Source organism: Oncorhynchus nerka, linkage group LG5, assembly GCF_034236695.1.
Source record: "Oncorhynchus nerka isolate Pitt River linkage group LG5, Oner_Uvic_2.0, whole genome shotgun sequence".
Taxonomy (NCBI): Eukaryota; Metazoa; Chordata; class Actinopteri; order Salmoniformes; family Salmonidae; genus Oncorhynchus; species Oncorhynchus nerka.
In genome coordinates this window covers 43,212,063-43,461,239 of record NC_088400.1, presented here as the reverse complement: position 1 = coordinate 43,461,239, position 249,177 = coordinate 43,212,063, and the positions used below count along the sequence as shown (strand labels likewise).

At 41.5% G+C, this 249,177-nt stretch overlaps 1 protein-coding gene across 1 annotated transcript; it reads left to right on the top strand.

The window, feature by feature from the left end:
* The first annotated feature begins 82,511 nt into the window (after positions 1–82,511).
* LOC135559461 (leucine-rich repeat and immunoglobulin-like domain-containing nogo receptor-interacting protein 2) lies at positions 82,512–239,682 on the top strand. Its single transcript, XM_065018233.1, has 2 exons — positions 82,512–82,594; positions 236,721–239,682. The coding sequence occupies exon 2, from the start codon at positions 236,733–236,735 to the stop codon at positions 238,575–238,577; it is 1,845 nt and encodes a 614-aa protein (XP_064874305.1). The 5' UTR covers positions 82,512–82,594; positions 236,721–236,732; the 3' UTR covers positions 238,578–239,682.
* The last annotated feature ends 9,495 nt before the right edge of the window (positions 239,683–249,177 follow it).

The following is a 249,177-nucleotide window of genomic DNA, read 5'->3' as shown; positions in this document are numbered from 1 at the left end:
TGCAGGACAGGTACAGGATGGCAACAACATCTACCCGAGTTACACCAAGAACGCACAATCCCTCCATCAGTGCTCAGACTGTCCGCAATAGGCTGAGAGAGGCTGGACTGGGGGCTTGTAGGCGTGTTGTGTGGCAGGTACTCACCAGACATCACCAGCAACAACGTCGCCTATGGGCACAAACCTACCATCGCTGGACCATGCAGGACGGGCAAAAAGTGCTCTTCACTGACGAGTCAAGGTTTTGTCTGACCAGGGGTGATAGTTTGATTCGCGTTTATCGTTGAAGGAATGAGCGTTAAACTGAGGCCTGTACTCTGGAGTGGGATCGATTTGGAGGTGGAGGGTCCGTCATGGTCTGGGGCGGTGTGTCACAGCATCATCGAACTGAGCTGGTTGTCATTGCAGGTAATCTCAACGCTGTGCGTTACAGGGAAACATTCTCCTCGCTCAGGTACCCTTCCTGCAGGCTCATCCTGACATGACCCTCCAGCTTGACAATGCCACCAGCCATACTGTTTGTTCTGTGTGTGATTTCCTGGAAGACAGGAATGTCAGTGTTCTGCCATGGCAAGCGCAGAGCCCAGATCTCAATCCCATTGAGCACGTCTGGGATCTGTTGGATCGGAGGGTGAGGGCTAGGACCATTCCCCCCAGAAATGTCCGGGAACTTGCAGGTGCCTTGGTGGAAGAGTGGGGTAACATCTCACAGCAGGAACTGGCAAATCTGGTGCAGTCCATGAGGAGGAGATGCACAGCAGTACTTAATGCAGCTGGTGGCCACACCAGATACTGACTGTTACTTTTGTTAACCACCCCTTGTTCAGGGACACATTATTCAATTTCTGTTTGTCACATGTCTGTGGAACTTGTTCAGTTTATGTCTCAGTTGTTGAATCTTGTTATGTTCATACAAATATTTACACATGTTAAGTTTGCTCAAAATAAACACAGTTGACTGTGAGAGGACTTTTATTTTTTTGCTGAGTTTATATTAACAGGTAAGTAGCTAGCTAAAATCGGCACATTCTTAAAATAGCCATGGATGGAAATAAGAATTTGGACATGTGATTTTACTTAATTCTCCGGACTGGCCAATGATTATTTCAGCGATTCTGATCCAACCATAAATGTATACATTGTGCCCCTGGCCTGAGAGGATGGAAGTTCAACATGTACAGTTGAAGTCGGATGTTTACATACACCTTAGCCAAATACATTTAAACTTAAGAGTTTTTCACAACTCCTGACATTTAATCCAAGTAAAAATTACCCTGTCTTAGGTCAGTTAGGATCATTACTTTATTTTAAGTCAGAATAATAGAGAGAATTGTTTATTTCAGCTTTTATATCTTTCATCATATTCCTAGCGGCCTTTCAGGTTATGTCGATATAGGACTTGTTTTACTGTGGATGTAGATACTTTTGTACCTGTTTCCTCCAGCATCTTCACAAGGTCCTTTGATGTTGTTCTGGGATTGATTTGCACTTTTCGCACCAAAGTATGTTCATCTTTAGGAGACAGAATGAGTCTCCTTCCTGAGTGGTATGATGGCTGTGTGGTCCCATGGTGTATATACTTGCCTACTATTGTTTGTATAGATGAATGTGGTACCTTCAGGCGTTTGAAAATTGCTCCCAAGGAGGTCTTGACTGATTTCTTTTGATTTTCCCATGATGTCAAGCAAAGAGGCACTGAGTTTGAAGGTAGGCCTTGAAATAAATCCACAGGTACACCTCCAATTGACTCAAATTATGTCAATTAGCCTATCAGAAGCTTCTATAGCCATGACATAATTTTCTGGAATTTTCCAAGCTGTTTAAAGGCACAGTCAACGTCATGTATGTAAACTTCTGACCCACTGGAATTGTGATATAATGAATTATAAGTGAAATTATAAGTCTGTAAACAATTGTTGGAAAAATGATTTGTGTCATGCACAAAGTAGATGTCCTAACCGACTTGCCAAAACTCTAGTTTGTTAACCTCTTACCTCTACCTGGGACGCTTACGTCCCAACTAGAGCTCTGGAAATGCAAATGCGCTACGCTAAATGCTAATAGTATTAGTTAAAACTCAAAAGTTCATTAAAATACACATGCAGGGTATCAAATTAAAGCTACACTCGTTGTGAATCCAGGCAACAAGTCAGATTTTTAAAATGCTTTTCGGCGACAGCATGAGAAGCTATTATCTGATAGCATGCACCAATACACTACAACAGAAAAGCACAGCAGGGGACGTAAACAAAATAATTAGCATTTCGGCGTTACACAAACCGCACAATAAAATAGAAAACAGTCATTACCTTTCACCATCTTCTTTGTTGGCACTCCTAGATGTCCCATAAACACTATTGGGTCTTTATTTCGATTAAATCGGGCCATATAAAGCCAAGATATCGTTATATGTAGACTGTGTGATAAACGAAAAAAACAGCGATTTCACAACGTAACGTCATTTTTTAAAATTCAAAAAGTAGACGATAAACTTTCACAAAACACTTCGAAATACGTTTGTAATGCTACTTTAGGTATTAGTAAACGTTAATAAGCGATAAAAATCATCCGTAGGCGATGTACATATCATTAGCTGTCGTCTTGGAAAAAATTTCAGGAGAGAGCTCTTCCGGAATGATCTGGGCGGAGACCGGAGGTACGTCGTGCCCCTCTTTCGGTTCAACCAAGAATCAAAGAGGATTAAATTCACAAGATACTCGACAACATGGGGATGCTGTGGGAGTTGAATGCTCGGTCTTCTCTAATTCGGCTCACTGTTAACAATTGCGGTAGTGGCGCAAGGATATTTATTTCCATTTTCTGTGATCAGGTTTTCCTGCGCTTTCCGATGTAACGCACGTTATGTAATAGCCACAGTCGTGATTTAACCAGTTTTAAAAACGTCCGAGGGTTTCCTATACACACATTCTAACCATATGAACGTACTATATTCCTGGCATGAGTAGCAGGGCGCTGAAATGTTGCGCGATTTTTAACAAAATGTTCAAAAAAGTAGAGGGTCGACTGAAGAGGTTAACAAGAAATTTGTGGAGTGGTTGAAAAATGTGTGTTAATGACTCCAACCTAAGTGTATATAAACCTCCGACTTAAACTATAGCTGGATGTAGTAGGCCTGGCACATCGTTGCCCATGAAAGGAAGTTAGGTTAACGAGCAAGCAATTTTGCCAGGTAGCCTAGGACAACAAATACTAAAAGCGTGTACTGTATGAAAGTCAGACTGTTTAGGCCCCATGAAAGAGAGCAGGATGGCACTGCCATTTCTCTACAAGTAGGGTGAGTCAACATGTTTTTTCAACTTGCAAGCACGCACGCGCACGCACACACACATAACTCAGTGCCATGGACAGCCACACCTTATTTAGCTTACTGTGCGCTGATTGGACTAAATCGTTTTTGGCATATTTGAATTGTTACTGTATTAGACTAAGCATAGGTGATTAGATGATTCTGAAGTTGAAATGATGCTGGATTAGTGGAGGCAGCGCCTGTTTTCTTTGCGATTTACGGTAAATATCCCTGGTTATAAATCAATAGTTTAGTCGTCCGGAAATGTCAGAAACATTAACTTGATCGACCATGCTGTAGGTCATGTAACCCTTTGTTACATGCAATATGTTTTGTGGCCTTCCCTGACAGATGTTGCTCTCCGGTTTTGTGATGAAGCAAAGGTGATGAATTTATTCTGCCACTGTGTGTTCTTATTGTCTCGGCCTTAGGCCTATTTATCACGGTGTCAAGGCATATGAACTAACAGGTTGTAGAGCAAACAACGCAATTAGCACAACACATAGGTTAAAATATGGATTTTATTTTCCTGCCTGACTTCCTCAGTGATTTTACCCACGCAACGCTACTAGTTGCATGATCGGTTAGGCTATTAGCTGGTCAGAATGAGGCTACATGAAATGTGGAATAACGTTAATATAAATGTGTGTTACAGCTGGTTTTCCGTGAATGTATGTACATTACGAAGCTCTCAGCAACACATAGTGACATCATTAGAAGGACTCAACATCTCCCGTTAACACAGGGGACATTCATGTGATTACTCTTCCCAACACTACCTCTATGTTAACAGAGGCTTAAAATGGCGGATCCCATTTCCCACCATGCTGTGCTGTTTCTCACCTACCGGCTCTCCCTGCTGTCCCCCATCTCATCCTTATTTTCACCACAGAATTAAATTCTCACACGAACCGGGGCTTTTTTTTGGACAAGTGTGAATCAAGCACATCATTATTTTTTCTTTCCCTTCTGCCTTTGGTGCTTCTGTCTGTCTTTTTCTGTACTCTTAAACTCCTCTTGTTTCCATTAGCGGCAACACATTATGGTCGCTATTATCTCACGCTCGGTGTGATTGGGGATGGAGCTGTACAAAGCAAAGCCCTTCTATCTTGTCCATGTCCATTGCAATGAGGGAGACCAGGCCCATTCCCTCTCAAAACAAATAAAACCTGCTCTCTGCTCCTTGCACTGAGAATACCCCTTTCATTTTTGTCATTATGCTGTGCATAGTGGAGGTGCAGCTGTTGTAGGTGGATAATACACAGCGTGAGTGCTCATGATCTTCCTTGCCTGTTCTGTCAGGAAAATGATGGTAGCATTCTGCTTTACCTCATGTCTTCCACATATGTTCCCAGCCAAAGCCAAGAATAAGAGATGGATTGCTATTGTGTATCGAACCTAAAATATCTTCTGAAATTCAATGTGCATATTGTGAATACTCTTGTTTGATGACTACACGACTACTCATGTAGTCATCAATCGTGGTATTTCATTATCAAAGTCAAATAATAGAGTTCAAAAACAAACTGAAGACTATTTACCTTCATCATTATTTATGTTATGTTACGCTATGAATCATATGATGAAGCACTTTGCAACAGACATGTTGCACCATATAAAAACCTGTTGAACTCTCCACCATAGAGACCCTCTGACCTGCGAGGTTAATGGAAGCACTGCTGTAGACACACAAAGAGAGAATACGGGACCCACAAGTAATGAAACACCATTCAATCTCTTCTCATTGTGCGTCTTTTTAGTGTCCCTTTAGCGAAAGCGTATATCTTAAACCACCAGCTCAATAACTAAATTCTGCTCTTATCTCAGGTGCGGGGAAAGATTTAGAGTGGGGAGGGGAGTAGAGTCTCTCTCTCTCTCTCTCTCTCTCTCTCTCTCTCTCTCCTCTCTCTCTCTCTGGGTGAGATTCCTCCGTGGAGGGATTGTAAAGAATTATGGCGGACAGCTATCAATGATGTCATTGAGAGATTACAATAGAGGCAGACGTTAATAACACGGCCCAGCATGTGACATTGGATGGTTTATTGATAAGGCCACAAAAGGCATTGAAAACACAAGGAGGAGGTGACAGATTGTTGCACGGATAGTGTATAAGCTCACAGGGAGCTTATAAATGGCAACGATGTGTCTATTGGTGCTATCGATCTTTGACACACAAATGTTCTTTCACCTTTTATTTCAATTCTGTGAAAATGTGAAAATATGCCAGGCCTACACATCTTTGTTCTGTCCATGTTTGACCAGTCAATATTATCATAGAAATATGTATAATATGTTATGGTCAGTTATTATCATTGTTATTTATTTTCAAGATGTGTTGTCGCTCCCTTTTATGCATGACATTTTGTGGACCGTATCGTCTAACTGTCGTCTAATTAACTAAGAAGATGAATGGGCGATGTCAATGTTGTTCACTCCATCATTGCAACAAATGACCGAAATCAAATTCATCTTCCAAGAAGATTGCGTCTAATGTGCATTACACTTCCAACACTTTCTTATCGCTTTGAATAAAGGGAGAACCTGCAAGTAGCAAGTGGCTGGGTGTGTGTTTTGAACTACACAATATGCAGAATGGCCCTATTTGTGGTAGTAATATTTTAGCTACACAATATGCAAAATAGCCCTATTGTGGTAGTAATATTTTAGCTACACAATATGCAAAATGGCCTTATTGTAGTAGTAATATTTTAGCTACACAAAATGGAAAAAGGCCTAATTGTTATTGTAGTATTCGTAGTAGATATGGTACCGCTTAACCACAGTAACAGAAATAGCAATGGACACCTAATATCATAGGCCTCAATTCCACAGAGAGGAAATATCTCAACTGCTTTCATAATTTCCATGTCATGGGAATCGTCCTAGCACAGGGGAAGATGAATACCCTTGTGATATAACTCTGGGTGATTAAATTCCCCCCCCTCACCCATTTTTTTTTATACTTATCCATGCAGACACTTGATATTTGCTCTGTTGTTTTTTCCATTTGAAGTTCTCTGCCTCGCTTCTTCTCCCCCCATTCATATCTTTATTTTCTCCCCTCATATGCTGTGTATACAAGATTGAAAGACATTTGTATGAGAGACTCTGTTCATTTGTACTACAGAGAGCTGAGAAATGCAAATGAAACTACATTTCTAAAGCTGTGCTAACTTCCGTCTGTTTGAAGTGCCGTGCCCTTTATTACTATGGTGCTTGGCCTTTTTTTGGGAGGGGGGGGGATTGGCCCGCTTTGTTTGTTGTCATAAAATATTTAAGCCTCTGTTTTGGCTATTTGCACAGTCACATTCATGTTTGCAGAAAAGCTAATGTGTTTGCTTTCTTATTTGCTTTTGTACTCTATAGCGTGAGAAAGCAGTATTACTGCATATACTGTAGTACTTGAAGAGACAGAGACTAAACTAGGAACATGAACTGAAAACTCCTCAAATATATCTCCCAATATACAGTAGGCCTACAGTATACCTAAAGGAAATGGTATGGCATGATATGTTTTCTGCGCTACCTCATAGGCCGGAATTCAATACGTGGAGTGCGATAATTAAAAGTAATTTCCGATTGAGCCGACATCTGCAGTTGCTTAAGGCCAACACACATGAGGAGAAGATTAAGTGTGACACCATATCGGACAGTGATATAAACAGAACAATGAAAACACAGTTTTACAATGGCTATAGGGTTATGTTTATTTATTCGTCCTCTTCGTGGGGTGGACAAACGTCGCAGTCTCGCAAAAGTAAGGGGAACTGGCTTGAGAGAAAAGTGCAACCCTCAGGTGGGGAGCACTGCACTGGACCACAAGCAAATTTGACTATTTGATTGGGCAGACATACAAATGTCAAGTATTTCTGCGTAAACATAGTTGTAGACACCCTGGGGGAAAGTCTTTCCCTCCCTCCCTGCCTCCCTATCTCTATTTGTGCTGTAGCAGGCAGGACCTGTCCTCCATGTTCCGAGGCTGCCGTGGTAACACGCCGTGGCAGTTGCCGAGGACGATGGCTGGGGGGGCGTTATATGATGTAATAATTCCAGCCATTGCCCCTTGTCCCCCAGAGGGGTGTGGATGTGGACGATGAGGGTGGGTGGGTGGAGGGAGGTACAGTCTCTATCAGAAGGAGCAATGGTCAGGGTCACATGAAGCTGTTAACCATTAACTTCCAGTGGTCTGCCTACACTCTGGAGAGGAGATTAAATCTAAGACATGTCACTCTAAGATGGACAGGTTGACCCTTTGACCCTTAGATGGTGGGGAGTTGGCTACCGCCGTGATACGCACTTACAATCCACAAGACGTGATTTTGTGGGATCTTGGAGAGTGTTCGGCCTAGATTCAATCAGATCAAGTGTTAACCGGTGATAGCCGATACCCGCATGCATTCCTAGTGTTTTGGCGGGGTCGGAGGTGGAAATGTGTTGGAGCTGTCAAATCAGTGAGTAGCTACCCTTGTGATGATTGTCATGAAGCCACACCTGTCCCACTCGTGTTAGAAGTTCAAAACGAGAAAGTGAAGGCAATATAGAAATAAACGACGCTAAAATTTAAAATCATTAAACTAAATAATGACGATTTATACCAGCCTAATCACTATGTAGACTATATTAAATCTCACATTCCAGGTGTCAAACTTGTAAAAACAGCTCCTTTGCATTCATACTAACGTACTGTAGCTCCATGCAGCCAATGGCAATGTCCACAATAGCTACAATACTGGGAGTTGCTTGTGGGTTTGACAGTTCTAACGTGGTTCCACCTCCGACACCGTCAAAACTCCAGCTATGCCGGTGTTGGCTAGCGCAAAATTTGAGGCATCAGTTTATCAATTTACAATTTAAAAAAAAGGTTGGGTGAGAAAAATCATGGACATGTCGAAAATAGTTAACTATACTTAAATACATATGGCAATCAATATTCATTTAAAAAAAAAAAATACTTTTGAGAGAAAGTTGGAGTCTTGTATGTTTAATCACTTTTGGACCACATTCAGTTAGCTCTATACGTCCTTAATGTGTACAAATACCTGACACCAGGAATTTAAGTACTAGAATCTTAGCCTAAAATTTCAATGGTAGCCCGTTAATCCACATCCTACTGTGGTGTGTTGGGACTTCTCGTTCTAGCTGGCAGACATCTATTCAAATTATAGCTGGTAGACAATGAGCAAGCAAGAACATAAATATTTGTCATTCAGGCTACACATTGTAGCATTGCCCTAAGCTTACCATACAGGACGTGTCAACATGAAAGACCTGACAGAATACACAAGTATGTGTACAGTAGATATGACACATGGATGAATAGCACACAATACGCAATACACGCAGGAACACACACACACTCGCACGCATGCACACACACACATGCACACGCACAGACAAGCTGGCAAGCCAATAAAACATGATGATAATCAAATATCATCACCAATCATTTAGAAAACTAGGGCGCAAGTTGCTCTTTCGAGTGTGTTTATTTTCCATTTCCAAACCATTAAAAACATGTCATTGCACATTTGGATTGAAAATGTGACTATAAAATTAATGGGCTGAACACCAATAATGACTGGAGAGCAAAATATGAGCACAGTCTCTGTAAAGCAACATGAACACAATTGAAGCCATAAGTAACTAGCCTGCAGCAAACTATTCAAAGGAATGCCATTCCACCTATTCAAGAAGGATACACATACGAGTGAGTGAATTCAACCCAATCCAATATTAGAGTGAGTTAGATTGGAAGATTTATTTTAATATGGAATCCTTGAAATAGAGGGTGGGGAGTCGTAATCAAGGCAATTATGAACATTACTTTGAAGGAGAATACTTATCGATATACACTGAGTATACCAAACATTAGGAACACTACTCATTTTGCCCTCAGAACAGCCTACATTTGTCGAGGCATGGAAAAAAAAAGTTCCACAGGGATGTTGGCCCATGTTGACTCCAATGCTTCCCACAGTTGTGTCAAGTTGTCTGGGTGTCCTTTGGGTGGTGGACCATTCTTGACACACACGTGAAATTGTTGAGCGTGAAAAACCCAGCAGTGTTTGCAGTTCTTGACACAAACCGGTGCAAGGCACCTACCATCATACCCAGTTCAAAGGCACTTAAATATTTTGTCTTGCCCGTTCACCCTCTGAATAGCATACATACACAATCCATATCTCAATTGTCTCAAGGCTTAAAAATCCTTCTTTAACCTGTCTCCTCCCCGTCATCTGCACTGATTGAAGTGGATTTAGCAAGTGACATTAATAAGGGATCATAGCTTTCAACTGGATTTACCTAGTGTGTCTATGTCATGGAAAGAGCTTCTTAGTGTTTTGTATACTCCGTGTATACAAAACTGTGAATAGCTCATGAGAACACCACAGCAGACCTAGGCCTACATATTTCCATCAAAAGTCTGTCGAAACTCAATCCTCTTGAATGGTCAGAAATTGCATGTAATTAAAAGGTAAATCAGAATATCCCCTCGTAAAGACACCACAGGCTGCTTCCCCATCTGTTATAATCACACTAGGAGAAGCTTGTTAAACAAGTGCTTTGGCAATATGTTACCTTCAAAAACATTACCCGTTGATGAGGATGACTTAGTTGATGCGATTTTGATTTGTGTTCATTAAGGCAGATTTGATCCAATTTTAGTGAGTATCCTACTTTCCGTGTCTTGTCATTGTAGGAAATCGAGAGAGGAAAACGAAACAAGGCGTAATGAAAACCGACACACAAACATTGGAATGGATGTATATGATAAACCGTTGTAATTGATTAATTGTCATTGGGTACGTCTGTTTGCAAAAGGTAGAGACATTATTTACTTAGAAGTGCATTGGAATGCATGGGAAGTAACATTTTCAAATGTTGCACCACCAATTTATTATTAGAGCCATTTGTTATTCTCCCCAGTGAATTATAACATCATCTCTGATGAACGCTGAGTTTTTTCTTTTCTTTATTATTCTACGTGATAACAGGAACATTAGTTCCCTCAGAGGACATTAACAGACGACCAGTATTTTGTTCCATAATTTCGAGAGGCACAAAGCAGGCTGGAAGAGCCCCTTAATTTCATTTTAATGCTGTTACTGTTATAATGCAGTTATTTTTCATAGCTGTAACAAGTGCAGCGTGGTACGTATGCATAATAATTTTAATAAAGATGAATATTGAACAAAAACAACAAACTGACAAACGAACATTTCTGTAAGGTGCAACAAAAACACTAAACAGAAAATAACTACCCCACAACCCATAGTGGGAGAACAGGCTGCCTAAGTATGGTTCTCAATCAGAGACAACGATTGCCAGCTGGGTCTGATTGGGAACCATACCAGACACATAGAAATAGAAAACATAGAACACAAACATAGAATGCCCACCCCAACTCACGCCCTGACCAAACTAAAATAGAGAGGTCAGGACGTGACAGTACCCCCCCCAAAGGTGCGGACTCCGGCCGCAAAACCTAAAACCATAGGGGAGGGTCTGGGTGGGCATCTGTCCACGGGGGCGTCTCTGGCGTGGGACGTGGACCCCACTCCACCATTGTCTTGGCCCTCTTAAGTGGCGCCTTTGGAGCGACGACCCTCGCTGCCGACCTCGGACTGGGGACCCTTGCAGCGGGCCCCGAATAGACGGGAGACTCCGGCAGCTCCTGACTGATGGGCGGCTCCGGCAGCTCCTGACTGACGGGCGGCTCCGGCAGCTCTGGACAAGAGGGGGGCTCCGGCAGCTCCGGACAGGAAGGGGCTCTGGCAGCTCCGGACAGGAGGGTGGCACTGGCAGATCCGGACAGGAGGGAGACTCTGGAAGCGCCGGACAGGCGGGAGAACCTGGAGGGAGGAGACGGAGAGACAGCCTGGTGCGTGGGGCTGCCACAGGACCCACCAGGCTGGGGAGACCTACAGGAGGCCTGGTGCGTGGAGGGGGCACCGGATGGACCGGGCTGTGGGGGAGCACTGGAGCTCTGGTGTGCAGCCTTGGCACCACTCCTCCAGGATGGATGACCACTTTAGCCCGGACCCTCCAGAGTGCAGGCACAGGTTGAACCGGGCTGTGGGTGAGCACGGGAGATCTGGTGCATACCACTCGCACCTCTCCCTTAGGCTCAATGCCGGCACGGGCGGAGAGCAGGCATAGGGCGCACTGCACCCTCCCAGTGCCCCGGAGACACAGCACGCAGAGCCGGCGCAGGATACCCTGGGCCGAAACGGCGTACAGGAGACCAAACACGCTGAGCCGGCACAATACGCCCTGGCTGGATGCCCACTCTCGCATGGCACTTGCGGGGGGCTGGTCTATAGCGCACCAGGCTATGAGCGCGTACTGGCGACACCGTGCGCTTGACCGCATAACACGGCAGCGATATTCCCCAGCCTGTGCCCAGGGTCCCTTGCCTTCCAGTATCTCCTCCCATGTCCAGGAGTCCAGAACCCTCTGCTCCTGGTTACCACGCTGTTTAGTCCTTTTTTGGTGGTGTGTAGTTCTGTAACGATTTTCCTTCTCTTCTGAGGAGGAGTAGGAAGGATCGGACCAATATGCAGCGTGGTAAGTGTTCGTCATTTATTTCAATAGCACTGAACACTAAATTACAAAGTAAACAAAAAGAACAACCAAAACAGTTCCGTCTGGTAACTAATACGAAGACAGAAAACAACTACCCACAACCCATAGTGTGAGAACAGGCTGCCTAAGTATGGTTCTCAATCAGAGACAACGATTTCCAGCTGCCTCTGATTGGGAACCATACCAGGTCAAACACATAGAAATAGTAAACATAGAACACAAAACATAATGCCCATCACAACTCACGCCCTGTCCAAACTAAAATAGAGACATAAAAAAGGAACTAAGGTCAGGACGTGACAATAGCATTAGTTTGCTCAAATATATGTTCAGTTTTACAAAGTCATGAGATATTCCTAATTATTGCAAAACATTGTATTCAAAATGCCATACTCCAGAGCACAACAGTGTTGTCTGTTATTGGTACAATTCTAATTTAGGCTGAATATATTAGGCTGAACATACACTACCGTTCAAAAGTTAGGGGTCACTTAAAAAGGTCCTTGTCTTTGAAAGAAAAGCACATTTCTAGTCCATTAAAATAACATCAAATTGATCAGAAATACAGTGTAGACATTGTTAATGTTGTAAATGATTATTGTAGCTGGAAACGGCAGATTTTTTATGGAATATCTACATAGGCGTACAGAGTCCCATTATCAGCAACCATCACTCCTGTGTTCCAATGGTACGTTGTGTAAGCTAATTCAAGTTTATCATTGTAAAAGGCTAATTGACCATTAGAAAACCCTTTGCAATTATATTAGCACAGCTGAAAACTGTCCTGATTAAAAAAGCAATACAACTGGACTTCTTTAGACTAGTTGAGTATCTGGAGAATCAGCATTTGTGGGTACGATTACAGGCTCAAAATGGCCAGAAACAAAGCTCTTTATTCTGAAACTCATCAGTCTATTCTTGTTCTGAGAAATTAAGGCTATTCCATGCGAGAAATTGCCAAGAAACTGAAGGTCTTGTACAACGATATGTACTACTCCCTTCACAGAACAGCAAACACTGGCTCTAACCAGAATAGAAAGAGGAGTGGGAGGCCCCGGTGAACAACTGAGCAAGAAGACAAGCACATTAGAGTGTCTAGTTTGAGAAACAGATGCCTCACAAGTCTTCAACTGGCAGCTTCATTAAATATTGGAACACAGGAGTGATGGTTGCTGATAATGGGCCTCTGTACGCCTATGTAAATATTCCATACAAATCTGCCATTTCCAGCTACTACAGTCATTTGCAACATTAAGAATGTCTACACTGTATTTCTGATCAATTTGATGTTATTTTAATGGACAAAATATTGGCTTTTCTTTCAAAAACAAGGACATTTCTAAGTGACCCCAAACCTTTGAACGGTAGTGTATATCAGCCTAACATGTTCAGACAACATTTTCTTTGAAGACCTCTCATTTTTGATTCAATCAAAGCTTTTCTCAGACAGCAGTTGCTTGATTGAGCTACAGTAGGCTGCTATGACTGCTACCAATGGTAAATTTCCCCTAAATCTTAAAATATATAAACTTATTCGATGTCTTCTATTAACATCGAACAGTGCATGAGAATAATGCATTTCAGAACATGAACCAGAACAATGCAACCCCATGAGTCTTCATGAAAACGCGTCATGCCGCACAAAAACAAAAGTTTAAGCAACAGAAACAACACCAACAGAAACAACACCACACTCTGGATGAATGATATGATGTTCATATTAATTACCCACTCCTGATAAATTACATTGCTGGACATCCAGGTGAATGTTTATGTGCTCATTCATCAACGTGTTAGTCTACTGCTGAGTCAACGCTTTGTGGATATTTCATGCCGAGTCCGGCAAAATATACTCAGGGAAAGTGATGTTTTTCACATTTTGCCTCAAGATATATTCAGGCACTCCCTCTGAGATAGCATGGTTTATGCATGCGTTGTTGTTGCTAAAAAAGTAATAAGGTACTAAATAAGCTATTGATTGGAATAAGCAGTCATGTCATAAAGCTCTCAAAGTAGTTCAATTTCCATGTAATGTCAGTAAGAAAGAAATGGTGCCAGAGCTGACAAAGTCAGCCACCCTGTCAGAGGAGATGTCGATTAAGATGATTTGGAAAGTAGTCTTCCTAGTAATGGGGAGGGGTCAATTTCCTTAGACTATAACACGAATAACACATCAGCCACTCTTTTACAAAGTCTTCTCCATCCATGTAACCCAGCATAGCCCCGTTCTAGCCGCAAACCTTAAGGGAATTATTTTGAATTGGAAAGTGTTGGGTCTGTGGTTAATTAGGGTCAGAACACATTGCAGTTAAACAAGCATTCATTATCATGTTCGAGTTGATGCCAATTCTCACTATGGTCTGAATGTCACAAAAAAGGCCAATGCCTTTTCTCCATGAAGAACACGATGGCAATGCAATACGATTGAAGTGATTCACTCTTGAAAATGTGATGCATTTTATTCTTCGTGTGAGACTTGCTTCCAGCAACAAAAGCATGTTCCAAACTTTTTTGTCTGGCCAGCCCTTCATTTGAAGTGGTTTTGCCCACACAGACATCTTAAAGCAACGGGATTGGACAGTTGTTGCCAAGCAAACCCAATGCGAAAAAGCCTATGGAGGGGGAGCTTCATGCATGTATGCATGCCGAGGGACTGTCACATTTGAGATACTGACAGCCGGTTTCATGATGCAGCGCAGGGAAACTGGAGGACTTCAGCGGATTTCTTGACACGTCTCATTATCTCAATGGCATAAATGCCATGCTTTGGAGAGACTTGTTGGGGGACAAACACCTCGCTCTGCAATTATCTCCTTATATGTTGTCTAGCGGTCTTGTGGTAGGTAAGAGGCAACCACTGTACAACAAACCGGTTTAGACAAATGCAATTGACACCGCCTGTCTCCACTATTTATTATTCCATGTTGTTAACATCTTTTGCTTTGTTGACAAAAAACTGGTTGCAATATTGGCACCGTATAATATACAGAGTTAATTGTTTCTTACCACTGTTTACCTTCTTGTATGCCACTTCTTCCCCCGGTAATCCTTATTTCATCCACTTCGTACTCCCACAGAATATGATGCGCAGTCGTCCACTCTCAACTTGCTGTATCATACCCTACTGATACCCTCTGTGCCTTTGCCGGAGCTGTGTTGGGCCTTTGAGGTTTACCCAGGAGGTAGACTTTTGGAGGAGCTGGCTCATTCACTTCCAGTCCCTATGGTCCCAACTCGAGACGAGCCACTGACACCATAGTGAGAAAGCTGCCAGGGGGGTTTTCTGACGTTTAGACCATAGTGAGAAAGCTGCTGGGGTTTTTGTGACATTCAGACCATAGTGAGAAAGCTGCCAGGGGGTTTTGTGACATTCAGACCATAGTGAGAAAGCTGCCAGGGGGTTTTGAGACGTTTAGACCATAGTGAGAAAAGCTGCCAGGGGTTTTGTGACATTCAGACCATAGTGAGAAAGCTGCCAGAGGTTTTTTGACATTCAGACCATAGTGAGAAAGCTGCCAGGGGGTTTTGTGACATTCAGACCATAGTGAGAAAGCTGCCAGGGGGTTTTGTGACATTCAGACCATAGTGAGAAAGCTGGCGGTGGTGTTTGTGACATTCAGACCATAGTGAGAAAGCTGCCGGTGGTGTTTATGACATTCAGACCATAGTGAGAAAGCTGCCGGTGGTTTTTGTGACATTCAGACCATAGTGAGAAAGCTGCCAGGGGATTTTGTGACATTCAGACCATAGTGAGAAAGCTGCCAGGGGGTTTTGTGACATTCAGACCATAGTGAGAAAGCTGCCGGTGGTGTTTGTGACATTCTGACCATAGTGAGAAAGCTGCCAGGGGGTTTTGTGACATTCAGACCATAGTGAGAAAGCTGCCAGGGGTTTTTGTGACATTCAGACCATAGTGAGAAAGCTGCCAGGGGTTTTGTGACATTCAGACCATAGTGAGAAAGCTGCCGATGGTGTTTGTGACATTCAGACCATAGTGAGAAAGCTGCCGGTGGTGTTTGTGACATTCAAACCATAGTGAGAAAGCTGCCAGGGGTTTTTGTGACATTCAGACCATAGTGAGAAAGCTGCCGGTGGTGTTTGTGACATTCAAACCATAGTGAGAAAGCTGCCAGGGGTTTTTGTGACATTCAGACCAGAGTGAGAAAGCTGCCGGTGGTGTTTGTGACATTCAAACCATAGTGAGAAAGCTGCCAGGGGGTTTTGTGACATTCAGACCATAGTGAGAAAGCTGCCAGGGGTGTTTGTGACATTCAGACCATAGTGAGAAAGCTGCCAGGGGGTTTGTGACATTCAGACCATAGTGAGAAAGCTGCCAGGGGTTTTTGTGACATTCAGACCATAGTGAGAAAGCTGCCGGTGGTGTTTGTGACATTCACACCATAGTGAGAAAGCTGCCAGGGGGTTTTGTGACATTCAGACCATAGTGAGAAAGCTGCCAGGGGTGTTTGTGACATTCAGACCATAGTGAGAAAGCTGCCAGGGGGTTTGTGAAATTCAGACCATAGTGAGAAAGCTGCCAGGGGTTTTTGTGACATTCAGACCATAGTGAGAAAGCTGCCAGGGGGTTTTGTGACATTCAGACCATAGTGAGAAAGCTGCCAGGGGTTTTTGTGACATTCAGACCATAGTGAGAATGCTGCCAGGGGTTTTTGTGACATTCAGACCACAGTGAGAAAGCTGCCAGGGGGTTTTGTGACATTCAAACCATAGTGAGAACACAATTTTTTTTTCACATCTTCAAATTGTGTTTGAAATGTTTCCATTAACTTCTATATAAATTGATGTGTTGTAAAACTGCAGTAGACTCTTAGCTTTGCCAACACTATGCGGCTTATGTGCCTGTGATATACCGTTCCGCGACAAAATGACGGACAGTCCGATCAGAAAATGAGCATCAAGGCAGGACTCCTGAGCCTCCAATGGCTGTGGATATGTAACCTGATGCTCCAGAGTCATCCGAGGCCAATTTAATTGAAGCAGGGAAGCGTGGCTGTCAGCCAGAACAGAGGTTAATTTATATGCGATACCTTGGTATATCTTGAGAAAACAAGTACATTATGATGAACGTCCCCTAAACAGGGGAATTAGCGTATAAGAGGTTTTAAAAGGCACATTGTGGGGACTGAAAGACACCGTAGAATGCCAGGATGGCCTGAGAATATTTTTACTATCTCAGATTGTTCTGGAAGTTCTCACATGAAAACATAATTGTGAGCAAGGATGTTTAACATGCTTTCTACATTTGTAACACTTGTTTTTCTAATCATGATGAAAGTGGCCCTTTTAGGCCTTTTTAGATGTATACTTACAGTGGGGCAAAAAAGTATTTAGTCAGCCACCAATTGTGCAAGTTCTCCCACTTAAAAAGATAAGAGAGGCCTGTAATTTTCATCACTTCAACTATGACAGACAAAATGAGGACGAAAAATCCAGGAAATCACATTGTAGGATTTTGAATGAATTTATTTGCAAATTATGGTGGAAAATAAACTCAGACCGCAAAACCTGACTCAATAGGGGAGGGTCCGTGTGGGCATCTACCATCGGGGGCGGCGGGCGAAGTACCCAATCCGCTTGCAGAAACGTCATCCTCCATGGTGGCTCTGGTGCGTGGATCGTCGCCGGATGCTCCGGACCGTGGATCGTCGCCGGAGGCACCGGACCGTGGATCGTCGCCAGAGGCTCCGGACCGTGGATCGTCGCCGGGGACTCCGGACCGTGGTTCGTCGCCGGAGACTCCGGACCATAGATCGTCGCCAGAGGCTCCTGACTGGGAACCCTCGCACGAGGCTCTGGACCGGGAACCCCCGCAGGAGGCTCTGGACCGCAGACCGTCGCTGGAGGCTCTGGACCGCAGACTGTCGCTGGAGGCTCTGGACCGCAGACCATCGCTGGAGGCTCTGGACATGTGGACCGTCGTTGGAGGTTCCGGACTGTGAAACGTCGCCGCAAGCTCTGGACTGGGCACTGTCGCCGGAAGCTCTGGACTGGGAACTGTCACCGGAAGCTCTGGACTGAGGAGGCGCACTGGAAGCATGATGCGTGGGGCCGGTACATATGGCACCGGGCTGGTGACACGCACCTCAGGGCGAGTGCAGGGAGGAGGCACAGGGCGCACTGGACTGTGGAGACGCAGGTACAGGACGTACCTGACTGGGAAGGATCACTTGAGGAGAGAGTACGTAGAACCGGCGCAGGATGTACTGGAACCTGGAGGCGCACTGGAGACCAGGAGCGCTGAGCCGGCTAAACCCGTCCTGGACAGATACCCACTTTAGCACGACAAGTGCGAGGAGCTGACACAGGACGTACTGGGCTGTGAAGGCGCACTGGAGACCTGGTGCGTATAGCCGGCATCAATTGTACCGGAACTTTAACACACTCCTCAGGATGAGTGCGAGGAACTGGCACAGGTGGCATTGGACGGCTAACACGCTCCTCAGGGCAAATGCCGTGCATACTATGCCAAACCAACAGCCCTCTCTCTTCACTCTCCTCCAATTTGTCCAACAACTCCTCGAAGGTCTCTAACTCTTCCCTCTGTTCGTCCAATAACTCCTCGACAGTCTCTGACTCACCCCTCAACTTCCCGACCACTCCGTGTGCCTCCCCCCCAAAAAATATGGGCTGTCTTTTGGGCTTGCGTTGTGGCCGCGAACCCTGGCCACATACACATGGTTAGCAGATGTTAATGTGAGTGTAGCGAAATGCTTGTGCTTCTAGTTCCGACCATGCAGTAATATCTAACAAGTAATATAACAATTTCACAGCAACTACCTTAAACACACAAGTGTAAAGGAATGCATAAGAATATGTACATGTGATAATAATAGTTTTAATGTTGAATGAATTAATGTGTAAAATTGTATTTCAGAATGTAGCGATACTCCATATTTTAGTGCACACTATTAGAAGTATAAAAAATGACACCAAGATGTTGTCTGTATTAAGTACAGTTAATGGATCATAGGGTTTTAACAGTGGGCATGTTTAGGTCTAAAAAGGGCCTAAAATGGCCACTTTTATCATGATTTTCTAAAAAGTGGTTTGTGTTACAAATTGTCAAATTGCCAGAACAATTTGAGAAACAAAATGTATTTCCGGCCGATGCTGGCATGGAAGCACTCTTTGGGAAGGCAGGCAAAGGATCATATGTTTCAGGTAGACTCAAATGGCAGGCGACAGTAGAATGGCAGGTGACAGTAGAATGCCCTGCTATGTCTATTTCAGGACATTCATTGTTGGATGAAGTTCGCAACATATTTTTGTCAGTTTTTAACAGCTTTAGAAAGTTATGTTCTCTAACGTTAAATGGATGTCCTAAAATGGACACCATACACGCTAGCATATCCAAATGACCAGTGTGTGGGTGATTGCCTCTCTGTCATTCAGGTGGCTAAATCTGCTGCTAGACAGACAAGCTAAGGTATTCATCCTGGTGCTGTAGAATCTGGCATGGGCTGTCCACTTGCTAAGGCTCAGGATCATTTTCTCCCTGGCACCTGCTGGGTTCCAGTCAGCCAGTGTAATCAGAGGCCTATGGGAAGTCTGCTGGAGGTGAAATGTCTCAGAGGGCTGTCATTGCTCAGTCCACAGATGGTGCAATGCCTAGACAAAATGGATGCCAATCGTACTGAGCATACAATCATGAACAAGAGAAACAGGGATGTACAGTAGAATATTCATATTTTCTCTGTTAAAATGAATTATGATTGTTGAGAATATCCAGAGTAGGTAATGACAGATGCTAATGATTATGCCAAATTATTCAGGTTGAATATTTGAAAACAGAGATATTTATGTAATCAAGCTGACAAATTGTCTCAAATTGTCTCATGAATCTGAATAATTTCGTAACAGGTTTCTCCATAACATTGTAAAATATTGTATTAGAGGTTGCTGTATGGTGCATTTAGACGGTGCATTTAAAATCTGCGTCCAAAATGGTACCCTATTCCCTAGATAGTGCACTCATGTCCATATCGTCCATAAGCTGCCACCGCCTAGATGTAATACTCATTCCAATACAATGATCTCCAATCATTACTATGTGAGTATCCTTAGAAACATAGCTTCTGTTGTAACTGTACTGTAAATATCAATTCAATCGATAGGAGCAGCCCAGGGGATGCATTATCATTAAGAATTTTAAGACATACTTGTAGCAATCACAAATGTTTGTCGACAACAACAAGTCGGCATCATCCTAGCGACAGATACCCGTGACAATGATGATAGATAACAGCAACATCAGCCGAGGAGCAAACACCGTCTCGCCACTGACATGTCAACTATATTTAGATGACTGGGATCTGAGGGAGAGCAATTCCCTTATCTAGCTGGGGCTCAGAGGTGAAGGTTAGAGCAGAGAGATGATTTTATTTAACAAAGCCCTTTGAATCAGCGGGGACCACAGCCCAAGACAGCCATGGAGGTTCACATATCACAACTTTAAAGTCATCAAGAGAAATTGGTCAAACTCCCTGACCTGGAATTGTACGTATTGTCTAATCATCCAGATGACATGATAAAAGGTGCAATGTTGTTGAATGACTGCTTGTATGTTCACATATGAGAGCTAGTTTACATTATAGCATGATTAAGATATTTCTGAACTCACAGTAAGAATCTCTAAATAAATCAGCACGTCTTGCTGTATTAATAATTTCCTTGAGCAAAGCTTGCACAGTAGCCTATACAGTGCCTTCAAAAAGTATTCACACCCCTTGACTTCTTCAATATCTTGTTGTGTTACAGCTTGAATTTAAAATCGATAACATTTAGTCCATGAGTTTTCAACCCCTTTATTCAAACCCTTTGTTATGGCAAGCCTAAATAAGTACAGGAGTAAAGATGTGCTTATCAAGACACCACTCTGTGTGCAATAATAGTGTTTAATATGATTTTTGATCGACCACCTTATCTCTGTACCGTACATATACAATTATCTATAAGATCCCTCAGTCGATCAGTGAATTTCAAACGTAAATTCAACCACAAAGACCAGGGAGGTTTTCCAATTCCTTGCAAAGAAGGGCACCTACTGGTAGATGGGTAAATACAAAAGCAGACATTGAATATTCCTTTGATAATGGTGAAATTATTAATTACACTTTGGGTGGTATATCAATACACCCAGTTATTACAAAGATACAGGTGTCCTTCATAACTCAGTTGCCAGAGAGGAAAGAAACCGCTCAGGTTTTTCACCATGAGGCCGATAGTGACTTAAAAACAGATTCAGAGTTTAATGGCTGTGATTAGAGGTCGACCGATTATGATTTTTTCAACGCCGATACCGGTACTGATTATTGGAGGACCAAAAAAGTCAATACCGATTAATCAGCCATTTTTTGAAATGTATTTGTAATGATGACAATTACAAAAATACTGAATGAACACTTATTTTAACTTAATTAATATAATAGATCAATAAAATCAATTTAACCTCAAATAAATAATGAAACATGTTCAATTTGGTTTAAATAATGCAAAAACAAGGTGTTGGAGAAAAAAGTAAAAGTGCAATATGTGCCATGTAAAAAAGCGGAACGTTTAAGTTCCTTGCTCAGAACATGAGAACATATGAAAGTTGGTGGTTCCTTTTAACATGAGACTTCAATTTTCCATGGTAAGAGGTTTTAGGTTGTAGTTAATATAGTATTGATAGGACTATTTCTCTCTATACCAAATCGGAAAGATAGGTAGGAGCAAGCCCATGTAATGCTTTGTAGGTTAGTAGTATTTCATTAACCTTTGACTATTGGATGTTCTCATTAGCACTATAGTATTGCCAGTGTAACAGTATAGCATCCGTCCCTCTCCTCGCCCCTACCTGGGCTCGAACCAGGAACACATCGACAACAGCCACACTCGAAGCAGCATTACCCATAGCTCCAAAAAACCTGCGGCCCTTGCAGCGCAAGGGGAATAACTACTCCAACTGTCAGAGCGAGTGACGTTTGAAACGTTACTAGCACACACCCAGATAACTAGCTAGCCATTTCACATCGATTACAACAGCCATTAGGCTGATAGGCTTGAAGTCATAAACAGTGCTGTGCTTGCGAAGAGCTGCTGGCAAAACGCACAAAAGTGCTGTTTGAATGATTACGAGCCTGCTGCTGCTCAGTAAGACTGCTCTATCAAATCATACTTAATTATAACATAATAACACACAGAAATACGAGCCTTTGGTCATTAATATAGTCGAATACGGAAACTATCATTTCGAAAACAAAACGTTTATTATTTCAGTGAAAAACGGAACCGTTCGGTATTTTATCTAACGGGTGGCAACCCTAAGTCTAAATATTCTTGTTACATTGCACTAGCTAGCAACTTACCTTGGCTTCTACTGCATTTGCGTAACAGGCAGGCTCCTCGTGGAGTGCAATGGTTAGAGCGTTGGACTAGTTAACTTAACTTAAATAAAGGTATAAAAAAATTGTTTAAAAAAACAATTACAAAATTTGACGCCCAAAAATACTGATTTCCGATTGTTATGAAAACTTGAAATCGGCCCTAATTAATTGGCTATTCCGATTAATCGGCCGACCTCAGAAAACAGGATGGATCAACAACATTGTAGTTACTCCACAATACTAACCTAGTTGACAGAGTGAAAATAAGGAAGACTGTACAGAATAAAAACATTTCCAAAACATGCATTCTGTTTGCAAAGAGGCACTAATATAATACTGCAAAATATGTGGCAAATAAATAAACGTTTTGTCCGTAATACAAAGTGTGGCAAATCCATTGTGATGCATTAGTGAGTACCACTCTCCATATTTGCAAGCATAGTGGTGGCTGTATAACGTTATGGGTATGTTGTAATCGTTAACCAGGTAGGCCAGTTGAGAACAAGTTCTTATGTACAATTGTGACCTGGCCAAGATAAAGCAAAGCAGTGCAACATAAAAACAACACAGAGTTACTCATGGGATAAACAAAAGTACAGTCAATAACACAATAAAATAAAATCTCTATACAGTGTTTGCAAATGGAGTAAGGAGCTAAGGCAATAAATAGGCCATAATAGTGAAGGAATTACAATTTAGCAAATTAACAATGGAGTGATAGATGTGCAGATGATTATGTGCAAGTAGAAATACTGGTGTGCAAAGGAGCAAAAGAGTGAATAAAAACAATATGTGGATGAGGTGGGTAGTTGGATGTGCTATTTACAGATGGGCTATGTACAGCTGCAGCGATCGGTTAGCTGCTCAGATAGCTGATGTTTAAAGTCAGTGAGGGAGTTCATTCCAAACATTGGCAGCAGAGAACTGGAAGGAAAGGCGGCCAAAGGGGATGACCAGTGAGATATACCTGCTGGAGTGCGTGCTACGGGTGTTGTTATGGTGACCAGTGAGCTGAGATAAGGCGGAGCTTTACCTAGCAAAGACTTATAGATGACCTGGAGCCAGTGGGTCTGGCAACGAATATGTAGCGAGGGCCAGCCAACGAGAGCAAACAGGTCGCAGTGGTGGGTGGTATATGGGACTTTGGTGACAAAACGGATGGCACTGTGATAGACTGCATCCAATTTGCTGAATAGAGTGTTGGAGGCTATTTTGTAAATGACATCGCCGAAGTCGAGGATCGGCAGGAAAGTCAGTTTTACGAGGATGTGTTTGGCTGCATGAGTGAAGGATGATTTGATGCGAAATATGAAGCTGATTCTAGATTTAATTTTGGATTGGAGATGCTTAATGTGAGTCTGGAAGGAGAGTTTACAGTCTAGCCAGACACCTAGGTATTTATAGTTGTCCACATATTCTAAGTCAGAACCGTCCAGAGTAGTGATGCTAGTTGTTGGGCGGGCAGATCGGTTGACGAGCATGCATTTAGTTTTACTAGCTTTTAAGAGCTATTGGAGGCCACGGAAGGAGTGTTGCATGGCATTGAAACTCATTTGGAGGTTTGTCCAAAGAAGGCCCAGATGTATACATAATGATGTCGTCTGCGTAGAGATGGATCAAGGAATCACCCGCAGCAAGAGCGACATCACTGATATATACAGAGAAAAGAGTCAGCCCGAGACTTGAACCCTGTGGTACCCTCATAGAGACTGCCAGAGTTCCAGGAAACAGGCCCTCCGATTTGACCCACTGAACTCTATCTGAGAAGTATTTTGTGAACCAGGCAAGGCAGTCATTTCAGAAACCAAGGCAGTTGAGTCTGCCGATAAGAATACGGTGATTGACAGAGTCGAAAGCCTTGGCCAGGTCGATGAAGACGGCTGCACAGTACTGTCTTTTATCGATGGCAGTTATGATATCGTTTAGTACCTGGAGCGTGGCTGAGGTGCACCTGTGACCAACTCGGAAACCGGATTGCACAACCGAGAACGTACGGTGGGGTTTAAAATGGTCAGTGATCTGTTTGTTAACTTGGCTTTCGAAGACTTTGGAAAGGCAGGGCAGGAAGGATATAGGTCTGTAACAGTTTGGGTCTAGAGTGTCACTCCCTTTGAAGAGGGGGATGACCGCGGCAGCTTTCCAGTCTCGGACGATACGAAAGAGGTTTCCCATAATGAAGCTATTCATCAGGGTTATTGACCTAACATTAAGCTATATTTGGGTAATTTATATAAATGACGTTACTATGAAGCAGCAGCCACGGAGTTGGACAGCACATGGACACTGAAAGTAGGCTAATATGAGAAGGCCTCTTCAGTGAAGAGCTTGGTGTTTTAAGCTAAATCCAGGGTTTGAATAAAAGGCGTATGTGGGGGTGTTGTGGCTTTTGTTAACCTCTTCAACCTATGGGGGCACTATGTCATTATTGGATAAAAAGACGTGCCCGTTTTAAGCGCAATATTTTGTCACGAAAAGATGCTCGACTATGCATGTAATTGACAGCCTTGGAAAGACAAAACTCTGACGTTTCCAAAACTGCAAAGATATTATCTGTGAGTGCCCCAGAACTAATGCTACAGGCGAAACCAAGATGAAGTTTCATACTGGAAATGCCCCAGATTCTGAAGGCGCTGTGTTCCAATGTCTCCTTATATGGCTGTCAATGCGCCAGGAATGAGCCTGCCCTTTGTGTCGTTTCTCCAAGGTGTCTGCAGCATTGTGACGTGTTTGTAGGCATATCATTGGAAGATTGACCATAAGAGACTATATTTACCTGGTGTCCCGCCCGGTGTCCTGTGTCGAAATTATTGCATAATCTGTAGGTCCATGCGCGTTCCATTTCTTCAGAAGAGAAAGTCAACTGCCACGAAGGATTTTATCGTCGATAAATATGTGAAAAACACCTTGAGGATTGATGTTAAACATCGGTTTGCCATGTTTCTGTCGATATTATGGAGTTAATTTGGAAAAAAGTTTGCATTTTAACTTCTTGCGTCGAGCCATCCCGGATCCGGTATCGTGACTACAGCCTCAAGCTCATTACCATAACGCAACGTTAACTATTCATGATAATCGCAAATGAAATGAAATTAATCTATTTGCTCTCAAGCTTAGCCTTTTGTTAACAACACTGTCATCTCAGATTTTCAAAATATGCTTCTCAACCATTGCAAAACAAGCATTTGTGTAACAGTATTGATGGCTAACGTAGCATTTAGCGTAGCATTTAGCGTTAGCATTCAGCAGGCAACATTTACACAAAAAAACAGAAAAGCATTCAAATAAAATCATTTACCTTTGAAGAACTTCAGATGTTTTCAATGAGGAGACTCTCAGATAGCAAATGTTCAGTTTTTCCTGAAAGATTATTTGTTTAGGACAAATTGCTCCGTTTTCTGCGTCACGTTTAGCTACGAAAAAAAACCTGTATCCAGGATTGTGTAAATCTATCAGCAAGCTCATTCGCATAACACAACGTTAACTATTCATGAAAATCGCAAATTAAATTAAATTAATCTATTTGCTCTCAAGCGTAGCCTTTTGTTAACAACACTGTCATCTCAGATTTTCAAAATATGCTTTTGAACCATAGCTAAACAAGCATTTGTGTAAGAGTATTGATAGCCTAGCATTGCATTAAGCCTCGCATTCAGCATGCAACATTTTCCACAAAAAAACATAAAAGCATTCAAATAAAATAATTTACCTTTGAAGAACTTCAGATGTTTTCAATGAGGAGACTCTCAGATAGCAAATGTTCAGTTTTTCCTGAAAGATTATTTGTTTAGGACAAATTGCTCCGTTTTCTGAGTCACGTTTAGCTACGAAAAAACCCTGTATCCAGGATTGTGTAAATCTATCAGCAAGCTCATTAGCATAACACAACGTTAACTATTCATGAAAATCGCAAATGAAATGAAATTAATCTATTTGCTCTCAAGCTTAGCCTTTTGTTAACAACACTGTCATCTCAGATTTTCAAAATGTGCTTTTGAACCATAGCTAAACCAGCATTTGTGTAAGAGTATTGATAGCCTAGCATTGCATTAAGCCTAGCATTCAGCATGCAACATTTTCCACAAAAAAACATAAAAGCATTCAAATAAAATCATTTACCTTTGAAGAACTTCAGATGTTTTCAATGAGGAGACTCTGTTAGATAGCAAATGTTCCGTTTTTACAAAAAATATTATTTGTGTCGACTAATCGCTCCGTTTTGTTCATCGCGTTAAAAAGCAACCTATAAAAGCAACCTATAACAAATCTTTAGTCTGCAATTCTTTATGCTACAAAACAAATCAAGAATCCGATGCATATCGGATATCTTTGGTTTGTCTCTATGACATCCAGAGGCTGCGCTACAGCCTTCTATCATATGCTAAATGTTTTGCATATGATATGCGGCTGCTGTGTTAAACAAATAATGGCTTTTTCTCTAATTCATTGATAGTCATATACTTCAGTTGTAACTGGTTATTTTGCGCTTAATTTTTACGGTTGATAGACAACTTCAGCACTGTTCCAAACTTAAACTATCCTCTTTTTTAACAATTGCCTGTATAGAAATCAAACACCTACGGTACTGCAGAATGTGCATATTCGTTGTCATGCTCTGATTTGGTATTAAAAAAGATTCTGGTTGTCTCCAGTCATGTAAAATGAATAAAAGGCATTTATAAAAAGCGATAAGATAGTTTCACGCAGTGCTTTTATTTTAATGGATATTATTTTGCCCCTACTCTCATCAGTGGTGTTCTGTGAGTCCACAACCTTCTGGCTAGTTTGCCATGTAATTCTAACAAAATGAATAACCGTTTCTAAAACTGTCATCCATTTTCATTTCAGAGAGATCCGATTTTCTCCAGGTATCGTAAAGCAAGCACTGTAGAGTAAATGTTCGATCTCACGGTCTCTATCTGTATGCAGAAGAACAATCTCAACAGATGAATTGGAGGAGTTGGATGCATAGGGAAACCATCATAAAGGGGTTGTGGAATGAATCATGGAAAAACAATGTAATCTCGGGGGAAACTATAGGGCGCGGATACCTGAGCGCACCTTTTTCAACAGCATAGTACATGACAAGGTAGTAAAAATACTATCGGAGGATACAATACAGTGTTTCGTGCCAGGCATATTGTCTTGTGATGGAAATGGAATGAGGCATTTGACAATTACATTTACATTTACATTTAAGTCATTTAGCAGACGCTCTTATCCAGAGCGACTTACAAATTGGTGCATTCACCTTATGACATCCAGTGGAACAGCCACTTTACAATAGTGCATCTAAATCTTTTAAGGGGGGTGAGAAGGATTACTTTATCCTATCCTAGGTATTCCTTAAAGAGGTGGGGTTTCAGGTGTCTCCGGAAGGTGGTGATTGACTCCGCTGTCCTGGCGTCGTGAGGGAGTTTGTTCCACCATTGCGGGGCCAGAGCAGCGAACAGTTTTGACTGGGCTGAGCGGGAACTGTACTTCCTCAGTGGTAGGGAGGCGAGCAGGCCAGAGGTGGATGAACGCAGTGCCCTTGTTTGGGTGTAGGGCCTGATCAGAGCCTGGAGGTACTGAGGTGCCGTTCCCCTCACAGCTCCGTAGGCAAGCACCATGGTCTTGTAGCGGATGCGAGCTTCAACTGGAAGCCAGTGGAGAGAGCGGAGGAGCGGGGTGACGTGAGAGAACTTGGGAAGGTTGAACACCAGACGGGCTGCGGCGTTCTGGATGAGTTGTAGGGGTTTAATGGCACAGGCAGGGAGCCCAGCCAACAGCGAGTTGCAGTAATCCAGACGGGAGATGACGAGTGCCTGGATTAGGACCTGCGCCGCTTCCTGTGTGAGGCAGGGTCGTACTCTGCGGATGTTGTAGAGCATGAACCTACAGGAACGGGCCACCGCCTTGATGTTAGTTGAGAACGACAGGGTGTTGTCCAGGATCACGCCAAGGTTCTTAGCGCTCTGGGAGGAGGACACAATGGAGTTGTCAACCGTGATGGCGAGATCATGGAACGGGCAGTCCTTCCCCGGGAGGAAGAGCAGCTCCGTCTTGCCGAGGTTCAGCTTGAGGTGGTGATCCGTCATCCACACTGATATGTCTGCCAGACATGCAGAGATGCGATTCGCCACCTGGTCATCAGAAGGGGGAAAGGAGAAGATGAATTGTGTGTCGTCTGCATAGCAATGATAGGAGAGACCATGTGAGGTTATGACAGAGCCAAGTGACTTGGTGTATAGCGAGAATAGGAGAGGGCCTAGAACAGAGCCCTGGGGGACACCAGTGGTGAGAGCACGTGGTGAGGAGACAGATTCTCGCCACGCCACCTGGTAGGAGCGACCTGTCAGGTAGGACGCAATCCAAGCGTGGGCCGCGCCGGAGATGCCCAACTCGGAGAGGGTGGAGAGGAGGATCTGATGGTTCACAGTATCGAAGGCAGCCGATAGGCCTAGAAGGATGAGAGCAGAGGAGAGAGAGTTAGCTTTCGCAGTGCGGAGCGCCTCCGTGATACAGAGAAGAGCAGTCTCAGTTGAATGACTAGTCTTGAAACCTGACTGATTTGGATCAAGAAGGTCATTCTGAGAGAGATAGCGGGAGAGCTGGCCAAGGACGGCACGTTAAAGAGTTTTGGAGAGAAAAGAAAGAAGGGATACTGGTCTGTAGTTGTTGACATCGGAGGGATCGAGTGTAGGTTTTTTCAGAAGGGGTGCAACTCTCGCTCTCTTGAAGACGGAAGGGACGTAGCCAGCGGTCAGGGATGAGTTGATGAGCGAGGTGAGGTAAGGGAGAAGGTCTCCGGAAATGGTCTGGAGAAGAGAGGAGGGGATAGTGTCAAGCGGGCAGGTTGTTGGGCGGCCGGCCGTCACAAGACGCGAGATTTCATCTGGAGAGAGAGGGGAGAAAGAGGTCAGAGCACAGGGTAGGGCAGTGTGAGCAGAACCAGCGGTGTCGTTTGACTTAGCAAACGAGGATCGGATGTCGTCGACCTTCTTTTCAAAATGGTTGACGAAGTCATCTGCAGAGAGGGAGGAGGGGGGGGGGGATTCAGGAGGGAGGAGAAGGTGGCAAAGAGCTTCCTAGGGTTAGAGGCAGATGCTTGGAATTTAGAGTGGAAGAAAGTGGCTTTAGCAGCAGAGACAGAAGAGGAAAATGTAGAGAGGAGGGAGTGAAAGGATGCCAGGTCCGCAGGGAGGCGAGTTTTCCTCCATTTCCGCTCGGCTGCCCGGAGCCCAATTCAATATTACTTTTACTTTCTTACTAACTAATGTAACAGTATATATTCAACCTGCAAATGAGTAACAGATCCATGGCCACTATAACTCTAAATGTCTTCTTATGGTACTGTAACCCTAAATATCTTCTTATGTAATCATAGAAAGCACTCATGTTCATGGCATGCAAAGGTCACAGTTCTTTGGAAATCTTCACAATTTACCCTACCCCCTTTGGTTACTGTTGCAACTTTGGACAATATTTTCCCAGAAATCCCAATTCCCCATTGGTGTAATCCCTGCACAATGATCTAAAACTGTGTTTCTAGTACACAATTAAATTAAACACAGACTACTTCTTGCTGACCAGAAATCTCTTGGGTATGTTGTGGTGGACTGTCATTACAATTACTTAATGAAAACTTGGTAAAATAATGTTTGTAGTGTAGCTAGTTATCCACTCAATGGATATGAATTCACTGTCAGCATACATCCAAAGCTATAACAACTTTTGGAGCCAACTAGATAGTGCTCTCAAATCGATGTCAACAGCAGATGGAAATTGTATTCATAACGTTGCTAATTTAGCTAGCTAACATACATTTTAAGAAAACAAGTTATATTAAGTGGCTAGCTAGTTAGCGTAAACAACTTTTGGTGGTCTATGAGACTGAGCGTTAGAACCAGCTAAGCTAACAAACAATGTAACAAAAATATAATTTCAGGAATCACAGTAGTAAGTGCTCCTTTAGCCATTTAAACAATTATTTGTTAGGGAAAGAGAACTCAGTTTTTTCCATAGCCCTCAGGGCTTTCATGCGATTTAAAAGTGAGCTTGTCTGAGGTGTCAGGCTTGACGACAATTGCTATCCATTGCAACGCTGCAATTTATTGGCCATAATTCTGGGGCGGGGCTTAGCAAAGGGTCAATTGCTATAATAATCAGTGCAGAAGCTCGAACGTCATCACTTGCACTATGTACTTTTAATGGAATCTCAACTCCAACCCAGGTAATTTGGGTATTAGATGAAGCAGAGTGATAACACATTAAATTGTTGTATAAATACAAAATATCTGACTGTTTTCCCACTTTAACTTTGTTGTGCTTTTAAATGGATAAAAGTGCAGTGATAACACATTTAGGTGACAACTAAACAAAACAATCTGACATTGTTTTTCCATTGGAATTGGTTTGTGATTGTGAATAAATGTTGAAATCTCATTTATCAACGTCTGAACCAAATATTACTCACATTTCCACGTTGAAATGATGTGGTGTGCCCAGTGGAACATGTCATTCATTTTGCAACGATGTGCTCTTGTTTCATCGGGGATCTAATTTTCACTGATTAGCCTGAGAATGCATTAATAAATCAGCATTGAAGTGACAGTATTTTTGGCATAGTGCCCTCGACAGTACAGAGCATAAGTCATCACATCACACACATATGACCCTGCATTACATTCTATTTTCTCTGTTGCCATTACACATTGCTAAGAACTTTCCAACCTCCCTGAGGCAGTAGATTTCTGGCATCAAGAATCAAAGGCAACCAGAACGCAAGTAAAGTAGGCCAACATAACAACTGCCTGTTCAAAAACCCAAATGTGATGACTGGATTGTGTGTGTAAAACAAAGAGCAAGGCATTACTTCTGCAACAACGCTCTGTCGGTGTAGTCACAATCACAATGGTTGTGGATGATGGTAAACAGACATGTGTAAAACATTACGGACATACCCCAAGTGCTGTTAAAACATCTGTGACTAAGTGGCTGTGCTCCTGCATCTGGGGCACAACATCTGGGCGTGATTCTGTTCAAATTGGATAACTGTTATTAAATGTTTTCATCTAAATTAGCACAAGCGATTCTTAAGAGTCAGGATAGCGTAAACTGGCAGCGGTTTTCAACTGGTAGGTTGGAAGAGTGCCTGGGTGCCTGGAGTTCACTGACCTTGTTTGCAAACTGTGTGTTGTAGTTGTACGGACAATGGAACATTTCACACAATCTTGATCTTTTGTCAGGCCAACCAATGAAGGCCACTCATATACTTAAATTAGGCACATAGTTGTGGATATTTAGACAGAAGATGCATTTTACAGTTAGATCTCTGCTTTATATGTTAGTTGAAAGGGCTATTTGGTACACTCATTCTGGAGATGTTACTGTGCACCTAAAGATACAGAATTGTTTCTAATGGAGATATACTGTAGAACCCAAGGTCATGGCTGGTTTTAGTAGTGGCGTCTGTGCTTCTCCGGAACAGGGGCCATTTTGATATGGCTGGATTCATGCTCACTTCCATGATGAATGCAATTGACTGTGGATTGCATCTTCTAATGGTTTGCAATCAGAGATGTCGGGCCGCACCGTTATAATCCACAACACTGACGGAGCACCTCACCTGTTGTATTTTCCTCTCATGACTCATGCAAATGTGTGTAATGACTACAAATGAATAGTGCCACAAAGCCCTTGTTTGCTAATTGGACATAGAAGTGGAGACCATTAAAGGGCTCATTTTGATAAAAGGAGTTTCTCTACTGTGAGGGATGGGGGGCCAGTTGGATGATTACTCCAAATAGATGGGTGAATAGCGGCTTAAAGGCCCAGTGCAGTCAAACAATTTATTTCCTGTTTGAAACATCACCAGGTGGTAAATTAGTTCATCGACTAATAACAAAGAAGGTTCAAAATCTCTGCCATTAACAGCGTGTTTTCAGTTTACCCCTTCCCCCTCAGACCACTCACAGACAGTCCTAACAAATTTCTAGCTTGAGAAATTGCTCCTTGCTAATGACTATTTTGTTTGTTTTTGACCAATTGACCATCACAGTAAGGTAAGGTGATTACCCAGAAAGGATTTGATATTGAGATAAAATGGCTGCATTGGACCTTTAAACAATCTGTTGGCAATGGTAATGGCAAAACACTGAAAGACTTATCACAGAGCAATATTTCAAACGTTCTTCTTAATGTTTACATTGTGTTGTTTTGGTTGGCATAATGCATACAAATGTTTAACAAGGCAGCAGCCTCATAGGTTTCTTGCGCTGCATCAGCATGACATCCTGATTACAAGTCCACCTGCACCAGGGATGTTCACAGGCTGGGTATAATGGCATATGTTTGTTCTTCTTCCACATTTGAATTTCAAATTAATCTCCTGTTATATGGACACATAGCTGTTTTAAAGGAAACGGGAAAAAATTCAAAGCCATCTATTGCTGACCCCAATTTTCAAGGGCTACTCCATTATTCAGTTTGATATGAAGGATTTTTCCTTTCCTTCCTTGCCAAATCTGGCTGATTTGCTATAAATTTACATGTGCTTCTGTTGAGATGTCTCCCACTCAAAGTCTTCCATAGTTTTTTTGGGTCAGTGCGAATTATGCATAATGTTGTCATTGAATAAATTATGTAGTGAAGAAGACATTATGCTTTTATTCAAATATATATTTTCAAATGACCATGGAGGATCAGTTAGTTCAGAGTTGATGTGAGTTGATATGATGTAGCCCTTTACACTTGTATCCATATGGGAGTTGAAAATGGCACATTTGGACACTGAGAAGCGCCTAAATTGGAATGCAGTGGCTATACAGTAACATGCTATACATGACGTGAGAGCTCAGGGTCTCAGCTCTACAGCGAGATTCAGCTGACAGCCATTCTAAATGTGAGCACCAAGCACAACTAGAAGATTCTCCATTCCTACAGCTATTTGGCCAACTTTTGTCATTTTGTTGTTGTCTGAGTGCTGTATATCAGGAGGAGATGATATGTTCTGAAAGGAGGATTATAATAAATAAATATTTGATGTCATACAGACAAATCACACACCTTTGTCCCAATACAGTATGTACTTCACATTTCGATATTATATAACTCATTTAATTTACAGTTTTAAAGTTTATGACTTCCGTGTTTCTTGTACAGTTACAATGATGACATGGCATCTTACCCTGGATTGTTCTGAACAGAATTAGCTGATGCTGCTGTATTGTGAAGGAGATTTGCCACGGAACACTCACCGGAATGCACTCATAACACCATTCTATGCCACCCAAAATTACAATCTGCTTCTCTGAAGTGCCTTGTGAAAGTCCAACAATGTAAGATCATATTGTATAATTTACCACTAGCTAGTCATGTTTGCAATAGAATATTCTTTCAAATGATCCCTACCTGAACCAGATTGGGATTTATAATGGAACCGTTTTGGATTGAGTAAACAACAAAGCAGTTATGTGATGGTGGGGATGCAGGGCTTTGTTCCAAACGCCCCAAAAAAATACAAGTGTGCTTGCTTCAGTTCCTCAACTTCAGAGCTAGGAGAGCTCAAACAAGCACCTAATAATTGAAGGCTCTTTCCTTGAGTCATAAAAGTGCATTGAAATGACTTAGGAACTGACCTCTCATGCAAACCCATGTCATTGTTTGTCTTATGTTGCACCTAGCCCACATTTCCCATGAATATTCTTATTATGATACTGAATGTATCTATATTCTTGTTTTGTCTGAATAAACCATATGTCCTTCAATTTCGGACACCAACTGAAGCCCAAATTGGAGTGCGCTGTTTGCCTCTGTTTCTCAAAGCATTTTGTCAGATAGTTGGCAGATAGCCTAGCAGTTAAGAGAGTTGGTCCAGTAACGAAAATGTCACTGGTTAAAATCCCAGAGCCGACTAGGTGAAAATCTGTCTGTGCCCTTGAGCAAGGCACTTAACCCTAATTGCTCTGGATAAAAGTGTCTGCTAAATGACTACAATGTAAATGTATGAGAGATGCTGAAGGTATACAACGGTCATCGGTATGCTATCCATCAGAGAGAGCACTGGTGAAATCGCCATTACAAGAGCAGGAAAATGTGACCATGAAACGTGTCAAAGCCCAAAGACACAGTCTTCAAGTACATTGAGTGAACACACACATTTGCCCAATGACGTGTGGCTGAGTTGAGCTTTATCACTAATTTGGAAGTAATTTGGATGGAAGTAGGAAACGCTCAGCATAGCGAAATGAAATAACAATTTCACACAATTAAAGGGGCATTTACTATTTACCTTTCAATATACTGTAGCTTATGCTTCCATTTGCTAAATGGTAATGCATGGCCCTGTACATGTGTTCTTCCTCTCAATTTAAATATCAATATCTCTAAACAGTATACTTAGAAAATAGGAATCTTGTAAATATTCATTGAGTGCCTTCGAGAATGTATTCATACCACTTGACTAATTCCACATTTTGTTGTTACACCCTAAATATATTAATTTGTTTCACCCATCTACACCCAATACCCAACAATGACAAAATAAAACATGTTTCTCGAAATGTTTGCAAATGTATCGAAAATGAAATATATAAATACAAATCATTTACATACGTTTTCACACCCCTAAATCAAAACCTTATAGAAGCACCTTTGGCAGTGATTACAGCTGTGAGTCTTTCTGGGTAAGTCTCTAAGAGCTTTCCACCCCTACATTGTGCAACAATTGACTTTTATATTTTTTTTTAATTCTTCAAACTCTGTCAATTGAGTTGTTAATCATTGCTAGACAACCAGTTTCAGGTCTTGCTATAGATTGTCAAGTAGATGTAAATCAAAACTGTTACTCGCCCACTCAGGGACATTCACTGTCTTCTTGGTAAGCAACTCCTGTGTAGATATGGCCTAGTGTTTTAAGTTAATGTCCTGCTGAAAGGTGAATTAATCTCCCAGTGTCTGGTGAAAAGCAGACTGAAACAGGTTTTCCTCTATGATTTTCCCTGTGCTTAGCTTCATTCCATTTCTTCTTTATCCTGAAAAACTCCCCAGTGCTTAAAGAAAGGTAAAATAATAATAAAAAAAAATAAAAAACATATCAAATCAATTATAGCAGTAGAAAGCTTACCTCCAGTCCTCCTTCTCATCTTCACACTCTCTCTCTGAAACTGAACAGGACATCAGTAGGCCTAGTCGGTGCACATGTTTACATTTTTATTTTTCATAAAAGCCTTTTACTGCCTTCTGAAGTGCCACTGTACACAGAAAAGTGACTGGTTAGGCAGCACAAAAGGGTTTACATTAGCAAGAGCAGGGCAGGCCGGGGCTCATGATTGGGAACGCCTATCCACAGCAGTGTGTAATGCAGTGAAGCCTAGTTTAATATCCATCCCAGCAGCGGAAAAACTCAGGAAGGAAGTACATTTTCTTCTAAATATAACTTTGCGCTCTGCTTCTCCGAGCATGCTCTTTGTATAGCCTAGGCCTATAACCTATAGTAGGTATTCCCAAACTGGGGTACAATGCCATCATCGGGGGTATAAAAATATGATTGTCATTAAAAACGTTTTTTTTTAAATTAAATTCTTAACATTTTCAAACAGTCCATTTATATCTTCCAACGGGGCTATACATTTGGTGTTAGGTTTTTTTCTCGCCTGAGTAAGCTCCTTTCACTGCCAAAAATGTAATTAAACCATCTAGTGTTCAGCGAAATAACACAATGTCAAATACAGATAGCCTAGTCAAATAATTAACATCCAGCCACATTAACCGTTACTCTCTCGAGGGAATTTCACTAATGGTCTGTATGTAGCCAAACGTACCTGCTGCTCTTTTTGATATCTGTACTAATGGTGCAAAAGCTATGACAGGGAGACATAGTGGAGTGGTAACGCACGTGCAAGCAGTTGCTCCTGACGCCACTTTGGTACACTGCAACATCCACAGAGAGGCTCTTGCTGCCAAGGGAATGCCTGGCAGCTTGAAAGACGGTTTGGACACTATAGTGAAAATGGTTAACTTTGTTAAAGCAAAGCCCCTGAACTCTCTTGTATTTTCTGCACAATGCAATGATATGGGCAGCGATCATGTAACATTTTTACAACATACAGAAGTGTGCTGGTTATCAAGGGGCAAAGTATTTACACCATTTTTTAAATTGAGAGATGAGCTTAAAGTTTTCTTTACTGAGCATAATATTCACTTGTCTGACCGCTTGCATGATGGCGAGTTTCTCTCACAACTGGCCTATCTGGGTGATGTTTTTTCTAGCCTGAATGATCGAATCTTTGATTACAGGGAGTCTCCGCAACTATATTCAATGTGAGAGACAAAATTGAGGTTATGATATAGAAGAGCTCTTCTCTGTCTGCATTAACAAGGACAACACACAGGTATTTCCATCATTGTATGATTTTTTTATGATTTTTTGTGTGAAAATGAACTCAAGCATACGGACAATGTAAAATGTGATATAGCGGGGTGCGCAATTACCCAGGTACTTTCCCGAAACGGATGACACAAACAACTGGATTCGTTATCCCTTACATGCCCTGCCTCCAGTCCACTTACCGATATCTGAACATGAGAGCCTCATCAAAAATGCAACAAGCGGTTCTGTGAAAATTGAATTTAATCAGAAGCCACTGCCAGACTTCTGGATTGGGCTGCACTCAGAGTATCCTGCCTTAAACGTATGCTCACTAAGCTGTGCCTCACAAGTAATACAACAACTTATCTATTACCGGTGTGATCATATAGCCTACCTCAAATTTTGCGGTAATAAAGTATTGGGCCAATAGCCTAATGCACAAACCTCATTGCTGCCGTACTGTTTTTAATATGTTAACCCCTGTGTGGTGTTCATGTTTTTGTTATTCAACAAATATTTGCAGGTCTGATGGACCCACAACATTATTAGGTTTTTAAAACAATGCAGCCATAACAATTTACGTAAAAATTCTTAATATTTAGAGGTTGACTTATAGCAATTGCAAGCAATATAGACAGAGTACATGGGTAATTATATGCCATTTACCTCTGCTAGATCACATTTATCAATAAAAGCTCTATTCGTTTTTTTAAATCAAATGTGATTTTAGTAAACAAAAATCTATTATAATGAAGACATGGGTGGAATAAAACAATGTTTTCTTCAATATTGATGCTTATTGCTTTGAACTGAACAAAGGACACATTTTACAGTGTTTTATGGAAATGATAAATGAGCCCCATTGACCACAAATTAAGGCCAGTCGACACACCACATGAGGGATAGAGTTTTACTGTGTGTGTGTTGCAAATGTATATCTTGCACTTGATGCATGTTTCCTGTGTCTTCCTGTCTTTCTTGGTTCTTGGATCCACACACACCGCAGCACTTCTTCTTGTTGCTACCGGCTGCAATCTAGAATGATGAAAACACTTACTTCAGGAATTTTAGTTACAGCAGGCCAAGGTAGGAGAGTCTCTCTCTCACACACACACACACACACACACATGCAACAACATCACTCACACTTACTTCCGGTATTGGAGTTGTTGGTTCTGTGGGTCGGGCAGATGAGGCACCAGCATCCTCTTCCTGAATCCTCCTCACGATCGCTGCAGAAGCTGGGTCCATGTGATATGTTGCCTCCACTGGATTTGAGGTCTTACCAATGCCTTGCCCAGCTTCTCGAGAACGAGCCGTCTCCTCTGGAGCTTTCCTCTGTTCCAATCTGGGTTCAATGCCATCCAGATGACAAACGCGTTGTGTGCCGAGATATACAAGGTGTTGAAGAATATAAAGTAGCCAGCGTAGGGTTCTTCTTTTGCAGCTGTAGCTAGTCACCAGCTTGTCTAAATTGTCCACCCCTCCTTTCGTGGCATTGTAATCCATTATGATTTCTGTTTTTTTATGTTCCTGGCCACAGATTCTCCCATCCTTATGCAGCATACTCAGGAGCAGCCCATTGTAGCCTTTCTTTGGCACTGAGGACACTAGGGATGTGTCGGCTGGGAACACAATCTTCGAGGAATTGATAGGCCTGTTCCTTGTACAGCTGAGGTGGGGGTCTATGGCTTGTTTTTTCAAGCCATAGAAGACTTTGTGTCCTGCACATGAGTAACCGCCATCTGCGTCGGCCCTGGTTGCATCCTTATCACATTAGCAGCCATGCGGGGTGGCTCATTCCTTGGGCAAGAAGACCATAAAATGTTAAAACATTTTGAAATCCTTATTTCTCTTCCTGCAGGCTGCTGATGAGCTGGTTGCTGACGGGCTAGTCCTGGGGCTGGCTGAGGGTCAATCTCATCCTCTTCTTCCAACTCACTGTCAGACTCTGATTTGACAGAGACATGATACTCATATTCGAAAAATTCTTCATCTTCCAAAGTGGTAGACGTTCCTTCCACACTAGCTTCTCTCACTGCAAAAATTATTTCTAAGGCCCTCTGAGCAGAGATCATTTTTTGCCATGCTGATTGTGGTAAGGAGCCACACATGTAAAGCTATTTATTTGTTATGTCCCTCTCCCAATTTGCACCTGGCTGGGGTAGAGTGTGGGAAAACACATATTTTTTACCAATGTATCAAAAAAATATATTATAATAACATTGTGCAGGTTCCTGCAAAACTACAAAGGGTAAAGAGTGCAAGAACAGCGGAAGACAGGCAGGGAGACAGGCAAGTTCTTGGTGCTATGTTGAAACAGCAGGCCCATGGAGGAGGAAAACAGAGTGAAGGCACACAGCAAACCTTTTTGTTTAATTTTGACCTATTTTCACTTACACACACACTTTTATTACCCTTGGTCCATTGGACCCGAACACCACATAGGTTATGTAAATGTGTAGGGCAGTGCACAAAGTGTACTCAATTAAAATGTGTTCTTTTACATGTTCGTCATAGAAAATTAGCCAAGGCCAATGAGTCTCAGGTTGAAAAAATAATTAATTGTATCATTTTTATTTTAGTACACATTGAACATGGGTCCCACAGACCCGCACACCACACAAGGGTTAATATTGCATAGGCTTAAGTTTTTTAAACATCTGAGTGGTAGATCTCAGCTTGCATTTTGACTCAGAATGGTGACCACTGGTTTAGGCTATGGATAATTATTTTGAGACCACAGAGAATCAGGGATGAGGGGCAACATTGAGCACACATCGAGATACTATAATAAGGAACTCATTCTCAAACCCTGATGTTACGGTTTTCTTCTGTGGACAAAGGATCAGACCAAAGCGCAGTGTGGTTAGTGTTCAACATGTTTAATAAAGACAATAAACGTGAACACTACAAAATACCAAAACAACAAATGTGAAAAACCGAAACAGTCCAATCTGGTGCATAGCCACAAAGACAGAAGACAGGAAACAACCACCCACAAAACCCAACACAAAACAGGCTACCTAAATATGGTTCCCAATCAGAGATAATGACTAACACCTGCCACTGATTGAGAACCATATCAGGCCAAACATAGAAATAGGAAAACTAGACACACAACACAGAATGCCCACTCAGCTCACGTCCTGACCAACACTAAAACAAAGAAAACACAAAATAACTATGGTCAGAACGTGACACCTGAGCAATATGACATTTCATCTATAACAAATTACATGACCCTCCCTTTTATGAATAAAAAAAAACGAAACCCTCCCCCTGACTGGGTAACAATTGTGTAGATTTCAACAGCTCCCTAACATAATTTTGTTCTGACAGAGTCAATGTGGTATATCATGGCCGCAGTGCCTGTAACCGAACAGGAAGTGAGACACAGTGCAACCCTCCCAAGGAGGTTAAGCGGTGCACTTGTAGCAAGACTCATTACAACGCCTTGTTTCAAGGACGCTCTCATTAGAGGGAAATTAAGCGACGCGTAGCCTATTAACATTGAAGCAATCCACAAGGATGGATGAGCGAGACTGCATGTATGTAAAAGTGCCGGTCACCAACCTGCCAACCGAGGCAGAGAGGTATAAACAAACGTCAACAAGAAACAAGGACATTTTTGAGACACTGGGTGTTTCAAAAAACATTTGGTTGAGAAGCAAGGTCCCAATGCAGCCCTGGAAGAAAACACACAAGAAAGAAAGAAAGAGAGGGGCAGTGTGGTGGCAGTGTCTCTCAAAAGTCTTCTCAGCACCTGTTTGAGGGGTTGGAGGCTAGCCAGGGCCCCCTAGAGCTGCATCAAAGGGATAGGATGAGAAGGAGCCTCTGTGGCTGCTGATCTTTAAAATGCAGACTTAAATTGACACTTTGCCAAGCCCCGGCACACTTGCTTACTGTTGCAACCTCGGACAACATTTTCCCGGGAAGCCCAATTCCCCATTCAATCACTGGCAAAATCCCCTCACAATCATCTCATTCTGTGTTTCTCATACACAATGAAATTAAACACAGACTACCCCTTGCTAATCAGGAAATGTTTGGGTATGTTGTGGTGGACTGTCATTACAATTGCTTCATAGAAACCTGGTAAAATTATGTTTGTATCTAACATACATAAACTGCTGAGCTAGCAAACAATGTAACAAAAGTATAATTTCAGATGAGAAAAATACTCAACAGGCTCTGCATTTCAAGAATCACAGTAGCAAGTTCTCCTGGTGCGCTTTTAAAGTATTTATCCATTTAAACAATAAATTTTTGGAAGAAAACTAAAATGTTTTGCCATAGCCCTCACTGGCTTTCATGTGATTCAAACCTGAGGTTGTCTGAGTTGTCGGGCTCGACGACAATTGCTATCCATTGGAGCACTGTAATTGGTTGGCCGAAATGATGGGGCAGGGATTAGTAAAGGGTCAATTAGACACAGAGAAGAGGCTAACGGTGAAGACAGAGCTGGAGGAAACAGGACAGGCCCCTGAGATAGGGGAACCAGAACCATAGAGAGTCCAGGCTAAATCACATCCGGCCATGATTGGGAGTCCCATAGGGCGGCGCACAATTGACGTGGCGTCGGTTTGGCCGGGGTATGCCGTCATTGTAAATAATCATTTGTTTTGTTTTTGTCCACCTATGAGTTGTGTTACAGACTTGCATTCAATGTTCATGATACTATGAGTATACAGTATGCATAATGAAGTGGTGGCCAGTGCCGTTTAAGATGAGGGAGGATGATTATTATTTTTTTGGAGCATGGCCTTATTTCTATTACATCATATTGGATGACTGTCATTCATATTCTATTATCCCAGTTCAATGTACAAGCGATAGGTTTTAGGATACTACGTGATACTCAAACATTCCCTATACTCATGAGGTTTTTATAACATAGCCTATGAATGAAAGTTTATAACGTAGGTGCACACAAGTCCAGAGACATCTAACTGATATAGGGTGTAATCATTAGTCCAGCAGTTGCAAACGAGAGTTTCTATTGGACAGATTCAGGTATATTTATCCCCGTTTTGTTCCTGTTTGCTTCCGTTTAAGAATTTATTTTCAACAGAATCTGCGGAATGAATACACATCATGCGTAAACACAGTTCACAGTTTCATAGCAGCCATGTTGTATTCCTTCTCGCATCTACGTTATGCGCTCTCCTCCTTTCACGTCTTCCCTTCGCTTGTGGACTTCAATGCACATCAGCTGTATGTGACCAGGCGAAAAAAAACTTTCCCAGCCAAACCGCTACACTCTGCCAACATCGTTGTCACCATATTAGCTAAAGTAACGTCATAGTCAGCATAGCTAATAAAACCAACACATTAGTAAATCCGCTACAATCATACAGTAACGTTACAGTGTACAGTCAGTTAGCAGTTACACCGGCGGCCCTGGTGGCAATAAATTAGTAAAACCAAAAGCTTACCTTGACTTGGAAAACTTCCAGCCTTGTGTTGAATAGTCATAGCCAACAAGCTAACATAGCATTCCTCTGTTTTAGCAGGGTGTTTCAGTAGGCTAAACTAGCTAGCTGCATTTGCTAGCTAAGTAAGTTAAACTGAAAAAAAGATGACATCTCTCTCTTTTTCTCCTGCTTCTCCTTGATTTTGGAAGAAATGAATTTGTTAAACTGTTCAAATATTGTCTTTCTCTCTCTTTGAATCAACTACTCACAACATGTTATGCACTGCAGTGCTAGCTAGCTGTAGCTTATGCTTTCAGTGCTAGATTCATTCTCTGATGCTTTGATTAGGTGGATAAGATGTCATTTCATACTGCAAGAGCTTTGATAGGTTGGAGGACGTCCTCTGGAAGTTGTTATAATTACTGTGTAAATCTATTGAAGGTGAGAACCTAGGTTTTGTATTGAAGTCAATGTACCCAGAGAAGGACAGAAGCTAGCTGTCTACACCATGGTGCTACCCTACAGAGTGCTGTTGAGGTTACTGTTGGCCTTCTTTAAAAAATAGTGTGTTTAAATCAATTATTTGGTGAAATGAATATATTTATTATAATTTGATCTAACTTTTAAAATGTTTAACAATTTTTATTTTTATGAAATTCACTGAGGAGGATGGTCCTCCCCTTCCTCCTCTGAGGAGCCTCCACTGACAAGGAACAACATGTTTTATTCAACATGTAATGTGTTGGTAGCGTGTTTTATGAGCTGAAATAAAAGATCCCTGAAATTGTCAATATGTGACCGCGTGGCTGGATTCAGTCTTATGTAGCAACATTTGAAATTGTTTCTTATCATTGGATAAAAGTAGAGACTTGGTATATCACGACATTTGAGGAACAATGGGAAAGTAATTCTGCTTTGAATGTTAATAAACTTGTAACCTCACTTTTGAGAAAATGGCCCTTGAATATTTTGGTACACCTACTGGAGAGCTCTTCTTAGCCCCACACCTCTTTAACCTCTTAAGCCCACCCGACACGCATGTGTCCCATCTAGCCATCTGGAAATGCAAATGCGCTACGCTAAATGCTAATAGCATTCGTTAAAACTCAAACGTTCATTAAAACACACATGCAGGGTACTGAATTAAAGCTACACTCGTTGTGAATCCAGCCAACAAGTCAGATTTTTTAAATGCTTTTCGGCGAAAGCATGAGAAGCTATTATCTGATAGCATGCAACACCCCGAAATACCTGAAGGGGACGTAAACAAAATAATTAGCATAGCCGGCGCTACACAAAATGCAGAAATAAAATATAAAACATTCATTACCTTTGACGATCTTCTTTGTTGGCACTCCTAGATGTCCCATAAACATCACTATTGGGTCTTTTTTTCGATTAAATCGGTCCATATATACCCTAAATATCGATCTATGAAAAGTGTGATGATCCAGGAAAAAACATTGTTTTAAAACGCAACGTAATTTTTAAAAATGAAAAAAGTCGACGATAAACTTTCACAAAACACTTCGAAATACTTTTGTAATCCAACTTTAGGTATTAGTAAACGTTAATAATCTATCAAATTGATCACGGGGCGATGTGTATTCAATAGCTCCACGTCTTCAAATCATGGTCGGAAATTTCTCTGCCAAAACATCCTGTCAGAGACCGGAAGGAATGGGCTCTCTCTTACTCGTTTGACCAAGAAACAAAGCCCAGGCAATTGACAAGACTGGCGACATCGTGTGGAAGCTGTAGGACTTGCAATCTCAGCCCCATGTAATTTGCTTTCCCATAGACAATACATGCAAGTGGCGGATTTATATTTTTTCCAGATTTTGGTGATCAGTTTTTCTTCCGCTTTTCGATGAAACACACGTTCTGTTATAGTCACAGCCGTGATTTAACCAGTTTTAGAAACGCCAGAGTGTTTTCTATCCACACATACTAATCATATGCATATACTATATTCCTGTCATGAGTAGCAGGACGCTGAAATGTTGCGCGATTTTTAACAGAATGTTCGAAAAAGTAGGGGGTAGGCTTAAGTGGTTTTAAGGATTCACATGTAAGGCCATGTTCTAAACAAGCAGACTTCAAGATTAACGGCTGGTTTAAACTACGAGTATGTTGTAAATCCAACCCAGAGTGCCAGACATTGGACATTCGTAAACTCAGAGCGTTGTCAGATTGTCCGTTCATAAATTTGGAGAATTCAGAGCACACACTGGATGCTCTGGCCAGAAATGAGACAGCTCACTCTGACCATTTTACTCACCCTAACAGAGCTTGTTAGGCTGTTTTTATGCTATCTAGAGCATTGGTGACTGTAACTGTGCTGCTGGCAATAATTTAATTGGGTGATTCTGAAACTACAGGCACATCTACTTCTAGATACATTTTTTAAATGTTATTTCATTTTTTTTTATATATATGTTAAGTTCACACTACAATCACCCCAGACTTTTTTAACACCTATCTATCAAGTATTTTAGCTTCTTTTTAGATACATTTTATACCTGAATTTCACTGTTTTGCCCTTATCCCTGAACCAGACTTTAAAAAAGATATATATATTTCACCTTTATTTAACCAGGTAGGCTAGTTGAGAACAAGTTCTCATTTGCAACTGCGACCTGGCCAAGATAAAGCATAGCAGTGTGAACAGACAACACAGAGTTACACATGGAGTAAACAATTAACAAGTCAATAACACAGTAGAAAAAAAGGGGCAGTCTATATACAATGTGTGCAAAAGGCATGAGGAGGTAGGCGAATAATTACAATTTTGCAGATTAACACTGGAGTGATAAATGATCAGATGGTCATGTACAGGTAGAGATATTGGTGTACAAAAGAGCAGAAAAGTAAATAAATAACAAACAGTATAAAAACAGTATGGGAATGAGGTAGGTGAAAATGGGTGGGCTATTTACCAATAGACTATGTACAGCTGCAGCGATCGGTTAGCTGCTCAGATAGCTGATGTTTGAAGTTGGTGAGGGAGATAAAAGTCTCCAACTTCAGCGATTTTTGCAGTTCGTTCCAGTCACAGGCAGCAGAGTACTGGAACGAAAGGCGGCCAAATGAGGTGTTGGCTTTAGGGATGATCAGTGAGATACACCTGCTGGAGCGCGTGCTACGGATGGGTGTTGCCATCGTGACCAGTGAACTGAGATAAGGCGGAGCTTTACCTAGCATGGACTTGTAGATGACCTGGAGCCAGTGGGTCTGGCGACGAATATGTAGCGAGGGCCAGCCGACTAGAGCATACAAGTCGCAGTGGTGGGTGGTATAAGGTGCTTTAGTGACAAAACGGATGGCACTGTGATAGACTGCATCCAGTTTGCTGAGTAGAGTGTTGGAAGCCATTTTGTAGATGACATCGCCGAAGTCGAGGATCGGTAGGATAGTCAGTTTTACTAGGGTAAGCTTGGCGGCGTGAGTGAAGGAGGCTTTGTTGCGGAATAGAAAGCCGACTCTTGATTTGATTTTCGATTGGATATGTTTGATATGAGTCTGGAAGGAGAGTTTACAGTCTAGCCAAACACCTAGGTACTTATAGATGTCCACATATTCAAGGTCGGAACCATCCAGGGTGGTGATGCTAGTCGGGCATGCGGGTGCAGGCAGCGATCGGTTGAAAAGCATGCATTTGGTTTTACTAGCGTTTAAGAGCAGTTGGAGGCCACGGAAGGAGTGCTGTATGGCATTGAAGCTCGTTTGGTGGTTAGATAGCACAGTGTCCAATGACGGGCCGAAAGTATATAGAATGGTGTCGTCTGCGTAGAGGTGGATCAGGGAATCGCCCGCAGCAAGAGCAACATCATTGATATATACAGAGAAAAGAGTCGGCCCGAGAATTGAACCCTGTGGCACCCCCACAGAGACTGCCAGAGGACCGGACAGCATGCCCTCCGATTTGACACACTGAACTCTGTCTGCAAAGTAATTGGTGAACCAGGCAAGGCAGTCATCCGAAAAACCGAGGCTACTGAGTCTGCCGATAAGAATATGGTGATTGACAGAGTCGAAAGCCTTGGCAAGGTCGATGAAGACGGCTGCACAGTACTGTCTTTTATCGATGGCGGTTATGATATCGTTTAGTACCTTGAGTGTGGCTGAGGTGCACCCGTGACCGGCTCGGAAACCAGATTGCACAGCGGAGAAGGTACGGTGGGATTCGAGATGGTCAGTGACCTGTTTGTTGACTTGGCTTTCGAAGACCTTAGATAGGCAGGGCAGGATGGATATAGGTCTATAACAGTTTGGGTCCAGGGAGTCTCCCCCTTTGAAGAGGGGGATGACTGCGGCAGCTTTCCAATCCTTGGGGATCTCAGACGATATGAAAGAGAGGTTGAACAGGCTGGTAATAGGGGTTGCGACAATGGCGGCGGATAGTTTAGGAAATAGAGGGTCCAGATTGTCAAGCACAGCTGATTTGTATGGGTCCAGGTTTTGCAGCTCTTTCAGAACATCTGCTATCTGGATTTGGGTAAAGGAGAACCTGGAGAGGCTTGGGCCAATTTCCACCACTGAGGACAAATTCCTCATTAATAAAGTTTTTTCAAAAGAATGTCAATTTATTTACCGTGGAAACATATTGTGACACTGAAGCACATGGCTGCAGCGGACATTTGTTCCAGAAGTTGAAGAAAAATCTAGGTAAATATTGCTTGTGTCAAGAATATTTTTATTGTCAGTCTTTTCCAAACAGGCTATCATTTCTTTAATTTGTGGTAGAATTTTTTATTTTATGTATTTAGTATAAACTATATGTTAGTTGTAATGTTAGCCAATTATACTGCATTTTAGTGTATGCCACTCTGACATTGCTCATCAATATTTATATATTCCTTAATTCCATTATTTTACTTCCAGGTTTGTGTGTGTTGTTGTGAATTGTTTGATATTACTGCTCTGTTGGAACTAGAAACACAAGCTTTGCGCTACACCCACAATATCATCTGCTAAACATGTGTATGTGACCAATAACATTTGATTTGATTTGAAACTCTGTAACTGTTTTAAAGTCAACATAGGCCTCATAATGAAATCCCTAAGCAGTTTCCTTCCACTCTGGCAACTGAGTTAGGATTGACTTATTTAGGCTTTCCATAACAAAGGATTGGAATACTTACTGACTCAAGACATTGCAGCTTTTAATTTGTTAAAAATTCTAAAATCATAATTTCACTTTGACTCTATGTGGTACTGTTTGTAGGCCAGTGACAACAAAATCAAGGGCAATGAATCATTTCTGAAGGCACTGTACTTATATTAGAAATGAAGTGCTATTCACATGTCGAAATGACATGGGTCATATTGCTCATATGTTTATTTTTCTGTCAGTGGCCCACTCTTTGATGGCATGCACATCTTACTGAGTGTGACTTTAAAGGGAGCTGTATTTGAAATGTAACAGTCTGGTTTTGGGAAAAATAATCAGAATGGCAATATGCAGCTCAGGATGTTAATGTCTTTACTCAACCCCACCATCAAATATTTGTAAGGGCATTGTCCATCATACACTGCTTTCTTGGCAGGGCCAGTTTGTATACAAGTGTAATCAGCCTAAATGGGAAATGTACATGGTATGCAAGAATGTGGAATGTAAAAATGACTTTCCCAAGATGGATGTTTTTGCATTGCATACTATCATGAAGTTATGATTATAGAACAAAGTTTTGGAAAATAAAAAAACATAGAGATTTGAAATGCCAACAACTGCATGTCCACAATAACGCTAAAACTGTTAAACACCAATTACTCCAGTGTTATCGCATGATAATTCCTGATCCCTCCCGATCAGCATTTGTTTATCGTGGTGTAAATGTGAGTGGCTGGTCTGCGTGAGGGATGGCTAATGGCTGCATGGTAATGAGGTAGAAAGGCGATAGATGGAGGCATGGCGGACCGCTCTTGTGAACAGTGACTCAGTCATTAGGAGATGCATCTCTGCCCATGCAGAAGTGCATTGCCTAATTGGTTCAGTTCATCATGGCCTAAAGGCTTAATTGGGTGACAGGTCCAAAGATGGATGGCCTAGAAAAAAAAGGGGTTGGGAATGACGGAGGTGGTTGTATTGCTGTTGTATGTGGGTGGTGAACATCCGGAGAGGGAGTTGATGTGAGACTTCACTGTGCTGCCACTGTGCTGCATCCTACATATGCAGAAGCAATGGGAGGATGAAACGCAAGCACAAGATGGGTCTCCAGTGTAGCCTAATGCATAAACAAGTTGTGAAGTCACAAGGCTATATCTGCCAATCAAAAATGTATTCCTGTTTTAATTTACCTCAGAGAAATAATGCTTGGATAGCTTTGCACATAATACTAGGTCAGGGAAAAACCACTGTATTTTGTGTTAGGTTGTTTGCATGTTGTTGCATAACATTCTAAGGGAACATGACCAACTCTGTATTGAGCAAAGAAAATGTCAAATCAAAGTATTAATGTGGTACACATCATTCAGTACAATAATTTAAATTGACTGTAAACAAGACATTATGTTCGACACTTCTTGTGGGGAACGGAGGGAAAGTAAGCTGTTTTGTATTCTCTGCTCACCTTGATTCCAAATTAAAACAGCAAAAGACTGTGATGATATGTATTCAAAATGGTCTCTTGTTTTCTTTATTCTGGGAAGGAGAGGGAATTACGCTGTTTTGCTTCTTCTTCACAAACCATGCCATTAACAGGGCAGATGTTAGGAACAAGTGTTCACACTTCTGCCCACACACCATCTGACAAATGAAACACTAAACAGCGTCATTAAAACACTCTTTAGCCTTTGTTTTTTGGTCTGAAGAACTTATGTGTACAAATATATGTTTTTAGGTTATTTGCAATGACCGCAAGTTTCACTAACTGGTATAAATAGCATACCTCTACAATTTCACGTCAGATATCCTGTCAGATATCTGCTGGATTGTAAAAAAGCAAACCATATTATTTGGCTCTTGGCGCATGTCTAGTTCATTCTTTGATGCAACTTTATACTGTCTGCACAGCCAAAATTGTGTTTAACTTTAGGATAAAGCCACTGCAAAAACGACAAACAACTTATATGCTCGCTTCGAGGTAAGTAACACTGGAACATGCATGAGAGCATCAGCTGTTCCGGAAGACTGTGTGATCACGCTCTCCACAGCCGATGTGAGTAAAACCTTTAAACAGGTCAATATTCACGAGACCGCATGGGCCAGACGGATTACCAGGACATGTACTCCGAGCATGCGCTGACCAACTGGCAAGTGTCTTCACTGACATGTTTGACCTCTCCCTGTCTGAGTCTGTAATACCAACATGTTTCAAGCAGACCACCACTGTCCCTGTGCCCAAGAACACTAAGGTATCCTGCCTAAATGACTACCGACTCGTAGCACTCACGTCTGTAGCCATGAAGTGCTTTGAAAGCCTGGTCATGGCTCACATCAACACCATTATCCCAGAAACCCTAGACCCACTCCAATTTGCATACCGCCATAAACAGATCCACAGATGATTAAATCTTTATTGAACTCCACACTGCCCTTTCACACCTGGACAAAAGGAACACCTATGTCAGAATGCTATTCATTGACTACAGCTCAGCATTCAAAACCATAGCGCCCTGAAAGCTCATCACTAAGCTATCGACAGGGCTGTAGTGGAGCAGGTTGAGAGCTTCAAGTTCCTTGGCACCCACATCACCAAAAACTAACATGATCCAAGCACACAAGACAGTCTCGAAGAGGGCATGACAAAACCTATTCCCCCTCAGGAGACTGAAAAGATTTGGCATGGGTCCTTAGATCCTCAAAAGGTTCTACAGTTGCACCATCGAGAGCATCCTGACGGGTTGCATCACTGCCTGGTATGGTAACTGCTCGGCCTCTGACCGCAAGGCACTACAGAGGGTAGTGCGTACGGCCCAGTACATCACTGGGGCAAAGCTTTCTGCCATCCAGGACCAGGTGGTGTCAGAGGAAGGCCCTTAAAATTGTCAAAGACTCCAGCCACCCTAGTCATAGACTGTTATCTCTGCTACCGCTCGGCAAGCGGTACTGGAGTGCCAAGTCTAGGTCCAAGAGGCTTCTAAACAGCTTCTAACCCCAAGCTATAACATCTAATCAAATGGCTACCCAGACTATTTGCATTGCACCCCCCCCCCCCCCGCCCCACTCTACGCTGCTGCTACTCTCTGTTATTATCTATGCATAGTCACTTTAATAACTCTACCTGCATGTACATATTACCTCAATTACCTCGACCAACCGGTTCCCCCACACATTGACTCTGTGCCGGTACCCCCTGTATATAGCCTTGCTATTGTTATTTTACTGTACTGCTGCTCTTTAATTATTTGTTACTTTTATTATAATTTTTTTGTATTTTCTTAAAACTGCATTGTTGGTTAAGGGCTTGTAAGTAAGCATTTCACTTTAAGGTCTACACTTGTTGTATTTGGTGCATGTGACAAAAACAATTTGATTTGATACCTGTAATCTCCCTTCACTGTGGTCGAGTTCCAGTCCCACTACATTATGTATGTTGCATCGCATCAACCAATGGTCAGGTCTCGACTGAGCAGTCGGGCATCAGATTGCTACATTATCTGATGTGGTTAACAGTATATGTCAAACACCTATCCAGGCGTGCGTCTGCAATGAGGTCCACCTGGAACGTGGCCTGAGTAACTTGACTTGACTGCAGTGCAGAACAAACGGCCAGGAGAGCCACAAAGCCAATGACTTAGGGTCACAGTTTGACAGTAAGAGGGGTTTGTTTGGCAACACCTGGGACCCTGTGCTTGAGAACTGTCCTTTGCACTGACCGCTACCACTAGGCCCTGGGCTTGTGAGCTGCAGCAGTGGCATGAGAGATGAAAGGACTGGGAAGGGGGTTATTCAGAGCCAGTCAATCCTTCAAGCCACAGCTGATCCCCTAACCCGAACTCCAGCAGCTCTTCTATCAAATACAGCTTTTATGGACACCAACACTTATTTGAGATTCACCCACATAAAGCCAGAAGGTCAAAGTTAGCTAAAACATTTCAAAGTGCATATTTTATCTCAATGTCCTTGAGGGATGTTCTTTTACACATGAGGACGAGCGTGTGGGTGCATATAACATTTGCAGTCCGAGTGGTGGTGGTATAGGATAATGTGATTCTATTAGGAATGTGAAACAATAGCTGTGATGTAAGAGTTATCATGTGGGATCTAATTACAGGATACTAGCACACTGACAATTGGTCTTACACAAAAAGAACAGGCACCTGCTCAGAAAACAAGCTCAGGTATTTTTCTATCGGTACTCCTTGTCCCAACGGTGCTAGCTATCTATCTGCACACAGGTTTTGCCCCACAGGCAGGTGACCTATTTTATCTGTGGTTGAATGGAAAATAGAAGCAGCTAGTGTTTAAAAAAGGGGGAGATGAGCGAGAGGGGGGGATATGATCCTCTCCTTGATTCGGTTCAGGCTGTGGATTAATTATCCTGTACCAGAACCCGACCCCGTGCTGTGAGCGAGACACTTCAGCCTCCGTGGATCAATAATGCATTTTTCTGTCTTTCCATTTAATTTGCACACGAACTGGCGTCATTGTCTCCCGCGAAAGTGCAGGAGACACCTGATACCAAGGGTGCAACACTCCACCCCCGTCCTCCCCTCTCTTCCCTTCTGCTGCTGACAAATTGATTATTTTCTTAATGGGCTGGGTGGAAAGAGAAAAACTACAGTATCTTCTCAATTGAGAGAGACGTGATAGGGTGCCACATGTTGAATTAAGCTCTGGCGGTTTTCATGTTTGGGAGAGGTAAAGGAACTACTTGGGCCTTTGAATGGTTATTCCACAGTTTAGGGAAAGGTTGAAACGTAAGGAGATAATTGTGCTAGCGTGCAACTTAGGACAGTGTTAGCACAGTTCGCATGGAGTCAAGTGCTGGGCCATAAACAACACTGGATGGTGCGAGAAAGGTCAGGCTAACGTGTAACAAAGGTAGGTTATTCACGCCTGTGTGATTTATCTAGTCTGTGTAGAGTTTTGCATGGAAAGGAGAGACGTTTGTTGGAACAGTATTGCTGGTGGCTTGTGGAGCATTTGGATTTTTGTAGATCCCCTTGTAAACATAACCACTCTCAGCAAAATACCTAAACTCACTGGACAAATGACCTGGAATGGCTAATTGGCTTGTCCTTGCAAAATAATGTTTTTTTAATAACATGACTATTTACAATATACATATTCTTGATTGGTAATATATTGTAGTAAAGTGTTCTACTGAAATGTACATAGTAGTAAAGTTCAGTTTACATTTATATAAAACTCAGTTTACATGTGCATGTTTTTCGTTGCAATGTATTGTCCTTTACTATATCTATAGAGCAGTTGTGTGTTTGTTCTGCAGTATGCATGCAGATTTACTCACCCAAACATCGGAATATCAATATTTAGGTCATTCAAGAATTCTTTACACTCTTAGAATAAAATATGCTATCTAAAACCTAAAAGGCTATTTCGGCTGTCCCAATAGGAGAACCCTTTGAAGAACCCTTTTTTGGATCCAGGTAGAACCCTTTTGAGTTCCATGTAGAACCCAAAATAGTTCTACCTGGAACCAAAAATGGTTATCCTATGGGGACAACAGAAGAACCCCTTTTGAACCCTCTTTTCCAAGAGTGTAGTAATTAAATGATCAATGTAATGCATGTTGCTCACAAGTATGGTCATACTATAGTTGCTGAAAAGGATTAAGGAAAGGGGGATACCTAGTCAGTTGCACAACTGAATGCATTAAACTGAAATGTGTCTTCCGCATTTAACCATTTGAATCAGAGAGGACTGGGGGGCTGCTTTAATCGACATCCGTGCCATCGGCACCTGGGGAGCAGTTGTTGTTTGGGGTTAACTGCCTTGCCCCAGGGCGCCACATTTTTCCACCTTGTCGGCTCTGGGAATCGAACCAGCGACCTTTCGGTTACTGGCCCAACGCTGTTAACCATTACACACAGTCAGTTAGGAAAGCAAAGGCTAGCTTTTTCAAGCAGAAATTTGCATCCTGCAGCAACAGGGGGTGCAGTCTCTATGGGGGTGCCACAGGGATCAATTCTCGGGCAGACTCTTTTCTCTGTATATATCAATGATGTCGCTCTTGTTACGGGTGATTCTTTGACCCCCCTCTACGTAGATGACACCATTCTGTATACATCTGGCCCCTCTTTGGACACTGTTAACAAACCTCCAAATAAGCTTCAACGCCATATAACACTCCTTCCGTGGCCTCCAACTGCTCTAATACGCTAGTAAAATGAAATGCATGGCCTGCACCCGCCCGCCTGACTAGCTTCACTACTCTGGATTGTTCTGACTTAGAATATGTGGACAACTATAAATCCCTAGGTGTCTGGCTAGACTGTAAACTCTCCTTCCAGACTCACATTAAGCATCACCAATGCAAAGATACATCTAGAATCGGCTTTCTATTTCGCAACAAAGCCTCCTTCACTCATGCTGCCAAACATACGCTCATAAAACTGACTATCCTACCGATCTTTGACTTCGGCGATGTCATTTACAAAATAGCCTCCGACACTCTACTCAGAAATTGGATGCAGTCTATCACAGTGCCATCCATTTTGTCACTAAAGCCCCATATAGTACCCGCCATCGTGACCTGTATGCTCGCGTTGGCTGGTCCTCGCTACATATTCGTCGTCAAACTCACTGGCTCCAGGTCATCTATAAGTCTTTGCTAGGTAAAGCTCTGCCTTATCTCAGCTCACTGGTCACCATAGCAACACCCACCCATAGCACGCGCTCCAGCAGGTATATTTCACAGGTCATCCCCAAAGCCAACACCCCCTTTGGCGGCCTTTCCTTCCAGTTCTCTGCTGCCAATGACTGGAACGAATTGTAAAAATCACTGAAGTTGGAGACTTATATCTGCCTCACTAACTTTAAGCATCAGCTGTCAGAGCAGCTTACCGATCGCTGCAGCTATACACAGCCCATCTGTAAATAGCCCATCCAACCAACTACCCACCTCATCCCCATATTTGTTTTTCTGCTCTTTTGCACACCAGTATTTCTACTTGCACATCCTCATCTGCACATATATCACTACAGTGTAAATTTCTAAATTGTAATTACTTCAACACTATTGGCCTATTTATTGCCTTACCTCATTACTTAATTTGCACACACTGTATACATATTTTTCTATTGTGTTATTGACTGTACGTTTGTTTACCCATGTGTAACTCTGTGTTGTTGTTCTCGTCTCACTGCTTTGCTTTATCTTGGCCAGGTTGCAGTTGTAAATGAGAACTTGTTCTCAACTGGCCTACATGGTTAAATAAAGGTGAAATATATATATATATTTTTTTTAAACAACTAGGCTTCCTGCCGCCCCAGATTAAATTATGAGTCTCCTGAAGACAGCTAATGGAAGTGTCCCACAAAGTCACATATCAAAACAGATGGCCATCATTAATGGGGCAATGTGACAAGGTGGCAAAGCAACACTTTTCCCAAGAGACATTCTGTATGCAGTCTGATAATGGATTCAATGTGAGCTCCTATCTTCAGCCAGGCAGCAGTGTGGTTTTGTGAAGGAGGAAGGTCAAATATGTGATACCATGTAGTTGTTCTCTTGGGAAGCATAGCAGAGTTCTCATGTATGACAGTTGCATGCTAGCCCTTCAGAGGCTACTTTGAGATATAATTTTGGATTATTATTTTTTTTAACCCTTATTTTACCAGGTTTGTTTACTGCGAACACGTTCTTATTTACAGCAACAACCTGGGGAATGGTTACAAGGGAGAGGAGGTGGATGAATGAGCCAATTGTTAGCTGGGGATGATTGGGTATCCATGATGGTACAGTATGAAAACCAGATTGGGAATTTAGCCAGGACACCAGGGTTAACACCCCTCCTCTTACAATAAGTGCCATGGGATATTTAGTGTCCACAGAGGGTCAGGACAGCCCTATAACATGCCAAAGATGTCACCCTACACAGGGCAATGTCACCAATCACTGCCCTGGGGCATTGGTATATATATTTTTTAGTTCAGAGAAAATTGGTGGCCCTCCAAAACCACTTTCAGGACCAACCCTGCTTAACTTCCGCGGCAAGCCCGCAGTGTGATGCAGGGTGATATGCTGCTGGCTAATGAGGGAAGCTATTAACAGTAGCAGTTTACAGTGGTGTCATTTTACAAAACGGTTATAAAGGTGCATACAACATGTAATACCTTGTGACTAATTCATTAATGAATTGGAAGAACATGTATTAACTCATGAACCTCTCATGCATTCATGGGATCAACTTTTCAGATCATGTACTTATCACTAACAGTTGGTGATGCTTCGTAAAGTACTTCACAGAATACTAAGAATACCAAGCCATTATCGGAGGCCTGAGCTTTACAAAAGCTCCTCAAAGTCTCTTCAAGCTATTTGGGAATGCCATCATCATGCACCCAGCAGAATGCTGAGCCAATTAGCCAGCCACATGACTGTGTAGTGAACAAGCAGAACAATTTCAGGAGAGAAAAGACAATTCATGTAGCCCTGATGTACAAAGCAACCCAACCTGAATATTTGTTATATTTTTATCATATTCACTCTGTTATTCTATGTTCGCAGCTTAAAATAAATTGCATATTAAATCAACATTAACCTCCTGACACCATTTGCAGCCAAATAATACTGCTCTGCCGGGGTTGAGAAATTAATATTTTTCCCCCCTAACATCCTGATGAAGATGGTTCACGGACTGCAAACTTTGTGCAATTGCCTTCATAGATTTAGTATATTGTGCTCCCAAATAAACTTGATCTCAGAAATAATACTTAACGGATTATGAGCAGAAGGAATGAGATACATTCTAACCATGCAAGTATCAAGGAACCATTTAAATTCACAACCTGCAATTCACCACCCAAATCAATAGCCATATTATCCTTTGCTATTGGCATTATTCAGTGGCAATCAAAAATGTCTTCCAGATGATCAGAATTGGTTTCATTATTAAAAGGCCCATGTATGGATATTGAATGGCAAGAGCACCAAGAATTATTCAGCCGAATTGTGTTCTCGTACTGGATCTGTGTCCACTGAAGCAGTTGGATGAGACGGATAAGTTAAAATGTGATAATAACCTAGATTTGTATTACTTTGTTGTAATTGACCATCACTTCATGGCAATAATGTGGATCCAATCAGGGGAAATGCCTATCAGTGATCCATTAATCTGTGGCTAGTCCAGCTGGAAATCTGTTTATCAGCCTCGATATATGTGGTCACTGGTGATTTGGACCTGGAAATGCCAGAAACCTGTCACAATATGTGTCATAGGTCTAAAGAAGAACATTTCCCCCTGTGATTGGTTCCTAAAAACATTTTTGGCAATGACAAACATTTTCCTGAATCTGATGTTTAGCCAGTTTTGCATGTTTTCCTCTCATTCTAAGGTCAGAGTTGACTGATAACTAGATGCATGTTGGCATCAATAATTAGGGTTAATAAGGTGGCTAATATCCATTAGTTATATCAATATTTAGTTACATGCAGACTAATTTGTCCTGCCTAAGTGGTAGAAATTGCCTTCGTGAGCAGTGCTTGCTTGCACTCCTAAGCTTTTCCCCTTAAAAGGCTCCCCGTGGCTAATTTAAACATAATCCACTCACGTTTAATTTGATAAAACATGGTTTGGAGAGCAATTCAATTACTTTTTTTGGTGTACGTCTCGAGATGCGAGTGCGCTCAGAAAAACTTATAAAGTATCACTTGCATACATCGGTTCAAATGGTCTATTACTACTGCTTTTACCAACTATTAACTAGTACTCTGAAAACCTAATTGACACGTTGACACTAAATGTTACACAATAATTTAAGGCGAAGGCTTTTTGAGCATGTTGACTAATCTGCGGACATAAGCCTGAGGGGACTCAGGAAGTCAATATGCCCTTGTAACTCAAGACCTCCATTGAACATGTTGATTGTAGTGTGGCTTCTTTAGCCAGGTTCTCTCATATCCTCATGTCGTGACCTTTTCAATTCCCTTTTCCATTGGGCCTAGCTACTCCCACAGCAGTCATTGCAGGGGGCAGGGTTACAGTAAAGAGACATCTGTATAATGGTATGTCTCCATTTACAGGCGACACATGCAAGTGAAGAGAGCGCTAATACAGTATATAAAACGAGTAGCTTGATAGCATAGAGCTTGTTGGGGACTAACTCTATTACATTGGTCATTTTCTGTTTCTCTATAGTTTGATCCCGACAGTGAGAAATGCCTCAGAATAAGGAATGTTGATCGCATTTTTTCCTATTCATTAACAAACTACCAATCCCCGAGTGGCTTATTTTACAGAAAGACAGAACAAATCAGGATTAGTTTCTAACGTCATTGCTTGAAGCCCCAGACTGCTGAATCCTGTTTTCTGCGACTCAACTAATCTTTAGGCAATTTTTTTTTGTCTGACTAGAAAACCTATTGGCGTGGTTTAGCCTGCCCACAGTGCCCAACATAATCCAGACATGCCCTGACAACCAAAATGGAGACTAACTCCAAGGACTTGTTTTTGTAGGCCTAGAGGTGTTACAACATAGCAGAATTAAATTATGTGTTACAATGGGTTTCTGGGGGTCACGGTGCTGAGGTAAACCTAACAGTGAGACAAAGAGATGACCCGACTTTGCAAACAATGCCCTTGCTGTCATTAATTTAGGTAGCACTCATACCTATCAAAATACCCCTCAACATCGGGTTATTGCTTGAAACCTATTCTCTGATCTATTTTGTGCATAACAGTCAAGAGATTGATCTCTGCCATGTCTTGATTACCTCTCACACGTTGATGCTGAATAACATTTCCATATTCAAGACGTCCACCGTATGCACGCGCTGATTGCACAAGTGGACTCTAGCGGAACCAATCACCATCAACTTCTCCACTTATCAATAACCGGGAGGCGAGCACTGTGGCTGAAAGCCACCCGTCATCCCCAAAGTCCCTCAGTAATATCAGAAACTTGACAAAGCAGTGTTCGGGTTCCCCTTTTCCTCGCTCTCTCTCACAGTTCCCATCTGGGATTGGAGACTGAAAATAAAAAGACCTTACCCTTTAAAGTGATGATACAGATGTTTTTCCAATATTTTGAAAGTAGCGCCCATGAGCCAAAATGGGTTCCCAAAAATTGTGCACAATTGTGTACAACATCATCAATTTCATATAATATGTTACATCCTGCAATTTTTACAAATTCTAAATATATATACAGTATATATATATATATATATATATATATATATATATATATATATATATATATATATATATATATACACACACTACATTACCAAAAGTATGTGGACACCTGCTTGTCGAACATCTCATTCCAGAATCATGGGCATTAATATGCTGTTGGTCTCATTTTGCTTCTATAACAACCTTCACTCTTATGAGAAGGCTTTCCACTAGATGTTGAAACATTGTAGCGAGGACTTGCATCCATTTAGCCATAAGCATTAGTGAGGTTGGACAATGATGTTAGGCAATTAGGCCTGGCTCGCAGACGCGTTCCAATTCATCCCAAAGGTGTTCAATGGAGTTGAGGTCAGGGCTCTGTGCAGGCCAGTCAAGTTCTTCCACAACAAGCTTTTTGTACGGGGCATTGCCATGCTGAAACAGGGCCTTCCCCAAACAGTTGCCTCAAAGTTGGAGAATAGTCTAGAAAGTAATTGTATGATTTAGTGTTAAGATTCCCATTCACTGGAACTAAGGGGCCCAGCCCAAACCATGAAAAACAGCCCCAGACCATTACACCTCCTCCACCAAACTTTACAGTTGGCATTATGCATTGGGGCAAGTAGCATTCTCCTGGCATCCGCCAAACCCATATTCGTCCGTCTACTGCCAGATGGTGAAGTGTGATTCATAATTTCAGAGAACGAGTTTCCATTGCTCCAGAGTCCAATGTTGGCGAGCCTACACTATATTATACTTGTGTGCAGCTGCTCGGACCACCACAGGAAGGGAAGACCCAGAGTTACCTCTGAAGCAGAGGATAAGTGCATTAGAGTTAACTGCTACTCAGATTGCAGCCCAAATAAATGCTTCACAAGGTTCAAGTAACAGACACATCTGAACATCAACTGTTCAGAGGACACTATGTGAATCAGGCCTTCAAATTGCTGCAAAGAAACCACTACTAAAAGACACCAATAAGAATAAGAGACTTGCTTGGGCCAAGAAACACAGGCAATGGATATTCTGCAGTGATACGCCATCCCATCTGGTTTGCGCTTAGTGGAACCATCATTTGTTTTTTAACAGGACAATGACCCAACACACCTCCAGCTTTTGTAAGGGCTATTTGACCAAGAAGGAGAGTGATTGAGTGCTGCATCAGATGACCTGGCCTCCACAATCACCCGACCTCAAACCAATTGAGATGGTTTGGGATGAATTGGACAGCAGAGTGAAGCAGAGTGAAGGAAAAGCAGCCAACAAGTACCCAGCATATGTGGGAACTCCTTCAAGACTGTTGGAAAAGTATTCCTCATGAAACTGGTTGAGAGAATGCAAAGTGTGTGCAAAGCTGTCATCAAGGCAAAGGGTGGCTACTTTGAAGAATCTCAAAGATATATATATTTACATTTGTTTAACACTTTTTTGGTTACTATGGGATTCCATATGTGTTATTTCATAGTGTTGATGTCTTCACTATTATTCTACAATGTAAAAAATAGTAAAAATAAAGAAAAAGCATTGAATATTTTAATTTTTTGTATTTTTTATTTCACCTTTATTTAACGAATAGGTGTGTCCAAACTTTTGACTGGTAGTGTATACACTGAGTATACAACATACAGCTCTTTCCATAGCATGGACTGACCGGGTGAACCCAGGTGAAAGATATGATCCCTTATTGGTGTCACTTGTTAAATCCACTTCAATCAGTGTAGATGAAGGGTAGGAGACAGGTAAAAGAACGATTTTTCAGTCTTGAGACAATTGAGACATGGATTGTGTACTGTATGTGTGCCAGTCAGGGGTTGAATGTGCAAGATTTACGTGCCTTTGAACGGGGTATGGTAGTAGTCGGTGCCAGGCGGACCTCTTGAGTTGTCAAGAGCTGCAATGGTGTTGGGTTTTACACACTCAACAGTTTCCCATGTCTATCAAAAATGGTCCACCACCCAAAAGACATCCAGCCAACTTGACACAACTGTGGGAAGCATTGGAGTCAACATTGGCCAGCATCCCTGTGGAATGCTTTCAACACCTTGTAGAGTCCGTGCCCAACGCATTAAGGACAAAATCTCAATATTTGGAAGGTTTTCCTAATGTTCTGTACAGTCAGTGTATATATTTCTGCAATTAGTATGACATGTTAATAATTCTAATTCATACAATATGTTACGAATTTGTGAGTGCTTAAGATCCTGTTCAATCTCTTTAAAGGCACTTGTGTGATGGATGGAAGAATCATTGGGGAGCTGACCTGGGTTCAAATACTATTTAAAATCTTTCAAATAATTTGAGTGTTTGTTTTAGCCAGCCTGAAGTGTCAGATTTCAAGAGTTTGAGGTTCTATTCTATTGGTCCATTATGCCAGGCAAGCTTAATCAAGTACAGAAGTATTTTCAAATATTTTGAGTATTACTGAAACCCAGGTCTGTCATTGAGCTTTGTTTCTTCCAGTTCCACCTCAGTCAAGTGGTGATAGGGAGATGAGTGACAGAGCCATTGCAAGGTGTTGTGTGAGCCTGACTATAGAATGAGATTGCCTCTAACTTCGTGGTAATTCCGACTCAAAAAGTAAGATCTCTCAGAGTAAACAAATGTCACTGTACTAGTTATCATTTTTAAATCTCCCTTTTTTGGAAGTGACCCCAATATGTTACATGTACAATTCATGGGCTGTGCCCCTGACTTCATAGCTGCTGGAAGATGTTTTGAGTAGGGAGTTTGGGCTGAAAAACAAAATGCACCTCTATAATAAAGCATTGCATGCATCTACGCAATACAATTCCAAATGTGATGAGCAGCCTAAGCATAGGACAAGATTCAGTAACAGTATCCCCACAGTCTAACTTAATTTAACTTGTGGCTGTTTGCAAAAAAGCCTGTTGTAAACAAGTCTTTGTACTGCATAATTACAACGGGTTATAACGAATTATAACAAGAGACAAAGCGAGAGGGGTGTTGTAACTAAATTAGGAAACACAAGATTGTGCGTAATAAAGTTGAGCACTAAAAGAAACAGTTTCAGAACCATTGCGGAGAAAAGCGATCAAAGTCCCATGTTCCTTACTTGAAATTGTTCTCATGCTTAGAAGTTTAGAATTGTAAGCTAATAGGAAATACAATTGGGATACTATTGTGAGCACTGCTCCCAATCACTTGATATCCACTACAATGGGGAGAGAAGAGGGAGAGAAAGAGGGGGCGAGTGACAGGGAGGAGGGAGAGAGAGAGACCCGACTCAAATTGTCTATTGTACAGCAGAGCGTTTGTGTGTGACTCCACACCCCCACAACTGATTAGATAAGAGCATAAATCATGAGAGCGCCGCTTACAAAACAGAGACACTCCATGCAGAATCGGGCCTGTGCCACCCAACTAAATCTAGCAAAGTGGACTCACTTATCACCAGAACCTCCCACCAAAGCACACAATAATTATAAATAATTGCTCAAACCACAACACAACAACTGTGTTTAAGAGAAAAAGCACAGTTGACTAAGTGCAGAAGCCAACACCATACTGTCCTCAAGCTATTACGCAAAGCACACAAGTGTAGCCAATACAATAACATTGCAATAACATTACATTTTGTAACACATCAAAAAACTATTAATAAATCCCCCCAAAAACGCATTGAATAAATAATATTAACTGCAAGGCGACAGTTTAAAACATTGGTCTTACCTTTCGCTGCAGTTATAAAACACCAAAAGTGGCCTGTGCTCTGGGGTGACACAGATAAAGGCCCTCATCAGGGCATGTAAGGCCAAGGTGTTCAGAATTTTACAGTGAACGTGCATAAGTGTAACGTGTGTCAGCCATTTCTGGCTCATTGTGCTACGGATCCAAGTCCTTAGCGGTGTAGGATGGAGAGGGTGTAGGATGGAGTACGTCCTCTCCAACGACGTGACAAATCAGAAGACTGAGGCACAGTTTGATGAGGATACTCTACTACTACCTCTCGTTTGTGGGTCAAGGGGCCAGAGTTGAAGTAACCCCATGGGACAGTGCTGCTTGGTGTATTTTCTGTGATGTTTCCCAACATGTGGCGTTGGAGCAGCAGGCGGCCTGTGTCTAGTTGCATGGGGAAGTGGAGGGAGTCACGGGACTGTGCGACCATGTGTGTTGTGCTTCCTTGTGCTGCGTCAAAAGTGGTTTTCCCTCGTCTTGCTGATATCCCTAGCCCTTGGTCGAATCTTATCTCAATTGCAACAGATCCACCGCTTCAAAGAGTTATCCTGCTTCTGGTGCCACCACTTCAGTCTCCATTGTGTGGCGAGAGCAGGCTGGGGTTCTGCTCCCTCTCGGGACCCGTTGTCTGTGGGCATTTGAGGCCGATTTGGTGGAACAAGCCGTCACCTTGGTCATAAATAAAATAATTCTTAATATTTGAATCAAGCAGTTGTATTTTTTCTTTTGATTTTTTCATTGTTACTTGTTTTATCGATGTTACACTTCATATTAGTAGATTATTACGTATGTGTTGTATATGTATCATTCATTTAATTACCGTTTATTCGAATAAAAACATTTGCAGTCGTATCTCCTCCACGATGCGGTCATCTCTCAAGTGTCCTGACCCATTCCCTCAGCACATTGACACATTCCCCCTTGACACTCGTGTCATCCTTCAGATACTAGATACACCAGGCCCAGGGTTTTTATCCATTATGGTTGGCTAGAACCAGGTTTAAATAAATCATAAATTATTTTCTGAGACATTTAAATGCTAACTTCTATCCTCGCAGGAATGTTGTAGCCTCGCAGGAATAGTTGTAGCCTAAAGTTTGAAGGTTGTAAGATATGTTTTTAAATATCCCATGTTTTTTCTCTCCCCTACCCCAATCCCATTTGTATTTATACCAATAATGTAGCGGAAAAATTGTTTCATGTTTTTTTATTGCAACATTCAAAAATGATGTAGCTATACAATGAAATAAAAAGAGTCGCAAACTCTCTATATATAAACTCCCAGTTATTTATTGGGTAAAACACCAACTTTTCAGCATCACTGTGCTTTTTTCAGCGTAATGTCATGAATGCTTGACCCAAGATGTAGACAAACAGTGCAATTAGTGCAACCAATGACATAGTGTGTCATAATTATCAGGTTGTTTAGATTGAATTGAGTGAAACTGTTAAAACACAATAGTTTACAGGAACATACTAGGCAACATAATTATACACTGTACATACTATTAACGTCAACATACATTGTTTAATTTAATTTCACATATATATTCAACTTTTTCCAATTTCATTTCATTTGTGTTACATGTAATCTTTAGGTTCAACCATAACGCATAATAAGCATCATCAAATCAAATCAAATTTTCAGTTGTCACATACACATTGTTAGCAGATGTTAATAAGAGTGTAGCCGAAATGCTTGTGCTTCTAGTTCCGACCATGCAGTAATATCTAACAAGTAATCAAACAATTTCACAACTACCTTACACACAAGTGTAAAGGAATGAAACATAATATGTACATAAAAATATATGTATGAGCGATGGCCGAACGGCATAGGCAAGATTTAGTAGATGGTTTAGAGTGCTGTATATACATATGAGATGAGTAATGTAGGGTATGTAAACATTATATAAAGTGGCATTGTTTAAAGTGGCTAGTGATACATTTATTACATCCAATTTTAAATTATTAAAGTGGCTAGAGATTTGAGTCAGTATGATGGCAGCAGCCACTCAATGTTAGTGATGGCTGTTTAACAGTCTGTTGGCCTTGAGATAGAAGCTGTTTTTCAGTCCCTCGGTCCCAGCTTTGATGCACCTCTACTGAGCTCACCTTCTGGATGATAACGGGGTGAACAGGCAGTGGCTCGGGTGGTTGTTGTCCTTGATGATCTTTTTGGCCTTCCTGTGACATCGGGTGGTGTAGGTGTCCGGGAGGGCAGGTATTTTGCCCCCGGTGATGCATTGTGCAGACCTCAATACCCTCTGGAGAGCCATACGGTTGTGGGCGGAGCAGTTGCCATACCAGGCGGTGATACAGCCCGACAGGATGCTCTCGATTGTGCATCTATAAAAGTATGTGAGTGTTTTTGGTGACAAGCTGAATTTCTTCAGCCTCCTGAGGTTGAAGAGGTGCTGCTGCGCCTTCTTCACCATGCTGTCTGTGTGGGTGGACCATTTCAGTATGTCCGTGATGTGCACGCTGAGGAGCTTAAAACTTTCCACCTTCTCCAACATATTGGTTGTACGCTGATAAGCTGTAGAAAGAATATATTCATTCATAAGACTTGTTCATAAACAACAAAAGTTCTAACACCTCTTCTGCAAAGGGTGATGCCGTTTTGCCCTCACAGGCAGTGCTGACACACCCCAAGCACCGCTCGTTCCCATGGCTATGCCTAACTTGAACTTTTATATGAAATAGTAGTAAGATAACATCTGTGTGTTTATTCTTCAATATACTGTAGCTGTACAATGGTGCACATAAAGCTGAAAGCCATTGTCGTATATGGTTGGGTTACTGTTTGGCAAACTGACTCGGGAGTCAATGGCATCATTGTGAGTAGAGATCTGGCAAAAAAAATGAGAATATCTATTTTCAGACGGGAGTGTTTGGAGATGGACATAAAACAAATGAAGCATGCTTATTGATTCTCATTTTGCTAGCTTCAGCTTCCCGGGGAACTATGAAGGCTCTTCATCCTCTATCAACTGACACGGCTCATTGTTCACTACGAGCTAATAAAGAGCTTTACTGGCATGATCATGTATTATCTTAGGCTAGTGACATACTCATTAAAAATGGAGCCTATTTTGCATGCAAACAGGAATGATTAAAGGTACTACCACCTATTGTACGCGTTCAGGGAATATTTTCTATTTGGGTATGCATTATTATGATATGGCGGGGTGTTTTAAGGGAATACACTAGGGACTCCATATTTAATCAAACTTGATGACAAAGTTGAGTATAAGATAACAATGCATTTCCAAGAACGGACGTTAAAGATTGCTTAATTGATACTGTCACCATTTGAAACAAAGGGAAACTCAGGTGTATATTGTATCAAGCATACAATATCTTGTTATGCAGGAGAGCTGTTCTTTTTTATTCTGGATAACTGCTGCACAAGATTGACTTTCTTAGTTATTTTGGTGCATTCTTTATCGGCTTCTGATGTTCTCAATAAATGTACCTTTACAGGAAAACGCAGCTTCCTCTTTCACTGGTGGTAGGAAAAGTTCAATGCAACATTTTGAAGAACTAATAAAAATGTCCTTCCTCTCATTTGCTGTTATTATTTGTTGACCTCCCTTGGATTGTGCTGCTGTCTACTGAAACCACATACAGAATCTGCGTCTGAACCCAAGGTCACAGCAGAACTACAGCGGAATCTCAGAGGACGCAAAGGCCAAGATTAATGTTCTGAACTGAGCAGAGAAGGTCGGCCACACGATCTGCATTTTGGCTCCCGTGTCATTAAAACAAGCCTTTACCTCCTATAAGGCTGTGTTGTTTACAATGCCCTCTCTCTGCCCTCATGTTGTTCTGAGGGTGTAACCGCCCTGACCTTTCAAGTCAAATTTTTGGCAAATAATTATAATCACCTCATCACTTCCTCATTAGCATGGTCAAATGATGAGGCTGACTTGAGCGCTTGCTTCCACATAGTCCAGGTTTTTGGGATATTTATTATTGCGTCTTTGCAGGTGTGTTGTACATTGTATTTGATCAAATATTGTGTGTATCTTGGTGTCAAAGACAGGGAGTTGGGCCCTGCCTTATATTCTAGCTCTGATAGATTTTCAAGCCCTACTGGATTTAATCTTTGAAAGTGTAGTTTCCTTCTTGATCATCTTATCCAACTTGGTTTTAGTCAGTTTAGGAAAGAGTTGGGTTTAGAAGACTTGAACACGGTTACCTACATGAGGCATTTAGAAACCAATCCAGTAGAGAATAGACAATGCCAGTGGCTACGCTATGCAGCTGCCTGTGCTTTCCTCACTAGTATTCTGCTTGGGTCAGCAGTGTAAACAGCACTGCGGTACTAGGCATGTTGGAAGCTGTCTGAAAGGCTCTCTTTACCTCTTTAAATCTGATGAGGTCCCATGAGACCAGACTGCTGTGGCTCAGTCAACTAAAATAGGGCCCAGGAAAACCTTTATTGCTAATGGAGAGATCTTAGCCCAACATGCAAACAATACTTTGACAGAGAGATACTCAATTATTCTGAAGAAAATTATTACCATTTGACACTGCTTGATTTTATATCACTGTCGTTCATTCATGCCAATGGCGAAAAAGAAGAGCCTTGGAAGTGATATCACCGACAGTGAAATAGACTCAAAATAGCAGCTCCTTTCTTGTGAGTATCTGTATTTGTTTATTACGAGTGTGTTGTTGTTTCCCAAGAAGCAGATTTTAAAAGACTCAACATCTCTGATAGTGAGGAGAGATAGGCTTTCGCTGCACACATTTCAGAACACTTAAACGATTCTCAATCCCAGTGTGTCTCGTCCCGCCACTGCTGTAACAGATGCTCCAAAATTGAATATAGATTTCAGTGAGGACGACAGCATGCCTGATGAATCTCAATTTGCCACTGTCCATATTTCATAGCCACCTCTGTCGTAAAGGGGGATGGTGAAGCAACTTCAGCTACACCTGCCAAACTGTCACTCAATAGGAGTCTGAGGTTGATCTGCATTCCATGAAGCCAGTGAGCTCCATTCAAGACAGATCCATGTTATCATTTCCTATGCAGAGCTGCAAAGCAAAGTGCCAACATTATGTGTTAAAGGTAAAGGCTATTCTTAGTCGAATATGAAATCTTCCGAAGGTCTTTGAGAAACCAGACCTTTCATGTATCCCTTTTTGATTTTGATCTCATCTTATGAGTATAAGCAACGGTACACTCTTAGAAAAAAGGGTTCCAGAAAGGTTTTTTCGGTTGTCCCGAAACTATATACAGTATGCTTCTTCTACTGATGAGTCTATTTATAGATTGAAAGTGCAGTAAACTAGCAATTAGTCTCCATTGTTTTGCTCCAGGAGCATATATAGTTTACACAAAGCCCTAATTTTTCAAATTAATTGATGTACTATATTTGGATGTGTTTATTGACTTGCAGTTGTCGATGTTGTTGTTATTATAATTAGTGGCGTGTATTCATGGATGCCAAGGGAAGCCAGGCTTCCCCAAAAGATTTAGCAACAAAAAAAAAAAAAAATCTTTAGTCTCTCTGTGTTTCATAATTTTCCTTCAATTCGCAATAGAATGAATGTATCTCACCAGAGAAAGCATCTGAGTGAGCGAAACAGCGCCCCTCTAGCTGATGCTGTCTGGTCTAAAATAGTATGACATTGTTGCCACCTGTAACATTGAATGCAAGGGAAGCCAGCGAGCATTTGGCCTCCCTTGATAAAAAAAAATATATACATTAATAGCCAATCAGCATTGAGCAAACTATGGGAGCTCAACAGGGAATGGTCTTGGCGCACCAAAAAGAAGTGTCAAGGATTTGGCTTAAAAATATATTTTAAATGTTGCATCTCGTTGTGTTGTTGTCCTCCGGGGGATAGCTAGCTAAAATTGTCCCTTTCCTAAATTAGCTGTGGACAGAGATAAGGATTTGGAATTGTGGTTTTACCTAATACTCCGTACTGGCCAATGATTATAACGGCGATTCTGATCCAACCATAATTTCATACATTGTGCGTCTGGCCTGAGAGGATGGAAGCTCAATATGTAGCTAGGTCAGTGGCGTTCGGTGCTGTTAAAGATGAGGGAGGACACTTTGTTTTCATGAGCATGGCTTTATTTCTATCACAGCATATTGGATGACTGTCATTCATATTCCATTCACCCAGTTCAATGTGACATCAATGCTACTACATAATACTAAAATTGTCCCTATAACCATCATGAGGTTGCTACAACCTAGCCTATGAATTAAATATTATAATGTAGGTGCACACAAGTCGAGAGAAAATGTTGCAAAGTAGAGTTTCTATTGGACAAATGCAGGTATGTTTATCCCTGTTTTGTTTGCTTCCATTTGAGAAACTCGTAAACTCTTAAACAATTCAAACAGTTCACATTCGTAGCAGTCACGTTGTATTCCTTCTTCCATCTATGCGCTCTCCTCCTCTCACCTTCCCCTTCCTTTGTGGACTTCAAAGCACAACACATCAGCTTATTGTAACCAGGCAAAAAAATAACTTTCCAAGCCAAACCATATCATAATTGCTACACACAGCCAACATCTTTGTAGAATACTAGCTAAAGTAATGCCATAGTCAACATAGCTAATGTGTTAGTAAATCCGCTACAATCATGCAGTGAATTTACAGTGTATAGTCAGTTAGCACTTACACTGACGGGCCCCGGTGGTAATAACCAAAAGCTTACCATGACTTGGAAGAGTACCAGTGTTTTTTGGGATAGTCATAGCCAGATGGATAGTATAGCATCATTCTGTTTGAGCAGGGTGTTTGATTATCGAGAGGAGTACGGAAGCTAGCTGTCCTCCGGTTGCACCATGGTGCTACCATACAGAGTGCTGCTGAGGCTACCGTTGACCTTCATTGCAAAACAGTGTGTTTTAATCAATAATTTGGTGACGTGAATATACTTAGTTTTGTTATATCTGAAAATGATAACTTTTTAAATGTTTTACCATTTACATTTTTAACGACTAGCTGACTCATCGTTTCCCATGAAAGGAAGTTAGGCTAGCAAGCAAGCATTTTAGCTAGGTAGCCTAGGACAACAACAAATACAAGTGTGTACTGTATTGTATGACAGAGTCATAGACCATTTCGACAACATGAAACAGAGGAGGATGGCATCGGCGTTGCTCTACAAGTAGGGTGAGTCATGTTTTTTCTACTTACGCACACCACACACACACACACACACACAAATCAGTTCCATGGACAGCCACGTGATATTTAGCTCACGTTGATTGGACAGAATCATTTTTGGACTTTTTTTAGGTGTCACAGTATTAGACTAAGCATAGGTGATTTGATGATGTTGAAATAAATGGCAGCTCCTCTTTTCGTTGTGAGTTGCGGTAACTCTCCAGTGTTCTAAATCAATAGTTGTTATTAAGTAGTTGAAAATGTCGGAAACATGAACTTGCTTGACCATGCTGTATGTCATGTAACTGTTTGTTACATACAATATGCTTTGTAAACATCACCAGACAGAGGTTGCTAAGTTATTCAGTTATTGAGCAAATAATGCAATTATCATAACATGTAGTTTGTAATATGGCTTTTTTCCCCCCTTGACTTCCCCAGTGATTTTACCCAAGCACCACTACTGTTTATTATTGTAATTCCTATCTTACTCTTGTCTGTGTGACTAATGGTATCTAATGCATATTAGAACTGGCAGCATGCAAATATTGAAGATCAATTGCGCCACCAACATATTCAGGTGAATGCACTGTCCTTTTCTCTTTTCATTCTAACACTCTTCCATAATACCATTCATCCAGGTGAGAGAGGATGTCATTTTTGGCCCAAAAATAATTTCCCTTTGAGAATACTTCCTTGTTCTTCAAGGCTCCGCAGTATTGCAATATCATTTCAGTTTATATGTAGCTATCAATGTTTTCTTCAGATACTCGTCTGAAGTGCCTTGAAGTGGAATTTGAACCAATTGTTCTCTAGGCCATTTCCCGCCGTCAGACTCGACCACACCTGGAATTACCCCGTGGCAAAAGGTATAATAATGTTATTACAACACCATATAATAGCGCAAGTGGTAGATTATGGTCAAACTCAATTTTTCCAACAAAACCCCTTCAAGTGCAAATCGTGGAAATCATAGCTCCAGCACTCGTCCTATGGCCTCCCAGAGCAGGGGACTAATTGTCTGCCCAGGAGGTGACATCACCCTAACAAGCTCATTATGTTTGCGTAATGATCTCTGTAACACATTCTTACCTCTAAAGTGGGAGAAATACAGCATTCTACTTGTAGAATTGGTGCCATGTCCGTACAGTGGCAAGTACCACACTCAATCAGCGAGACAGCAAGAATAACATACAAAATGCAGAACAATGATCCTTGCTGGCATCTACTGTTTTGTTGTTAGCATTTTTTATGTGCTTCAACTGGATGCACTCAGAATGCACATTAAGATGTTTTGCCTTTTAGAAACCCTTTGGAGTACATTACACAATGCCACTGGGGGCCTCGGTGGAGGGGCAGTGCTTTGTAATATAATTAGAGTCGACACGGTACATGTGTCTGTGTGTGTTGCCGGTTCTCATTAACGAAACGTGGGCCACTGAGTCGGCAGAGGGGAACAGAGAGGGAGCATGCGGAGCTGCAGTTTCTTCTGCCGCCCTGCTTCCCTCAGAGGAGCCACTCGGAGGCCCTGTGAGCCATAGCCAGTCAAGTCTGCTTTATTTGATATCGAGCCCTTCAGGACCTGAGTGCCACAGAGCGCTGCAAATGCTGCCTGGTGGAGTTAATATGTTTGGAGGTGGTGGAGTGGTGGTTAAGAAAAGAAAGAACGCAGAAGGTATAAAATGTCTAATGAGCTTTGCTAATAGGGTCTGGATGACAAGGGTACACACTTAAGTTGCTATGGATGGAACCTGTATTTACACAGTAAATACTCCACGTTAGGGTGGCCATAGTACACGCAGTCCAGTTCTCATGTTTCATATTCCTAATGGAAATGTAGATATATTATAAATATGTGTCAATAGAAAGACCTCCCTAACCTCTGCAAAAATAATATATTGTTTATGGCACCGTTTTATTTATTTATTTGGGAGGGAGCGTTGGTGAATCAGATCAACTTCCTATCACTTCTCTCTGTTTTTTGCCTCCATCGGAGCAAACATGGTTTTTAATTGGTATAATGATGTGATTAATTGGTTTCTTGTCATCCATCACAACAAGCCGGCAGATTTGCGCACAGTAAGGAGTAAATCAAGCATGTGTTTACATATAATCAAATGCTTAAGATTGAAAGGAATGTATGAAGGATGTCCAGCTGTGCAAAGTAATTAGATTATCTGTATTAAACGGAGCTCCTTTAGATGAAAAGACACCCGTTCAGCTTTGGTGAGAAAGCATTTCTCATTGGACTTATATACTTCAGTTCCTTCAAATGTACTCACAACCCTTAACTTTTCCACAATTTGTTAAACGGCATTTACAGTTATACAGCAATTTGTTATACAGTCCCACTAAGTGGGACTAAAATGTATAAAATTCAAATTTTTGTCAACGACCTACACAAAATACTCTTGATTTTTTTATTAATCAAACACATATTTTTCTTGATTAGGTCATTATTATACCGCCTGAGTCATACATGTTAGAATCACCTTTGACTGTGGTTACAGCTGAGAGTATTTCTGGGTAAGTCTCTAAGAGCTTGTACACCTGGATTGTACAATATTTGCCCCTTTATTCTTTAAGAAAAATTGTCAAGTTGTTTGTTGATCATTGCAGACATCCATTTTCAAGTCTTGCCATAGATTTTTCAAGACGATTTAAATAAAAACTGTAAGTAGGCCACTCAGGAACATAAAATGTCATCTTGGCCTTGTGTTTTAGGTTATTGTCTTGGTGAAAGGTGAATTTGTTTCCCAGTGTCTGTTGGAAAGCAGACTGAGACAGATTTTCCTCTAGGATTTTGCTTGTGCTTGGATCTACTCCGTTTATTTTTATCCTAAAAAGAAACTCCCTAGTCCTTGCCGATGACAAGCATACCCATAAAACTATGCAGCCACCACCGTTCTTGAAAATATGAACAGTGGTACTGTTGGATTTCCTCCAAACATAACACCTTTTTTCAGGACAAAAAGTTAATTTCTTTGCCCCATTTGTTGCAGTATTACTTTAGTGATTAGTGCCTTATTGCAAACAGGATGCATGTTTTTGAATATGTTTATTCTGTACAGGCTTCCCTCTTTTCACTAATCTACGTTAGTATTGTGAGGTAACTATAATGTTGTTGATCCATCCATAGTTTTCTCCTATCATAGCCATTGTAGTCTTATCTGTTTTATAATCCCCATTGGCCTCATGGTGAAATCCCTGAGCGTTTTCCTTCCTCTTCGGCAAGTCATTTAGTAAGGGTGCCTGTATCTTTGTAGTGAGTGTGTTGTGTTGATACACAATCCACAGTTCAAAATTAAGTATCTGCTCAAACATTTGACAATTGTATTGTCAGCAATTTCATCTTGCAACCATTGTTCACTTGTTAGGTTTGTTTGATATGTGGAATGTCAAGGGTTGCAATGTCACTGTGTAGTGTTGGTTGCAATATGTTGGTCACTCAATTGGGGATTTTCAGATTTTTTTTTTATATGATGTCTCTTCAGGACAGGGAGGAATAAGTTGTCTTGCTTTCAACGTGTTTACGTCTTGCCATATTGAGCCCTTGGGTGCATTCCTGGATTGTCAAGTGTTCTTCAAAGATATCGCACGTCAGTGTATTTCATTACAGTATAATTAATTTGTCTGCACAATATATGGTAAACAACACATCTAGAGGACACTGCCTCATGCCCCCAAAGTACATAACCCCTTAGAGTCGATGTGTACATCTAATTAGAATTATAAACAAATCCCCATAAAAATCTCTGTTTCAGCTAGACATACAGTATTGTATGCGTCGGCTGCGTCTCAATCCATCATCCATCAATGTCGGCCTTCCGCATCGGCTGCGTCTCAATCCATCTGATCCATTGATGTCGGCCTTCCCCATCGGCGATGGAAGGTGGCAGAACTACACTGGTGTTTGTCAGACCAGAAGCCATCCCGAAAATCGGTCTTCTCATGAAAATGTCTGTAGCATCCGAACTGTTTGGCTACAAACTAATATGACCCGGATGGAAAGATGACTCTCAAGAACACGATGATGTTCTCCAATTTGCTCCGAAGCGTCACGTGTCTCGTCTGAAGTCGGTACCACCGATCTGCCTCACAATTCTTGTCTGATGGTAACCCGGTAGCAGTAAAAAAAAAGGCAGCAATGTGTTTTTTTTTTTCTTCAGTAGAGTGATAAGTGGTGTGTAACTAGTTTCTCGTCACACAAAATAAATGAATGCATTCAGCCAAAAATAGATTCATTTTCATCAGCTGACAACAGAAGTGCAACGCTATTTGGCAGCCACGCACATAAATTACCGGACAATGAAAGAGAAAGGTATATTTGTCAAATGATGTATGACCATCAAAGAAAGAATGTAGACAGCTACATTTCCTAATATTTTCCTTGGAGTAAATCTCTCTCTTTCATTAAGTTGCTTTTGCTTACTGGAGGATGACAGATGCAATTTCTATTGTGTTTTTGATAACTTTCCTTACAGTCAGATTATTGAGGTCATAGTATAGTCCCCTCAATGCAAAATGTTTCACCTGAATGCCTATGAGACAATCTGCCTGAATTTGTATTTCTTTCTCCATTTCCTAACATAAGGGTATTATGTTGAAATATACTGAACAGAAATATAAACAAAACATGCAAACATTTAGAAGATTTTACTGAGTTAGTTAACATGAGGAAATCAGTCAATTGAAATAAATAAATTGGGCCAGATACTGTACCTAAAATAAAGGTACGGGTGTGGATCAGAAAACCAGTCAGTATTTGGTGTGACCACCATTTGCCTCATGCAGCGTGACACATCTCCTTTGGATAGAGTTGATCAGGCTGTTGATTGTGGCCTGTGGAATGCTGCTGGAGTCGCTGGATATTGGCAGGAACTGGAACACTCTGTCATACATGTTGATCCAGAGCATCCCAAACATGCTCAATGGGTGGCATGTCTGGTGAGTATGCAGGCCATGGAAGAACTGGGACATTTCAGCTTCCAGAATTTGTGTACAGATCCTTGCGACATGGGGCCTTGCATTATCATGCTGAAACATGACATGACAGCGGCAGAGGAATGTCAGAACCTCGTCATAGTATCTCTGTGCATACAAATTGCCACCGATGAAATGCAATAATATTGTGTTCGTTGTCCGTAGCTTCTGCCTGAACACACCATAACCCATTGTTTTGTGTGATAATACTGCACATTTTAGAGTAGCCTTTTATTGTCCCCAGCATAAGGTGCACCTGTGTAATAATCATGCTGTCAGGTGGATGGATTATATTAGCAAAGGAGAAATGCTCACTAACAAATTTGAGCACTACATTTTAGTGAAATACGCTGTTTTTTTTGCATATGAAAAATGTCTGTGATATTTATTTTTCATTAAACATGGGACAAAGAGTTTACATGTTGCATTTATATTTAGTTCTTTATGGGTTCCTAGAGGAAGAAGAGCTACGATTAACTCTCACACACGTTCATTGCCAGAAGTCACAAGTGCTGACAGGGGAAATATTACAACCAATTCACTGACAGAAATTGGCAACGCAGGTGATTAGGCTGGCAGGTTAGGATGGTGTCAGGCTCAGTTGAGCTGATGCAAAAGTTGGGGTTTGAACAAATGCATTTTGGCCACAATGTTCTCAGCACCCAGACGCTCTTGACAATTAACATGCAGGATGGTCTTTTAATTAAGAAGGGTTAGTGGTGACTTCCAGGTTATTCATCTTCATTCCAGGTAGCAAATGCTACAGCAGTGCCTTTACCACAAGGCATGGAACCTTATATTCTGCATTAAATATTTAGTTTTGGAACTGCATAACGTTAATATACGGTGGCCCCGAAAGGAAAGGTATTAATTTATAATACATTAATATGCCCCTCTCTGTGTTTTCAAACATTGCCGCACATGGGTGATGTGCACAATTTGGATGCAGAACATGGCGGAGTTCTCATATACCGTCAGCAAAAAAAGCCTCATTTTACATGGTGCTTTTGAGTGCATTTCACACTACTTTTGGATTATAATTGGATTTTAAGGCTTTCATGAATGTCCTGCTTAATATAATGTTTGTGTTATTGTCACAACACAGTATTATACTTAAAAAAACACTTCAACTTCAACCAGTAAAATGGCTCTTTGACCTGCTTTGCTACAAGCCATGTCAATGAGTGTTAGCATTCTAGCTAACAACTGCTGCATCCAAAATAGGTATTGTCCAAAGATCACAACCAAATAAATGTATAATCTTAAGGCCAAATGTAACCATCGATGGCCACCAGATTAATCGCCAGCTTGTCTCTCGTTAAACCATCAATGCATGCTGATTTCTATTGCAACCATTATTGGCCCCCAATTTACCTTTCCCCGAAGCTGATGTTAACCCTTAGATTATTATTTTTTTAATTAAGGACTATGTGATTTCGCTCTCGTGGATATTATCCTCGGAACAATTTAATCCTGAAATAAAGTATTTAATTTCCTGGTTTACCAAGGCAAATCTACTATGGCAATGTAGCCTACCCTACACATTTTATGAATGGTGTGTGATTACTTTTTCATTTCCAATTTAGCTAATTGACGAATGCATATGGCCATTTCTTATCAAGAGGGGTAAAGGAAATACTTGTGAATTGTAAGTTACACATTTGACATTTGAATCTAAATTGTGATTGGTTGTATTTTTTTATTACATTTTATTGTATTATAATAGATGTATTATGATGTATTTAAAGTTGCACAAATTATATTATAATTACTTTTGTTTCCTCAAAATTGAACCTTTATATATTTTTTTACGGGGCTACAGTAATAAGGCCAATAGCCTAGGCCTACTGTGGCATATTCAGGGACGAATTACAGAACGGGACCTTCAAGCAGCCCCCAACATATTTAGCATTTTGGGGGTTGTGGGTCGAGACCCTCCAGATACCATACGATAGCATAATGTGTAGAGTTGCAAGAAATGTGCTTCACAACTTAAATATTCTCTCTGGCTAAATATATAGAATATATGAGGAAATTACCTTGAAATCTGCAAGTATTTTGCCATGGGGCTGATAGAAAATGTTGCAATAGTGTTATACATTTTATTCAATTCTACCCATTTTTCCATGGGATGGAGAGAAATCTTTGCCGTTTTAAATCTAATTTCCTGCAATCCTACACATTTTTTCCATGACTTATGCTATGTTAATATAATAGCTGAGTGAGAGTGACTAACAAAATCAGTGTGGGCCCCCTGAATATCGGCGCCCCGGTGCCCCAAATGCAGTAGTCCAGCCCTGGAAATATTGTACTTTATTGTACTTATTATGGTAGGAAGAGTAATTTATTGTTATTTGGAAGTCGTTATCTTAAATCAATGAAACAGATGCAAAGTGCTTTGTTAAAATGATATTTAAATTGTCTATCACACATGTTGCTGCAATCCACATTACTTTCATTTACAATGTGGCAATTAATTAGCAGTCAGTCTTCAATAACTTTATTTTCATTGTATTTTCATGTTAACTAAATCTTCATAATTGACATTTGCAGTCAAATCGTTTTATTTCAGTTGTAATATGTGATATGTTTCCATGTATCTTTTTCCTATTTAGATATTCTTGTTCCTGACGTTACTTCATTGGGGTGGGAGTAGTGAACGCAGACAATAACCATTTCCACTGTCTAGTAATCAAGCTGGCTTGACACTAACAATGACAGATCAGCTGGTCTGTATAGTTTATTCTGCTTATTGCAACCATGATTAAGCTCGGAGCTCTGTCTGATCTCCTGTTAGTAGCGTGTTAAGAAATCACAATTTCGCAGCCCATCAAAATTCCCAGGGCAGTGTGGAAAAAGTCAGATTTGGCTTAACGATGGGATCCAATGGATAAATGATCAAATAGCAGGACAGATTTTGTCCTTGTACTCTTAATGGTGTACGAGTAGTACTGGGTGTCAAGGCTGATTTTACAAGTCGTCCTCATTGTTTTTTTTGTCTCCCTGCCTTTAAACTCATTATATAGTCCACTACTTTTGACCAGAACCCTATCACTACACAGGGAATAGAATGCAATTTGGGACACAGCATAAATAATTAATATTAGCCTCACTCCTCTTTCTGATCATGTCTCATTAACAACTAAGGCACTCCTTCCTCATAATCACCTTCCTGTGTGCTGCTCCCCTCTAGCCTGTGTGGATGGACTCATTATTGGCTCCAAGAGCAACAGACAGGTGCCAACGTATATCACTAAGGTCACGCTGTTTTACAGGGGACAGGAAAGGATTGTGTTAGGGAGAAAAAAATATGAACGAAATTCATTACATTTGGGGTTTTGGATTATGCCAATATGCTTGGTTTTTGAGATGGTCAAAAAGTGCAGTATTTCATTAGTACGGGGTAAATTATTGTGGCCCTGGAGGCACAGAATAATCCAATGGTTTGACTACACAGAGGTGCCTGGAAAGAACAGGGGACCAGTGTGTGTGAATGGTGGGGGAGGGGGTGATTTCCTATCTCCAGCAGAAAGGACAATACATTGGTTGGTTCCCATTCCTGCTCAATTTGGCATGCCTTCTCAATACGCATTCACACATCAACTATACTCTTGAGTTGGGCTAGGGGATGGAACAACTGAGCTTGTGGTCATGTGTGAGTGTGTATGTATGTGTGTGTGTATGTGTGTGTATGTGTGGGGGTGGGAGCGGTCTATTGGTGGCAGGGGAGAGAGGGGTAGAGGTGTTTGTGTGAAGGGGTGGGGTGTGTTCGTGTATGCATCCCACATTGTGTATGCATCACACATTATTGTTTTGCCATTAGGTTTTATGGGTATTATGACTCATTAGATCAAACTTCCTCGAAGATGTTTGGAAGGGACAATCTGTTTTTAAATGTAGCGAATCTGTTATGCAATGCGTGTGTATGGTCTAATAGCAGTAAGGCCCCAAAATGTTTTTCCCAAAAATATATATATATATATTTTTAAATCAAGTGCTCTTAAATTTCTAAATAAAATAGCTAAATTATCCTTGGTATGACCTTCTTAAAACAATTTAATATAGCTATGTAGAAAATAAGGAATATAATATATATAGTTTACTGTTACTGAAACCGGACCCCGGTCGTAAATATAAAGATTCAGTTCACCCAGAAAAACTGGAGACCCTTTACACTTCAGTGTTGTGATGCCAAAATTCAAGCAAATGCATAGCCCATAGAATATATATATTTCTTACATAGATGGTACATAGGATATAATATAAGACAAGTCCTGGAAACAATATAAAACTATGAAAAATCTGGGAAACTAGGCTTGGTGTTCATAGCTGATTTTGAAAAGGCATTTTGATAAAGAACGATTAGAATGTTTATATACACGCCTGGATTATTTAAATTTTGAAGAATCTCATATACATATGGGATAAAGTTATGTATTGTAACCCCAGGTGTAAAATAGTAAATAATGGATGTCAAGAGGAGTGAAACAGGGTTGTCCACTATAGGCATATCTATGTATTACAGCCATCAAAAATAACTATTTACCCCCCAAAAGTCAAAAGTTTGTAGAGCCACCTTTTGCAGCAATTACAGCTGCAAGTCTGTTGGGGTATGTCTCCATAAGCTTGGCACATCGAGCCACTGGGATTTCTGCCCATTCCTCAAGGCAAAACTGCTCCAGCTCCTTCAAGTTGGATGGGTTCCGCTGGTGTACGGCAATCTTTAAGTCACACCACAGATTCTCAATTGTATTGAGGTCTGGGCTTTGACTAGGCCATTCCAAGACATTTAAATGTTTCCCCTTAAACCACTTGTGTTGCTTTAGCAGCATGCTTAGGGCCTCTCCTTCACTGCAGCCGAGGTGAGTAAAATATTTAAACGTGTTAACCCTCGCAAGGCTGCAGGCCCAGACGGCATCCCCAGACGAGCCCTCAGAGCATGTGCAGACCAGCTGGCTGGTGTGTTTACGGACATATTCAGTCAATCTCTATCCCAGTCTACTGTTCCCACATGCTTCAAGAGGGCCACCATTGTTCCTGTTCCCAAGAAAGCTAAGGTAACTGAGCTAAACGACTACCGCCCCGTAGCACTCACTTCCGTCATCATGAAGTGCTTTGAGAGACTAGTCAAGGACCATATCACCGCCACCCTACCTGACACCCTAGACCCACTCCAATTTGCTTACCGCCCAAATAGGTCCACAGACGATGCAATCTCAACCACACTGCACACTGCCCTAACCCATCTGGACAAGAGGAATACCTATGTGAGAATGCTGTTCATCGACTACAGCTTGGCATTTAACACCATAGTACCCTCTAAGCTCGTCATCAAGCTCGAGACCCTGGGTCTCGACCCCGCCCTGTGCAAGTGGGTCCTGGACTTCCTGACCAGCCGCCCCCAGGTGGTGAGGGTAGGCAACAATATCTCCACCCCGCTGATCCTCAACACTGGGGCCCCACAAGGGTGCGTTCTGGGCCCTCTCCTGTACTCCCTGTTCACCCACGACTGCGTGGCCACGCACGCCTCCAACTCAATGATCAAGTTTGCGGACGACACAACAGTGGTAGGCTTGATTACCAACAACGACGAGATGGCCTACAGGGAGGAGGTGAGGGCCCTCGGAGTGTGGTGTCAGGAAAATAACCTCACACTCAACGTCAACAAAACTAAGGAGATGATTGTGGACTTCAGGAAACAGCAGAGGGAACACCCCCCTATCCACATCGATGGAACAGTAGTGGAGAGGGTAGCAAGTTTTAAGTTCCTCGGCATACACATCACAGACAAACTGAATTGGTCCACCCACACAGACAGCATCGTGAAGAAGGCGCAGCAGCGCATCTTCAACCTCAGGAGGCTGAAGAAATTCGGCTTGTCACCAAAAGCACTCACAAACTTCTACAGATGCACAATCGAGAGCATCCTGGCGGGCTGTATCACCGCCTGGTACGGCAACTGCTCCGCCCACAACCGTAAGGCTCTCCAGAGGGTAGTGAGGTCTACACAACGCATCACCGGGGGAAAACTACCTGCCCTCCAGGACACCTACACCACCCGATGTTACAGGAAGGCCATAAAGATCATCAAGGACAACAACCACCCGAGCCACTGCCTGTTCACCCCGATATCATCCAGAAGGCGAGGTCAGTACAGGTGCATCAAAGCTGGGACCGAGAGACTGAAAAACAGCTTCTATCTCAAGGCCATCAGACTATTAAACAGCTACCATGAACATTGAGTGGCTGCTGCCAACACACTGACTCAACTCCAGCCACTTTAATAATGGGAAATTATGTAAAATATATCACTAGCCACTTTAAACAATGCTACCTAATATAATGTTTACATACCCTAAATTATTCATCTCATATGTATAATGTATATACTGTACTCTATATCATCTACTGCATCTTTATGTAATGCATGTATCACTAGCCACTTTGTTTACATACTCATCTCATATGTATATACTGTACTCGATACCATCTACTGCATCTTGCCTATGCCGCTTTGTACCATCACTCATTCATATATCTTTATGTACATATTCTTTATCCCCTTACACTTGTGTGTATAAGACAGTAGTTTTGGAATTGTTAGTTAGATTACTTGTTGGTTATTACTGCATTGTCGGAACTAGAAGCACAAGCATTTCGCTACACTCGCATTAACATCTGCTAATCATGTGTATGTGACAAATAACATTTGATTTGATTTGATTTGTCATGCTGGAAGGTGAACCTCCGTCCCAGTATCAAATTTCTGGAAGACTGAAACAGGTTTCCCTCAAGAATTTCCATGTATTTAGCGCCATCCATCATTCCTCCAATTCTGACAAGTTTCCCAGTCCCTGCCGATGAAAAACATACCCACAGCATGATGCTGCACCACCACGCTTCACTGTGGGGATGGTATTCTCGGGGTGATGAGAGTTGGGTTTGCGCCAGACATAGCGTTTTTCTTGTTGGCCAAAAAGCTAAATTTTAGTCTCATCTGATTAGAGTACCTTCTTCCATATCTTTGGGGAGTCTCCCACCTGCCCTTTAGCAAACACCAAACGTGTTTTCTTATTTTTTTTCTTTAAGCAATGTTTTTTTTCTGGCCACTCTTCCGTAAAGCCCAGCTCTGTGGAGTGTAAAGCTAAAGTGGTCCTATGGACAGATTCTCCAATCTCTGACCTGGAACTTTGCAGCTCCTTCAGGTTTATCTTTGGTCTCTTTCTTGCCTCTCTGATCAATGCTCTCCTTGCCTGGTCCATGAGTTTTGGTGGGTGGCCATCTCTTGGCAGGTTTGTTGTGGTGCCATATTCTTTCCATTTTTTAATAATAGATTTAATTTTGCTCTGTGAGATATTTCTGATATTTTTTATAACCCAACCCTGATCTGTACTTTTCCACAACTCTGTCCCTGACCTGTTTGGAGAGCTCCTTGGTCTTCATGGTGCCGCTTGCTTGGTGGTGCCCCTTGCTTAGTGGTGTTGCAGACACTGTGGCCTTTCAGAACAGGTGTATATATACTGAGATCATGTGACAGATCATGTGACACTTACATTGCACACAGTTGGACTTTATTTAACTAATTATGTGACTTCTGAAGGACATTGGTTGCACCAGATCTTATTTAGGGACTTCATAGCAAAGGGGTGAATACCTATGCACCACTTTTCCAGTTGAAATTTTTTATAATTCATTTAAACAAGTAATTTTTTTCATTTCACTTCACCAATTTGGACTATTTTCTGTATGTCCATTACATGAAATTCCGCCCCAAATCTATTTTAATTACAGGTTGTACTGCAAAAAAAATAGGGAAAACGGCAATGGGGATGAATATTTTTGCAAGGCACTGTAGATGGTTGGGGCTGTGGATAAAAAAATTAAATACAAAACTAATTTAAAATGTACAGTCCGTAAAATGTATGTAGAATGTATAAACTGGAAGAAGAAGCCTAAATTTGGTTGTCCATTAGTTTACTCCTGTTAGGGGAAGATTGATAGGGTTAGAAGGAAAATAATAAATAATTTAAAAAATATGATTAAAAAAATATATATATATGGGATTGGAAATTACAATTACATTGATAGTACCCACAATCTGCAATATTAAAGCTGATCTACCCCCCGAAAGAAAAAGAAAAAATTGGTGCAGGGTAGCTCAGGTTTGAAGTAACACAGTAAATAATGGTTACTAACAATGACTAGCTCCCTTTGATCCCCTTCTCTTTAATTGTGAACTTCTGACAGTGTCCGTAACCATTTTGTTTTGAACACTGATTGAAATGTTGTTCTTTGCGTTTGGATCCACACTCTACTTACCAGATCATAAGCTTACCTGTGATCGATCTCTGTTGCTCTCGCTCTCTAACGTGCTCTCTCTCTCTTTCCAACCAGATATAGAAGCCTGAAAAACAGTGATAACTGGGGGGGAAAGAACAGGCCATGGCTGAGAGGATGATTGCTTCTCAAAGTGGTAAGTACCAAGCATTCACAATGTCTGATCATCTGTTTTCGTCTCAACTGTTTGGCTTCGATTGTGGTTGATTTTGTTCCCATGTCAGTTCAGATTCCAGTTAATTTCTCTCTGTATTTGGTAACAGATAGTTCCGATTAACTTATCAAGGAGGTCTTTGATGCATAGCGTGAGCTATTTTGAGTTTGGAGAGGAGAAAGGTGTTAGGTGGTTGTATTGAAACATACTAAGCGATCAGCAGGTCATTCATTACCCTATGGGTGTTTTCCTAAACCGTGGTCCTGTTGTGGGGGGAATTTAAGGGCTGAATTAGATCTATAGTACAGCATAACATCTTATAAGATGAGGCAATGACATTACACAATGTAATATTCTTTATTGGCTATATACTGCGTGTTCCACATATTCCCATGATACAACCCAACGAGTGATGATTAGAGATTGCTGTTTCTCTTATATATCCTCTATGACTGCTGAAACACACAATTATGGTTTGGGAAATGCGATAAACACCAATTCTTCACATTTGCATAACACAAAGTTTTGTGATCGAATGTTTGTAACCTGTATATTTAACATATACGTACATCTAAACTCGGCAAAAAAAGAAACGTTCCTTTTTCATGACCCTGTCTTTCAAAGATAATTCATAAAAATCAAAATAACTTCACAGATCTTCATTGTAAAGGGTTTTAACACTGTTTCCCATGCTTGTTCAATGAACCATAAATAATTAATGAACACGCACCTGTCGAACAGTCATTAAGACACTAACAGCTTACAGACGGTAGGCAATTAAGGTCACATTTATGATAACTTAGGAAACTAAAGAGGCCTTTCTACTGACTCTGAAAAACACCAAAGGAAAATGCCCAGGGTCCCTGCTCATCTGCGTGAACGTGCCTTAGGCATGCTGCAAGGAAGCATGAGGACTGCAGATGTGGCCAATAAATTGCAATGTCCGTCCTGTGAGACAACTAAGACAGCTCCACAGGGAGACAGGATGGACAGCTGACCGTCCTCACAGTGGCAGACCATGTGTAACAACACCTGCACAGGATGGGTACATCCGAATATCACACCTGATGACAATGACAATGCCACCAGCCATACTGCTCGTTTTGTGAGTGATTTCCTGCAAGAAAGGAATGTCAGTGTTCTGCAGAGCCCGAATCCCATTGAGCAAGTCTGGGACCTGTTGAATCGGAGGGTGAGGGCTAGGGCCATTCCCCCCAGAAATGTCTGGGAACTTGCAGGTGCCTTGGTGTAAGAGTGGGGTAACATCTCACAGAAAGAACTGGGAAATCTGGTGTAGTCCATGAGGAGGAGATGCACTGCAGTACTTAATGGAGCTGGTGGTCACACCAGATACAGACTGCTACTTTTAATTTTGACCCCCCTATGTTCAGGGACACATTATTCTATTTCTGTTAGTCACATGTCTGTGGAACCTGTTCAGTTTATGTCTCAGATGTTGAATCTGTTCACACAAATATTTACACATGTTAAGTTTGCTGAAAATAAATGCAGTTGACAGTGAGAGGATGTTTCAGTTGCTGTTGAGTTTAGCCTTACGCAATAGTGTTTTGCATTCATTAGGCGCTAATCTATAGATTTCACATGACTGGGGATAGGTCCACCCACTTGAGAGCCAGCCCATCCAATCAGAATTATTTTCTCCCCCCAAAAGGGCTTTTTTACAGACAGAAATGCTCCTCAGTTTCGTAAACTGTCCAGGTGGTTGGTCTCAGACGATACCACAGGTGAAGGTCGTGGGCTGGCATGGTTACATGTTGTCTGCCGTTGTGAGGCCGATTGGACGTACTGCTAAATTCTCTAGAACAATGTTGGAGGCGGTTTATTGTAGAGAAATTACAATTAAATTATCTTTATAATTGCCTTTTATTGTACCCAGCACAAGACACACTGTGAAATGGAGAAATACATTTTTTGTGCGTATGGAAAATGTTGCGTTTATATTTTTGTTTAATATATATACTTTTTTTTATGTTGATGTCACAAATCTACCAGTTGTACGGTTGTCATTATTACATGTAATTATTTGTCACATTTGACTGTATAAAACCTTGCAGAGGCGGATGGATATATCTTGTTTTGCAACAACATGTGATTTGTTTGTCTCTCTGAAATAAAACCAACTAGGTTTCAAACAAATGCAGTACGTTCAGAAAAAAATCATACCCTGACTTATTCCACATTCTGTGGTGTTACAGCCTGTATTCAGTAGATACTTTTTCTCACCCATAATGTGAAAACATTTATTGACATTTATTGAAAATTAAATACAGAAATATTTCAATTACATAAGCATTCACACTCCTGAGTCAATACATGTTAAAATCACCTTTGGCAGCGATTACAGCTTTGAGTCTTTCTGAATAAGTCTGTAAGAGCTTTGCACACCTGGATTGTACAGTATTTGCCCATAATTATTTACAAAATTCATCAAGCTCTGTCAAATTGGTAGATTTTTTAAAGTCAAAACTATAACTCAACCACTCAGGAACATTCACAGTCTTCTTGGTAAGAAATTCCAGTTTAGATTTGGCCATGGTTATTAGGTTATTGTCTTGCTGAAAGGTGAATTTGTCTCACAGTGTCTGTTGGAAAGCAGACAGGGTTTCCTCTAGGATTTTGTCTGTGCTTGGCTCCATTACGTTTCATTTTTGTAGACTGTAAAACTCAGTCCTTAAAGATTGTAAGCATACCCATAACATGATGCAGCCAACACTATGCTTGCAAATATGGAGAGTGTTGTACTGGATGATGTGTTGTGCTGGATTTGCCACAAACATAAAAATATGATAAAAAGTTAATTGCTTAGCCACTTTTTTTGCAGTATTATTTAAGTGCCTTGTTGCAAGCAGGATGCATGTTTTGGAATATTTGTATTCTGTACAGGCTTCCTTCTTTTCTCTGTCAATAATGTTAGTATAGCATCCTCAGTTTTCTCCGATCATAGTTATTAAACTGTGTTAAAGTCAACATTGGCCTCACAGTGAAATCCCTGAGTTGTTTTCTTCCTATCTGGCAACTAAGTTAGGAAGGACACCTGTATCTTTGTGGTTAATGGGTGTATTGATACACCAGCTAAAGTATAATGAATAACTTCACCATGCTTTTAAGGCATTGGAAAACATCCCTGGTCTTGAATCTGTGTTTGACATTCAGCCCTCGACTGATGGATCTTAAAGATAATTGTGTGTGTGGGGTACAGAGCTGAGGTAGTCACTCCAAAGTCTACCTGAAAATGGCTAAAACTCTAACGAATGTCTTCTTCGTTTGAGGAGGAGTAGGAAGGATCGGACCAATATGCAGCGTGGTAAGTGTCCATGTTAATTTATTAGACTGAACACACAAAACAAATAACAAATTGAATGAAAGAAACAAAAAAGCTCTGTCAGGTACAAATCAGAAAGCAACTACCCACAAATCATAATGGGAACACAGGCTACCTAAGTATGGTTCTCAATCAGAGACAACGATTGACAGCTGCCTCTGATTGAGAACCATACCAGGCCAACAGCAGAAATACAAAACATAGAACAAAAACATAGAATGCCCATCTCAACTCACGCCCTAACCAAACTAAAACATACACATAAAAAAGAAACTACGGTCAGGACGTGACAAAAACGCAACACATTTTAATTTTTTTAATGTCCTAGTCAATGTCCTGACCTAATCCCAATTAAGATGTTGTGGTAATGTAGGACTTGAAAAGAGCAGTTCATGCTTGAAAACCCAGAGTGTAAGGGGCCAATTACTTTTTCACCCAGGGGAATTGGGTGTTGCAGAACTTTGTCAATTAAATAAATAAAATAGGTATACTTTTTTTGTTATTTGTTCACTCAGTTTTATTTTATCTAATATTAGGTTTTGGTTGAAGAACTGCTAACATTCAGCATAAAACATGTGCAAAAATAGAGAAAATCAGAAAGGGGGAAAATATTTCTTCAAGGCATTGTATGGCGTTTTGGAATTAAACTATATTTGCTCTTATTAAAGGACATGTACACCAACTGGATTTACAGAACAAACTGAGGTGGATCTGACACTTATCTGAGGCATAACAGTAGTCCACTAACTGCTTCTTGTGATATAACATGTAATTATAATGCCATTCAAAACAGATTGAAGGAATTGAGGTTATAGTTCAAACAGTATGGAGTCGTCAATAGAGGTCATCTGTCGATTACAGTTGAGGGTGAATGTTCTATAAATATCATGAGCTTCAAATGTCAACTTGAATATGGAAGATACATTATTTGTGTTTGTTTCCAAAGATTACTACATTTAGCATTCCCTAAGGTTTTTTTAATCCTTGGTTAGTTTTGTATTTTAATTTCCAATATTTATCAAGCTCTTTGCCCACAACTCCACAGCACTGTACCTTAAGGGACTGGCCCTCCAAATCTAGGTGGCAAAAGGATTGGTTTATGTACACTGTGATTCACATTCCCCAGCATGCATTGGGCCCTCATCAAACTATTTCTGAGCTATTAATAGTAAAGTGAGGAATCACATTTTTTTGTGTGAATTATGAATATTCAAATAAAAAATGCTGTTGAAGGTTATTGATGAACTATATACTTTCAGCACAAAGTTAATTTTGGGATGTCTCACTGGATATTTTATCACCTTTGGCTGAGATGGTGTCTGGTGGGAATTGTGTTATGTGTTCATGCTATCATCTAGTTTTTAACAATGCATGCAAGCCCCTATTGCTGATCTTGCATTAATCAATGCCACTCAAGTCATCACTCTCATCCAAGCCATGTTCCACCGCTGCATGCGTGTTCAGCCTAACATGTTTGGGGAGGAGGATACCCAACTCTGTTAATCCATAACACTCATATTGACACAAGTTTTTATATAACAAGTCAAAACTCAGACAGACTTTCTCCCAGCCGCTCAACATGAAGGAATATAGAGATGCTGGGTCTTGATTGAAAAGCAAGCAGAGGTGACAGATCGTGTCCTTCCACAGTATCACTATAAAATGTTAATCTCTCCGTTCTCACAGGAAGACTCAGCAGGGCGTGGCGTCCCTCTTTTGAAACTCAATTGAGACGCTGTGTCTCTCCACAGATTTTATTGACGCAAACTTTGATGTGCCTATTTAAGCTCCACGCAAAACATCCAGTTGAAGATTAATTGTAAACAATGTATTAAACTAAATTGCCTCAAACTCTCCAGATTTCTCTGATCAGTATAACAGGGACTGTGTCCCAAATGGCATCCTATTCCCTACACAGTGCACTACTTTTCCTCAAGGCCTATAGGGCTCTGGTCACAAGTAGGGCACTTTATAGGGAATAGGGTGCCATTTAGGATGCTCACCCTGCAGTCTGGTGGGCACTGTTCAGCCATCGGACGCTTTGCTATAATTTCAGATGACTGCATCAATAAGAATTGTCCTCAACAAACCTAGGAACCCATCAGTATGCACCATTCACTCACAAAAAAGAAACTTAATTCCATATGGCGGCAGGTAGCAGGTAGCCTAATGGTTAGAGCGTTGGGCCAGTAACCGAAAGGTTGCTAGATTAAATCGCCGATCTGACACGGTAAAAATCTGTGAACCTCTGAACAAAACAGTTAACCCAATGTTCCTAAATCATCATTGTAAATTTAACTGACTTGCCTGGTTAAAAAAAAATATGAGAATCAATACATGTGTTAATTTGCTTAATCATTGATGGAATTTTTGCCACCTGCGTGTTGGCAACAGGCAAGTGGGTACACAGTATTGATATTGGGCATATTGATGTTTTTTTGGCTCAGTTCTCCAACAGTGCTGTTGGGTTTTGCAGTATCACAATAAGAAAATATACACTGAGTGTACAATACATTAAGAACACCCGATCTTTCCATGACAGACTGACCAAGGGAATCTAGGTGAAAGCTATGATCCCTTATTGATGTCACTTGTTAAATCCACTTCATTCAGTGTAGATGAAGAGGAGGAGACAGGTTAAAGAAAGCCTTGGGGTAATTGAGGGCAATGGATTGTGTATGTGTGCCATTTAGAGGGTGAATAGGCAAGACAAAATATTTAAAGGACTTCCAGCCAACTTGACACAACTGTGGGAGGAATTGGAGTCAACATGGGCCAGCATCCCTGTGGAATGCTTAAAAATCCTTCTTTAACCTGTCTCCTCCCCTTCGTCTACCCCTTTAGAGTCCATGTCCCAACGAATTGAGGCTTTTCTGAGGGCAAAGGGAGGATGTAACTCAATATTAGGAAGGTATTTTGTTGTACACTCAGAGCATATCTTTGCAATTAGATTTGCATTACCTAGTTCTTTTAATACCACAAAGAAAAGTAAAGTATTATTTGATGCGGATCAATATAATTAGGTGTATTAGAAGTGGAAATGCAAAATAAGTATTAGTAGGAGGAAGAGGGGGAGCAGTAGAACATTTCAAATGACAAAAGTGCTTTCTCACTATCTGCTATCCCATTATCAATGAATTCTTAAAATACCACACATGTTCAAGGTGATTTTGAGTGTTCTGGTTGATAAGCTCTGTTTGAGCATAAATCAAGGAATTATTAGTTTACCTACTGTGTATATGTATTGTTCCCTCTAGCAATGGGCAGGCTTAAGTATTAAATCAATATTTTCCTCAGCACATATCAAGGTTACTACTTTTCTCGTCGGGCCATTGAAGATAAAAACGGTTTCCACATATCACATGATCAAATAAAAGCTTGAAGTACTAATGCCCTCATTACCTCCTCTCAGTGAATATTCAATCTGTCACATATCTCATGCACTTGCCCCATTGTTTATGTTATTGTTGGTGGCCCACTATTACAGAATGTGATTTTAAGACCCTAGCCAACTCACACATCCACTAGGGCAGATAACAGGTTTTGACTGACATTCTAGTGACTCAACTTGGCTAGGGCTCACACCATGTATTGATCTGGAGGAGTGGTGGGCATTGAGGGGGTGGCCCACAGGAACCAGCATGACTGCAGCACAAATTAGATTGGTATGACCTTACCCTTTCTCCCCCACTTGCCTGCTCCCCTTCCTTCCTCCCAACCGCCCAGCCCATCTTCTCAGCTAGATGGCTGTGTAATAGGCTGCATTTCAAAACATCCCTGAGTACCAGGGCGACTTCCTCAACTGTCACACTACATCCCGGCGATGCAGGTAGAATGTGACAGAGCTGATAATTAGAACGAAGGAGGATACATCAATATATCAGGAGGGATTTCACAGCCTGCCTCTAATAATACAATGCCATATAACAAGGCATGCAATACTTCCCCATCACAACATTGAGAAATATTTGGGTATGTTTGAGTTTCCCCTTAGTGTTGGAATTCAATGGTGATGCTTTTGCAACCCACTATCACAAATTGTAAAATAGACTCAAATTACTTATGTTTTCCAGTGCATTTCAATCATAGAAAAAGGCAGTAGGTTACTTAACCCCTAGCCATGTACTTCACGTTAGCCGCCTAGCTAACATAGAGTACTTAATTGTCTTAAAATACAGTTCAATTTATTTTTGGCACCATCAAATTGGAATTAGTTATGAAGAAAATTGTTTAATGGACACAAATACGTTATGAAGAAGAAAATCATGTGGTGGACACGAAAATATTGACTTTGATAATCGTGTGGTGAACATTTAAAAAAAAAACATTTGTGTCGATTTCACAATAATATGTGATATTGTGTTGACTATTGTGGCTGATTCCCAGCTGTGTTGTGGATTTGACTACATACAGTAGGTTTACTATGATCCATTATGTGCCTGATAATGTGCAACTTAAATGTGCAGATTATAGTATGCAGCCACCAGTGTGTAAGTAATTACACAATAATTTCCCACTAACCTATTTTTCATTACATAAGACAGAGAAACACATGAAAAAAGTAGTTTTTCAGCAACTGTTGAACATCATTTCTAGTTCAGCACCACACTTCCAGGTGTTGAAGACCGTCAGCCTCCTCTGAAGAGGCAGGGTCTCAAACAGCCGAGGGAGCCTTACCTACTGCCTTCTGTCTTTCAAGGAGTGTCCATAGAGTCGAGGTTGTGGAGGCAATGGAGGCAGGCCTGCTGGCGGCTGATAGTGGACAGAAATAAAGAAGCAAGGAATTCATTGCGGCTGGGGTTATGATGATGTATTATGGGCATGGAAATAGATGTTTCCGTTTTCTTTGCTTTTTCTAGCCCAAGCTATTTGGCAGTGCCTGCTTCCTCTGGGCACTAAAGGCACATTTAATTCAATGAAGGTTTCTAGGAAGATGGAGCATGGGGATACAGAATGAATAGAGCGAAATACAGGCTGTTTGTCCCTAAAACTGCGCCATATTTCTATTTTCAAGTCTACGAGTACGGTAATGATAGTTTCTGAACTATTCAGAAATTATAGTTGAATAGACTCTCAAACGATGGGTATGTTTCTCCTTTGTGTGTGCCCACTACAAGACGTATCCTCAATACAATGACATGGAGTACACTCTGAAATCTCAAGGAAACCCCAGTGGACAAACTGGTTGCAATGATGCTATAAGGACGTCTTTAATCAATGGGTATGACACACATTGAAAATCAAGTGATTGATAGGTAGATTTTCATACCCAGTGGTGGTAATGACGTCCTTGTGGCATCATTGCAACCAATTTTGCCTGCTGGGCTTTGAGATTATATATTCAAGGCAAAATAAGTCACATCCGATGATTGGCATTCCTATTGACTATTATTGTAGATGATAACATCTATATGCCTCATCATTCTTTGCAATATGCTCACGTCTCCTCAAGTATAATGATTCAATGTGATTGTTCTCAGCAGTCAGTCTTCTCCCAAACATCAGGATTATAGCCCAACCTTTACGAATTATGCTAAGATTTTTTTGATTTGATTTATATTATTGTCACTGTAAGTAAGCATCCATTGTTCATCTTTTAATGGCTATGAGATGTAAATGTGAGTTGAAGTAATTTGATGTTATTTAAGATCATTGGATGATGAAGAGAGGTAGGATCTGTGGAAAACAGCAATGAATAACTGAAATTGTGAAATTCAATTTGTGTTAATTGCTTTGACTTGACCGACTTGTGTTTTACTCATAGAAGTTCCCTTCAAAGAGGGGCATGGCCTCTGCTTTAAACAAATCACACTTCTGCATCTCGCCAATTAACACAACTGTGGAATGTGTATATTGTAAGTATTTAAGTGTAAGCAAGGCAATTTGCATACTGTACAGGGAGTATTGCTAAAAATAAGGATAGAGTTAAGGTTCTTGTCTCACCATCACCTTTAGAAAGCCTCTCAAAATTCAACAAAACATGCTTTAATGAGGGAACTTATCCACAAATTGAATAACCAAATATCCAGTACCAAGTCAGCTAAATGCCTCCAATTCTCTACCCTGGAATTGTTGATCTTCTCCTTCCACAATGGCTCTATAAGGAAAAAACTATTATCCACAATGATTAGGGAAATTGCAAGTCGTGATCAGAATTAGGGACTATAGCCTTCCTTCCTGCTGTTGACAGGTCCATTGCAAGAAGAGACAGTGAGAAACAGGAGGTAGTGACTGAATAGATGTACTGTATATGAAAGTGATGGGAAGCAGCAATGACAACCTTCCCCTAGATCACATTAACATGCAGTAGCCCCGTCATCTCTGTTTTGCCTTAATTAAACCAGATGCGTCTCATTCAGACTCTGTCCCAAAGATGCACTCTGGAGGGAAACTTAAATGTCAGGCTTGATACAGCGAGCCTGCAATTAATGGTCGACTGGAATTAATGTAGTTGAAGGGCGTTTACTTATGGATGTGGTGTTCAGGTTGTCAAATCTGGCCCCCCGGAGCTTTGGAACAAAAGGGTAGCATTGATACTCCTGAAGGGGATTGTTGGATGGTGACAAGAGTCGTCTCGTTTTCAGCTGTGAGGAGAGGAGAGGTAAAAGGTGTTTTATCACATTAAATGTTTCTTAGGTGTCTCTTCTCATTAACTATGAGTTATTTTAACCCGGCTGGTTACAACAGAGCTCAGAAAAACCATGTGACATTCCCTGTGGTTTAGATGTCCATTCTCTTTGCTTGTTTTTTTTTAGATGTTGGTACAGGAAATGCCAGGATTCTAATTAGGTATTAAAGGAGGGGGATGAAATGTCTTGACTGGCAAACTTTGAGCGGCTATCAGTACCTTTGTGTTAAAAAGTTAACTTGTTGAATTTCTTTCCTTCTTTGCAGCAATTCCACCATGAAGGCCTGATTCACACAGTCTTCTCTGAACAGTTGATGCTGAGGTGTGTCTGTTAGTTGAACTCTGTGAAACATTTATTTGGGCTGCAATCTGAGGTGCAGTTAACTCTAATGAACTCATCTTCTGCAGCAGAGGTAACTCTGGGTCTTCCTTTCGTGCCGCGCTCCTCGTGAGAGTCAATTTCCTCATAGCGCTTGGCGGTTTTTGCGACTCCACTTGAAGAAACTTTTAAAGTTCTTGACTGACCTTCATGTCATAAAGTAATGATGGACTGTAATTTCTCTTTGCTTATTTGAGCTGTTCTTGCCATAATATGGACTTGGTAGATCTTCCCCTCATCCATCCGGTACTCTACCCGGCCTCCTCAGTAGAGACTGCTGCCCTATGTACATAGATAGTGTTTTAAAGTAATGAGAGAATGCCAAGAGTGTGTAAAGCTGTCATCAAGGCAAAGGGTGGCTACTTTAAAGAATCTCCCATATAAAATATATTTTGATTTGTTTAACACTTTTTGGGTTACCACATGATTCCATATGTGATATTTCATAGTTTTGATGTCTTCACTATCACTATGTTAGTGTTTCTAGCTCCAACCGTAATACAGAAGAAAAAAACCCACACATAATCAAGAAGAAAAAAAATAATATTTAACTTATATAGGATTAGCAATGACTAGAATACAGTAGGTTCCTTATAAAGTGGGTGAAACAGTAAGTAAACATTATTAAAGTGACTAGTGTTCAATGATGCTATCTATGTACATAGGGCAGCAGTCTCTACACTGCAGGCAGGGTAGAGTATCAGGTGGATGAGGGAAGGAGCTACAGTAATAATATACGTGGCACCACTTTTGGACATGGCAGTAGAGCACGTTTATGTTCACTCCACTTCAGCCTTTAATGTGCAGTGATACGCCTCTAACCCGTTGGATATTATGCACGGAGGCGCAGCCAACTGAGGCCCAAAACCCTCGCATGAAAAAAAGGGCTTGGATCAGCAGGTGTGACTGTAAAGGATAGCTCGGATTTGTCTGAGGAAAATGCAGGGTAAATAAATATTTCATGGAATATCTTAGCGGAGATGCAGCTGGATAAGGACTGCAGGCGGATAGGGGAGTTAGGGGATAGAGATCAGTTGGCTAGGCTATGTGCAACAGCGACCTTAGGGAATTACTCAACTTACTACTTCAAGTTCGGGCCTCTCAAAGTAGCAGTGCTGATCTAGGATCAGTTCCCCCCGTCTTACTCATTAAGATTTAAAAAGGCACAACTGATCTTAAATCAGGTCCTATATCAGCAATCCTACTTTGGCACGCTTTGTGAATTTTTGCTCTGGGAATTCAAGTGAGCGGTATTTAACAGTCACTGATTGGAAGCATACCATATCATTGACATTACTAACCAGTCGGGGAAGAGCTCTTCCACACCTGCTCTCTTTCTTAAACTTTCATTAACTTTTTTTTTATTTTATTTATATTGCAATTCGTTTTTTTGCCATTTACAGGTAATATATATTGCCTACATGATAAGCCTACATGATATGTGTTCAAATGGGAGTGGAAATGTCTTGAGAGTGATGGCGGCACATTGAGGAGTGGACACACACACAGGTTATCAGGGTCATTACCTTTAAGAGATGGAGAGGAACAGACCGGAGCAAGGTCATTATTAGTTGTTGGGAGTGCTGATTAAGGTGTACTCTCCAATAAAAATAACAGTGGACAGATAATAAACAATCTTTAGTTGTGCTGATTAGAATGTAGGTGCTTGCATTGAATAATGTTCCGATATATTTCTGCCTTTTTCGAATATCTTTCGAAATAACTTGTGAAGTAGCCTATATTTGGAATGTGTCCAGGTCACAGTTGAACTTTCCCACCCACCACAGTCACTTGTTTAACCATGATTGTAATAGTATGACTGATGGGCCTGTATGTCCATTCATGGTGTGAAGCCACTGAACTGGCCTAACAATGCATAACATTGCCCTATGGGTTGGGTGGGATGTGTTGTGGAGATTGTGAACCGAGCAAAGAAAATGTATCTTCGGTCTTACTAGATGTGAGACATAATTTGGTTTTCCTCATGACCTACAGTCCTTTACTGTCCTGAACAGAAAATATACTGAAAATGTTTGCTAATACTTTTTTAAAAGTATTATTATTACTGTCACATACAGCGGATAAGTGCTTGTTCACTTTATGACTGCCCGTTTACTTATTTGGGAGCTATGTATCATTGTTGTGGCCCAGAACATTGCTCTGGCACATTGCTGTGGCCCAGAAATTCTCAAGTCGTGTATCGTGTCATCAACAGGTATTGGCAGCATTGACGTGGTTTCCCTTTGAGGAAAAGAGACATCTATCATTGTCAAATGCGGTGGAAAAGATTGTACCACAAGATTGCATTCCTTTCTGTTCTCTCTCGTTTCATTCAATGGATTTGATAATGACTGAAAGGGTACTGTCAGAATACAGAACATTGTCATCAAGCTGCTCATGCTCGCCTTACATTTATGTTAGACCGCTGGTTATATTGCTCATTGTCAAAGGAAGATGAGAGTTTTAAGTCATCTAATGAAATGCAACACTTAGGAGTGGGTATGTGAGCCAATATTGCGGTTTGTCTCTCATAATGGTATGTTCAACTCAGTGGGGAGGAGAAGTCCAGAGGGCTTGTTTATATCAGTAAAGTCACTCAAAGATATTCAGGAGAAAGGTGCAGAAAAATCTAGAAAAACAATGTCTAATGGCCTTGAGACAAATTATATGTTTTGAGATTCAGCACAGATCAGAGGAAATGGCTGGTGATACTGCCAAATTTTGGTTGATATAATGGAATTTGGAACTGACCGTCTGTGCATTTTTGTTTGAATGGATTATTAGATACTATTTAAAGGCACAATCTGGGATGTTTCTTGCTAAACGTATTGATTGTTTTTACAGTATAACATATAAATGTTTAATTAGTACATGTAGTATATTGGTTACATTCCCCATCCCTCAACTTGAGACAAAACCAAATGTTTGATCTGTGCTGAATTGGGCTCAAACATCCACAGCTTTAGTCTACCACTCAATAGGTACCAGCAGCACTATGCATTGCTAACAGCGGTGACGTCCAGTCAGTGTAGGCAGTGCCTACCCCGTGATAATTTCGTTTTCAAAAAATGCTGTTATGAAAAACCTAATAAAATATAATTACATAAAAAAATGGACATTCTTTTTTGTTATTGAGTGTTTTTTCTCAATGATTATGGCGGTTTTTATCCTCAAAATCTAAAAAGTGGCAGTGTTGAGAGTGAGCCTTGTGTTTGTGTTCACAAAGTGAAGAGAGTTCCTAATACTGACCCGCTGAAAAGGTAAGACATAGATAATATGTCTTGCTAGATATAAAGTGATATGTTGCGTTTGTTATGTGGTTGTAAATGCAGCATGTATTACTTATTTTGATTGTTTTCAAGCCACATTAACAGCTAGCTAGCGAGTGTTGCTAGCTTGTTAGCTAGTTGACTGTGCTATACTTTGCTTTGCTTCATATGAAATGTTGCTTTGCTATAGTACTAAAAATCTATAACCATAGCTATATATCCTATACGTTGTGTTACATTTCTGATGTCTGTGATCTGAAAGTCACACATCCAATTAGCTAGCCGGTTACTTCACTTCACACTAGTGGCACGGAATAGCCATGAGCATTGGATGAACTTTAAATCCATTGTTAAAGGCTATGGAATTTGGGTTGCAAATTATTTGGATGAAATGCTGTAAACTGGTCTTTTAGTGACACCAATCAATTGTAGCTGTGGATACTACATCGTCTACTATAGTTGAGCTGAGTTGCGCAGTGTGTCATTTTGTCGGCTGATTGCTATAAAATATGCTGCCATCGGAGGTTATTGCTTGTGTATCTTGGCTACATTGGTATTTACATGTGGTGAAAATTGTTTGTCAATTTCAGTTGATAGCCTATGCTACCCTGGTTGTTTGAGCTAGCTGTTGTATGGTGAACTTGGGCTTCATCAAGGTTTATTTGTGAGTAAATATGGCTTTGATAATAGCCAGTGCGTACCCAGCCACCAACCTCACCGCACAAAGCAAAAACATGTTTTTCTTGGTACAGTACATCGAGAGACATCAAGCTGTTGCTTTGTAACACGCACAATGTAACATTGTGGCTAGACATATTCTTGAACAATAGACAAATATCGACATGCCGTCCCTGTTAGGATCACAATTTCGCAGCCAGCCTACACTTGGCAATTGTTATATATTTTTTCATTTTTTATATCACCTTTATTTAGCCAGGTAGGCTAGTTGAGAACAAGTTCTCATTTACAACTACAACCTGGCCAAGATAAAGCAAAGCAAACAACAACCCAGAGTTACACATGGAATAAACAAACATACAGTCAACAATACAATAGAAAAAGTATATATACAGTGTGTGCAAATGAGGTAGGATAATGGAGGAAAGGCAATAAATAGGCCATAGTGGCGAAATAATTACAAATAGCAATTAAACACTGGAGTGATAGACGTGCAGAAGATGAGTGTACAAGTAGAGATACTGGGGTGCAAAGGAGCAAAATATATAAAAATAGATAACAGTATGGGGATGAGGTAGTTGGATGGGCTAATTACAGGTGGGCTATGTACGGCGAAAGCATACCTTACGATTATTTGAGAACATCGCCCAGCGGACAAATCATTACCAACAGTAACCAGCCAAGTTGAAGAGTTACACAACTCAGAAATAGAGATAAAATGAATCCCTTATTTTGATGATCTTCATGTGGTTGCACTCAGAAGACATGAATTTATTCAATAAATGTTCCTTTTGTTCGATAGTCTCTCTTTATATCCAAAAACCTCTGTTTTGTTTGTGCGTTTTCTTACGTAATCCACAGGCTCAAACCAGTCAAAGTTCATAGAAACATGTCAAATTATGTTTATATTCAATCCTCAGGGTGTTTTTAGCCTAAATAATCGATAATATTTCAACCGGACAATAACGTTGTCAATATAAAAGGTAAACAGGAATGACACTCTCTGGTCGCGTGCATGAAAAAGCTCTGTGACACGGCAGGGTCCACTCGTTCTGACTGGTCTTACTCCCTCATCTTTCAGAATACAAGCCTGAAACAATTTCTAAAGACTGTTGACATCGATTGGAAGGCATAGGAACTGCAATTTGAGTCCTAAGTCAATGGATAATGTAATGGCATTGAATAGAAAACTACAACCACGAAATAAATCCTACTTCCTGAATGGATTTTTCTCAGTTTTCTGCCTGCCAAATCAGTTCTGTTATACTCACAGACACTATTTTAACAGTTTTGCATATCCCATCTTCTGGGCCTGAGTAGAAGGCAGTTTAATTTGGGCACGCTTTTCACCCAAAATTCCAAATGCTGCCCCTACCCTAGAGATTTAAACCTAGTGAGGGAGATATGAGTCCCCAGCTTCAGAGATTTTGCAGTTCATTCCAGTCATTGGCAGCAGAAAACTGGAAGGAAACCAAAGGAGGAAATGGCTTTGGGGGTGACCAGTGAAATATACCTGCTGGAGCACGTGCTACGGGTGGGTACTGCTATGGTGACCAGTGAGCTGAGATAAGGCAAGGCTTTACCTAGCAAAGACTTATAGATGATCTGGAGCCAGTGGATTTGGCAATGAATATGTAGCGAGGGCCAGCCAACGAGAGCATACAGGTCGCAATGATGGGTAATATATGGGGCTTTGGTGACAAAACGGATGGCACTGTGATAGACTGCATCAGAATGTTGAGTGTTGGAGACTATTTTGTAAATTACATCGCCGAAGATTAGGATTGGTAGGAGAGTCAATTTTACGAGGGTGGTTGGCCGTATGAGCGAAGGATGCTTTGTTGCGAAATAGGAAGTTGATTCTAGATCTAATTTTGGATTGGAGATGCTTAATGTGAGTCTGGAAGGAGAGTTTACAGTCTAGCCAGGCACCTACGTATTTGTAGTTGTCCACATATTCTAAGTCAGAACTGTCCAGAGTAGTGACGCGGGCGGGTGTGGGCAGCGATCGGTTGACAAGCATGCATTTAGTTTTACTTGCATTTAAGAACAGTTGGAGGCCACTGTAAGGAGAGTTGTATGGCATTACATCTCGTCTGGAGGTTAATTAACACAGTGTCCAAAGAAGGGCCAGAAGTACAGAATGGTGTTGCCTGCGTAGAGGGGGATCAGAGAGTTACCAGCAGCAAGAGCGACATCATTGATGTATACAGAGAAAAGAGTCATCCCTAGGAACCACTGGGAGGAGGTGCTCTTATTCTCCATGGACTTTACCGTGTCCTAAAACTTTTTGGAGTTTGTGCTAGAGGATGCAAATTTCTGTTTGAAAAAGCTAGCCTTTGCTTTCCTAACTGCCTGTGTATATTGGTACCTAACTTCCTTTAAAAGTTGCATATCGCGGGGGCTATTCGATGCTAATGCAGTATGCCACAGGATGTTTTTGTGCTGGTCAAGGGCAGTCAGGTCTGGAGTGAACCAGGAGCTATATCTGTTTCTGTTTTTTTTTATTGAATGGGGCATGCTTATTTAAGATGGTGAGGAAAGCACTTTTAAAGAATAACCAGGCATCCTCTACTGACGGAATGAGGTCAATGTCCTTCTAGGATACCCGGACCAGGTCGATTAGAAAGGCCTGCTCGCTAAAGTGTTTTAGGGAGTGTTTGACAGTGATGAGGGGTGGTCGTAATGAGGCAGTGATCGCTGAGATCCTTGTTGAAGACAGCAGAGGTGTATTTGGAGGGCAGGTTGGTTAGGATAATATCTATGAGGGTGCACATGTTTACGGATTTGGGGTTGTACCTGGCAGGTTCATTGATAATTTGTGTTAGATTGAGGGAATCAAGCTTAGATTGTAGGATGGCCGGGGTGTTAAGCATGTCCCAGTTTAGGTCACCTAACAGCACGAGCTCTGAGGAAAGATGGGAGGCAATCAATTCACATATGGTGTCCAGGGCACAGCTGGGGGCAGAAGGTGGTCTATAGCAAGCGGCAACAGTAAGAGACTTGTTTCTGGATAGGTCGATTTTTAAAAGTAGGAGCTCAAATTGTTTGGGCACAGACCTGGATAGTAAGACAGAACTCTGCAGTAGATTGCAACTCTGCCCCCTTGGCAGTTCTATCTTGTCAGAAAATGTTATAATTTGGGATGGAATTTTCAGGGTTTTTGGTGGTCTTCCCAAGCCAGGATTCAGACACAGCTAGGACATCCGGGTTGGCAGAGTGTGCTAAGGCAGTGAATAAAACAAACTTAGGGAGGAGGCTTATAATGAAACCAAGGCTTTTACAGTTACAGAAGTCAACAAATGAGAGAGCCTGGGGAATGGGTGTGGAGCTAGGCACTGCAGGGCCTGGATTAACTTCTACATCACCAGAGGAACAGAGGAGGAGTAGAATAAGGGTACGGCTAAAGGCTATAAGAACTGGTCGTCTAGTACGGTCGGAACAGAGAGTAAAGGGAGAAGGTTTCTGGGCATGCTAGAATAGGTTCATAATAATGTACAGACAAAGGTATGATAGGATGTGAATACAGCGGAGGTAAACCTATGCACTGAGTGACGATGAGTGAGATATTGTCTCTCAAAACATAACTTAAATTTAAACCAGGTGAGGTCAGGCAGCTAGCGGGCCGGGGCTAGCAAGCTAGCAGAAGGGCCTTAGAGGGACATCGCGGCAGAAGAAAGTCTGTTGTAGCCCCCTCGTGCAGTTACGTCTGCAGACCAGTCGTTGTGGATCAGCATGGCTTCGTGTGGTAAACGGGGTCTAGGCCATTTGGCAGAATAGTGGCCAAAGAATTTTTCCAATGGTCCTCTTAAGCTAACAGTCCGATATGCTCTAGACAGCTAGCGGGCCGGGGATACCAGGCTAGCAGATGGTCATTCAGGGGACGTCGCGACGGAGGAGCCAGTTGATGAAACCCATCAGGCAAATTACGTCAATAGTCTAGTCGTGAAGGGTCGGGGGGTCCAGGCCAATTGGCAAAATAGGTATTGTAGCCCAAGGAGTGGCTGATGGACCTCTTCGGCTAGCCGGGAGATGGGCCTAGCAAGGCTAGCTCCATGCTAATTGGTTCTTGCTTCGGGACAGAGATGTTAGCCAGGAAAGGCCACTCGGATAGCAGCTAGCTAGCTGTGATGATCCAGGTGAAATGGTTCAGAGTTTGCGGTAGGAATACGGAGATATGGGAGGAAAAATACGTCCGATTTGCTCTGATTTGAGTTGCGCTGTGCAGACTTGTCCAGGCTAATGGCAGCTGATGACCGCTAGCAGTTGCTAGCTGGCTAGTAGCTAGTTTGCTGGCTAGCTTCTGTTGAGGGTTCCGGTTCAGAGGTAAAGAAACAGCAGATCCATACCACATTGGGTGAGGTGGATTGCAGGAGAGCATTTTGTAGTTGAGGTTAAGAAAAATACAAAAAATATATATGCGCCGAAAAAAATATATAAAGAAGATATGGGGGAGAAGGTTAATGTTAGGACATAGACAAACACACTACCATGGTACACTTCCACACTCAATCCCCAGGTGGCAGCACCAACTGGGTCTAGGTGTTAAGCCAAGCCTTTATTTGCACACAGGTGCTGCCAATTAAGGTGATAGTCAGTGAGTGTCCCAGCTGGCAGAGCCATGAGGCCTTTTGTTGATTTTTGAGTCTTGTTTGGGCATAACTTTTGGGATTTTCCTTTTAGTAAATATTTATGTTTGTCACAATATGAACAAAGAAAGTCCACTTGGACTGGCCGACCAAGAAGTCATGATTGAGCTGGCCCTGGAACTAAGGTAAGGTGGCTGTCTACTGCAGCATAATGTAAATACTGTACATTCAACACCTAGTCACACACTTCCCACATTTATAAACACATTAAAACAGGTTCCAGACCATCTAGCTAGGTCTAAGACACCTAACCTTAATGAGTGCAGCAACATTAGTAGGCTAGTTAATCAGATTCATAACACAATGTATAGGAGCATGAACATGACTGGGTCAATGTCAGCACCAATTGGACTCCATTGCGCGAAAGGGAGTAGAACAACGGAGGAGATGACTTCATGAGTACAAACACAGTCCCCTGGAGTATAAACTCTGAGTACAAGCTCTATATAGCCCCAGCCACCTAATGACAAGTCCCTCACCACTCGTCAACCTAAATGAATATAGATTTGCACAGCGGGACTTTCTTTGGTAGTGCGAAAGGCATAATGATGAAAGAGTCGTAGCTATCACAGTCCAACCAGGACCTCTGGGGGCTAGATGTATAGTCACGTTCACTTCAGTGTGGCGTAATCAGGGGTAAAGTCCAAATGAACAATGCTTTCTGGAGTAAACAGAAAACAAAAGTGGCATTTGGAAAATGGGCAGTAAATAAGGAAGCTCGAGCATGCTGTGTGCAGAAGGGTGTGAGGAAAATGCCCATTTGTCAGTTTGGATAAGGTCACTGTGTATTTTGCAAATCCCATTAATTGAATGCATTGGGGAGGCCGTTCACCAACAGTGCCTCCAAATAGAGGCATGGAATGTAAATACCCCCTGCTTGTTATCTTGTTTACCTCATAACGAATGGAACACACCAGCCGTAGTGTAATTGAAACGCTTTCGAGCCGCATAGGCTTCCCTACTACAGGTGTTGAGGGTGTTGGAGGTTAGAGTATGCCCTCCAGTCATGCTTCCCGGGAGTTTAAGGATTAGTCTGTCATTTTAATGTTGTAAAGAACATTACAATTCCCTAATCTATGGATTTCGCATGGCTGGAAATACAGATATATATCTGTTGGTCAAGGTAGGGGGCGTGGATCAGAAAACCCGTCAGTATCTGGTGTGACCACCATTTGCCTCATACAGCACGACACATCTCCTTCACATAGAGTTGATCAGGCTACTGATTGTGGCCTGTGAGATGTTGTCCCACTCATCTTCAATGGCTGTGCGAAGTTGCTGGATATTGGCAAGAACTGGAACACGCTGTCGTAAACGTCAAACCAGGGGATCCCAAACATGTTCACTGGGTGACATGTCTGGTGAGTATGCAGGCCATGGATGAATTGGGACATTTTCATCTTCCAGGAATTGTGGACAGATACTTGCGACATAGGGCCGTGCTTATCATGCATGACAATGGGCTAGCATGACAATAGCACAACAATGGGCCTCAGGATCTTGTCACGGTATCTCTGTGCATTCAAATTGCCATTGATAAAATGCAATTGTGTTAGTTGTCCGTAGCTTATGCCTGCCCATGCCATAACCCCACTGCCACCATGGGGCACTCTATTCACAACGTCAGCAAATTGTTCACCCACACAACACCATACATGCTGCCTTCCATCTGACTGGTCAGTTGAAATCGGGATTCATCAGTTGAAACCGCAAAGAAACACATTCTCCAGCATGCCGGTGGCTGTTGAAGGTGAGCATTTGCCCATTGAAGTCGGTTACGACACTGAACTGCAGTCAGGTAAAGACCCTGGTGAGGACAAAGAACATGCAGAGGGGCTTCCCTGGGACGATTTCTGACAGTTTGTGCAGAAATTCTTCGGTTGTGCAGACCCAAACTTTCATCAGTTGTCCGGGTGGCTGGTCTCAGACAATCCCGCAGGTGAACAAGACAGATTTGGAGGTCCTGGGCTGGCGTGGTTACATGTGGTTTGCGGTTGTGAGGCCGGTTGGACGCACTGCCAAAATTTCTAAAACATTGGAGGCGGTTTATGGTAGAGATATTAAAGTTAAATGATCTGGCAACAGCTCTGGTGGACATTCCTGCTGTCAGCATGCCAATTTCATGCACTCTCAAAACTTGAGACATATGTGTGACAAAATTGCACATTTAGAGTGACCTTTCATTGTCCCCAACACAAGGTGTACCTGTGTAATTATAATTCTGTTTAATCAGCTTCTTGATATGCCACACCTGTCAGGTGGATGGATTCTCTTGGTAAAGGACACATGCTCACCAACAGGGATGTAAAGACATTGTGCACAACATTTTAGAGAAATATGTTTTTTGTGTATATGGAATATTTCTGGGATCTTTTATTTCAGCTCATGAAACATGGGACCAACACTTTATGTTTATAATTTTGTTCAGTGTAGTTGAATTAATCATGGAATTTGGGCTTAACCCTCTCCCTGAGTGAGTTGTAGTAACAAAGTATGTATAGGCTAGTGGATTTGGTTATGTTTGTCTGCCTTATGACAGTCATGGCTTAAGTGGCAAAGCTGTGCTATTATGCATGGTGGAGTGTACACTAAGCAGAACATGACATGGTTGACAGCCTCTTTACCTAATTAAATCAGGACCAAGGTCTGGAAGTGATAGCCCTTAAAGTGATAGTGTGACATTTAGTCAATTAAGCCCTTTTTTATACTTACCAAAAGTCAAATGAACACATGGATATCATGTGTAGGTCTCAGCATGATGACCTATTGGCCTCATGGGTCAAATGTTATTAAAGCCCCAAATCTGGTGTTTCGATATTATTAAATGGTTTTTGTCATACATCAGTTTTCTGTGATGTGTATAAAATGTAATATTGGGATGCAAACTAAAAATGTTATACATTCCAACTATATATCTTCAGTTTTTTTTTTAACCCATAACCATGTATGTGAGGTTTCTACTTCTGTTTCAAAGTAGATTTGTTTAAGACTTTCAAGATACACTGTGTAATGGGTCCTATGTGTAGCTGGTGTAGAGAGTCAGGCGCAGGACAGCAGATTTAAGTAATCAACATACTTTTACTCAAAATGTCAAATATACAAAGTAACAAATACACGCACACCATGACAGACCGATACAATAAACAATCACTCACAAAAAAACATGGGGGAACAGAGGGTTAAATAATGAACAAGTAATTGTGGGATTGAAATCAGGTGTGTAAAACAAAGACAAAACAAATGGAAAATGAAAAGTGGATCAGCGGTGGCTAGAAGGTCGGTGACGTCAACTCTCGAACGCCGCCCGAACAAGGAGAGGGGCTGACTTCGGCGGAAGTCGTGACAAACTGTGTGACCCTGATATTTCCCACTACAGTAAAATGTTAACTTGCATTAGGACAATGACTGGACATCTACACAAACAACCAGCATGCTAGTTGGATTCAATTAATAGGCTTTTGCATTCAATTAATGGAGTTGCCTTATTGGTCCAAGAAAAGGCTTCTGACAAACACTAATGATGTTTCATTAAATACTGGTTTGTCAACCCTTTTATAAATCACAATGTGACATTTTAAAAACCAACAGTGGGATGCAGGTTGTTGGAATTAATGTGTCAAAAGTTGCAATTGGAAAAATGTTGATGAACGCAAGGGTAACATAACTAAAGATAGGAAAAATTGCAGAGGGAGGCAGTCCAAGGAATTAATGGAAAGAGGGAGGCATTTTATTTAATTCCGTTATCATAAAAAGGTTTTCACAGATTTTTTTTTTGCATCCATTTACATTTACATTTACATCCACCCTACCTGACACCCTAGACCCACTCCAATTTGCTTACCACCCAAATAGGTCCACAGTCGATGCAATCTCAACCACACTGCACACTGCCCTAACCCATCTGGACAAGAGGAAAACCTATAGTGCCCTCCAAGCTCGTCATCAAGCTCGAGACCCTGGGTCTCGACCCCGCCCTGTGCAACTGGGTACTGGACTTCCTGACGGGCCGCCCCCAGGTGGTGAGGGTAGGCAACAACATCTCCACCCAGCTGATCCTCAACACTGGAGCCCCAAAAGTGTGCGTTCTTAGCCCTCTCCTGTACTCCCTGTTCACCCACGACTGCGTGGCCACGCACGCCTCCAATCATCAAGTTTGCGGACGACACAACAGTGGTAGGCTTGATTACCAACAACGACGAGACGGCCTACAGGGAGGAGGTGAGGGCCCTCGGAGTGTGGTGTCAGGAAAATAATCTCACACTCAAAGTCAACAAAACTAAGGAGATGATTGTGGACTTCAGGAAACTGCAGAGGGAACACCCCCTATCCACATCGATGGAACAGTAGTGGAGAGGGTAGTACGTTTTAAGTTCCTCGGCGTACACATCACAGACAAACTGAATTGGTCCACCCACACAGACAGCATCGTGAAGAAGGTGCAGCAGCGCCTCTTCAACCTCAGGAGGCTGAAGAAATTAGGCTTGTCACCAAAAGCACTCACAAACTTCTACAGATGCACAATCGAGAGCATCCTGTCGGGCTGTATCACCGCCTGGTACGGCAACTGCTCCGCCCACAACCGTAACGCTCTCCAGAGGGTAGTGAGTTCTGCACAACGCATCACCGGGGGCAAACTACCTGCCCTCCAGGACACCTACACCACCCGATGTCACAGGAAGGCCATAAAGATCATCAAGGACAACAACCACCCGAGCCACTGCCTGTTCACCCCATTATCATCCAGAAGGCGAGGTCAGTACAGGTGCATCAAAGCTGGGACCGAGAGACTGAAAAACAGCTTCTATCTCAAGGCCATCAGACTGTTAAACAGCCATCACTAACATTGAGTGGCTGCTGCCAACACACTGACACTGACTCAACTCCAGCCACTTTAATCATGGGAATTGATGGGAAAATATGTTAAATATATCACTAACCACTTTAAACAATGATACCTAATATAATGTTTACATAGCCTACATTATTCATCTCATATGTATATACTGTACTCTATATCATCTACTGCATCTTTATGTAATACATGTATCACTAGCCACTTTAACTATGCCACTTTGTTTACATACTCATCTCATATGTATATACTGTACTCAATACCATCTACTGTATCTTGCCTATGCCGCTCTGTACCATTACTCATTCATATATCTTTATGTACATATTCTTTATCCCCTTACACTTGTGTCTATAAGGTAGTAGTTTTGGAATTGTTAGCTAGATTACTTGTTGGTTATTAATGCATTGTCGGAACTAGAAGCACAAGCATTTCGCTACACTCGCAGTAACATCTGCTAACCATGTGTATGTGACAAATAAAATTAGATTTGATTTGATTTGATTTTGTTTTGGCATTTCAAAATGATTTCCTTTGAATATTTTGTTTTTGCTATCAATAATTTTCGGTTTACGTCTTGCATCATTATTTTAGTTTACAATACTTGGAATTATCTCCTTGACTTCAGAAGTTTTGCTTGATATTAATGGCACAAAAGTAACTCAATCGCAAGAGGATTGCATCATATAATAACACTATTACTCTATTAAAGGTGTTTCAAGTGTCAAACTTAATTGAAACATTAACAAAGTGTCTTCCCCACACCAGTTTCAGTGAAAAGCTGAGGGAATGGGGCTGGATAATGTATTATTTTAACCATGTTTTTAGGCTTTACAGCGGTTGGTTACATTTACTTTGTTTACAAACATTGGAGTAAAACAAGCTTGGTACTGGTACATCGCGTACATGTACATTATATAGCCAGGTTATCGTTACTCATTATGTATTTATTCCTTGTGTTGTTTTTTCTATTATTTATATTGTTTTCTCTCTGCGTTGTTAGGAAGGGCTTGTAAGTAACATTTCTCTGTTAATTTACACTGGTTGTTTATGAAGCACTCAACAAATTTGATTTGATCTTATATTTTGGGTTCTGATGGGGTACGACAGTTGAACTAAGCTCATGAGGCATTTCTACTCTATATTCTTCAAGAATCATCGATACATATTATTAATTTAAAAGTAGCAGCTAAGTATTGCCCCTTTAACAGGGTACAAGTATGTCACCATCTGAACGTGATCCATTAATCTGCCCCCCCAAATAATTGTTTTGCTTCCTTGTCCCGCATTTGAGCTTTTTAGATGTGGTCACCCTTATTCCACCGGTGGAAACATTGTCACTGCAACATGATTACATCATCTTTTGACATGTGAGAATAACATTATTTCAATCCCACATGTGAATTTGCAATTTTTCACAGTTTGAGTTTTCTTACATGTGAACCTGCAATTCCACATGTGAAAATGAGATTTGCACGTATTTTCTTACATGTGAACAGGCAATTTTGATTTTGACATATGCTTGATTTTCACATTGGTTATGTAACTGCAAATGTGCTTATTTTTTTATACCAATTTTTATTTATTTTTTTACCCCCTTTGTAATTGCATTTCAATGGTATAGTAATGGAGTAGAGTATTTGTATTACTGCACAAGAGGAATATGGCCTGTTTCTATGGACTGCTCCTTGAACAGCTGACCTAACTTCAAGGTTATTTCCTTCTATTTCACACTGTTCTTTTTCCCACTCTGCACTGCTTGGCAATCTTTGGTGTCAGCAATGTCTGAGCTCAGGTGGCCCTCAAGTAAAAGGCGACCCCCAATGAAGTGGTTATGCCTGCTTTTTATGTGTGCCATCCATTTTGATAGGGACAGGACATGCCATTATAACACCTACCACAACATCCTTGTCTCTGTAATTCAACCTAGTGCCAGAGGTTTCCTGGGTAAAATGCATGGCACATTACCAAGGAACATGCATCACACACAGAATGATTGTGTTATTTTTCGTATTACTGATAAGCCCAAATCTGTCTATGGCAGCACTCTGTGTGTCAATGTCATTAATATTTCCCACTATCTGTCCAGTAATCTTTCATCGCACACACACACAAACACACACACACACACACACACACACACACACACACACACACACACACACTACAGGCTATACAAACATGGTGAACTCACTGTGTTACTTAAGCGCATTTGAACATGAAGATATCACACTCCTCAGTCATGTACTGCATGTTATGCAACCTAACTTGTGAGTAAGCATGTTATAGAACATAACAAGGGAACAAAGGAAACAACTCATTTGGCGGCAAATCTGATATTTTACAGCTGGCTATACAAATATAATGAATAATAAATATATATATATACTTGGCACAATGTGTTCACATTCAGCTGTCGAAAACATTTGATGTAATTACAGTGCCATGTTTTGTCAGGCATGATGGGGCCAGAACAGGGCTTAAGAATACTAAATCGTAAAGGGCAGACAATTTACGGGGTCCCCTTAGCGCTGTTTGAGACATAAATAAGCAAGTTACATTTCAGGGTAGTATCGTCCATCTGTAGATGCTCTACAGACTATCTGTAACATTTCAACGATCTACTACCCCTAGCTCTTACCCTAACCTTAATCCTTATCCTAACCCTAAACTTCACCCTTACCCTAACCCGTACCCTAAACCTTATTGTAAACCTAACCCTAGCCATAACCTTAGCAAGCAGTTCCTAATCAAATCAAATTGTATTTGTCACATTTGCCGAAATTCAACAGGTGTAGGTTATCGTTACACCTAATCCCAAAGTGGGATTTTCAGCTCCTGAGCCCATTGAGGAGTTGCACTGATGAGACAAGATCGAAATTGGGGAGAAAATTTGTGGTGAAATGCAACAACCAAAAAATCCTGACTATACAAATAAATTGTGACTAATTTCAGTGACTTTAGCAAAGAATTAATACAACAGCATATTGGCGAGATGGGTTCACTAGGTGAAAGGGAAGTATACCTCTATCCCTCCAAATGCATTGTGGGTTCAGCCAACCAGGGAACACTGTGAAATCTCTTATAAACAACCAAAATGCATCTGAAATATATTGTATTGTGCTAGTCAAGCAGTAGACAGAGCACATTATCTGTAATTTTACCGATGTCTAAGGTTAACTGATTATTCTAACAACGTTGAATGTTTTGTTCAGTTGATTCCATTTGTAATATATCTATACTTTGCCTCTAGAGCAGTTCTCTCTTCACAGTGCCAGTGCCTTCGGGGTAGTCTAGATTAACATCCTGTTGTGTTGATATCCTCTGTCCTGAAGGCAACAGTATTTTATCCTTAGTTAGCTATTGCTTCCATCAGAGAGTAGAAAAATAGTGTGCTCTATATAAAAGCATGCAGCGCATATCTCAACACAGGTTTTTTTTGTTCTGGTTCCATGTAATGAAACCGTACGCAAAGCAATTTTTGTTATTCAAAAATGATTGTTTCAGCTAAAAAAAATGCATTATTTTAAAGTACCTAGACACAGTTCAGTCCTAATAATCTGACTTCACGAAACACCTCGGGAGGAAGCAACTTTTGATTTGTGCTTCCACTTTTACCTCTTTGCTGTCTTTTTCCTCAGTCTATCCCTATAAGCGAAGGATCTCTTGCACCACAAATATTGAGATGGAGAGTACCGTACTACCCCACCTTTCTCATTATTATATTAAGTCTCAGCCTTTGTGATTAATTGCATTGTCAATCTCCAACAGACAACGCTGTCAGACCGGCCCTCCTGCTTTATTAATGTCACTTACTGTGGCACTCCGACCACTCCCCGCTACACTCCCAGGGTTCAATAACTTGTGAGTGTCAATGGTGAGGAGAATGCTCTGCACTGCAAGTGGACTGGCAGGCCACTTCCTTCCCGTGGCACTCTTATCTTTCAACTTGTCTTTCCCAGTCTGTTTTAATTAGATTAACAGTTTGATGCCTCTGGGAGACTGAGCTGGGGCCTTGGCCAGTCGTCTATTAGCCTTTACGTGCTCCAGCACCAGGTTAATATTGTGATCGTCAAAGATGACCAACATTTCCTTAGCCAATGTTGAGATTCCCGGCGTCTTCAAACTGTACACCGATCAGTAGTGTGTAACTCTGTTGGCACTGACTGTGAATAGTGCCAGATGCTGAAATGGTTTTTGAAAGGTTCACATTTGATTGACACTGGGATGTTATTATGATTCAGATTATGATCAATGTCAGTGTAATGTTTGTCGTCGGAAGGAGACCAAGGTGCAGCGTGGTAAGTGTTCATGATATTTTAATTACTCAGAACACCAAACAAAAACAACAAAAGAATAACAACCGTAACGTTCTGCAGGCTTCACAGAGTTAACAAAAAAACAAAATCCCACAAACACCAAAAGGAGAATGACAACTTATATGTGATCCCCAATCAGAGACAACGATAAACAGCTGCCTCTGATTTGGAACCACACTTGGCAAAAAACAAAGAAATAGAAAACATAGAAATAAAGAAACTAGAATGCCCACCCTAGTCACAGTCAGTGGGTGTGACAGTCAGTTTTTCTTTCTGGCTTTGTGAAAAGTTTTTGCAGACAATATGAAGACTAAATTGAGTTTAGTCTTTGAGTTGTTCAGTCTCAAATAAGAAAGGATTCAATTAACTACTTTTCAAACCAGTGGTTCTTTTTCCCCAGTCCATTGCTTGTTATACAAACAAGAACACCTTTTTAAAGTTGAATGCTAATGTTTAGTGGATGGCAGTTCAAATGATATCTTAATGAGAAGGCCATGAACAGTACCCACTAATGCCTTATACTGTTCGAAAGCTCAGATTTTTTTAATTTTCTGGGGGTATTCGTTATTTATCTATGATTTGTATGCACTTTTTGCACTAGTATGCCCTACTATAATAAATATTACAGTATGAATAATAGTACATCGTTTGCTATGAATGACCTATATAAAAAAAGATCAACAATCAACTTTACAATTGGAATGCTTTAAGATTTCAGCTGGTTTGTTTCTGTAATACTGTTTTAAATAACTAGTGTTAAGGAAAAATCTGACTCATTTCCTGGTGCACTGCTCTCATTAATTGTTGTCTCTCTAACCATGTGAACGTACCACAGAGTTGGCTAGCGACTATAAAGTGAATATAAAGTGTGTGCCTCTATAATAAACACAGTGGATTTGTGTCACATCTACAATAAATGTACATTTTATAACATTTGATAAACCGATGTGTGTTTGTCGAACTAGTTCCTATCGTTCCAGTAGACTTTCATTTTTGCAGCTCTGTGAGGCTTGTGTCACTGTGATGTACCGTTCTGCCACAAATTGACGGACAGTCCAATCAGCGAATGAGCGCTAAGGCAGGACTCTCAAGCCTCCAAGGCTGTGGATATGTAACTCGATACCCCAGAGTCATCCGGAGTTGATTTAGAAGTGAATTACCTTGATTCAACTTGATAAAACAATTAAATTATAATGAAAGTCCACTAAGTAGGGAAATTATCATTTGAGGTTTTAACCCAAAAATGTCAGTAATTAATAGTTGTAGTGAAAGTCAATGCATGGATATCAACTCATTAGATTGACATCTCTACCTAATATGAGGCACTATTAGAATTAGCACGCCTGAATAAGCCTAGGGTCAGAGGAGCCACCAAGTGGGTGAGCATGACACATCATCTTGGTGAAAACTGTCTTTCAGTAAGAATTGAGTCCAGATCACTGCATTTTGTGGGATGCTTGACAGATGGCGGTGCACTTGCGGCTCCTCGAGGGCAAATAGGTCGTGTAAGAAGAAAAGGCACAGCTGATGAACTTCAAGAGATCCCAAACTGGTGAATAAAGCCTTGATATGTTGCAAGCCGAAAGGCCTTATTCAATCAAAATCAAAATTTTAGTGTCAGACAAAAACAGACCATTTTATGCAAACAAGACGAAGGTTTGAATTTGGAATGCAAGTCATCTATGAAAACTAATTCAATGACATTATATTTCTTCAAGCTTGCAGTTCACAGAAAATGCAGATTTACCTAACCCAGAGCAGTATTGTGACATATTTTGATTGCTTGCAGTAAAGGCACGTTTTTGTTTTTGTGCTGCAAATACTTGGACAGATTGTGATATACATAAAGGTTACCATGGTTTATTAACATGCATGGCCATTCTACTTTTATGATTGGAACAACACACGCCAATGCACCAACTTGGCAGCTTCATTAGATAGTACCCGCAAAACACCAGTCTCAACGTTAACAGTAAAGAGGCAACTCCGGGATGCTGGACTTCTAGGTAGAGTTCCACTGTCCAGTGTCTGTGGTCTTTTTCTTAATTATTTACTTTTTATTGGCCATTCTGAGTTATGGCTTTTTCTTTGCAACTCTGCCTAGAAGGCCGACATCAACATTTCTTGGCAATTTCTCGCGTGGATTAGCCTTAATTTCTCAGAACAAGAATAGACTGACGAGTTTCAGAAGAAAGGTCTTTGTTTCTGGTCATTTTGAGCCTGTAATCGAACCCACAAATGCTGATGCTCCAGATACTCAACTAGTCAAAAGAAGGCCAGTTTTATTGCTTCTTTAATCAGTACGACAGTTTTCAGCTTTGCTAGCATAATTGCAAAATGGTTTTCTAATGATCAATTAGAATTTTAAAATGATAAACTTTGATTAGCTAACACAATGTGCCATTGGAACACAGGAGTGAGGATTGATGATAATGGGCCTCTGTACAACTATGTAGATAATCCATAAAAAAATATCAGCCATTTCCAGCTACAATAGTCATTTACAATATTAACAATGTCTACACTGTATGTCTGATCAATTTTATATTATTTTAATGGACAAAACATGTGCTTTTCTTTCAAAAACAATGACATTTCTAAGTTACCCCAAACCTTTGAACTTTTGAATATTTTAGGAATATAATTTCAAGATTGATCCTGAAAGGTAATTTTATGCATTTTGAACACTTTTTTTCAGTGGATATAGGCATGGACCCAGGTGTTATTCATCAACTTCCACAAAAAAACATAAAAGAAAGTGTAAATATAAAAAATAAAAAAAATCTTTGTTCATTGTAATTCTACTTTAAGAAACAAATGTCATAATTTCTTTGGTGGGAAAAATTTCGGTATTTAGCTAAATGAAAAATAAATACTCTGTTTTATCTATAGTATGTTGTTAGTCTGTATATACCACTCATAAATGTTCACACTGTTAGGATAAATTATAGAGAACATTTCACCATTATGCTATCTCAATCTTGCTTACTCACAGAGCTCTGGTTAATTTAGGCTCCAAACTTCCACCCTGTTAGTTTCCATCCTGTTAGGATTATGCACCTAACAGGTTGGAAAATGCACGCAGTGCCTAAAGTCACAGGGAAAAAAACACATTCTGATTTGCAAAGAATTTAGTTTAATATATGAATGCGCCGTTTTATCTTCAAATGCAATTACTTAAGGTGCGAGCAATAAAAAACAAGGACGGTTTTAAGATTAAGTAGGGAAGTGCTGGAGGAATTTCAATAGGATAGTGGTGTTTAATAGAGATTGAGGGGCACTGACATACTTCATGATTCATATCTTGATAATATACCTGCAGCCCTCACTCAGACAGTGTGCTGACAGGTTGAAGATGTCGGTTCCAGTTATAGCACTTTGAATGAAGCAGTGACAAAAGCAATATTTTATTTATCCAAATTCTCTCACTATTCATTGTGGCTATTTATTACTTTGCTGACAGGTAAGCCATGCAGTACAGAGATACGTAGGAGAATGAATTGTGAAGTGCAGAGAAATGTTCTCAGGCAAGCATTTCCATTTGTCGTAAAGAGGGGATCTTATCACAGAGGAGTTGAGAAACAAGAGAAGGGAACAGGAATACATTTTTTTTCATGTGTCTTGGTGCATTGATTTGTGGATGGACCACTGTATACTCTAATTAAGATTATGAATGATAGCACAATAATTATTATTTGTGCAGCAGCGATGGTCTTCTTTAGTCACGGAGAGCCACTGGATTGATTAATTAAAGATACAATCTGTGCCATTTTAACCCTCTCATTGGCATGTTCAACTAATGAGATATATATATATATATATATATATATATATATATATATATATATATATATATCATTATCATTTAAAAAGAATATGACATGAATACCTTAATGAGTTTAGCATAACTGTCTTAACTTGGGAGCCAAGTTCGGAAACAGCTGCTAGGAGAAACTTCTACCGGTAATGAAGTTGAGTTGCTCCAATGGGTAATGTGTTGAAAAACATTGCATAATTATAGACAGATGGACTAAAAAAAGTCATTCACAGTGGAGTAATAAGAGTCTTCCTACATAGCGTATATATACACTTTAGGTAATGTAATTACTTATACAGATGCGAACAGCTTAAAACCAAACAGCTTGCAACTAAACAAAACTCATTTCATTTGAATGAAAATGTGTTTTATTCTGTACTTGTACTGAGGCAATGTTATTGTGGGTTTCTCGCTATGAAGGGGATTGAATTGTGTGCTCTTTGACATTTAACTCATTTATTTTATAAACATAGTTTTTAGTGGACGCCGTTGTAACCTTTGCTCACACTTTATTTGGGTAGTCTAGAAAGTCCATCTGTAGATGCTCTACAGACGGTCATAATATCAACAGACTATCTGTTGATAAGCAACTGCTTGCTATGGTTACAGTTATGTTTAGAATAAGGATCAGGGTAAGGGTTAGGGTTAGGGTATGGGTTACGTTTAGGGTTAGGATAAGGGTTAAAGTTAGGGTTAGGGCTTGGGTTAGTAAATGAAATTATGCAGATAATCTGTACATACTCCATCTGTAGACACTCTACAGACTATCAAAATAAAGTGTTGCCTAACCTTTCAGTCTCTATTTGACTGTCTACAGTCTACACAGTCTGCAATAAATAATACCAGACACTGGATGACCTTTAATGACCTCAATCACATTAGCAAACATTTGGGAAAAACCCTCAACTCTCATGTGTTCGACTGGCCTGTTAGTAACATCTGCCCTCTAGTCAGCGAGAGAGAACAATTCATGCAGATTTGGCTTCAGCTCCCCATGACAATGAGGACAAGATAATGAGTTCTGGGGGAAAGCCTTTTTGGCAGCACTGACTGAAATCCCTTCCCCAAAATGAAGGCTATGCCAGGCGTCGTCTGGCTGTGCCATACTGTATCTACAATAAACCTTGCAGAAATGAGGGGTTGAAAACCAGCTTGACCTCTCGCTGTGTCATTGCGACCGCTTGTTGTTAATCTTTGTGTAGTCGGCTGGATTGAAAGCATTGCGGATGTGATTATCAGCTGTCCGCATGGACTGGTGCTGAATGGAAACTGTGGTACTGTTTCTGTCCTGTAAATCCCTCCCAGATTAGCATTGACTGCTTATTAAAACTGGGGTGCTGGTGATACCAAAAAGCCTGGGGTGATGAGAGAATACACTGCATGGCACGGAAGAGTAAAGGACTCTCATAAACAGCCCACTGCAACAGTGCAGACTCATCTACTGTAGCTACGAGCATGAGAAATTAAAGACAGAACTCGTATTCCATGACAGATCTATTAGGGTCTTATTTCTGTGCACCACATAATCATTACTGTTGACCCACCAACTGAGTCTTTTCTCCAAATATAAAAAGCATAGCAACCGTGAGAGACAGCTAATAAAGTGTTGGTGAGCCTGTAACAGAAAGAGAGAGAGCGAAGTGCAGTGCAACACTGCTTGCTTTCTGCAAAGGCAGCTAGCTGGACCCCCACAAAAGGCTTGTTAAAGCTGTGTGTGGAGTGAGGATGAGTCAGAGACAGGCCCCAAACGGGAGCTGTTGTTATGAGTCCAGTCCAGTTTGATCTTGTCAGCTCTGCTCAGGGCTCTGTAAACCCACCGGAGCACTCGTCAGGATGTCCTCTCACTGTCTTCCCCTTGACATTTTCTCTGTAAGTGAGTCATCTGGGCTCTCGAGGGAACATAGATTTTCATTGTATTTCACATCCTGAAATGGGATCACAAAATATAGAATGTCTATTTCCCAAAAAATGACCACCTCAGTAAATGATTAATGAAATGGGCTAGTCATTTGATGTAAATGAATTAAACAAATGGTATCTCCATATTAATCAGAATTCATACATGATCAATACAATTTTTACCGTTTTTAAAACATATTTGCACCTCTCTCTGGGACAATAATTATATCAAGGATCTTCTTTATTAGTTCAAATAACTGAGTACAACTACAATAATATAGCATTTGCTTTTATGCAATGTCAAAAAAGAAAAACTTTAACTTGGAATGTGGCACGTGACAATGTTCCTTAAGGAGAACATACAGAAGGAATTATAACTGAGGCATCAGAGAAATGGGAGTGTAGCCAAAACTGGCCAATGATTAAAGCAAAAGCAAATAAGGGTGCCACAAAGAAAATAACAATTAAAATCATAGTAACTAAATCTGAAACCCACACTTGCTCCAGTGCTGACTGGCTCCACTACACCAGTAATTCTACGACCAGCTACAAGTAGGCTATTACACAAATTATTGGCCTCTTCTTCAATAACGTTTGCCTACACACTTCAACAAACATTCAAGGTTTGGAAAAGCTCACCAGATGCTCTGTCGAACTCCCAGTGGTGTTGTGCCTTGTGGAGTATACATGGACCCTGTCCGCTTCTTTACGCCTGTCCATATTCATCTACTTCTCCCCCGTGCTTGTTTGGTCACTGGTTCTGTTAGATGGGTAACGTGTGGTTTTGGCGTAGAGCTGGAGCGAGTGTAGTGAGTGCAGGAGGAGGGAATGGGAAATGTGTCCATCCTTCATTATAAGGGGAGCCAAGCAGGTTTGCCCATTCAAGTAATCAGAGGCAACCTAACATGATTTGGGCTCTCACAGGTTAATAGCACGATATTGGAATATTGTATAGATATTATAGTAAGCCCTCTTAGCCATATATGACAACATACTGTAAATATTTTATGAAATGACAAATGTGAAAATATGTTTTTGAGCCATGGTGTATGTATGTAACATAGTGAAAGGTGTCAAATCTGCAGCCACAAGTGAAAGTCTACACCGCCCTTGCACAGTATTCACATTTTGCAACTTCTTATGGCTAGGAGTTCCGCTAGCGGCATCCCTCGACAACATTACACTGAAAAGGCAGCGTACGGAATTCAAAAATATTTTGGGGAAATATTTAACTTTCATACATTATCAAGTGCAATACACCAAATGAAAGATAATCTACCCATCGTGTCCGATTTCAAAAAGGCTTTAAAGCGAAAGCACAACATATGATTATGTTAGGTCAGATCCTAGTCACAAAAACACACATAGCCACACAAAAAGCAGAAATAGAGATCAAATTAAAATCTTCATCAGATGACACTCATAGGACTTCATGTTACACAATACATGTATGTTTTGTTCGATAAAGTGCATATTTATATCCAAAAATCTCAGTTTACATTGGCGCATTACATTCAGTAATGTTTTGCTTCCAAAACATCCAGTGATTTTGCAGAGCCACATCAATTTACAGAAATACTCATAATAAACATTGATAAAAGATACAAGAGTTTTTCACAGAATTAAAGATATAGTTCTCCTTAATGCAACCGCTGTGTCAGATTTCATTTTTTTTTCAAACAATGCAATAATCGGGGTGGCAGGGTAGTGTAGTGGTTAGAGTGTTGGACTAGTAACTGGAAGGTTGCAGGTTCAAATCCCTGATCTGACAAGGTAAAAATCTGTCGTTCTGCCCCTGAACAGGCAGTTAACCCACCGTTCCTAAGCCATCATTGAAATTAAGAATTTGTTCTTAACTGACTTGCCTATTTAAATTAAGGTTAAAAAATATATAATAAAATCTGAGTACGGCGCTCAGACAACAAATCAAGCCAAACAGATATCCGCCATGTTGGAGTCAACAGAAGTCAGAAATAGCATTGTAAATATTCACTTACCTTTGATGATCTTCATCAGAATGCAATCCCAGGAATCGCAGTTCCACAATAGATGTTTGATAAAGTTCATCTTTATGTCCAAATACCTCCTTTTGTTAGCATGTTTAGTAAACAAATCCAAACTCACAATGCGCGAGCAGACGGAAAGTTCAAAAATTCCATTACAGTCCGTAGAAACATGTCAAACGATGTATAGGATCAATCTTTAGGATGTTTTTAACATAAATCTTCAATAATGTTAAACCTGAGAATTCCTGTGTCTTCAGAAATGCAATGGAACTCAAGCTAGCTCTCACGTGAATGCGCGTCAACAGCTCGTGGCTCTCTGGCAGACCTCTGTCTCATTCCCCTCTCATTCCCCCCTCCTTTACAGTAGAAGCATCAAACAAGGTTCTAAAGACTGTTGACATCTAATGGAAGCCTTGGGAAGTGCAATATGACCCGATAGACACTGTGCATTCAATAGGCCAAGAGTTGAAAAACTACAAACCTCAGATTTCCCACTTCCTGGTTGGATTTTTCTCAGGTTTTCGCCTGCCATGTGAGTTCTATTATACTCACAGACATCATTCAAACAGTTTTAGAAACTTCAGAGTGTTTTCCATCCAAATCTAGTAATAATATGCATATATTAGTAACTGGGAATGAGTAGCAGGCAGTTTACTCTGGGCACGCTTCTCATACAAACGTGAAAATGCTGCTCCCTATCCCAAACAAAAATAAATCTAAAAGTTTTTTTTATTTTTATCCTACCGATCCACCCTACTCCACATTTTCAAAGTGAAAGAAAAATTATAGAAATGTTTAACCCTCCAATCCATACAATAATAAAGTATGGATTGCGTACAGTACGTCTTCACACCCCAGAGTTAACACTTGGTGGAAGCACCTTTGGCAGCCATTACAGCTGTGAATCATTTTGAATAAGATTCGACTAACCTTGCACAACTCTTAGGGCTCTTTCCATGACATAGACTGACTAGGTGAATCCAGGTGATGTCACTTGTTAAATCCTCTTCAATCAGTCTAGATGAAGGGGAGTCAATTGACACATGGATTGCCATTCAGAGGGTGATATATATACTGTAAATGCCTTTGAATGGGGACTGGCAAGGGCGCATCTTTGGTTTTAGAAGTTGGGGCGACATAACTATTTTTTATTTTTTTAATCCAGTTGGATAAACACTCCAGTTGGATAAACACTCCAAACAGCCTACCCAACCGCTCTGAGGTGTCCGCATGGTCCCAAAACAACTAGGGGGGGGGGGGGGGGGGGGTGTAATTTCAGAATGTCCCCGGTTTCACCCCGGAAGTAGGTGCCAGGAAGTAGGTGCCAGGCGCTCCGGTTTGCGTCAAGAACTGCACACTGCTCGATTTTTCACACTCAACAGTTTCCTGTGTGTATCAAGAATGGTCCACCACTCAAAGGACATCCAGCCAACTTGACACAACTGTGGGAAGCATTGGAGTCAACATGGGCCAGAATCCCTTTTGACACCTGGTAGAGTCCCATGCTCCGACAAATTAAGGCTGCTCCGAGGGCAAAATTGGGTGCAACTCAATATTAGGAAGGTGCTCCTAATGTTTTGTAAGCTATTTTTATTTACAATGACAGCCTACCCCGGCCAAAACCAGACGACCCTGGGACAATTGTGCGCCTCCCTATGGGACTCCCAAACACTGCTGGGTGTGACACAGCCTGGATCAAACCAGGGACTGTAGTGAAGCCTCTTAGACTGCTGCGCCACTCAAGAGCCCATTGTGGTGGCAGCATCATGTTATCGGTAGGCTTTGACAGGATCGAAGAAATGCGAAAGGAGCAAAGCCCAGTTAAAATGTTGGAGGAAAACCCAGCTCAGTTTTCTGAAAACCTAACCCTGGAATTGTAATGACAAAGACATATCAGAACAGAGTTCTCCTGAGTGGTACAGTCTCGGTTCAGTTTCAGTCCTAACTTAAATTTGCTTGAAAATCTGAGAAAATTGTTTATTGTTCCCAACCTTACTTGGGCAATTTGGACAAAAACTATGCATATACAGTACATTGCCCTAAGAATTGTGCAAAGATGGTTGAATCTTGTTTTTTTTAATTCACAGCTGTATTGGTTGCCAAAGTTGCTTCCAGTAAGTATGTAGTCGGTTGTGTAGATCTGTAGGAAACAAATAAAATGTCATAGCTTTTTAGATTCGATTTTAAGGTAGCAAAATGTTGAAGTCTGTGCAAAGTGTGTTAGGACTTTTTCTAGGCATTGTGTGTGTGTTAATCATCACCACAAATGTACACTTACACTTATCATAACGTTGGTACACAGAGACTCCAAGGACGACATCCATCACTGTCAGTTATCATGAAGCTCACACGTTTGGTAGAAGCATTGTTGTGGCCTGAGGCAAAGCTTTCACATGTGACAAACAGTTATTAAATAAGTCAAAAATGTAGATTACACAGGTTTAGAAAGTTGTATGCATGGGCTATTTTTATGGGCTATTTTTTACCTGGATGCCAATAGGCTGTATTCAAAGTTGATTATGTTTTCATCTGACATTTGCGTTTGATTGTGACACGGTCTCTAATGGTAACTCGAAAACAATGTATTAAACTATCACTGGAAAATATGCATTATGTAACTCTATTACGTGACCATATGTCTGCTTTTATAAAGAACAGTGCAATTCTCACAGGAAGTGGAGGTAAAAAAAATATATTGTCATCACAACAGTCCATTTGTTAGCTACATACTTTGAGGTGAGAGGTTATCAAAGAGCGGCACAATAGTGTAGTCCTTTACCAATTCCCTCTTCTGTGAAAGTGAGTGTGGGTGGGTGTGTATGTGCTTACATGCTATGAAGGTGGGTGTAGAGTGTTTATATAATTTTTTCTCAGTGTCACCAAGGCCATTAAGGCTTCAACCATGTCAGGTGTCCAATGATGTCGGTTTACCATTGAGTGACGCCCTATTACAGATTCCATTGCCTCTGTGACTTTGAAAACAGTTTGACACCTTGAGTGAAGTGTGCATTGTAAGGAAGCATGGAGTTAAAAGGAAGCGCTTTAAAAAATATTTCCACTGCACAGAGTATGACCAGGCTACACAAACAAGGGGTACAATTGCATGAACAAAACCAACAAACAGCTATCTTCAAAAAAAGATCTATCTGAAAGCCACGCCTCCAAGACAATCTGATAGGCTGCCACCTCTACAATATATTATTAAAAAGGTTAATAATTGAACCCCTCCTATCAGAAAAAGGTTTCAGTTTCACCATTTTCAACTGGCAACCCAAAGGTTTCCTCCTAAAGAATGTAAGATGACATGGTCAACATGTACAAGAGTTATGTGGAAAAGTTAAGTATATATACACAACTTTCAACCTCCAGTCCAAATGTACCAAGGGAACAACTTCACTTACTGTCGTTGTTTGCTCAACTGAAAAGACTCATGGTTTAGACTTCAGTACCACATCTGCCATTCATATTTCATACAACAGTTGTTCAACCATTTCCTCTTGAAATTATTCAGCTTCTCCTAAATATTGAAGGAGGTATTTGAAGGTGTCATTTTTTAAATCTCCATTTCCTTTGTGTTTTAGTACCCTTTTCCCTAAAGAGGTGGATAGGTGGTAAGGTTAAGTGACTTCTGTGCTGACCACGAGATCCTCAATGCATTGGAAGTGTGCATCATGTGACTTTAGCCAATTTTGATTAAGCATGGCTAACTAATTGCCAACTAATTGTCTACTAAGGCCTGATTGAAAATAAGTGTTTCCAATTAATTCAACCAATTAGTAGACAATTAGTAGGCAATGCCTACTCATAATTGGTTAAAATCACATGATGCACATCGATGTCATTGGAAACACTTATCTCCCGCTTATCTTTTTTATCCTACAAAATATAGGAATACCCCATTTTCACATATGTTGATGTTGGAGTGGCGCTGGAGATGATGAATATGAAATTGAACATTTTTAAAAGTCCCTTTAAATAGTATAGATGGGCTATATGGGCTATGGCATAGGTTGAATGTGATAGTCTGCCTATAACCAGCCTGAGTAGGCCTATAACTCTATTCAGAGTTTAGAGAAATTTGTAAATGAGCTATTTTCAAGATGGTTAATGTGATGCATGTCTGTTGAATTTGGAAAAATACCCCAGCACTTGACCCCACCCCACCTACTCAGCCAGTCAGGAGCCACTACTGTGTTGCGGCATACTTTTCACTTAATGGTATGTGCTATATAGTATGCGGCGATGAGCACATAGTATTCAGTTGAAGTATGTAGTACGCTAGTATGGGTATTTTGACACGACCACTGTCACAGATTGGAGACGGTTAATATTTGAGAGACAACCAGCTGCATTTGGAGCCCAACCAGGAATGGGTAAGTTAGCAGGGCCATTGCATGCCACTGCCACAGAGAGTCTTTAATATTTCATCTGTTTTTCTCTTCTTCTTCCTTCTTCTTTTTATGGACCTGAAGGTTAACCTGCAGGTTTGTAGTGTAACGGAAAGCTAATGGGGGATGTGGATGCTCTATGTTAAAGGCAGCCATTTTATATCAATATCAAATAGTTTCTGGGTAACATTTAAGTATCTTACTCTAATAGTTATTAAAATGGGGAAAAAAAGCTTTTTTTGCAAAAAATCTAAACAATTTATCAAGGAACAATTTTGCTAGCACTGTCTGGGAGTAGGGGGAAATGTAAAACTAGCTGTTATTGGCAGAGAGGTTTGAACTCTCTTTGTTATTGGTGATATCACCAGGCAAACCAAAACTTCCGCCCAAGTAAGCAGGCTGATTAGAAGGTGTGCAATCCTATGTACAATCATGTGAAGTGCATTTTCAACCAGCAACTATCAGGAAATAACACTGAGAAATGTTTTTTTTTTCTCACACTTTTAGTGTCAGTTTCATCAGCTGTAGCACAATATGATACAGAACAAAGGAAACACTGAATTTTGACTGCACTGGGCCTTTAAATAAATCATTATGTTATTACATATAAGTGTATACTTTCTATAACATTGTGTAATAAACATTAGGGAGAAAAGTCCTATGTCTGATAATCACACTGTAAGGAAATTGTAAAGCAGCGGGCTTGTCTTTAAAAATAATTCCCATGTAATATTGAAATATTTTTAAGAATAATAATCACTTAGAGTCAGCGGTGATTATGGTTGTGCATACTCTAGCGAAGCCACTAGACAGCACAACACAAAACAAGACATGAATTGCACTATAACATTGACAATTGGTGCTCACAAACTGTTAGGGCCTACATAAAGCTGTCCCAACAATGGAGCCTTTCCTTTCAGTACCATGGACGTGAATGGGAGCGAAACAGTTCATTCATCCTCGTTTATTGCCTTTTTAAAAACCATATCCGACATGGTTGACTTGTGTAAATAAATATGGCTTCTACTGACTCCTTGTGTATTTGTGTAACTTGATAAGAACCACATTCTCCTTTCATATCAAAATGAGTTTTCACTTTTGAACTAAAAATGTTTGTTCTTCATATCATTAACACTTAGCTATAAGTATAAGCATGTGCATGCAAACGAGCTGCGATATGAGCTACAGTAGGCCTATTTGTTCAGCACTTTCAAAATGGACAGCGACAGAAATTCAAATGTTAGTTCAGATAAATTCAGCAAGATGTTGAGGTCTTACCTTTACTCTTCTTTAAGTTGCCACACAGACAGAGAGAGAGAGAGAGAGAGAGAGAGAGAGAGAGAGAGAGAGAGTGCGGGGGACATTTTATCTCTAATTTCTCTTCATCAGACAAGGATTTTCTCGTAGATTGTCGAAGTGATTCATGATGACGGGCTGCTTATCCAGCTGGCTTCCTAAGATTTTGAAAGTATGATGTTGACATGATCATTCCAATCAAAGCTACGGGAGATATAACGTGATTTGACGGTGTTTTATCCGTGGCAATGACCTTGAGCCTTCTTGGACGGGCACTTCTACTGTAAATCTATGGTAGCACTGCATGGGGGAATTGGACAGCTTAGCTCTCCCGTAGATTCTGCGGTGATGTAGTGTCCCTAAGAGTGACAGAACCCTGAGCCAATCACTACTCAACCAGAGAAGATTAACAACTGTGCTTTCTTTGGCTGCCCCTCCACCACAGAAAGCACTGAGCTAGGCTGAAACAGCTGCATGTTGGAGCTGCCTTGCTCAAAGAAAGATACAAAGGTTGCATGCTGCTTTATTAACTCAAATATTGTTTTACATTGTTTGCTGAGCTGGTATGTGACACTAATTAATGCCGTAACTACATGCAAAACAGGCTAACTTTTTTTATTTATTATTGGTGCGGCTCATATTTAGGTGGGGCTCCGCCCTGAATGACGGGTCTCCAAAGCGTATAATGTTCAGCAACGTAGTTTTTCATAATTGCCGGTCACTTTTTCCTCAAGCATCACACAGCATTATAATCATGTTTAACGTATTTGTCAATGAGCAACACATTCTTACTACATCATAATCATGTTATGGTTTGGTTTGTTATAGCATACTTGTAAGCCACTATAAAGTCATCTTTGAATGCTTTAGATAAATTGATGAAATGCCTAAAGCCAGCTATAATACACCATAAGCCAGCATTTCCCAAACTCGGTCCTCGGGACCACAAGGGGGTTCCCGCTGGGACCTAAAAACATTACAGCATTGTGATAGCAGCATGTACTCATATACAGTAAAATAATTACATGGAACAGATTCAAGGGTCCTAAACAGACTACCAGATAATTGGACGAACCCTGAAATTATAGTGCTTGTGAATTTATGTTTATGTTATGCCTCAAAGGAAATCACAATAAACTCCTTATTTCCCAAAATGTCCATGATTTTGCAACAATAAACTAAAGGTCAATGTAAACAGAATGTTTTCTCAATCCGACTCGCCAAGTACCTTCCCCTTTAAAAGTATATTGAATAGGTAATGTACTGCAAAAAGAAAATCCATACCTATGCTATACATCTCTCGCTGTCTCCCCCACTGAGCACTAGTCGATGTTCTTGTTTCATTGCTTAATGTCATTGGTCCTTTGTTTAGGCATCTCATAAAAGAGAGCACTGTTTTGGGAACCGCATACTGTAGGTCTTAAATGCAATAAGCCGCAAGCAACCACGATGGTTTGTGTACTATACAGACTACAGTTATGTCCTCTCTCTCTCTCTCTCTCTCTCTCTCTCTCTCTCTCTCTCTCTCTCTCTCTCTCCGGTTTGTGTTTCTTACAAGATGTTGATTCTCCAAAGTGGTTCATTAGTATGCCCAGGAGAAGTGCTAGTAAACCATCACTGACAGATGTAGGAGTCAGCTAGCTCTTAAGTCCACCCACAGAGGGGTGATCGAAACACCTCCGAGACAGAGCACTCCCTTCGTTTTGGCAGGGCAGTAAATCGTCTTTTCAGAAACTAGACTTAACATACAATTCTCAGGTGACTTTAAACATTACATGTGTGGAATTCATGTAATTTGTTTGTCTTTGAAGCATTAAAAGTTAACAAATGACTAATCGTATACTGTAGATCTCAATTGTTATCGCTCTTTGTGATTTGCACTCCATAATGCCTTTTAAAATGAACATATTCAATAATGTCAAATCATTGTGTGAAAGGGTTTGTGTAGTTAAACAACACAAGAATGTGTTGTTGTGCATACTGTATGGTTGTATTTAATGCAAGTCAGCCAGAAGTGGGATTGTTTTTCTTCATTTCATGTGACAGGGCTATGTGGCACCCCTGACCCAGACAACATGTATCTGTCCAAGGTTTGTGTGTCAATAAAAACAGCCCATCTCCACATGTCCACCGTGAACTTATTAAACACTAAGGAGATCTTAACCAACGCAGTTATAGCTATAATAAGACCCCATTAGAAAAGGGCACCACTGTCAGTTGACACATGAAGCTCAGTGGTGGCAAGGTTGTCACTTTCACAATCATAAAATAGACAATTGCCTTAAACATGTTAATATTAACTCCTATGCTAACGTATGGAATTGTTTTACAATGGTCATACCAAGGATAATGTTTCTATTTGATTTACAATTTTAGGACCAAAACAAAATATTGAACAATTATTTGATAAAATATTGAATTTGGCCTTTTACTACCAGAGCCCATAGAAATGTGTTGATTGACATTCATAACTGGCAAAAAAGACAGCAAAATAAATTTATCAAAAGGTTTTAAAGTATCCGTCGTATATCTAAGAGAGATAAGAAAGCTCAGGAAATGTTATACTTTTTTTGGACACATATTTAACCCCTTATTTCTGTTGGCACAAAACTACCTCAATACTTCCTTTAAATGTGTGGGTTTACCTTCAGACGAGTCCTGTAACAATTGTGGAAAGCAAAACTGGAAACACCATCTTGTTCGTGAGAGTCTCCCCTTCCCACAGTGGGGTCAAAGGTAAGCCAAACCGTTCGGACGCTACAGACGTTTTCGTGAGAAGACCTAAATTAGACTGGAGCTTTTGGCCAAAACTAAATGCATTACTAATGCTTCACCGACAATACTAATGGAATGTGGACAGTCAATGTTTGTATATCTGCCATTCATGTTAGTCAACTGAACAAAAGCCTGGCCCTCTTTAGCAACTCCAACATTTTGATTGGCACCTGTATGAACATGGCCACAGCACCAATGTAACCATCAGGGGTTTGATCGACACATTAGACCATTGAGGTAAAGCCTTGGTGTTAGGTCTGGGAACTGACATGGGTCTTCAGGTCAAAGGGCAAAGGCATTCATCAGGTTCACTGACCTATCTCCACCACACCTACAATGACCTTACAAATGATGAGTGCCTGACTGGCCACTTTGATGAAATCAATGTTAGAAAGATAGCAAATTCTATTTTAATCGCTTGTAAAAGTTGAGATTTACATTTATTTTTGTGATTCTGTTCACACATACAGATGATGGAAGTTTACATACACCTTAGCCAAATACATTTCAAATCAGTTTTTCACAATTCCTGACATTTAATCAGAGTAAAAATTCCCTGTCTTAGGTCAGGTAGGATCAGCACATTATTTTAAGAATGGGAAATGTTAGAATAATACATACACTCAATTATTATTTGGTAGCATTGCCTTTAAATTGTTTAACCTAGGTCAAACGTTTCGGGTAGCCTTCCACAAGCTTCCCACAATAAGTTTGGTGAATGTTGGACATTCCTCCTGACAGAGCTTGTGTAACTGAGTCAGGTTTGTAGGCCTCCTTGCTTGCAAACCCTTTTTCAGTTCTGCCCATACATTTTCTACAGGATTGCAGTCAGGGCTTTGTGATGGCCACTCCAATACCTTGACATCGTTGTCCTTAAGCCATTTTTCCACAACTTTGGCAGTATGCTTGGGGTCAATGTCAATTTGGAAGACCCATTTGCAACCAAGCTTTAACTGCATGACTGATGTCTTGAGATGTTGCTTCAATATAGCCACATAATTTTCCTTCTTCAATGATGCCATCTATTTTGTGAAGTGCCCCAGTTCCTCCTGCAGCAAAGCACCCCCACAACATGATGCTGCCACCCCCGTGCTTCACGGTTGGGATGGTATTCTTCGGCTTGCAAGCCTCCCCCTTTTTCCTCCAAACATAACGATGGTCATTATGGCCAAACAATTCTATTTTTGTTTCATCAGACCAGAGGACATTTCTCCAAAAGGTACGACCTTTTCCCCATGTGCAATTGCAAACCATAGTCTGGCTTTTTTATTTCGGTTTTGGAGCAGTGGCTTCTTCCTTGCTGAGCAGCCTTTCAGATTTTTTCGATATAGAACTAGTTTTACTGTGGATACAGATACTTTTGTACCTGTTTCCTCCAGCATCTTCACAAGGTCCTTTGCTGTTGTTCTGGGATTGATTTGAACTACTCACACCAAAGTATGTTCATCACTAGGAGACCGAATGCGTCTCCTTCCTGAGCGGTATGATGGCTGCCTGGTCCCTTGGTGTTTTTACTTGCGTACTATTGTTTGTACAGATGAACGTGGTACCTTCAGGCATTTGGAAATTACTCCAAGGATGAACCAGACATGTGGAGGTCTACAATTTGTTTTCTGAGTTTTTGGCTGATTTATTTTGATTTTCCCATGATTTCAAGCAAAGAGGCACTGAGTTTGAAGATAGGCCTTAAAATACATCCACAGGTACACCTCAAATTGACTCAAATGATGCCAATTAGCCTACCAGAAACTTCCAAAGCCATGACATAATTTTCATGATTTTTCCAAGCTGTTTAAAGTCACAGTCAACTTGGTGTATGTATCCTTCTGTCCCACTGGATATTGTGATTCAGTGAATTATCAGTGAAATAATCTGTCTGTAAACAATTGTTGGAAAAATGACTTGTGTCATGCACAAAGTAGATGTCCTAACCGATTTGCCAAAACTATAGTTTGTTAACAAGAAATTGATGGAGTGGTTGAAAAACGAGTTTCAATGACTCCAACCTGTGGTTTAAAAATGAGTTTTAATGACTCCAACCTAAGTGTATGTAAACTTCCGACTTCAACTGTATAATTGCGCCGGAGGGGATGGCTGCTGTTTTATGGGCTCCTTAGCAACTGTGCAATTTTGTTTCGCTTTTTTTCGCAATGTTTGTAACTAATTTTGTACATAATGTTGCTGCTACTGTCTCTTATTACCGAAAAGAGCTTCTGGACATCAGAACAGCGATTACCCACAAATATTTTTTCTTTAATGAGTCCGACACAAAGGATATACTGCTTTGTCAAGACAAGGCCAATCCCCGTCATCAGTGTGAAGAAAAGATGGAGGAAAAGGGGGAGGATGGCGGGGTGCCTGGTAAGAATTAGCTGACGAATAGGTAAACCACCTCTACACCACTATTGCTGGCCAACGTGTAATCATTGGAAAACAAACTGGATGATCTACAGAAGAGACTATCCTACCAACGGTACATTAAAAACTGGAATATCTTATGTTTCAACAAGATGTGGCTGAACGATGACACAGATAATATAGAGCTGGCTGGTTTCTCTGTGTATCAAAAGGACAGAGCAGCTACGTCTGGTAAGATGAGGGGCAGGGGTGTTTGTCTATTTGTCAATAACTGATGGTGTGCAATGTCTAATTTAAAAGAAGTATTGAGTTATTGCTTGCCTGAGGTAGAATACCTTATGATAAGCTGTAGACCACACTATCTACCAAGAGATTTCTCATCTATATTATTCATAGCGGTCTATTTACCATCACAAACCGATGCTGGTACTAAGACCGCATTCAACAAGCTGTATAAGGCCATACGCAAACAAGAAAATGCTCATCCAGAAGCGGCACTCCTAGTTACCGGGGACTTTAATGCAGGCAAACTTAAATCCGTTTTACCAAATTTTTACCCGTTTATGACAAAGAAAAACTCTAGACCACTTTAACTCCACACACAGAGACGCATACAAAGCTTTCCCTCGCCCTCCATTTGGCAAATCTAACCATAATTGTATCCTCCTGATTCCTGCTTACAGGCAAAAGCTAAAGCAGGAAGTGCCAGTGACTGATGCTATGCTACAGGACTGTTTTGCTAGAACAGACTGGAATATGTTCCCGGGATTAATGCAATGGCATTGAGGAGTATACCCCCTAAGTCACCGGCTTCATCAATAAGTGCATCGACAACATCATCTCACAGTGACGGTACGGACATTTCCCAACCAGAACAAGGATTACTGGCAAAATCCAAACCGAGCTAAAATACTAGAGCTGCCACTTTCAAGGAGCGGGAGACTAATCCGGACTCTTATAAGAAATCCCCCAATGCCCTCAGACGAACTATCAAACAGGCAAACCGTCAATACAGGACTAAGATTGAATCCCACTACAAAAGCTCTGACGCTCATCGGATGTGGCAGAGCTTGAAAAATATTACAGACTACAAAGGGAAACCCAGCCACGAGCTGCCCAGTGATGTGAGCCTACCAGATGAGCTAAATGTTTTATGCTCACTTCGAGGCAAGCAACACCAAAGCATGCATGAGAGCACCAGCTGTTCCGGATGACTGTGTGATCATGCTCTCCATAGCCAATGTGAGCAAGACCTTTAAACAGGTCAACATTCTCAAAGCTGCCAGGAAAGACCGATTACCAGGATGTGTACTCAAAGCATGTGTGGACCAACTGGCAAGTGTCTTCACTGTCATTTTCAACTTCTCCCTGACCAAGTCTGTAATACCTACATGTTTCAAACAGACCACCATAGTGCCCAAGAAAGTGAAGGTAACCTGCCTAAATGATTACCGCCCCGTAGCACTCACGGTAGCCGTGAAGTGCTTTGAAAGGCTGGTCATGGCTCACATCAACAGCATCATGCTGGAAAACCTAGACCCACTCCAATTTGCATACCGCCACAACGGATCCACAGATGACGCAATCTCAATCTGAATCGCACTCCACACTGCCCTTCCCCACCTGGACCTATGTTAGAATGCTGTTCGTTGACTACAGCTCAGCGTTTAACACAATAGTGTCCACAAAGCTCATCTGAAACTGGATCCTGGACTTCCTGACGGGCCGCCCCCCAGGTGGTAAGGGTAAGCAACAACACATCTGCCACGCTGATCCTCAACACTGGGGACCCTTATGGGTGCCTGCTTAGATCCCTCCTGTACTCCCTGTTCACCCACGACTGTGTGGCCATGCACAACTCCAACCCCATAATTAAGTTTGCTGTTCTCCCCTACAATGGCACCGGAGGAGATGGACACTGTTTTACGGTCTCCTAACCAATTGTGCTATTATGTGGGGGTTTTTCGCAATATTTATTATTTTTTTGTACATAATGTTTCTGCAACCGTATCTTACGGCAGAAAAGAGCTTCTAGATATCAGGACAGCGATCACTCACCTCGGATTAGACAAATAATTTTTCAACAACAACAACAACAGCAGCAAGCAGGACTCACACGGTATTCTCCAAACACCCCACAGGGCAGACATCCCAATTATTCGCAAAAGGTAGCGATGCAGAGGAAGAAGAGCCGGATGCCTCGTCTGGACCCTCAGAAGGCAACTAGGAAAGCTGCCGTTACCATCAATATTACTCGCCAACGTGCAATCATTGGACAATAAACTAGACGATGTACGATCACGAATATCCTACCAACGTGACATCAAAAACTGTAATAACCTATGTTTCACGGACGACATAGATATTCAGCTAGCGGGATACGCTGCACCGGCAGGATAGAACAGCACACTCCGGTAAGATGAGGGCGAGTGGTCTGTACATATTTGTAAACAAAAGCTGGTGCACAAAATCTAGGGAGGTCTCTAGATTTTGCTTGCCTGAGGTAGAGTATATTATGATACATTGCAGGCAACACGACTTGCCTAGAGAGTTCTCAGCTATACTTTTCATGGCTGTTTATTTACCACCACAGACAGATACCGGCACTAAGACCGCATTCAGTCAGCTGTATAAGGAAATAAGCAAACAGGAAACCACTCACCCAGAGGCAGCGCTCCTAGTGGCCGGAGACTTTAATGCAGGGAAACTTAAATCAGTTCTACCAAATCTCTATCAACATTTTAAATGTGCAACCAGAGGGAAAACAATTCTAGATCACCTGTACTCCACACACAGAGATGCGTACAGAGCTCTCCCTCGCCCTCCATTTGGTAAATCCGACCACAACTCTATCCTCCTGATTCCTGCTTACAAGCTAAAATTAAAGCAGGAAGAACCAGTGACTCGGTCTATAAAAAAATGGTCAGATGAAGCAGATGCTAAACTACATGAATGTTTTGCTATCACAGACTGAAACATGTTCCGGGATTCTTCCGATGACATTGAGGAATACTCCACATCAGTCACTGGCTTTATCAATACGTGCATTGAGGACGTCGACCCACAGTGACCGTATGTACATACCCCAACCAGAAGACATGGATTACAGGCAACATTCGACTGAGCTAAAGGGTAGAGCTGCCGCTTTCAAGGTGCGGGACTCTAACCCGGAAGCTTACAAGAAATCCCGCTATGCCCTGTGACGAACCATGAAACAGACAAAGCGTCAATACAGGGCTAAGATTGAATCATACTACTCCGGCTCCGACGCTCATAGGATATGGCAGGGCTTGCAAACTATTACAGACTACAAAGGGAAGCACAGCCGCGAGCTGCCCAGTGACACAAGCCTACCAGATGAGCTAAATCGCTTCTATGCTCGCTTCGAGGCAAGCAACACTGAAACATGCATGAGAGCATCAGCTGCTCCGGATGACTGTGTGATCGCGCTCTCGTTAGCTGACGTGAGTAAGACCTTTAAACAGGTCAACATTCACAAGGCTGCGGGGCCAGATGGATTACCAGGACGTGTCCTCCGGGCATGTGCTGACCAACAGGCAGGTGTCTTCACTGACATTTTCAACGTGTTCCTGATTGAGTCAGTAATACCAACATGCTTCAAGCAGACCACCGTAGTCCCTGTGCCCAAGAACACAAAGGCAACCTGCCTAAATGACTACAGACCTGTGGCATTCACGTCCGTAGCCATGAAATGCTTTGAAAGGCTGGTAATGGCTCACATCAACACCATTATCCCAGAAACCCTAGACCCACTCCAATTTGCATACCGCCCAAACAGATCCACAGATGATGCAATCTCTATTGCACTCCACGCTGCCCTTTCCCACCTGGACAAAAGGAACACCTATGTGAGAATGCTATTCATTGACTACAGCTCAGCGTTCAACACCATAGTACCCTCAAAGCTCATCACTAAGCTAAGGAACCTGGGACAAAACACCTACCTCTGCAACTGGATCCTGGACTTCCTGACGGGCCGCCCCCAGGTGGTGAGGGTAGGTAGCAACACATCTGCCACGCTGATCCTCAACACTGGAGCTCCCCAGGGGTGCATGTTCAGTCCCCTCCTGTACTCCCTGTTCACCCACGACTGCATGGACAGGCACGACTCCAACACCAACATTAAGTTTGCTGACGACACAACAGTGGTAGGCCTGATCACCGCCAACGACGAGACAGCCTATAGGGAGGAGGTCAGAGACCTGGCCGGGTGGTGCCAGAATAACAACCTATCCCTCAACGTAATCAAGACTAAGGAGATGATTGTGGACTAAAGGAGCACCGAGCACGTCCCAATTCTCATCGACGGGGCTGTAGTGGAGCAGGTTGAGAGCTTCAAATTCCTTGGTGCCCACATCAACAACAAACTAGAATGGTCCAAACACACCAAGACAGTCATGAAGAGGGCACGACAAAGCCCTAGGAAACAAAAAAGATTTGGCATGGGTCCTGAGATCCTCAAACGGTTCTACAGCTGCAACATCGAGAGCATCCTGACCGCTTGCATCACTGCCTGGTACGGCAATTGCTCAGCCTCCGACCGCAAGGCACTTCAAAGGGTAGTGCGTACACCCAGTACATCACTGGGGTTAAACTGCCTGCCATCCAGGACCTCTACACCAGGCAGTGTCAGAGGAAGGCCCTGAAAAGTGTCATAGACCCCAGCCTCCCCAGTCATAGACTGTTCTCTCTGCCACCACATGGCAAGCGGTACCAGAGTGCCAAGTCTAGGACAAAAAGGCTTCTCAACAGTTTTTACCCGCAAGCCATAAGACTCCTGAACATGTAATCAAATGGTTACCCAGACTATTTGCATTGTGTGACCCCCCACCAACCCCTCTTTTACGCTACTGCTACTCTCTGTTTATCTTATATGCATAGTCACTTTAACTATACATTCATGTACATACTACCTCAATTGGCCCGACTAACAGTGCTCCCGCACATTGGCTGACCGGGCTATCTGCATTCTGTCCCATCACCAGCCAACCCCTCTTTTTACGCTATTGCTACTCTCTGTTCATCATATATGCATAGTCACTTTAACGATACCTACATGTACATACTACCTCAAGAAGCCTGACTAACCGGTGTCTGTATGTAGCCTTGCTACTCTTTTTTTCAAATGTCTTTTTACTGTTGTTTTATTTCTTCACTTACCTACACACACACACACACACACACACACACACATACACTTTTATTTCTTTTTTTCTCCGCACTGTTGGTTAGAGCCTGTAAGTAAGCATTTCACTGTTGTATTCGGCGCACGTGACAAATTAACTTTGATTTGATTTGACAACACAACATAGTTGATATGGCTGACTTGCTTAAACAAATGTGGTTTCTACTGACAATTGAGATGTACAAACTATGGCATAAGGGGACGACATGACTGCACGGCCAGGCACAACTCCAACACCATCATTAAGTTTGCCGATGACACAACAGTGGTAGGCCTGATCACTGAAAGCGATGAGACAGCCTATAAGGAGGAAGTCAGAGGCCTGGTAGTGTGGCGCCAGGACAGCAACCTCTCCCTCAATGTGAGCAAGACAAAGGAGCTGATGATGGACTATACGAAAAGGAGGTCCGAACAAGATCCCTTTAACATCGAAGGGGCTGAAGTGGAACAGGTCAAGAGTTTCAAGTTCCTTGGTGTCCACATCACCAACAAAGTATCATGGTCCAAACACACCAAGAAGAGGGCACAACAACACATTTTCCACCTCAGGAGACTGAAAATATTTGGCATGGATCCCAGATACTCAAAACGTTCTACAGCTGCACCATTGAGAGTATCCTGACCAGTTGCCTCACCGCCTGGTATGGTAACTGCTTGGCATCTGACCGTAAGACGCTACAAAGGGTAGTGCGTGCGGCCCAGTACATCACCACGGCCAAACTATTTCCATTGACACCCCCCCTTTTGTTTTTACACTGCTGCTACTCGCTACTTATTATCTATGCATAGTCACTTTACAAATTACATTAACAAACCTGTATCCCTGCACATTGACTCGGTACCGGTACCCCCTGTATATAGCCTCGTTATTGTAACGTAATTTTCTTATTTTTTTAAATATTTTTTTTATTTTGTAAATATTTTCTTACTCTATTTCTTGAACTGCATTGTTGGTTATGGACTTGTAGGTAAGCATTTCACAGTAAGGTATGCACCTGTACTATTCTTTGCATGTGACAAATCAAATGTGATTTGATTTGAGATAGCAAATTATACTTTAATCGCTTGCAAAAGTTGAGATTTCCATGTCTTTTTGTGCTTCTGTTCTCATTTGCAATTGGTTATGGCTAACATGGTATCTTGTTAGATCTGAGCAACAGCCCATATCCTTTTACAGTCTTTGTGATTCGCTCTTATTGTTTTTACCAAGAGGGAAAAAAACATTGTGTAATAACACCCTATTATGTATTCCAATTCACTCTTGTGGAAGAACACACATTGTACACATGCTGTAACGTACATATATTTTTGTAAAGTGATTACTGTTGATGCTGTTAAATTGCAAATGGGCTTTAGTAGAGAGAAGATTCAGTGTACCATGTCTCTAAGAAGATAATTTGTAGTTCTGCCTTGAAATTACTGTAATTTCAGTCAAGCTGGCAATCTAGACTCTCCTTTTCACAGTGCCATTAGAGACCCGGTACTAGATGAGGTCCTTCCTCTCCCTGCTCGTGTCCGACAGCGAATCACTAGCTGGGATGCAGAGTGTGTTATTATCTTTGATCAGATGATGAATGGTGTGGGAGCTGACACCCTCCAAAATCCCCCTTCCTGCATCTGATCAAACCACATATTTTGGCTGGCGAGTGCCCACCAGGACACAAAGCTAATGAACAATTGCTTTCAACGATTCACATCAGGGTCGTCAAGTGTAACGGATGTGAAACGGCTAGCTTAGTTAGTGGTGCGCGCTAAATAGCGCTTCAATCGGTGACGTCACTTGCTCTGAGACCTTGAAGTAGTAGTTCCCCTTGCTCCCCTTGCTTTGTGGAGCGATGGGTAACGATGCTTCGTTGGTGACTGTTGTCGATGTGTGCAGAGGGTCCCTGGTTCGCGCCCAGGTATGGGCGAGGGGACGGTCTTAAGTTATACTGTTACACAAGCTCAAGTTCCACTTGCAATCGACTCGAAAGTGATGATTGATTGTGCTTTCTCATAGATTACTTCATTATTAATTTATTAATCAAACCAGTCAGAAATATTAATAGTTTGCCCTATTCCAAAATACCTTTGATGTTCCAATGAACTAAAAATATATCTTATAGAAAAACACTGCTCTCTTAAGCGTCGCCGTATTGGACATAATACGTAATAATAATAATAATTTGGTGGGTATTTATGTGTTTTTTGCATATCCCAACTCCCTCTGAGACACCCTTGGAGAGTGGGGTCACGGCCAGGGTTAGCCATTATCAACTGTCAACCCTGGAACAATTAGGGTTAAGTGCCTTGTTTAAGGGCACCTCGGCAGATTGTTCACCTTGTCGGCTCAGGGATTCTAACTAGCGATCTTCAGTAACTGGCCCAATGATCTAACCGCTAGGCTACCTTCCGCCCTGTCCGATCAGGGATCCATCAGTTTCTCCTAAGAGCCATTTGTCCTGGCTCTCTTCCCCGTCTTTCTTTGGAGTAAGGCCCACAGTAAATTGTCTCCTGCAATATCTTCAGAGAGGAGAAGGAGATGAAGTGGAAGGTGACAAGAATGTTGGAGTGTTGTCCTAAAAATTGCTATCGATTAAGCCGTTTGAATTCCTTCTCCAGAACGTTAAGCGTCCTGAGTAGTCAGGGATGGGGTTCAAGGAATCTCTATCACCCCCCACCCCCTTTTATTCTCAACGAAAGAGCACTGTCTCCTCTTAATCATCCCGACCCCTGCAGCTTAATTTCCCCTGCTGGGGCTGCTATTGGTAGCATGATGGCTAAATACACTGAGTTCTCATCTGTAACAGTGAGTTAGTGTACATGAAGAGAGCGTGCACTGCCTTGTATCTCAACATTGACTTTCCCCTATGGTGTCAACAGGATGGACATATTTTGTTTTTGATCATGGCAGTTGAATGTGTGGGTACTGGCTGGAGGTTGGCTAAGTGATCATTTTCTAGAATCTAGAGACCATACACAGCCCCCTATGGCAGGGGAATTTATTTGGTTCATCATATTCTATACTGCTCATCCCCTTCCATCTGTCTCCCTCTATCGTTTCCCTCTGTCTGAATAAAGATTCATATTGAGTCAAATATTGCTTGCAAAATTTGGATGCAGCAGTATATACTGTATATATTTTTACATAATAAGGTATTGAAATTAATTAAGTTCCTTTCCACTTAATAAAAACATAATCAAGCAGAGATTAATCTCTTCACAACTTGAAGTTTATCTAAGAATATATATTTTCCAATTTCTCAGTGTGACAGGAAATGCTATGAGGAAATCTCAAATTCTCTGGTGCAGTACCAGCTTTGGCTTTTTTTTCTGGCGAATCCAAGAATCACTTTTTCTTACCGACGTTTCTCTAAAACCTGATTGTTGTTACACTTTATTCTCACTTAAAAGACTGTCAGACAGTGCTGTCTGCAAAGAACATCGAGCCAATGATTATGTTGTATCATTACAAGTTGCATTACCCCAAAAGTGCACCTTGACAGACAGCGGGCGGGAGTATACTAGTTTCCACTGAGCTTTGCGCAGTAAAATGGCTTTCACTTCACCTCTGAGCTCATTTAAAAAGAACTGCTTGACAGTGCAGACCGCCTCTCATCCCCTGTTTACTAATGGCAGTAGAATAAGCCAGCAGGTGTCATATTCTAAAGGGAAAGCTTCTCACTCTCTCTCTCACACACAAACACACACACACACACACACACACACACACACACACACACACACACACACACACTGAGAGAGGGAGAGAGGCACTCACTCTCACACATTGCCAGACTGTGCATAAATAAGGTTTGAAGATTCACAAATATTTTATCACGGGGCCAGTGAACGGATTCCATCAACTTGCTTTGATTAGCATTTCTTAAACTCAGCAAGGCAAGAGTGATGCATTACGCACCACTGGGAATGTACTCTGCATTAATCCAGTATTTGAGTATGTATTTAAGAATGTATAATTTTAAGGTTTCCCTTTTAAGTGTATGTGCTTTCAAAGATTCATTAATTACCTGCAAACAAACTGACTTGCCTAGTTAAATAAAGGTTATCACAGGTTTTCAATGGGTTTCAAGTCCGGAGACTGGTATGGCCATTACAGAAGACATATTTTTTTGCCAATTAACCATTTCTTTGTGGATTTTGATGTGTGCTTGGGGATATTGTCTGGCTGGAAGATTCTCCTGGCAGAGGCAACCAGGCTTTTGGCTAAAATGTGGGTAAAGTATATTATGCCAATGACACCAACAAGGGCCCCAGGACCAGTGGGAACGAAAAAAGCCCCATAACATCAAATATACACTACCATACTGCTCATGCATTTTAATTTCAACACCAAACCCACCCTCTGGTGTGGGTGGCCAACGAGCTCTGTTTTTGAAATGAGAATGCATGAACAGAAAATAACCCCATACCTAATTGTAAAATATAGTGGTGGATCTTTTGATTAAATAAGTCTGATTAATATAAACAACTAGCTCATTAGAGAAATGTCAATATGTTCAGTTGTTATGAAGTAGAGAAAAAAACTTCACCTACGAAACATGCACTTGACCATTAGATGAACTGTACTGTAACTAGAGCATACAGTGCATTACATCTTACTGTGTTCTCTAGTTACACAGTAATAATGGATAATTAAATGATGAACATGAACATTTGCGTTGCTCTTCTCTTCACACAATTCAAAGTTATGACGATGTGTCACTGACTGGCCCTGCTACCGCGATCCACTGTGTGACACCCTTTAAACAGGGTTAACACTCACATTGTAAATCACCCGCCTGTACGAACGCTGCAGAGAGACAAAACAGAAATGCCAGCTGGAGCCGGAAAATAAATCATTGGGCCGGAGTGACTCTGTCATCGCACCGTGAAATGTATTTAATTGCAGTCCGGTGTTAATGACGGAATCTAGTGAGTGTTAGCTTCCCTCTGCATTAATCTTCATAAATCTTCCTCCAGTCAGATCAAAAAGATTTGGTAATTATGAAGTCCCTGAGTGTTAGGGGTGGTTTAATCCCCAGCCGTGGAGCTCATTACTGGCCAGAATGATGACTCTCAAAACCGCTCAGGCATCACCACCACCGTGACCTTTGCACTGTCTCAACTGACCACCTTGTGAAAAGTTAAATCACTGTCTCCCAATTACTGGCCGAGCCACTCTCCCTCCCTTTCATTCACTCTCACACACTCTCTCTTTGTCTTTGTCTTTGTCTCTCTCTCTCCCCCCTCTCGCTCTCCTCCCCTCTCTCTCTCCTCCCCTCCCCTCTCTCTCCTCTCCTCTTCTATTTTAAGGGAATGGTGTAAAATGGTGGCTTTTACCGTTTGCAGCACAGCACTTTGAGCCTATTACAATTTTCACTGCATCAAGGACACTTTGCTCACACAGAGTTGGGAGCTCTGTGTTACATGAACAGAATGTCCTATACCACCCAACCCAAGCGCTGCAGCATGGGGGAAAAAACAGTGACAGGAAGACTTCAAAACCATCTGATAATAGCGTACAAAAAAAAACATAACAATTGGAGCCCACTGAAGAAAATTCCCAACAGGCAAAACTGGTTGCAATGACATCATTCACTGGCTGCAATAATGTCACTGCAGGCAGTTTTGCCCACTGGGTTAGATGAATAGTATTATATTTATATGTCCACTCACTGTATATTAGCCACAAAATAAATGGCAAATCAAAGTTGCAACCATGCATATATTTGTTCAAGGTATGACATCCAAACTGCCTTATTTCCCTTTAAAGGGAATATTAACACAATTATAAAATATGTCAAATCAAATCCAATTTTATTAATCACATGCGCCGAATACAACAGGTATACTGAAGGTAGACCTTCAGTGAAATACTTACTTATGAGCCCCTAACCAACAGTGCAGTTTCAAGAAATGCAGATAAGAATAAGAGTCAATGTGTGGGGGCAATGGTTAGTTGAGATAGCATGTACATGTAGGTAGAGTTAAAGTGACTATGCATAGATGACAACAGAGAGTGGCAGTGGTGTGGAGAGGGGAGTATGAGTAGCCATTTGACTAGATGTTCAGGAGTCTTATGGCTTGGTGGTAGAAGCTGTTTTAGAAGCCTCTTGGACCTAGACTTGGTCCTCCGTTACCACTTGCCGTGTGGTAGCAGAGAGAACAGTCTATGACTAAGGTGGCTGATGTCTTTGACAATTTTTAGGGCCTGCCTCTGACACCGCCTGGTATAGAGGTCCTGGATGGCAGGAAGCTTTGCCCCAGTGATGTACTGGGCCGTACGCACTACCCTCTGTAGTGCCTTGCGGTTGGAGGCCAAGCAGTTGCCATACCAGGCAGTGATGCTCTCAATGGTGCAGCTGTAGAACATTTTGAGGATCTGAGGACCCATGCCAAATCTCCTGAGGGGGAATAGATTTTGTTGTGCCCACTTCACGACTGTCATGGTGTGCTTGGACCATGTTAGTTTGTTGGTGATGTGGACACCAAGGAACTTGAAGCTCTCGACCTGCTCCACTGCAGCCCTGTCGATGCCCTGTCGATGAGAATGTGGGCATTCTCTATCCTCTTTTTCCTGTATAGTCCACAATCATCTCTTTTGTCTTGATCACGTTGAGGCACGTTGATCATGTGACCCAAAAGTCAAGTTGCTTTTTGATACAAGCAGTATCATAATCTCTAAATACTCTCAGGATCTCTTTGGATGCAAGGTGTTTTTCTAATGTATTGTAAGCAGACGTGATGAAAGGCACACAAATATGCAAGAAAATGTTGTAACAGCACCAGGTAAATCTCCCCTCAAAAATGTAATACTCTGAGGGAGGAAAACATAATCCAACGAGATTCACTTAAATATGGGGGCCCTGGGTAAAATACCAAAAACCTAGCAACACTCTCTAGACTCACTCATCTATTTTGGGTTCTTCTTCATTGTGCTTTGTAGTCATTAATTGGTAACAAAATGAGGCTGTGGTTTGGGAGGAAAGGGACTTGGTTTCCCAGGTGTAGATCAATTATTCAACAAGAGGTGAAAGAGAGGTGAGGTTTAAAGTTTCCCTTCACAGTTTAACTTCCTATGACTACTTTCTCCCCATTTATTTTTTACATTGTGCACATAGTACCAGCCACAAAAGGGTGTTAAACCCTCTGCAATGAATACAACAATATAGATAAATGGGACAATTAAGTATATTTATTGCTATTGCTGTATTTCAGGTCGCTAAAGGTTTCAGCATTACGCTTTTTGAATAGTCTGTGACAAGTTCTCTGATGTTCTATTTATTATCTTTTTGTTAGATTGGATGGTGAAAGAAAAACTTTGAGAGTCTTTATTTTAAATGATTCCTGTGGATGAAATTATTCCATTCATAGTATTTTCAAACTCTGGAGAGTTGATATCCAAATGTAATACAGAGGCAGAGATAAAACATTTGGTTTGATTTGCTGTCTATAAGCATTATGAATGCAAGAAACAGGGATAGCTGATGCATTTCCGAGTGTTTTGCACAACTTTACCTGAGTACCCTTGGCGGGCAGGGTATCTGACACAGCAATTAGTCCACTTCTGGACACTCAGTTGTATGCAGATACATAGGGAATTTTCATAGGCATGTTTCAAAGTATCAAAGCAGGAAAGTATGGGAGAATTGAGTATTAATAATGATGACCTAAAGGTGGGATTTAAAAAAAATATATATATTTTTTTGTTTTTTTCACCTTTATTTAACCAGGTAGGCTAGTTGAGAACAAGTTCTCATTTGCAACTGCGACCTGGCCAAGATAAAGCATAGCAGTGTGAACAGACAACAGAGTTACACATGGAGTAAACAATTAACAAGTCAATAACACAGTAGAAAGAAAAGAGAGTCTATGTACATTGTGTGCAAAAGGCATGAGGAGGTAGGCGAATAATTACAATTTTGCAGATTAACACTGGAGTGATAAATGATCAGATGGTCATGTACAGGTAGATATATTGGTGTGCAAAAGAGCAGAAAAGTAAATAAATAAAAACAGTATGGGGATGAGATAGGTAAAATTGGGTGGGCTATTTACCGATAGACTATGTACAGCTGCAGCGATCGGTTAGCTGCTCAGATAGCAGATGTTTGAAGTTGGTGAGGGAGATAAAAGTCTCCAACTTCAGCAATTTTTGCAATTCGTTCCAGTCACAGGCAGCAGAGAACTGGAATGAAAGGCGGCCAAATGAGGTGTTGGCTTTAGGGATGATCAGTGAGATACACCTGCTGGAGCGCGTGCTACAGGTGGGTGTTGCCATCGTGACCAGTGAACTGAGATAAGGCGGAGCTTTACCTAGCATGGACTTGTAGATGACCTGGAGCCAGTGGGTCTGGCGACGAATATGTAGCGAGGGCCAGCCGACTAGAGCATGCAGGTCGCAGTGGTAGGTGGTATAAGGCGCTTTAGTGACAAAACGGATGGCACTGTGATAAACTGCATCCAGTTTGCTGAGTAGAGTGTTGGAAGCTATTTTGTAGATGACATCGCCGAAGTCGAGGATCGGTAGGATAGTCAGTTTTACTAGGGTAAGTTTGGCGGCGTGAGTGAAAGAGGATTTGTTGCGGAATAGAAAGCCGACTCTAGATTTGATTTTTGATTGGAGATGTTTGATATGAGTCTGGAAGGAGAGTTTACAGTCTAGCCAGACACCTAGGTACTTATATATGTCCACATATTCAAGGTCGGAACCATCCAGGGTGGTGATGCTAGTCGGCCGTGCGGGTGCAGGCAGCGAACAATTGAAAAGCATGCATTTGGTTTTACTAGTGTTTAAGAGCAGTTGGAGGCCACGGAAGGAGTGTTGTATGGCATTGAAGCTCGTTTGGAGGTTAGATAGCACAGTGTCCAAGGACGGGCCGGAAGTATACAGAATGGTGTCGTCTGCGTAGAGGTGGATCAGGGAATCGCCCGCAGCAAGAGCAACATCATTGATATATACAGAGAAAAGAGTCTGCCCGAGAATTGAACCCTGTGACACCCCCATAGAGACTGCCAGAGGACCGGACAGCATGCCCTCCGATTTGACACACTGAACTCTGTCTGCAAAGTAGTTGGTGAACCAGGCAAGGCAGTCATCAGAAAAACCGAGGCTACTGAGTCTGCCGATAAGAATATGGTGATTGACAGAGTCGAAAGTGTGTTTATTTTCTTCATATCCATCATCTGCATATTCCATGCATGTGTGCTGTGCAATCCATGTGAAATTCCATAGACAAGTCCGGGAATTCCAGCTTCCAACTTCGGACCAGTACAGTAGGCAGGCATTATGAAATACTTGTAAACCCACTCATCCTGTCCACAGGAACCTCCATCTTAAGACTTATAAGAGCACGAGAGAAGTAGAAAAGTAATGAAATATCCTTCAATTTTACTTAGTCCTCCTTTTTAGTTCTAGAACACATCATAGCATTACGATGGGTTTGCAGATTCTTGCCCCCTCATTGCATCATTATCATACTGTATTACAAAAAAACAGGCATATTGATATCTACATAATTGATTATAATGAGTCTGTCCACTCAAATTATCTATTTCAACTCATCTGACATGCCCTGACATGCCCTCACAACAACATGGTAAGTCTTCTGTATAATTTGCAAAAAGTTGGACCAAGGAGTTCTGTGTGCTTTGATTAACTTCCCTCACCACATACAGATATAACTGTTAAAAGATGCACCTGGCATTTTTTACACAACACTGCTCCATTAAACATTTATATTTTGTAACTTCTTCCTCATCTTGATCACTGGATCTGTGGTTCCAACCAACTCCCCTCACTGGTCTTAACTACAGTCCTTTGGGAACGCGTCAACTAGACACCTTCTCTCTACCCCCTCCATCTTTTTTTTAAGGTCAAACGAGATGTTTTCCCTCCCTGGAGCGTTCCAGCTCCCCTGTCAATCAAGAGACAGTGATTGAATTAGTGCCAACTCTGGCAGCTCGACTTCCGCTGAACGATAGACAGATTCCAAGTAGAGATTAGACGAGTGTGAAGTTCACCCTCCTTCAGAACTCGACTGTTGCCTCGCTCTCCGCACAGCTCTCAAGGAGAGGATAGGCTTCTTGTCTGACAGGCCTAGACCCATCAACCCTGAGCGGAATGTAAACTAGAGGAAAACCCATCTCGTTCACCAAGCAATCAGGCAAGGAGAAATGGATGGTGTATCAGCTTGGAGTGTAGTATCAATGTTTCTGCAATTTCTTGAAAGGTCCCTGCTGCTAAAGTGGGGTTGGTGGTGATAATGCAGAAATCTTGCTGTGTCATCATGGACAGCCATTTAGGAATAGCCTGGAATATGACAGAAATGGCAGTGTAAACACAGTTTTTTGGTACACCATGTGATTCAAATGGTCGGCCTACCTTAACACAACAGTAATTACCTTCAATGCCCATTGGTTCAGCAATAATTTAACAAGAGAAGATGATGAGGGAGTGAAATATGGTGACACTCGAAACGAAAGGCCCATTCTTTTGAATTGTTCAAGGAAGTTCATCTGAGGACTGTTATCCAACTGGCAGGGAATGTGGTGCTAAGAGGTACTCCATAGACAGTTATTGTCCGTTAATGAAGCTACTGTTGCATGCTCGCTCCTTTTTGAGAATGAGCTTTATGAAAGGAGTCTATCAGTAACACGCACGATGTATTGAACGATCTGTAACAGTGGCTTATGTTGTTGTACACCTTATTCTTCACCCACTGATATGGGAAAGTGGTTCAATCTTCTACAATGTGGAAGAAAGGCAGTCTTGTTTTCTCCTCCAAACCCTGCAGGCGTCACACCCTGGCTGAGAGTGGCTATGACTAAAATGTCTCAATTACCAGACTACATCAGTTCCTATTAAAAAAGGGAAACACCTTAACAAGTATAAGACAGGTTCGTGACAGGCCACCTATTAGATTGGGTCAGGATGCTCTCAATGGTGCACTGTAGAACCTTTTGAGGATCTGAGGACCCATGCCAAATCTTTTCAAGTCTCCTGAGGGGGAATAGGATATTTTGTGCCCTCTTCACCACTGTCTTGGTGTGCTTGGACCATGTTAGTTTGTTGGTGATGTGGACACCAAGGAACTTGAAGCTCTCAACCTGCTCCACTACAGCCCCGTCGACGAGAATGGGGGTGTGCTCGTGTCCTGTAGTCCACAATCATCTCCTTTGTCTTGATCACATTGAGGAAGAGGTTGTTGTACTGGCACCACACGGCCAGGTCTCTGGCCTAGAAGGCCAGCCTCCTGTATTCGCCTCTTCACTGTTGATGTTGAGACTGGTGTTTTGCGGGCACTATTTAATGAAGCTGCCAGTTGAGGACTTGTGAGGCATCTGTTTCTCAAACTAGACATTCTGATGTACTTGTCCTCTAGCACAATTGTGCACCGGGGCCTCCGACTCCTTTTTCTATTCTGATTAAAGCTGTGCTAACATAATTGCAAAAGAGTTTTGTAATGGTCAATTAGCCTTTTAAAATTATAAACTTGGATTAGCGAACACAATGTGCCACTGGACCACAGGGGTGATGGTTGCTGATAGTGGGCCTCTGTACGCCTATGTAGATATTCCATTAAAATCAGCCGTTTCCAGCTACAATAGTCATTTACAACATTAACAATGTCTACACTGTATTTCTGATCAATTTGGTGTTATTTTAATGGACCAAAAATGTTATTTTCTTTCAAAAACAATGACATTTCTAAGTGACCCAAAACTTTTGAACGGTAGTGTAGATGTTCCTTTTGTCCAGGTGGGAAAGGACAGTGTGGAATGCAACATATATTGCATTATCTGTGGATCTGTTAGAGCGGTATGCAAATTGAGTGGGTCTAGGGTTTCTGGGATAATGGTGTTGATGTAAGCCAATGCACTTCATGGCTACAGGCTTGAGTGCTTTGGGTCGGTAGTCATTTAGGCAGGTTTCCGTAGTGTTCTTGGGCACAGGAACTATGGTGGTCAGCTTAAAACGTGTTGGCATTGCAGACTTGGACAGGGAGAGGTTGAAAATATCAGTGAAGACACTTGCCAGTTGGTCAGCGCATGCTCACAGTACATGTCCTGGTATGCAGTACATGGCCCTGCGGCCTTGTGAATGTTGACCTGTTTAACCCTCCTGTTGTGTTCATTTAATGTTAGTCAACTCTGTGTTCATAATGTAAACATTATATTAAGTGGCATTGTTTAAAGTGGCTAGTGATACATAAATTTTTACATTATTAAAGTGGCTGGAGTTGAGTCAGTATGTTGGCAGCAGCCACTCAATGTTAGTGGTGGCTGTTTAACAGTCTGTTGGCCTTGAGATAAAAGCTGTTTTTCAGTCTCTCGGTCCCAGCTTTGATGCACCTGTACTGACCTCACCTTCTGGATGATAGCGGGGTGAACAGGCAGTGGCTCGGGTGGTTGTTGTCCTTGATGATCTTTATGGCCTTCCTGTAACATCGGGTGGTGTAGGTGTCCTGGAGGACAGGTAGTTTGCCCCCGGTGATGCGTTGTGCATACCTCACTACCCTTTGGAGAGCCTTACGGTTGTGGGCGGAGCAGTTGCCGTACCAGGCATTTATCTCGTCTGGTGGGCTCGTGTCACTGGGCAGCTCTCGGCTGTGCTTCCCTTTGTAGTCTGTAATGGTTTGCAAGCCCTGCCACATCCGACGAGCGTCAGAGCCGATGCAGTACGATTCGATCTTAGTCCTGTATTGACGCTTTGCCTGTTTGATGGTTCGTCGGAGGGCATAGCGGGATTTCTTATAAGCTTCCGGGTTAGAGTCCCGCTCCTTTGAAGCAGCAGCTCTAGCATTTAGCTCAGTGTGGATGTTGCCTGTAATGCATTGCTTCTGGTTGGGGTATGCACGTATTGTCACTGTGGGGATGACGTCATTGATGCACTTATTGATGAAGCCAATGACTGATGTGGTGTACACCTCCATGCCATCGGAGGAATCCATATTCCAGTCTGTGCTAGCAAAACAGTCCTGTTGCTTAGCATCTGATTCATCTGACCACTTTTTTATTGATCGGGTCACTGGTGCTTCCTACTTTATTTTTTGCTTGTAATCCAGAATCAGGACGATAGAATTATCCTTTACGACTGTGATATATAAGCCTAAAGGCAGAGACAATAAGAAGACAGTGGAAGAATAAATTCAAGACCTTTCTTTTTTTCCCCAAAAAAACATACAATTCAATGGTGTGATGCGAAAATCCTGGCGAAAAACATAGCACATAGAATAAAAAAGGTTTTACCAGATATATCTTGATCAGACAGGTTTTTGTTTTTTACATGGATGATATATTGGAGATAATATACAACAATTACATCTTCAGGCTAGGGTCTATTTTCCTCCACTTCCTGTCTGACTGATGTGACCAAAGTAAACTGCCTGTTACTCAGGCCCAGAAGCCAGGATATGCATATAATTGGTACGACTGGATAGAAAACACTTTGAAGTTTGTAGAAATGTTAAGATAATGTATGAGACGATTTTTTTTGAGAGCCAATGCTTTTACAATGGAAAGCTATGACTCATATGCAATTCCAGCTCCCAGATTGCAATTCCTATGGCTTCCACTAGATGTCAGTCTTTGTTCAAGGTTTTAGGCTTGTTTCTTACCAAACGAGGAAGAAGTTTGAGTTTTGGTACTGGGAGTAAGAGTTGTAAATCAGTCTGTGGTTGCGCAACGAAGAGGACATGGACCTGCTAATTTTACTTTCCTATGGGAAGAGATTTTCGATGTACCAATTCAATGGCATATAAAGGAAAGGGTATAAAACAAAGTATTGAGATAAACTTTTGTTATTGACCAAATACTTATTTTCCACCATAATTTGCAAATAAATTCAATAAAAAATCATACAATGTGATTTTCTAGATTGTTTTTCTCATTTTGTCTGTCATAGTTGAAGTGTACCTATGATGAAAATTACAGGCCTCTCATCTTTTTAAGTGGGAGAACTTGCACAATTGGTGGCTGACTAAATACTTTTTTGCCCCACTGTATATGTAAGTATATATGTAAAATATACGTAGAAAAAAAGCTATCAAAAAAGTAAATGAAATAACAAATAAATTATAATAATAACTTTTTTTTTAAAAGATACCAAAAAATGTAGTCCAATCAACGTAAGCTAAACACTGTATGATGTGGCTGTGCATGGTACTGATTTTTGTGTGTGTTTGTGTGTGTGTTTGCATTCGTGCAAGTCGAGATGTTGACTCCCCTTACTTGTAGAGAAATGCCATCCTCCTCTCTTTCATGTTGACGAAACGGTCTATCACTCTGTCATACAGTACACACTTTTTTTTTCCTAGGCAAACTGACTAAAATGCTTGCTCGCTAGCCTAACTTAGCTAACATTTTTTAACATTAACATTAACATTTTTAACATTGGCCTTCTACATCTAGTTACATATTGAACTTCCATCCTCTCAGGCCAGGGGCACAACAATGTTTGAATTAATGGGTAGATCAGAATTGCTGTGAAAATCATTGGCCAGTATGGAGAATTAAATAAAATCACAAGTCCAAATCCACATCTCCATCCATAGCTAATTTAGTAAAGGGTCAATTTTAGCTAACTAGCTAAGTAGCCACTGGAGAACAACAACACAACGAGATGCAACAATTCAAGTTTTTCTGTCAATGACATACGCTCCCAATGGGATTTGATAGGAGTGACTCCATATCCAAGCTTGTTTCCTTTGACACTTTTTTTTGGTGCGTCAGGACCATTCACAGTTGAGCTCGCTCAGTTTAGCTGAATGCTGATTGGCACATTTTTTATACTTTTTTTATCAGAGGAGGCCTAATGCTCACTGGCCTCCCTTGCCTTCAATGCTCCCCACGCTGCCCTAACAGAGATGTACCACAGGTTTTAAAGGAGGTAGAGGTGTGAATTGCAACAAGAGAGTGTAGTTAGGAGATGCTCCAGTCACAGGTGGAGGGTGGTAAAAAAAAATTCAGTTAAGCTCAGCAAATCTCCAAATCACAGCACACACATGCAGTCAATTACGGGAAATCAACAATCAATTAAGGTCAATCACTGGTGAAAGCATGCAAAGCTCAGTGAGAGTTCAGTTCATACAAGTCCACCCTATTACACAGGCAGGGCACAAAGCATGGACTGTGTGTAGAGGAATTGCAGTAATTTGATTCCGTTGAGAGGGCCACCAAGGTCTACCCATGAGTGCAATCAAGCTCTTTGGCTGTGGGTTTTTAATTACATTTCATGTTTTTTCTTCTTCTAATAGACCAATATATTGTTATGAGTTATGATTCAAACTTTTTATTTATTTTTTTACAATACTGACTATTTGAGGGCTTACCGTCTTAGAGCTACCTGGATTTGGGGCGGCAGGTAGCCTAGTGGGTAGAGTGTTGGGCAAGTAACTAAAGGGTTGCTAGATCAAATCCCCGAGCTGACAAGGCCATTCTGGCCCTGAACAAGGCAGTTAATCCACTGTTCCTAAACTGTCATTGTAAATAAGAATTTGTTATTAACTGACTTGCCTGGTTAAATAAAAATAAATGTGGCAGAAGAGGAATGTTTTCGCTTTGTATCAAGGACTTGGGTGTCAGTTAGTTTATTGCAGCCATTAGCAGGTTGATTATCCAGTCCAGTCCACTTGAGGTAGAAAAAAAACCTTGCACGCTTCATTAATTGCAGGAGCATCTTTGAGTGAGCCGCAGTCAAAAATAAATAAACTGCTGAGCCAAGCAGCAAAGCAGGACCGCAACGAGAAACCCATATTCTTGCTTCTTAAATTGCATTTTAACAGTAGGGGTTGCGTGGGTAAAATCACTGGGGAAGCACAACAAAAAGCCATATTCCAAACAAAGTGTTGTGATAATTGCGTTGTTTGCTCTATAACCTATTAATTCATATGCCTTGCGAACGTGATATATAGGCCTAAAGGCTGAGACAATAAGAAGACGACAGTGGCACGTTTGTTTTATTACAAAACCGGATAGCCACCTTTGTCCAGTGAAGTCTCCAAAGCATACTACATGTACAGTAACAAACAGTTACATGATCTACAGCATTGTCAAGCAAGTTAATGTTTCCGACATTTTCGGACCACTAACCAACTATTAATTTAGAACCACAGAGAGTTACCGCAAGTCACAAAGAAAACAGGAGCTGCCTCCACTATTCCATCACCATTTCAACTTCAAAATTATTAAACCACCTCTGCTTACATGCTGACCACGCTGCTCACGTCACGTGTGCGAGTGTCTGCATAGCCAGGCGCTAAAATAGAACTTGGTTCTCTTTGTGACACTGCAAGTCCTTCCTCTCCCATCTCCTCATTGTTTTTTTGGAGCATATACCCATGGGGGTAATTGAAAGATGAACTCCAGTACAGTTGGTGGTGGAAATGCACCTTAAAGTTGGTTGCCAACCACAATATAAAGTCCAAAGAACAAGAATAAGCCTGAAGGAGGAGAGATTACTAGAAACAATCTCTGTTTACCCTTTTATCTGTGGATTAATTGTTGGAGTAGATTACCTTTTTCATTTCAGGTAAAATAACATCCCAGTGTTTATATCCCAAGACAAATGCTTTTCGATATGTCCACAAATTAACAAAGTTGGGTCAGAGTTGGTTTTGATTTTTTAACCTGGGTGTCCTGATCGTGTCTGGTGTGGGTGGACAAAATCAACATGTGTGCGATAGCGCACGCAGGTGCACGCAGGCGCACTTGCGCAAACGGTCTGGTCAGCATGTTAGTCTAATACAGTGACAACTAAAATATACCAAAAACGATTTAGTCCAATATACGTTAGCTAAAGATGATGTGGCTGTCCTTCCTTCTGATTTATGTGTGTATGTGTGCCTGCGTGTGCGTTAGTAAAGTAAGAAAATATGTCGACTCACCCTAATTGTAGAGAAATGCCAATGCCATCCTCCTCCTCTTTCATGTTGAGGAAACGGCCTATCATACAGTACACACTTTTATTTTAGTTGTCCTAGGCTACCTGGCTAAAATGCTTGCTCGCTAGCTTAAATTCCATTCATGGGCAACGTTAGCCTTCTACATCTAGCTACATATTGAACATGCATCCTCTCAGGCCAGGGGCACAGCAATGTATGAATTAATGGTTGGATCAGAATCGCCATTATAATCAATGGCCAGTACGGAGAATTAAGTAAAACCACAAGTCCAAATCCCTATCTCCATCCATGTCTAACTTAGGAAAGTTAGCTAGCTAGCTAAGTAGACACTCGAGGACAACAACACAACCAGATGCAACAATTCAAGTTTTTCAGTTGAACTTGCTCAGTATAGCTCAACGCTGATTGGCAATTTTTGCCATCAATGCTACAAGCCGCAAAAAATGTTATACTTGTTGGGACCAGAGCGCATCAGATAGATGGACTACACGTAGAGAGACAGAGGGGCACTGTTTCGCTCGCTCGGATGCTTTCTCCTGTGAGATACATTCAGCCTCTTGCGAATTGAAGGAAAATTATGAAACACATACTGGACAGGTTTTTTGGGAAGCCTGGCTTCCCTTGGCATCCATGAATACACGCTACTGTATTTTAATAGTATTATTTTGTGATATATTGTGTGAATTTTTTATGGACGAAAAAATTATAAATAAAAAATGTATGAGAGCTTGGCAGAGTTGGATTCAAGAATGAAAATATAGAATTGTCTAAATTAACATTGAACTTGCTCTACAGTGTGGATAGGATCAATATCAGACACTATCTATACTGAACAAAAATATAAACATAACAGGCAAAGTGTTTGTTTCATGAGCTGAAATAAAATATCCCAGAAATGTTCTGTACGCACAAAAAAACGTATTTCTCCCACATTGTATGCACAAATTAGTTTACTCCCCTGTTAGTGAGCATTTGTCTTTTGCCAAGATACTCCATCCAACTGACAGGTGTGGCATATCAAGAAGCTGATTAAACAGCATGATCATTACACAGGTGCACCTTGTTCTAGGGACAATAAAAGGGCACTCTAAAATATGCAGTTTTGTCACACTACAAAATGCTACAGATGTCTCAAGTCTCGAGGGAGCATGACTACGTGTAACCACACCAGCCCAGGACCTCCACATCCGGCTTCTTCAGCTGCGGGATTGTCTGAGACCAGCCACCCAGACAGCTGATGAAGCTCTGGGTTTGCACAACCAAAGAATTTCTGCACTGTGTATGCTGTTTGCTGATGTCAACGTTGTGACCAGAGTACCCTATGATGGCTGTGGGGTTATAGTCTGGCTATGCATAAACTAGGACAACGAGTACAATTGTGCTTTATCAATGGCAATTTAAATGCACAGAGATACTGTGACGAGATCCTGAGGTCCATTGCCGTGCCGTTCATCCGCCTCCATCTCCTCATGCTTCAGCATGATTATGCATGACCCCATTTAGCAAGGATCTGTACACAGCTGAAAATGTCCCAGTTCTTCCATGGCCTACATACTCATGTTTAGGATGCTCTGGATCAACGTGTATGATAACGCGTTCCAGTTCCCGCCAACATCCTTCAATTTAGCACAGCTATTGAAAAGGTGTGGGACAACATTCCGATGGCCACAATCAACAGCCTGATCAACTCTATGTGCTGCATATGGCAAATTAAGGTAATAACCAGACACTGACTGGTTTTCTGATCCACGCCCGTACCTTTTCTTTTAAGGTATCTGTGACCAACAGATGCATATCTGTATTCCCAGTTGTGAAATCCTTAAATTAGGGCCTAAGGAATGTATTTCAAATGACTGATTTCCGTATATGAACTGTAACTCAGTCAAATCTTTGAAATTGTTGCATATTGTTTTTATATTTTTTGTTCAGTTTATGTATCCATAGATGCACAGGGGTGATCAAATGATTAAAAATCATGCAGAATGCACTTTATTACCAACACTAGAACAGCGGACCACACAGACAGAAGCGGTATCCGCCAGCCAAAACGGTAATGACATTTTATGCATTCAACTCTGGGCAGGATGATTTCAGCCAGACTGTCATTATCATCATAGTCATCATCAACCTCTGCTGTGTAAGCACTAAAACTCAGCCTTAATCATTGCCTGTGAGTTACGCACTGAGCAAGAGAGAAAGAGGGAGAAAACAATTAGAGGGCCTTTAAGTCTAATTATGAATATACTGTCAGACATCTAAAGACACAACATGTATCCAGGACTGTGAGAGTAAGTATGTGTTTGCGTGGGTGTGTGCGTGTGTGTGTGTGTGTGTGTGTGTGTGTGTGTGTGTGTGTGTGTGTGTGTGTGTGTGTGTGTGTGTGTGTGTGTGTGTGTGTGTGTGTGTGTGTGTGTGTTTGTGTGTGTGTGCCTGTATAGATACCTCAGGAGAGTTTTCATTACACTTCTAAAATCAGGACAAGCTGAAAAAATTGCCTCAATTGGAGCCCTCATCCCCACCTCTGGGGAAGTAATCATAGCGAAAAAGAGGGCTTGCAGGTATATTTGTGAGGAAAAAGTAAACATAAAAAAATAAGCTAAACAAAGCCGGGGCTCTAAGGGACTCCTTGGCAAACAAACGCAATGTTGCAACAAAAGAGTTGATAACTCGCAAGAGATTCTTTCCATTTCCAGCTACGTACTATAAATCCTTAAAATCTGGACATTTATATTTGAAAATGAAAGACAAGATTGGAATCTCCTTTCTTCACTCTCAAATTATCAAGGGCATCTATCTCTCAAGCTACAGCATGTCTCATTACATTACCCCCTATTCAACATTTTAGATTGTCTGGTATAATCTGGATCTTTATACCCCTTTCATATAACACTTTGGTGGAATTAGTCCATTAAAAGGTACATGATGAAGGCATACCAGAGCCATATTACAACAATAACTTTTAATCATTGAGCTCCATTGATCTTGACCTCTAAAAAATCTAACTGGCAACGTTGTGATTCTGCTATGTGAAAGATCTGTGAAAGCCCTATGAAAGAGGTAGGAGAAAGTATAATCTGCTAAACTAATTATATTCTACCTGATACAAACAAGACTTCTGTAGCTGTTACTCACACAGTGGTTCGTGAAGTTAACAATTTCAAAACAATCCGTTGCTTGAAAACATGGTGTTGCTGTACTTGCTTTTGTTGGTTAATCTAGGCCCTTTATATTCCATGTACAGTAGCAGTTCTCTACATAGGCATTTGCAAGTGTTGGTATTCATCTCAAAGATCTTCAAAGGATATCAGAAGATTTCACTAGAATTGAACCGAAAACAATGTTCACGATGAGACCAATCAATACAATGATATAGATCAAATCAATAATATTATGACACAGTATATGAACTAGTAGCAACGTAATGTTCTTCATTTGTCACTTTTGATGGAGGTAGTTCTTACATTGTGGCCAGACTTATTTCTATCCACCTTTTCATCAGGCCACTCAGACATCAGAGAGAAACAGTTTTGTTACAGACGATCTGTACTGTTGGACACTGTACCTCAACCATTCCAGCCTCATCTGCCAACAATCAATTTCTGGGACCACTGGGTGCACTTGAGTGATGGGAGTGCAAAAGTAGTGATATTTGGTCATCACCGAATGAGAAAGAGTCAAAAGATTGCCTCAGATCAGGGGAAATTGCTTTATCTTGGGCTGTTTTGAGATTATCTTCCCTTGTACTTTTTCACTCTCTCTTTGCCAGAACTTCAAGAGTAGCCTTTGACTTATGATATCAGTTTGTGGTTCAGTGCGGTGCACAGTCTTGTGAGACTGCTATTTGGTGTTGGAGGATGCCGACAGTGTAAATTCCATTACCCTCCACCTAGATTCTCAACCAAGATTTAGAGGTTTTCTAAGTCTCAGAGAACTGCCTCAACAGAGGCGGATTTACGGCTGAGAAAAAACTGAACGTGGTTATTTGAGTTCATTCCCTACTAATTAGTGCTTTAAAGCAGCCATGCTGGAAAGAAACCCACAATCAACTCTCTGGCTCCCCTTTCCCCTCTTGAGAACTCCAATTGGACTGTTCTCCAACGTCTAATTGACAAGACGCAGCAATGAGTTCACTGGCATACTTAGTACGTCTCTCTCTCCTCTCAAAGAGCCACTGCTTAAAGAAGCATCTCGCTCATTTCTCCACACACAGTTCACTAAATGCCTGGGTGTCCTCCATCAAAGGACGAGGCGGCAGGAGAAGGCTTCATCCCCAGAAATAATGGTTTCTAAACTGCCTTCCGTCATGTGAGGGATGATACATAACAGTAATGGGGCTTACTAACAGAAGGGCTGAAGTCCTTGAGATCACTTTAGTGGATGGCGAAGCCGTAAGATTAAAATCGGAGGCATATTAGTATTTCATTAATACGCCTTTCCGAGGTAATTAAGCTCTGTCCTATTCACTTTTACCGTGGGAGACCTTTTCTGGAGGCCCATTCTCAGCTACGTTGAGGCTCCAGCTGATTATCTCTCATCTGCTATTCCACAGTAAGACGTTGTGTTATGACTCACATAACCACCTGTCAGTCTGTGGTTTTGAGAAGGGCATTAACTTTGAAGCGATGGGAATATAGGAAATAAGCCGTACTGACAATCGGTACATTTCAGTATCATCATTATGCATAGTGCTATGATGAATCATATATATTGCTCTACTAAACAATATGGTATCAGAAACCATACTGCATTATTCCCTTTAATGGGCTAGACTAGTGCATAACGCATCACGAGTCGAATAATAGCCATGACCATGTAAAATAACCACATTAAGCACAAGCTCAGCCATTTGTTTGTTTGCCTGAAAGAGTGTCATGTATTTAGAGCATTGTCAAAATCATAATATCAAGGGAATGGTGGAAATAAAAAACTGCCCTGGGCTGCGTTTGTTGCGTTTACGCACTGAAGGTAGGTAAGGAGTCAAATGCAGGAGAGCAGAGATGTCCAAGAGAGCAGGCAAGTCCAAAAGAACGGTACAGTACAATACCCAAGAACAACGCTGAGGACAATGGGAACTAACAGTACTCCCGTAAGGCGCAAAAACACAACGCACCTTACTATAATAAACATACGCGAAATACACTGAGGAAAGCCTCCACAAGCAACAAGAAAATAATCCCGCACAAACCTAAGTGGGGGAACAGGGGTAAATATACAAACGGAAATGAAAGCAAATGAAAACCGGATGTGAACGAACCAAAGACAAAACAAAGGGAAAAGGAAACATGGATCGGTGATGGCGACGCCGACCTCCGACCACCGCCCAAACAGGGAGAGGAACCACCATCGGTGGAAGTCGTGACAGCGTTGAGGTGGATTGGTTAGTAATTGCAGCGGATGATAAGTGGAGGTACCCAGGGACTGTTGGTTCCTCACTTATCCATTGCTTTTTTTTTTTTTTGTGCGGATGCCTACTCAATTTGCCTCAGCAGTTTGTGTTCTTATTAATATACACAGTGTGTGTACCATTTATGATAGTAACACCACAGGAGTGCAGGCTACATTGATACATTTATTATTTCTACCTAAAGATTTAGGTAATCTTAATTTCATGACTTAAAATGAATGTTCATCTGCAGTACTGAATTGCCTACATTTCTTTGAGAAATTCACCAGGAAAGTCACTAGTGCAAATAATGAAACACTTCCAAGTTGTATTCTTAAGGGTTTATGGGACAGTATAAACAAATCTCTCTACAAGACTATGCCAGGTCCTATCAATCTTTACTAGTTTCTCACCACCTCTCAGCCACAGTACCTCAAAAAAAATGCATCTCTTCATCCCTCGTCTCCTTAAGTCTCCATCCCTGCTTTCACACTCCATTGAAAGAATTGGCCCCTGAATGATATATGGGCCGGATCCAGGGTGATGCTGTCATTTTTCACCGTCGCCTCTCCACGCTCTTTCACTTGGACTGCTGGGCTGCGAAACCTATCTCGCTGTAAAATGTGGTCTCAAGCTCCTATATTGTTAATGGTAGCAAATAAATCCACCTATGATTTATGAGCGCCCACTGGCCACAGCTTTTGGGGAGAGAGCCACTGATCTGCTAGGGTCACTAGCATCAGGGACACTAAATCATGCTATTAGTCAGATGCAGGCCTCTATTATGTGAGCGGTTTGGAGTTGGAATGGCAAGTACACTAAGTGGTATGAAGTACTTAGTAAAACTACTTTAAAGTACAACTTGTACAACTTGAGTAGTTTTTTTATCTGTCACGTTCTGACCTTAGTTATTTTATTATGTCTTTGTTTTAGTATGGTCAGGGCGTGAGTTGGGTGGGTAGACTATGTTAGTTTTTCTATGATTTGCTATTTCTGTGTTTGGCCTGGTATGGTTCTCAATCAGAGACAGCTGTCAATCGTTGTCCCTGATTGAGAACCGTATTTAGGGAGACTGTTTTCTTTTGTGTTTCGTGGGTGATTGTTTTCTGTTATGTGTCTGCACCATCCAGAACTGTTTTCGGTCGTTTCTCTTTGGTATTTTTGTTATTTCCGTGTTCATTTGAATAAATATGGACACATACCACGCTGCACCTTGGTCCTCACCTTCTTCCACCAACAATGGCCGTTACAGTATCTGTACTTTGCTTTACAATTTACACTTTTATACTTTTACTTCACTACATTCCTAAAGAAAATAATGTACTTTTTACTCCATACATTTGACACCCAAAGCACTTGTTACATTTTGAACGCTTAGCAGGAGGGGAAAATGGTCCAACTCACACACTTATTAAGAGAACATCCCTGGTCATCATTACTGCCTCTGATCTGGTGGACTCACGAACATAAATGCTTAATTTGTAACTGATGCCTTTCGGTAGAATCAAATTTTAAAAACGCATAAAAACATATTACGAAACAGCGGGGACTGTGAAGTAACACACACGCTAGCACACGTACATTGTAATATTGTTTTATGGTAGCATTATACATTTTGTATTTTAGATATGTAGTGGTGTAATGTTATATGATGTACTGTTTTATATTTTATAATGTGCAATGTAAGTGCCTTAATGTGTTTGGACCCCAGGAAAAGTAGTGGGAATCCCTAATGAATTCAAATACAAAAATGTTGGAGTGTGCCCCTAGCTATCCGTAAATTACAAAAGCAACAATGGTGCAGTCTGGTTTGCTTAATATAAGGCATTTGAAATGATGTATACTTATACTTTTGATACATAAGTATATTTCAGCAATTACAAACTTTTTATACTTACGTATATCTAAAACCAAATACATTGACTTTGACATTTTCTATGAAGGTATCTTTACTTTTACTCAAGTATGACAACTGAGTACTTCTTCTACTGAGTACACTTGCCTGTTTTCCAGGCTCTGAAACCTCGGAGGGTTTGTTCTGGGAATTGGGAAGCATTTTAGTTATAAGAGTAGCATTCAAGAGGAACCAACGTTTAGCGGTCGATTATAAAGGAGGAATAATATTTAGGGTTGACTTGCCAACTCCTGATGTCCTCTAGAATTAAATTCAAATGTATGTGACCATGTTGGCCTAGAGAAGAAAACATGCATTAATAAAACAACCACCACTCTGTAATTAAAATGGTTAACCTGCCCAGAGCAATACAATTGCATACTGATGTTCTGTTGCTTGACTTTGTACCTGTGATCTCATGTGTTCTCTGCCTGTTGACATCCCTTAAGGTGTGTATTCATTGAGTTTTCAATCAAGTTAATTAACTAATAGGGCAATGGGTGCTTGTTGACTTCTGGACAAATTCAACTCAAACACATTCATTCACTTCTGGTTATGTTTTGTGTGTCTAACGGTTGAACTGTAACATTTCACAAATTAAAGTCGTGTATATGTGCATCCTTTCATTACTAATGTTATTTTTGCTTCTCTCTTTCTTTCCCGCTGCTTCTATGATGATGAACTGTCCTGTTCACAATGTAGGTGAGTATTTTTTGTAATATATGCCGCGCCTTTGCCTTAATAACTTGGATTCAGCCTCCACTCTCATACAACTTTACGAAGAAAGTACTTTGAGAGAGCAAATCGTTGGTGTATGAAGTATCCAAGTATCCTCTCATCATGTCAGTCTTTTATTTTTGTGTCATTAGCAACACCATTAGCTTCAGTCAATATATGTTCTTCTTTAATGAGCGTATGCATTGAATTGTAGTATTGTTAGTCACCATGGAAGTTGTCATTTGGCATTTCAGTCTCTTCATGATGTCCTTCATGTTTCTTTCTTGGGTCTGATTGGCAAGCTAGATAGAACAACTTGGTCTGGGGTTTTGGTTGTCACGGAAACCATCATTTTCAACAGACTGCTGACATATTTGATGTTTAGGTCCCTAGCAACTCTAAAATGATCTGTCTAGGAGATTAATAAATAATTGATGATGATGATTTGGGGGTAAGTAGAAGGGCAAAAAATAGGAGCTGGAATTGAACAAACAATTGAGTTTCATGTAAAGAGAGAGGAGGAATAATGAGCTTCGGAAAATAAAGAAAAATAAACGAAGAGACAGAGAAATGCAGAGATGAACAATTATTAGTGTCCAGATTAAAAGTGAGTACAGTCCACGCCCAAAGCATTGGCGTTTCTTAGAACAATACCAGATGAATTTGGTTTTCTTGTCCTGTAGTACTTAGGCTGAAGGATTTACTTGCCGTACTGAAGGATTTACTTGCCGTACCTAGAGTTTCGGCTGGTTTACCTGCAATGGTGTCTTCCTGTACAGTCCTAATCTTTGAAGTTGACCCATACTGCTAGAGGCTAGATCAAACCAAGCTGATGCTCAGAATCTCACAGAGTCCCTGTAAGCCCTGCAGGCCCTACCCGTTGACTGTGGTTGACTGTCAAAGGTGCCCAAATCCTTTAGATGTTGGTGCAGAGACTCTAGACTTGGAGAGACTCTGGAACTAGCGGAGGAGGCAGCAGCAGGTCTCTCGCTGGGAGCCTATCTCACCTCCTCAGGGGAACAGCGATGTCCCAGTTTCTGTACCTAGCGTCGCTCTGGCCATAGATACTTCCCCCTTCTATGGCAGACCTGCTCCTTGAAAGACTTTCTGAGATTCAGAGAAGAGGCCTCGGCTATCACTCCTTCAGTGTCTTGTGTGTTACAGTTGTGACGGGATAGTTTTTACCCTTAGGGGTTTAGGGCGCTGTGCAAGGCAGAAGGTTGGCTTTCATGATAACCCAGATATCATGACACAATGCCTATATGAAGTCCCAAATCAACCCATAGCCCCTAACCGCCTAGGCTTTTGTACAGTGCCATAATATGGACGCAGGCCTATTCAATCATCTCAGACCTACCAAAGTGCCTAAGGGTCAGGGGCCAGGTATTGATTTGGGACTTCGTATAGTCATTGTGTCATGATTGTTAAATGGATATCTGGGTTATATTGATAGTCATCCTTCTGCCTTGCACAGCGGGCTAAACCCCTGAGGGTAAAACCTCCAGGTCCCATCCCATCCCATCACAACTGGACACTGAAGGAGTGATAGCCGAGGCCTCCTCTCTAAATCTCAGAAAGTCTTTTGGGAGCAGGTCTGCCAGCGTTACTTTCTCCAATACTCAGTTGCCAAGACCCAAGACCGCAATACTACCCATAAAGGGTTGCACAGTAAAGTTATCGACGGCAGTATTATTTTCCTAATCGAACCTGACAGCTCTTCAAGCTTGTCCTCTTTACCCTTCCACTGCACCAGGCATCTACCCTAACATCAATCTACCCTAACAACAATCTACCCTAACCTCAATCTACCCTAACAACAATCTACCCTAACATCAATCGACCCTAACAACAATCTACCCTAACCTCAATCTACCCTAACGTCAATCTACCCTAACATCCACGCTCTGTGTTGGTATACTGCTCAAAACTGCAGAGGGACAGGTCTGTGTCTGTGTACATCAGAGCAATGCCAGGGGACCCTTGTGAAGGTTTTAAATGCTATACGCAAATGGCAGTCAATTCATCCACGGCGTGGAGAGAGCCACAGATTATGCTCAGCGGTAAAACAGTGAGAACTCAAAGTTGTCCAGTTCCTAATTATGTTCAGAGAGATTCAGATCAATGGAATATTTATTTTTATGTGTTGTGAAGCCGGGAACTTTTTTTTAGGGGGGACCAATCTGTGTCGGCTTTCGATGGACCAGATCAAAATGGGGGCCTGTGGGGGAGGCTCTCTCTCGACGCCGCATTAATGTTTCATCAGCACAGGCTTCATGGGGGAAAGACGCTTCCTGGGGGCTGGGATGGAAGGATGTAAGTAGGAAGAGAGACGAGGATGACCCGGTGAGACAGGAGATGGACCCCTAACAGAGATATAGAAAGAAGCATACAGAGAGAGAGAGTGAGAGGCGTAGACAGAACAGAGGGGGAGGAAAGACACTGAGATGTGGATGAGCAGTGCAGTAGAGAGAAAGGTAGGTGGAGAGAGAAAGATGGACGGTGAAAGAGAGACCAATGAAAAGAGAGCGAAGGAAGGAAAGAGAGAGATTGAGAAAGAGAGGGGTAGAACAAACATACATTCGCTGAAGAGAGAGAGCAACAACAGTAAAGGTAGAGACAGACTGAACAAAAAACATCCGAGAGCCTTTAATATTGATCATTTAGTATCGGCGTCAGCCAACCCAGGAATAATAATCCTACAGTGGAACGGTTAAATGCCAAAGTGATTCAATGTGGGTTGGCGGATGCAGTATTTCCTTTCCACACACAAAGCAAATGAACACAGGAAGCAGAATCTTGAGGCTTGAGACAGAAGCCTGTGGTTTTTCTCTGCTGAGAGAGGAAGTCTGAGGTACTCTAGTAGCAACTCACCACTTCCAGGGGGAGGAAATTGAAACAGTGAAATAAGGAGTAGCCTGGGAGAAGATGGGACCAGCTCTAACCGAGACAAAATTGTCCAGGTGATGAGATGGGGAGAAGTATAGTCTCGGACATCGCACATGAAGGAATTTCGCCATGGGCCAATTGCTGAGGCACGGTGTATCTTTTTTTCTTCATTCCAATCTCACTTTAGTGTCACAAGGCTTATGAATATATGTTGTTGTTTTTTCCTCCCTCTCTATCACCCTCCTCCTCACAGTTACATTTGTAGTGCTGATGCGCATTGGGTTTGTGAGTGGGGGACTTTAATACACTTAAGAATGAAATGAACATGCTCTTGCCTGGCTCCTTCTGTTTTTATGAGAGGTTACTCCAGTGATTGTGACAACGAACCAACAAGAAGGCACACTGCATTACAATGGCGGTGTCCAGTGAAAACACACAGATGCATAGCCACATTGCGGCCATGCTACAGTATGCTACAGCACCATGTTATCTTTCAGTGGTTCCTTCATTATACTGCTCCCTTGTGGCATATCCTCCACATTTGTCTTGTCAGACTGCATAACAATCATAGAACGCATGGTTCTGCTCCTCCAAAGCTGTGCATGGTGCAGAGCTACTTTTGCGACATCGATATCACCAATTTCATGCCGAGTTGTATTACACAGGAGTTAAATGTACAAACTGGATAACGGACAACAATGTACAGACACTACCCAGGGATACGTCATATTAGTCTTTTTTTAATCTTTTTTTGGAGAGATGCACCCTGGGACATGAGTTGACACAATGTGACCGTTATTGACTGTGGTGCAAAGAATCCATTACTGAATGCAGACACACTGCTAATACAATATTTCACCCAGAGAAAAACATGATTAGTCATTTCAGCCTCAACGGGAAGTCTGTTTTCAGGCTTGTCGTATGAAAGGGTTTTCCTCTTGTGCATGTCTAGGTACACTGTAAAGTCAAGCATTCTGACCAGATATGCAATATGCAGTATTTTTTCTCTTCGTTAAGTAAACAAAGATGTGTTCCTCTTGAAAAACCAAACTGGTTATGATCCCCAGTCTGATTCTCCTACACATACTTTCCATTGGCCACCTTTACTAGCCAGCATCACTCGTGACTCTGCCAAACAGGGGTGAAAGGGAACCAAATACAGCTCAGAAAGCTCAGCTAATGGATGAGCAGTGTTGAAGATAAGACTTGACAGTTTGCAGCAGATTTTAGACACCAGCTCTGTCATCATTACACCATCTATCTCTGGGCCCCGAGCTCCTAGCTCTATGTTTTCGCTGTATCTCTCTCTTTTCTTTGTATTTTTATAAGTTGTGTCAACCAGTAGGGGGTGTTTTGCTCTCTATATCTCGACTAGTACTTCAAAAGACCATGGACTTAGGTGGGTACACCCGTTTGATTTTGAGTAACTTGTGTTCAGTGTTTAGATTTGGTCTGGATGGAAGCTTGCTTGACCTGAGAGGATTGTGTAGCAGAGAGCAGACATTAGAGAGCATACACTGTAAAAGAGGTCCAACATCATAATTTCCTCTAACAAACACTTTACAATAGGACCATTTCTGTGGCTTTTTCCTTCTCTTCCACAGTACCACAGTGAATTCGGAAAGTATTCAGACCACTTTACTTTTTCAAAATTATGTTACGTTATAGATTTATTCAAAAATGTATTAAATCGTTTTTTCCCCCTCATAAATATACACACACAATCCCCCATAATGACAAAGCAAAACAACAGTAATTTTTTATTTTATTTTTATACAAATTTATTAAAAATAAAAAACTGAAATACCTTACTTACATAAGTATCCAAACCCTTTACTCAGTACTCTGTTGAAGCACCTTTGGCAGCGATTATAGCCTCGTGTCTTCTTGGGTATGACATTACAAGCTTGGCACACCTGTATATGGGGAGTTTTTCACATTCTTCTCTGCAGATCCTCTCAAGCTCTGTCAGGTTGGATGAAGGCCCTTCTCCCCCAATTGCTCAGTTTGGCCGGGCGGCCAGCTCTAGGGGGAGTCTTGATGGTTCCAAACTTTTTCCATTTTGGAACGATGGAGGCCACTGTGTTCTTGGGGACCTTCAATGCTACATAACTTTTTTGGTACCTTCTCCAGTTCTGTGCCTCTATGGACAATTCCTTTGACCTCATGGCTTGGTTTTTGCTCTGACATGCACTGTCAGCTGTGGGACCTTATATAGACAGGTATGTGCCTTTCCAAATCACATCCAATTAATTTAATTTAACACCGGTGAACTCGAAAAATGTTTTGTATAACATCTCAATGGAAATGGTTTTGAGCTCAATTTCGAGTCTCATAACAAAGGGTTCTGAATAATAATATACAGTAAGTAAAGTATTTTAGTTTTTTTAACCTGTTTTCACTTTGTCATTATGGGGTATTGTGTGTAGATGAACAAGGATTTTATTTGTATTTAATACATTTTAGAATAAGGCTATAACGTAACACAATGTGGAAAAAGTCAAGGGGTCTGAACATGTTTACAATGCACTGTATATACAGTTTACTAACAGTATATACAGTTTACTAAGAATTTATAAAAAGATTGTCTCAGAAGGTATGGTCCCAGGTGGACCTTGGCTGCCTCCACTGCTGATTCCGTTTGTAGGTGTTCTCTCTCTTTTTTTATCTTCCTAATGAAATTAAAAAGTGATGCTGCCACTTTAATGCCAAGGAAACGTGAGGAGAGGGGGATGATATCACACTGGCGTAGGATTGGGAGGCAATCATGTGATCATGATGGATGCCCCTGCTCCTGTGAATTGCCACTTGCGTTATGAGTCACTTGAAATAGCCTACAGTGCCCCTTGACTGATATCAGGGGCTTATCCTCCCTCTCCCTACTCTGTTCCAACTCAACACACATTCTCTCTCTCACACACATGCCAAATGGAAACACACAAACTCACACACATTCCCACACTGTAGGTCAAACACGTTATTACACTATTCCTTATTTTTCACGCTAAGACACAGATTGGTTGGTATCAGGGTGGGGAGAAGCATTGCTCCCATCTAATCGCCTCTCACTAGCAACCTCAACTCTTACTTAATTATTTTTGGGGGTGGGCTTGAGGACTGCCTTAATTTGCCACCGTGTAGTATGCAATTAATCAACGGACTGCTAACTGACAGGCCTAATGGACACGTTAAGCTCCTCTGTGATTGTCTGCTGGTGGTTGCTTCTTCACCGGAGCTGGATCTAGACAAGCATATACTTGCCACACATACCAGGACTCTTCCATTGAACTGAATCGGAATGGAGCGTTGATTGAATACATCCATTTACTCTGAAGTAATAGTGGCTACAGCATCAATCGTTGGTTGTATGATACTGAGGTCTTTATTATACTGGTATGTTTGTTAAATTGACTACTCGCCCCGGGGGCTTTGATTGAGAGGTGATATAAAAGTTTTATGTCAACGTTAAAGTGCTGAAAGTTTTAAAGACAACGTCATAGGGGCTTTTAGGATTTCCGAACCCGGCACTCTCAAGACGAGATTGAGGGAAAAAGAGTATGTCGCAATGAGCGTTAGGCTACACAATGTCAGCAATATTTAAAGTTTCAATATTTAATGTCACAGATTTAATGTCACATGTTAAATAAATCAATTAGGCCCTAAGGGTACAGTGAAATGCCTTTCTTGCAAGCTCTAAACCCAACAATGCAGTAATCAAAATCAATGTGTAACTAAGAACGACAAGGTCGAAAAAAACACACACGAGATATAAAAATAAGAAGAACACGAAAAGTAAGTAAGCTATATACAGGGTCAATTCCAATACCATATTTACAATGTGCAGGGATACTAGAGTGATAGGGGCGGCAGGGTAGCCTAGTAGTTAGAGCGTTGGGCTAGGAACCGGAAGGTTGCAAGTTCAAATCCCCGAGCTGACAAGGTACAAATCTGTCGTTCTGCCCCTGAACAGGCAGTTAACCCACTATTCCTAGGCCGTCATTGAAAATAGGAATTTGTTCTTAACTGACTTGCCTAGTTAAATCAAGGGGGGAAAGAAATAGAGGCAAATATGTATTGGTAAAGGTGAATTGGCATAAGGATATATGATAAACAGAGTAGCAGCAGCATTTATGGTGTGTGTGTAGAGTCAGTATAAATGTGGGTTAATGTTATGTTTGTGAACAAATTAAGTGTGTGTGTAGAGTCCTGTGAGTGTGTATAGAGACGTAATAAAAAATAACGTACAAGGGTCAATTCATACTATGTAGCCATTTTGTTAGCTAGTGATGTACTAGGCTGTCTGCACCACCCTCTGTAGCGCCATGCGATGGAGGGTGGTGCTGTTGCCATACCAAGCAGTGATGCAGCCAGTCAAGATGCTCTTAGTGGTGCAGCTGTAAAAGTTGTTGAGGATTTAAGGGCCCATGCCAAACCTTTTCAAAATTCGGAGGGGGAAGAGGTGCTGTCGCACCTCTTTCACGATTGTGCATGTGTGTGTGGACCATTTTAAGTCCAGGATTTTGCCACCGAGGAACTTGAAGCTCTCGACACACTCCACTGCAGCCCCAGCCCTGTGTTGAGGGTCAGCGTGGCGGAGGTGATGTTGCCTATCTTCACTACCTGGGATCAGCCATCAGGAAGTCCAAGATCCAGTTGCAGAAGGAAGTGTTCAGTCCCAGGGTCCTAAGCTTGGAGGGGACAATGGTGTTGAATGCTGAGCTGTAGTCAATGAACAGTAGTCTCACATAGGTATTCTTCTTACCTAGGTGGGTGAGGGCAGTGTGGAGTGCAATTGTGATTGTGTCGTCTATGGATCTGTCAGGGCGGTATGCAAATTGTAGTGGGTCTAGGGTGTCTGAGATGATGGAGTTGATGTGTGCCATAACCAGCCTTTCAAAGCACTTCATGATTATATATGTTAGTGCTACAGGGCGGTAGTCATTGTGACATGAAGCCTTAGAGTTCCTGGGAACAGGAATGATGGTGGTTAGTTTAAGACGTGGGGATTACATACTGATCGTGATATGTCTAACAGCTGTTCTGCGCATGATTTGAGAACGCCCCTGGAAAACTTTCCGGCCCCTCGGCTTTGTGAGTGTTGACCTGATTACTAAAGACCTTACTCACCTTGGTCTCGGAGAGCGAGATCAATCAGTCCTCTGGGTCAGTGGGTCCCTCACGGCACGGCACTGTGTCGTTGGCGTTGAAGCGTGCATAAAATGCTTTGAGTTCGTTTGATAGAGATGCATTGTTGGGGAGATCACGACTGGGTCTTCCTTTTTGGGGAAGCAGTGAACCTTCACTGTTGGAACAACATTTACACATTTTCATCAGAAAACGTAACTTAAAGGGAAGTTCTAACTTCACCGGAGGCCTGACCTCAACAAATGTTGACGTGTGACACTTCCTTTAGGGTCGCATACACACTCAGGTTGTACATCTATAACGCATTTGACAGTGCATTTGTGACTCAGCAGATATTTAGAGTTTGTCAGCGCGAAGATGTGTGTGGTGCCTAGTAAAGGAGGAAGGTCACATTTGATAAGTAGTAGTTAGTAGTTACAGTCTGAATATCTACTTGTGCGCCTCTTCACCAGTTGTTTGAGCATGGACTTTCTTTTGTTAGCCAGATATTTAAGCTGGTATATCTTCTCTTGGCAAACAGGCCTTGTAGTGTGGAAAATCAGTCTAGTTCATAGATCAGATATTTCCTTTTGGTATCACAGTTTGATTAATTAGAAACACATTTTTTTCTGTTTGGTTCGCTATACATTGACAATGACCTGTAGCACATGTGGGCATGATGCGTGAGCCTGACGAAAGTGCACAGGGAAGGGAACAGTGATGCACACAGACAGGGCTGCCAAAATGACAGGGTACCACAGGTACCACAGGGCGGGGAGAGAAGGGAGGGCAAATGCTCAGAAAATGCCTCTGATCCAGCTGCTTCCTGACAAGAGAGTCCCGGAATGCACTCAGCTTGCTATGGAAATGCAGCACATGAGACTTATTACTGCGCCACAGAGTGACAGGAAGGCAGAAGCAAACGTCCCTCCATCCTCCAGCTCCCCATATATCACTCTTTCCAGAGTCGCCCGGTCTGGGCAATATGGATGTGTGGGTGAACTCTGACCACTTTGTGCTTTACCCCTGACTGTGAATAAATGGCTCCTAAAGGAGGTTAGCCCTCTGGGCTAATGTGCTGGGCAAGGATACCAGCTTCTTGGCTGCACATCCCTCTATATTCTGTAGAACCTTGATGGTGACATTAAGGCAGCCTAAGTTTCATAAGTCAATTCATTTTGTAATTTGTATGAACTATATATTCTGTTGTGTTTGCAAGCGTTTCTTCGGAGTAAAGCAGTTTAACTTTATTGAATTAAGAGGAAACATCATGTCACAGGGGACAATGTTAATGTATTAAATAGGTCTTGCAGACTACACCCACAGCAGAGCACGAGTAGACATACTTTAGCTACGAAGGATACTTGAAAAGGCCTAGCTTGATTCAAAGGGTCATTCTAGTTAGATTACACATCAGTTTGTGCCTGGTAATGTGATAGATAGCTTGAGATGAAACTCGGAGGGAATGATGCCATGTCAAGCTCGATTCTGGATTGCAAACTGTGTCAGCATTGGAGAAAATCCAAATGCCTGTATCCACCCACACAACATTTGTTGTCCATACAAAGCATAAAGGCACTGAGAACTTGGGAAATGTAATGCTTCTTCCATGTGTTTAAACCTAGCATTGCTACAAGGATGCACACAGCATATTGAACATGAAATGATTCCCCTTGAAACTTCCATCCTCTTCCATTTCTCCATTTATTTTCTGCCCCTGTGTTTTATTGTCACTTTGGATACCGGACAAAATTGATGTGGTCGAGATGCATTCATATTTCTATACCTTTTCAGGGAGAAAGATACATCGTACAAATATGTTTGTGCTAGTACAAGCATTTTGCAGGTCCAGTGCATTTGTCAAGCTTGGGTGACAACGTAGCCGAGTAGCCCTTATGGATCACCGGAGTAAAGGCAGAATGTGGACTGTGCTGTAGCCATCTACCTGAGCTGCTCTTTTAAATGGAGATGCCACTCACACATTATGAAATAGTGCATCAGACCACCACGCTAATCTGCAGCTACATAACGTAGTATACATATATTATATATCTCCCAACCTGCTTTAACCCACGAGGGGAGGCTTGTAATGGAAAGGTGAATAACGATATGTCAGTACAGTGCCTTAGTCTTACTTTATCTGAGGCAAATATGGATCTCTCTCACTCTCTCTCTTTCATTCGCTCCCTCTATGCAAGTCCCACTGAAAGTGCAGCTAGCTAGCTAGCAAACATTGGTTTTAACTGTGGGACATAATTAAACATTGGGAATAAAACAGGATGCGAGGCTAGGGATGACAAGAGGGTGGGAGATGGGTGCATCTTTACGCCCCTACCTCTCTTATCCTGCAGGTCTCCAAGTGTCTCGCACTCCAGTGGTGTCCCCACCACCCAATGTGTTTGTTATCCTCCAGCCTGATGCTCCACCCCGTCAGGCTGCCCGTCCAGCAGTTGATTGGGGGCCCATGATGGGCCTCCGTGCTGTGGCTGTCAGGCCGAGAAGCTAGGCTGGGGAGAGTTAATTAAATCTGGGCTAATTTAACCAGCGGAGTTCACAAGGCGGGCGATGGCCATCCATCCTCCATCCCGGTCAGGGACCACATAGCATCCTGTCAAACAGGAAAGCAGAAGTGATGTGGCACCTGAGAGCAGAGCAGGGCAGGTGGGAAGGCAGGCAGGCGAGGAACAGCATTTAATTGTACATGGGAGATCTGTAGGACAAGGGAAATCTCCTAAAGCTGAGGACAAAGCTGCAAATTCCAAAGACTACTAATCATATAAATGCCACAGCATGTTTCTGTTGTACCTGCACATAGCATGTTTTTGTTGATGTCTTTTAGTTTTTTCAGTTAGTCTTTTATACCCAACCGATGTTTGTTCCAATTGGCTTGATCCATATTGCTTCTCCTTTGTATTTCCACCAAAGACTGGTACAAATGTAGGCAATTGGTATCTTTGTGGTATGTCACGCATGACTACGTAGAATAATATCACCATGATAACATACAATCATTTTACCGTGTTAACTCGAACAATGAACACTGATCATCAACTGACTTACTATCTTATTAACAGTAGTAAGTGCAGTCCTCCCCCCCCCCAAAAAAAAATTGAATGGTCGTCCATTGATAATTGGGAAGTGGAGGTCAGTTCATTAATATTGTCGTTCATATACTGGACATATAGTACAACATTTTCTCTCTCTCTGTTTATAGCAAGTATGAAACTAACATGCTTTGAGCTCTAGCTATGGCAGGGAGGCTTTTTGATTTTGAAGGGATATTCTTGTTTTTTTTCTCCATGAAATACTCAGATTAGTCGTTGGTGGGTCGGTACATATACTGAACAAAAAACATGCAACAATTTCAAAGATTTTACTGAGTTACAGCTCATAAATCAATTAGGTCCTAATCTATGGATTTCACATGACTGGGAATACAGACATGCATCTGTTTGTCAAGGATAACTTTAAAAAAGGTAGGGGATTGGATCTGAAAACGAGTCGGTACCGGGTGTGAACACAATTTGCCTCATGCAGAGCGACACATCTCCTTCACGGAGAGTTGATCAGGCTGTTGATTGTGGCCTGTGAAATATTGTCCCACTCCTCTTCAATGGCTTTCTAACAAATAATTAAAGAGCAGCAGTAAAATAACAATAACAAGGCTATAAAGGGGGTACTGGTAAAGGGTCAATGTGCAACCTCACCGGTTAGTCGAGGAAATTGAGGTAATATGTACATGTAGGTGAAGTTATTGAAGTGACTATGCAGACTAATAACAGAGACTATACAGTGTTCAGTTTAGGGCCACTGACACCCTCTGGTATAGAGGTCCTGGATGGCAGGAAGCTTTTTGCCAGTGATGTACTACCATCTGTAGTGCCTTGCTGTCGGAGGCCGAGCAGTTGCCATACCAGGCAGTGATGCAACCCGTCAAGATGCTCTCGATGGTGCAGCTGTAGAACCTTTTGAGGATCTGAAGACCCATGCCAAATCTTTTCAGTATCCTGAGGGGGAATAGGTTTTGTTGTACCATCTTCACGACTGTCTTTGTGTGCTTGGACCATGTTAGTTTGTTGGTGATGTGGACTCTAAGGAGCTTGAAGCTCTCAACATGCTCCACTACAGCCCAGTCGATGCGGATGGGGGCTTGCTCAGTCTTCTTTTTCCTGTAGTCCACAATCATCTTCTTTGTCTTGATCAAGTTAAGGGAAACGTTGTTGTCCTTGCACCACACGGTCAGGTCTCTGACCTCCTCCCTATAGTCTCGTTGTTGTTGGTGATCAGGCCTACCACTGTTGTGTCATCGGCAAACTTAATGATGGTGTTGGAGTTGTGCCTGGCCGTGCAGTCATGAGTGAACAGGGAGCCCAGGAGGGGACTGAGCATGCACCCCTGAGGGACCCCCATGTTGGGGATCAGCGTGGCGGATGTGTTGTTACCTACCCTTATCACCTTGGGATGGCCTGTCAGGAAGTCCAGGATCTAGTTGCAGAGGAAGGTGTTTAGTCCCAGGGTCCTGAGCTTAGTGATGAGCTTTGAGGGCACTATTGTGTTGAGCGCTGAGCTGTAGTCAGTGAATAGCATTGTCTGGTGAATATGCAGGTCATGGAAGAACTGGGACATTTTCAGTTTCGAGGAATTGCGTACAGACCCTTGAGACATGGGGACATTCAATATCATGCTAAAACATGAGGTGATAGTGGCGGATGAATGACACGACAATGGGCCTTAGGATCTCGTCACGGAATCTCTGTGCATTCAAACTGCCATCGATAAATGCAATTGTGTTCATTGTCCTTAGCTTATGCCTGCCCATACCATAATGCCACCACCACCATGGGCCACTCTGTTCACAACTTTGACATCAGAAAACCACTCACTCCCACGACGCCATACACGTGATCCGCGGTTGTGATGCTGGTTGGATGAACTGCCAAATTCTCTAAAACGACATTGGAGGCAGCTTATAGTTGAGAAATTAACATTAAATTCTCTGGCAACAGCTCTGGTGGACATTCCTGCAGTCAGCATGCCAAGTGCACGCCCCTCAAAACTTGAGACGTCTATGGCATTGTGTTGTGTAACAAACTGCACATTTTAGAGTGGACTTTTACTGTCCCCAGCACAAGGTGCACCTGTGTAATGATCGTGCTGTTTAATCAGCTTCTTGATATGCCACACCTGTCAGGTGGATTGATTATCTTGGCAAAGGAGAAATGCTCACTATCAGGGATGTATACAAATTTGTGCTCAGAATTTGAGCGAAATAAGCTTTTTGTGCATCTGGAACATTTCTGGGATCTTTTATTTCAGCTCATGAAACATGGGACCAACACTTTACATGTTGCCTTTATATTTTTGTTCAGTGTATGTGAATGTTTCCTTAACTTAATTTGTGGATCAAAGAGCACTGTACATTCTTCCCTGGTTTACAGCTGATGGCATTTCACAGCGCTAGGACACAATGACATCATAATTGGTTGCCCATTTGTACTTTTATATGATCCGAAAGTAACCTTCTTAATAATAGAGGTAACGGAGCGTGTGCGTGTGCGTGTGTGTGTGTGTGTGTGTGTGTGTATGTGTGTGTGCGTGCGTGCGTGTGTGTGTGCGCTTCTATCTGGTTATGTAGGCCTTTGCTTTACATTATTCATGACACAAAGGAGATGGTATGTTCCTATAAGCATTGCCAAAGAGAGAGGTTTTGTGTCTCCTGTGGTTGGTGAAACTAGTGCCCTGTTGGTGAACCTTGAACCTCCTGTGAAATCAATGGCTTTCCAGATTGGTTCATCCCAGAGTCACCATCCAGTCTGCCCCCCCCCCCCCAAAAAAACGTTCACAACGACTGAATAATTCAGCTGTTCTGGCTCCATCTAAATGCCTCCCATTCATAATCGTAGAGCCTTGCATCATTTCCATTCAGTTTTAATTATTTATTTACCTGCTCTGCATTACTTAATTTGGAGGACTAAAGCTTATGGTGATTCCAAAGATGTCCTTGACTAAGGATGGATGTTTCTCTCCGATGATAGGACAGCAACCTTCACCATCTTGCACCAGTGAGATAATTCTAAAATGAAGAAAGAAAAGTAAGAGTCGGAGTTAGAATCGGGGGGCTATTCATGTTCTGCTAAATGTATTATACAGCATATGTGCTCAAAAAGGATCCGCCCCTTTTTTTAAAGCAATGATATGCATATTCTTGATACATTTGAAAGGAAACACTTTGAAGTTTGTGGAAATGTTAAATTAATGTAGGAGAATATAACACATTAGATCTGGTAAAAGATAATACAAAGACAAAAACGTGTTTTTGTACCATCAGCTTTGAAATGCAAGAAAAAAGCCTAAATGTATTATGCCAGCCCAGGCGCAGTTTAGATTTTGGCCACTAGATGGCAGCAGTGCATGTGTAAAGTTTTAGACTGATCCAATGAACTATTTCATTTCTATAAAAAAATGTGTGTCAAGACTGCACAAATATACCTAATTGGTTTATTAATACATTTTTCATACATGAATACATTTTTGAACTGTGCACTCTCCTCAAACAATAGCATGGTTTTCTTTCACTGTAATAGCTACTGTAAATTGGACAGTGCAGTTAGATTAACATTAATTTATGCTTTCTGCCATTATCAGGTATGTCTGTGTCCTGAGAAATATTATTTTTACTTACAACCTCGTGCTAAATACATTAGCCTACATTAGCTCAACCGTCCCGCGGGAGACCCACCGATCTTGTAGAGGTTTTAAGAAGAGTACAACTTTATGCACTACTGTACATAGTGAGCTGTACATATGCATCCATTGCTTCGTAAAGTGTCTCATATGGTTTTGTGCTACTGTACATGTAAACATCTTTGTCATTATGCAAATGATCTGATTCTACCCAAGCTATGCCTTTCTATATCCAGTATTACAAAGCTGCAGCCTCTATTATGTTCATACATGCACATATCAAACTGATGAGTCATTATACGCTTGCTCATCCCTACCGTCCTCATGTTAGGATTAGTATGTAGATACCCGACACTGAATAATCTCTTCCCCTGAATTGACTACTCTGCACTCTGTGGGAGACAACACAGGGCTGTAAACATCGTGGAGGAGTTAGACCCAGAGCCAAAGTGGTTTAAATTGTGTGCCTGTGATTCGCCCCCCCACCCACCTTTTCTATTTCTTAGCCATTTCTTCCCCTCCTTTTTCGTTTCTGTCGAGACACCATCATTAGTGCACTGTGGTTTGAGTAAAAGGTCCCTCGGGTGGGTGGAGCGAAGAGATTGTGTTTACTACAACACTTTTGTGCCGTATACAGTGTTCAGTTTGGGCCCTTGATTGTGCCCAGTAGGCCTATTGCAATCAGAGCCTCTGCTCCCTTCCAATCCTACAGGGGTTAATTAACTAGCGCATGTAACTAGCCAGCATCCTCGCTTGCATTTACCTATTAGCAGACAAACGGACCGCTTGGATTCACTCAACTGGATTCGCTCATTCAGTCAGCCATTGTTTACCAAACAACCCCAAGTCCAGCTTCTGTTTTGCGAGATAGCTGACGACTGAAGTCTGGAGTTTTCGCTGTTTTCCCTGAGGTGTTATGCTTGAGTCTGGAGAGTGCTAGCCTGGACGCTGCCTGGACTGGACAGAGTGGTACTATAATGCTGCTGCTGTTACAATGGCTCCTGAGAGATTTCCTGGTCATGGGTAGAGACACATACGCAGGATGAAAGCAAGGATCCACATCACCACAGGGAATGCTTTTAGTGCCTGGGATTGCATCTTGTGTCATCTCTAATAGCAGTCATTTCTGATTATCCATGGTAAGCCAGTATTCCATTTGGTCTAGAAATGTAGCTGCATTTTATGCGGTCATGCTGGGATAATTGAAGCTTATAGTCCAATCACAGTCTTTCTTCTATTTCACATAAGAGTCCCTTATTGACATTAGCAATATTCAGAAACAATCTAAGATCTAGATCTATTGAGTTTGGTTAACTGATTAATATATTCAAGACATGTTCATTGTAACCTGACGCTAAGGTTTACAAAAGGGATACATCTCGCATGAGGTTTACAAAAGGGACACACCAAGCCCTACTTATACCAAAGGGAAATCAAGTGAACACGTTTTACGATATGTCATTTGTCCAATGCTTTGTGTCAAAAGTGGGAGAATGAAGTCTTTGTTTGAGCAAATCCAAGCCAGCTAATCGAAACAGCACTACGTGGTCTAAGTCCTACTGTGACATCACTATGTCAGGTTCCTCTTGAGTCACCCAACGACAGATACGTAGCACCAAAAGTAAATATGGGACCATTTGTGACATGAATTATTGAGAATAGCTCTAAGTTTAACCCACACATGGCATGGTCAAAAATTGAAAATGAGATTTGAGAGCTATTCACATTTTATGAATAGTGAAGAATGTGAGAATTGATATAGTGGTCTCTTCATGCTCATTCTCTTTATTTAACTAGGCAAGTCAGTTAAAGAACAAATTCTTATTTACAATGACGGCCAACACCCGACAAATCGCCATCCTATGGGACACCCAATCACGGCCGGTTGGGATACAGCCTGGATTCAAACCAGGGTGTCTGTAGTGATGCCTCAAGCACTGAGATGCAGTGCCTTAGACCGCCTGGTCACTCGCCACTCTGCCCTGGGATGGGATACACAGCTGTACTGCATAGATTGAAGCAAATCTGAGTGTGTTCCCCCAAACACCTCAGAGAGGATTTCAAAACCATAATCTTGTTACTCTCTCCGTTCTTGTGCAGGATTAAAATTGTGTTGCACTCCAGAGCGATGTTACGTAATTGGTTGTCGCTTCTTTTATGTGTCGCATAAGGGGGTGCACCTCCCATTTGGGAGGGAGGAGTCCACATGGGCATTCATTTAGCTTCTTAAGGTACCCACCTAAGCTCTCCCTCAACTCAGGTGGGTTGGAAATCGGACCCATTATTGGCTCCTGCGGTACATTGTACTCCTAATGAGCATACGATGGTACTTTGAGAGGTCTCACTAAAGTGCTGAGGTTTGGGGAAAAACAGTTAAACAATTCATCTTGTTTGGATGGCAATCCTTTATTAGCAGAATGTGGTTGTGGGAGAGAGGCTTAGGCTAGCTTTTCCACACAGTGTTTCTGTAAATGCTTTCAACTGCACCTTAAGAGAATTTGATGAGTTTGTTTGAGTGACTTAGGAAAATGAGAGCCTTTGCAGTAAAAGTGAGCAATAGCAGTGGAGATATAAAGCCTGTGCTGCGTTCACTAGATTTGACGCAGTGGGTATTGGAGACCTTGTTTAGTTTTGGTAATTGCTTTTATTGGGGGATTCCTTAAAAAATGATGTTGTATTTTTCTTTATTGGAGGCTACAGGTACAATATACAAGGAAAAGAAACAAAAAACTATGCTCAATTCTTGCTTGCGGGTCCAGCCAGCCTTCCAGAAGCTTTGCCCTTCATACAGCCTGTCAGCCCGCTTTGTGGTGTCCGCGTGGTCCTAAATCCACTCGGTAAATACTCCAAACAGCCTACCCGACCGCTCGGAGGCATCCGCATGGTCCTAAAGCACACTGTTGCCTGTTTTGGATCACATTCCAATGATAAAACTAGGGGGGACAAAACATTTATTTCAGAATGTGGGGGGGGGCATGTCCCCCCGTCCCCAGTGATAGTTGCGCCCCTGAAATAAAGTAAAGTATGATGGGGAGAATGGGTGAGTTGATGAGCAAGGGGAAGAGGATAATGCAGAATTATGTAATCACCAATTGTGAATGAAGAACAGGGTGGCCATTCTATTGTATTGGTATATTCTAATTATAATCTAAAAATGGTATGTACTGTATCCTTTATCTATCCACCAAATCCAAGCAGCCTTATCAGTCTACTCTGGCCTACTTGTAGTACACATTCAGGGCCTGTGTAATTTACAATGACATGAAGACCAAGATCAATGTATGCACATGCTGCGTTAGCGCTGCAACAAAATCTGAATGAAAAGGACTCAGATTGTGCGGAAGAAATTAATCATGACATCTCTGATGATTATTCTTCTGACTCTGATCTTCACCCTGAACCTACACCTTCAAGGCCTAAGCACAAAAAAGCCAGAATGGTACGCAGTAAGCAGGTGCCCATGCCACCACCAAATGAAAAGACAAGACAGGAGAAAGGAAGGGATGACATCATTTCGGAAAAGATCCACGTGAGAATGTGATGATGAGGCTTGTGAAACCTTATGTTGGCAATGGGAAAAATGTCACTGTTGACATTTTCTTCACTTCTCTGTCATTGGCGAACAAATTGCACCATGAACAAATCAAAACAAATGTATTTATATAGCCCTTCGTACATCAGCTGATATCTCAAAGTGCTGTACAGAAACCCAGCCTAAAACCCCAAACAGCAAGCAATGCAGGTGTAGAAGCACGGTGGCTAGGAACAACTCCCTAGAAAGGCCAAAACCCAAAACCTAGGAAGAAACCTAGAGAGGAACCAGGCTATGTGGGGAGGCCAGTCCTCTTAAGGCTGTGCCGGGTGGAGATCATAACAGAACATGGCCAAGATGTTCAAATGTTCATAAATGACCAGCATGGGCAAATAATAATAATCACAGGCAGAACAGTTGAAACTGGAGCAGCAGCACGGCCAGGTGGACTGGGGACAGCAAGGAGTCATCATGTCAGGTAGTCCTGAGGCATGGTCCGAGGGCTCAGGTCCTCCGAGAGAGAGAAAGAAAGAGAGAAAGAGAAAATTAGAGAGAGCATACTTAAAATTCACACAGGACACCGGATAGGACAGGAGAAGTACTCCAGATATAACAAACTGACCCTAGCCCCCGACACATAAACTACTGCAGCATAAATACTGGAGGCTGAGACAGGAGGGGTCAGGAGACACTGTGGCCCCATCCGATAACACCCCCGGACAGGGCCAAACAGGAAGGATATAACCCCACCCACTTTGCCAAAGCACAGCCCCCACACCACCAGAGGGATATCCTCAACCACCAACTTACCATCCTGAGACAAGGCCGAGTATAGCCCACAAAGATCTCCGCCACGGCACAACCCAAGGGGTGGCGCCAACCCAGACAGGAAGATCACATCAGTGACTCAACCCACTCAAGTGACGCACCCGTCCTAGGGACGGTATGAAAGAGCCCTAGTAAGCCAGGCACTCAGCCCCTGTAATGGGGTTAGAGGCAGAGAATCCCAATGGAAAGAGGGGAACCGGCCAGGCAGAGACAGCAAGGGTGGGTCGTTGCTCCAGAGCCTTTCCGTTCACCTTCACACTCCTGGGCCAGACTACACTCAATCATATGACCCACTGAAGAGATAAGTCTTCAGTAAAGACTTAAAAGTTGAGGCCGAGTTTGCGTCTCTCACATGGGTTGGCAGACCATTCCATAAAAATGGAGCTCTATAGGAAAAAGCCCTGCCTCCAGCTGTTTGCTTAGAAATTCTAGGGACAAACAAAGCGATACGGGAGCTCCCTCTACGCAAAATAAGGCACCTGCACAGCCGTTGTACTCCACAAGGGTGCAGAAGAATGACAACACTCACACTCAGGGTTGGGGAGTAACGGATTACAAGTAAGGGATTACAAAAGACCGGTGACTGTAATCCATTATGTTACCACCTAAAATATTGTTATCAGATTACAGATACTATTGAATAACTAGATGATTAATTCAAGGATTACTTGTAAATTCAAAAATGATGTTTGCGAGAAAAAAAATCTTTGACACTTCTCCGTTTTCTCAATGACATTCAAATCAGCATTTCAAAAAGGTGCAAGTTTAAGTTTGTTCCACCTGAGCAAGTCTGACCACAAATCAGAGACCAGTATGATGACACACCAAAATGTATGCGTCTGATGGATTACGGGAAAACAGCAGGAATAGGCATTTGTAGGCTACAGTCCAAGCTATGTCTTCCAAAGGTGCGACTACTGTCGGCATTCAAATATTATCCAACTTGAATAAATGCTTGGAGGTAAGGATGACAGCAGTGGTGTAGTCTACGGCGATAAGGATATCACTTATTATTGATATCTACATAGAACATTGATGTGAATCACACTGCTGCTCTATCATTTAGCTATTGTGGTTGTTGTGAATGGCTGTTCAAAATCTAAATGTGTATTTGAATCCAATAATGGTTGAATTCAAGAAGTTAAAGCTGCCTATCAATCATGGTTTTTGAAACCAGTGAACAGCCAGTGAAATATACGTTCTTGCAACAGCTGCATAATGCGGATCCCAGACTATGGAATAAAAGTGGGGCTTTTATTGCTCAATCTAATTCATGCTGTTAAAAAAATCCAATATCCATAGGTCTAATGCTCAAACTCCTTAGACACTTGCTCAAACTCACATACTTTTGATAGACTTAAATGTGCAATCTGTAGTTGCCACTACAATTTGTGGACTTATTCATTATTTTCTGTATTTTTCCCGTTTACCGCATTGTAGGATAACTAATAGACTATGAAATAGCACATGTAGTTACCGAAAAAGTGTTAAATAAAAGCCACCCTTTGCCTTGATGACAGCTTTGCACACTCTTGGCATTCTCTCAACCAACTTCACCTGGAATGCTTTTGTTGTGTTGGGTCATTGTCCTGTTGAAAAACAAATGATAGTCCCACTAAGCGCAAACCAGATGGGATGGCGTATCGCTGCAGAATGCTGTGGTAGCCATGTTCGTTAAGTGTGCCTTGAATTATAAATACATCACTGGCAGTGTCATCAGCAAAGCATCCCTATACCATCACACCTCCTCCATGCTTCACAGTGGGAACCACACATGCAGAGATCATCCGTTCACATACTCTGCATCTTACAAAGACACGGAGGTTGGAACCAATAATCTCAAGATTTCCACCAGTGAAAAGTCCATTGCTCGTGTTTCTTGGCACAAGCAAGTCTCTTCTTCTTATTGGGGTCTTTTAGTAGTGTTTTCTTTGCAGCAATTCGACCATGAAGGCCTGATTCACGCAGTCACCTCTGAACAGCTGATGTTGAAATGTGTCTGTTACTTGAACTCTGTGAAGCATTTATTTAAGCTGCCATTTCTGAGGCTGGTAAATGAATTTATTCTCTACAGCATGAAAGTTACAGCAGAGGTAACTCTGTGCCTTCCATTCCTGTGGCGGTCCTCATGAGAGACAGTTTCATCATAGTACTTGATGGTTTTTGCGACAGCACTTGAAGAAACTTTTGAAGTTCTTGAAATTTTCCAGATTGACTGACCTTCATGTCTTAAAGTAATGATGGACTTTGATTTCTCTTTGCTTATTTGAGCTGTTCTTGCCATAATATGGACTTGGTCTTTTACCAAATAGGGCTATCTTCTGTATACCACCCCTACCTTGTCACAACAGAACTGATTGGCACAGACGCATTAAGAAGGAAAGAAATTCCACAAATTAACGTTTAAAAAGGCACACCTGTTATTTGGAAACTTTTCCAAGTGACTACCTCATGAAGCTGGTTGAGAGAATGCCAAGTGTGCAATGCTGTCATCAAGAATCTCAAATATATTCACCTTTTTTGCTTACTACATGATTCCATATTTGTAATTTCATACTTTTGATGTCTTCACTATTATTCTATAATGTAGAACATTTTAAAAACAAAGAACAACCCTGGAATGTGTAGGTGTGTCCAAACTTTTGACTGGAACTGTATATATATATATATACATTGATTCTTGAAGAATATAACATAAATGCCTCATGAGCTTAGTTCAACTGTCACACTCCATGAGAACCCAAAATATAAGCTTGTTTTCCCCCCAATGTTTGTAAACATTGTAAATCACTGTTTCATAACATGGTTCAAACAATAATTTGGGATGGGCAGTCCTTGCATCCATAGCTCTGTCTATTAATCTTAGAGTGGTTACATTTCTCCAGGCCCATCCCTCAGCTTTTTGCCAAAACAGTGGCGGGGCGGCCCTTTTGTTATTGTTTCATCTATAGATTTGCCCTTTAAACAGCTGCATATTATCATGATATCACCAACAACAAAAAGGTAATCAATAGGCCTATAGCAAGTGCAGCATATGGAATTCATTTTTCACAAATAGCACTTTTCAGTAGTAGTCAAAGCATGCCATTTCATGAGCGCCACATTTATTTTTCAACTCAAATCAATGAGCTCAATCAGTTCTCCATGACAACAAAATCATAAACAACAGAGTAGGGCTGGCTAATAAGTCCTTAGTTTTGGAGTTATGCTTATGTAAAACAATTTGGCTAATCTATACTTCCATATTTCCAAGTCCTATTCTTGAAGATCAAGGGGTACAACATTTATTGGAATGACTGTAATTCTGATAGACTTTGGTTTTTAATGTAAAGATATAATGTAATTGTATTATTATATGTAGTAAGAAGCCTAAATAACCAACCCATAAAGAACAATTTAACATCCGTGCTTCTACACCTGCATTGCTTGCTGTTTGGGGTTTTAGGCTGGGTTTCTGTACAGCACTTTGAGAAATCAGCTGATGTACAAAGGGCTATATAAATACATTTGATTTGATTTGATTTGATATAGCCAGCTAAGTAAACTTTAACATTGATTTATCCTGCAAAATATTTGTTCAATTGGTAACATACAGTACATGTTTGTCTTCTTCTAATGCCTCTTAAGGGGAAAGTAATCTACTGTAAAAGTAACTGAATTTAATCAGATTACGTTACTGATTTTGGATAATCCAAAAACTACACTACTGATTACAATTTTGGACAGGTAACTAATAACTGTAACGGATTACATTTAGAGAGTAACCTACCCAACTGTGCTCACACTATACCAATGCAAAGCAAGAAAGAACGAACACGAAGACAAAACCAGATACTATTACGCACTTACAACCAAAGGTATGTCAATATTAAATAATACTCCATGTCATATATAGATAAACGTATGCAAAGCATTATGCTCATCTGTATAACACTTGTTGTTTTTCCAATGGGAAAATAATCCTCATGTTTTCTACTCTATTCTGTTCCTTAGGTTGGTGTGGATGTTTTGGATCATTTGGCAAGGCAGTACTCTGTGAAAGGAGGCACCCACTGCTGGCCTATTGCTGTGTTCTACAAAATGGCTTGACTTGGCTGCTATCAACTCACACGTGTTGTTCAAGCAGTGCATGAACAACACCATGCCCAGGAAATACTTCATAATGAGTCTAGTATAGGGGCCACGTGTGCGACATAGGGCCAAGGCAGCAGCAAATTGAGCACAGCTTTTGGGGAGGAAACAGTGCGAGGTAGCCAGATGCACAAATCACCGAACCCAGGACACCTGTCACCTGATAACAACTTGGTTTTGGGAAGTGTGTCAAGAAAATGAAAGTGGCGAAGATGGGTGTCAACGGTTAGGACAAGGGATAAGCGCTAAATAAATCCAATGGATGCCATTGTGTGAAAACGCAGACCATGTAACAGGCTGACTACATCACCGCGTGGTGTGTGCAACCATTGAGAAATAAATGTAGAAATTGCTGCATGTGCCAACAAGCGTCTGCATTGCCAAGGGCTAAAACAGAAGTCAGTTCTATTTGTGACGCAGATCGCGCAGCAAGTCCTGCCTCTCCCATCTACTCATTGGTTTATAGAAGCAGGTACCCACATGCCATCTCCTCATTGGTTATACCCACGTGGGTGACTGAAAGACGAATGAGGTCGGTGGCGGTAATGCACCAAATTAATGAACAATATAAAGTCCAGAGAAGAAAACGCCTGGAAGGAGGAGAAATGAATAGAAACGATTCGGTTGGCCGTTTTAAATCAAATCAAATCCAATTTTATTTGTCACATACACATGGTTAGCAGATGTTAATGCGAGTGTAGCGAAATGCTTGTGCTTCTACTTCCGACAATGCAGTAATAACCAACAAGTAATCTAGCTAACAATTCCAAAACTACTACCTTATAGACACAAGTGTAAGGGGATAAAGAATATGTACATAAAGATATATGAATGAGTGATGGTACAGAGCGGCATAGGCAAGATACAGTAGATGGTACTGAGTACAATATATACATATGAGATGAGTATGTAAACAAAGTGGCATAGTTAAAGTGGCTAGTGATACATGTATTACATAAAGATGCAGTAGATGATATAGAGTACCGTATATACATATGAGATGAATAATGTAGGGTATGTAAACATTATATTAGGTAGCATTGTTTAAAGTGGCTAGTGATATATTTTACATCATTTCCCATCAATTCCCATTATTAAGTGGCTGGAGTTGAGTCAGTGTGTTGGCAGCAGCCACTCAATGTTAGTGGTGGCTGTTTAACAGTCTGATGGCCTTGAGATAGAAGCTGTTTTTCAGTCTCTCGGTCCCAGCTTTGATGCACCTGTACTGACCTCGCTTTCTGGATGATAGCGGGTTGAACAGGCAGTGGCTCGGGTGGTTGTTGTCCTTGATGATCTTTATCATCATGGCCTTTCTGTGACATTGGGTGGTGTAGGTGTCCTGGAGGGCAGGTAGTTTGCCCCCGGTGATGCGTTGTGCAGACCTCACTACCCTCTGGAGAGCCTTACTGTTGTGGGCGGAGCAGTTGCAGTACCAGGCGGTGATACAGCCCGACAGGATGCTCTCGATTGTGCATCTGTAGAAGTTTGTGAGTGCTTTTGGTGACAAGCCAAATTTCTTCAGCCTCCTGACGTTGAAGAGGCGCTGCTGCGCATTCTTCACGATGCTGTCTGTGTGGGTGGACCAATTCAGTTTGTCTGTGATGTGTACGCCGAGGAACTTAAAACTTACTACCCTCTCCACTACTGTTCCATCGATGTGGATATGGGGGTGTTCCCTCTGCTGTTTCCTGAAGTCCACAATCATCTCCTTAGTTTTGTTGACGTTGAGTGTGAGGTTATTTTCCTGACACCACACTCCGAGGGCCCTCACCTCCTCCCTGTAGGCCGTCTCGTCGTTGTTGGTAATCAAACCTACCACTGTTGTGTCATCCGCAAACTTGATGATTGAGTTGGAGGCGTCCGTGGCCACGCAGTCGTGGGTGAACAGGGACTACAGGAGAGGGCTCAGAACGCACCCTTGTGGGGCCCCAGTGTTGAGGATCAGCGGGGTGGAGATGTTGTTGCCTACCCTCACCACCTGGGGGCGGCCCGTCAGGAAGTCCAGTACCCAGTTGTACAGGGCGGGGTCGAGACCCAGGGTCTCGAGCTTGATGACGAGCTTGGAGGGCACTATGGTGTTAATTGCGGAGCTGTAGTCGATGAACAGCATTCTCACATAGGTATTCCTCTTGTCCAGATGGGGTAGGGCAGTGTGCAGTGTGGTTGAGATTGCATCGTCTGTGGACCTATTTGGGCGGTAAGCAAATTGGAGTGGTTCTAGGGAGTCAGGTATGGTGGAGGTGATATGGTCCTTGACTAGTCTCTCAAAGCACTTTATGATGACGGAAGTGAGTGCTACGGGGCGGTAGTCATTTAGCTCAGTTACCTTAGCTTTCTTGGGAACAGGAACAATGGTGGCCCTCTTGAAGCATGTGGGAACAACAGACTGGGATAGGGATTGATTGAATATGTCCGTAAACACACCAGCCAGCTGGTCTGCGCATGCTCTGAGGGTGCGGCTGGGGATGCCGACTGGGCCTGCAGCCTTGCGAGGGTTGACACGTTTAAATGTTTTCCTCACATCGGCTGCAGTGAAGGAGAGTCCGCATGTTTTGGTTGCGGGCCGTGTCAGTGGCACTGTATTGTCCTCAAAGCGGGCAAAAAAGTTATTTAGTCTGCCTGGGAGCAAGACATCCTGGTCCGTGACGGGGCTGGTTTTCTTTTTGTAATCCGTGATTGACTGTAGACCCTGCCACATACCTCTTGTGTCTGAGCCGTTGAATTGCGATTCTACTTTGTCTCTATACTGACGCTTAGCTTGTTTGATTGCCTTGCGGAGGGAATAGCTACACTGTTTGTATTCGGTCATGTTTCCGGTCACCTTGCCCTGATTAAAAGCAGTGGTTCGCGCTTTCAGTTTCACACGAATGCTGCCATCAATCCACGGTTTCTGGTTTTGGAATGTTTTAATCGTTGCTATGGGAACGACATCTTCAACGCACGTTCTAATGAACTCGCTCACCGAATCAGCGTATTCGTCAATGTTGTTGTTTGATGCAATACGAAACATATCCCAGTCCACGTGATGGAAGCAGTCTTGGAGTGTGGAATCAGATTGGTCGGACCAGCGTTGAACAGACCTCAGCGCGGGAGCTTCTTGTTTTAGTTACTGTCTGTAGGCAGGGATCAACAAAATGGAGTCGTGGTCAGCTTTTCCGAAAGGAGAGCGGGGCAGGGCCTTATATGCGTCGTGGAAGTTAGAATAGCAATAATCCAAGGTTTTTCCAGCCCTGGTTGCGCAATCGATATGCTGATACAATTTAGGGAGTCTTGTTTTCAGATTAGCCTTGTTAAAATCCCCAGCCTCAGGATATATGGATTCCAGTTTGCAAAGAGTCAAATAAAGTTCGTTCAGAGCCATCGATGTGTCTGCTTGGGGGGGAATATATACGGCTGTGATTATAATCGAGAGAATTCCCTTGGTAGATAATGCGGTCGACATTTGATTGTGAGGAATTCTAAATCAGGTGAACAGAAGGATTTGAGTTCCTGTATGTTGTTGTGGCCACACCACGTCTCGTTAACCATGAAGCATACGCCCCCGCCCCTCTTCTTACCAGAAAGATGTTTGTTTCTGTCGGCGCGATGCGTGGAGAAACCAGCTGGCTGCACCGACTCCGATAGCGTCTCTCCAGTGAGCCATGTTTCCGTAAAGCAAAGAACGTTACAGTCTCTGATGTCCCCCTGGAATGCTACCCTTGCTCGGATTTCATCAACCTTGATGTCAAGAGACTGGACATTGGCGAGAAGAATGCTAGGGGGTGGTGCATGATGTGCCCGTCTCCGGAGTCTGACCAGAAGACCGCTTTCCCCCTTTTACGAAGTCGTTTTTTTGGGTCGCCGGCTGGGATCCATTCCGTTGTCCTGGGTGAATGGCAGAACACAGGATCCGCTTCGCGAAAGTCATATTCTTGGTCGTACTGGTGGTGAGTTGACGCTGCTCTTATATTCAGTAGTTCTTCTCGACTGTATGTAATGAAACCTAAGATGACCTGGGGTACCAATGTAAGAAATAACATGTTAAAAAAAAAAAAAAATGCATAGTTTCCTAGGAACGCGAAGCGAGGCGGCCATCTCTGTCGGCGCCAGAAGTTTATGTGTGGATTAATTGACAGAGTAGAGGACCTTGTGCATTTCAGGTAAAATATCAATGTTTATATCCCAGAACAAAAATAGGACAAATGAGCTAGCAAGTGCAAGCTAGCTAGCTAAATTGCCATAAATGTTTAAGGCTTTTCGACTGTCCCTGATTTTCAATATTTTTCAAGCACACTTGGCACTTTTAATGATGTTTAGGCTACTGTTTGTATTATAGGATCGCTTGTTTTGCTGATCATGCATGTATGCATCTTTGTGGTTGGGTGTTTAAAAAACAACATATATGTAAAAAGAGCTGTAACTGTCTTCCAACACATGGTTTCTGTTTCATAGTTGTAAATCAAATCTAATTTTATTTGGCACATACACATGGTTAGCAGATGTTAATGCGAGTGTAGCGAAATGCTTGTCAAAGGCACTTCACGAATAAAACATATTGAACAGTTGAATTGGTGTTTTGTTTTGACATACAGTCTACAGTAACTTAAACTAATGAAAATGCTATTCTAATATTCTAATATTACCTAACACCTTCATTATTTTAGTGATTGCATATATGAAATGTATTTATTACACTGTTAGAATGTTGCTAGTTAGCTTGAAGCGGGGTCCTTCGAGGCCCAGCAGTTCTAGTAGTAAGGGGTACAGTGCATTCGGGAAAGTATTCAGACCCCTTGATGTTTTTTCACATTACAGCCTTTTTCTAAAAGTGCTTAATTGAAGAAAAAAACGGATCAATCTAAACACAATAGCCCACAAAGATGAAGCGAAAACAGATTTTATAATTTTTTGCAAATGTATTTAAAAAAGTAATAAATCACCTTAGCATAAGTATTTAGACCCTTTGCTATGAGACTTGCTATTGAGATGTGTCTACATCTTGATTGGAGTCCACCTGTGGTAAATTCAATTGTTTGGACATGATTTGGAAAAGCACACACCTGTCTGTATAAGGTCCCACAGTTAACAGTACTTATGTCAGCGGAAAAACCAAGCCATGAGGTCGAAGGAATTGTCCATAGAGCTCCGAGACAGGATTTTGTTGAGGCACAGATATGGGGAAGGGTACCACAATTATACAGCATTAAAGGATCCCAAGGACACAGTGGCCTCCATCATTCTTAAATGGCAGAAATTTGGAACCGGACTCTTCCTAGAGCGGGCCGCCGGCCAAACTGAGCAATCGGGGGAGAAGGGCCTTTGTCAAGGATGTGACCAAGGACCCGATGGTTACTCTGACAGAGCTCCAGAGTTCCTCTGTAGAGATGGGGGAAACTTCCAGAAGGACAACAATATCTGCAGCACTCCACCAATCAGACCATTATGGTTGAGTGGCCAGACGGAAGCCACTCTTCAGTAAAAGGCACATGACAGCCTGCTTGGAGTTTTACAAAATGCACATAATGGTCTCTCAGACCATGAGTGTCAAGATTTTCTGGTCGGATGAAACAAAGATTGAACTCTCTGGCTGAATGCCAAGCATCACGTCTGGAGGAATCCTGGCACCATCCTTGTGGCACCATCATGGTGGTGGCAGCATTATGCTGTGGGGATGTTTTTCAGCAGCAGGGACTGGGAGACTAGTCAGGGTCGAGGGGAAGATGACTGGAGAAAAGTATAGAGATCCTTGATGAAAACCTGCTCCAGAGCGCTCAGGACCACAGACTGGGGTGAAGGTTCACCTTCCGACAGGACAACAACCCAGGACAACAACCCTAGAGAGACCAGAAAATAGCTTTGCAGTGACGCTCCCCATCCAAACTGACAGAGCTTGAGAAGATCTTCAGAGAAGATTAGGAGAAACTCCCCAAATACAGGTGTGCCAAGCTTGTAGCGTCATACCCCAAAAGACTCGAGGCTGTAATCGCTACCAAAGGTGCTTCAACAAAGTACTGAGTAAAGTGTATGAATACTTATGTAAATGTGATATTTCAGTATCTTTTTTACATATACATTTGTAAAAATGTATAAAACCTGTTTTTGCACATGTCATTAGGGTGGGGAACTCCAGTCCTCGGGGGCCTGATTGGTGTCACACTTGTTCTCCATCCCTAGCAAACACAGCTGATTAATCAAATTGCATTCTAAACTGAATGATTATTCGAGTCAGGTGTGTTAGCTGGGGCTGGAGCAGAACTGTGACATTAATCATGCCCCCGAGGACTGGAATTGCCCACCCCTACGGGATTATGGGGTATTGTGTGAAAATTGCTGAAATGAAAAAACAATTTAATCCATTTAAAATAAGGCTGTAATGTTAAAAAAAAGTTACACTGTATATGTCACGAACGTGTGGAGAGATGGACCAAGGTGCAGCGGATGTTGTGTTCCACATCATTTATTAATGAAGTGAAACTTAGCAAAAACAATAAATCAATAAACTAACAACATAGAAATAATAAACTAGAATACCCCCCAGTCACGCCCTGACCTACTACACCATAGAGAAACAAGGGCTCTCTATGGTCAGTGCGTGACAGTGGAGCTGGACTGGACGCCGTGCTTGGACTGGACACCGGCGCAGAGGAAGGCTCCTGCCATGGAGCTGGACTGGACGCCGTGCTTGGACTGGACACCGGCGCAGAGGAAGGCTCCTGCCATGGAGCTGGCCTGGACGCCGTGCTTGGACTGGACACCGGCGCAGAGGAAGACTCCAATCTTGGAGCGGGACTGGACACCGTGCCTGGACATCGGTGCAGAGGAAGACTCCTGCCCTGGAGCTGGACTGGACACTTTGCCTGGAAGCGCCGGACAGTAGACCCTCACTAGAGGTTCCGGACTGTGGACCGCCTCGGGAGGTTCCGGACTGTGGACCGCCTCGGGAGGTTCCGGACTGTGGACCGTCGCAGGAGTTCCCGGGCTGTGGACCGTCGCCGGAGGCTACAGCATTCAATGACATTCTAGACGATCCTGTGCTTCCAACATTGTGGCAACAGTTTGGGGAAGGACCTTTCTTGTTTCAGCATGACAATGCCCCAATGCACAAAGTGAGGTCCATACAGAAATCATTTGTCGAGCTCGGGGAACTTGACTGGCCTGCACAGGGCCCTAACCTCCACCCCGTCAAACACCTTTGGGAGAGTCGACTGTGAGTCAGGCCTAATCGCCCAAATATCAATGCCCGACCTCACTAATGTTCTTGTGGCTGAATGCACACAATTCCCCACAGCAATGTTCCAACATCTAGTGGAAAGCCTTCCCGAAACAGTGGAGGCTGTTATAGCAGCAAAGGTGGGACCAACTCCATATTAATGCCCATGATTTTGGAAAGATTTTCCTCCTTCTTTTGGCCTTGTAGTGTATGCAATAGTTTTTTTTACAAACCCGCTCTGTTCCTTGTGGACCTATTTGTGGAAGAAAGTCTCAAGATGGGACGTTTTATAAAACAGATGAATATCTGAGTTTATCAAAGAATGGGGTGAGAACACTGGGTGGCATCCTTACCTATTTTTTTATAAAAGCTAAATTAGTGCTGCATTCACATCTCTCCCAAATTAACCTTTCTGAATGGCTGTGTTAAGCATTTCGAACAGTGGACCTAATTGTTCCCAAAATGTTAAATAGACCTCAGGGAGAATATCCTCCCATCCAGGTGTTTTGCCTTTATTCATGCTTTCCAATTCCATTTTGATTTAAATGAGAGAGATTTGTGCTCCCAGCAATGCAGCTCCCTCTAATTTGAGAATGGGAGTTCTTCATTCTTTTCGAAAGGACTGGTGTGGATTTACAATCAGAGGTGTTATCGAAGCGGGATAATCTTTGATTGATTCATTTGGGTTCTGAAAGCAATTTACCTGTTTCAACTTCAGTAGTTCCTATATCAGCTAACTGATCATTACTGTATAGCTTGTTGGCCAGTAAATGACTGGGACAATTAGTATATTAGCCTACTCTAGCCTGAGTTGCATGCAGGTCGCTTGAACGTGTGTTACATTGCGGAACGGTTTGTACTGAACGACACGTTTCCCCAAAACGTTCTTGTGTGCTCTTGAACATACTTTGACGTACATTTGCTCCCGTTTGGTGGAAGTGGCGAGGTGTGGCTTGAAGCATTGAGTGACATATTTAAAGGGCAGTGGCCACGCTGACAGCGTTCACCATCCCACAATCCAACCCCTCCCCATTTTTCAACTGGTCGTTCAATAAACCAACATTTCAGTTTAATTTAAAGTTCCAGTATGTAAAAACGTACGGAACGCAACCCAGGTCAATGGCTCTTTTGGAAGGCAATTGTCTTAAAGGTGCAGTGTCCTATTTTGAGATATAAACAAATATTTAGCCTACTAGTAGCTTTATATATAGAGAAGGCATGCCAACCTATAGGCGCTGCATGACCCCAATACATTTTAAAACTACACCTATAAGTTCTGTAAGTTCTGTTTGGACCAGTAGATTTTTGGCCAACTGGGCCGATCAGACCAGTAGATTTTTGAAAACATACATAGCTACTAGAATACAATAGACAGATGCACAGAAATTCCAACAAACATCAATGACCTCACACCTGCTAAAACCCACATGTTCCCACTGTGTCCATACCCATTCTGTTTGTCTCAGTCCAACATTCCCTTTCATTTTTCATACCATGGACATTTCCAGTGCTTGTAACACTCTATGCCATATGGCCTCAAATTGTGCTATTCTATTCCTCTCTGTAGCCAAAATGTTTTTCAATATTAGGCTAATAATTTGATTCGTCCACTGTCTAAACGATGGTGGATCATTTGATAACCAGTTATTAAGTAAAACATGAGCGTGCTGTGAGATACCCAGTTGGTTGGACCATACTTTTCTCGTCAATCATTTTCAAAAATTGACGAGAAATGTATGGTCCAACCCATTTGATCTCACCTCAGCCATGTCTTGAAATATGCAGATAGACAGATTAAAAGTCATCTTAAATGGTAAAACTTCTGAAAGACAACTTTCTAACTCTGCCCATAACTTTTAGACTTCATAACCCTCCACGGAAGACATGAATTATTGATCGTTTTACACTTAAGCCATGACTCTAGCTTTGTGCTGTAGAAGTTGTGAATTGTATCTCTTGGATAATAAATTCTATACATTAGTTTATACTGGATCAAGAGTACATTTTTGGTTAACTGTAATTTCAGTACTTACTGTATGTTCCAACACTCCCTTCCTCCTCAGATTCAATTAAACTCTCATGTTCTATGAGCTGGAGTTTCTTTGAATTGCAATTAATTCAATTCTACTTCCTGTCACTCAAAAGCAAATTTTATTTGTCAAGTAACAGAAAACATACATAGACAGAATACAATAGACAGATGCACACAAATTGCAACAAACATCAATAACATCACACCTGCTCAAATCCACATCTTCCCACCACATGGCTGCTCCGTTTGTCTCACTCCAACATTCCCTTTCATTCTTCATACCATTGGCGTTTTCCAGTGCTAGGTTATTTAACTGCAATTCCGTTAGTTATGTTCCAACACTCCCCCCATCTTGTGCCAATATCAGATCTTTTTAAGCCTTGGTTCCAGTCGTGTATATTTTTTTCTAATAGATTGTCAGTTGGATAGGCTCTCGGCAAGGTTTTATATATCTTACCTATCGTATAAATATCATTTTCTAACTCAAATATGATTCCCTCAATATTGCTCTGATCTCCAAAATGTTGTGACATGAAACTTTGACGTTGTATGTATTTGAAAATGTCTACATTGTTCAGTCCAAAATGGCTTTTTAATACTGTCGTGGACATCATTTTATTTCCTATTACCAAGTCATTAACGGTGTCTGTGCCTTTAGTTTTCCATGTGGACCGATTTATTGGTGAATTCCTGGAAAGCATTGTTCCATAGGGGTGTGTTTTTTGGGAGTGATATTGGTTCTTGTAGAATCTGTTTAGTTTTTTCCCATGTTGTTATAGTTCTGTATGAATGTTTTAAGTGTCTAATATTTACTTTGGACCGATTTCTATTTTTAGTGAATATTCTTTTGTCTGCTTCAGGGTTGTTGAGTCTATGAAGGCTATAGGATCAGTCCAACTTTTGTTAAATTCTGATTTATATAGATTTTCATATAAACTTTATTTTAGTTTATTAACCTGTTGGTCTTGGCTCTCTTCAAAAGAAAATTATCATATTTGTGCTTAAGTTCAGAAATGTTATGTTCTTCTTTACCTTAGTGATAGTGATTATATAATACGCAATAGTTAATTATATCATCTATTTAGAGCACAATGACTGTGTTTTTTGCATATTTAATGAACTTATACTAATAATGAGGTTTTAAATATGATAGTACATCTGAAGTAGGTTTGTGTGTAACGTCAAACTAATTAAGATTCATTCAACAATTTAATTCTACAGATTAGATTAACAGCAACCAGCACAGTATTTAACAGCTTTTCTTGTTCTTTGCAATAGACACAAGTTATATGCTCAATGTGCTGTAGTGGCATGAATAATCATTTTGGGTGGTTGATGCAGACTGTGCTGAAGTAATCTCTTAACCCTATCTGATACAGACCTAACCTCTGACCAAGCTGCTATCAGAGTGACTGATATTGCACTGTGCATTGCTTCAAAAGCCCCAGGTCACAGTATAAATATTTGTAGCTACATATTTTATGTGTGGCTGCATACAATTTTAATATGTTTTCTCACCGATATGGTCAACCTCATATTTTCAGGTGCATATAACATTCTCAAAAATATACGGGAGCTCAATTCACCATACACAAGGATGAAAGCAGCTTTCTCACTTTCCAGTCAAATATTTGAAAGTTGACACAATGTTTCCGTACCCATAAGCTACTATAGACTAAGTCTAGTATTTCATTTTAATCTGTCAGGTCTAGTGCTACTGTTTGTTTGGGATCTACTTTGTTATCTTTATGCTCAAGATAAACACTTTATTTCCAAAGAAATAGAAATTCTCTGAAACAATATTACATGCAGTGCCTTCGGAAACTATTCAGACCCATTGAGTTTTCCCACAATTTGTTAATTTACTGTGTAACGGTTTTCTTCCTGGGAAGGAGAGCAGGACCAAAATGCAGCGTGGTTATTTATTAACATCTTTAATGAAAGATGAAAACGTGAACACTATACAAAATAAGAAAACGTGGAAAAACCGAAACAGTCCTAACTGGTGCAAAACACAGACAGGAACAATCACCCACAAGATACCTAAAGAATATGGCTGCCTAGATATGGTTCCCAATCAGAGGCAACGATAAACATCTGCCTCTGATTGAGAACCACTCCAGGAAACCATAGACTTACCTAGAACACTCAACTGAACACAAACCCATAGACTACAAAACCCACTAGACAAAACAAGACACATAAATCACCCATGTCACACCCTGGCCTAACCAACATAATAAAGAAAACACAGAATACTAAGGCCAGGGCGTGATATACTGCATTATTTTTGATTCATTAAACTAAAATGGATTAAATATATATATATATATATATATCCTCAACAATGTACACACAATAACCCATAACATCAAAGTGAAAACATTTTTTTTTTTTAATGTTGGCAAATTTATTAAAAATAAAAACAGAAATACCTATTTATTCATTTAGTATTCAGACCCAAATTCAAATGGATTGTTGTGGTAGCAATTCTATGGGAAGAGAGACTGCATATCCTTTCAAACAACACATTATTATAAGTTTAGAAAAATGTAGAATCAACTATCCACTCAACATTGCATAGTTGAAAAGCTCAACGAACAGTGTCGGTTCTCAGCTTTCATAGAGAAGCACATCCTTTTTATTTTTTATTTTATACATGGCAGTCAGCAGATAGTGTGTAAAAATGCAATTAGTTGTCTGTGCAGATTTAAGATAGCACGAGGTTGATAGCCTGAGGGCTCAACTGCAACTGCATTCACAACAACACATACTATAATGTGCTCCGTTCTGCGAGTTTCCATACATGTGAGATAGTAGATAGTAAACCCACGGTCGCACCCAAGCGGACCTTAGCGATACACCCAGTCTTATGACTAAGTCCCACAAAGACACGTTTGTATCAGGTTGGAAAAAATACTAGAGACAAGAGACAATTCTTTAAAAAGTTAAACATGGGATAGCATGACTAATTATGCAATTTTCCACGACATTGGACATGACTTGGAAAGGCACACCTGTCTAGATAAGGTCCCACAGTTGACAGGGCTTGTCAGAGCAAAAACCAAGCCATGAGGTCGAAGGAATTGTCCGTTGAGCTCCGAGACAGGATTGTGTTGAGGCTCAGATCTGCGGAAGGGTACCAAAATATTTCTGCGCCGTTGAAGGTCCCAAGAACACAGTGGCCTACATCATTCTTAAATGGAAAAGTTTGTAACCACCGAGACTCTTCCTAGATCTGGCCGACCGGCCAAACTGAGCAATCGGGGGAGAAGGGCCTTGATCAGGGACTCAGGGAGAACCTTCCAGAAGGAAAACCATCTCTGCAACACTACACCAAACAGGCCTTTATGGTAGAGTTGCCAGACGGAAGTCACTCCTCAGTAAAAGGCACATGACAGCCCGCTTGGAGTTTGCCAAAAGGCACCTAAAGACTCTCAGACCATGAGAAACAAGATTCTCTGGTCTGATGAAACTATGAACTCTTTAGCCTGAATGCGAAGCATAGTTAAGCACGGTGGTGGCAGCATCATGCTGTGGGTGTATTTTTCAGCAGCAGGGACTGGGAGACTAGTCAGGATCGATGCAAAGATGAATGGAGCAAAGTGCAGAGAGATCCTTTATGAAAACCTGCTCCGGAGCACTCAGGACCTCAGACTGGGGTGAAGGTTCACCTTCCAACAGGACATCGAACCTAAGCACACAGCCAAGATAATGCAGGAGTGGCTTCGGGACAAGTCTCTGAGTGTCCTTGAATGGCCCAGCCAGAGCCTGGACTTGAACTCACTGGAGAGACCTGATAATAGCAGTGCAGCAACGCTTCTCATCCAACCTGACAGAGCAAATACAGGTGTGCCCCGCTTGTAGTGTCATACCCAAGAAGACTCAAGGCTGTGATCACTGCCAAAGGTGTTTCAACAGAATACTGAGCAAAGTGTCTGATTACATATGTAAATGTTATATAATTTTTTTTTTTGTGATAAATTAGCTAAAGAAATGATGTGTTGTGTGCAGTTTGATGAGGGGAAAAGAACGATTGAATCAATTTTAGAATAATGCTTTAATCTCACAAAATGTGGTAAAAGTAAATGTGGTAAAAGTAAAGGGGACTGAATACTTTCCCAAGGCACTGTAATGATTGAAAGGGGTTTGACAAATGTAGAGTGTTGATGGGTGTCTACCAGGGAATTCCAAAAACATTTTAATTCAAGAAGTTGTTCTTGTTATAAGTTGAGTCAGCAGAAACATGCCAAAAAGTATACTTCCTTGGCAGCTGTGTTGGACCAGAGACACATCCCTGGAGCAATGATGTTGCTTGATAGTACTCCTCTCACCTCTCTCTTTGTGAGTTTCTCATAGAGGCCAGCAAGAGCCCAGATACTTATTTTCCACCATAATTTGCAAATAAATTCATTAAAAATCCTAAAATGTTATTTTCTGGATTTTTTTTCCCTCATTTTGTCTGTCATAGTTGAAGTGTACCTATGATGAAACTTACAGGCCTCTCTCATATTTTTAAGTGGGAGAACTTGCACAATTGGTGGCTGACTAAATACTTTTTTGCCCCACTGTATTTCTCCAATGCCAAATCAGTGTGTCTTGTTTGCAACGAAAAACGTCCTTGTTTGCAAATAATACAATCTGAGACATCATAGGAATCTGAGCATGGTACTTTCAAAAGTTAGGCCTACTGTAACTCTTCTTCTGTTGTTTAGTACAATGAGAGAAGGTCACAAATATTTCCCTAAAAGCTGTCTTGGGCTTAAACATCTTCTATTATACAGAAAGTGAATAGCGTAATCAATTGATGGTGACAGAATTAGATTAACTCCGAAGCAAAGTCCATTTTTTGTATCCTCGGCTACAGAGAAGTCACGTCTTTCCCGGGTATTTATTACAGCTTGTTTCTAGCATAAAGCATCGCGGACCACAGGGCTGTTATAGATCACTTTATATAAATCCAATCCCTTTTATTTTCTTCTTAATCTTAAACTAGCAAGGGGTAGGCGTGTGCTTTTTGACGTTTTCTTTAATAAAAGGTAGGCCTACGGCATACCCTCTCCTATGCCTTCAATTGGAATCCTGGTTTTAACTTAACAGCCCTTCACTGACATGGAGGTAGGATATTTAAATATTACATGGTGGGTGTAGGAATTTGCCGACAAATCTATATATATAGCAGCATATAGCCTCATTTTGTGTGTCAAACCGGTAGGCCTAACTCTTATTTCTTAAAAAGTAAGAAATAAGCTGACACAAAGCCCTCTTGTTGTTAGTAAAGTCTAATTAAAAATAAAGATGGTTGAAATGAATTATGCCCATTTGAATTTGTCTACTTTCAGCACCATGAGCTGTCCATTTCTGATTGATTGTGCCGTGGCTGCTGTTCCATGTTTCAGCACCACAATGTAAATTACTCAAATCCGGCTTATTGTGAGGTCAATTACTCTGATAAATACATCATGGGCAAGAAACACATTGTTTTTATTAAAATCAATTAGATTAGTGGTAGCAAGCAATCAAAGTTGACCTCCTTCTCATCTTTGATCTCTCTTTCTCAAACTGGACAGAACATAGACTATAGGTTAGTCTGCCTGCAAGATATTGCATTTTCTTGACTAGGCCTAATAAAAAATATATTTTAAGAAGCCTTTGACTCTCAGCCTGAACTGTCACTGTAGGCCTACACAGCACAGCATTGGTTAGGCAGCACACACAGTTTTTGATCAGCAAGAGCAGAGCAGTCCGGGGCTCAGGGTTGAAATATCCATTGCAATGTGTATTGCAGCCTAGTTTTATTTACACCATTCCAGCAGCTAGCTTAACTTTGCTCTGTGCTTCTCCGAGCGCACACTCGCAGGCTATGGATAATTTGATTGAGGCCACACTAAAATAGCCTATAGGCGCACTTGATATTGCGCGCCCAGCCGAGAATCATAGATGAAGGGCGGCAATTGGGCACACATTGGTATACTGTACAGCCTAATGAGAAACACATTCTTATAAGGCTATAGAAATGTCATCAATTACACATTACATGACCCTCCTCTGGACAAGATTTTTAAAATATACTAAAACCTCACCTTGACTGAAATTGAAAAGGCATGTCCCTCCCCCATTTCTATATATTTTTGATCCATCCCATAGAGAAAATTACTGTGACTCATAGAAATGACTATTTTTAAAACGACAGGCATTGCAGAGATTTGCACTCTTTAGCATTCATATCCATATGGCAAAACGAGATGATGTACCGTTGGACATCATCATTGCAAAGGGTCACTGACTTAATACATAAGACAGCTACAGCATCCAAAGAAGGCTTTATGTCAATTGTAAAGACAACTTGCACAAATATTTTTTCATGGTCAATAAGAAAGTATCAAGTTGTGGAATTCTGATGCAATGCCCCTGTAACTTAAAAAGAAAACAACAGTTATTACATGGTCAAGTACATTGAAGCTGAAATATGAAACTTTTTGGGCGACCCAACCAAATTCACATTTAAATGTGAGTTATAGATCTGTCACTCATTCAAAGCAGGTCAAAGAAGCGGTAGATCTGTTCCATGTACACAATTTCTATGCTCCCCGTTCTTAGGTTTTGTTTTTGCGTCTTTTACTTTCGGTTTTGTACACCAGCTTCAAACAGCTGAAAAGACAAAACATTTTGTTATACACTTTATTGATATTTCATAAGATGGTACAATGATGATCCACTCTTGCTGGTTTTGTTTATTTTGTTACATAAACTGAAATTAGGCAAACTATTAGAATTTTGGCAACATGAAGCTATTTCTGCATATTACACCTTTAAAGCACATTTAGGCATTGAAAGCAATGCACAAATCCCACTGTCTCGAAGTGAATGTAATAATTTCCACAAACTACAATTGTCCCGTATTGCCCTTCTTCCCAATTCCTTGTGCCTATAAATTGTGAGGCATAGTCAGAGCTACTTTTGAGGACATGGAAAACGCCCATTGTGTACGTTGCCCATGGGCCGTGCATTGAATTCTAGGTGATTTTGGGACAAGGAGTGCTCTCCTTTAAGGAGTGAATAGGAGTCAATTGGGCGCTAAACTAAAGAAATCCAGCATTAGCACAAATTTTGTCAACAAGAAGTACAACCCAAAAAATAGTTTCCGAGATGTGAGATTATTAACGTGCTCTCTGCAATATCATATAGATTTGGAATCGTGACAGTATGTACTTTCGAGGAAAATAGGACGTTTTGTTTACTCATGTGTGACGATTAGCAGCCACGACGCAGCATTTGCGATTTGTCAACAGTCTGGTGTGTGAGGCGTTATACTGTACGTTCCTCCATTCCTTGATCAATGGGATTCTTATCTACGACTTTCTCTAATATCTCTTGCATAGCTCGAGCTGTGCTCCCCCCCACCCACACCCCCTGCACACAAAATGTATCACATCAAAGCATGTTATTCTAACCACATTACAGTGAAATCCCTTTATGTAGGAGATTTGTCTGCAGATGGCGTAGCGTATCTCCACACTCCTGACTTGCTGATCATACAAGCCGCATGATTAGTGAGAGTCCTGCTGGGTCCTCTCAATTACATACCATTTCCATAATTCAACCCAATTCCACCCTCCCCTATCCCAAAAAGAGCTCCCTCGATTCTCAAATTTAAGCATGCGATTGATTGTTAAAAAATAGACAGCTGTGTGAAAGGACATCGGAAGCCTTTTCTTACCCATTGCCAGAATAAAGTGTATGGTACAGTATCTGTCGACTTTAAGGGGACATTCTAAGTTTCTCAACTAGACACTGCGATGTCCCGGATCTCTTAATGGAGCCCCTGGGGCCTTGTCATACATTATATATGCCCAATGTATTGGCACAAGGAAAAGAAAGGTACCATATGACCTTCCTTTTGTGGTCAAGGATCCTTCGTATACATTCTTCAGAAGTAATGTGTGAAAGTTCCCCCTCTCATGCTGTCAAGTCCTGTGTTGGGCAATTGGTGGCATCCACCTGAACCCTCCATGTCTCCACCTGTCCTCTCATGCAGGGTGGGAGGAATGTGTTTGGTGATCTCTTTCAGGACCCTTGACAATTCATTAAATTTCCATTGTGGTGAAAACTTCATTGTTGGAGCCGGAATGATTCCCCTTCACCTGTTCAAAGGTGACACTTAGTCAGCGAATAAGTTTTTTTAAACCGATGGCAGACTGTTGGCATCTGGCAAAGTTTTGCCAAGTCAAATGTGAGGAGCTATCATCTGGGATAATATATGCAACATAAAAGAGGTGTGTACACATTGGATAAGAATTCAGTGTGAGACTATGGTTGTGGCAGTTGTGAAGCATGAAAATGGCAAGGGAAATGTCTTAACGCCACGATAGAAATCTGCCCAATTATGGCCAAGTCTCGGGAGGTTGCTGTGTATACATAGAATAATACATGTAGGTGTCAGTATCCAGTAAATTGGGCTTCTATTTTGAGGAGTGAAACACTCCACATGGGCACCAACTCCAGTATATTCTGTTAAAACCTTGTCTAAGCTTTTCTGTCATTTCAGCTCTCTCATGGCCATAGGCGTGGCAGTGACGATGCTATGTCAGCAGTATCTGACTGACCAACAATAGCCACTTGAATACCATTCAGTAATTAATTGTAGGAGGCCTTACTGGCCCTACTTATCTGGACCATCTGGGCCTTAATTAGTTGACAGTGCCCGCTGGCTCTTTATCTTCCTGTTTTATTCTTCCAAATTGGAGGAGCCCCGCCATTGCGCACAAATGTAGCCATTACACTGACACATGCAGCATCCTCAGACGCCAAACCTCACGGGCATTGAGGACCTTTCAGAGTGTAAGGGTGGCTTCGCTTGGCAGATTGAGCAGCAGTAACACTAGTCCTGATGACAATTGTGGGACAGGGGCACGCCAGAGTCAAAATGGAATTCTGCTCAATTAACGGATCCCTTGAAGCCCGATACCTTAAGGGCAGAGATAGGCCACATCCCGCACAACTATGTGTTTTCGAAAGCCACAGAGAATAAAAGCAAAGTCCCCACGTGCAGAGATATTGCAAGCTTTAGCCAACCAACTTCATCATATGCAGGCATTTGATAGTTGAGCTGAGAGAGACGTTTTCCCTGGGGCTTTCTGTCCATCCATTGAAACCGTGGTCGAGAAATAATTCCCACCAACACGGGTTATCGGTGACAGGCTTTTGGGTTGTTTTGTAGGCATTTTGGATCCTACTGCACTCCTGGCTGTTTTAGGAGTCCCCATGCAGCTTGGTATTGGTTTTTGGCTGCAGAGACAATAGAATTAGCTGTGTTTGTGCCAGAATTTTCAAAATGATATTGTCTGGCAGAGAATTCTTGCTGACATATGGGACAATAAGATGGAGTAAGCTTTGGGCGATGGGGAGAGAGACTAAGGTGTGGCTTCCCTTTTAATTCAGCTTCTGGGGTTGATAAACCATGTGGACTGATTTTTCTATTGGAACTGCAGAATACCTTGAAAAAGTATAAATAATGGACCTGCAGAAGTAGTGTATTTCAACTTGATCAATTTAATAATCTCTTCCTTGCATAAAAAGTCCATCAAACATTGATATTCTGTACTTTTGCTCATTTGACATCCATACAAAGTGGCGCAGTGGTCTAAGGCACTACATCTCAGTGCTAGAAGCATCACTACAGACACCTTGGTTCAAATCCAGATGGTATCACATCTGGCTGTGATTGGGAGTCCCATAGGGCGGCGCACAATTGCCCCAGTGTCATCGGCCGTCATTGTCAATAAGAATTTGTTCTTTACTGACTTGCCTAGTTGAATAAAGGTTACATTTAAAAATGTAAAATGAAATGTAATGTTCTTGCCAACACTGCTGTTATTTGATACCGCTGTTCAATCACTGCACCAGCAAATCATTTGATCTGTTTTCCTTTCTTTCTTTTTTTTACAATTTATCCTCCTTCTTTTTCAATGTTACTATTTAACTTCTCTCAAAGGATTGCACACCATCAAGTTAGTCTTCTGGAAGTGGTCGATAACTAAAGTAGGCATGGTCAATAAGGAGAGGCTCAAAATGATAACGAAATCAGTAATGTGCCATGAGAAATGGCTATGTTAATGATTGTTTGTGAAGAGGTGTGTTTGCAGGGGAGCTCATTCTGAGCTTATCTTCCAGGAACAGGCTCTCTGTGTACCTCACCTCAGGTCTCAGCGAGGCAACAAACTCTTTATGTGAGGTAAATACCCATGCTGTGAAGTCACAATCCGCAAAGCTCCCTACCGACTGATTGACAAGGCGGGAGTGGGAGTATAGACCACTGATAAACTATCTTTGAAATGTGACTTGAGGTTTAGTACTTTCAGTTAGGCTGTCCACAGAGTGCATGACTGTGCACTTATGCAAACTAAGGGAAAATCTATTCAAGTATATCTGCTCATATTGCACCTGAAACACATGGAATTGCACTGTTCATGCCCCTTTGTGCACTGTATTAGGGGTTTCAGAGTCAAAGTTTTACGATGTGATAATTGTACCAAACTGTATCAAGATTTCGGGTATTTCAAGATATAGATAGTGATTCGTACTGATACTGCAAAGATTCTCTCAGTATTTTGAAGACCTGCAAATTCAGTTTGAAGCACTGTAAGTGGCATATAACTACCGATATGTCAGCTATTGTGACATATAAATACAATGGTTCAGTGTCTATTTTGACATATTCTAATGAGACCAAATTGGAGGATTGTTTTCTTATATTGTCTCTCCGCTGCTTTGTATATTATGTCATGCATTCTTCCAGTAATAGAAGACATCTTTGGGTTGACAAAGGGTATATTTTGAGTCGATACTGAGTACACACCAATGTGACTAGATTATTGTGTCATTCGGTCATTTAGTTCATTGTGCTTTTTAACAAAAGGTCACTCAAATTAGAAGCCAGAGAAAGCCACCTAATTAGCCTTAGCTGCCTGTCAAAAGCATTGGCTTAGACAGATTTTTATCCAGATTTACATGTTACTCTTCATTCCTCTACCAAAGCTTATTTTCCGCATGTTCAAAATGAAAGGTGTGCTTGCGGGAGGGGGGAGGAACACCCATGAGCTTCCTCATGAATAATTAAATAGCGGGAGGCAAAAAAAAAAACATTTGGATAATTAACCATGCAACTAAATATAGATGAAGGGTATGTTTTGTTGAACAAGTTCAGAGTCTTCTATTGTAGGTGGAACGTGAAAGCAACATCAGTGATGGGGAGGAACATAACCACCTGACTGACTAGTGGGGAAACCGTTCAAATGACAAAATAATATGAGTTGAGCATGTCACTCCGTGAATACGCATCTACATATCTGCATCTTTGCCTTCTGCATTTGTTTCAAATGGAAACATAAAACGCAACCGGTTTATGTGTTCCAAAAATGGATGAGATTGTGTGTTCTTATCAGCAGATAAAATATTTATGGATTTGGTGTAATGCTGCAGCGTTTAGTTCTTTATCGATATATATATATATATACAGTGCCCTCAAAAAAGTATTTTCGACCCATTTACTTTTTCCACATTTTGTTCGGTTACAGCCTTAAAATGTATTAAATCGTTTTTTTCCCTCATCAATCTACACACAATACCCCATTATGACAAAGCAAAAACTGTTTTGAACAAATGTTTGCTAATGTATAAATAAAAAATAAAAAAGGAAATATCACATTTACATAAGTATTCAGACCCTTTACTCAGTACCTTATTGAATCACCTTTGGCAGCAATTACAGCCCCGAGTCTTCTTGGGTATGACGCTACAAGCTTGGGAACCTGTATTTTGGGAGTTTTTCCCATTCTTCTCTGCAGATTCTCTCAAGCTCTGTCAGGTTGGATGGGGAGCGTTGCTGCACAGCTATTTTCAAGTCTCTACTGAGTTGTTCGAATGGGTTCAAGTCCGGACTCTGGCTGGGCCACTCAAGGACATTCAGAGACTTGTCCCGAAGCCACTCCTGCGTTGTCTTGCCTGTGTGATTAGGGTAATTGTCCTGTTGGAAGGTGAATCTTTGCCCCAGTCTGAGATCCTGAGCACTCTGGAGCAGGATTTAATCTGTACTTTACTCCATTCATCTCTGCCTGTATCCTGACTTGTCTCCCAATCCCTGCCACTGAAAAACATCCCCAAAGCATGATGCTGCCAACCCCATGCTTCACTGTAAGAATCGTGCCAGGTTTGCTCCAGTCATGATTCTTGGCATTCAGGCCAAATAGTTCAATCTTGGTTTCATCAGACCAGAGAAACTTGGTTATCATGGTCTGAGGGTCTTTAGGTGCCTTTCAGCTAACTCCAAGGGGGGTGTTATGTGCCTTTTACTGAAGAGTGGCTTCTCCCATCTCCGTAGAGGAACTCTAGATCTCCGTCAGAGTCACCTCCCTGAACAAAGCCCTTCTCCCCCGATTGCTCAATTTGGCCGGGCGGAGAGCTCTAGGATAAGTCTTGGTGGTTCCAGCCTTATTCAATTTAAGAATGATTGAGGTCACTGTGTTCTTGGGGACCTTCAATGGTGCAGAAATGTTTTGGTACCCTTCCCCTGATCTGCGCCTCGACACAATCCTGTCTCGGGGCTCTACGGACAATTCCTTCGACCTCATGGCTTGGTTTTTCCTCTGAAATGCCCTGTCAACTGTGGGACATTATATAGACAGGTGTGTGCCTTTCCAAATCATGACCAATCAATTGAATTTACCACAGGTGGACTCCAATCAAGTTGTAGAAACATCTTAAAGATGATCAATGGAAACAGGATGTAGTCAGGATGTAGACATTGTCAATGGTCTGAATGCTTTTGTAAATAAGGTATTTCTGTCTTTTGTTTTTAATACATTTGCTAAAAATTCTTAACCTGTTTTTGCTTAGTCTTTATGGAGTATTGTGTGTATTGTATTGATGTATTGATGAAGAAATTGTTTTATTTAATCCATTTTAGAATAAGGCTGTAAAGTAACAATATATGGAAAAAGTCAAGGGGTCTAAATAATTTCCTAAGCACTACATATTGAATATGGGCATCCCTGCAGTATTTTTGACAATGTCATTTCAGATAAATTAATGTTAAAATTCCAATCCCAGTATTTTACACCTGGATATACATTGTATAAGACAAACAGAAATTGAATATTGATTAAACTGTTAAATACACAAGAATCAGCAGCTGGCGTCATGATAACTAAAATCTTTTGCCCCCTGCATGTTTTCCTTTCTGGGCCAAACATGGGACCTAACGTGACCTCATCAATAGCCAATCAATCTCGAGGACATCTGAATACTCTTTAATCCAATAAACAGGGTTGTAATTACATTAATTAAGCTTCCTCACAATGACTCTTTGAGGGGTTCATTAAATACTTTGATGACAAAACTTTTGTGTTTTAGTGCATAACTCGAGCCAAATGGAATTAGCTTTGCTAGGGAATAGGGTGCCATTTGGGACACACTCTTAGATGTGTGTCCCAGTATTGGTCTATGTTTGCATCAGTAACAAAGATAACAGACATAATCTGGACCCTGAGATATGATTACATGGGTGACCCAGCTCAATCTCCCTCTATTTCAGTCTATTGATGTGAAGAACGTAGTAATTCTACCAAACTGTACTGTTCTCGAGCCCTCTTATTCTTGGCTACATCATCAACCATCAAAAGCAAATGCTACCTCAGCAACCACAATTAGAAATTAAACTGTATGGTCTGCCACTATTACCGCCATCACTGTTTTTTGTTTGGGATGGACTACATGTATAGTGTTGTCACGCAGTCATGGTTTCAATCATGAACATTCCTTTGTTATTCCTTTGTTATTTGTTATCCTCTTGGAGAAACAATTATGCAGTTTCTCTATATGTATTTTAGTATGTTGTGACAGGGAGTGGAAATGCACTTTAGATGGATAACATTTTGCAGATCAATAATGTATTATGTCTCCCTTCTCTCTGCTGACTGTCATCAATGAGGAGATGAAAGTAGGGAAAACTCCATAGATCTACGACCAGTCATTAAAACTGGGAGGGTCTCATTGTAGTTAATGACTTCCTCACCACCCTCCTACAACAAAGGAATGATTCAGACGATTGTAAGCAAGTGGCCAGACTTATACAAGCTGACATTTAGGACTCCGGGAGGCTTTTAGTGTCTCAAGTCCCTCCCTGGGAGGAGCCACATCTGAATGGATTTTAATGGCACTGAGTAGAGTGCCAAAGGTCAAGCCTCTTGATTGCACGGATGTGTCTGTCAGAGAGCGAGAGAGAGAGAGAGAGAGAGAGAGAGAGAAAGAGAGAGAGAGATGGAAGCGGTAGCTTGAGGGAGATGTCTAGCATTGTTGAGCTGAGCAAGAGATGGCTATGGGAGAATGATCCTATGAGATTCCGGTATCACTGGATCAAGTATCCAGAGACCTCATTGGACTAACAGGCAGAGAGGAAAAATGGGTATGCTATCGTGTTGTTTGCTATGGCTCAATCTAGGATAACCTACTGTAACAGCATTTTGAAGCTGTTCTTATTTTGGTTTGCCAAGATCAGACTTTTATTGTAGTCATGTGATTCATAAAATATTTGTGGTATTGATTTTGAAAGTGAGGCCATAAAAAGAAGAGTTTTGTGGAGAAAAGACTTGTTTCTAGAAATGCTGCTTGCATGTCAGATGTGTTGTTAGTGAACTTGTTGGATGCAACGGAGTGGTGGAACACAACCACGAGGCTAGTGAATGCAGTACTGCTGGAGCTTACTGTAGTGGTTGTTGGTATCCTGATTGTTTTGGGTTGTTATTGTTGTTTCACATTTAGAGGATATAGAGGGTCAGTGGAGGGTATCAAGGAATTGCTGGATATGTATCCCTCCCTATCTGACACAGTGCCATAAACCTGAAGCCTGCTAATGTTTGTGTCTGTGTAGTTAAGGAGTGAGCAAACAGACGCTAATAGCTATATTGTTTGTCGCTCTGGATCTCTGAACCATTTTGAGGGAAACGCGGGGGTCGTCAAAGACATTCTTCTCACCTAACTAGCCCTTTGGCTGATTCACAATACAGCTGAGACACCCCTGACTCATATCAGATGTGGGATGCCCGGACTTGGGAGATATAGTGTAGCAGAAGATACTTAGCAGCCCACACATTGAACTCTTAGCTTTTTTTAATGCATTTTAATCATCAACCACTTCCCCTGTGGGCAGAGGCTAGGCTACACTTGCGTCAGGGCCAGACGGAAGGGATTGTTTTAGGGTGTATTGGTATATTGTTTTGTGACTGTGACAGCTTTTCTGTTCTGTGGCTGTGACAGCTCGCAATTATCAAAGACACTTAGTTCAGGCATGATAAACGTGGTTGTTTTAGGGAGGCTGTGAATTTTTTAATTGGTATAGATTGTGTGGCAGTGACTGTTCTCTGATGTCACTACTCGCAAATACCAAAGAGTAGGAGGTCAGTGGGAAAATTCTGAAGAAACATGCCAGTGACTCGTATGCAAATTTATTTTTTGTAGTTACAAAATAATGAAAATGGCAAATTGATTAGTGATTTTGATTTTACGCAGGCCTTTTTCAATAGACCTCATAGCACATCAGGTGGGTTCGATACAAGAGATTCAACTTGGATGGTTTTCAATTTGAACTCCTGTTTGCTGTGAAGTAGGCCTTTATATAATGTTGGTCATTTACAAAACCATTCCTAGCACTTATAACCTGCCACCATACGCACTAACAACCTGTGTCCACTTCCTGTGAAATAAGATAACTAAGTGTGCTTCCTTCCCAGACATCCATTTAGTCGGTCTATCATATTAAACACTGCTTTATGTGGTACATTAAGCATTCTTTCTTGACAAATTGCATTAGCTTGTGCGGATATGTGGAAAGAGGCTTGCATCTATATCATGTGGGGGACGTGTGTTGGAAATACAGATGGGAGCCATCAGTTTTCATTGTCTTAAAACGTTAGCACCGGACGTCATGATTAATGTACCATAGGGTTAATATAAAGCCTGATCTTACCTTTAACTGAGGTGGAACATCATTTATGTCTGGCTAACACACAGATGTATTTGATACACTTGTGTATTGTATTGTTTCTTGCAAGGTTTGCCATTTATAATACATAGAACAAGTTATAGTTGACTATTCGTGATCTACCCCAGTGTTTCCCATCCCAGTCCTCTGAGACCCTACACTAGCATGGCTTTGTCAACTAATCAAGGGCTTGAAGACTGGTTGACTACAGTGGAATTAAATGCTCTGGAATAGAACAAATATGTACAATGTCTAGTGGTCCCCGGGGAATAGTTTGGAAAACATTGTTCTTAACAACTATCAGTGTTGATAGCTGAGTTATGCTAATCTTCACAAAATCAGCAACATTATAGTATATGTTATAGTATACCAAGCTTACACTCCCTATATAGAGCCTGTTGCAATTAGCCTGTGCTTAGAGTACACATGTTCCCGCTCTGGCATTTTCTCTGAAGGCAACTTAACATGGCAGGGTTCCACAGCTATTATAGACAAATGTGTTATATAGCCCCTGGGTAATATCCCAGCACACAGGGGGTGTGCTGAGGACATTCACATTAGGCCCCTTGAGGGTTCGATGTGACGTTATCCCACTGACGTTCTGAGAACGTTGTAAGAACACCATGTGATGGTCCAAAGGGAAGTTTCTCTTGGGGACCTTTGTCGAGTTCCCTGTACATTCCCAGGATGTTTCTGAGGACCATGTCAGGACGTTCTCAGGAATTTCATTTCACTAGCACTTAGGAGCTTTTCTCTCTGTTCGTTCCAGGGACATTTTTAGGATGTTCTTGGGACATTGTGTCATGGTCCCATGAAGGTCCCATGAACGTTCTTGGGATGTTGTGTCATGATCCCCTGGAGGTTTTGTCTAGTTCCCGGTTTGTTTCTATTACATTCTTGGGACGGCTCCTTGAAAGTCCCCTTAACATTATGTCATGGTCCCCTGGAGGTTTTTGTTACGTGATGGTCCCAGGATTCCCAAACCATTATAAGTGAAGTAATGACATGAGGGTTTTAAGGTAAGTATCTTTAGTAGATGACAATATGATTACATTTGCCATGATCACTTTGTACTGACTTTTCAATATGACCCCACTCGGCATTTGAACTCTTAACCTCTGGATATGAGGTATGCTGATCTTTCTGCTGTGCCACAGATAGAAATGTAGAAGTTACTTACACATTTACTACCTGTAGTACATCTCTGCACTTAACAAAATAGTGCCCTCTGCACTGCTATTTTAGTCATCAGTTAATCTGAGTATTGTCTCATTGATTTCATTTACTATTTTTGTTTGGATTTTCAGTATTGTTTTCTAATGTTGGTGATATTATTCTGTTCTGATGTTACTCCAGAATATAATAATAGTTAGATGGATGCAGTGGTCTAAGGCACTGCAGTGGTTAGATGCAGGGGTCTAAGGCACTGCATCTCAGTGTAAGAGGTGTCACTACAGTCCCTGGTTCTAATCCAGGCTGTATCACATTTTCTTTAAAGTGCAAAGTGTAGGAATAGGCCTTCAAGTGAAATCAGTCACTGATACAGACATGGTGGCCTAGCAGGAAGATGAGAATGTTGTGACCCAAGAGGTTGTGAGTTCAAATCCCACATGTTAAATTATGATTACTGTATGAATAAACATATTCAATGTAATTGTGTATTTCAAATATGTAAATTGAAAAAACTGTATGTTAAGATGCTGTTTGTAGCATTGCCAGAAGACAAAGAGCTGTGACTGGATCAGTGGTTCACCAATCGTGGGCTTGGCAACAGTAACAAGGGGTGATGTGTAATGAGGGGGGGAGGGGGGGAGGGTGTTCTTCATGACCATTGGGTGACGTCCCTGGGACGAACCAGGACCTAAACAAAAACCTCCGGGGGACCATGACATAAGAACATCCTAAACTAGACAAAACCCCCAGGGGCCTTGACAACGTCTTGACGACCCAACAACTCATTATTGTTTGCAGGGATGCACCTTTTATACTACTTGGCCCTGTTAATGGCAGATTAAATACCTGTCCTGAACATCCTACTCATGGTAGAGAGCACACACATGCTTCCCTATAGTGCATTTTGACCTGTTCAAGTGGTGCAATAAAGCATAATAAATTCACCTCAATATGAAAATACATTACTGTGTTACTGTAATACATTACATTACATATGGTAAGGGTTTGAAATTCTTCTATTCAATACCTTAGTTTACCCCAATGGAAATGAGTGACTCAAATCTTGAGGACTTCCCAATTTCTTCCTGTTTACCATGTTCCCATCTACGGTGGCCTCAACGATCAAAGTACTCATCTCTCATCTTGACTTGTATATTGATAATAATCACCTGCACAGGGCTCACCAATGATGTCCTTATTCGGTGCCATGATAATTGAGTCCTGGCACATTTAATGACAAAATATTCAGACACGCTGGCAAGCTCCTGTTCCTCTCCACATTTGAGTTGAATTAATTGATAACTATTAAACATGGGATGAAGACTGTAAGTCATGGTGTTAAATACATTCCGCAGGGTTTGATTGTGGGTAAATTGAGGCCCAACCACTTGACGGTGCTCTTTGGCTGCTCCTAAACTCAATGCTTATCAGAAATAATAATAAAAAGCAGCTGCTTCCATCTTGCAAAGTGTATGGTTGATTAGCACTGATTAATTATGTTTGACTTTGCCATGTGAATAAAGCACTAGGCCAATTGGAGAATAGCAGATTATTATTAGCCTACCCAAGGCCTTTGATTCTCACAGTTAGGGATGTGGTCCAAAATCTCTTTCTCTGCCTCACATGACTCCTGTTGGTGATTATGTTGCAGCTATGGTAATTGTGTTAATCTCAAGCTACTTTCCCTTTCATTTGCTTCTGATTGATGACAATATTTGGAGAACATTTCACTAATGTTTTTTGACCATAAAGTCATAATTTGTCCATATAATCCCTACAATACGATTCCAATAATTTGGTTATCCCTTTCTTTCTCCAAAATATGCATGTTCAATCGGAGTCAAATGGTGTTTGATCACACTGACAAATTGGTATTGTAACATTAGCCAGTGGAGGATGATGTACAGGAAAGGATGTCCGAAACAACAGCATACATTGGTACTAATGATAAATTGCACTAATCAAAGATAAAACAAAAATATGTGGTGTTGTTATTGTTCTAGTGTGGCTAAACTACAGTACAGTAGTGGGCTAGATACACTGGTACTGTAACAGAACCATGTGAGAATGTACTTCATGTTTTTTTATGTTTTTTAACTAGGTCACATCCCTTACATGGATACCATTGCATGTACTGAGAGAGTTTGAGTTACACAACCCACTCATCAAAGCTCATCAAAGAATAGGCCAGTGTCATTTTGCGCCTTGGCAGACCATATGGCTCTAACCCATGCCATCCACCATCCTTTACAAAAATAATTTGAATAATGTATAAACCAAGAAGAGAACGTTCCAGGATTGCCTTCTCATTTCCATCGTCACCAACCTCTTTGATTACTTGCAGACACTCCCTTTATAAAAGGTGGATTGATTGCACTCTGGCAATGCATTAACCTGCGAGTTAATTACATGTTTCCTTCAGGGTAGAGTCATTAGAAGCTATAAGGCTCGTTAACATTTCAATTATAATTGAATAACTTTTCCATACAGTTACCCTTGTGAGGATAGTTTGTTATTTAATTTTTGATATCTGGGAAATTAAGATATCAAAAGCAGCGCTGACATATCTAATATGCGTATGTTAACCCCTTCACATTAGCGATCTTACAGTTAATGATGGGGCGCACTGCACAGCATGTTGTCTCTGTAATGTGGAGTGTACTGGAATTCATGAGATGCGGCTTGTGTGTATGAGGTTGGTGCAACTTAAATTCAAGTCAAGGCCAAGCCAGCATAGTTTAGAAGGAAAGTGTCAGGGCCCATTGGCCTTCAGCTTCCATTTGAATTTATTTCTGTTCCCATTAAACGGGTAAATAATTTTCATTTTGCAGTGCACTGTGTACACATGAGTCTGAAAATGCCTAACGCAAGTCTTAATACTATTATGTTAAGTCCCTGTACAGTATATTTGTTCTATTACACACACATGTAAAAGTGTGTAATTAATACACATGTAAATTGGAAATGTTATTTTGTATATCCCACTCTCCCTGACACTAGTCTTGCTAACACCAGACTCTCTACGCCCTTGAATTAAGAGTCTGGAATGGCTGCTTTGATGTGTCGGCACAACGCGACGACAATGAAGGGGATGTGCCCTCAGACTTCCAGGCAACACCCTATGCTGGTTGGATATCCCATTTTGAAATGAATGAAACATGATTTATTGGTTTACATAGGGTGGGCCCAGCCCTTCCACTTACAACCAGCTCCTGAGTGGAGCAGCAGTCTAAGGCACTAGAGGCGTCACTACAGACCCTGGTTTGATTCCAGGCTGTATCACAACCGGCATTGATTGGGAGTTCCATAGGGCGGCGCACAATTGGCCCAGCACTGTCCGGGGGTAGGCCCTCTTTGTAAATATGAATTTGTTCTTAACTGACCTGCCTAGTTAAATAAACAAATCTGGGGCAAACACACACAGCTGCTAGCAAGCACAAACCTTCAGAGTTTGGCAATTGTTTGCTGATAACATCATGAATAGTGCAGATAAATCATCACACACATTTTAAAAATGTTAGAACAACCCTTCTACACTAAAACAAGTGACATATTAGACAACAGCAACCTGTTTAATGTTACGATCTTGTGGCTAGGAAGTAGCAACTAATGTTAGCTAGCAAAGTTCAGCCCATAGAATGTAAGACAGCTAATAGCTTTAGCTTGCTTTCTATCAACTCAAAATCAGCTAGCTAATAAAATATATGTTTTAGTTACAAATTAACTAGTTAGCTAATTACAGGCTGAACGTTTCTTTACCCCACTGAAGTTATTAATTCTCTGTTTACAGAGTAAACTCTGTTTACAGTGCCGATTTTAGCATATTGGTGGGGCAAACCATCCCCAAAAATGTTTAGATGCATGCCAGCAAAGCCACTACACAACACAACACTAAACAATACATGAATTGCACTATAACGGTGACAAACTGTGCCCACAAAGTATTATGGCCTACATAAAGCTTTCCCAACAGCAGAGTCCCAACAGCAGTCCCATCATCTTACCACTGCTACACCTGGCTATCAACTGAGCCTTTCCTGGCAGCAAAACAGCCTCATTTACTGCCTTTTAAAAACATAGCTGATATGGCTGACTTGCTTAAACAAATGTGGTTTCTACTGACAATTGAGATGTACAAACTATGGCATAAGGAGACGACAAGCAGATAAGAGGCCATCCCTAATTTAAATTAAGACATTCATGAGCAAGCTAGGATGAACGTAGTCAATATAACTATTTGTTCAGCACTTTTGAAATGTACAGCGACAGCATTCAGAATATAGGCCATTCTTACAGTGTTCTCCCTGTACACCAAGTCAGAACTGTAGGATAAATAAAGGGGGATATAAGCAGACAATGGAACCTCTTACAAGATTCGATGATTACATTTCTCTAAAACAGGTTATAGGCTAAATGTGCACCACCAAGTCAGAACAGTAGGCGAAATTAAGAGGGAAAATAGGTTTATAACACAACATACACTTAGTATTACTTTCTTAGCAACAGTATACATATCTTCCTGGAATATTACAACATTTATGCAGCAGAGTACAAAACATTTTTGGACTCACCTTGTTGTGCTGTGTTCACTTGAACAGGAAGATGACGTAGCGGTCCTTCGTGGGCTAATTTGGACATCAAATTTTATCAATGAAATCTGGCGTTCTCTGGATTCATGGTGCTTTCAAGACAACTGGGAACATGGAAAAAAAACAAGGTTGAATCATGATGACGTCAGTGATCTTCAGGTCGTAGCTCTAGAAAGAGGCCCGGGTTCCCGACGTACAATTCCGAGTTGGATGACCGTTCAAAACGTATTTTCTCAGTCATATTTTTTTTTTGCCCAGTTCCCAGTTGTCATGGACTCATTGAAGTCAGATTTCCCATTTTCGAGTTAAGTTGTTTTGAGCGCAGCACAAATCAAGCTGGATTGACAGCATTACCAATGTTGAATGTTTGTAATTTTAAGCTTTGAAAAGAGTTCTGTGGTCCCACAATTGGGACCACAATCCCACTCCACTGAATAACAGACAAGTGATTGCTTTGTAATGCTTGCAGTTAGCCACTGATTACTTCCAAACCACTCATTGTTGAATTTTTGATTTCCAATTTGTTGTGTAATGTTTATGTCCAATGGCCATTGAGCACCAATAAATGTAATCTATAATTTCTCATCATTACTTCTCTTCATGTGACAAGGATTAATAAGGATTTTCCAGTAGATTGTCAACTTGATTCACGATGATGACTGCTAGCCAAGATTTTGAAAGTATGATATTGACATGATCAGTCCAATCAAAGTTACTGTAGATATACCTTGATTTTATGTAATTTTGTCTGCAGCCAATGACCTTTAACCTTTCTTGGATGGGCACATCTAATGTAACTATGGCAGCACCAAAGGGGCTTAAATTATTGGGCTCTACCCTTAGATTTGGCAGTGACGTAATGTCCCCATGAATGACAGAACACTGAGCCAATTACTGCGCAACTAGAGAACATTACCAACACCTACACTCTGCTCCATACTGTATTTTCGGCTGACTGCCCCATCACCACAGAATGCACTGAAAGCTAGGCTGAAACACCTGCCTTTTGGAGCTGCCATACTCAAGAAAGCTAAAAAGAGTCCATGTTTGTGGCTTTATTAACTCAATTATGATTTTGATACGTTGTTTGCATACTGATATGTGACATGTATTAATGACAAAATAACATGTAAAACAGGCACCCCCCCCCCCAAAAAGGAATATATAGAGACTACATATGTGTTATTTCATAGTTTTGATGTCTTCACTAGGTAAAGAAATAGGTAAACATTGGGCACACATACTCGTTCAAGGAGTCTTTATTTGTACTATTTACCTATTTGACCTATTTGACCTATTTCTTTACATTACCTAGTGAAGACATCAAAACTATGAAATAACAGATATGGAGTTATCTAGTAACCAAAAAGTAGTTAAACAGATTAAAATATATTTTATATTTGAGATTCTTCAAAGTAGCCATCCTTTGCCTTGATGACAGCTTTGCACACTCTTGGCATTCTCTCAACCAGCTTCACCTGGAATGCTTTTCCAACAGTCTTGAAGGAGTTCCCACTTGTTGGCTGCTTTTCCTTCACACTGCGTTCCTACTCATCCCAAACCATCTTAATTGGGTTGAGGTCAGGGGATTGTGGAGGGCAGGTCATCTGATGCAGCACTCCGATCACTCTGCTTGTTCAAATAGCCTTTACACAATCTGGAGGTGTACTGGGTCATTGTTATATTGAAAGCAAATGATAGTTGCACTAAGCGCAAACCAAATGGGATGGCGTATTGCTGCATAATGCTGGTTAAGTGAACCTTGCATTCTAAATAAATCACTGGCAGTGTCACCAGCAAAGCACCCCCACACCATCACACCTCCTCCTCCATGTTTCACAATGAGAACAACACATGGTTCCCATCATCCATTCGCCTACTCTGCATCTCACAAAAACATGGTGGTTGGAACCAATAATCTCAATAACGGACTCATCAGACCAAAGGACAGATTTCCACCGGTTTAATGTCCATTGCTCGTGTTTCTTGGCCCATGCAAGTTTATTCTTCTTATTGGTGTCCTTTTGTATAGGTTTATTTAGGCTGCAATCTAAGTTGCAGTTAACTCTAATGAACTTATCCTCTGCAGCAGCGTTAACTCTGGGTCTTCCTTTCCTGTGGTGGTCCTCATGAGAGCCAGTTTCATCATAGCGTTTGGTTTTTGCAACTGCCCTTCGAGGGCATTATCACTTTAATACAACATGTAACCAACGTATTCAAATGATGATTGACATATTTTCATAAAAAACTTTATTTTGATGAATTTATTCATACTATTTCATCCTTCCACAAGATATAGTACCGAAACAAATCTAGGGTTGCTACCCAAGCCGGCTGGTTGTTTGTTCTATTGGTTCAGCCATTCAGTCTTTTTGTTCTGTGTCTATGGACGCGACCTTGACGTTCGTTCTAAATGTTCCATTGCCATACTGGCTGGCAACGTTCTTATCCCTTGCTTGCTAGCTAGCTAGCCAACTATGGCTAACTTATAATAACAACAGTAGCTGCAGTTGGTTTAAGCTGTTTCTATTTAAATTCATTTGGATACATCAATAACAATGAGTTAATGATTTCACCTTGCATAGAAAATGTGCTCTCTGGTTAGGACACTGTTGTTCAAAGAACACAGCTAAAACAATACAGCTAAAACAATACAGCTAAAACAATCACTTCAAACTGAAGCTGGAAAGACTGCAAACTAGCTGCACTTTGTTTCATTTTACCTTTTTTCAACAGACATTTCTTTGTTTATATCCATAAAAATTATGACAGCTGATTCATGATTTCGACTGGCTGAGAAATGCTGCCTGCCTTTCTCTCTCATCCCGACACCCGACCCCTACAAGTTCATTACTATGGGACAATTTGAATATTGAAACAATTTCGAAATTGTTGGAGAGACAGACAGGAAGGTTTATACAAATCTCTGCTGTTGAAAACTAAATGTTAGTCTAAAATAAATGTGAGATAATGTCTAGATGCTTTTCATAGTGAAGATCAAGTTTATAACTTCCCTGCCTGGGCTGCTGACACAGTGGATTGAGCAGTCAGATGGAACAGAGTAAATAGGCATTTTAAAGTAATATATCCAGCCGGTGATAAATTGTGGAATAGCCACCGGCTGGAATGCGCTTTTAACCAATCAGCATTCAGGATTAGACCCACCCGTTGTATAAAAATTAATAGAACACAGTCTGGCCCAAAAAGACCAGACTACAGCAAATATAACCAACAACACCAAAAGAGATATGAATCATCTTTCATCAATTAAATCTAAAATATCTATCTAATGCAACATTTACTACTGTAAAGATAAAGAAAACATGTACTTTATTTTACAGGATGATATAATGCATGAAGCAAACATGGAATGACATTTTGAAATGTGAAGGTGTAGACTCACTGAAGTCTAGTGGAGGTGTCTTTCATCCCTCGGCACCCTGGTGGAGTTGAACAATTATTGTTCAGCCCTATAGTAGCATGATTCTGGTTCTGATTCTGGATAGCTGAACTCCTGTAAATAGAGAAAGGACATTTAGATGTATGTAACAGTTTTCCAACCATAACATTCAAAGATTTTTTCCAACTAGAGACCCTAGGGAGGATGAATGAAATGTTAAACTACATCAACCTTGTACTTATTCATATGAATTTGGGACTAGAAGGGGGAGCTTCCCTTACACAGACACAGAGAAAACAACTGCAATTTGACAATAGAACAAATAGTGCACCTGGAACATCATCATTATGTTGATAAATTAATTGCAGTCAATCATTTGGAATGAAAAGGTCTAGGTAACCTAATCAGCCAGTGCACACTTTGGCACAGTTTGTATGTCAGTGTCAGACGGCTGGTTTGGAGTCAAGGTGCCTGTGCTGAAGGTCAAGTAAGCAGGCATCGCCACAGACACCTACAAGGGCTTATGTTAAACGACCTCTGCCACTACTGCTTGTAGTACTTGAGGAACACTTTGTTTCGATAAATCATTCCATAGACATTCCCTTCCTAAACCAGACTATATAGTCTTCAGACTCTCTCTCTCTCTCTCTCTCTCTCTCTCTCTCTCTCATCACTATCAGCATTATTCGGAGCTGCAGGCTTGAGGGCAACCAACACAGATACATGTACAAGACAACCAAAATGAAAAACCAGCTCCCAAGATAGAACACCCTTTCTTTGTGGATAGTTACATTAGGTACAGTCTCTTTATTCCTGTACCCTCTTATAACTAACACGTTGACTATGGTCTTTAAGAGCGTTGACAATTGTTGGCTAAACAAAGCGGACATCTTGGAACATACGGCTGGAGCACAGAGACACCTTTGGGTGTGAAAAGCCATTGCATTAGATGGAATGATCGTAGCCCAAGGGCCACATCAAAAACACTCTTAAAACCTTCCAGTGGAGATATGGACCAGGCCAATTTCTCAAATGGCTTTTACTTGTTAATTGCACAGGGGCCAAGTTTGTTATCTAATCCTCAACTACTTGGGCAAACACCAGCAAATAGGACGTGCCTGCTTTTTGAGGTTTTGGGGATGTAGTACAAGCCTCCACTGATACAGCTGTGTCTGCTAGGGACACGCTTACTGCATTTAGCTCTGCTTTAGTTACAGTTGAAGTCAGAAGTTTACATACACTCATTAAAACTCGTTTTTCAACTACCACAAATGTCTTGTTTACAAACTATAGTTTTGGCAAGTTGGTTAGGACATCTATTTTGTGCATGACACAAGTGATTTTTCCAACAATTGTTTACAGACAGATTATTTCACTTATAATTCACTGTATCACAATTCCAGTGGGTCAGAAGTTACATACACGGCCTCCCGGGTGGCGCAGTGGTTAAGGGTGCTGTACTGCAGCGCCAGCTGTGCCACCAGAGACTCTGGGTTCGCGCCCAGGCTCTGTCGTAACCGTCCGCGACCGGGAGGTCCGTGGGGCGAGGCACAATTGGCCTAGCGTCGTCCGGGTTAGGGAGGGTTTGGCCGGTAGGGAAATCATTGTCTCATCGCGCACCAGTGACTCCTGTGGTGGGCCGGGCGCAGTGCGCGCTAACCAAAGTTGCCAGGTGCACGGTGTTTCCTCCGACACATTGGTGCGGCTGGCTTCCAGGTTGGATGGCGCTGTGTTAAGAAGCAGTGTGGCTTGGTTGGGTTGTGTATCGGAGGACGCATGACTTTCAACCTTTGTCTCTCCCGAGCCCGTACGGGAGTTGTAGCGATGATACAAGATAGTAGCTACAAAACAATTGGATACCACGAAATTGGGGAGAAAAAGGGGTAAAATTCACACACAAAAAATAAAAAGAATAAAAATAAGTTTACATACACTAAATAGTTGACTGTGCCTTTAAACAGCTTGCAAAATTACAGAAAATGATGTCATGGCTTTAGAAGCTTCTAATAGGCTAATTGACATAATTTGAGTGAATTAGAGGTGTACCTGTGGATGTATTTCAAGGCCTACCTTCAAACACAGTGCCTCTTTGCTTGACATCATGGGACAATCAAAAGAAATCAGCCAGATGAATGTACTTTGGGACGAAAAGTGCAAATCAATCTCAGAACAAAAGCAAAGGACCTTGTAAAGATGCTGGAGGAAACTGGTACAAAAGCATCTATATACAAGGTTAAACGAGTCCTATATCGACATAACCTGAAAGGCCGCTTAGCAAGGAAGAAGCCACTGCTCCAAAACCACCATAAAAAAGCAAAACTACGGTTTGCAACTGCACATGGGGACAAAGATCATACTTTTTGGAGAAATGTCTTCTGGTCTGATGAAACAAAAATATAACAGTTTGGCCATAATGACCAACGTTATGTTTGTAGGAAAAAGGGGAACGCTTGCAAGCCGAAGAACACCATCCCAAACGTGAAGCACAGGGGTGGCAGCATCATGTTGTGGGGGTGCTTTCCTGCAGGAGGGACTGGTGCGTTTCACAAAATAAATGGCATCATGAGGGGAAACTTTTGTGGATATATTGAAGAAACATCTTTCGACATAAGTCAGGAAGTTAAAGCTTGTTGGCAAATGGGTCTTCCAAACGGACAATGACCCCAAGCATACTTCCAAAGTTGTGGCAAAATGGCTTAAGAACAACAAAGTCAAGGCCCTCACCTCAATCCTATAGAACATTTGTGGGCAGAACTGAAAAATCATGTGCGAGCAGGAAGGCCTACAAACCTGACTCAGTTACACCAGCTCTGTCAGGAGGAATGGGCCAAAATTCACCCAACTTCTTGTGGGAAGCTTGTGGAAGGCTACCTGGAACATTTGACCCAAGTTAAACAATTTAAAAAGCAATGCTACCAAATATTAATTGAGTGTATGTAAACTTCTGACACACTGGAAATGTGATGAAAGAAATATAAGCTGAAATAAATTATTCTCTTTCACATTTTTTTAATAAAATGGTGATCCTAACTCACATAAGACAGGGAATTTTTACTATGATTAAATGTCAGGAATTGTGAAACTGAGTTTAAATGTATTTGGCTAAGGTGTATGTGACCATTGATGATCTTTGCTTCAGGTGAATACCTTCGAGATATTTCTCAAAGGTATTCATCTAAAGCAAAGAGTATCCCAGGTCATGAATTATTTAATAGTCAGTGACAGTGGGTTCCATTGCAATCCACTGGGGTGTACTTATCATCAAAAGGTTTAGATGGGCCAAACATTTCATACTCTGTCTCCTGTGCTCTCCAAGTCTCTATCAGCTTTCATTTGAATAGTCATTTGCAGTAATCGAGTTGGCATACAAAATCTGCTGAAGTTGGATATCTCATTTTAAACAGATGCCTTGATGATTGCGAAAGATGCATCATGAGGAGTTTCACAGATTCCACAGATCATAAACAAGTCTGTGTGTTATGAAAGATGTTCTTCTTCTTTTTGTCTTGAAAAGCATCAACTTTTAATGTCAAAGTGCATAAATGTTTCTTAATCTATTGATTTTCCACGTTGTATTTTACTGAGGCTTTATGAAAGGGGAATAAGAGTGGAATGGTTGATTAAACAGGAATAGATTCTTCATTAATTTAATCTCTCACTGAATCTCCATTATTATACATTATATTTTTCTTTAGGATGCAACTGAATATTGAACAGCTGTGCTGTTGTTTTTGTGAGAGGGAGCACTGTGCACACTCAAGACAGAAAGGAGAAAGAGCCGGAAGGAGAGAGCAAGAATGGAGAACTTGAGACAGTGAGAGAAAGAGAGAAAGAGAGAGAGTGGGAGAGATCTGTGGTGGCCCATGGAATATACCGGTCAACTGCCTGGGGAGTGATCGCAATCTCCTGTAGCTGCTCTCTCACCTCTAGATTTCAATCTGATAAAAGCTCCTTTGGCATTCACAAGCTCAGACAGTGAATAGGGCGGTCTGCCTGCATTATCAGATAGGCGCTATAGCAATATGAGCGTACATTTTGATGTAGTATCAGTCTCAGAGACAACGCTCAGCTGACCACCCTGAGGTCATCCCAAAGACACGAGAGCCAAAAGCGTTTGGGAAGAATGTGAAAACACTATTGTGAAGTCATGCCACATACTGTAGGCTATTGCACATGCTGAGAAGGATGGCAACGTGTGTTGGTTGTGACTGCGCAAGTAAAAGGATGAACTCTGGCACTTCATGGTTGCTCATCATGTGATTTTATGTGCAATTAATGTGATAACATGTGACGTCATCAGTGGCTGTTAGTGCTGTTTAATGAGGGAGGACAATATTTTTTAATGAGCATATTGGGTGTCATTCACATTCCATTCACCAGCTCAATGAACAGTAATGTTGATACGTTTAGGCTACTCCATGATGCTAAAATCTTCCCTATGTGGCTACAAAATAGACTGTGAATCAAAGTTTACGACGTAGGTGCACAGGTCAAGAGAAATTTGAGTAATCAAGGTGACATACATTGGCACATTCAATATCACATTACAGGGTGTAATCATTTGTCCAACAGTTGCAAACAAAATGTTCTATTGGACAAATTCAGGTATGTTTATTCCCGTTTCGTTCAGTTTGCTTCCATTTAAGAAATGTTTTAACAGAATCGTCCGAATGAATACACTCCTGATCACACGCAAACACAGTTCACTTTCATCCCTTTGATCGTTGTATAATTCCTTCTCACATCTATTCACTCTCCTCTGCTCACTTTTTCCCTTTGCTTGTGGACTTCAGACATCAGGCGAAAAAACACTTCCAAGCAAAACCTTCATATCATAACCACTATCCGCTACACACAGCCTACATTCAGTGTCACCATATTACTTTCCCCTTAAAAGGCAGTAGAAGAAGACAAAAATGTATGTTACCCATTGAACGACATCTATTGCAGGATAAATCAACATTAAAGTTGACATATCTGGCCATATATGGATGTAAAATTTTACTTTATGGGTTTGTTACGTAGGCTTCTTCTAAGCCAGGTATTCCCAAACTGGGGTATGTCGTCAAGGGTACGCCAAATAAAAATGTGATTCATATTTTTTTTAAACAGTACATTTGTATATTACAGAGGGGCTATACATTTGGGTGACGTTTTTCACTCACCTGAGTACCCTCGTTTCAGTGCCAAAAACAAAATTAAACCATCTAGTGTTCAGTAAAATAACAACACAAAGTCAAATACAGGTAGCCTAGTAAAATAATTAACAACCAGTCACATTAACCGTTACTCTCTCACAGGAAACATTCACTCTTGCGCAGACATTTAACTTAATTCTTCCTGCTGCAGTGGATATGGCTGGGACAATGTTGGGGGGGAAAGGCCAAAATAAACTGTACAGACAATCATTTCATCAAACAACACTGTTTCACAGCGCATCAGTGACATGGCAGGAGATGTTTTGAAACAATTACTGCTTCGCATACAAGCCAGTGAATTATATGCGTTACAGCTGGATGAATCAACATAAGTGGCAGGCCTGGCACAGCTCCTGGTATATGTCTGTTACGTTTATGGGGGGGTCAATTAAGGAAGACATCCTATTCTGCAAATCATTGGAAACCATGACAACATGAGAGGATATTTTTAAAGTACTGGACAGCTTTGTGACATCAAATGGATTTTGATTGGTATCTGTACTGATGGCACAAAAGCCATGACAGGGAGACATAGTGGAGTGGTAACGCAAGTGCAAGCAGTTGCTCCTGACGCCACTTAAGAACACTGCAGCATCCACCGAGAGGCTCTTGCTGCCAAGGGAATGCCTGGCAGCTTGAAAGACGTTTTGGAAACTACAGTGATAATGGTTAACTTTGTTAAAGCAAGGCCCCTGAATTATCAGGTATTTTCTGCATTATGCAATGATATTGGCAGCGATCATAAAATGCTTTTACAATATACGGAAGTGTGCTGGTTATCAAGGGGCAAAGTATTGACATGTTTAAAAAAAAAAATTGATAGACAAGCTTAACATTTTCTCTACTGACCATAGTTTTCACTTGTCTGACCGCTTGCGTGATGTGTTTCTCACATGACTGGCTTATCTGCGTGATGTTTTTTCTCGCCTGAATGATCTGAATCTAGGATTACAGTGACTCTCGGGACAGAATTGAGGATATGATTAAGTGGAGTCAGTAGAGGTTAAGACGCTGATGCCCTTTGCAACCACGTACCTATGTGAGAGCGGATTCTCGGCCCTCACTAGCATGAAGCTAAATACAGGCACAGACTGTGGGTGGAAAATTATTTAAGACTGAGAATCCAAACATTGCAGAGTTATGTGCATCCTTTCAAGCACACACTTCTGATTAGCCTGTGGTGCATTATTCTACATTTTTGATGAACAAATAAGGTTTTATATGTAAGATGGCTAAATAAAGAGCAAAATTATTGATTATTATATTATTATAATTATTTGTGCCCTGGTCCAATAAGAGCTCTTTGTCACTTCTCATGATCCGGGTTGTGACAAAAACTCACACTCATTCTTATGTTTAATAAATGTATCGTAGAGTGTGTGTGTGGCAGGCTTACAATGATGGGAAAAAACAACATTTGACAGTGCACTGACCCTGGTGCTAGAGGGGGAACGCAGCTGGAGGTTGAATGTTTGAATGGGTACGTGACTAAAAAATATTTGGGAACCACTGTTCTAACCCATCGCTTCTACTACATATAATAATACAATTAACTTATGTCTTTACATTAAAAACCAAAGTCTATCAGAATTCAAGTCATTCCAATAAATGTTATAACCCTTGATATTCAAGAATAGGACTTGGAAATATGGAAGAATAGATTAGCCAAATTGTTTTACATGAGCATTTCCCCAAAACTAAGGACTTATTAACCAGCCCTACTCTGTTGTTTAGGATTTTGTTGTCATGGAGGACTGATTGGGCACATTGATTTGAGTTGATAAAATAAAATGTGGTGCTCACGGAATGGCATGCTTTGAGCACTACTGAAAATGCTAGTTACATGTGAAAAATGAATGCCATATGCTGCATTTGCTGTAGGCCTATTGTTTACCTTTTTGTTGGTGACACTTTGATATCTTGATAATATGCAGCTATTTAAACGGCAAATCCACAGATTAAACAATTAAATAACGGTCGCCGCAGCTCTGTTTTTGGTAAAAAGCTCAGGGATGGGCCTGGAGAAATGTAACCACTCTCAGATTAATAGACAGAGTTATGGATGCAAGGACTGACCATCCATGAAGTCAAAATTATTGTTTTAACTGACTATATAGTGTTTGTTTACGATTACAATGTTTACAAACATTGGAGAAAAACAAGCTTATATTTTTATATTCTTCAAGAATATATATATATATATATAGCCAGTCAAAAGTTTGGACACACCTACTCATTCAAGGATTTTTCTTTATTATTACTATTTTCTACATTGTAGAATAATAGTGAAGACATCAAAACTGAGAAATAGTACATATGGAATCATGTAGTGTTAAACAAATCTAAATATGATTTATATTCAAGATTCTTCAAAGTAGCCAACCTCTTCACACTCCTGCCATTCTCTTTACCAGCTTCATGAGTAAGTCACCTGGAAAGCATTTCAATTAACAGGTGCGCCTTGTTAAAAGTTCATTTGTGGAATTTCATTCCTTCTTAATGCGTTTGAGCCAATCAGTTGTGCTGTGACAAGGTAAGGTTGGTATACAGAAGATAGCTCTATTTGCTTAAAGACCAAGTCCAGAAAATTTCAAGAAAGTCTCTTCAAGTGAAGTCGCAAAAACCGTCAAGCATTATGATGAAACTGTCTCTCATGAGGACCGCCACGGGAAAGGAAGACCCAGAGTTACTTCTGCTGCTGTGGGTGGGTTCATTAGAGTTAACTGCACCTCAGACTGCAGCCCAAATAAATGCTTAACAGAGTTCAAGTAACAGACCCATCTCAACATCAATTGTTCAGAGGAGATTGCGTGAATTAGTCCTTCATGGTCGAATTGCTGAAAAGAAACCACTACTAAAAGACACCAAAAATAAGAAGACACTTGCCTGTGCCACAAAACATGAGCAATAGACAATAGACCTGTGGAAATCTGTCCTTGGTCTGATGAGTCCAAATTTGAGATCTTTGTTTCCAACCGCCGTGTCTTTGTGAGACGCAGAGTAGGTGAACATATGATCTCCGCATGTGTGGTTCCCACTGTGAAGCATGGAAAAGGTGTGATGGTGTGGGGGTGCTTGCTGGTGACTCTGTCAATTATTTATTTAGAATTCAATGTACACTTAACCAGCATGGCTACCACAGCATTCTGCAGCAATATGCAATCCCATCTGGTTTGCGCTTAGTGGGACTATCATTTGTTTTTCAACAGGACAATGACCCAAAACACACCCCCAGGCTGTGTAAGGGCTATTTGTACAAGAAGGAGACTGATGGAGTGCTGCATCAGACGACCTGGCCTCCACAATCACCTGACCTCAACCCAATTGAGATGGTTTGGGGTGAGTTGGACCGCAGAGTGAAGGAAAAGCAGCCAAAAAAAGTGTGCATTCAAATGGCTCTCCTGTGAAGTAGTGACACGGGACATACACCTAGTTTCCTGAAACTAGTCCCATATGTGACTGACTGGCTCAGATCGTTTTTATGTAGCAAAATTTGAAATAGTGTTTTTTTTTACAGTGGATAAAAGTAGAGACTAAGAGCTACACAATTGTATATCATACACTGCATTTTTGAGGAACAATGGGAAAGTAATTCTGCTTTGAAATTTTTGAGAAAATTACCTATGAATGTTTTGGTACCTACTGGAGAGATCTCTTTTGTCTCCACCCATTCAGCATTGTTCACACCCTCACTCCAGCCCCATCCATCTCTTTAAGGATTCACATGTGAGGTCATGTGCTAAAAAGTGGGTAGTGTAGTGAAGATTAAGACTAAAAGTGGTAAAAGTAGTAGTCTACAATAAGGGAAAAAACAGGTAAACAAAAAAAACATATTTTGTAAATATTACATGAATCTTACCCAGACACACTTGTCTAAATGTATAGGTCATGTGAAAGAATTGCTATAACCTCCAGCCACATCTTGCCAAGATGATGGTCCTTACAGAAGGTGTAAACGGTACAGCCAAATGGTTCCTTGCACAGTAGCAATATCAGGAAAAGATATTGTCAATATATATAAAATAATATACTGTATGTACAAGAAATATATCAATAACAATATCTGTGATCGATGAGGTAGTAGTATGTATACAATCAGGGGTAAAGTGGCTGAGCAGCAGGATAAAAAAAATAATAGTAGCAGCAATGTATGGCGTGTGTGTTAGGAGAGAGTCATGTGAATAGAGGCACTGCAGATAGTGCTAATAACTGGTCCGTCCGAACCACACATGAACAAGGGAATCTTCTGTACTGTCCTTGACTTTGGTGCAGGGAATGTGATGTCCGTAGCCTCACAAAACTCCCTGATCTTCTCAAAAATATAAGTTTGTCTAGCTGTGTCCAGTCCAGGTGGTGCTTGTACAGACAGACCATCTATGGGAGGCAGGATGTCAGCGTTACAGCGTCCTTGACGACAGAGCATTGAAGCTGTAAAACAGGAAATAACCAAAAACATGTAGAAGTCATTACAACCTTGTACAACATAAATTTACCTCTCAAGTTTAGATAAGAATAACCTCATACAATGCAATGAAAATTATATTCAAAATTATATTAATATATTCAAAATTATATTAATCGATTCCTTGTAGAGACGCCACCCTGCTGCTTTTGTCACATGGGATGGCAGCATCTTTCCACCAAAGTGTTTGTGCCCTGGGTGGTGTCCTGGTAATACTTTTGCATAATCCTCTGCTTAGTTGTTGATGAAGTTCACCACCTGCTGCAGATCCTCATGCTTCAGGTGACTACAGCTCAGCATTCAACACCATAGTACCTTCCAAACTCACCATTAAGCTTGAGACCCTGGGTCTCGACCCCGCCCTGTGCAACTGTGTCCTGGACTTCTTGACAGGCCTCCCCAGGTGGTTAAGGTAGGAAACAACATCTCCACTCCGCTGATCCTCAACACTGGGGCCACACAAGGGTGCGTTCTCAGCCCTTGTTGTGGAAAATATTGAATCAAATACTTCTCAGATACCGGAGCTTGTGAATTCAAATAGACTTTATTACGGAGATTAACAAAGCCGAGCAATTCCATGGAAGAACTAACACTTCATTCTTAGCACTTGGCTTTTTTATACAGTCTTTTCCTTACATAACGTCATCACTCCACTTTATGAATCTTGTTGTCTTACTTAGTTTCCATTCTCTTATTGGCTCAGACATTGGGGCATAGAGTCTATTGTTGCCCCTCACTGCTTAGCCAATTTTCCTGTCCAGAGGTCTTTACAAGTTCAGGCCGATGTTGTTCATGTATGATTTACCCATGTGCGTGTCCAGTAGCCTTCACAAGATCAGATATGGCCCAGACCAGTCACGTCTTGTTAGTCTACCTTGCCTCATCCACACAGATTCTGCTTACGTTCTGTTTTTTACATGTCCAATGGTCAATTCGATCCAGTTTTGTACACTCTCATGGGTTCAGCCTTCATTCTGTTTACACATGTCTAATATTTCAACTTATATCAGTTATTCTTTCTACTTCAAAGACAACAATATAGGTTACTGAAAATCAACCCTAGTCATGAATTTTCACCTACACCCTCTCCTGTACTCCCTGTTCACCCATGACTGCGTGGCCATGCACGCCTCCAACTCAATCATCAAGTTTGCAGATGACACTACAGTGGTATGCTTGATTACCAGCAATGACGAGACAGCCTACAGGGAGGAGCAGAGGGCCTTCGGAGTGTGTTGTCAGGAAAATAACCTGTCACTCAATGTCAGCAAAACAAAAGAGATGATCGTGGACATCAGGAAACAGCAAAGGGAGCACTCCCCTATCCACATCGACAGGACAGCAGTGGAGAAGGTGGAAGGTTTATAGTTCCTCGGTGTACATATCACCGACAAACTGAAATGGTCCATGCACACAGTGTGGTGAAGAAGGCGCAACCTCGCCTCTTCAACCTCAGAGGCTGAAAAAATGTGGCTTGTCACAGAAATCCCTCACTAACTTTAACAGGTGTACAATTGAGAGCATCCTGCCGCCTGTATCACCACCTGGTATGGCAACTGCACCGCCCACAACTGCAGGGCACTCCAGAGGGTGGTGCAGTCTGCACAACGCATAACCAGGAGCAAACTACCTGCCCTACCAGACACCTACAACACCCGATGTCACTGGAAGGCAAAAAATATCATCAAGGACAATAACCACCCGAGCAACTACCTGTTCACCCCGCTTCCATCCAGAAAGCGAGATCAGTACAGGTGCATCAAAGCTGGGACATAAAGACTGAAAAACAGCTTCTATCTCAAGGCCATTAGATTGTTAAACAGCCACCACTAGCACAGAGAGGCGGCTCCCTACCTAAAGACTTGATGTCATTGGCCACTTTAATAAATCTAACACTAGTCACTTTAATAATGCCACTTCAAGAATGTTTACATATCTCACATTACTCATCTCATGTGTGTATACTGTATACTGTATCCTTCACTATCAATTCTTTACTATCTATTGAATCTTAGCCGCTTTGTCACTGCCCATCCATTAACTATTCTCATCCCATTTCTTTACTCGATTGTGTGTATTAGGTTTTGTTGTGATATTTGTTACCTATTAGGTTTAGTTGTGGAATTGTTAGATATTACCTGTTAGATACTGCTGCACTGTCAGATCTAGAAGCATAAGCATTTTGCTACACTCGCAATAACATCTGCTAACCCTGTGTATGTGACAAATACAATTTGACCTGTGCCTGCTTGGGCCAGCTATCTTTTGATGGCAGGCATTGGACAATTCTCCTAGTATTACTGGTAGAGGAGAATCAGGCGTGTTCTACTAATGCTGAAAGACAAATTCCATAAACAAATATTTTGGCATTATTATACAATAGATAGCCATAATCACCGTCAGACACACCTGGCTAACTTGATTGTTCATGTAATCATCTGGCCAGGTGGAGCCTATTGTTTACACATGTTAGCTAAACAATGAAACATAATCCTAATCGATATAGTACTAACAATATAAACCGATTGTCATAGCTAGCTAAAGTAGCCAAATTATCTAGCTAACCTTAGGCAATAACTAGCAATGTGAAATGAGATAACATTACTACACACAAATCATAAACATAATGTTAGCTAACGAGCCAGCCATCTAACGTCAGCTAGCTAGCTTACAGTCAGATTTAATTTGGGGTTATTTGTTTATACATGGAGCTAGCTAGCTAGCTAACTAAACAATGAACCATGACCCCAATCCATAGAGTACTAGCAATACAAACAGATTGTCATAGCTAGCTAAAGTTAACCAAATAGGTTTAATTTTAGCTAGTTAGCTAGCTAACTTTAGACTATAACTAGCAATACGAAATGCCATTCTGAGAAAACATTAACATACTACACACAAATCATAAAAATAATGTTAGCTAGCGAGCCAGCCATCTAACATCAGCTAGCTAGCTAACAGCCAGCTTTAATTTGGGGTATTTTGTTTATACATGGAGCTAGCTAGCTAGCCAGCTAAACAATAAACCATAATCCCAATCCATAGAGTACTAGCAATACAAACCAATTGTCATAGCTAATTAAAATGAACCAAATAGGTTCAATATTAGCTAGTTAGCTAGCTAACATTAGGCAATAACTAGCCATGTGAAATTGCATTCCGAGATAACATTACTACACACAGATTGAAGCTATAAGCTATAGATCTAAGCATAACTCTTGAGCTGTCTGTATCCTCTGACTGGTGTTTAATTGTTTATGAAACCAAATATGCTTCTCTGCATCTCTGCTAGAATATGGCTAAGATAGTTAGACAAGCTACCTACTCAAACTTGATTGTTACCCTGAAATTGCTTTTGGTACATAGGTTCCCAATCTCCCAACCTTACACCTAGCTATCTGGGCTAGCTGAAGCCAACTTCATAAAATGACTAGGTGGCTAGTAGTAGTAGTAGTAGTAGTAGTAGTAGTAGTAGTAGTGAGAGAGACAGCGAGAGAGAGAAAGAGTATACAAAACATTAGGATCACCTTCCTAATATTGAGTTGCACAACAGCCTCAATGTGATGGGGCATGGACTCTACAAGGTCTTGAAAGCGTTACACAAGGATGCTGGCCCATGTTGACTCCAATCCTTCCCACAGTTGTGTCAAGTTGGCTGGATGTACTTTGGGTGGTGGACCATTCTGGATACACACAGGAAATTGTTGAGCGTGAAATACCCAGCCTCGTTACACCTAGTACCATAACCCGTTCAAAGGCACTTACATTTTTTGTTTTGCCCATTCACCCTCTGAACGCCACACATACATAATCCATGTCTCAATTGTCTCAAGGCTTAAAAATCCTTCTTTAATTAACCTTTTTCCTCCAATTCATCTACACTGGTGGAAGTGGATTTAACAAGTGACATCAATAAGGGATCATAGCTTTCACCTGGATTGACCTGGTCAGTCTATGTCATGGAAAGTGCAGGTGTTTTAAATGTTTTGTATAAAGTGCCTTCAGAAAGTCTCCACAGCCTTACACCTTTTCCACATTTTATTGTGTTACAGCTTGAATATAAAATGGATTAAATTGATTTCTTTGTCACTGGCCTGCATGCAATACCCCATCATGTGAAAGTGGGATTTCTGTTTTTTGACATTTTTACAAATTAATAAAAAATCACTTGAGTCATTAAGTCTTCAACCCCTTTGTTATGGCAAGCCTAAATAAATTGAGGTGTGTCATTACAAAGATACAGGTGCCCATCATAAATCAGTTGCCAGAGAGGAAGGAAACCTCTCAGCCAATGCTGACTTTAAAACAGTTACATAGTTTATCCCCCCCGGATCCGGGATAATTGTCATCAACTACGCTAAATAGCATAGCGCAGCGGTCAAATAATCTTACTAGAAAATATTCGTATTCATGAAATCACAAGTGAAATATAACGAAACACAGCTTAGCCTTTTGTTAATCACCCTTTCTTCTCAGATTTTGAAATTATGCTTTACAGCGAAAACAATACAAGCGTTTTTAACAATATTTTTACAGTTTTGGAAACTTTAGAGTGTTTTCTATCCTAAGCTGTGAATTATATGCATATTCTAGCATCTGGTCCTGAGAAATAGGCAGTTTATTTTGGGAACGTATTTTTCCAAAAATAAAAATAGTTCCCCCTAGCTTCTGTGAGTTGGTCTGACAGCTGGTGCTTAAAGCTAGTGAGGGAGGTAAGAGTATCCAGCTTTAGTGATTTTTGCAGTTTGTTCCAGTCATTGGCAGCAGAGAACTGGAAGGAAAGGCGGCCAAAGAAGAATTGGCTTTGGGGGTGACCAGTGAGATATACCTGCTGGAGCACGTGCTACGGGTGGGTGCTGCTATGGTGACCAGTGAGCTGAGATAAGGCGTGTCTTTAACTAGCAGAGACTTGTAGATGGCCTGGAGCCAGTGGGTTTGGCGTTGAGTATGAAGCGAGGGCCAGCCAACGAGAGCGTACAGGTCGCAGTGATGGGTAGTATATGGGGCTTTGGTGACAAAACCGATGGCACTGTGATAGACTGCATCCAATTTGAATACCAATATTCAAAAACATGCATCCTGTTTGCAACAAGGCACTAAAGTAATACTGTTAAGAAAATGTTTAAAGCAATTAACTTTTTTTCCTGAATACAAAGTTTTATGTTTGGAGCAAATGCAATACAACACATTACTAAGTACCACTCTCCATATATTTAAGCATAGTGGTGGCTGCATTCATGTTATGGGTATGTTTGAAATCGTTAAGGACTGGGGAGATTTTCAGGATAAAAATGTTATGGAATGCAGTTAATCACTTGCAAAATCCTAAAGGAAAACCTGGTTCAGATTGCTTTCCACCAGACACTGGGAGATGAACCTTTCAGCAGGATAATAACCGAAAACACAAGGCCAGATCTACACTGGACTTGCTTTACCAAGAAGACAGTGAATGTTCCTTTGTGACCGAGTTGTGGTTTTGACTGAAATCTTCGTGAAAATCTATGGCAAGACTTGAAAATGGACAAATATTGTAAAATCCAGGTGAGCAAAGCTCTTACTCAGAAAGACTCACAGCTGTAATCACTGCCAAAAGTGACTCTAACATTACATTTAACATTTTACATTTAAGTCATTTAGCAGACGCTCTTATCCAGAGTGACTTACAAATTGGTGCGTTCACCTTAAGACATCCAGTGGAACAGCCACTTTACAATAGTGCATCTAAATCTTTTAAGGGGGGGTGAGAAGGATTACTTTATCCTATCCTAGGTATTCCTGAAAGAGGTGGGGTTTCAGGTGTTTCCGGAAGGTGGTGATTGACTCCGCTGTCCTGGCGTCGTGAGGGAGTTTGTTCCACCATTGGGGGGCCAGAGCAGCGAACAGTTTTGACTGGGCTGCGCGGGAACTGTACTTCCTCAGTGGTAGGGAGGCGAGCAGGCCAGAGGTGGATGAACGCAGTGCCCTTGTTTGGGTGTATGGCCTGATCAGAGCCTGGAGGTACTGAGGTGCCGTTCCCCTCACAGCTCCGTAGGCAAGCACCATGGTCTTGTAGCGGATGCGAGCGGAAGCCAGTGGAGACGGAAGAGCGGGGTGAGAGAGAACTTGGGAAGGTTGAACACCAGACGGGCTGCGGCGTTCTGGATGAGTTGTAGGGGTTTAATGGCACAGGCAGGGAGCCCAGCCAACAGCGAGTTGCAGTAATCCAGACGGGAGATGACAAGTGCCTGGATTAGGACCTGCGCTGCTTCCTGTGTGAGGCAGGGTCGTACTCTGCGGATGTTGTAGAGCATGAACCTACAAGAACGGGCCACCGCCTTGATGTTAGTTGAGAACGACAGGGTGTTGTCCAGGATCACGCCAAGGTTCTTAGCGCTCTGGGAGGAGGACACAATGGAGTTGTCAACCGTGATGGCGAGATCATGGAATGGGCAGTCCTTCCCCGGGAGGAAGAGCAGCTCCGTCTTGCCGAGGTTCAGCTTGAGGTGGTGATCCGTCATCCACACTGATATGTCTGCCAGACATGCAGAGATGCGATTCGCCACCTGGTCATCAGAAGGGGAAAGGAGAAGATTAATTGTGTGTCATCTGCATAGCAATGATAGGAGAGACCATGTGAGTTTATGACAGAGCCAAGTGACTTGGTGTATAGCGAGAATAGGAGAGGGCCTAGAACAGAGCCCTGGGGACGCCAGTGGTGAGAGCGCGTGGTGAGGAGACAGATTCTCGCCACGCCACCTGGTAGGAGCGACCTGTCAGGTAGGACGCAATCCAAGCGTGGGCCGCGCCGGAGATGCCCAACTCGGAGAGGGTGGAGAGGAGGATCTGATGGTTCACAGTATCGAAGGCAGCCGATAGGTCTAGAAGGATGAGAGCAGAGGAGAGAGAGTTAGCTTTAGCAGTGCGGAGGGCCTCCGTGATACAGAGAAGAGCAGTCTCAGTTGAATGACTAGTCTTGAAACCTGACTGATTTGGATCAAGAAGGTCATTCTGAGAGAGATAGCGGGAGAGCTGGCCAAGGACGGCACGTTCAAGAGTTTTGGAGAGAAAAGAAAGAAGGGATACTGGTCTGTAGTTGTTGACATCGGAGGGATCGAGTGTAGGTTTTTTCAGAAGGGGTGCAACTCTCGCTCTCTTGAAGACAGAAGGGACGTAGCCAGCGGTCAGGGATGAGTTGATGAGCGAGGAGAGGTAAGGGAGAAGGTCTCCGGAAATGGTCTGGAGAAGAGAGTAACATGTAATGACTCAGGGGTTTGAATACTTAATTAACTAGATATTTCAGAATTATTTCATTTGCAATAAATTTGGAAACATTTCTAAATACAAGGTTTCTCTATATCATTATGGGGTATTGTGTGTAGATGGGTGAGAAAAAAATAAATGTAATCGATTTTTTAATTCAGGCTGTAACAACAAAATGTGCAATAATATGTATAATATACACTACATGACCAAAAGTATGTGAACACCTGCTCGTCGAACGTCTCATTCCAAAACCATGGGCATTAATATGGAGTTGGACCCCCAATAACAGCCTCCACTCTTCTGGGAAGGCTTTTCACTAGATGTTGCAACTTGCTTCCATTCAGCCACAAGAGCATTAGTGAGTTCGGGCACTGATGTTGGGCGATTAGGCCCTGACCTCAAACCCATCGAACAGGGCTCTGTGCAGGCCAGTCAAGTTCTTCAACACTGATCTCGACAAACCATTTCCCTATGGACCTTGCTTTATGCACGGGGGCATTGTCATGCTGAAACAGCAAAGGGCCTTCCCCAAACTGTTTCCACAAAGTTGAAAGCACAGAATCGTCTAGAATGTCATTGTATGCTGTAGCACTAATATTTCCCTTCACTAGAACTAAGGGGCCTAGCCCTAACCATGTAAAACAGTCCTTGACCATTATTTATCCTCAACCAAACTTTACAGTTGGCACTATGCATTGGGGCAAGTAGCGTTTTCCTGGCCTCTGCCAAACCCAGATTCGATCCGTCAGACTGCCAGATGGTGAAGCATGATTAATCACTCCAGAGAACGTGTTTCCACTGCTCCAGAGTCCAATGGCGGCGAGCTTTACACCACTCCAGCCAACGCTTAGCATTGCCCATGGTGAGGCTTGTGTGCGGCTGCTCGGCCATGGAAACCAATTTCATGAAGCTCGCAACAAACTGTTTTTGTGCTGCTGTTTCTTCCAGAGGCAGTTTGGAACTCGGTAGTGAGTATTGCAAGCGAGGACAGATGATTTTTATGCTCTATGCAGAACTCGGCGGATCCGAAATGTGAGCTTGTGTGGCCTACCACTTCGCACTGAGCCGTTGTTGCTCCTAGACGTTTCCACTTCACAATAACAGCACTTACATTTGACCGGGGCAGCAATAGCATGGCAGAAATTTGATGAACTGACTTGTTGGAAAGGTGGTGTCCTATGACGGTACCACATTGAAAGTCATTGAGCACTTCAGTAAGGCCATTCTACTGCCAATGTTCGTCTATGGAGATTGCATGGCTGTGTGCTCGATTGTATACATCTGTTAGCAAGAGTTGTAGCTGAAATAGGCAAATCCACTAATTTGAAGGGTCCACATACGTTTGAATAATATATATATATATATATATGTATGTATGTATGTATGTATGTATGTATGTATGTATGTGTGTGTGTTAAACAGGACAAATCTGATGGGGCATGTTCCCCTGTGCCCCTTATGAGTAAGTGTTCGGGTAACACTGAGGCATTACATTACTGTTGAATGAATTTATTTGAGAATCTTGTTCCGTGTAAAGCTTTGGCCCATCCTATTACTACAGGTGAGAGGCAATATCTCAACCCCACTCTCTGCTGCTGAAAAGAAAAGCAGACACATCTTGACTACAGATGCTACTCTTTCAGAGTGTGATGGTGTTTGTTTTGACACCTTTTGGATTAATTTTCTAATTGGATTTTTAAAAACGGATTAACCTCCCGGATCTTCATCTATTAGCTTTTGCGGCCTTTGTGATAATCCGTATAATTACAAACCTAATTTTCTTCCCATTAGGTTCTGCCCTCCAACAATTTCTACGTGTTGATTGTGTTCACTCTCAATGTGTTTGGACGGCGGAAATAATCATGTTTTTCCAATCATGTTTTTTTTATTTTGTTCCATGGTCATTTTGCAGCTAGTGTGCAGTTTCTATTACTTACGAGGGGTGGAAGTTTATCTAAGAAAATCAATAAAATCATGCTCATTATTTCAGTGTAAGTGTCAGAAAAGCAAAAGATATGGTCCTGTATAAACAATATAACTGTTTCAATGTGAAGAAAACACACAGAGATGGAAATAGATGGAACGTCTTGGATTTAAAAAAAGTTGAATTGGGAAAAAACATAACATGTGGACTTGTGGACAAACATTGTTGCTAGCAATTCCTCACTTTACAATATGAACATGAAAAGATTTAGCGTCATTGTTTAGCTGCTTATGGTCTTACATATTTTGCACAAGTAATACATATAAATCCGAACACAGCCACTGAATCCTCCTTGGTTAGAATAATGATCAGATGTATCATAGAGGCAGTTTTCTTATAACTCCTCCACTCATCTACCTTGATCAGTTTGCTGTGGATGAAACACAACAATAGACTGCAGACTCTTTGAAGTGATTTGTGTTATAAGGAGACCCAACCGATATAACAAATGACTATAGACAAATTGTTCTTAAATTCAAAGCACGAGAGTAAACCATTGAAAGAAAAGAGTTCAATGGCCTAAATTGAGACAGTATGTTGAATAAGTATGTGAGTCAGGGGATATAGGTGGGGCATGATTGCTGGTTTCAGCTGCAGTACTGTGTGAAATGCTTATGATGGCTCAGGATGTTGAAAATGAGTCATTTGCGTCAGAGAAACAAGGCCATTCTAATCTGTCCTCGATGTTCATTGAAATAAGATGACAGTCAATTTCACCACAGTAATAAGATGATCTCATCCATTTTAGTGTCCATTTATAATCTTAAAAGAATGTTTATATTGACATCCATGAAGGTTTTCACATGTCACTTTTTCTTACCAATTTATGCTCTCTAATTATATTCTCTTGTTGTGTGTGTTCCCTCTCTCTCGTAGAGCCGTGACAGAATGGTCGACTGTATGAGTAAAGTCATGCTGCACACGGCCCTCTCATGCTGGCAACCGTTCCTGGGACTGGCTCTTGTGGCCGTCTTCGTGGGTTCCGCATTGGGATGTCCCGCCCGCTGCGACTGCTCGGCCCAGAGCAAGTCGGTCCTGTGCCACCGCAAACGCCTACCTAGCATCCCAGACGGTATCCCCATCGAGACCAGGATCCTGGACCTGAGCAAGAACAAGCTGCAGGCCGTCAACCCGGATGACTTTGCCCCCTATCCTGGTCTAGAGGATTTGGACCTCAGTGGGAACATTATCAGCTATGTGGAGCCGGGGGCCTTCAACCCTCTGTACAGTATGCACTCCCTTAGTCTCAAAAGCAATCGTATTAAGCTCATTCCTATGGGTGTCTTCACAGGCCTGTCCAACCTCACCCGGTTGGATGTCAGCGACAACAATATTGTCATCCTGCTGGACTACATGTTCCAGGACTTGAACAATCTGAAGTTCCTGGAGGTGGGTGACAATGACCTAGTGTACATCTCCCACCGGGCGTTCAGTGGACTGCTGAGCCTAGAGACTCTAACCCTGGAGAGATGCAATCTGACAGTGGTGCCTACTGAGGCCTTGTCCCACCTGCACAACCTGGTAAGACTTCACCTGCGATACCTCAGCATCAGCACCTTGCATGCCTACTCCTTCAAGAAGCTGTTCCGATTGCGCCACCTGGAGATTGACAGCTGGACCTCGCTGGACAGTGTGCCGGCCAACACGCTGCACGGCCTCAATTTGACCACGCTTTTCATCACCAACACCAACCTGTCCACCTTCCCATACCAGGCGATCAAGCACCTGCACTACCTGACGCTCCTCAACCTGTCCTTCAACCGCATCAGACACATCGAAGGCAGGATGCTGTCGGAGTTAGTGCACCTAAGGGAACTGCATCTGGTCGGGGCTCAATTGTCGACTGTTGATCCGTACGCATTTCAGGGCCTCCGGTGGCTAAAGGTTTTCAACGTCTCCCACAACCGTTTGGACACCCTGGAGAAGGGTGTCTTCCAAGCTCCTGAGGCTCTGGAGGTACTCTTGATCGATGACAACCCCCTGGTTTGCGACTGCCGCCTCATGTGGATCCTGCAGAGGAGGCAGTCCATCTACTTTGGTGACTCGCAGCCGGAGTGCAGTACCCCCGAGGGCATCCGCGGCAGGCCTTTCAGGGAGTTCAAGGAGACCTTGCTCTCCTACTATGTGACGTGCACCAAGCCCAAAATACGGGAGAACAAGACGCAAACAATTGCCGTAGACGAAGGTCAGCCAGTGAGACTGTACTGCAGTGTTGAGGGGACCCCCAGGCCGGTGGTGTCGTGGCTGTCCCCACGCCGGCGCCTCCTCACCAACAAGAGCCACGGTAGAGTCATGGTCCACAACAATGGGACGCTGGAGATCAAGGCGGCCGAGGTGCAGGACGGCGGGGTGTACCTTTGCATTGCAACCAACACTGCGGGTAATGACTCATTAATGACCTCCCTAGCAGTGAAAAGCCTGGGGTCGCTCTACGCAAACAGGACCCAGTACTACACAGATCCCAGCAATGCAACTACCAATGGGACTATCAACGTGACCTACGGCTTGGACCTAAAGACTATCTTAGTGTCGACAGCAATGGGTTGTTTCACATTCCTGGGGGTGGTTTTGTTCTGCTTCCTCCTCCTGTTCGTTTGGAGTCGGGGCAAAGGGAAGCATAAAAACAACATAGATATTGAATACGTACCTCGGTCCAAGTCTAATGGCACCTCTTTAGATGGAGGAGCAGAGGGGGAAGCTGGACCCCGTCGCTTTAACATGAAAATGATCTAACATGGTTTGTGAATCTGGGAATCCAAATGTTGGGAATAATCTAAGGATTATTTATTAACTTCTGAATTTCCCACTACTGCATGAGAATGCTACAGGGAATGGAAATAGCACTGCAGAGCGCCATAACAGGACACAGGAGTGCAGTCCCAAATCATTCCATCTTATTGGATGCAATGCTACGACATTGTGACGTATGTTTTTGCACAGTTGTCAGTGAGCCTGTCTAACACGGATCCTCCGAAATGAACTTAATTGCTACCCAGGTGACCTGTAAGGAAAAGGTGTCAGTAATCAAGCTTTTCAAATTCAATTTATATACCCAAGAGGAATCCATAAGTGCTGGGTTGGAATTAAAGACACTACAGAACCGTGTACAGTACAAATTTGTATCTAAAAGTATTACTCTTATTTGTTTGGTCTTGCACCATGCTTACTCACAGAACAGACTGATCAAACTGAGCATCATTCCCTCCGACCATAATCTTTGCATATGTGTACGTAAATGCTTCATTATGTACGTGTATGTACATATTCATTAAAAACAAACTGTTCATAGCAATACTCATGGGATGCAACGTCAGCCAAAATCTCAATTCCCCCAACCTAATAAGCAAAATTGTAACTCCCCACTTAAGAAATTGTCCATGAAAATAGGAAAGGGCTTCTACAGGATTGCAACGTCACACTGGAGAAAAGATACCTGTTCCCCTAAATATTTAATTTGATTTATTGTCAAGCATAAATGAAAATTTATTTTATTCATCAAAGTGGTTTGAGGTTTTTTGAAAAGTTAGTATTATAACACTATTCTGGGGAGTAATAAATACTTTTGAGGATCTTGAAGTTGACAGAGAACCTACAAAGACCACTTTTTCATCCTATTTTTGTCTTTTTATTACTTTTACCGTAACCTTTGCCTAATGGCAAAAAACATGTGTCCATCTTGCTGCAGTGAAGTTGATATCTTCTCTCCCCAGTAAGACATTTTGACTTTGTTGTGGTAGTTCCTCATTTTGTTGTAGAATCATTTAGATTGTGACAAGTTCAAAGTAAAAAAAAAAAAATCATGTATGTGAAATAAAATAAGATTTATTTGTAACATTTAGTGTGTCTACATATTGACTACAATGACAAAGCTAAATTGGGTATTTATCAGTATAATATTATCTGCCTGTTGAACATCTGGAAACAGCAAAGTAACACTAACAGGGAAAAGCCATATGGTTGAATAAAATTGTTAAATTGGAACATTTAAAATATCAATCACTGGTATTAAAGAAACTGAATTGTACTCTACTGTTTTACAGTGTATGTGAATTGTAAGGGTTGTGCATTTCTACATCAGATTAGGTTGACAAGGCCATCAGAAGATCTGCAGAAACACATTTATGACAGATCACAGGTTGAGAAAATTAAATGGTTTGGGGCATTGCCTTTCCAGAATGTTCAATTACTGTACACAAAAATTATCCCTTTCACTCACTAAAAACCATAACCTTTGAACCTTTGTGTGATACCCCCCTCGAACCTTTAAAATCAATGCACATCAGATAGGCATGGTGCAAAATGTCAAGCCTTGACAGCATGATATTGCAGGTAGTTTGTGTCAAGAGGAAGGCGCTATCAGAGGAGGAATGTGGAGGAATTCATTTAACCTTCTGACACAGTCCAAATGAGCACCTGGAGGGTTGCCATGTATAATTGGATGAGGACAGCAAATCAGAGGGGTATCTTGGGTTAAGCAGATAGCAGATTACAATGCTACAGAAGATACAATGCTGCCCAATTCACTACATTTGTAAGACTGATTTATTAGATTGTTCCTTCATTACTGTGTCCCAGCTGTGCTTTTCTCTGTCTTTAAAATTGTTCATATCATCCCCTTGCTTCACAGTGAATGAGAATGAAATTGAATGTCAAGCAGATTTGTACTTAATCTAATACGATAAACATTTTAATACAAAAAACTGAGAGCATATGAATCAATTAGGTTTAGCACTTATCACTGCTTGTCACTTCTGTAATTTTGTTGCACCATAGTTAAATGTAATGTCCCCATATTTGAGGACCCTATTAGATTTTTTTTATTCAAGTCAGTCTGGTTTGAGAATGGTAGCCTTATCTGTAAAAGCAGGGTGTCTGTGGAAAGCTGAGTATCTAGGCTATTGATCTTACTACCATATATGGGCATTCGAATGTAATAAGGGCAGGCCGAGCCGATGACCTCATTTCAAGCAGAGGAGGTCTAAGAGAGCGAGAGGGAGGAAGAGAGTAAGTTTGAGCTGGTTAAAAATGGCGGGAAAAGGGAGATGGTTTGTTAAAGAAGAATGGTAGAAAGTGTAAGCAGAGTGAGCTGAAGACAGGAGGAGAAAGGAAGTGAATGAGGGTGAAGTATCGGAAGTGGTAGGTGTGGTCAAGTTCTCGGAGCCCGAGGCTTGCACCGAGGGTCAGGATAAAGATAAAGATAAAGTTTTGGGAAAAGGTGGACCCTTGCCTTTTGGTTTCAGGGTGGGTGAAAACAGAGTTGGGTGCTGTGGAATCGGTGAGGGTAACCAGAAGTGGTCTTTTGATAATTGCTTGTGTTTCTGCTGGTCAGAGGGAGGAGGCTCTCCACGTTAAATGAATGGGGGCAAGACATGGGAATTGATTTGCTCTCAAGACAAGGGTGCCATTGAAAGAAGTGATTACTGGGGTAGAGGGGTAGCGGTAAATGTAAAAGTTGACCAACTGAATGGGAAGATTCCCAGTGTTTGTGATGCTCGTTGTTTGGTGCGTCGTTTTGTGCGACGCTGACAGTGTGGCATGAGTAAAAGATGGAGCTGATGAACATGGCCGATGTTTTACATTCTCCCAACCAATTGTCCAATTTTATTTATTTTTAACTTATTATGTACATAATGTTGCTGCTACCGTCTCTTATGCCCGAAAAGAACTTCTGGACATCAGAAAAGCGATTACTCACCGTGGACTGGAAAAAACTTTTTCCTTTAACTTCTTATGGCTGCAGGAGCAGTATTGAGTAGCTTGGATAAAAGGTGCCCAGAGTAAACGGCCTGCTCCTCAGTCCAAGTTACTAATATATGCATGTTATTATTAGTATTGGATAGAAAACACTCTGAAGTTTCTAAAATTGTTTGAATGATGTCTGTGAGTATAACAGAACTAATTTGGCAGGCAAAAACCTGGGGAGAAATCCAAACAGGAAGTGAGAAATCTGAGGTTGGTAGGTTTTCAACACAGTTCCCATTGAAATCCCCTTGAGATATGAATGAAGTTGCACTTCCTAGGGCTTCCACTAGATGTCAACCGTCTATAGAAATTTGAATGAGGCTTCTACTGTGTTGTGGGACTGAATAAGAACAGAATGAACAGGTGTCAGCTATATTCTGGTCACGCGCATTCCACATGATCCACTTGCATTCCGTTGCTCCTCAAGACACAAAGGAATTCTCTGGTTGGAACTTTATTGAAGATATATGATAAAATAAACATCCTAATGATTGATTCTGTACTTTGAAATGTTTCTTCGACCTGTAATATAACTTTTTAAAGTTTTTGTCCGAAGAAAAGGTCGACCAGCACCAGCATTTGGATAGGTGTACCAAACGCACTAACACAAGTAGCTAATTGGACATAAATAACAGACATTATCGAACAAATCAAGCATTTATTGTGGACGTGGGATTCCTGGGAGTGCATTCTGATGAAGATCATCAAAGGTAAGGGAATATTTAGCATGTAATTTATGGCTTATGTTGACTACAACATGGCGGCTAATTTGACTTGATTGTTCTGAACGCTGTCTCAGATTATTGCATGGTTTGCTTTTTCTGTTAAGTTTTTTTTAAATCTGACACAGCGGTTGCATTAAGGACAGGTATATCTATAATTCCATATGTATAACTTGTATTATCATCTACATTTATGAGGAGTATTTCTGTTGAATCGATGTGGCTATGCAAAATCACTGGATGTCTTTGGAACTAGTGAATGTAACGCCCCAAAGTAAACTCAGATTTATTTATATAAATATGAACTTTATCAAACAAAACATACATGTATTGTGTAACATGAAGTCCTATGAGTGTCATCTAATGAAGATAATCAAAGGTTAGTGATACATTTTATCTCTATTTGTGCTTTTTGTGACTCCTCTCTTTTGCTTGGAAAATGGCTGTTTTTATTGTGGTTTGGTGGTGACCTAACAATTGTTTGTGGTGCTTTCGCCGTAAAGCCTATTTGAAATCGGAGACTGTGGTGGAATTAACAACAAGACTACTTTTGAAACGGTATAAGATACATGTATGTTTGAGGAATTTTAATGATGAGATTTCTGTTGTTTTGAATTTGGCGCCCTGCACTTTCACTGGCTGTTGTCATACCATCCCAATAACGGGATTGCAGCCCAAAGAGGTTTTAACGAGTCCAACGAGAAGGATGTCCTGCTTTCACTGGAACAGGCCCAGATCCACGCCTTTTGCGTGAAGAAAAGGGGACGCAGATCAGGGATCCTTCTGAGAAACCGGAGGCGAGCGAGCAAACTCCCAAAAACTTCCATTCTTCTTGCTAACGTGCAATCGTTGGAAAATAAAATTGATGACCTACTATAAAGATTATGCTATCAACGACACATTAAAAACTGTAACATCTTATGTTTCACGTGGCTGAACGAAGAAACAGACAATATAGAGCTGGCGGGATTTTCCATGCACAGGCAGAACAGAGACTCTACCTCTGGTAAGACAAAGGGTGGGGGTGTGTGTCTTTTTGTCAATAACAGCTGGTTTGTGATGTCTAATATTAAAGAAGTCTTGAGTTATTGCTCACCTGAGGTAGAGTACCTTATGATAAGCTGTCAACCACACTATCTACCAAGAGAGATCTCATCTGTTTTATTCGTAGCCGTCTATTTACCACCACAAGCCGTCTATATAACGCCATAAGCAAAGAAGAATATGCTCACCCAGATGCGGCGCTCCTAGTGACCGGGGACTTTAATGCAGACAAACTTAAATCAATTTTACCACATTTTTACCAGCATGTCACAAAAAAAATCCTAGACCACCTTTACTCCACACACAGATATGCATACAAAGCTCTTCCCCGCCCTCCATTTTTCAAAAATGACCATAATTCTATCCTCCTGATTCCTGAATACAAGCAAAAACTAAAGCAGGAAGTACCAGTGACTCGCTCAATGTGGAAGTGGTCAAATGACGCGGATGCTACACTGCAGGACTGTTTTGCTAACACAGACTGGAATATGTTCCGGGATTCATCCAATGAAATAGAGGAATACAACACCTCAGTCATCGGCTTCATCAATAAGTGCATCGATGATGTCAATCCCACAGTGACTGTACGTTGTCATGTTTTTGGCATCGTTAAAGGTGACGACTGTTATTTTATGCAATCAATTCTCTGTAATTATTATTATGTGATTAAACTAACCATGTAAATGTAATTAACTTGGAAGTAAAGGCACCACAGAAAATCTTCAGATTACAAAGTTAGAATTTTCCGAATATAACTCTTCAGATATTTTAATATATGATCAATTAGTGTTCTATTAATGAACATTTGTGGCAAATAAAGTTTGATTTGAGTGGTGTAATAGAAGGGTCATTGTCTGTTATTTTGAGTTTTGATGGTGGTTCTTTGCCTGACAAAGTGATGCTAGGATATTTAATTTATCCTGCACAAGCTTTTGTGCCCGAATACATTATGTTGTTACAGGTGTCAAACTCACGGGTGGCAGTGTGTAGAAGGGAGTTTCCTAGGTGTGAGAAGTTTGTAGAAGGACATGAGACAAAAGAATACGTAGCATTGAGGAAAGTAGTGATGTGTTATTTGTAGGGGTGCCCATGGGGCTGGGGATCAGACATGTCCCATGCAAGAGATGCAGGTTGAGGATTCTAGGGTTAGAGTAGTGCAGAAGTTGGCACTTGGAGCTGTGCTAGATGAAACATGTACTACTGACGGGTCCCCCAATTTGACCACCATTTCACTTCTCTCCTCAGTCACTAAAGGAAATTAAAAGCTGGGCAGGATGATTATTGTATGAGGATGATTTTGCTCATATGGCACTCCACAAAAATAGGTCAGTGACCGACATGGCTGTCCCTTTACCCCCATGACACTCCTTAACCCCTACTGGGGTTAAGAGCTGCCACTCTAGGTGATTTGTTGTGACACCCCGTGGAGCAGTATCGCCAGATGGACGTCCACTGTGCCTTAGTTTATATACCATGCTTTAGCAGTTGTCTCTTTTTAACCGGTGCTAAGAAATCTCTTTTTTTTATACCTTTATTTATAATCCTATTGATGTCAGAAGTTCTCTTTCCCTGGGGAAAGGTGTCATGCACTGATCTGTTTCACCTGTCTACTAGGTAACCTCCTAGCGCTGTTCGTGCACAGATTATCTGAGCAAGTAAAGGACGAGCTTCTTTCCAAAACTGCAAAGATATTGTCTGTGAGTGCCACAGAACTGATGTTACAGAAAAAACCCAGATAAAAATCCAAACAGGAAGTGCCGCATTTTTTTAAACAGCCTCATGCCAATGACTCCTTATATGGCTGTGAATGGGCCACGAATGAGCTTAGGCTTTCTGTCGCTTCCCCAAGGTGTCGACAGCATTTTGACGTATTGGAAGATTGGAAGATTGACCATAAAGAGACTACATCTACCAGGTGGTCGCTTGGTGTCCTCCGTCGCAATTATTGCGTAATCTCCAGCTGCAGTATTTTTCCGTTTGCTTCTGATGAGAAGCCAACTGCCACCACTGATAGATTATCGAATAGATATGTGAAAAACACCTTGAGGATTGATTCTAAACAACGTTTGCCATGTTCCTTGTCGATATTATGGAGCTAATTTGGAAAAAAGTTTGCCGTTGTAAGTGACTGCATTTTCCGGTCTTTTTCTTAGCCAAACGTGATGAACAAAACGGAGCTATTTCGTCTACACAAATAATCTTTTTGTATTAAATGAACATTTGCTATCTAACTAAGAGTCTCGTCATTGAAAACATCCGAAGTTCTTCAAAGGTAAATTATTTTATTTGAATGCTTTTCTTGTTTTTGTGAAAATATTGCCTGCTGAATGCTAGGCTTAATGCTATGCTAGGCTATCAATACTCTTACACAAATGCTTGTGTAGCTTTGGTTGAAAAGCAGAGATGAGATGACAGTGTTGTTAACAAAAGGCTAAGCTTGTGTTTGAATATATTTATTTCATTTCATTTGCGATTTTCATGAATAGGAAACGTTGCGTTATGGTAATGTGCTTGAGGCTATGATTACACTCCCGGATACGGGATTGCTCGTCGCTAGAGGTTAAAGACTGCCGATTTGCCAGAGTTAACACCCAGAGTTGTCTGTATTGCGGTACTGCCAGTAATTGTGTCTACCTGTCCTTAAGGATAATTTTGCTTCTCCTCGTGCTCGCCCCCCTCTCCATGCCACCCTGCAGTGGGGCGTCCAGTCCAAGTCCAGGCCGATATGAGTCTTATGGATGTTACTCTGGCATCCGAGCTGGGCATCCCTACACAACTCTTCTCTATTCCCATGAATGTTACAGCGCTGGACAGGCGCTCTATAGGCTGGGTCACCCACCATACCACCCCCATCAACCTACGTGTGTCGGAGAACCACAGCAAGATGATCCAATTCCTGCTAATAGGTACATGTGGTATTGGGATTATCTTGGCTCAAGCGACACAATCCCTCCATTTTGGTATTTTGGTATTTTATTAGGATCCCCATTAGCTGTTGCAAAAGCAGCAGCTAGTCTTCCTGGGGTCCACAGGAAGACTGGTCTACTGGTGCCATCTTGGGATGGAGCCCCTTCTGCCACACTCATTGCCTGAAATTAGCTCTGCCTGTCCTGGGGGGGCTTGAAAATTGCCCCGAACCTCTCAGCCATTCCCGCGGAGTACCAAGAACCCAGAGAGGGGTTCAGTAAGGCCCAGGCCACTTTGCTTCCGCAACACCAACCGGTACACAAGGATGTTAAGCCGGGTGCGCTGGCCACACCGCTATAGCCCCCGGAAGCTGAGACTTTTCCCCCCTGCTCCAGAGTCATTAGCCCCTCTGCTGTTTGTCCTCTGTTGCCCTCCATACCCTCTGTATACTTCCTACTTGTCATGTGTCTAGATGTAAGCCCATGTCTCACAGCCCTTTGTCTCCTGTTTCCATGCCCACCCCTCTCCCCCGTCTCATCGACGGCCAACTGGCGTACAGGGTGAGATGTCTCCTGAAGGGTCGACCTCGGGGCAGGGGATTCCAGTACCTGGTTGATTGGCAGGGTTATGGCCCGGAGGAGAGGTGCTGGGTCTCCGCTAGGGACATCTTGGCCCCAGGCCTCTTCTCTGAATTCCAATGCCAACACTCCACTCAATCACGTATGCATCCAGGTAGAACGCCAGGTGGCGTCCATAGAGGGAGGGGTACTGTCTCATCCTGATCTGTTTCACCTGTCCTTGTGCTCATCTCCACCCTCCTCCAGGTGTCGCCCATCTTCCCCATTATCCCCTGTGTATTTATACCTGTGTTCTCTGTTTGTCTGTTGCCAGTTCGTCTTCTTTGTCAAGTCAACCAGCATTTTTGTTCGCAGCACCTGCTTTTCCCAGTGTCTCTTTTTCTTGCCCTCCTGGTTTTGACCCTTGCCTATCCTGACTGTGAGCCCCCCTGCCTGACCACTCTGCCTACCCTGAGCCTGCCTGCCATCCAGTACCGTTGCCTCACCTCTGGTTTACTCACCCCTGCCTGCCTTGACCTGTCTATTGCATGCCCGTGTTGGATTATTAAACCGTTGTTAATTCGACGTTGTCTGCATCTGGGTCTTACCTGAAACGTGATAAAAGGAACATCCTTTTAACTATTTCAAAATGGATTTATCAAATGCATTATTATTTTGTTAAAGGTTGTTCTTTACAAGCTATTTGGTAATGGGGCTCTTGAACCTCAAGGTTTTCATTTACATCAACCAATCTAATCCGATGTAGTCAGTACGTTTATGGGGAAGCTCTCAAACTTTTACTATTCACAAATGCAAAGAGGCATGTCTATTTTCTGCAACATGTCCCTGTTTTTTCTTGATGTAGTCAAACCTACATAGTCAAAATGAAATTGTAGCAGCATCATCTCACAGCAGCTGCCGTTGACTCAACTCAACATTCCTCATTCCTCAGCTTGCAAACAGAATAATCATTGCCTATGCAGGACTCGAAACCTGCTGCTACGAATTTACCCTGTGGACACAATGGATTGTCAACAGATTGAATTGTATTCAATGGATTGCCTTCACTGTGTAAGGGGAAAGAATGTAAAGGTGTGGATGGGGAAGGAGAGGGATGGGATGCCCAACATTGACATCAAATGGTACTAGAGTGGAGCTGGCATTTGCCGCCGTCTGGGCAGATGTGAGCGGGACAGGTTGGACGCTGTGTGCTTTCATTAGGTGAGCTTTCATACACTCCCTCGTGGTGTGCTTCCTGCCAAATGAGCTCCCTGGTGATCCCACTGCTGTTCTACCTTTTGACCCACCACCTGGTTGCACTGGAGGGAAATATGTAGAGTATAATATAGTGTGTGTGTGCTCCTCTATTACACATACATATGTGCACTCTACACCCAAACACACACATGCACCCTGCAGATCATAGTATTTGATCTCGCACATCCTGTCAAATACAGAGAGATCCCACGGAAACAGAATACAGAATGGCTTGTACCATTGGTATGTTTGTGTTTTTGTACTGTTTGTGCCCCCTATCAAATAAATACAGTACCAGTCAAAAGTTTGGACACACCTACTCATTCCAGGGTTTTTCTTTATTTGTACTATTTTCTACATTGAAGAATAATAGTGAAGACATTAAAACTATGGAATAACACATATGGAATCATGTAGTAACCAAACGTGTGTTAAATAAATACACATTTATTTTATATTGAGATTCTTCAATGTAGCCACCCTTAGCCTTAATGACAGCTTTGCACAATCTTGGCATTCTCTCAACCAGCTTCATGAGGTAGTCACCTGGAATGTATTTGAATTAACAGGTTCGCCTTGTTTAAAGTTAATTTGTAGAATTTCTTTCCTTAATGCGTTTTGAGCCAATCAATTGTGTTGTGACAAGTTCTCTCTGCTGTAGAGGATATGTTCATTAGAGTTACTAGACTCAGAAATTGCAGCCCAAATAAATTCTTCACAAAGTTCAAGTAACAGACACATCTCAACATCAACTGTTCAGAGGAGACTGAGCAAATCTGGCCTTCATGGTCGAATTTCTGCAAAGAAACCACTACAAAAGGTCACCAATAATAAGAAGAGATTTGCTTGGGCCAAGCAACACAAGCAATAGACATTAGACCAGTGGAAATCTGTCCTTTGGTCTGATGAGTCCAAATGTGAGATTTTTGGTTCCATCCTCTGTGTCTTTGTGAGACGCAGAGTAGGTGAATGGAAGATCTCCACACGTGTAGTTCGATCCGTGAAGCATGGAGGAGGGGGTGTGGGGGTTCTTTGCTGGTGACACTGTCTGTGACTTATTTAGATTTCAAGGTACACTTAACCAGCATGGATACCACAGCATTC

What these genes read in the sequence shown, in the direction of transcription:
- LOC135559461 (XM_065018233.1), top strand. Translation starts at nt 236,733, where the DNA reads ATGGTCGACTGTATGAGTAAAGTCATGCTGCACACGGCCCTCTCATGC.